Source organism: Mus musculus, chromosome 7 (assembly GCF_000001635.26).
Source record: "Mus musculus strain C57BL/6J chromosome 7, GRCm38.p6 C57BL/6J".
Taxonomy (NCBI): Eukaryota; Metazoa; Chordata; class Mammalia; order Rodentia; family Muridae; genus Mus; species Mus musculus.
This window is the reverse complement of record NC_000073.6, coordinates 58,650,074-58,938,431: the sequence shown is the minus strand read 5'-3', so window position 1 is coordinate 58,938,431 and position 288,358 is coordinate 58,650,074. Positions and strand designations below refer to the sequence as shown.

General features: G+C 41.6%; 1 protein-coding gene, 1 long non-coding RNA gene and 1 pseudogene across 7 annotated transcripts; 2 read left to right on the top strand and 1 right to left on the bottom strand.

Moving 5' to 3' along the window:
* Positions 100,494–101,636, top strand: Gm6226 (predicted gene 6226; annotated as a pseudogene).
* Positions 108,188–282,290, bottom strand: Atp10a (ATPase, class V, type 10A). 6 transcript variants are annotated; one of them, XM_006540581.3, is made up of 22 exons: positions 282,250–282,290; positions 279,517–280,073; positions 198,036–198,240; positions 164,392–164,477; positions 153,594–153,700; positions 153,075–153,206; positions 151,847–151,977; positions 149,986–150,238; positions 147,231–147,448; positions 143,768–143,962; positions 140,532–141,132; positions 134,865–134,968; positions 134,637–134,763; positions 130,873–131,057; positions 124,582–124,906; positions 122,199–122,275; positions 118,697–118,822; positions 113,932–114,132; positions 111,279–111,359; positions 111,082–111,186; positions 110,470–110,657; positions 108,188–110,313 (listed from the first exon to the last, which is right to left on the bottom strand). In XM_006540581.3, exons 2-22 carry the CDS (start codon positions 279,975–279,977, stop codon positions 109,695–109,697), a joined length of 4,527 nt encoding a protein of 1,508 aa, XP_006540644.1. In that variant the 5' UTR covers positions 279,978–280,073; positions 282,250–282,290; the 3' UTR covers positions 108,188–109,694. The 6 variants fall into 6 exon arrangements, 5 of the variants coding, with proteins under 5 accessions (XP_006540644.1, XP_006540643.1, XP_006540646.1 ...); XM_006540580.3 differs by having other exon boundaries at positions 282,099–282,266; XR_882009.2 differs by lacking the exon at positions 282,250–282,290 and having other exon boundaries at positions 111,102–111,186.
* On the top strand, positions 207,407–231,451 carry Gm39019. The gene is made up of 5 exons (XR_003946773.1): positions 207,407–207,500; positions 209,420–209,503; positions 226,966–227,046; positions 228,756–228,912; positions 231,176–231,451. It is a non-coding gene; the product is annotated as a predicted gene, 39019 (long non-coding RNA).
* Positions 282,291–288,358: the final 6,068 nt, after the last annotated feature.

The window sequence follows — 288,358 nt, the reverse complement described above, 5'->3', positions numbered from 1 at the left end:
ATAAGGTTGCAAACCCCTTTAGATCCTTGGGTACTTTCTTTAGCTCTGCCACTCGGGGTCCCTGTGATCCATCCAATAGGTGACTATGAGCATCCACTTCTGTGTTTGCTAGACCCCGGCATAGCCTCTCAAAAGACAGCTATATCAGGGGCCTTTCAGCAACATCTTCCTAGTGTGTGCAATGGTGTCAGCGTTTGGGGGCTGATTATGGGATGGATCACTGGGTATTGCAGTCTCTAGATGGTCCATCCTTTCGTCTCGGCTCCAAACTTTGTCTCTGTGACTCCGTCCATGGGGGTTTTGTTCCCAATTCTAAGAAGGGACAAAGTGTCCACACTTTGGTCTTTGTTCTTCTTGAGTTTCATGTGTTTTGCAAATTGTATCTTGTATCTTGGGTAGTCTAAGTTTCTGGGATAATATCCACTTATCAGTGAGTACATATTGTGATTGGGTTACCTCATTCAGGATGATACCCTCCAGGTCTATCCATTTGCCTAGGAATTTCATAAATTCATTCTTTTTAATAGCTGAGTAGTACTCCATTGTGTAACTGTTCCACATTTTCAATATCCATTCCTCTGTTGAGGGACACCTGGGTTCTTTCCAGCTTATGACTATGACAAATAAGGCTGCTATGAACATAGTGGAGCATGTGTCCTTCTTACCTGTTGGGACACCTTCTGGATATATGCCCATGAGAGGTATTGCAGAATCCTCCGGTAGTACTATGTCCAATTTTCTGAGTGTTTCCAGACTGATTTCAAGAGTGTTTGTACAAGCTTGCTATTCCACCAGCAATGGAGGAGTGTTCCTCTTTCTCCACGTCCTCGCCAGCATCTGCTGTCACCTGAATTTTTGATCTTAGCCATTCTGGCTGGTGTGAGGTGGAATCTCAGGATTGTTTTGATTTGCATTTCCCGGATGATTAAGGATGCTGAACATTTTTTTCAGGTGCTTCTCAGCCATTCAGTATTCCTCAGTTGAGAATTCTTTGTTTAGATCTGAGCCCCGTTTTTTAATGGGGTTCTTTGATTTTCTGGACTCCACCTTCTTGAGTACTTTATATATATTGGATATTACTCCCCTATCTAATTTAGGGTACGTAAAGATCCTTTCCCAATCTGTTGGTGGCCTTTTTGTCTTATTGATGGTGTCTTTCGCCTTACAGAAACTTTGCAAATTTATGAGGTCCCATTTGTTGATTCTAGATCTTACAGCACAAGCCATTGCTGTTCTATTCAGTATTTTTTCCCCTGTGCCCATGTCTTCGAGGCTTTTCCCCACTTTCTCCTCTATAAGTTTCACTGTCTCTGGTTTTACGTGGAGTTTCTTGATCCACTTAGATTTGACCTTTTTACAAGGAGATAGGAATGGATCAATTCCCATTCTTCTACATGATAACTGCCAGTTGTACCAGCAACATTTGTTGAAAATGCTGTCTTTTTTTCCATTGGATGGTTTTAGCTCCCTTGTCAAAGATCAAGTGACCAAAAGTGTGTGGGTTCATTTCTGGGTCTTCCATTCTATTCCATTGGTCTACTTGTCTGTCACTATACCAGTACCATGTAGTTTTTATCACTATTGCTCTGTAGTACAGCTTTAAGTCAGGCATGGTGATTCCACCAGAGGTGCTTTTATCCTTGAGAAGAATTTTTGCTATTCTAAGTTTCTTGTTATTCCACATGAATTTGAAGATTGCCCTTTCTAATTTGTTGAAGAATTGAGTTGGGATTTTGATGGGGATTACATTAAATATCTGTAGATTGCTTTAGGCAAGATAGCCATTTTTACTATATTGATCCTGCCGATCCATGAGCATGGGAGATCTTTCATTCTTCTGAGATCTTCTTTAATTTCTTTCTTCAGAGTCTTGAAGTTTTTATCATACAGATCTTTCACTTCCTTTGTTAGGGTCACTCCAAGGTATTTTATATTATTTGGGACTATTGAGAAGGGTGTTGTTTCCCTAATTTCTTCCTCAGCCTGTTTAACCTTTGTGTAAAGAAAGGCCATTGACTTGTTTGAGAAAATTTTATATCCAGCTACTTCACTGAAGCTGTTTATCAGGTTTAGAAGTTCTCTGGTGGAAATTTTAGGGTATATACTATCATATCATTTGAAAAAGTGATATTTTGACTTCTTCCTTTCCAATTTGTATCCCCTTTGTCTCCTTTTGTTGTCAATTTACTCTGGCTAGGACTTCAAGTACAATGGTGAATAGGTAAGGAGAAAGTTGGCAGCTTTGTCAGGTCATTGATTTTAGTGGGATTGCTTCCAGCTTCTCACCATTTACTTTGATGTTGGCTACTGGTTTGATTTTATTATGTTTAAGTGTGGGCCTTGAATACCTGATCTTTCCAAGACATTTATCATGAATGGGTGTTGGATTCTGTCAAATGCTTTCTCAGCATCTAAAGAGATGATCATGTGGTTTTTGTCTTTGAATTTGTTTATATAATGGATTACGTTGATGGATTTCCATATATTAAACCATCCCTGCATCCCTGGAATAAAACCTACTTAGTAAGGATGGATGATTGTTTTAATGTGTTCTTGGATTCTGATAGCGAGAATTTTATTGAATATTTTTGCATCTATATTCATAAGGAAAATTGGTCTGAAGTTCTGTATCTTTGTTGGATCTTTCTGTGATTTAGGTATCAGAGTAATTGGGGTTTCACAGAATGAGTTGGGTAGAGCTCTGCACTAAATCCATCTGGTCCTGGGCTTTTTTTGGTTGGGAGACTTAATGATGGCTTCGATTTCTTTAGGGGATATGGTACTGTTTAAATCATTAACTTGATCCTGATTTAACTTTGGTAACTGATATCTCTCCAGAAATTTGTCCATTTTGTCCAGTATAGCCTTTTGTAGAAGGATCTGATGGTGTTTTGGATTTCTTCGGTATCTGTGGATATGTCTCCCTTTTCAATTCTGATTTTGTTAATTAGGATGCTGTCCCTTTGCCCTCTAGTGAGTCTAGTTAAGGGTGTATCAATCTTGCTGATTTTCTCAAAGAACCAGCTCCTCGTTTGGTTGATTTTTTGAATAGTTCTTCTTGTTTTCACTTGGTTGATTTCGCCCCTGAGTTTGATTATTTCCTGCCATATACTCCTCTTGGGTGAATTTGCTTCCTTTTTTCTAGAGCTTTTAGGTGTGTTGTCAAGCTGCTAGTGTGTGCTCTCTCTAGTTTCTTTTTGGAGGCACTCAGAGCTATGAGTTTCCCTCTTAGAAATGCTTTCATTGTGTCCCATAAGTTTGGGTATGTTGTGGCTTCATTTTCATTAAACTGTAAAAAGTCTTTAATTTCTTTCTTTATTCCTTCCTTGACCAAGTTATCATTGAGAAAAGTGTTGTTCATTTTACACGTGAATGTTGGCTTTCCATTATTTATGTTGTTATTGAAGATCAGCTTTAGTCCATGGTGATCTGATAGGATGCATGGGACAATTTCAATATTTTTCTATCTTTTGAGGCCTATTTTGTGACCAATTATGTGTTCAGTTTTGAAGAAGGTACCATGAGGTTCTGAGAAGAAGGTATATCTTTTTGTTTTAGGATAAAATGTTCTGTAGATATCTGTTAAGTCCATTTGTTTCATAACTTCCGTTAGTTTCACTGTGTCCCTGTTTAGTTTCTGTTTCCATGATCTGTCCATTGGTGAAAGTGGTGTGTTGAAGTCTCCCACTATTATTGTGTGAGGTGCAATGTGTGCTTTAAGCTTTACTAAATTTTCTTTAATGAATATGGCTGCCCTTGCATTTGGAGCATAGATATTCAGAATTGAGAGTTCCTCTTGGAGGATTTTAACTTTGATGAGTATGAAGTGTCCCTTCTTGTCTTTTTTGATTACTTTGGGTTGGAAGTCGATTTTATTCGATATTAGAATGGCTACTCCAGCTTGTTTCTTCATACCATTTGCTTGGAAAATTGTTTTCCAGCCTTTCACTCTGAGGTAGTGTCTGTTTTTTTCCCTGAGATGGGTTTCCTGTAAGCAGCAGAATGTTGGGTCCTGTTTGTGTAGCCAGTCTGTTAGTCTATATCTTTTTATTAGGGAATTGAGTCCATTGATATTAAGAGATATTAAGTAAAAGTAATTGTTGCTTCCTATTTTTTTTTTTTTTTAGAGTTGGCATTCTGTTCTTCTGGCTGTCTTCTCTTTGGTTTGTTGAGGGATTACTTACTTGCTTTTTCTACGGCATGGTTTCCGTCCTTGTGTTGTTGTTTTTCTGTTATTAATCGTTAAAGGGCTGGATTCGTGGAAAGATAATGTGTGAATTTGGTTTTGTCGTGGAATACTTTGTTTTCTCCATCTATGGTAATTGAGAATTTGGCTGGGTTTAGTAGCCAGGGCTAGCATTTGTGTTCTCTTAGTGTCTATATAACATCTGTCCAGGACCTTCTGGCTTTTTTATTCTCTGGTGAAATGTCTGGTGTAATTCTGATAGGCCTGCCTTTATAGGTTACTTGACATTTTTCCCCTTACTGCTTTTAATATTCTATCTTTATTTAGTGCATTTGTTGTTCTGATTATTATGTGTCAGGAGGAATTTCTTTTCTGGTCCAGTCTATTTGGAGTTCTGTAGGCTTCTTGTATGTTCATGGGCATCTCTTTCTTTAGGTTTGGGAAGTTTTCTTCTATAATTTTGTTGAAGATATTTGATGGCCCTTTAAGTTGAAAATCTTCATTCTCATCTACTCCTATTTTCCGTAGGTTTGGTCTTCTCATTGTGTCCTGGATTTCCTGGATGTTTTGAGTTAGGATCTTTTTGCGTTTTGTATTTTCTTTGATTGTTTTGCCAATGTTCTCTATGGAATCTTCTGCACCTGAGATTCTCTCTTCCATCTCTTGTATTCTGTTGCTGATGCTTGCATCTATGGTTCCAGATTACTTTCCTAGGTTTTCTATCTCCAGTGTTGCCTCACTTTGGGTTTTCTTTTTTGTGTCTACTTCCCTTTTTTAGGTCTCGAATGGTTTTGTTCATTTCCATCACCTGTTTGGGTGTGTTTTCCTGTTTTTCTTTAAGGACTTGTAACTCTTTAGCCGTGTTCTCCTGTATTTCTTTAAGTGAGTTATTTAAGTCCTTCTTGATGTCCTCTACCATCATCATGAGATATGCTTTTAAATCCAGGTCTAGCTTTTCAGGTGTGTTGGGGTGCCCTGGACTGGGCGAAATGGGAGTGCTGGGTTCTGATGATGGTGTGTGGTCTTGGTTTCTGTTAGTAAGATTCTTATGTTTGCCTTTCACCATTTGGTAATCTTTTGAGTTAATTGTTATAGTTGTCTCTGGATAGAGCTTCTTCCTCTCATGATTCTGTTAGCATCTATCAGCTGACCTGGTAAACTAGCTCTCTCCTGAGTTTCAGTTGTTAGAGCACTCTCTGCAGGCAAGCTCTCCTCATGTAGGGAATGTGGACAGATATCTGGTGTTTGGACCTGTCTCTTGGCAGAAGATGAAGGCCTGAAAAGGGCTTGTCCCACAATCTGTGTAGCTTCTGTAGTCCACACTCTCACCTGTGCAGAGTAGTCTCGGTGGGATCCGGGAACCAAGGTGTCTCCCCCAGATGCTGTAGCAAAGCCCTTCTGCGCATGGCAGACACCTCTCCTCTGGCAGGGAAGGAGCCCTGATGTCTGGAGCTTGAAACATGGTCTGCCCCAGAAGCTCTGTGGCTTCTGCCTGTCCCAGAAGCTGTTAGCCTCTTTCGTGTTATTATTTTCATGTGCTACTATTCTTGATAAATCTAGCAAATTTAAGCTTTAGAATAAAAATATAACTAAGCATTTAGCTTATTTTTAGGAAAAAATGCAAAAAAATTATTTAATATGTAGCAAGAAAACATTACATGATATAAGTTATAAAATTCCACCTAAATTTTTTAAAGTTTATTTTGTTAAAACAGAACAAAATGTACAGAAATTATATTAACTAGGAAATTATACCAGCTGCATTAGCTAAACTTGAAAACAGTGTGCATCATCTCATGGTAAGATAGGTGTTGTGGAGCTCTATACCCTGAAAGTGACATGGCTGTTTCCCTCTTTTAGCTCCAATTTCAAGACAGGGCCCATTAAGCATCCTATAATGGAGAGTAAGAAGAGACTATCAAAACCTTGTGAATTCCTTAGGATTTGTATGTACTTAGTAGTTTCAGAGAATGGGGAAATGGAAGAAGTGAGATACTGAAAGAAGAGAATGATGGGATTTTCTTCATTGGTGTAACCCATGCTCCTGTAAAGAACTTCTCACCAATGTCCCTACAAGTTTCCTAATGAAACTCATTGGTTGATGAAGTTATATTTGGATATAATCATTTCTGTGGTGTGCCACTGGCCTTCCTAAGAAAAGTTCATACAATAAGGAAACATTATTATATCAAATCAATAGGATGTTATTTAGAGTTTCTGTAAGCGAGTTTTAAAATTATTTAGGAAAAAAACTAGCTGAACAGTCTAAAAATATGTTTTTAAAAAGTCTGAATATAAAATAGCATTTGTCAACATCAATTTGGAAATGGCTTGATTTCAAGCTACTATAATAACCACAATGACCTAATAAAGCATGCATATTTAGCAGAACAGGGGAGCATGTCCTGAATGTATAAATATGATGAGGTGAGTTAAAGAGAAATACAGATATTTTTAAATGATATGGAGCCTGAATTGACCATCTCCTATAACCAGGCAAGGCTTCCTGTGGAGGGATTGGGACACCAACCCAGCCACAAAACCTTCAACCTATAATTTGTCATGGTAGCAAGACGTGCTGAGATAAAAGTGATTCAGAAGTTGTAGGAGTGGCTAGCCAGTGACTGTTCCAGCTTGAGACCCATGCCATAAAAGAGAACCCACTCATAACACTGCCTAGAAGACCAGGAGCCAGAAGCTGGATAGCCCAGAGACCCAGAATAGAGCTAAATAGAACTTGTTAAATAAAAGTCAATGAAAATGATTCCTAACAATATTTTGCTATACTCATAGAATGGTTCCTAGTCCAGTTGTCATTAGAGAGGCTTCACCTAGCAACTGATGGAAACAGATACAGACACCCACAGCCAAACATTAGGCAGAATTCAGGGAATACTGCAGAAGAGAGGGAGAAAAGATTATAGGAGCCAGAGGGTTCAAGTATACCACAAGAAAACCTACAGAACCAACTAACCTGGGCCCATAGGGGCTCAGAGAGACTAAACTAGGGAAGCCAACTAGGGAGCACACATGGGGCTGACATAGGTCCTCTGCACATGTATCACAGTTAAGTAGCTTAGTCTTTATCCTCTCAGAAGCAGTATTTTCTTTTAGTAAGCTATCCTAGGTAGAAAAACATAGAATATATGTATACAGTAGAATATCAACTGAATAAGGCCAGCAGAAAAGATGCAGGAGAGGCATGTTTCCCCATAAGTACCTGCTGCTAATTTAGTACTGGGTGATTCAAATATAAATTTAGTACTCAATAATTCTAGAACATTCAAGTCTGTTTCTGACTCTTTTACCTGTTTGGGGACCCTTTCCTCCTACTAAGTTGCCCCATCCAGCCTTAATAAAAGGGGAGGTCCCTAGTCTTACTAGAACTTGATATGTCATGTGTGATTGATATCCATGGGAGGCCTGTCCTTTTCTAAAGAAAAATGGAGGAGGATTGGATGGGGGAGGGCAGAGGGGAGATGAAGGTGAGGGTAAAGGACTGAGAAGACAGGAGGGAGGAAAAACTGCAGTTGAGATGTAAAAAAAGAGAGAATTTAACAAATTAAAATAAACAAACAAACAAGTCTTGGCTGCTAGTGAGTCTCAGTGACCCTTCCTTGACAAAGCTGAGTCCTTTTCCACTATTCTTATCCTCAGGAGGACACATAAATACCTTTTAGTCCTTTATGTGCACACTGTCATACTGTTCTATATCTATATAAAAAATTGACTAAGCTTTTCCTCTGAAACTTTCACAGGCCTAAACTCAGGTACTTTGGCTCAACTTCAAAAAAAAAAAAAATTCTTAGCCTGAGGCTGTAATAAAGCCAGGTAGAGTAGATGCAAGTATCCACTCATTTTTTCAGTTGTCTAAATTAATTCTTAAAGTTAGCATACAGAAGTGATGAGTTTCACTGTAGAATCTTGATAAATTATGTCATTATTCTTTATTTTAATCAGCCTCCCTTCCTCCCTTCTCTTCCCTGTGCTCCCCCTACAACCCCAAGAGTGGGAACAGGTTTGCTCCTTCCTCCCAGCAGCTTTCCTTGCACTAAGCTATCCTGGGTAGAAGAACATAGAATCCATATGCACAGTAGAACACTAACTGAATAAGGTAAGTGGAAACAATGCAGGAGAGTCATGCTTCCCCGAGAAGCACCTGCTGCTAACTTATTAATTACTACTTACTTCAAACATAAATGTACTAGTTAACATTTCTAGAAAGTTCAAGTCTGATATTATGGTGCCTGAAGGACTGGCTTCTTCTTAGGCCTTATCTCTCCTTGTATATGGTCATCTCCCTGATTCCTTCCCAGATCTTTCCTCTATATTGATACCTCTGTCCAAAGTTTCTATTTTTATAAAGACAAATTCGTGTTACAGTAAACCTCACTCTAATGATCTCAATAAAGCTAATTCTCCCTGATTAATTTCTTATCTCATATGGTATTCGCATAGTAAAGGGGTAGGGTAAAAACATGTTTGTTCTAAGAAGGAAAAAGCTTATCTTAGAATATTGGTAATAGTTTTGGTGGGAGAACTGGCAGCCAGAATAGTGAGGAAACTTTAGAAATCTTAACATTCCCCATGAGCTACTTACTTAAAAATTAAACATAATGATTTGATTTCACTTTTCAGGTATTCAGTGTTAACAGGGCATCGAGGACACCTAATGCTCATCTTTGATCTGTAATGGATCACATTTCCTGAGCCTCCTCCACCCTGAATGCAGAATCTGCACTTGCCTCTAATAGCTTTTTGAAGAACAATGAAGGACTTCTCTGGACACTTTGTGGAATCTTGATTTGTCATGTTGTTGTCATGAATGGGACCATCTAGAGTAGAAAGGAGGCTGTGATGTGACAACCCATTGTATCATTCTTCCTGCTCCCACACATTAACAAAAATGTATCAGTGATAAATGCCAAGAAATAAAAGTTAAAAAAAAAAGACATTACATTATTTTTGTGGTTTGCTCTAGGGCCAAAGGTGTGTATGGGATTATGGTTCATGTGATGTGAGTGTCTGGTTTGTGATTTTGCAGACTTCATGCCACTGTTTTGTTATATGAGGTATCTATCTGCTTGTGGTGTCAATGAAGTGGTACCTGCAGTGCAGCTGGCAAGATGTGTTTCTTTCACTCAACAGAACTGCCCTTTTTTAATGGACTTCTACCGAGAAAGTCTCTGCATTGCTTCCTTGTTACCCAGGCTTTGCCAGCTCAGAGTACAGCCATGTGGTCTTAAGAGTTCACAAATTGATGTATTTGCAGAAGTCCCTGTGAGCTCTTTCAGTAATGGTCCAAGGAGAAATTTCTAACCTACCTAAGATAAAGCAGAAATGAGGGCAGGGGCAAAGATATAACTCAGAGGGCGAGTGCTTGCTCATGAGGGAATCGATGGGATGTAGTATCACAAGTGAAGGAAAAGGTAAAGAGTAAAAGGTCAAGGAGCAGGAGGAAGAAGAGAAAAAGGAGTGAGAGAGTAAGGGTGAGAGAGATGGCTTATAGAGAGAGAATAAAGAATTGATGTTGGTGAAAAAGGAGGAAAAAGAAGCACCACATACACCTTCAGCATTGGTTATGGGGAGCTTCTAGTGAAGTCTGTCTTCTGTGCCCCTGACTAGTACTTTCTTGCCATGGTCAGTCCTCTCACAACAGGCTTCTTTGAGACTTCCCTTCATGCTCTAAGAGCATGGCATTTTATGAAATTAAGGAATCTAGACCTAAAGAAGAGATGCAGATCTCTGGCAGAGGAAGGCTGAGTGACAAGAGCTATACAAATCAAGTGAGTCTTCTGCAGAGTAGCACAGACTGTTGTCTGCCAACATGATCTGCCATTGTCATATGCAATGATTTATTAAACAGACAGTTGGTTGTGAAGGGGAGACCCAAGCTTCAGGAGTGGCTGTTGTGATCTCTGAATAACAAAGAGTTTGTCAGTGGCTTTGCAAAATATCCCTTCTTGGACAGGTAGCCCAGAGTTCTCAAGTTCTCACAAGAAAAGGAAGTGCTGGTATAGGGTAGTATATAGTCACACACATTGCTATCCTGCTTCCAGGAGGAGTGAGAGAAGAGAAAGCAAGAGTGAGAGTCAGAAAGAGAGAGACAGAGACACAGAGAGACAGAGACAGAGGGAGAGAGAAACAGAAAGAGAGACAGAGAGAGACAGAGGAGAGAAGGGAAGAAGAGAGGGAGAAAGTGACAGAAGGAGAAAATGTATATATGGGTGAAGAGGAAAATTCACATTTTGAAGATTTTTTTATTTAAATGCACTTTATTTTTACACAAATCACATGACTTTTTTTTCTTAAAAAAAAAAAAATGCCTCCACTCCAAATAAATCACAGTCAAAATAAAAGCTCAAGGTGACATCAGTCCCATTTGTCCTAAATCCTGGTATTGTATGGATGGTAAGCAACAGCCAATTATGGTAACAGGTGATAGATCCAATTTGTTAATATTTTTCCATCTCTAAGCCATCCTTACAGAAAATCATGAATGGAGTCATACCATCTTCATTGTAGTCCAGGAGAGCAATCCAGAAGGCAATCTGGATTTATATTTTCACTGATAATAAAACGGGTTATTTTTGAAAATAGCAAGGATGTGTTTAATTTGCTCCATAGCTCTAGTCATAAAGGCTTTACTCTATCTGGTTTCTGTTCAAGTTTACCTTTGAGTGATTTCCTGTAATCTTTGGTGTACCTTTTGTAGGCCTCTTTTGTGAAGTTGGTTTCTTATAAGTGATGGTTCATGACAATGTCAATGTGGGGCATATGGCTATGCACAGACAGGCTGGTCTATAGTCGAGTTGAGGTCTGAACCCTGAAAGGGTGATAATTCACCTACATGACATGGTAGGTGTTCCCTCATGCTCCTGGAACTCTGGCTCCTGCCTAAGTTACCGCCCCCCAAAGCCCCCACAAGAGAAGCATGGTCAGTAGTCATGTAGGCAATGTCCCAAGCTTCTGACCTTCAGGCTAAACTCCTCCCCAGTTACCTAGCAACAGTAAAGACCATAAGAAGGGCTGCTTGGCCTCACGTCTATCTTACTCCTCACTCTCACCCTCTCACTCCTCTCTCTTTGTCTTCTCTCATTCCTTTGTTCTCTTACCTCTCACTTCTCTCACTCCTCTCTCTCCTCTGTCTTCTCCCCTCTCCTCTCACTCTCTCCCTCTTACTCTTTCTTCCTCTGTAGCACCCCCCCTCTCTTCTATCTTCTCTCTTTTCCCCTGCCTCTCTAAAATAAATCTCTAAAACCATAGACAGTCTCTGCCCATCAAAATCCACTGTGCTCACTCTCGCCAGTGTGGGAACCTCTCTTCCCTCATCCTTCTCTCCCATAACCCCAGGGCTTTAGCGAGTAGCCCCAGGGCTCCCAGGTTGGGCTGTCCCTTGTCCAACCCCTGAATAGTGGGTCAGCAGCTTAGATGCTCACCTGGGGCTGAGTGGAAAGAGTCTGGGAGCCCTCCCACGTCCCCCTGACAAGAACATAGGTGGACCTCTGGCGGGGGGTGGGGATGGGTCTTTCCTTCCCCTCTTTCCCTAGGCCCCCTTTTTAGTTTCCACATGTCAACACTGGTGACTCCTGTGTTTTCGGTACCTTAGCCCTCCAGGCCTTCAGTGGAAACATTTCCACCAGTGAGCAAGTCATCGAAGGCACCCTTGTTCTACTGACCATGGAAAGTGGTGATCATTCTCAAGATGGTTAGTTTATTTGTTTATTTGTTTATTTATTTGTTTGGTTGTTTGTTGTTGTTGTTGTTGTTGTTACTGGATATTTTCTTTATTTACATTTCAAATGTTATCCACTTTCCAGTTTCCCTCCCTCCTGGAAACACTCTATCACATCCTCCCTCCCCCTGCTTCTATGAGGGTGTTCCTACACCCACCCACTCCCACCTCCCTGCCCTTGATTCCTCTACAATAGGGCATCTATCGATCCTTCATAGGGCTAAGGACCTCTCCATCCACTGATGAATGACATGGCTATCCTCTGCTACATAAGCAGCTGGATCCATATGTACTCCTTTGTTGATGGCTTAGTCCCTGGGAGTTCTGGGGTTGTTGTTGTTTTAAGACAAAGTTTTTCTATGTAACATCCCTTGTTGCCCTGCAACTCCCTTTGTAGACCAACCTGTCCTTGAATTCACGGAGATCTGAGTGCCTATGCTTCCTCAGTACTGAGATTAAAGGCGTGGGCCATTGTTGTGTGGTTTCCTTTTTATTTTTTACAAAGTTAGAAACCTCTATGGTTAAAACATGTAATTATGGCAGAAATATATGATTGTACCTAGTCAGTTTGTTTTCTCTGTGTCACTATTGTGTTGGTGCTTAACTGACTACAATAGGAATCAAGGCCATTGCAACACAGGAGAAAACAAAACAAAAGTGACTTAAGTGTCAAATACAGTATGGACAGCTGGGGAGTTTTAGTCAGTGGGCAGAGGAGGAGGCTATGAGTGGAAAGTTCCTAAGAGGAGTCTGATCAGTGATTGAGAGTAGGAGGATCCTCATTAAAGCTGGGTTTATGCACCACAGGACAGTCTTAGTTAAGCTAATTCAGTGTAACTGGCTAAACCTTAGTCAAGAAGAGAGTGTTTGTCCTAATTCAGTGCCAAAACCAGACTGGGACACTGGAGAGAAGTTCATGAATGTCCAGAAGGATTTAGGTTATTGCAATTGGAGACGAAGCAAGAGCTGAGGCTAAGGCAGATGGTCATCTTTTGAAGTCCTACGCATCACTGCAGAGGCAATGCAGACTTGCAAGGCTGTGCTGTAACATGGAAAGAGTTTCATTTGATCTGGCTGTGATACATGTGAGCAGCATTTAGAAACATGTAGAACATGAATTCAGCCTTGTCAAACTCTGAAAATGAGAGTTAGAAACAATGTAAGGAGCCCACCCCACCTGCTGAAAGACATTTTAAAATCCAGCAAGAAATTCTGCACATTTGCATGTCTCCATCCTTTGCATGTCTTCTGTGTTCCTTAAATGCACCTATTTCTGGAACAAAGCTTATCCTTAACATTCTGTAAGACTGCAGCAATTTAGAAAAGATATTTTCACAGAACACTTGCACGGTAACAACAGCTCCACCAATGAGCTAACACCAGGTTTTGACTCAGGTCTCCACAACCAATGAACACTGTTTTCAAGCAACATGAATGTCACCAGTTTTGCTAACAAAAATTTTCTCTTGCCTCAGTCTTCTTGGATACATACATACTTTACTATATTTACATATTCCCCTAGCAATGCTATTTTTGTATTCAGGTAATTGATGTTCTGAGGCTCTCTTATTTATTATTTGCTTTGACAGCCATAACAGAGAGATGGTACTTCAGTGGTGAATATAACCTGCCAGTCTATAGAGGATCAGTACAAGCAGATGGTACATGGTGATGATGTGCTTCTGAGAGGTTTTCATCTTCAGGGAGGATGCAGGCCTGGCATGCTTATCCTGCCCTTGTCACCTGGGGTCTTCAGGCTTCTAGGAGGATGAGAACTTCTGAACAGCCTCCTATGTAACTGTGGTGGTTTGAATATACTTGCCCCAGGGAGTGGCACTATTAGGAGGTGTGGTCTTGTTAGAGTAGGTGTGGCCCTGTTTAAGGAAATGTTACTGTGGGGGTAGGCAATAAGACACTCTTCCTAACTACCTGGGAGCCAGTCTTCTCCTAGCAGCCTTCAGATAAAGATGTAGAACTCTCAGGTCCTGCACTATGCCTGTCTGGACACTGCCATGCTCCCTACTTGATGATAATGGACTGGACCTCTGAACCAGCACTAATTAAATGTTATATTCATAAAAGTTGTCTTGAGCCAGGCAGTGGTGGGGCACGCCTTTAATCCCAGCACTTGGGAGGCAGAGGCAGGCGGATTTCTGAGTTCAAGGACAGCCTGGTCTACAGAGTGAGTTCCAGGACAGCCAGGGCTACAGAGAAACTCTTTCTCGAAAAACCAAAAAACAAAAAACAAAAACAAAACAAAACAAAACAAAAAGTTGTCTTGACCATGCTGTCTCTTCACAGGAGTAAAATGCTAACTAATACAGTAACAAAATGTAGGGGGCACCTGTGTTTGTGCGAGAATTAAAGCAGCTGAAAATTATTGAAAATGTAAGAATTGCTTCTGCAGCCCCATTCTTCATCCACAACCTCATGCTCATTTGAGAGCACATCACAGTATCTTCATCATTTTAAGTGACATTTGCAATGTGTATAAACTTTTATTTTAACTATGTGGGAAAGATAAAAGACTTTACAGCTAGAGAAAGTAGACAACAAAAGGAGTTCAAAGAGATAAAAATTGGAAAGAAAGTAGTCACAATGTCACTATTTGCAGATGATATGATAGTATGCATAAGTTACCCTAAAATTTTCATCAGAGAACTCCTAAACCTGATAAATAACTTTAGCAAAATGGCTGGTGTCTTAGTTATGGTTTTACTGCTGTGAACAGACACCATAATCAAGGCAAGTCTTATAAAAAACATTTAATTGGGGCTGGCTTACAGGTTCCGAGGTTCAGTCCATTATCATCAAGGTGGGAGCATGGCAGCATCCAGGCAGGCATGGCACAGGCAGAGCTGAGAGTTCTACGTCTTCATCCAAAGGCTACTGGGGTGGGAGTCTAAAGCCCACACCCACAGTGGACACATTTACTCCAACCAGGTCACACCTATTCCAACAAGGCCACACCTCCAAATGGTGCCACTCCCTGGTCCAAGAATATACAAGCCATCACAGCTGGATATAAAATTAACTCGAATAAATCAGTAGCCTTCATCTACTCAAAGGATTATAGGTTAAGAAAGAAATTAGGGAAATGACACCCTTCACAATAGCCACAAACAATATAAAATATCTTGGTGTTACTCTAACCAAACAAATGAAAGATCTGTGTGATAAGAATTTCAAGTCTCACTGAAAATTATAGAGGAGAAGGTGGACAAAATCCTCGAAGATATGGGCACAGGGGAAAAATTCCTGAACAGAACAGCAATGGTTTGTGCTGTAAGATCGGCAATCAACAAGTGGGACCTCATAAAACTTCAAAGTTTCTGTAACGCAAAAGACATTGTCAATAAGACAAAAAGGCCACAAACAGATTGGGAGAGGATCTTTACCAGTCCTAAATCAGATAGGGGATTAATATCCAATATATATAAAGAACTCAAGAAGATGGACTCTAGAAAATCAAATATCCCTATTAAGAAATGGGGTACAGAAGTAAACAAAGAATTCCAACTGAGGAATACCGAATGGTTGAGAAACACCTGAAAAAATGTTCAACATCCTTAATCATCATAGAAATGAAAATCAAAATAACCCTGAGATTCCACCTCACACCAGTCAGAATTGCTAAGATCAAAAATTTAGGTGACAGCAAATGCTGGCAAGGATGTGAAGAAAGAGGAACACTCCTCCATTGTTGGTGGGATTGCAGGCTTGTACAACCACTCTGGAAATCAGTCTGGCGGTTCCTCAAAAAATTGAACATAGTACTACTGGAAGATCCAGCAATACCTCTCCTGGGCATATACCCAGAAGATGTTCCAACTTGTAATAAGGACACATGCTCCACTATGTTCATAGCAGCCTTATTTATAATAGCCAGAAGCTCGAAAGAACCCAGATGTCCCTCAACAGAGAAATGGATACAGAAAATGTGGTTCATTTACACAACGGAGTACTACTCGGCTATTAAAAACAAGCCTATAGGGTATTTTCTTAATGTTTGATAGGCAAGGGCCCAACTCATTGTGGGTGGTGTCATCCCTGGGCTCATCATCCTGGGTTCTATTTTTTTTAAAGCAATAAGCCATGAGGACCAAGCTAGTGAATAGTATCCCTCCTCTGCATACATACAGTCTCTGCATCAGCTCCTGCTTCCATGTTTTTGCCTTGCTTGAGTTCCTGTTTTGTCTTCCTTTGATGATGTATTGTGATGTGAAAGCATAAGGCAAATAAACCCTTTCCTTGCCAAGCTGTTTTGATCATGGTGTTTCATCACAATAATAGTAACCCTAACTAAGACACTCTCAAAAACAAAACAAAAATAAAAACAAATCTTCCCCTTTCCCTCCACCCCTCCTTCCCCCACCAGATTCTTAGATTGGTTCCCGAGCACTGAAAAACCTAGTGCTCTGTGTGGGCCTAATTTCCAGAATGAAGCAGTCTCCTTCCTTGAGCAGATTGAGCATTTCCAGCTCACACTGGTTTTCCAGACACTACTGGCCTTCGTCTGCAATTTGCATGCCCTATGACTTTGGGCAGATCAGAGAGAAGGACTGGCCAGTTACTCCCTATAGTTCTACCCCTCTGTTCAAGTCAAATATGTATGAGTCACCTCAATTACCACCTACTCCTTTTCATCCATCTCTTCCCCTGTTCACCTCCCCTTATTTTCTCTCTTCCTTGTTCACTACTCCTCTTCTTCCTCTGTCTTGTCCTCCTTTCCTTCCTCTATCTTCTTTTTATGTCCTTTTTCCACATTTCATTGTATGTGTAAAAGGCAATATGATTAAGCTCTCTTCAACTCTGATACAATTTTGAAACTTATATAGATCTAAAAGGATATAAGAAAGAAAATAAAAACAAAAAGAAGCCTGATGTCCTGGGTTTTGACGTGCTGTGCTCCCTTAAGTTTGACTAGAAGATGACAAGATTGACATACAGAAGTGCAATCTTTTTGCCAGGGCAACGAGTTTCTTCCTGAGTTAGTGTATTTAGGCCATGGTATAGCATTTACCACTTTTAATTTCTATTAATAAAACCTCTCTGAAATTTATAACTTGCTGTATTTGGCAGCTTTGAGGAACAATTCTGTCACTTCTGATATTGGTTCTTTTAATTCTTTGTCCATTGGCTTGGGCTATTTTCTGCAGACCTGATCTACTTTGCATTATGTTGACCCTAGTGAGCATTATGTACCGATCCAGTAAGATGAGGTTTCTGGCAACTAAAATTCAAATTTACTTAAAGAAGAGGGAAAGCATTTGTTTAAAGTTATGTATTTATTAAAATTATAATGTTTAGAAATTTTACCATAATTTCTTTAAACACTATGATTCTCCCTAAAACATAAGCAAAGAATTGTGACATGAGTTCATGATTCCACCTCCAAGGGCAGGACCCTAAAGAATTCAAAGCAGAGGATTAAGCTGGACCTGCTTGTGTAATCATGCTTAAAAGAACATATATATATTGTGAGAGTTTGCTGGGTATCCATCAGTAGAGGAATGTGCAAAATGTGTTATATGTGTACAAGGAGATATGATTCAAGGTCAAAATGGAATATAATTTTGTCACATGCTAAGAGAACTTTTGTTATAATGTTAAAAAAGAAACATGTTATAAATTCTCTCTGTGTGTGTGTGCATTCATGGGCATGCATGCCTGAGTGAGTTTGTGTGTGTGTGTGTGTGTGTGTGTGTGTGTGTGTGTGTGTGTGTGTGTAAATTAAAATCTAAGTTTTTGAATGAGTAGAAGCATCTTTCTAAGTTGGGCTTATTTTAACATAAGTATTTCTACTTCTGTCTATTCTCCTGCAAAAACCACGATTTCATTTTTCTTTATGGCTGAGTTAAATTCCAGTGTATATTAATAGCATCTCTTCTTTATCCATTCATTTCTTGATGAACATCTAGGCTGGCCCACTTCTTAGCTATTATGAATAATTCTAAATGAATATGGATGAGCAAGTATCCCTATGATGGGATTTAGAATCCTTTACATATATCATAGAAATGATCATATGGCAGTTCTATTTTTAGATTTTAAAGAAAACTCTGTACTTACAAAGTGGCTGCAAATTCTAAAATGGCTGTGCCAATTTATATTCTGCTCAACAGTGTATATACAAGGGTTCCTCATTGCAGACATTCTTACCAGCATATGTTGTTTGTTTTCTTGATGATAGCTAATTTAATGTGTTAGTTTTAATGTGTAGTTTTACAACACTTTTTGGCCATTCTTCTCTTGAGAACTGCATTTGGTTCATCATTCTATTTGTTGATGGGTTTACTAGGGATATTTTAGTGTCTAATTTTTATATTTGTCTTTATACTCTAGATGTGATTTCTCTATTTATTATTCATTGGCAAAGACTTTCTCCCATTCTGTAATCTCTTTCTTTCCACATTTGCATTGCTGATGTTTTGTAGTTTCAACCAATCCCATTTGTCAGCACTTGGGCTTACTCTCTGCACTGTAAGAACCATTTAGAAAGTCATTCCCTGAGCTTGTGTCCAGAAGGACTTTACTTACGTTCTCCTTTAGCAGTTTCAAAACTTCAGGTCTAATTTAAAGTCTTTGATCCATTTTCATATGATCCTTTTGTAAGGTGAAATATAAAGATCTTAGAGTCATTTAGGATTGCTTTACTTTGTAATGTAACCTATTTTAGAGAGTTTTCCATAGACCATGAGAAGAGTGTGTGTTCCTTATACATTAAATGATATACTCTGTAAATACTCTTTGAATCCAATTGATCTATGATATTCTTTGCTTTGAATTCTTTTATTGGTTCTTAGTTTGGAAAACCTACCCCAAGACAGGAATAGTGTATTGAAGCTTCCTATTGTTTTTATGTCAGTATGAATCTGATCTTTCATAATTTTCAAAATTTGTTTTATGACATTGGGATCACCAACCTTTGGTGAATAGAGTATTTACAAATGTTAGAGCTTCCCTTTTGATGTCACATTACTATTACTATATAGTACATTAATATGATTAATATGTGCAAACATATTAATTATAAAACAAAATTAATGGTTACTACATATTAATATGTAAACGTCATAACATGTTAATATGTAGTGACAGTGACCACTTTAGTTTGGATTTTTAGTTTTCTTGGGGTGGGGCAGGGCCAGTAATTAAACCTATGGCCTTATGCATGCTAAACAAATGCTCTAATACCAAGTACGTCAACATCTTCTGCTTTGTATTTTTGACATCTGACAGTGATAAGGCCTGGAGAGTTTCTGTCTAGATATTCTAAATGGATCTTATATTTAAATGCCGGCGTCTTTCTCTAGATTTAGGAAATTTTCTATAATTTCTATACACTATGCCATTTGGGCTTTAGTAAGCTCTTTTGCTCTGTGTATTCATAAATTGCTTTCAAGTTTGTAGAAGTTGTTTTTTGTTTGTTTGTTTGTTTGTTTGTTTTAGATTTTCCTGGATATGTCTTTCCTTCTGCTTGGCTTTGTCTGGTGATGCTGTGGCTTTTAAAAAACATTGCTGCTTTATTTGTAGGATTTCTGTTTTACATTTTTCTTCCAATTCTTGATTTCGTTAGTTAATTTCTTAATCCATGTTTTGAAGCTCTGTTCTGAACTGCTGTATTCTGTTTACCTTCTTACTTAGGTCCTGAATTGATTGCCTTGCTTCATTTACCTGCTCATTTGAGTCCTCTCTCTGGTCAATGATGCTTTTAAGAAGTTGAGTTTTAATGGGATTGCAGGAACATTTCACCACATCAGGCCCAAATTTATTTTGATTAATGTAATTTGTCTCAAGTTTCTGTCCTTGAGCAATATACTACATCCTCATTGCCAAGTTACAGAATCATTGTGAAGGTATTCCTGTGTATAGCAGTTCTACCATTGTTCTTTTAGGAGGTCTTCTTTTCTGACATCTTACTGATGCCATCTTATTATTTCCACCAGTAATCTACTGTAGTGCCTCTTCAGAATATACAATATTCCCAAATATCTATATATTAAATTCTTTATGATGTCATATATGGTTTCTCATAATGTGGTCTCTGTTGAATATTTGATTGCACTCTTCTGGATTTGTAGATTGTCATGCCTTATCTGAGTATCACTAGAACAGTGATTCCTCTAGTGTCTCAGGTCCTTTCTTTTTTCCCTTATAGAGGCTGTTTATGTAGCACAGTATTCTTATACATTAAAAACTGAAGAAGACATTGTACATCAAATGGGACCAGTCTCCAGGAATGTTGCTTTCTATAGTTGGATAAACAAATACAAAACAAGCTGGGCAGTGGTGGAGTATGCCTTTAATCCCAAAACTTAGGAGGCAGACACAGGTTGATTTCTGACTTCGAGGCCAGACTAGTCTAGAGAGTGAGTTCCAGAACGACCATAACTATACAGAGGAACCCTGTCTTGAAAAACAAAAAACAAACAAACAAAAAAAAACAACCAAAACAAAAACACACAAACAAACAAAAAGCCAACCAAATCAAAAACAAACAAACAAACAAACAAAAAAAAACCAAGAACAAAACAAAATGTCAGTGTTTTGTCTGCAATGAGTTTCTCTTTGTCTTTGTACATTTGTTGGCAGTTAATCTTTCCTGACTAAATCTAGATATGCATTTTAGTAATATTTTTTCTGGCATAATGATAGTTAATATTACATTTAAAGTTTAAATGTACTATGCTCAAGAGATCAGAAAGCAAAAACAGACTGGATACCTAAACAGGACCCAACATTTTGCTGCATATAGGAAACCCACCTCAGTGACAGAGACAGACACTATCTCAGAGTAAAAGGCTGGAAAACAAATTTCCAAGAAATGGTCCCAAGAAACAAGCTGAAGTAGCCATTCTAATATCAAATAAAATCAAATTTCAACCTGAAGTATCAAAAAGGATAAGAAAGAAAATTTCATACTGGTCAAAGGAAAAATCTACCAAGATGAACTCTCAATTCTAAACATCTATGCTCCAAATACAAGAGCATCCACATACACTAAAGAAACATTACTAAAGCTCAAAGCACACATAGCACCCCACACCATAACAGTGGGAGACTTCAACACCACACTCTCAGCAATGGACAAAGCAGAAACTAAACAGAGAAACAGTGAAACTAACAGAAGTTATAAACTAAACGCATCTAACAGATATTTATAGAACATTCCATCTTAAGCAAAAGAATATAACTTCTTCTCAGCACCTCATGGTACCTTCTCCAAAACTGACACAAACAGGCATCAACAGATATAAAATAAGGTTGAAACAATCCCATGCAATTAACAGTACCCACGGGAGGAATCCGGTCAATGTCCACCCAAGCCAAGGTTAAAGGCCCACTCATCTACGGATGAGAAAATCATTTGATCACCTCAGTTAAGCGTTGCCTTATTTAACTTAATTAATAGGGGGGAGAGAGATTGGAGACCGTAAGATTGAAAGGGCAAGCCCTTCACTGCCTCCCACCCAAATAAAAGAGCCAATTGGCCTTGTACTACAGAGCCGGTCGAACCCCTTCTCCCTGTTTCCCACCTATCATCCAAAAATGCGGAGGAATATCAACTTAGTGTTATTCTTATTATAGTGTATTTCAAATTTGTTCAGTCAAACTTAGCCAGAGTTCCAGCGCCCTACTTAAAATTCAACTAGTAAGTTACCCACCAAGTACTAATTAGCATCATAAAGTCAGAGCCTGCAGCTCCAGGCTTTTCAGTTAGTTGTTTACTAAGATAAGAAAGGACAGTCTTAAGCCAGATACAGTTTACCATAAGAAAAGTTAAAGAATCCCAGGGAAGCAGGTTTTTTCTTTAGCCCTAGATTCCAGGCAGAACTATTGAGCATAGATAAAATTTTTCCCCCTCAGACCAGCTTTTTCTTTTTTTAAAATTTTGTTAATAAAAGGGAGGAAATGTAGTCTCCCCTCCCCCAGCCTGAAATCTGCTTGCTCAGGGGTGGAGCTTCCTGCTCATTCGTTCTGCCACGCCCACTGCTGGAACCTGCAGAGCCACACACGTGCACCTTTCTACTGGACCAGAGATTATTCAGCGGGAATCGGGTCCCCTCCCCCTTCCTTCATAACTAGTGTCGCAACAATAAAATTTGAGCTTTGATCAGAATAACTGTCTTGGCTACATTTCTTTCTCTCGTCACCTAGCCCCTCTTCTCTTCCAGGTTTCCAAAATGCCTTTCCAGGCTAGAACCCAGGTTGTTGTCTGCTGGCCGGACACAACACAGAGGTCTATCAGACCTTCAAAGAGGACCTAATTCCAATACTCCTCAAACTATTTCACAAAATAGAAACAGAAGGTACTCTACCCGATTCATTCTATGAAGCCACAATTACTCTGATACCTAAACCACACAAAGACCCAGGAAAGAAAGAGAAATTCAGACCAATTTCCCTTATGAATATCAATGCAAAAATACTCAATAAAATTCTTGCTAACTGAATCTAAGAACACATCAAAATGATCATCAAACATTATTAAGTAGGCTTCATCCAAGGGATGCAGGGATGATTCAATATATGGAAATCCATCAACGTAATTCACTATATAAACAAACTCAAAGACAAAAAACCACATGATTTAGATGCTAAGAAATCATTTGACAAAATCCAACACCCATTTATGAAAAAGTATTGGAAAGATCGGGAATTCAAGGTCCATACTTAAACATAATAAAAGCAATATACCACAAACCAGTAGCCAACATCAAAATAAATGGAGAGAAACGTGAAACATTCACACTAAAGAGATCTGGTAATCTCTGGAATTAGTTGTTATAGTTGTCTCTGGTTAGAGCTTGTTCCTCTCGTGATTTGGTTAGCCTCAATCAGCAGACCTGGGAGCCTAGCTCTCCTGAGTTTCAGTGGTTAGGGCACTCTCTGCAGGCAAGCTCTCGTCTTGCAGGGAAGGTGCACAGATATCTTGTATTCAGACCTGCCTCCTGGCAGAAAATAAAGACCCGAAACAGGGCTTGTCCAGAAGCTGTAAGCTTCTGTAGTCCACACTCTCACCTGTGCAGACTAGTCTCTGGCAGGATCCAGGAGCCAAGATGGCTCCCCCAGGTGCTCCTGTGGATACTTTGCCCCTTCTTAGAATTGGGAACAAAACACCCATGGAAGGAGTTACAGAGACAAAGTGTGGAGCTGAGATGAAAGGATGGACCAATCTAGAGACTGCCATACCTGGGGATCCATCCCATAATCAGCTTCCAAACACTGACGCCATTGCATACACTAGTAAGATTTTGCTGAAAGGCCCCTGATATAGCTGTCTCTTGTGAGGCTATGCCGAGGCCTAGCAAACACAGAAGTGGATGCTCACAGTCAGCAATTGGATGGAACACAGGGCCCCCAATGGAGGAGCTAGAGAAAATACCCAAGGAGCTAAAGGGAACTGCAACCCTATAGGTGGAACAACAATATGAACTAACCAGTACCCCCCAGAGCTTGTGTCTCTAGCTGCATATGTATCAGAAGATGGCCTAGTTGGCCATCAGTGGAAGGAGAAGCCCATTGGTCTTGCAAACTTTATATGCCTCAGTACAGGGGAAAGCCAGGGCCAAGAAGTGGGAGTGGGTGGGTAGGGGAGTGGGTGGGGGAGGGTATCAGGGACTTTTGGCATAGCATTGGAAATGTAAATGAAGAAAATACCTAATTAAAAAAAAGAAGATGGAAAGATCTCTCATGCTCATGGATTGTCAGGATTAATATAGTAAAAAATGGCTCTCTTGCCTAAATAAATCTACAGTCAATGCAATCCCCATCAAAATTCCAACTCAATTCTTCAATGAATTAGAAAGGACTATTTGCAAATTCATCTGGAATAACAAAAAACCAAGGACAGCAAAAAACCATTCTCAACAATAATAAAAGAACCTCTGGTGGAATCATCATCCCCGACCTCAAGTTGCACTACAGAGAAATTGTGATTAAAAACTGCATGGTACTGGTACAGCAACAAACAGGTAGATCAATAGAATAGAACTGAAGACCCAGAAATGAACCTACATACCTATGATCACTTGATCTTTGACAAAGGAGCTAAAACCATCCTGTGGGAAAAAGACAGCATTTTCAACAAATGGTGCTGGCTCAACTGGCAGTTATCATGTAGAAGAATGCGAATTGATCCATTCTAATCTCCTTGTACTAAAGTCAAATCTAAGTGGATCAAGGAACACCACATAAAACCCGAGACACTGAAACTTATAGAGGAGAAAGTAGGGAACAGCCTTGAACATATGGACACATGGGAAAAAATCCTGAACAGAATACCACTGGCCCGTGCTGTAAAAACAGGAATCGCCAAATGGGGACCTTGTAAAATTTCAAAGCTTCTGTAAGGCAAAGGACATTGTCAGTAGAATAAAAAGGCAACCAAGACTGAGAAAAGATCTTTACCAATCCTAAATCTGATACAGGCTAATATTTTATATATATCAAGAAGTTAGTCTCCAGAAAACCAAATAACCCTATTAAAAATGGGGTACAGAGCTAAACAAAGAATTCTCAACTGAGGAATATTGAATGGCTGAGAAACACCTACAAAAAATGTTCAACATCCTTAATCATCAGGGAAATACAAATCAAAATAAACCTGAGATTCCACCTCACAACAGTAAGAATGGCTAAGATCAAAACCTCAGGTGACAGCAGATGTTGATGAGGATGTGGAGAAGAAGGAACACTCCTCCATTGCTGGTGGGATTGTAAGCTGATACAACCACTCTGGAAATCAGTATGGCAGTTCCTTAGAAAATTGGACATAGTTTTCTGGAAGATCCAGCAATACCACTCCTGGGCATATATACCCAGATGATCCAACCTATAATAAGGACACATTTTCCAGTATGTTCATAGCAGCCTTACTTATAATACGAAGAAGCTGGAAAGAACCCAGATGTCTCTCAAAAGAGGAATGGATACAGAAAATGTAGTGCATTTACAAAATGGAGTACTACTCAGCTATTAAAAACAATAAATTTACGAAATTCTTAGGCAAATGGATGTATCTGGAAGATATCATCCTGAGTGAGGTAACCCAATCACAAAACAACATGCATGATATGCACTGACTGATAAGTGGATGTTAGCCTAGAAGCTTAAAATACCCAAAATACAATTTGCAAAACACATGAAATTCAAGAAGAAGGAAGACCAAGGTGTGGACACTTCAATCCTTCTTAGAAAGGGGAACAAAATACCTATGGAAGGAGTTACAAAGACAAAGTCTGGAACAGAGACTGAAGGCATGACCATCCAGAAACTGCCCCACCTGGGATTCAGCCCATCAACAACCACCAAGCCCAGACACTATTGGAGATGCCAACCAGAGCTTGCTGACAGGAGATTGATGTAGCTGTCTCTTGAGAGACTCTGCCAGTGCCTGACTAATACAGAAATGGATGCTCACAGGCATCCATTGAACAGAGCACAGGGTCCCCAATGGAAGACCTAAAGAAAGTACCCAAGGATCTGAAAGGGTTTGCAGCCCCCTAGGAGGAACATCAATATGAACTAACCCGTAACTCCAGAACTCTCTGGGACTAAATCACCAATCAAAGAAAACACTTGGAGAGACTCATGGCTCTAGCTGCATATGTAGTTGAGGATGGCCTAGCCGGTCATCAATGGGAGGAGAGGTCCTTGGTTCTATGAACGTTCTATGCCCCAGTATAGGGGAATGCCTGGACCAGAAAGCAGTAGTTCGTGTGTTGGGGAGCAGGGAGACGGGAGAGAGGACAAGGGATTTTCAGAGGGGAAACTAGGAAAGGGGATAATATTTGAAATGTAAATAAAGAAAATAGCTAATTAAAAAATTAGACAGGCTAAATGTAATCTTATGAGTTTTGACTTTACAAGAATTGGGTTGAGACTCCAGCACCGGGTTTCCTTGTTTGTGGAGTCTCCGACACCCACAAGGACCCACACAGGATCCCCCACGGAATCTTAAGACCTCTGGTGAGTGGAACAGAGCGTTTGCTCCAATCCAATCTCCCGGGACCTGAAACTGCATTAACTAGGGAAGCAGATAAACCGGCCTGATCAGGGGCACAAGTCCCTTCCCATGCACTCCAGCACCAGGGTTCCTTGCGCGCAGGTTCTGGACAACCCAAGGTCCTCACAGGACCCTCCACGGGATCTTAAGACCTCTGGTGAGTGGAACACAACTTCTGCCAAGATGCAGGTTCAAACACCAGATATCTGGGTACCTTCCCTGCAAGAGGAGAGCTTTCCTGCAGAGAGTACTCTGACCACTGAAACTAAGGAGAAATCTAGTCTCCCAGGTCTGCTGATAGAGGCTAACATAATAACTTGAGGAACAAGCTCGAACCAAAAACAACAATAACAACTAGCTCCAGAAATTACTAGATGGCAAAAGGCAAACATAAGAATCTTACTAACAGAAATCAAGACCAATCACCATCATGAGAACGCAGCACTCCCACACCACCTAGTCCTGGGCACCCCAACACACCCGAAAAGCTAGACTCAGATTTAAAAGCATATCTCATGATGATGGTAGAGGACATCAAGAAGGACTTTAATAACTCACTTAAAGAAATACAGGAGAACACAGCTAAACAGGTAGAAGACCTTAAAGAAGAAACACAAAAATCACTTAAAGAATTACAGGAAAACATGACCAAAGAGGTGATAGAATTCAATAAAACCATCCAATACCTAAAAAGGGAAGTAGACACAAAAAAGAAAACCCAAAGTGAGGCAACACTGGAGATAGAAACGCTAGGAAAGAAATCTGGAACCATAGATGCAAGCATCAGCAACAGAATACAAGAGATGGACGAGAGAATCTCAGGTGCAGAAAATTCCATAGAGAACATCGGCACAACAATCAAAGAAAATACAAAATGCAAAAAGATCCTAACTCAAAACATCCAGGAAATCCAGGACACAATGAGAAGACCAAACCTACGGATAATAGGAGTTGATGAGAATGAAGATTTCCAAATAAAAGGGCCAGCAAATATCTTCAACAAAATTATAGAAGAAAACTTCTCAAACCTAAAGAATGACATGCCTATGAACATACAAGAAGCCTACAGAACTCCAAATAGACTGGACGAGAAAAGAAATTGCTCCCAACACATAATAATCAGAACAACAAATGCACTAAATAAAGAGAGAATATTAAAAGAAGTAAGGGAGAAAGGTCAAGTAACAAATAAAGGCAGGCTTATCAGAATAACACAGACTTTTCACCAGAGACTATGAAAGCCAGAAGAGCCTGGACAGATGTTATACAGACACTAAGAGAACACAAATGCCAGACCAGGCTAAGATACCCAGCCAAATCCTCAATTACCATTCATGGAGAAACCAAAAAATTCCACGACAAAACCAAATTCACAGGATTATCTTTCCATGAATCAACCACTTCAAAGGATAATAACAGAAAAAAAAAATACAAGGACGGAAATCACGCCCTAGAAAAAGCAAAAAAGTAATCCCTCAACAAGCCAAAAAGAAGATAGCCACAAGAATAGAATGCTAACTCTAACAACAAAAATTAAAGGAAGCAACAATCACTTTTCCTTAATATCTCTTAGTATCAATAGACTCAATTCCCCAATAAAAAGACATAGACTAACAGACTGGCTACACGAACAGGACCCAACATTCTGGTGCTTATCGGAAACCCATCTCAGGGAAAAAGACAGACACAACCTCAGAGTGAAAGGCTGGAAAACAATTTTCCAAGCAAATGGTATGAAGAAACAAGCTGGAGTAGCCATTCTAATATCAGATAAAATCGACTTCCAACCCAAAGTTATCAAAAAAAGACAAGGAGGGACACTTCATACTCATTAAAGGTAAAATCCTCCAAGAGGAACTCTCAATTCTGAATATCTATGCTCCAAATGCAAGGGCAGCCACAATCATTAAAGAAAGTTTAGTAAAGCTGAAGCACACATCGCACCTCACACAATAATAGTGGGAGACTTCAACACACCACTTTCATCAATGGACAGATTGTAGAAACAGAAACTAAACAGGGACACAGTATAACAAACAGAAATTATGAAACAAATGGACTTAACAGATATCTACAGAACATAATATCCCAAAACAAAAGGATATACCTTCTTCTCAGCACCTCACATGACCTTCTCCAAAAATGACCATATAATTGGTCACAAAACAGGCCTCAACAGATACAAAAATATTGAAATTGTCCCATGCATCCTATCAGACCATCATGGCCTAAAGCTGATCTTCAATAACAACATAAATAATGGAAAGCCAACATTCAGGTGGAAAATGAACAACACTCTTCTCAATGATAACTTGGTCAAGGAAGGAATAAAGAATGAAATTAAAGACTTTCTAGAGTTTAATGAAAACAAAGACACAACATACCCAAACCTATAGGACACAATGAAAGCATTTCTAAGAGAAAAACTCATAGCTCTCAGTGCCACAAAAAGAAACTAGAGAGAGCACACACTAACAGCTAGATAGCACACCTAAAAGCTCTAGAAAAAAAGGAAGCAAATTCACCCAAGAGGAGTAGATGGCAGGAAATAATCAAAGTCAGGGGTGAAATCAACCAAGTGGAAACAAGAAGAACTATTCAAAGAATTAACCAAATGAGGAGTTGGTTCTTTGAGAAAATCAACAAGATAGATAAACCCTTAGCTAGACTCACTAGAGGGCACAGGGACAAAATCCTAATTAACAAAATCAGAAATGAAAAGGGAGACATAGCAACTGATCCTGATGAAATCCAAAACACCATCAGATCCTTCTACAAAAGGCTATACTCAGAAAACTGGAAAACCTGGACGAAATGGACAAATTTCTAGACAAATTCCAGGTACCAAAGTTAAATCAGGATCAAGTTAACGATCAAAACAGTTCCATATCCCCTAAAGAAATAGAAGCAGTCATTAAAAGTCTCCCAGCCAAAAAAAGCCCAGGACCAGATGGGTTTAGTGCAGAGTTCTATCAGACCTTCAAAGAAGATCTAATTCCAGTTCTGCACAAACTATTTCACAAAAAAGAAGTAGAAGGTACTCTACCCAACTCATTCTATGAAGCCACAATTACTCTGATACCTAAACCACAGAAAGATCCTACAAAGATAGAGAACTTCAGACCAATTTCCCTTATGAATATCGATGCAAAAATACTCAATAAGATTCTTGCTAATTGAATCCAAGAACACATTAAAGCAATCATCCATCCTGACCAAGTAGGTTTTATTCCAGGGATGCAGGGATGGTTTAATATATGGAAATCCATCAACGTAATCCATTATATAAACAAACTCAAAGACAAAAACCACATGATCATCTCGTTAGATGCGGAGAAAGCATTTGACAAGATCCAACACCCATTCATGATAAAAATCTTGGAAAGATCAGGAATTCAAGGCCCACAGTTAAACATGATAAAAGCAATCTACAGCAAACCAATAGCCAACATCAAAGTAAATGGTGAGAAGCTGGAAGCAATCCCACTAAAGTCAGGAATAGACAAGGCTGCCCACTTTATCCCTACCTATTCAACATAGTACTTGAAGTCCTAGCCAGAGAAATTCGACAACAAAAAAAGATTAAGGGGATACAAATTGGAAAAGATGAAGTCAAAATATCACTTTTTGCAGATGATATGATAGTACATATAAGTGACCCTAAAAATTCCACCAGAGGACTCCTAAACCTGATAAACAGCTTCGGTGAAGTAGCTGGATATAAAATAAACTCAAACAAGTCAATGGCCTTTCTCTACACAAAGAATAAACAGGCTGAGAAAGAAATTAGGGAAACAACACCCTTCTTCACTTGATCTTAACCAAAAGGCTGAGAAGCCATAGTCACAATATTGTAAAATATCTTGGCGTGAATCTAACTAAGGAAGTGAAAGATCTGTATGATAAGAACTTCAAGTCTCTGAAGAAAGAAATTAAAGAAGATCTCAGAGGTTGGAAAGGTCTCCTATGCTCATGGATTGGCAGGATCAACATTGTAAAAATGGCTATCTTGCCAAAAGCAATCTACAGATTCAATGCAATCACCATCAAAATTCCAAGTCAATTCTTCAACAAATTAGAAAGAGCAATCTGCAAATTCATCTGGAATAACGAAAAATCTAGGATACCAAAAACTCTTCTCAAGGATAAAAGAACCTCTGGTGGAATCACCATGCCTGACCTAAAGCTTTACTACAGAGCAATTGTGATAAAAACTGCATGGTACTTGTATAGTGACAGACAAGTAGACCAATGGAATAGAATTGAAGACCCAGAAATGAACCCACACACCTATGGTCACTTGATCTTCAAATAGATGGCTAAAACCATCCAGTGGATGAAAGACAGCATTTTCAACAAATGGTGCTGGCACAACTGGCAGCTATCATGTAGAAGAATGCTTATAGATCCATTTCTATCTCCTTGTACTAAGGTCAAATCTAAGTGGATCAAGGAACTCCACATAAAACCAGAGACATGGAACTTTATAGAGGAGAAAGTAGGGAAAAGCCTCGAAGATATGGACACACGGGCAAACTTCCTGAATAGAACAGCAATGGCTTCTGCTGTAAGATCAAGAATTCACAAATTGGACCTCATGAAACTGCAAAGCTTCTGCAAGGCAAAAGACACCGTCAATAAGACAAAAAGACCACCAACAGATTGGGAAATTATCTTTACCTATCCTAAATCAGATAGGGGACTAATATCCAATATATATATAACTCAAGAAGGTGGACTCCAGAAAATCAAATAACCCCATAAAAATGGGGCTCAGAGCTAAACAAAGAATTCTCACCTGAGGAATACCGAATGGCTGAGAAACACCTGAAAAAATGTTCAGCATCCTTAATCATCAGAGAAATGCAAATCAAAGCAACCCTGAGATTCCATCTCACACCAGTCAGAATGGCTAAGATCAAAAATTCAGGTGACAGCAGATGCTGGCGAGGATGTGGAGAAAGAGAAACACTCCTCCATTGTTGGTGGGATTGCAAGCTTGTAAAACCACTCTGGAAATCAGTCTGGCGGTTCCTCAGAAAATTGGACATGGTACTACCGGAAGATCCCGCAATACCTCTCCTGGGCATATATCCAGAAGATGTCCCAACCGGTAAAAAGGACACATGCTCCACTATGTTCATAGCAGCCTTATTTATAATAGCCAGAAGCTGGAAAGAACGCAGATGCCCCTCAACAGAGGAATGGATACACAAAATGTGGTTCATTTACACAATGGAGTACTACTCAGCTATTAAAAACAATGAATTTATGAAGTTCCTAGGCAAATGGTTGGACCTGGAGGGCATCATCCTGAGTGAGGTAACACAATCACAAAAGAACTCAAATGATATGTACTCACTGATAAGTTGATATTAGCCCAGAAACTTAGTATACCCGAGATATGATACAATTTGCAAAACACATGAAACTCAAGAATAACGAAGACTAAAGTGTGGACACTTTGCCCCTTCTTAGAATTGGAAACAATCACCCATGGAAGGAGTTACAGAGACAAAGTTTGGAGCTGAGACAAAAGGATGGACCATCTAGAGACTGCCATATCCAGGGATTCATCCCATAATTAGCCTCCAAAGGATGACACCATTGCATACACTAGCTAGTGTTTGCTGAAATGACCCTGATATAGCTGTCTCTTGTGAGACTAGGCCGGTGCCTAGCAAACACATAAGTGGATGCTCACAGTCAGCTATTGGATAGATCACAGGGCTCGCAATGGAGGAGCTAGAGAAAGTATCTAAGGAGCTAAAGAGATCTGCAACCCTGTAGGTGCAACAACATTATGAACTAACCAGTACCCTGGAGCTCTTGACTCTAGCTGCATATGTATCAAAAGATGGCTAGGCCATCACTGGAAAGAGAGGCCCATTGGACACACAAACTTTATATGCCCCAGTACAGGGGAACACCAGGGCCAAAAAATTGGAATGGGTGGGTAGGGAATTGTGGGGGACGGTATGGGGGACTTTTGGGATAGCATTGGAAATGTAATTGAGGAAAATACATAATAAAAATAATATTTAAAAAAATTCCAGAAACACAGTGACTATATAAATAAGTACCGTATTTGGGTACATGTCCTCTGAGAAGAGTGAAAGGGTAATACTGTTATGTTATGCATACTTGGTTACATGGGCTAACTGGAAAAAAAGATAAAACTGCAAAATGGTGCTTATGGTCTTTGCTTTCCCATGTGTTTATGATACAAATAAATACACAAAAGAACAACAACAACAACAAAAAGAATTGGGTTGATATGGCTAGGTATGCATCTTAGGAGTGCTCTCAGGTAAAAAACCCCTTCTTGTTAAAGCACATTTCTGTTCATGATGAATCTCTGAGCCACACCAAACCTATAACACCATATTCATGTCAGCACATTTCCTTGCTTTCCAGAGTCTTTCACCATTTAATCCCTAACTCACTTGTTCCTGATCCTTTCCAACTTTTACCCACCATTCATTTCATGAGCAACAGAACTTTTGATGTTTTCATAAGGGAAAGGTCAATGTCCTATAAAGTCATAGCAGCAGACATAGGGACATGATTTAGAACATTTTCTCCAGAAATATCAATATTCACTATGTTTCATTTAATACTTTATCTCTAAGTCCTCCCATTAAATCTCAGAAATAAATTGTCTTCTAACCTGATATTGTATAGTAATTTCCTCTGAGATTGAAACACTCCACCCTTCAGGAAATTTCCTTAAACCAGAAGGTAAACAACTCAAAATAGCTGGAGGAAGTCCCTGAAACTGACCAGGTTCAATAAGGCCCTCCCTCTCAAGAGCAAAAAATAAACTGTTGAGAACTCTGACAAGCCAAGTTGCAAAGATTGTGAGAGTAGACCAGATGCTTAAAGAAGCAGAGACCAGCCACACTGCTTGGAAGATGTTTAGACCAACTGAGTTACTTTGCAACCTGTTGAGCTGCTAACAAGTTGTGCAGTGTGCTTCAGGTTCCAAGCTTTTGTGAGCTGTCACCTGAGCCAGGGTAAGCTTTGGTGATATAGCTCTTTTGGGGTAATTTCTGTTCCTATAAGTAACTTCTGTCACACATTACTGAAAGTAACCCCACAAAACTCATTGGTTCACCAAGTTAGACTTTGGTAGGATCCATACTTTGGTCATGAGCTCCCTCTCTGGGATGAGTAGGTATGTGTATTGCTTTTCACTAAGAAAAATCTTGTCACACAACACTTGATGAGAATTCCATGAGCTTCTAGGAGTATGAAGCAGACCTAAGAACTAGAGTGCTCGGTTTACTAGGTTGAGCAACTCAAGATATCTGTGTTCTCTAATCTAATGTAAACTTGACACAAGCTACGTCAATTGAGAGAATACTTCCATAAAATCAAGATGTAAGTAACTTTCTTAATTAGTAATTGATGAGGAAGGCCCAGTCCATATGGGTAGTGCTATCCCTGGGCTGGTGGTTCAGGATTCTATAAGAACTCAGGCTGAATAAGCATAGGGAGTAAGCCAATAAGCAACACCCCTCCATGGCCTCTGCATCAGCTCCTGTCCCCAGGTTCTAGCCCTGCTTATGTTCTTGTCCTGATTTCCTTTGATGATCGACAGCAATATGGAAAGTTAAACCAAATAAACTCTTTTATTAACAATGAGCTTTTTGGTCATGGTGTTTTGTCACAGCCATAGAAACCTTAAGACAATGTCCACTAATGATTTGATCAAATCGTGGGAAATCTATCAAGACGAAGAGATTTGTTTTTTGGTGTATTACTTGCTGACACAGTGAGTTTGCCCAATGTATACTAAATCCATTTGACATAGCTGACAGTACTCTTAGCATTACAAACCTGCATTCACAAACTTGATTTGTGGCTTGAAGTTGGCACAGTGGGAACACTCTCACCTGGAAACTGACAAGTACTACAAATCTGACCAGTTCTCCCAGAATGCTAGTGGTTGGACATATGACAGCTTACTACAGTTTACATAGTATATAGGGGGGGTCATAATCCACTTTCTTTAGTTATGATGTGGTTAAAGTGGCCAGGAACTTTGGAGAGGGCGCATCATTAATGATGATGCCAAAACCACAAGCCAAGAGCAAGAGGTAAGATCACTCTCCATGTGAACTCTGCCAACTCTATAATTACTGCTTCAAGGTAAAACTTTCTTTTGGCTACATAGTGTTCCATCATTTGGATAGATGAAGATTGTTCTATCACTAAACTGTTTATAGATTTTCCTAATGTAAATGATACTTCAATAAAATATGTAGCTGTATATATTACCACAGCAGGAAATATAAAGATTATCAAAAGTCTATATAGCTCTTGTCAAATAGATCACTGAGAAGGTTATAGACATTTAATCTCCTACTATAGTCATCTCAAGTCACCAAAACCTCATCAAATACTTGGAATTGGGACAGAGGGAACATTTGCCAACTACCTTCAGCCCCTCTCTGCACAAACTCTGCCTTCCAATTAAGCTGGGAGCATTCTGAGAATCTAGCAATTTCTATGCTCTCTGGCCTGTGTCTACTCTCTTGTTTCTGTCATTCACCTACACAGAGTCTCTCTTCTGTAAATTGCCATCACTCTAATTTTAGGAACTACTTACAAATATGCAAATTAGTAGATGCTAGAAATGCAATTATATCTACTTAAGTTGTTGACTAAGGGGGCCTCATTGAAACCCAAATCAACTCAGGCCATTTTTTCTTTCTTTCTTTCTTTCTTTCTTTCTTTCTTTCTTTCTTTCTTTCTTTCTTTCTTTCTTTCTTTCTTTCTATCTTTCTTTCTTTCTTTCTTTCTTCCTTCCTTTCTTTCTTTCTTTCTTCTTAATTAATTAAGTAACTAACTAACTAAGATCACAGCATTCCATCCCTTCTCTCCTCCCAGCCCCTTTTTTTCAAATGCCCTTCCCTCTGTCATTTACCTCGTTCTTTCTCCTCAAAGAAGGGGAGGTCTCCCATGGATATCAACCTGCCTTGGCCTATCAATTTGCAGTAGTACAAAGTGCATGTTCTCCTACTGATGCTAGAGAAGGCAGCCCAGGTAGGTGAAAGGGATCCAGTGGCAAGCACAAGTGTCAGAGATAGCCCCTGCTCGTACTGGTAGGGGTCCCACATGAAAACCAAGTTGAACATCTGTTACATATGTATAAAGGGCCTAGGTCCATCCCATGCATGGACTCTGATTGGTGGTTCAGTTTCTTGGTGCCACTATGGGCCCAGGTCAGTTGATTCTATAGGTTTGGTTTTCTTCTTGTGTTCTTAGACTCTCTGACTCCTTCAATCCTACCTCTCCCTCTTCCAAAAGATTCCCTGAGCTCCACCTAATGATTGGCTGTATGTCTCTGCATCTGTTTCCATTAGCTACTGAAGCCCATTGGATGATAATTATATAACCCCTGTCTGCAAGTATAGTAGAATATCAATAATAGTGCCAGGGGTGGGTTCTATCGCATGCATGGGTCTTAAGTTGGGCTAATCATTGGTTGCCCATTCTCTCAATTTCTGCTCCAACCTTATCCCTGCACTTCTTATAAATTAATGGTCTAAGGTTTTGCAGTTGGTGTCTGCCTCCCTTCATTGAAAGCTTGCCTGGTTATAGGAGGTGGTTCTTTCAGGTTCCATATACTCCATTTCTAAGAGTCTTAGGTAGGGTCATTCTCATAGATTCCTGGGAGTTTCCATTGTCCTAGGTTTCTAGCTTTGCCCACAGATTCCAGTTCTCTCTCCCAGTTCTCTCTTCCTTGGTCCTTGCCCCCACTTAATCCCTCATGTTCCCTCCCACCCTTCTTCTCTCCAGTTACCTCCCTCCATCTACCCCACTTTCTATTTTATTCCCTCTTCTCAGTGATATTCAGGCATCCTCCCTTTGGCCCTCTTTGTTACTTTGCTTCTTTGGATCTGTGGATTGTAGCATGGTTATCCTGTACTTAATGACTAGTATCCACTTATAAGTAAGTACATAGCACATTTGTCTTTCTGGGTCTAGGTTGCCTCATTCAGTATGATCTTTTCTGGTTCCATCCCTTTGAACGCAGGCTCTTTTCAAGGCTACTGATTGTTCTCCACAAACTGATGGTGAGACTCTAGGGCTGAAGACAACATTTATAGATCTTATTGAACATGAAGAAACTAAGCTGGTGCCCACATAGAGAATTTACGCCTATTGACTAATGTTCATGGTGCTGGAAGGTACTTCATACACTACTAGGAGGAAAAGGTAAGCATGAACCCAGTTGCAACACTCTGGATCTACACTCGTGACCTGTCTACGATATATTCTGTGGCAATAGTGGCAGAAATGTAGGAGAAACCAACTACTACTATCTGATGGAATTTAAGGCTTACTCCATGAGGTGGAATCCATCCCCATAATGCCCCTCTAGAGGCAAAGAACCTGAGTCTAGATTAAGCCAGTGACTTAAAAGAAATCAATTTTTTTTTTTTTTTTGGTTTTTCGAGACAGGGTTTCTCTGTGTAGCCCTGGCTGTCCTGGCACTCACTTTGTAGACCAGGCTGGCCTCTGCCTCCCGAGTGCTGGGATTAAAGGTGTGCACTAAAAGAAATCAAATATTATTGTTCTTCTAAAGGAATATAGCAGTAAGCTCCCAAGGACATTTCTCTATACTCACAGATCCCGTGAAGCTTCTTCTATATTCACATCATCAGAAAAGCTTCCTGTGGAGTACATGGGAATTAACATAGAGACCCCTAACTACACAATGTGCAGAGAGTAAAAGACTTTGGAACATTCAGTCCAAAGTAAGATGTCTTAAACAAACCCCTACTCACTGAGTTCAACAAGCTATGCAGAAAAGATGGAAAACTTTTAAGAACAGAGGGGATCAATGACACTAAGGACACAGTGTCATCCACACACAACTGGACTAATGCACTTATGAACTCACAGAGACTGTGGCTACATGCACAAGACATTCTCAGGTTCAAGCTAGACAGCATCCTAATACTCAGATGGGGCATAGACATGAGCTCTCATCCCTAACCAAGAAGCTATCTCTAATTGGCAACTAATTGCAAAGGAGAAAATCAGGTATCTCCAATGGAGTTTCACTGGCTATATAAACCACACTTAAGGATAAATGTTATGTTTAACAGGAGACGACCAGCAAAAATGAATTCAGTTGTATTTTTTGGTAGAGTTTTGTCATGTGTGTGTGTGTGTGTGTGTGTGTTTGTGTGTGTGTGTATGTGTGTGTGTATGTGTGTGTGTATAGTCTGATATATACTTTACAATAGTATATAGATATGTAAGTTCATACATATATTATATATGGTATATAGTATATTAAATATAATAGTATATATAATATATATGTCATTTTTTGTTTGTATATTATGACTTCTAATTTTGTAGGGTTTCTTGTGTGTGTTTATGTGTGTTTCTTATACTTTTTTCCCACTGTTTTATTTTTATTCTATTTTGTTAGCTTTTTTATTTGCCTGTTTTCTAAAAAGAGAAGTGGAAAGCATGGAGTTAGGTGGTTGTGGAAGTAGAGAAAATTGGGGAGAATTGCAGAGCAGTTGGGGAAGGGGAGGCTGTGATCATATTATATTGTACGAATTTTCAATTCAAAAATGAAATAAAATTTATAAAATATTGTATGAAAATTAATGCATACACAAGTCCCTTTATTTATTATACTAATAACTTGGAAATAATTAGAAATATTTTAAAAAGCAGTGGTTTGTCAAATAAATTACAATATCTTTGTTATTCTTAGTTATTGTCAATTTGGATATATGAAAAGAAGAAAGCTCAATTAAGAATTGCCTTCATCAGCCGGCCACCATCCGGACCAGAGGACAGGTGTCCGCCTGGCTTGGGAGGTGGCCTCAGCCTCAGCAGCAGCGGTCACCATCTTGGTTCCAGGACTCCCTGGAACTTAGGATTTTAGTCTGCACAGGTGAGAGTCTGCACCACAGAAGCTGACAGCTTCTGGGAACTGCCAAAGCAACACAGCTTCTGTGAGAGGCCCTGTTTTGGGCCTTCTTCTTCGACCAGGAGGAGGTCCAAAAACAAGGTATCTGCGCACCTTCCCTGTAAGAGAGCTTGCCAGCAGAGAGTGCTCTGAGCACTGAAACTCAGAGGAGAGAATCTGTCTCCCAGGTCTGCCGAGAGACGGTAACAGAATCAACAGAAGAACAATCTCTAAACAGAGTCAACTATAACTACTAACTCCAGAGATTACCAGATGGCGAAAGGTAAACGTAGGAATCCTACTAACAGGAACCAAGACCACTCACCATCATCAGAACCCAGCACTCCCACTTCGCCCAGTCCAGGGCACCCCAACACACCCGAAAACCTAGACCTAGATTTAAAAGCATATCTCATGATGATGGTAGAGGACATCAAGAAGGACTTTAATAAATCACTTAAAGAAATACAGGAGAACACTGCTAAAGAGTTACAAGTCCTTAAAGAAAAACAGGAAAACACAATCAAACAGGTAGAAGTCCTTACAGAAAAAGAGGAAAAAACATACAAACAGGTGATGGAAATGAACAAAACCATACTAGACCTAAAAAGGGAAGTAGAAACAATAAAGAAAACTCAAAGTGAGGCAACACTGGAGATAGAAACCCTAGGAAAGAAATCTGGAACCATAGATTTGAGCATCAGCAACAGAATACAAGAGATGGAAGAGAGAATCTCAGGTGCAGAAGATTCCATAGAGAACATCGGCACAACAATCAAAGAAAATGGAAAATGCAAAAAGATCCTAACTCAAAATATCCAGGAAATCCAGGACACAATGAGAAGACCAAACCTACGGATAATAGGAGTGGATGAGAATGAAGATTTTCAACTCAAAGGACCAGCAAACATCTTCAACAAAATTATTGAAGAAAACTTCCCAAATATAAAGAAAGAGATACCTATGAACATACAAGAAGCCTACAGAACTCCAAATAGACTGGACCAGAAAAGAAATTCCTCCCGACACATAATAATCAGAACAACAAATGCACTAAATAAAGATAGAATACTAAAAGCAGTAAGGGAAAAAGGTCAAGTAACATACAAAGGCAAGCCTATCAGAATTACACCAGATTTTTCACCAGAGACTATGAAAGCCAGAAGAGCCTGGACAGATGTTATACAGACACTAAGAGAACACAAATGCCAGCCCAGGCTACTATACCCAGCCAAACTCTCAATTACCATAGATGGAGAAACCAAAGTATTCCACGACAAAACCAAATTCACACAGTATCTCTCCACGAATCCAGCCCTTCAAAGGTTAATAACAGAAAAAAACCAATACAAGAACGGGAACAATGCCCTAGAAAAAACAAGAAGGTAATCCCTCAACAAACCTAAAAGAAGACAGCCACAAGAACAGAATGCCAACTTTAACAACAAAAATAACAGGAAGCAACAATTACTTTTCCTTAATATCTCTTAACATCAATGGTCTCAACTCCCCAATAAAAAGACATAGACTAACAAACTGGCTACACAAACAAGACCCAACATTTTGCTGTTTAAAGGAGACACATCTCAGAGAAAAAGATAGACACTACCTCAGAATAAAAGGCTGGAAAACAATTTTCCAAGCAAATGGTATGAAGAAACAAGCTGGAGTAGCCATCCTAATATCTGATAAGATTGACTTCCAACCCAAAGTCATCAAAAAAGACAAGGATGGGCACTTTGTTCTCATCAAAGGTAAAATCCTCCAAGAGGAACTCTCAATTCTGAATATCTATGCTCCAAATACAAGGGCAGCCACATTCATTAAAGAAACTTTAGTAAAGCTCAAAGCACACATTACACCTCACACAATAATAGTGGGAGACTTCAACACACCACTTTCACCAATGGACAGATCATGGAAACAGAAACTAAACAGGGACACACTGAAACTAACAGAAGTGATGAAACAAATGGATCTGACAGATATCTACAGAACATTTTATCCTAAAACAAAAGGATATACCTTCTTCTCAGCACCTCATGGTACCTTCTCCAAAATTGACCACATAATAGGTCACAAAACAGGCCTCAACAGATTCAAAAATATTGAAATTATCCCATGTATCCTATCAGATCACCATGCACTAAGGCTGATCTTCAATAACAAAAAAAATAACAGAAAGCCAACACTCACATGGAAACTGAACAACACTCTTCTCAATGATACCTTGGTCAAGGAAGGAATAAAGAAAGAAATTAAAGACTTTTTAGAGTTTAATGAAAATGAAGCCACAACGTACCCAAACCTTTGGGACACAATGAAAGCATTTGTAAGAGGGAAACTCATAGCTCTGAGTGCCTCCATGAAGAAACGGGAGATAGCACATACTAGCAGCTTGACAACACATCTAAAAGCTCTAGAAAAAAAGGAAGCAAATTCACCCAAGAGGAGTAGACGGCAGGAAATAATCAAACTCAGGGGTGAAATCAACCAAGTGGAAACAAGAAGAACTATTCAAAGAATTAACCAAACGAGGAGTTGGTTCTTTGAGAAAATCAACAAGATAGATAAACCCTTAGCTAGACTCACTAGAGGGCACAGAGACAAAATTCTAATTAACAAAATCAGAACTGAAAAGGGAGACATAACAACAGATCCTGAAGAAATCCAAAACACCATCAGATCCTTCCACAAAAGGCTATACTCAACAAAACTGGAAAACCTGGATGAAATGGACAAATTTCTGGACAGATACCAGGTACCAAAGTTGAATCAGGATCAAGTTGACCTTCTAAACAGTCCCATATCCCCTAAAGAAATAGAAGCAGTTATAAATAGTCTCCCAGCCAAAAAAAGCCCAGGACCAGACGGGTTTAGTGCAGAGTTCTATCAGACCTTCAAAGAAGATCTAATTCCAGTTCTGCACAAACTTTTTCACAAGATAGAAGTAGAAAGTACTCTACCCAACTCATTTTATGAAGCCACTATTACTCTGATACCTAAACCACAGAAAGATCCAACAAAGATAGAGAACTTCAGACCAATTTCTCTTATGAATATCGATGCAAAAATCCTCAATAAAATTCTCGCTAACCGAATCCAAGAACACATTAAAGCAATCATCCATCCTAACCAAGTAGGTTTTATTCCAGGAATGCAGGGATGGTTTAATATACGAAAATCCATCAATGTAATCCACTATATAAACAAACTCAAAGACAAAAACCACATGATCATCTCGTTGGATGCAGAAAAAGCATTTGACAAGATCCAACACCCATTCATGATAAAAGTTCTGGAAAGATCAGGAATTCAAGGCCCATACCTAAACATGATAAAAGCAATCTACAGCAAACCAGTAGCCAACATCAAAGTAAATGGAGAGAAGCTGGAAGCAATCCCACTAAAATCAGGGACAAGACAAGGCTGCCCACTTTCTCCCTACCTTTTCAACATAGTACTTGAAGTATTAGCCAGAGCAATTCGACAACAAAAGGACATCAAGAGGATACAAATTGGAAAGGAGGAAGTCAAAATATCACTTTTTGCAGATGATATGATAGTATATATAAGTGACCCTAAAAATTCCACCAGAGAACTCCTAAACCTGATAAACAGCTTCGGTGAAGTAGCTGGATATAAAATTAACTCAAGCAAGTCAATGGCCTTTCTCTACACAAAGAATAAACAGGCTGAGAAAGAAATTAGGGAAACAACACCCTTCTCAATAGTCACAAATAATAAAAAATATCTCGGTGTGACTCTAACTAAGGAAGTGAAAGATCTGTATGATAAAAACTTCAAGTCTCTGAAGAAAGAAATTAAAGAAGATCTCAGAAGATGGAAAGATCTCCCATGCTCATGGATTGGCAGGATCAATATTGTAAAAATGACTATCTTGCCAAAAGCAATCTACAGATTCAATGCAATCCCCATCAAAATTCCAACTCAATTCTTCAACGAATTAGAAGGAGCAATTTGCAAATTCATCTGGAATAACAAAAAACCTAGGATAGCAAAAACTCTTCTCAAGGATAAAAGAACCTCTGGTGGAATCACCATGCCTGACCTAAAGCTTTACTACAGAGCAATTGTGGTAAAAACTGCATGGTACTGGTATAGAGACAGACAAGTAGACCAATGGAATAGAATTGAAGACCCAGAAATGAACCCACACACCTATGGTCACTTGATCTTCGACAAGGGAGCTAAAACCATCCAGTGGAAGAAAGACAGCATTTTTAACAAATGGTGCTGGCACAACTGGTTGTTATCGTGTAGAAGAATGCGAATCGATCCATACTTATCTCCTTGTACTAAGGTCAAATCTAAATGGATCAAAGAACTTCACATAAAACCAGAGACACTGAAACTTATAGAGGAGAAAGTGGGGAAAAGCCTTGAAGATATGGGCACAGGGGAAAAATTCCTGAACAGAACAGCAATGGCTTGTGCTGTAAGATCGAGAATTGACAAATGGGACCTAATGAAACTCCAAAGTTTCTGCAAGGCAAAAGACACCGTCAATAAGACAAAGAGACCACCAACAGATTGGGAAAGGATCTTTACCTATCCTAAATCAGATAGGGGACTAATATCCAACATATATAAAGAACTCAAGAAGGTGGACTTGAGAAAATCAAATAACCCCATTAAAAAATGGGGCTCAGAACTGAACAAAGAATTCTCACCTGAGGAATACCGAATGGCAGAGAAGCACCTGAAAAAATGTTCAACATCCTTAATCATCAGGGAAATGCAAATCAAAACAACCCTGAGATTCCACCTCACACCAGTCAGAATGGCTAAGATCAAAAATTCAGGTGACAGCAGATGCTGGCGAGGATGTGGAGAAAGAGGAACACTCCTCCATTGTTGGTGGGATTGCAGGCTTGTACAACCACTCTGGAAATCCGTCTGGTGGTTCCTCAGAAAATTGGACATAGTACTACCGGAGGATCCAGCAATACCTCTCCTGGGCATATATCCAGAAGATGCCCCAACTGGTAAGAAGGACACATGCTCCACTATGTTCATAGCAGCCTTATTTATAATAGCCAGAAGCTGGAAAGAACCCAGATGCCCCTCAACAGAGGAATGGATACAGAAAATGTGGTACATCTACACAATGGAGTACTACTCAGCTATTAAAAAGAATGAATTTATGAAATTCCTAGCCAAATGGATGGACCTGGAGGGCATCATCCTGAGTGAGGTAACACATTCACAAAGGAACTCACACAATATGTACTCACTGATAAGTGGATATTAGCCCAAAACCTAGGATACCCAAGATATAAGATACAATTTCCTAAACACATGAAACTCAAGAAAAATGAAGACTGAAGTGTGGACACTATGCCCCTCCTTAGAAGTGGGAACAAAACACCCTTGGAAGGAGTTACAGAGACAAAGTCTGGAGCTGAAATGAAAGGATGGACCATGTAGAGACTGCCTTATCCAGGGATCCACCCCATAATCAGCATCCAAACGCTGACACCATTGCATACACTAGCAAGATTTTATCGAAAGGACCCAGATGTAGCTGTCTCTTGTGAGACTATGCCGGGGCCTAGCAAACACAGAAGTGGATGCCCACAGTCAGCTAATGGATGGATCACAGGGCTCCCAATGGAGGAGCTAGAGAAAGTACCCAAGGAGCTAAAGGGATCTGCAACCCTATAGTTGGATCAACATTATGAACTAACCAGTACCCCGGAGCTCCTGACTCTAGCTGCATATGTATCAAAAGATGGCCTAGTCGGCCATCACTGGAAAGAGAGGCCCATTGGACACACAAACTTTATATGCCCCAGAACAGGGGAACGCCAGGGCCAAAAAGGGGGAGTGGGTGGGTAGGGGAGTGGGGGTGGGTGGGTATGGGGGACTTTTGGTATAGCATTGGAAATGTAAATGAGCTAAATACCTAATAAAAAATGGAAAGAAAAAAAAAAAGAATTGCCTTCATATACAAAGCTCAAGTCTAAGTGAATCAAGGAATGCCACATAAAAACAGAGACACTGAAACTTACAGAGGAGAAAGTGGGGAAAAGCCTCGAGGATATGGGCACAGGGGAAAAATGAGACCTCATAAAATTGCAAAGCTTCTGTAAGGCAAAAGACACTGTCAATAAGACAAAAAGGCCACCAACAGACTAGAAAACGACATTTACCAATCCTAAATCAGATAGAGGACTAATATCCAATATATAAAGAATTCAAGAAGATGGACTCCAGAAAATCAAATAAACCTACTAAAAAACGGGATACAGAGCTAAACAAAGAATTCTCAGCTGAGGAATACTGAATGGCTGAGAAGCACCTGAAAAAATGTTCAACATCCTTAATCATCAGGGAAATGCAAATCAAACCAACCCTGAGATTCCACCTCACACCAGTCAGAATTGCTAAGATGAAAAATTTAGGTGACAGCAGATGCTGGCAAGGATCTGGAGAAAGAGGAACACTCCTCCATTGTTGGTGGGATTGCAAGCTGGTACAACCACTCTGGAAATCAGAGTGGCGGTTCCTCAAAAAATTGGACATAAAAGATCCAGTAATACCTCTCCTGGGCATATACTCAAAAGATGTCCCAACTTGTCATAAGGAAATGTGCTCCAGTATGTTCATCGTAGCCTTATTTATAACAGCCATAAGCTGGAAAGTCCCTCAACAGAGGAATGGATACAGAAAATGTGGTCCATTTACACAATGGAGTACTACTCAACAATTAAAAACAATGAATTGCTGGGTGGTGGTAGCACACACCTTTAATCCCAGCACTTGAGAGGCAGAGGCAGGTGGATTTCTGAGTTTGAGGCCAGCCTGGTCTACAGAGTGAGTTCCGGGACAGCCAGGGCTACACAGAGAAACCCTGTCTCGAAAAACCAAAAAAATTAAAAAATAAAAATAAAAACAATGAATTTATGAAATTCTTAGGCAAATGGATGGATCTGGAGGATATCATCCTGAGTGAGGTAATCAAATCACAAAAGAACACACATGATATACACTCACTGGTAAGCGGATATTAGCCCAGAAACTTAGACTACCTAAGTGATTTGCAAAACACATGAAACCCAAGAAGAGGGAAGACCAACGAGCGGATACTTCGTTCCTTCTTAGAATGGGGAACAAAATACTCATGGAAGGAGTTACAGAGACAAAGTTCGGAGCTGAGATGGAAGAAAGGACCATCCAGAGACTGTCCCACCCAGGGACCCATCCCATATACAACCACCCAACCCAGACAATATTTCATATGCTAGCAAGATTTTGCTGACAGGACCCTGATATAACTATCTCTTGTGAGGCTATGCCAGTGCCTGGCAAATACAGAAATCTATGCTCATAATCATCTATCAGTTGGAACACAGGGCCCCTAATGAAGAAGCTAGAGAAAGTACCCAAGGAGCTAAAGGTGTCTGCAACCCTATAGGAAGATCAATAATATGAACTAACCAGTACTCCCCAGAACTATGTATCTAGTTGCATATGTAGCACAGGATGGCCTAGTTGCTCATTAATGGTAGGAGAGGCCCTAGTCTTGTGAAGTTCATATGCCCCACAGGGGAATGCCAGAACCAGGCAGCAGGAGTGGGTGAGTTTGGGAGCAGGGTAGGGGGGGTATAGGGGACTTTCGAGATAGCATTTGAAGTGAACATGAAGAAAATATCTAATTTTAAAAGGGTGGGGGAAGAATTGCCTATATTTGAATGGCCAGTAGGCAAGTCTATGGGGGCATTTTCTTGATTAATGATCGATATAAGACAGCCTATCTTACTTATGCAGTGCCATATTGTCTTAGCTGAATAAGAAGGCATGCTAAGGAAGCCATCTGGAACAACCCAGTAAATAGCATTCCTTCAGGGCTTCTACTTCAGTTTCTGACTCCAAGTGATTATCCAAAACTCTTGCCCTGACTTCCCTCAATAATAGACTGTGCCTAGGGCTTATAAGTCATATGTAGTCGCCTGATGATCCTTGCCAAGTTTCTTTAGGTTGGAGTATTTTATCAAATAAATAAAAAGCAAAGTAGTGCAATCTTCTTGTGATAAAATAGATACTAGTGAAGATGGTAGTAAACATGACCATGAACATAAAATGCTTCTGACCAGAGAGGATGGATGAAAAACACTAAGGATATTTAACAAGTTGTAAGTAAAGATATCATTTTATGTTTACATATTATATAACATAGATATATAGATATGTGAGTATATACATAGTTTGAATATATCTGAAATAACGTTACACAATTTGGGTCGATAATGCTATCAACCTCAAGAGCCAAAGACTACTGTGATGGTTTAAAGGGGTACATAGATTCATGTTTGATCTTCAGTTGGTGGACTGTTTTGGAAGGATTAGGAAATGTGGCCTTGCTGGAAAAAGTGTGTGAGGTTTAAGGGTTAAAAAGCTCACATCAAGACCAGTTTCAGTTTCTTTCATTCTCTCTCTCTCTCTCTCTCTCTCTCTCTCTCTCTCTCTCTCTCTCTCTCTCTCTCTCTCTCTCTCTCTCTTGTTAGCAGATCAGTTAGATCTTAGTTACTGCTTTCATCATGTTCCTTGCCATGATAGTTATAGACTAACTCTCTGAAGTATAAGCAAGTCCCCAACTAAATGATTTCTGTTATAAGTTGCATTTGTCATGGTATCTTTTCACTGTGATTGAAGAGTAACTAAGACAAACTATGTAACAAAAGGCCAGGAAGCAGGAGTGGGTGGGTTGGGGAGCAGGGCAGGGGGAGGGTATAGGGGGCTTTGAGGATAGCATTTGAAATGTAAATAACGAAAATATCTAATAAAATACCTTAAAAACTATATAGAATATTGATATTTCACTTAGTTGACTCCCAAAACTTCAGAGTAAGACTATATTCCTAAATACATTGCACTTTGTAGGATAAAGTATGAGTCAACTAATCTGGGCCCATTGAGGCTCACAGAGACTGAATCACTGAGAAAAGAGCTTTCAGAGGCTGGACCTGGGCTTCCTACACATTTGTAGTAGATATTCAATTTGGTCTTCATATAGAACCCCTAAAAATTGGAGTAGGGGCTGTCTCTGACTCTGTTGCTTGCCATTGGGACCCTTCCTCTATTTGGACTGCCTGGTTGGGCCTCACTTGGAGAGGATATACTTAGACATGCTGCAACTGGATGTACAATAGTGGTATGTTACCCAAGGTTATGGTACCTTCTTCTCTGAGAAGAGGGGAAGGGGACAATAGGAAGAGGTATTTGTAAGGATAGGACTAGGAGTAGAGGAGGAAGGGAACTGCAATTGGGAAGTAAAGTGAATAAAAAACTAATTATGGAAAAAAATGGACAAAATATAAATTACTCAAAATAAAAAAGACAAATTGAGGTGGAGCTAAATTGGAAACCTCTTTTCATAGACTGTGAATATATTCTTAGCAAGTAGAGTTTTTCAAACAGAACATTCTCAACTGAAAATTTGAACATACTTTCATAATTTGACTTTAAACATACCAATGAACTAGTGTTAGAGAATTGAATCAAGCTGGCTAATCCTATTTTCAATATTTTAAATTTGTCCTTTGAGAATTTCATATATGCATACAATGTATTTTTATTGCATTCATTATGCATTCTTCCTAGTTCCCTTCATATTTTCATGTACAACTTTTTGTCTTCTTTTATTAACACCTGCCCCCAATCACACTCATTCTAATGGCTATACCCTGTATATGCATGAGTGTTGAGCCATCCACTGTAGCACTGTTATTCTTCCAGAAATGAAACTACTAAAGAAATCAGATTCTCCCATGTTCATTTGCTATTAATACCCAATATTCCCCCAATGAGAAGTGAAGCCTTATAGAACCCTGCCCTATTCATGCTTGAACATTTACTCTCATGAACTTGTACAGGTCTTGGGCAGGTAAACACAGATTCTATGGGTATTTGAGTGCAATGATCTTGTCCTGTCCAGAGGCACTATTTCACAGCAATATTATCTGACCTCTGACTTACAAAGGTCCTCCTTCCTGTTCTACAATGTTCTATGAAATATATCATAAAGTAATGTAATATAAATGTTCCATTTGTAGCCAAGTATCCCATAGACACTTTCTGCCCTGTACTTTAACCAGTTGCACAAAGATACTTCTCTGATGAGAATGAAAAGATTCACTAATTTATGGAAATAGAGACACAAATATCTATGTTCATTTAGCAAAATAATAGTAGCAGATTCTACCCTAGAGGTCATGGCCACATGACCTTTCTATCCCTGTGTTCATGGCCACATCTATAGTACTAAGCATGCATTTCCTACTGTGGAGTGGGTCTTAAATACAATTAGAAAATGGCTGCTTACCCACATAATATTGATGTCACTATTGAACTCATTGGCATATCTTTCAAGGCTAGTGATTTTTGTGATTTTTAAGATACACAATTAGGATAAGATTGCAAATGACTTTCTCCCAGTGGCCCACATAGCACAGTTAAGTACTTTGAAATCTAGCCAGCTGAGAGGCAGCTCTAATTTTATACCAACTTTATTTCTCTAAGAACCATGCATGACCAATGTGTGTGGTGTCTTCAGCTATAGTGAAATAGCATCAAGTTCTTTTTTTTTTTTTTTTCAATTTTATTTTATTTTATTTTATTTTTTTTCCATTTTTTATTAGGTATTTAACTCATTTACATTTCCAATGCTATACCAAAAGTCCCCCATATCCACCCACCCCCACTCCCCTGCCCACCCACTCCCCCTTTTTGGCCCTGGTATTCCCCTGTACTGGGGCATATAAAGTTTGCAAGTCCAATGGGCCTCTCTTTCCAGTGATGGCCGACTAGGCCATCTTTTGATATATATGCAGCTAGAGTCAAGAGCTCCGGGGTACTGGTTAGCTCATAATGTTGTTCCACCTATAGGGTTGCAGATCCCTTTAGCTCCTTGGCTACTTTCTCTAGCTCCTCCATTGGGAGCCCTATGATCCATCCATTAGCTGACTGTGAGCATCCACTTCTGTGTTTGCTGGGCCCCGGCATAGTCTCACAAGAGACAGCTACATCTGCGTCCTTTCAATAAAATCTTGCTAGTGTATGCAATGGTGTCAGCGTTTGGATGCTGATTATGGGGTGGATCCCTGGATATGGCAGTCTCTACATGGTCCATCCTTTCATCTCAGCTCCAAACTCCGTCTCTGTAACTCCTTCCATGGGTGTTTTGTTCCCAAATCTAAGGAGGGGCATAGTGTCCACACTTCAGTCTTCATTCTCCATGAGTTTCATGTGTTTAGCAAATTATATCTTATATCTTGGGTATCCTAGGTTTGGGGCTAATATCCACTTATCAGTGAATACATATTGTGTGAGTTTCTTTGTGAATGTGTTACCTCACTCAGGATGATGCCCTCCAGGTCCTTCCATTTGGCTAGGAATTTCATAAATTCATTCTTTTTAATAGCTGAGTAGTACTCCATTGTGTAGATGTACCACATTTTCTGTATCCATTCCTCTGTTGAGGGGCATCTAGGTTCTTTCCAGCTTCTGGCTATTATAAATAAGGCTGCTATGAACATAGTGGAGCATGTGTCCTTCTTTCCTGTTGGGGCATCTTCTGGATATATGCCCAGGAGAGGTATTGCTGGATCCTCCGGTAGTACTATGTCCAGTTTTCTGAGGAACCGCCAGACTGATTTCCAGAGTGGTTGTACAAGCCTGCACTCCCACCAACAATGGAGGAGTGTTCCTCTTTCTCCACATCCTCGCCAGCATCTGCTGTCACCTGAATTTTTGATCTTAGCCATTCTGACTGGTGTGAGGTGGAATCTCAGGGTTGTTTTGATTTGCATTTCCCTGATGATTAAGGATGTTGAACATTTTTTCAAGTGCTTCTCTGCCATTCGGTATTCCTCAGGTGAGAATTCTTTGTTCAGTTCTGAGCCCCATTTTTTAATGGGGTTATTTGATTTTCTGAAGTCCACCTTCTTGAGTTCTTTATATATGTTGGATATTAGTCCCCTATCTGATTTAGGATAGGTAAAGATCCTTTCCCAATCTGTTGGTGGTCTTTTTGTCTTATTGACGGTGTCTTTTGCCTTGCAGAAACTTTGGAGTTTCATTAGGTCCCATTTGTCGATTCTCGATCTTACAGCACAAGCCATTGCTGTTCTGTTCAGGAATTTTTCCCCTGTGCCCATATCTTCAAGGCTTTTCCCCACTTTCTCCTCTATAAGTTTCAGTGTCTCTGGTTTTATGTGAAGTTCCTTGATCCACTTAGATTTGACCTTAGTACAAGGAGATAAGTATGGATCGATTCGCATTCTTCTACACGATAACAACCAGTTGTGCCAGCACCAATTGTTGAAAATGCTGTCTTTCTTCCACTGGATGGTTTTAGCTCCCTTGTCGAAGATCAAGTGACCATAGGTGTGTGGGTTCATTTCTGGATCTTCAATTCTATTCCATTGGTCTACTTGTCTGTCTCTATACCAGTACCATGCAGTTTTTATCACAATTGCTCTGTAGTAAAGCTTTAGGTCTGGCATGGTGATTCCGCCAGAAGTTCTTTTATCCTTGAGAAGACTTTTTGCTATCCTAGGTTTTTTGTTATTCCAAACAAATTTGCAAATTGCTCCTTCCAATTCGTTGAAGAATTGAGTTGGAATTTTGATGGGGATTGCATTGAATCTGTAGATTGCTTTTGGCAAGATAGCCATTTTTACAATGTTGATCCTGCCAATCCATGAGCATGGGAGATCTTTCCATCTTCTGAGATCTTCTTTAATTTCTTTCTTCAGAGATTTGAAGTTTTTATCATACAGATCTTTCACCTCCTTAGTTAGAGTCACGCCAAGATATTTTATATTATTTGTGACTATTGAGAAGGGTGTTGTTTCCCTAATTTCTTTCTCAGCCTGTTTATTCTTTGTATAGAGAAAGGCCATTGACTTGTTTGAGTTTATTTTATATCCAGCTACTTCACCGAAGCTGTTTATCAGGTTTAGGAGTTCTCTGGTAGAATTTTTAGGGTCACTTATATATACTATCATATCATCTGCAAAAAGTGATATTTTGACTTCCTCTTTTCCAATTTGTATCCCCTTGATCTCCTTTTGTTGTCGAATTGCTCTGACTAATACTTCAAGTACTATGTTGAAAAGGTAGGGAGAAAGTGGGCAGCCTTGTCTAGTCCCTGATTTTAGTGGGATTGCTTCCAGCTTCTCTCCATTTACTTTGATGTTGGCTACTGGTTTGCTGTAGATTGCTTTTATCATGTTTAGGTATGGGCCTTGAATTCCTGATCTTTCCAAAACTTTTATCATGAATGGGTGTTGGATCTTGTCAAATGCTTTTTCTGCATCTAACGAGATGATCATGTGGTTTTTGTCTTTGAGTTTGTTTATATAATGGATTACATTGATGGATTTTCGTATATTAAACCATCCCTGCATCCCTGGAATAAAACCTACTTGGTCAGGATGGATGATTGCTTTAATGTGTTCTTGGATTCGGTTAGCGAGAATTTTATTGAGGATTTTTGCATCGATATTCATAAGAGAAATTGGTCTGAAGTTCTCTATCTTTGTTGGATCTTTCTGTGGTTTAGGTATCAGAGTAATAGTGGCTTCATAAAATGAGTTGGGTAGAGTACCTTCTACTTCTATTTTGTGAAATAGTTTGTGCAGAATTGGAATTAGATCTTCTTTGAAGGTCTGATAGAACTCTGCACTAAACCCATCTGGTCCTGGGCTTTTTTTGGTTGGGAGACTATTAATAACTGCTTCTATTTCTTTAGGTGATATGGGACTGTTTAGATGGTCAACTTGATCCTGATTCAACTTTGGTACCTGGTATCTGTCCAGAAATTTGTCCATTTCGTCCAGGTTTTCCAGTTTTGTTGAGTATAGCCTTTTGTAGAAGGATCTGATGGTGTTTTGGATTTCTTCAGGATCTGTTGTTATGTCTCCCTTTTCATTTCTGATTTTGTTAATTAGGATTTTGTCCCTGTGCCCTTTAGTGAGTCTAGCTAAGGGTTTATCTATCTTGTTGATTTTCTCAAAGAACCAACTCCTCGTTTGGTTAATTCTTTGAATAGTTCTTCTTGTTTCCACTTGGTTGATTTCACCCCTGAGTTTGATTATTTCCTGCCGTCTACTCCTCTTGGGTGAATTTGCTTCCTTTTTTTCTAGGGCTTTTAGATGTGTTGTCAAGCTGCTAGTATGTGCTGTCTCCCGTTTCTTCTTGGAGGCACTCAGCGCTATGAGTTTCCCTCTTAGAAATGCTTTCATTGTGTCCCATAGGTTGGGGTACGTTGTGGCTTCATTTTCATTAAACTCTAAAAAGTCTTTAATTTCTTTCTTTATTCCTTCCTTGACCAAGGTATCATTGAGAAGAGTGTTATTCAGTTTCCACGTGAATGTTGGCTTTCCATTATTTATGTTGTTATTGAAGATCAGTCTTAGGCCATGGTGGTCTGATAGGATACATGGGACAATTTCAATATTTTTGTATCTATTGAGGCCTGTTTTGTGACCAATTATATGGTCAATTTTGGAGAAGGTCCCGTGAGGTGCTGAGAAGAAGGTATATCCTTTTGTTTTAGGATAAAATGTTCTGTAGATATCTGTCAGGTCCATTTGTTTCATAACTTCTGTTAGTTTCACTGTGTCCCTGTTTAGTTTCTGTTTCCACGATCTGTCCTTTGAAGAAAGTGGTGTGTTGAAGTCTCCCACTATTATTGTGTGAGGTGCAATGTATGCTTTGAGCTTTACTAAAGTGTCTCTAATGAATGTGGCTGCCCTTGCATTTGGTGCGTAGATATTCAGAATTGAGAGTTCCTCTTGGAGGATTTTACCTTTGATGAGTATGAAGTGTCCCTCCTTGTCTTTTTTGATAACTTTGGGTTGGAAGTCGATTTTATCCGATATTAAAATGGCTACTCCAGCTTGTTTCTTCATACCATTTGCTTGGAAAATTGTTTTCCAGCCTTTCACTCTGAGGTAGTGTCTGTCTTTTTCCCTGAGATGGGTTTCCTGTAAGCAGCAGAATGTTGGGTCCTGTTTGTGTAGCCAGTCTGTTAGTCTATGTCTTTTTATTGGGGAATTGAGTCCATTGATATTAAGAGATATTAAGGAAAAGTAATTGTTGCTCCCTTTTATTTTTGTTGTTAGAGTTGGCATTCTGTTCTTGTGGCTGTCTTCTTTTTGGTTTGTTGAATGATTACTTTCTTGGTTGTTCTAGGGCGTGATTTCCGTCCTTGTATTGCTTCTTTTCTGTTATTATCCTTTGAAGGGCTGGATTCCTGGAAAGATATTGTGTGAATTTGGTTTTGTCGTGGAATACTTTGGTTTCTCCATCTATGGTAATTGAGAGTTTGGCCGGGTATAGTAGCCTGGGCTGGCATTTGTGTTCTCTTAGTGTCTGTATAACATCTGTCCAGGCTCTTCTGGCTTTCATAGTCTCTGGTGAAAAGTCTGGTGTAATTCTGATAGGCCTTCCTTTATATGTTACTTGACCTTTCTCCCTTACTGCTTTTAATATTCTATCTTTATTTAGTGCATTTGTTGTTCTGATTATTATGTGTCGGGAGGAATTTCTTTTCTGGTCCAGTCTATTTGGAGTTCTGTAGGCTTCTTGTATGATCATGGGCATCTCTTTTTTTATGTTTGGGAAGTTTTCTTCTATTATTTTGTTGAAGATATTAGCTGGCCCTTTAAGTTGAAAATCTTCATTCTCATCAATTCCTATTATCCGTAGGTTTGGTCTTCTCATTGTGTCCTGGATTACCTGGATGTTTTGAGTTAGGATCCTTTTGCATTTTGTATTTTCTTTGACTGTTGTGTCGATGTTCTCTATGGAATCTTCTGCACCTGAGATTCTCTCTTCCATTTCTTGTATTCTGTTGCTGATGCTCGCATCTATGGTTCCAGATCTCTTTCCTAGGGTTTCTATCTCCAGCGTTGCCTCGCTTTGGGTTTTCTTTATTGTGTCTACTTCCCCTTTTAGTTCTAGTATGGTTTTGTTCATTTCCATCACCTGTTTGGCTGTGTTTTCCTGTTTTTCTTTAAGAGCCTGTAACTCTTTAGCAGTGCTCTCCTGTAAATCTTTAAGTGATTTATGAAAGTCCTTCTTGATGTCCTCTATCATCATCATGAGAAATGTTTTTAAATCTGGGTCTAGATTTTCGGTTGTGTTGGGGTGCCCAGGACTAGGTGGGGTGGGAGTGCTGCGTTCTGATGATGGTGAGTGGTCTTGATTTCTGTTAGTAGGATTCTTACGTTTGCCTTTCGCCATCTGGTAATCTCTGAAGCTAGCTGTTTTAGTTGTCACTGTTAAGAGCTTGTTCTTCAGGTGACTCTGTTAGCCTCTATGAGCAGACCTGGAGGGTAGCACTCTCCTTAGTTTCAGTGGGCAGAGTATTCTCTGCAGGCAAGCTCTCTTCTTGCAAGGCAGGTACCCAGATATCTGGTGTTCGAACCAGACTCCTGGCAGAAGTTGTGTTCCACTCACTAGAGGTCTTAGGATCACGTGTGGAATCCTGTGTGGGCCCTTGCGGGTGTCAGGCGACTCAGCTGGCAAGGTAGCCGGGGCTCGAGTGGAGTGGAAGGGGTTTGTGCCCCAGATCAGGCCCGGGTAGCCTGCTTCCCTATGTACCGCAGTCTCAAGTTCCGCGCGATTGGATTGTGGCAGGCACTGTGATCCACTCACCAGAGGTCTTAGGGTCCCGTGGGGAGTCCCATGTGGACCCTTGCGGGTGTTGGGCAAGACTCTGCTGGCAAGGTAGCCCGGGGCTCGAGTCTCGAGTGAGCGGAAGGGACTTGTGCCCCAGATCAGGCCCGGGTAGCCTGCTTCCCTATGTACCGCAGTCTCGAGTTCCACGCGATTGGATTGGGGCAGGCACTGTGATCCACTCACCAGAGGTCTTAGGGTCCCGTGGGGAGTCCTGTGTGGACCCTTGCGGGTGTTGGGCAAGACTCTGCTGGCAAGGTAGCCCGGGGCTCGAGTCACGAGTCGAGCGGAAGGGACTTGTGCCCCTGATCAGGCCCGGGTAGCCTGCTTCCCTATGTACCGCAGTCTCAAGTTCCGCGCGATTGGATTGGGGCAGGCACTGTGATCCACTCACCAGAGGTCTTAGGGTCCCGTGGGGAGTCCCGTGTGGACCCTTGCGGGTGTTGGGCAAGACTCTGCTGGCAAGGTAGCCCGGGGCTCGAGTCTCGAGTCGAGCGGAAGGGACTTGTGCCCCAGATCAGGCCCGGGTAGCCTGCTTCCCTATGTACTGCAGTCTCAAGTTCCGCGCGATTGGATTGGGGCAGGCACTGTGGTCCACTCACCAGAGGTCTTAGGGTCCCGTGGGGAGTCCCGTGTGGACCCTTGCGGGTGTTGGGCAAGACTCTGCTGGCAAGGTAGCCCGGGGCTCGAGTCTCGAGTCGAGCGGAAGGGACTTGTGCCCCAGATCAGGCCCGGGTAGCCTGCTTCCCTATGTACCGCAGTCTCAAGTTCCGCGCGATTGGATTGGGGCAGGCACTGTGATCCACTCACCAGAGGTCTTAGGGTCCCGTGGGGAGTCCCGTGTGGACCCTTGCGGGTGTTGGGCAAGACTCTGCTGGCAAGGTAGCCCGGGGCTCGAGTCTCGAGTGAGCGGAAGGGACTTGTGCCCCAGATCAGGCCCGGGTAGCCTGCTTCCCTATGTACCGCAGTCTCGAGTTCCATGCGATTGGATTGGGGCAGGCACTGTGATCCACTCACCAGAGGTCTTAGGGTCCCGTGGGGAGTCCTGTGTGGACCCTTGCGGGTGTTGGGCAAGACTCTGCTGGCAAGGTAGCATCAAGTTCTTATGAGCATCAAAAAGTAATGGGTTTTATTAGTAGTATTCCTTTTACTGGTGTGTCAAAGTTGTAGATGACATGTTGTCATGTATGGAGCAATCCTTTGAGAGTCAATAGTTCACTCCCCTTCCAGACACCTCTGGGTGCATCAGCATTCCCCCAGCTGTCAGCTGTTTACACTACTTCCAGAAGCCCAGTCTATAACAACTGGAGCAATCAGAACTAGGGATAGATATCTCTGTGATAAGACAACACAAGGTCCAGCTGCTTCCAGGATGTGTGATCTTGGTTGGGTCTGTAGTGAAACTAGAATTGATATGAGGACGAGAGTGCATACATACAGTACTTTTTCATTGGTATTTTTGCTTTTCATCCACATGAGTTCCAATCATGCTGGAAAGCTAAACATATACAAGTCCAGGACTCAGTGCTATGCTGTAGGTCCTCAGAAGTATTTGGCAGCCAGAGACACCCCTATACATACATACCAGGGAACTAAGCTGGGGCTACAGAAAGAGGCTAATGTGGGAAAGTACTACCCCCAGTTAAGAACAAATAGCAATAGATCTTGTGGACAGGTACCTAGCAGCCCATTCTGTTCTATTTCTCCTGCTGAACTTTTTACCTAGCCAATATCCTGCTTTTGGGAACAGGTGCATTCTCCCAGAAACTAAGATTCTGCATCACCCCCCTCCCCATACCCTATTTCTGTGGGCATAAAACCTGCCTGCGAATAATAAAAATTTGACAGCTTGATCAATCAGACTTGCTGTCCATCCTTGTGTTTCTCACCTCTCATTCTCTCCACAGGTGGTTCCTCTGACCCTGTTTGACTGTCCCCCAGGCTGGGACAGGGTATATGACCAGGAGTGGTATAGATGGGTCTTGAAGTAGAACTATTCCAAATTTTCTGAGAAACTTCCGGATTGATTTCCAGAGTGGTTGTACAAGTTGCCTTGTATCCTAATATGTGTTCAATTTTGGAGAAAGTTTCATGGTTTGCTAAAAAGAAATGTATATTCTTTAGAATTTGGGTGGAATGTTCTGTAGATATCTGCTAGGTCCACTTGACTACAGGTGCCATTTAACTTTATCATTTCGCTGTTTAGTTTTGATCTAGGTGATCTGTCTACTGGTGAGAATAGGACATTGAAGTTACACACTATCTCTGTATTATGGTTGGTCTATAGTTTTAGGTTTAATAGTATTTCTTTTATGAAATTAGTTGCCACTGTGTTTGGTACACATATGTTTAGAATTATAATATCCCTTTGGTGAAATTACCTTTAACAAGTAAGAAGTGTCTAATAAGTAAGAAGTGTCTCTTTTGACTAGCTTTGGTTTGAAATCTACTTTGTAAGATATTAAAATAGCTATATCTGCTTGTTTCTTGATTTCTTTTGCTTAGAATATCTTTTCCCATCTTTTTATGCTAAGACTGTGTTTTTTGTTAATGATAGTTTTGGTAGTTTGAATATGTTTGGCCCAGGGAGTGGCATTATTAAGAGACATGGCCTAGTCGGAGTGGGCATGGCCTTGTTGGAGGAAGTTTGTCACTATGAGAATGGGCAAGGAGGCCATCTTCCTAACCACATGGGGGCCAGTCTTCTCCTAGCTGCCTTCAGAATAAGGGGTGACTATCAGATTCTCCAGCCCCATATCTGCCTTGACACTGCCATGCTCTCATCTTTATGATAATTCATTGAACCTCTGAACCTGTAAACCAATCCCAATTAAATTGTGTCCTTTATAAGAGTTGCCTTGGTCTTGGTGTCTGTTCTCAGCAATAAACCCTAGCTAAGACTGTAAACTATGTTTTATTGAGGCAACAGAAAGTTGATCTTGTTTTCTAATCCAATATACTATTCCTATATCTCTCCACTTTAGAATTGAACACATTAACATTAGAATTTAATACTGAAAAGTATATATAATTTCTATCATTATATTGTTTTCTTACATTTTTTTAATGAATTGTTCTGGAGTTGTTTATCCCCTCTGCCTAATTGGGTATGTTTGCCCTTCTCTACAAAACTAAATATTCTTACTGGTATTCTCTGTAGAGCTGGCTTACAATTCACAAATTGTACTCACAAATTTCTTAAATCTCTTTTAAAACTATTTTTGTTTTCTTTTTGAAATTAAAATAAAGTTACATCACTTTCCCCTTTTCCCTTTGCCCTCCAATTGTTTCCATGTACTATCCCCCTCTCTGTGTATGTGTATGTTTGCGTGTGTGACTTATTATTTCAGATCTGACAATTTCATAATAGATAATCAGTTTAGGGACTCTTCCATGGAGAAGATTGTTTCTCCCATTCTCAGCAAGTCTTAGTTGTTTAGAATTTGTTATAGTTCTGTGTAGATTGTTGATTTTTTGGTTATCTTGGTGGTTAATCTTGGTTTACTCACCTCAGATAAGGAGCTCATAACAGACCAAAGTACAAATACCACCAAGTCCAATATGGTGAACCAATGCGTTTTACTGGCATCACTTAACAGGGTTATGGGTGAGGGGCTACTTACTGGTTTGAAAGGTAACTCAAAGATAGTTGTATCACCAAGGATATCCCAGTAGGGGTTAATGTTCACAAAAGTTGGGATTCTGGAGCAAAATGCACAAACAGAAGGCAACTTAAAAGGTTGATGAGTATTCTCAGTTGACTTATTTGGTCTAAGACTCTTCCAGGCAGTGCAGTTGGCTTTGAGGTTTTTTTTTTTTTTTTTTTTTTTTTTTTAATCAGGCATCTGACCTAGTCTCATAGTTTTCTTTGCAGATTGGCATGTCTCAGAGTAATTCCCAGATATCTTTTCTGTTTCTTTAGTCTGGGGGAAGAAGAGGCCTAGAGAATCTGGTAAGTTTCAGGAACTTCCTGAAGATATTTTGAGTTGATTACGTTCTATTTTAAGGTGGCTCCCTTGGAGATACAACAGTTGGGCCAAGGGTCTGGTGACCGTGTTTATCCTCTCAAAGAACTAACTCTTAAATTTATTTTTTGTTAATGTCCATTTTATTAATTTAAATCTGATTTTTATTATTTCTTGCCATTAATTGAGTTTAGAATTGATTTGCAATTGTTTTTCCAGATTTTCAGTTCAGTTACTAAGGAATTTATTAGTGACATTCCTGAGTTTTTAAGTTAGACTTGTAAAATTATAGATTTATCTTATAGAAATGCTTTTACTGTGTCCCAGGGATTTTGTTGTGTTGTGTTTTTATTTTAACTTAGTTACAAGAAACTTTTTTTGTTTCTTTCTTGATTTCTTTTTTAACTTATTCACCATTCAGAAATGAGCTGTTTAATTTTATGTGTTTGTATACTTAATAAAAAATGGTTGCTGTACACTAAGTTTAATTGTACTTTAGTCAAATGCAATGAGTTGTTTGAATTTTTCTGAATTTGTTAACATATGTGTCTTTGTATGTGTTTTTTTTTTAAAGAAGCTTTTATGTCCTCCTTAGTAGAATGCATACTCTTTGGTGTTTATAAGGAATATTCTGAAAGTTTTCCATTGCTGTGAAGAGATGCCATGACCAAGGCAACTCTTATAAAGAACATTTAATTGTAGCTATCTCATAGTTTTAGAGGCTCACTCCATTATCATCAGGGCAGGAAATATAGCAGCATAAAGTTGGAGAAGGAACTAAAAGTTCTAAATCTTGTTTTGAAAGGAACCAGGAGAAGACTATCTCCAGGCAGGTGGCAGGAGGATCCCAAAGCCCACCCCTACAGTGACACATTTCCTCCAACAAGGCCACATCTACTCTAATTAGGTCACACCTCCTAAGTGTCTCTTCTGTAGGTCAAGCATATATAAACCACCACAACATGTTAGGTCCTTTTTTTTATATATTGTAATTGAATTATGATATTTTTATGCTTACTTTTTTCATATAAACTGTCCATTGGAGAAAATACAGTATTGAAATAATCTACTGTTATTAGGTTAATGCTAATCTATATCTTTAATTCCATTAGTATGCTTTTTGTGAAATTATTTATCCCAGAGTTTGGTACAAGTATGTTTAGGACAGTAATGTCTTCTTGGTTAAATGTTTCCTTTAGTAACATGACATGGCCTTCATTTTCTCTTTAATTTACATTTAGTTTGAAGACTATTTTATCAGATATTAGAATAATAATGCCAACTTTCTTACAGAGTTCATTTAATTGGAATATTTTTCCTTCATTTTTGTTTTTATTTTTCAAGACGTGATTTCCTTGTGTAGCCTTAACTATCCTGGAAATCCTGGAAATAGTTCTGTAGACCAGGCTGCCCTCAAACTTACCAAGATCCACCTTCCTCTGCCTCTAAGTGCTGGGTTTAAGGTGTGCACCATCACTGCCTGTATCATCTTTTTTACTCAAAGGAAATTCCTATCTTTGACACTAAGATGTGTTTTTCCGAAAAGGCCAATGAACAGATTTTGTTTCTTGATCCATTTAAGTAGTCTGTGCCATGTGCTTATAGAATTGAGGCCATTAATATTTATAGTTATTATTGAAGAGAGTGTTTTTGTTACAGCAATTGTGTTGTCGATTTTTGATGTTTTTGTTTGTGTCATGGTAATTTTATGTTCAATGATTATGGCTTTGCTTGTTTTTCTTCTCCAAATTTTTGGCTATACTCATTCATCTCTTCAGCCCAATATATGGCTTCCTGTATTTTCTTTAGGTTTAGGCATTGGTTATATATATATATATATATATATATATATATATATATATATATATATATATATATTTAAATTAGACTGTTTATATCATGGGGATAATTTATTTCTCCTTAAACTTTGGCAAATATTTTTGCCTTAAATATTAATCTAAGTTTTCAGTCATGGTCTTTTATGACTTGAAATTCATTGTTTCTAGCTCTCTTGACTTTCACAGTTTCCATTGTGAAATCAGCTGTTATTCTGCTGGGTTTCCTTTCTATGTAAGGTGTGTTTTCTCTTGTGTATAAATGTTGTCAATAAACGTTTTTGTTGTTGTTGTTCTCTACTCTTAGTATTTTAACTATGATAAGATATGAGGATTTTCTTTCCTGGTCTTGTCTATTTGGTGCTCTGTGTGCTTCTTTCTCTCTCTCTCTCTCTCTCTCTCTCTCTCTCTCTCTCTCTCTCTGTGTGTGTGTGTGTGTGTGTGTGTGTGTGTGTGTGTGTGCTTTTTATATCAGTATGAGTGTGCCTTTTCACCTATCAGTATGGATGAGGTCTACTAAATTTATTTTTTTTGTTGGAAGATGTCAACTAGAAATAGCTTTTTGACTAGGGGTGGAAGCTTGTGTATATTTCCCAATCTCATCACTGGGACCCCATCTAGCCTGATGTTTTGCAGGCCCCATGATTGCTGCATGTGTACATCAATCCAGTTGTGTCTGAAAGAAACTGTGATTTTGATGTCTTCCATTCCCTCTGGCTCTTACAATCTTTCTTCCTCATCTTCAACATAGCTCCCTGAGCACTGAGGAGACTGACTTGATGAAGATAATCCATTTAACACTGAGCATTCCAAAGTCTCTTACTCTCTGCACATTGTCCAGTTATGGTTCTCAATGTGTGTTCCCATCTACTACAAGAAAATTTTTCTCTGATGATGGTGGATTGAGTCATAGATGTATGAGTATAGCAGAATGTCAGTATGAGTTTATTGCCTTATTGCTTTAGCTTAATAATAATAATTAACTTTCCCTATGTCCATGGCTTATTGGTGTCAGTTTCTTGGCCACTGGATGTGCAGCAAGAATTGGGATAACTTCTATCTCAATGGAACAGACCTTAAATGCAATCGGGATAGTCTGTTGCTCTGAAAACATTTGTAACACTAGAATGTCATGCAGACAGGACTGTTCTACAGCCTTTTTTATATGCCATCTCTAAAAAGCAGCTTACTTCACTGGAATCAGTGACACAAGAAAGAAGTAGAGTCTACCACACATTTTGTGGAATAGTCCTGGGCATTATACAACCCATCACATATGTCAGTTTACAAGTCATGCCAGTCAGCCTTGATCCAGTGTGAAAAGAGACTACATATATGAGTTTAAGTATTTGGATGTTAGAATCTCTTTTGGGTGGGAGCCAGAGAGAATTAGATAGTGCCTATCACAATTTTAATGTCATATCAGCAAAATTTCTAATTTTGATAAGTATGCATGTAAGATTGTATGCAATCACACTTAGAGTAGGTAACATTTTACCAACTTAATTTCCTAATCAAAGATGGACTGTCTTTTTTAAATTATACCACTTATGCCTTTCCTTTTCTTCCTTCTATAAGGGTTAAACTTTTGAGAGTAAAGGCTTCCTGGCAATCAGGAGTCAAGGAATACCAAAGTTACAACTACACAACAAACCTCATACAAGAGATTTATTGGGAAAAGCACAAGAGGATGGCTATCTCTTCTCAGGTGAGAAGCAGCAGAGAACTCAGCAGGAGGCAAGCTTATATAGGGCTTGTTTGGGGTGGAGTTTTCCATGGTGAGATTTGGTGGTAGTTCAAGCCAACTCCAGGAATTGGTAGGATTTCAAACTCATGGATTGGTGAATATGATTTCAAGCTCAGGGATTGGTGGATTTGGGTAGGTTTTCAAACCCACAAGCAGGCTTAGACATTTTACCCTACGTATACATCCTCATCCAAGTCTCTTCCTTCCAGTTCTTTCTATGACCTCCCACTCTCAAATTGGTAGCCTTTTTTCTTCTATAACGATGTTAAACACACACATGAACATGCACACACACACACACACACATATCAATATATATCCAAGTTCATTTGTTTTTGTTTTATGTATGTACATTGTTTCTGAGATGACTACTTTGTATTGGATTAGAGGACTCATCTCTGAGAAAGTAGCTGCCTGTAGCTCTTTGTTAAGCAGTAGAACCACTTTAGATTTTTCTCCTTCCATGGTACCTGTCTACTGATAGTGCCATTGTTTCCATCTTGTTTATGCAGCCATTTCTGTAAGAGACTAGTATAAGAGACTAGCAGACTTCTTGGCAATTCTAGTTCTCATAATCTTTCTGTCTCCCTTTCCACAATGTCTCCTGAACCATAGATGCAGGAGCTATGCTACATGGGTATTTGTTGGAGATGAATGGGTTCCCCACAATCCATTGATATCTGTGTTGTATTTATTTGTTTTTTAAAAAAATATTTATTTATGAATTTTATATATGTAAGTAGACTGTTGCTGTCTTCAGACACACCAGAAGAGGGCATCAGATCCCATTACAGATGTTTATGAGCCACCACATGGTTACTGGGAATTGAACTCAGAACCTCTAGAAGAGCAGCCAGTTAATGCTCTTAACTGCTGAACCATCTCTCCAGCCCTCATTTGTAGTTTTATGTGATGGTCACCGTTTGCTGCAAAGAGAAGCTCTATTAAATAACTGGTAATAGATTTTTATCTGTGGGTATAAAGATACAATTTGGAATGTAGTTAGGAATTTTTCTTTTCTAGCAAAGTGGCAGTAATTCATGACCTTACTAGCTCCAGGAAGTTATCTAGGTGTTTAGTATTAGGCATGATTTCCACACTGTTGAGTAGGACTCGAGTCCAATTCGATAGCTATTGGTTACCACCAGTATATGAGTGCCACTTATTGTACCTTTGTATGTATCTTACAATGCTGGTCATGGTTGTGGTTCATAGGTATCATAAATGGATAGGTCTGGAATCAGTCTTAACTTATTCTGAAATGACAGCAACCCACAAACATTTTCTATAATTCAGACCACCCTCCACCCCTCTCTTTGCACATTTATGTATACTCCTCCCTGCCTTGTCGGCACCTTCATACACTGAATCAGACACATTCTGACACATATATTTACGCACATACCCAAACACACTCAAACTTACTTATTCTTAGATGCACATTCACACATATACACAAAATTATGTAATCACATATATCAATTCACATCCAAACTCATATGTACACACATGTATACATAAACATGACAACATGCAAATATGTGTGTGCATGCACACACACACACACACACACACACACACACACACACACACACACACACACTGCCCTTGCAGCTCTCACCACATTGGGTTGAGTATATACCCAGGATGTCTTGTCTCCTATTCAGTAGTCCGTGCATCTTCCCCTGCAGAATTCCCATGTCCCCGGCCTACACAATATCTATTTTATTGAAACATGCGAACTTCTTTTTTTTTGTTAGATATTTTCTTCATTTATATTTCAAATGCTATCCCCAAAGCCCCCATACCCTTCCCCTGCCGTGCTTGAACTTCTACTCACTTCACTTTGCAGGTCTTTGGCTTTTCTCTGGTTTTGTGCATGCCCATTATTATGCATTCCTCTTAGATTTCATGGCCTTCTGACCTTTTCAAAATAATTTTTTGTCATCATAGTTTGCATTCTTCTTTCATATGAGAAGAATTTTTCTAACATAGGCTCTTGACCAGATCCTGTCTACCCCAGCCTGTGACCCAGATTGTTGGGTATATCAGCTGTTCTTCCATACAAAATGAGAAGATTTAGGCATCGTACTCAAAAGTATAATCTTTAATGGGAATGAGATGGAATTTCAGCTGGCACTCTGTTCCTAACACTTCCCTGAACCTCTTTAGCTTGATTTGAAAATTATCCCCCAAAGCCCAGACAAGACCCACTAACCATGTGGGACAGAAAGAGACATCTTCTCCTGCTCAGTGGGGCTGTGCTTTGCACATTATCCAATCTCATTATTCCACTTGGGATGTTTATTCTTAGCACATGTTTTTGCCTTCACTAACTTGCCTATGAGACCTTGGAAACATTCCTGCTTAGAAGGCAGTTTATATGTGCACATGGGGACTTGGGCAGCCATATAGATGGACACCAGTAATGAAAAGTGGTTCATATGGGAGGCCACATTCATGAAGCAGAGAGGATGAAACATCTCTCTGCTCCATTTGGAGGGCCAGTGTGCTGAATAGGACTTGTAGGATCACTGACGCTGGGTGATGGGTAGTTGTGTCCAATGCATGCTGGGATTGAAAAGCTTTATTAAACAAACCATTCAATTTTTAGCAAAATAAAATACATTAAGATAAAAAAAATAAAAACCCATAACATCAAGGACAAAGCAAGCCAACAAAAGAAAAAATAAGCCCAAAAGAAGGCATAGAATCAGAGACCTACTTGTTCATACACTTGGGAGTCTCACAAGAACACTAAACTAAAAGCTATAGTATACATGCAGAGCACTGGTTGAGACCTATGCAGGCTCTGTGCTTGGAGTCCCAGTCTTTATGAATTCATATGTGCTTTGTTCATGTTCTTATAGTGTTTTACATTTCTTTTAGCTCTCACATTTTTCTACCTCTTTTTTTTTTTGCATTTTAATCAGATATTTTCTTTATTTACATTTCAAATGTTATCCCTTTTTCTAGTTTCCTCTCTGAAAATCCCCTATCTCCTTTCTCCTCCCCCTACTCCCCAACAGTTACCTGAGCTTGGAAGAGACAGATTTGAAAGAGACATCACTGTTCCAACCTCCCCTGCTCTGCAGTGTGTGTGTGTGTGTGTGTGTGTGTGTGTGTGTGTGTGTGTGTGTGTGTGTGTAATGTCTGGGTGTGGGTCTCTGCAATTGTCCATCTACTGCAGGAGGAAACTTTTCTAATAATGGCTGAATAAGGCACTGATCTATGAGTACAGCAGAATATTATTAGGAGTAATATTATTACTACTTATATTCTTGTTGTTGGTTTTCTTTTATATCTCTGGGCTATCTAGTCGTAGGTAACCTAGGCAGTGTCAAATATGGCCTTCATCTCATGGAATAGGCCTTAAATCCCCCACCCCACCCACATACACCCTACAGCCTCTGAGTATGCAAATGAAACATCTTCCAACACCCCTGCCCTAGTCAATGGTACATGGCTGCACAAAGACCCCATCCATCCCGGAGACCCTAGCCACCTCTTCAGAGGCATAAACATCCACCCCCCACACACAATAAACTGAACTAGTTCTCCAAAGCTGTTTCAGGGTTGTATTCTTTACCTGTGCACTCATCACCATCCAAGATACTGTACTGCTTCCCTCACTCCATTCCAGACTAGTGTATAACAAGTTTGGATACCCCAGGGAGAAGTAGACACAGTGCAGCTGTTTATCATTTACTTGATGCCTAATATTGATATATAAGCATATTTATCTTTGTGGATCTGAGTTAACTCAGTGAGGATGACTTTATCTAGTTCCATCCATTTGCCTGCACATTTCCTGATGCCATTTCTTTCCTTCTTTTTTTTTTAATGTTTTATCTTTTTTCCTTTCTTATTTTTTGATCTTCTCTCATATACTACATCTTTACCTACAGTTTCATTTCCCTCCCCTCTCAGCATCTCCTCCCTCTCTTCTTCACCCTTTTCACCCTCTCCCTACCTCCCTTCAACAGTTGTATAATACTCCACTGTTTTAAGTATACCACATTTAAAGAAAATCCATTCTTCAGTTGAGGGATACCTACATTGTTTCCAATTTCTGGGTATTATGAATAAAACAATAATGAACATGTTTGGGTAAATGCCCTTTGAGTATACGTCCAAGAATGATATAGCTGGGTTTTGAGATAGATTAATTCCTGTCTTCCAGAGAAACCATCACACTGATTTCCATAGTGGTTGTGCAAGTCTACACTCACACCAGCAATGGAGGAGTGTTCCCACTATTCCACGTCTTACTAGCATAAGCTGTCACTTACGTTGTTAATGTTAGCCATTCTGACAGGTGGAAGATAGAATCTTCTTAATCATATATCTTCTATCTCCAGTGAATGGACCATGGGCATGAAACGAGTGCAGCTTAGAAGGAAGAAGTTTGAAAACAGAAATGACACTGAGTCTTACCTGGACCATGGTCATGTTTTATAACTGAAGAGTAACTTAAACTCATGACTTTCTTGTTAATATAATTGATAAACATTTAATACAAGCAAATATTTGTGAGTCTTCTATCTCCTCTCCACCTCAGTGTAAAGTTCAGAGTAGGAATTGAGTTGAAGGTATATTTGAGGATTGTTGTTTGCAATGCAGATCTCTAGTGAGTGATCATGAAAGTGGAGAGGCAAATCCTCTCCTGACCCATAGGTGATGCTTCCCTGTACACATGTAGATAATGGGTATCACAGGGTCAGCTAGTGAAAGCAGGGTTTCTAAACTAATGAACTTAGCTTCCTATGGTTGTATTAGAAAAAGATCAGGGAATGTTCACTTTCTAAAATAAATTGGTTTTGCTATGCCCATGCTGTTTGAGGACTAGCTACTGATAAATCCTGATAACATGCACTGCTCAGGGGTTAGAAAGAATCTCCTATCAGTTTCAGAGACCACCGGAGAACCTCTCTTCAGCTGGCTAGGAACTAGTGCTGACCACTTGTTAGAGGAACTAGAAATTTAATGTATTTGATGGAGTAGGGCAGCTACAACAAAGATCTAAAGGTTACCAAGGTTTGTGATGAAATAATAAAGAGAGAGAACATAATCGGGCTTGCAAAATTGGAAAGGAGTGAGCCAGAAGAGGAGTGAAGAGACTGAAGGAAAGTGAAAATTATAGGAATATGAGAAGCAAATAATTACTGGAAATAGTTTTGCACCATGATATGGGCTGATTGATGAACATTTTACATAGACTCCCTCACAAGGGAGATGAGCATGCATTGGGGACATTGGCTAGTACAGTTACAAGGCACAGTGAAGCATGGTCAACCTCTAAGCACAATTTCTGTGAGTTCTTTGAAAGATGGGAAGCCATTATTCACAATGGGCCGGTGCCAGGGACAATGGTATCTCTTCACAAGTAGTGGACTGTGCAATTCCTTTCTTTAACAGCCAGATGGTGCTTGAAACTGCCTCCAGAGACATAGCCTTGAAAAATCCTGATAAGTCATACTTGGTGTGAACTTTGCATTGAGAAACAAAAGCCTTCTTAACAGACAACACTGAGTATAGAAAGAAAAGATAGAAAGGCTTATGGAAGGGGCAGAAATACCATTGTGAGTAGATCTTAGCCCACTGGAGGAGGGCTGAAAGAACATAGCATATGGCCTAGAGGCCCATGTTGTTACTGAGATCACAGCAGTCCAATACACCATTTAGCAATAGCCCTACCAAAAAAAAAAAAAAAAAAAAAAAAAAAGGCCATTGGAAAGATTGTGGTATGTGTAGGATGAGATGCTACAACTAATCTCTACTCAAGTCCAACTTACGGTTGTAACTAATCCCAGGAAGGGATCCTCTCTTCAAGCCCAAGGGGTTATCAATTCTGGAAGTACAATTACAGACAGAACGGTAATTTGAGGGCCACCGAAGTATCAGCAGAGTAGCTGAGGGGAGTGTTGCAAACTCACAGTAAGGGTTGCTTTTCTGTTTAGAAAAATATATATCAAGGTAAAGCCTCATAGAACACTGATGGAAGTGGGATGAGAGGATTTGAAAGGTTCTGGTTTGCAAGGAATTCGCTATGAACTAATTGCCATCTTATTTCTTCCCCCTTTTGTTCCTTAGGCTTCATAGATGAAACATTAAACTGCTGCATCCTCAGACCAAGTGTATTTCTAGAGGAGACATTCTTAAGCATCAAAAGTATCACATTGGCCTTGCTGCTCTGTAAACTCAGGAGCTCATTTCTAGTTCTAGGGGAAAAGGAATGGCCATGGAGAGTTATGGGGTATATCAGAAGCTCCTATGATCTGTCTCTTGATTTTAATGAGGTTCATTTCCATGTGGTCAATCCAAGGGCCTGTTCCAGAGCTTTCAAAAGAGGACACATATCTGGAGTTTCCATTCTATTTCACAATGAATAACATTATCTTCCCAGTTACTTTGAGTGTCAAAAATGTAAAGTTCGTGAGAATGAGTAGCTAGACTTTACCCACCAATTCTGTTGTGAATGGAAATGCCTTCTTTGTCTTAGTTATTAGAACACTAGGATCAGACAAGGCTTGAGAGAGACTCTTACTCAAGCTAGAAGCCATACTTGTATCCAAAATCCTGAGGCTGAACTCAGAAGCCATGGATGCCTCTGAGATTCTAGCACTGAAGTCAGAAACTATGTGTGCCTCCTAGACTCTAATGTCAAAGTCAGAGACCATGTCAAAATTGTCATCACCCAAGTATTGTATAGTATGTACTTTCAGACATGTCACCCTATTGTTTGCCATTTACAGTTGGTTAGCAGGAAGGTTTAAAAAGTTGAGGATCAAGGTGTCAGACAGGCTGGTTTTTTCTAAGCATCTACACTAACTAGGCTAAATATTTCAAGAAGTGTCTGAGCCCAAAAACAAGAGAACAAAAAAACAAAACAAAACAAAACAAAACAAAAACAAAAAACAAAAAAAAAAAAAAGGATGCAAGGGATGATAAGGAGAGGGGCTGACCACCTGGGCAGATGGGGGAGATGAAATTTGAAAATAAACACTTTTGTTCCCCAGTCCAACCCTGATTCCTATAAAGTCTGCTGGCTAAAAATGAGATGTAAAGATGATCTGTTACCTTCTCAGATCACCTGCCCTCTAAACAAAGAACACTTTTAAGATGCAGCCTTTGCTGCCTTGTCTGGCCTCAGTAGGAGAGGATGCACCTAACTCTATAGGGACTTAATATGCCTGGGTTGAGGGATACCCAGGGAGCCCCACCCTCTCACAAGAAAAGGTAGAGTCTTTGTGAGGGGGGACTGGGAAGGAAGGCAGCGATTGAGATGTAAGAAATAAAAAAATTACATACATACATACAGTAAAATAAAATATAATATAATAAAAATATGTAGGCCCTTTCTCTGCTCGTTGACCTTTGTGATAATAATTAGCATGAGTATTCTGCTTACATCCACTGTAGCCTCCTTGACAAAGCTTCAAGAGCCTAGAGACATGGCAATGCCACATCAAACAAACAAACAAACATACACACGTGTTTGCCAACACGTTCACTTTAGCAACTCTCCCTTTACTAATTAATATACATTGTCAAACAACAATTTCCACATAGAAGTCCCATAATCTAATGAATAGTATTTCCCCCAAACCAGCTAACACTCCTACCTACCCTTCTTTTCTTTACATAAACTGCTTTCTACTTTGAATATGCTTTTTCAAAAACCCAACTAACCAATATTAGTATTATAAATGGAAATTCCATTTCAACAGAAGGCATAATATGATAATTAATTTGAGTTTACTTTGGGAATGTCTTCGATGACCCTGTAGTTCACAGTTCAGTGTCCTGGTTTAAAAGAAAGAGTTAAGTCAATATCTTTATTATTGTATATCCCTCAGTATTTTGTCTTTTAACTGGTTTGAGGCTCCCCAGTCTATGAATTGCCCCTAAGAAACTGAATATACCTCACAGATACCAATTTTGTAAATGATGATATAGTTATTGTTGTTATTACATAAGAAAAGATGCAAAAAAGTAGTATAATCCTTTCTGTAAGATATCAGAGGACACCAGCATTCTGTGGAGGTGAAGGAAAGAGAAGGGAGTAGGGGGAAGGAAGGAAAACAATCAGTGATGGAGGTACCATGTTCAAGAGCTCTGAGAAGTAGCATCCTTTTGCAAGTAGCTTCCACCTAACTCAACTGTTAGGTTGATGCTAAGTCTCAACACTTATGACCATCAAGCTGAAACTACCAACAAGAGAAGGAAAGGAGCACTGTGTGGAAAAGCAATATCATGAAAAGAGTTATTGCTTTCTAAGAGACTGGAACATTTTTTGCTCAATCTCACAACCATGGTTAATAATACATTTTGAGGTCAATTGAGACGTAAGATTACTGTCCTACTATGTTCAACCTGTTTTAAGAAAACAATGTACAATCAACCTTACTTGCCTTGGATTTCTCATATAATAAACTTTTACAACCTCAGCTAATGTATAGCTGTAATCTTAAGCTTTGCTCTCTTCCATGCCCCTGAGCTAGATAGTGCATCTCTATCATTTGCAGCAAATAAGTTGAAAAAGAAGTTGAAAGCAGCTTCCTAAAATCTACTATAAAGGCTGAAAGCATCTGTTTGTAGATATTCATTGATAAATGATGATTTGTGTAATCTGGGCCAGTTGATCCAGTGACCAAATCCCTTGTAAAATTGTTAAAGATTTCTGTAAAATATCCTATCCTTCCTCATGTAATACTTTCTATGCTGTTCAATAAGGACAAAGTGAAGCCCTTTCTAATGAACAGCGAAAGACAGACATAATCACACAGACACATGACAGACAGACACACAGTTCACATAATAGACATACACACAGGAAAAGACATGCACAGACACAGGAACAAACTGATTCATAGTGCAGCCTTCAGGCAGGCACAGATTTAAGCTCACACAACAGACAGCGAATGGAAGACATGGGGAGTTTGAAGTAAAGAATTCAAATCTTGTTTCACTCTTGCTTAAGAGACTTCAAGGGGAAATGTTTTTAATGTCTTTCTTAATACTACACCAATAAATTATTGGTAACTTGAACATAATCACTAACACATTATAATCCAAACATCAGTGAAGGCAGGAAGGAGAAGGGAAACAATGAAGATAGAAGAGTCCTGCTCATCAGAGCAGAGACTGCTCATGGATAATAGGAGGACCTCTAACCTTCTTTCCTTGGAACAAAGGACAGCTTGGTGAGAGGGTGTCATTCTCCCCGTCTGTCTTCAGTTCCATTAAATCTTGCACCCCACAGCAAGGCTGCATTCAGCTTGCCCATGCCTTTCTTTTTTCACAAAGTCCCCTCCCACAGAGGCACAGTATCCAGAACTAAGTAACGGCAGGCAAGCATTTCTCATTATTATATAGGCTGAGACCAAAGATGACTTTATAATAATAGAGGGAGAAAGCAAGCACAGGGGCCCTTATAAATAGATTATAAGGCTTGATGGATTTATCTTAGTGTTCACAAAATGACTGAGCTTTTCTGGTCCAGAGTAGTTGGAATGGAACAAGTTCTGAAGCTTTATTGCCAAAACAACACCCTTTCATGCTTCACTTTTTTCTTTTTGATTCAAAATCCCAGAATAAGTTAAGTGTAAACATTCAGAATTTCCATATTAAGAACAGAACTTTTGGAAAGATTCTAAACTGCAAAGAAAGTCCCTGATCAAAACGAGAGCTCACTTGGTGAAGGCAGAGGATGCCAGTTTGCTAGCCTGAGGCTGTTGAAAACATTTCTGAGCTTATGTCTAACAGTAAAAGTGGATACTTTAACAGTGGGTAAGTAGGCAGGGAATGGGCTGCATACAAGCAACCGTTAGACAACAGACACGAATTCTGGCTAAGAGGTTCCTTGTAATATTATATGTAATATTTTATTTTAGGTCAGAGAGCAAAAATCAGGAGTTTAGCAACACCAGTCCCTCTCCAGCCATGTGTCCATTGGATAAAGACAGGTAGAGAGTAAGGTACTAACTTGGGTCAGGATGCCAAAGGGATCTTCTCTGCTCACAAACATTCTGTTGTTGATTGTTGTGACTTTTATTTGAACCTCCCTCATCACCCAAGGGGACAGGCTCTGTAGAGAGGATTTCACAGATTTTTTTTTTTTGCTTGATTTAGTTTGGCTTGGGGTGTTTTTTAATTTTTTATTTATTTATTATTTTCTTTATATACATTTCAAATGCTATCCCGAAAGTTCCCTATACCCTCCCCCGCCCTGCTCCCCTACCCACCCACTCCCACTTCTTGGGCTTGGGTTCTTTGTTTGGTTGGTTGGTTTTTGTTTTGTTTTCTGAAGATAAACCTGACAGATTCTTAACATTTAACACTGGAGAGTAGCAGATGCCCTTGAGAATCTGGTAAGTTATAGGGCTGCTCTTTCGAGACACTCTATACCACTAGATAAGCAGTGGAACTCTGGAGTCAGTTTCTGGATGCTAGGACTTCAAATAAAGTTCCATATTTTTCCCATTCCCTAGCCTATCTGTGTCCTGGTAACAAGCCTAGAGAAAGCTTCTAGGCTTTGCTAGTATTATTAGTTTTATATTAAAACAATATACCTGAAATAATATGTGAGAAATGAAGACCTTAGTGAATGTGTGGTGTTTGAGCTGAGTATAGGCTCAGGAAGAACTCAAATGCCACAGACACAGTAGAATGGCAAAGCCTTCTGTTGGTCTCCATGTGGATATTGACAGTGTGTATGGAAAATACTGACCACAACTTCATCATCTTGGATGTTTCTAGCCTGAGTCTGCTCTCCTCAAAGGTCTTCTTCCAAGATTAGCTAAATCTGCCTTCTTCTCCAGCTGTGTGGGTCTTGGATACTTACCCCAATGCTGGGTTATTGGAGTCTCTCCTTCTTCTCTATCTAACGGCTTTCAAGAGAGCAGATCTTTAACCTCTTTGCTGGGAAAGAAGCTGGGTCAAGGCCTATTCTCTTACCTTCAATCAGAATTATAAAGTAAACATACTTTCCAGACTTCTGTTGGCACACCACCCTTAGAGTGCACAGACCACCTGATCCCATGATACATATACATATACACATACACATGCATATACATATTTGTTTCTTCATTTCACCTGATTCCTAAGCAAAGCAAGTTGAACAATGATCAGCCTATGAAGATAAAAGCATTATTTCAACTCACAGATGCAGAAGCTCAGGCCATAGTCATTGGCCTTGTTACTTTTAGACCTGTAACAAGGTGGTACATAGTGCCAGAGAGTGTGTGAAAGAGAAAAACCACTCACATCATAGTTAGGAAGTGAGAAGGGTAGGAGTCACACTATATCTTTCAATGACCTGAGGATTTCTCAGAAAGCCCCATTTCTTTAAGGTTCTACCACCTCTCAATGAGACCAAGCTGGTCTCATTTTTATATAGACTAGCATTGCTTTGCTCTTTACAGCCACAGAAAAGAAAGCTCACATCCAGTGCACATAGACTTCTAGTGCTGCCCCTATTAATCCCTTCATCCCGTTTACCCACCTCTATGTCCTTGCTTTTTGTGGTCAGTACAGAGCTCTTTTCCTCATCAACTTTGTCTTTCCGGCCAATACAATTGAAAGACTAGGAAAATTCCAGACCCCCTAGTACCAAGAATGTAGGTTAGCTGGTTCAGTGACCCTGTTCCAGAAAATGGCCGACCAGAAAATTAGATTAAAATCTTGAGAACAAACTTGAGAAGCAAGGAGTTTCCCCTTATGGTTTTTAGTACCCCCTTTCCTAGCTTCTTGGGGTTGAACTCCTCTACCCCTGCATGGGATACGAGTCTACCCCAGCGTGCTGGTTCTTGTCAATAAAACTCGTACGATTGCAGCAAGGATGGTCTCTTGTGAGTTCTTAGGGGGTCGCATCATCCCTAGACTTGAGTGAGGGTCTCCCCTCTTCTGGGGTCTTTCACAATGAACAACAAAACATCAGCAAATGGCCATTCTCATTCTCTTCCCTCTGACATACAGATGAAGATGAGGGTTATTTAACCAAATTTTGATGCCTAAATAGTAATCAGTTGGCAGCAAATTTTGAACTCAGCAAGGACAATCATTAAAACACTAATAAAAAATGTTTCCCAATTAATAATGGGAAAGGGCTGAGAGGGTGATTTGGAATTCGGAGTGTTCCTTTATGATAGATGTCCTGGAGAGATTGGAGATACAGGAGAATACAAAAACATAATGAAGATAATTTACAGCAATTCTATATTCAACATGAAACTAAATGAAGATTAAAGTCAAAGCAATTCTATTAAAATCAGGAATGTTGTCTACTGTCTCCATATCTATTCAGCATTGTGCTTAAAGTTTTAAATAGAGAAATAACACAACTGAAGGACATCAAGGGGACACAAACTAGAAAGGAAGAACTCAAAGTATCCTTATTTGCAGGTGACAGGATAGTATATATAAGTGACTCCAAATATTCCACCACGGAACTCCTATAATTGATAAAGAACTAAGAGGCTGGACACAAGAAGCAGTACAAATGATTAATAGACTTTGCTCGATGCTGAACTGAAACCCAAGTGCTTGCTCATGCAACTCACACTAAGTCTAATACTTCTTTGTGACACTTAATTTGAGCATTGAGTTACCACTTGTTTCTGAATACACTCCAAGATTGCTAAAGGCTGCACTTGAATTTCTTAAGCTTGTTTTGCAGATGTAGTACTGCATCAAATGTAGTTGTAAATCCACCAGGTATCGGTTAGGCTTTTACTGCATGGTTAACTCTTCCCTATGCTAGATTGTTGTGACTGGTTTGTTGAGCACATAGAGAAGGAGGTATCTGGTGTAGAAGAGGCTGTGCTTAGGATTTCCAAACCATGGCCATCAGGCTTTGTGTCGTTTAGTTACATCAGAATCTATGGAAAGACAGAAGCTTGAGTGTTTGAAGCTCCTTCGTGATTTCAACACACAGCTTGAATTAGAAACCAGGCTGTAGTTTGGTTATGAAATATGCAAACAGTTACTGGCTCAGTGGTTCAATTTGTGATGCTTTAGCATCATGATGGTGTGGTGTAGACATGCTATTGGGTGCAAATCACATTTTATTTTGAAACTATATCTACCCCTGACTTGGTGATATGTTCATAATATTCTCTTTCCACTGGAAAAATCTTATTTTAAGTAAAGCCTGATTTTAAGTAATCTGCCTTGTAATCAGCTTTAAGTAACCAGCTGAAGCTCCCAGGAAGCTATACAGTCATGACAGTGAATAGCCAAGTCTATACAATGCATTGTATTCAATAAAATTTATCATAAATAAGCTATATATTAGATGATGTTTTCCCAGCTGTAGGATAATGGAAGTGTTATGAAAACATTTAAAGGATGTTAGCTAAGAGATACCTATTAAGTTATGTGTATTAAATGTATTTTCAACTTATAATATTTTAGATTTATCACATGCTTACTAAGAAACATTACTATCAAAAATTGAAGACTACATATCATCTATCTATGTTATCTTTATTCATCATCTATTACATATATCCAGTGTGTATCTATATTTTATCTATGTATTATATATACATAGCTAGCTATTTTCTACTGTCAATATACTATATATCTATTTAGCTACTTATTCTATCTGTCTGTCTGTCTATCTATCTATCTATCTATCTATCTATCTATCTATCTATCTATCTATCTATCTACATCCTCAGACTTGAAATCATAAAATACCCAGTATTAAAAAAAAGCTGATTTTCAAATTCTTCTTAGTACGATTTTTGAATATTTTTATTTGGGTATCTATGCTGTGTGTTGGTTGGTACAAGTGAATTTAGTGTTTACTAAGGCCAGAAGAGTGTGTGAGATACTCCTGAAACAAGTTACAGATAGTGAGAGCTTCCTGACATGGGTGCTGAGAATGAAACTCAAGTCTCCTGGAAAAGCAGGACAGTTCTTTACTGCTAGACCATCTCTCCAGACGCTGGCTAGTGCTCATTTTAATCTCTGCTCAGTAACTTGTGCAGCAGTGAGTCAAAATAGGCTAATAGCTACATTGAGAACATGTATGTTATAAAGCTTCCCTCTCAGAGTTCAGTAAGAGACTAGGGGACTAAGACTCAACACAAGAAAATGTTGAATAATGAGACCACAAATTGAATAGAGCATTTCCCTCTATTGATAGTCAGATGTCTATGAATTGAGTGTAGAACTTGGGGACTGTGACTAAACACAACAGCCCATGACAAAACAAAAGGCAGGTTTAGAACCAGGCAAGGACACACCCTTGCTTCAGTCTGCAATCATTGTTTACAGATAATATGAATTCTCACACCCTTAGTCTTGCAGATCTCCAATAGTATAGCAGCCTCTCCCCTCACCAGATTGTAGTCATAATGCATATTACTTCCAAATATAGGCCTGATGTATGCTTTTCGGGCCACTTGATGTATCCATTTCCAAGATGTAAACTTTTTTTTTCAAATATTTGGAATCAGAAATTTTCTTAATCATGAAAGGTACACCATTACTGGGGAATTTTCAGTCATGAAAAGGACACTTCAGAAGAGAGGACACATTGTTTCTCATAACAGTTACAATCTCCCAAGTGATAAAGGTTAGTCAATCCCTCTCTAATATAAACAAACACACATACAATCCGTGAAGAGCCAACTCTCTTTTCTTTTGTTGAAACTATGAACCTCACTGAATAAAGTAACAGAACCCATTCAAGAACAATCATGTTCAGTGCTGAATGTAGGGCCATTTGCAACAGCAAGTATTGGTGAGTCAAAAACATTATTCTATAACTAGATCCAGTATACACTTCAATATGCTCTCACTCACCATAGTGATTGGCTGTTTGGTTCAGTGCTATATTTAATCAGGTACCATGATGAGTCTTCAACATTATCTATTTAATAACTCTATCACTCAACAAAGACAGTGTTCTGTTCCCAAGAAGTTTTCATGATCTTCATGTAGAAATCAGTTAATTAATGCCAAAGAGAATTCAGTGGAGTTACAAACTGCATAATTATGATAATGTAAGTTACAGAAAAACTTAACTAATTTATTTTTATTTTACTAGCATGTGCATGTATGTACATATTTGTACATATGTTCACAGTGTGTAAGTGGCAATAAATGACACAGAATGAATATAGAGGTTTCCTTTTATACATAAGTTCCAAGGATTGATGCAGGGCATCATGCTTTCATAATTAGTGCCTTGCCCACTGTACCATCTCATCACCCCCAACTATAGGGATTTAATGGTGAAAACTCCAATTCTTGCCTTGGGCTTTTATGGATGGGAAGAGGGTAAGGTGGCAAAATAATGAGGAGCAGCATTAGCATAGTCCTTCAAAATCGACCAGGAGTCAAGTTAGTGTGACAGGGGGTGTTGAGATTAGGACTCAGTAAATATCTGCTATTGAAACCTAGTGGGATGTGGTGAGACTAGATCCAGTCTAGGAGAATATCTTGGTAATTGCAGGACTCAAAACACACACATACTTGTAGCATTGGCCAGAAGCCATGCTGGAAGGTAAACAGCAGGGAACAACTCTGATTGTCATCTTGCACTTGTCTTCAGAAGAATGTACTACAAAACCAGGTAAATAAATGCATAAATAAATGGTGCAACAGAACAATCCCACATGAATTCTATCTACCTATGAGAATATATGAAGCATTCTGAAGCACCGAGTGATCTATCATGAAAGCAACCAATGTGAAGAAGGTCAGAGTGGCCCACACTTTGTGGTTCCATTTATATGAGGTATCTAAGGTAGTATCAATCATGGACAAAGAGTAAAATGTTGGTTAGCAGGGGTTCTCAGAAACATGGGTGGGAACCTATGAACCTATGGGAACCAATGAACTTACGACACAAAATGAAACATGGGTGGGAACCTATGAACTTAAGACACAAAATGAAAAGAAAGCTCAATGTGGAAGCCAGACAAGTAGAAAGTAGAAGTGACTGAACTCAGAGGACCTGAGCATTCTCAGAGTAGACTTAAGTTAACCTTGATATCTGCCAAGGACCAAAGATCTTAAAGGGAATTAAAGAGGCCACTGAGAGACTGTTGACAATACTAAGAGACAACAGTTTATATAAACCCAAAAGAATAGACATTGCCAAAGGTAGAAGACCTATCTTCAAGGAACACTGCAAAAACACTTTGCTTGGTTAGGAAATCTCTTCATTTTCTTGCTGTCAACAACAAGCATCCCAGAGAATTTTTCTCTAAAAATGCCCTCAATTTAGCCCTCTATCCAAGTCATCTTACCTCATTTTATGAACCAGAGGCCAGATAGAAATACAAGGAAAATTATGGGGATGTAGGAAAAAGAAAGAATCCCCTATTCTCAAGTCTGGTTAAAGGATCTCACTGAGAATAAAAATATCCAGGACTATTTTGGACCACCAGACAGTATACAGCAGCTGATATGAGGCCCACAACACACATACAGTAGAGGACTTCCAGGTCTATGTTCATTCAGACATGATAAACCTAACCCTCAAGAGACTGGAGGCCCCAGTGTGTTTAGAGGTCAGATGGGGTGGAGGGTGGGGGCATCCTTGTGGAGACAGGGTGTAGTGGGGAGGAGGTGTGGGATGTGATGCAGTTGGAGAATGGGAGGGGAGGGGCAAGGAATGGAATATGGAGTGTAAAAAAAGAATTATAAATAAAATTATATTCATAAAAACAATATTTGTTTAAGGACTTTCACCTTTCCTATCTGTACACCTAAAATTTTCAACCTCATTAGAATCCCATGTATAGTTCTTATGACTTCTGGTTTTCCCTTATCAGATTCTAATTCAAGTTATATCTAAATCTACCCTAGAGTCTTCCATGTCAAAAGAGGAAAAGATTTTGTGGCAAGGTTTCAATCTAACTTGAAAGTCACCAAAATGATATGCATGGCTAATGCTGACATCTAACTGTGATGTTCCTGTGAGAAGCCCATACTTACCTCCCCATCCCCGATGATCATCATTATACATGTCTAGCTCTATGAACTTGACCCGCAGGTACCTTGTATGTTATGGTTTGAATATGCAATGTTCCCCATAGACTCATAACTTGAATGATTGTTCCCTAGTTGGGATGTTATTTTGAGAGGATCTGAGTCTGAGGAAGTGGGTCCTTGGTGGTATAATATTCTTGACCACTTCTTGTTTCACTCTCTTTTCTGGTGGCCCATGGGAACAGCTGTCTTCCTACTGTCATCAATTCTGCCCAAATGTCATTGGCACCAAGCAGCCATGGACTGAACTTGTAAAACCGTAAACCAAATTACTTTTTCCCTGTAGTGCTTAGATCGTATGTGTAATAACATAAAGTAACTAATACATTCACCTAAGTGGACCTCACTGTGCTGTTCTCTGGACCTTATCACCCCTCCCCCTCAAAAAAGTTGAGTGAGCATTTCTCCTTAAGGCTAAGGCTGTAAACAACATGAAGTGGCTGTAGTTGGATGTGACCTCTCCATCTTTATTTCATTCAGCCTCATATCTGCGTGTGAACTGCGCTGTAGCATGTGTTGGAGTCCTTCCCCTTCCTTCACCACCCCACTTTGTTAATAGATAAGGCCTTCCTCTGTAGTCTAGGGTAGTTTCGGACCCAGTCAAGTTCATCCGCCTCTGGTTACCAGGTTCTAGGATTACAGATGTGAGCTGTTCTGTCTGACTTTAAGATTTCTTTTAACTTGGCTGAGGTTGGGGGTGCATGTTTTTAATCCACTCAGGAAGCAGAGGCAAATAGATCTGTGTGAGATTGAGGCTGATCTGGTTTATGTAGTGAATTCCATGCTAGTCAATGCTACACAGTAAGACCTAGCCACCCTCAACCCCAGATACCAGAATAAATTATAAGTAGATAAATAGATGATAGATAGATAGATAGAGATAGATAGATAGATAGATAGATAGATAGATAGATAGATAGATAGATAGATAGATAGATAGATAGATAAAATGGATCTCCCTTTTAAAGCAAGAATAATATTCCCTTGGAAATAAAGACTACAATTTGTTTTACATTCAACCATCAATAAACACTTGGGGCACTTGTACTTTGTTAGTGATTGGAAATGGTTGTTATGGACATGATATAAAATATATATTTGAGATCCTATTTTCAATTCTTTTGCATATATAACCAGAGGAACAATTGCTTGCTGGGTCATACAACAGTTCTATGTTGTTTTATTGTTGTTTTACATAAAAATGTAGTGTTTTCCATTTTATCTTGTTTTTTATTCATTTTTATTTTATTCTGGAATGAATTTATTACTTTACATTCCCAGCACAAAGAGGGTTTAAATTTCTCCACAGCTCCATCAACAACAATAAAAATTACTTTAAAACTAGGCATCTGTGTGGTATATGAATGATAGCTGGAATTTTGTTGTTGTTGTTGTTTTTTGCATTGTCCCGGATTAAACCCAGAACCTTGCTGGGCAATCATTCTACTTCTGAGCTATAATCCTGTCCCTGTTTGATTTATTTTGAAACAGGATTTTGCTGAGTTGTCCAAACTGGTCTCAAACTGAAGAATTTCCTCCCTTAGCCTTCACTGTGGCTGGGATTACAGATGTTTACCACCATGCCTAATGATACTTAAAATAGTAAATCCTATCCTACTGATAGTTGGCTTCCAGGGAACACGTTCTGGGTGGCAGCATTCTAAATGAATTAACTCTGAGGTACAAAGAAGAGCCTGATTTGGTAAAAGCATGTATATATCAGGTATAAAATATGTGCAGTTTTCAGAAGTTCCCAACAAAGGGTATATTCTTTCTTTCTTTTTCTTTTTTTCCACAGCTCACTACCCACTGCCTTGCTGACCTTTTACTTCCCAGAGCTCCATGAATGAACACCCCTCATTCATAGGATAATGCCCCTTGGTCACTCAAGTGAAGGGATAATGGTTTTGCTTTCCTTGAGTAAAAAAACTTGTTAATGTTGTTTTGCTTTTCCCTAAAAACCATTCCGGCACCTTTAAGGAGATGCCCTCACCCTGCACAACCTGACCTCTTCCACCTAGGCCTTAATACCCCAAACCTAACCCATCTCTGTTAATTTTTAACACATTACTTTCCTCTTGAATAGACTATCCTAACAGTAACAATCATTCTACTGGCCAGACATGTGACCAGATGACTCCAGGTATCCTCAGCAGGAGCTCAGTTGTCAGCAATCAGAGTACACTTGATCTTACAAAGGCTAATAGAGTAGGGGCATTGTAAGCAGGAGAAATGGACTTTTACCTGTGGAAAGTAAAAGTCAGGAGCTGACTACCTTACTCTACTCTGATAGGGCGTGTCCTGAAGCTACAGAGGACAGTGATAGACTAAGTGCTGGTGTTGAAAGGCATCTTATAGTACAGTGAAATTATATAGCTGCTTGATCTGAATGAGACAATATCAGCTACAGAACAAGGTCAAGTTTAGTGTATCCTGCAGGGATAAGAGAGATAGGTCACTCCTTTCATCTCAGCTCCAAACTTTGTCTCTGTATCTCCTTTCATGGGTGTTTTGTTCCCAATTTAAAGAAGGGGCAAATTGTCCACACTTTGGTCTTTGTTCTTCTTGTGTTTCATGTATTTTGCAAACTGTATCTTGTATCTTGGGTATTCTAAGTTTCTGGGCTAATATCCACTTATCAGTGAGTACATATCATGTGAGTTCTTTTGTGATTGGGTTACCTTACTTAGGATGATGCCCTACAGGTCCATTCATTTGCCTAGGAATTTCATAAATTCATTCCTTTTAATAGCTGAGTATTACTCCACTGTGTAAATGTACCACATTTTCTGTATCCATTCCTCTGTTGAGGGACATCTGGGTTCTTTCCAGCTTCTGGCTATTATAAATAAGGCTGCTATGAACATAGTGGAGCATGTGTCCTTCCTACCAGTTGGAACATCTTCTGGATATATGCCCAGGAGAGGTATTGCAGGATCATCTGGTAGTACTATGTTCAATTTTCTAAGGAACCGCCAGAGTGATTTCCAGAGTGGTTGTACAAGCTTGCAATCCCTCCAACAATGGAGGAGTGTTCCTCTTTCTCCACATCCTCCCCACCATCTGCTGTCACCTGAAATTTTGATCTTACCCATTCTGACTGGTGTGAGGTGGAATCTCAGGGTTGTTTTGGTTTGCATTTCCCTGATGATTAAGGATGCTGAACAGCTTTTCAGGTGCTTCTCAGTCATTTGGTATTACTCAGTTTCGAATTCTTTGTTTAGCTCTGAGCCCCATTTTTTAATGGGGCTATTTGATTTTCTAGACCATCTAGAGACTGCCCCATCCAGGGATCCATCCTATAATCAGCCTCCAAAAGCTGACACCATTGCATACACCAACAAGATTTTGCTGAAAGGACCCTGATTCAGCTGTCTCTTGTGAGGCTATGCCAGGGCCTGTCAAAAGAGAAGTGGATGCTCACAGTCAGCTATTGGATGGAACACAGGGCCCCCAATGAAAGAGCTAGAGAAAGTACCCAAGGAGCTAAAGGGGTCTGCAACCCTATAGTGGAACAACAATATGAACTAACCAGTAGCCCCGGAGCTCTTGTCTCTAGCTGAATATGTATCAGAAGATGGCCTAGTTGGCCATCAATGGGAAGAGAGTCTCCTTGGTCTTGCAAACTTTATATGCCTCAGTACAGGGAATACCAGGGCCAAGAAGTGGGAATGGGTGGGTAGGGGAGTTGGGAGAGGAAGATCTGGAGACTTTTGGGATAGCATTTGAAATGTAAATGAAGAAAATACCTAATTAAAAAAATAGAGAGAGATAGGTCACATCAAATTATAAGTTTCCGGTGGGGTTTTCCTGAACTTCCATTGTTTTTTCAGATTTATGGAAAATATTCATCCAACATTTTTGTTTTGTTAGTGAGATACAGAGATCATGCATATGGTAATTAGTTTCAGTTGTGAACTTGATACAATGTACAGTCCCCTAGGAGATAAATCTCCATGAGAAATTGTCTAGATCAAGGTTTAAAACCCCACCCACTATGGGTAGCACCATTTCCTGTATGAGAGTCGAAAAATTGAGTGAAAAAAAAATGCATGACTGAATCATACATCTCTGCTCTCGACAGTCACTATAATGTGACTAGTTACTTCTGTAGCTTTAATTTTCTCATGGTGATGGGTTTTAAGCTGAAGGTAGGAGTCAAGTAAATCCTTTCTCCTTTAAGTTGCTCTTGTCACACTATTTGATCATAGACACAGGAAGGAAAACTAAGGCACTACTGTGTTCTGATATTTTTCAGAGTGCCTTAGCCTGATATATTACCAATTACCATTTGCTCCCAAGATTCCACATATGCCTCTGAGAGAACACACAAGATCAAAAAAATGCAGAACTTGCTCAATATGCCACTCCACCACTCTGGCAGTGACCTGATTCTCAGTAGAGTATGCCCAGATGCTTCAGGCTCTGTAAATGCATTCCTCTGCCACCTGAACACAAGGGCCCTTTCCCTGTAGATCGCCAGATGACACAATGTTCTCCACACTGCCTGTTTGGTAGCTATTCTGCTTGTTTGCAGAGATATTGCTCTGCGTGTGCTGGCATGTCTCATTCCATCAGCAAATCTTTGGCTAGTCTATATCGGTTTCAAGCATTTGAAATGATCCTTGGTCAAACAAGAAACTGATTGGTAGCTCATCTTCAGCAAGCCTGCTGCATTAGAAACTGATTTTTTTAAAAAATGAGGTCCTTTTACTTTCTGTAGTGGGAGGAGTCAAGTCCAGACCCTTGTTCAGCAGGCACCCCATCATGATATGCCTAACCCAAATGAGATCTTAAATAAAATATAGATCATTTACATGACAAAGGATTTCTGGCTTTACCAAACCATTGAACTTCAGCTGGCTTTGAATAGATGCTGAGTCCCACACTTTTAGAACCATTTTCTAAAAAAACCTTTCAATCACTTTACAAAAGCTCATTTCTCTGGCAGTACCCCACCCAAGAGGGATACACAGAAGAACCTAACTGTGGATTTGAGACTCCTTCTATGAAAATGGAGGGCTATGAATCCCTGACTTAAAGGCTAATACTAACACTAGCTTCCTCAATGTACACAGTGACCTTTTCAGAAACCCCGAGACCTTTTTTGTGTTTATATGTTTGTATTAGAGAGAATCAAGAGTGTATATGATCTGAATAGTCATCCTGACCTTGGTGTCATTCTCTTCTTGGCTACTCTTCTAATTTAGTAGCTAAGCTACTTGAAATACACTGAATCACTGTGGGTGAGTCTGGTTTGCCATTTGTTTATTCACACATTCACTTCAAGGTGGTTATTTGTGTCCTGGGTGATTCGGGCAATACTTTTGGCACAGGGGGTGCTGAAATGAACAGTACACGGATTCCTCCCTTTCTATTACATAATAGAAACAAGAACCAATGTGCCTGTTTATGACTTAATTATAGAATTTATCGAAATATGGTCTTGGAGCACCGGGGTACCTAGCCAGCAGAGTCGCCCGACACCCGCAAGGGCCCACACAGGATTCCCCACGGGATCCTAAGACCTCTGGTGAGTGAAACACAGCGTCTGCCCCAATCCAATCACGCAGAACCTGAGACTGCAGTAAATAGGGAAGCAGACTACCCGGGCCTGACTTGGGGCACAAGTCCCTTCCGCCCCACTCTAGCACCGGGGTACCTTGCCAGCGGAGTCGCCTGACACCCGCAAGGGCCCACACAGGATTCCCCACGGGATCCTAAGACTTCTAGTGAGTGGAACACAACTTCTGCCAGGAGGCAGGTTCAAACACAAGATATCTGGGTACCTTCCCTGCAAGAAGAGAGCTTGCTGCAGAGAATACTCTGCCCATTGAAACTAAGGAGAGAGCTAGCCTCCCAGGTCTGCTTATAGAGGCTAACAGAGTCACCTGAAGAACAAGCTCTTACCAGAGACAACTATAACAGCTAGCTTCAGAGATTACCAGATGGTGAAAGGCAAACGTAAGAATCCTACTAAAAGAAATCAAGACCACTCACCATCATCGAACGCAGCACTCCCACCCCACCTAGGCCTGGGCACCCCAACACAACCGAAAATCTAGACCCAGATTTAAAAACATTTCTCATGATGATGATAGAGGACATCAAAAAGGACTTTCATAAGTCACTTAAAGAATTACAGAAGAGCACTGCTAAAGAGTTACAGGCCCTTAAAGAGAAGCAGGAAAAAACAACCAAACAGGTAGAAGTCCTTAAAGAAAAACAGGAAAACACATCCAAACAGGTGATGGAAATGAACAAAACCGTACTAGAACTAAAAAGGGAAGTAGACACAATAAAGAAAACCCAAAGCGAGGCAACGCTGGAGATAGAAACCCTAGGAAAGAGATCTGGAACCATAGATGCGAGCATCAGCAACAGAATACAAGAAATGGAAGAGAGAATCTCAGATGCAGAAGATTCCATAGAGAACATCGACACAACAGTCAAAGAAAATTCAAAATGCAAAAGGATCCTAACTCAAAACATCCAGGAAATCCAGGACACAATGAGAAGACCAAACCTACGGATAATAGGAGTTGATGAGAATGAATATTTTCAACTTAAAGGGCCAGCTAATATCTTCAACAAAATAATAGAAGAAAACTTCCCAAAAATAAAGAGATGCCCATGATCATACAAGAAGCCTACAGAACTCCAAATAGACTGGACCAGAAAAGAAATTCCTCCCGACACATAATAATCAGGACAACAAATGCACTAAATAAAGATAGAATATTAAAAGCAGTAAGGGAGAAAGGTCAAGTAATATATAAAGGAAGGCCTATCAGAATTACACCAGACTTTTCACCAGAGACTATGAAAGCCAGAAGAGCCTGGACAGATGTTATACAGACAGTAAAAGAACACATATGCCAGTCCAGGCTACTATACCCGGCCAAACTCTCAATTACCATAGAAGGAGAAACCAAAGTATTCCACGACAAAACAAAATTCACACATTATCTTTCCACGAATCCAGCCCTTCAAAGGATAATAACAGAAAAGAAGCAATACAAGGACGGAAATCATGCCCTAGAACAAGCAAGAAAGTAATCCCTCAACAAACCAAAAAGAAGACAGCCACAAGAACAGAATGCCAACTCTAACAACAAAAATAAAAGAAAGCAACAATTACTTTTCCTTAATATCTCTTAATATCAATGGACTCAATTCCCCAATAAAAAGACATAGACTAACAGACTGGCTACACAAACAGGATCCAACATTCTGCTGCTTACAGGAAACCCATCTCAGGGAAAAAAACAGACACTACCTCAGAGTGAAAGGCTGGAAAACAATTTTCCAAGCAAATGGTCTGAAGAAACAACCTGGAGTAGCCATTCTAATATCGGATAAAATCGACTTCCAAACAAAAGTTATCAAAAAAGACAAGGAGGGACACTTCATACTCATCAAAGGTAAAATCCTCCAAGAGGAACTCTCAATTCTGAATATCTACGCTCCAAATGCAAGGGCAGCCACATTCATTAAAGACACTTTAGTAAAGTTCAAAGCACACATTGCACCTCACACAATAATAGTGGGAGACTTCAACACACCACTTTCATCAAGGGACAGATCGTGGACACAGAAACTAAACAGGGACACAGTGAAACTAACAGAAGTTATGAAACAAATGGACCTGACAGGTATATACAGAACATTTTATCCTAAAACAAAAGGATATACCTTCTTCTCAGCACCTCACGGGACCTTCTCCAAAAATGACCATATAATTGGTCACAAAACAGGCCTCAACAGATACAAAAATATTGAAATTGTCCCATGTATCCTATCAGACCACCATGGCCTAAGGCTGATCTTCAATAACAACATAAATAATGGAAAGCCAACATTCACGTGGAAACTGAACAACACTCTTCTCAATGATACCTTGGTCAAGGAAGGAGTAAAAAAAAGAAATTAAAGACTTTTTAGAGTTTAATGAAAATGAAGCCACAACGTACCCCAACCTATGGGACACAATGAAAGCATTTCTAAGAGGGAAACTCATAGCTCTGAGTGCCTCCAAGAAGAAACGGGAGAGAGCACATACTAGCAGCTTGACAACACATCTAAAAGCTCTAGAAAAAAAGGAAGCAAATTCACCCAAGAGGAGTAGACGGCTGGAAATAATCAAACTCAGGGGTGAAATCAACCAAGTGGAAACAAGAACTATTCAAAGAATTAACCAAACGAAGAGTTGGTTCTTTGAGAAAATCAACAAGATAGATAAACCCTTAGCTAGACTCACTAGAGGGCACAGGGACAAAATCCTAATTAACAAAATCAGAAATGAAAAAGGAGACATAACAACAGATCCTGAAGAAATCCAAAACACCATCAGATCCTCCTACAAAAGGCTATACTCAACAAAACTGGAAAACCTGGACGAAATGGACAAATTTCTGGACAGATACCAGGTACCAAAGTTGAATCAGGATCAAGTTGACCATCTAAACCGTCCCATATCCCCTAAGGAAATAGAAGCAGTTATTAATAGTCTCCCAGCCAAAAAAAGCCCAGGACCAGACAGATTTAGTGCAGAGTTCTATCAGACCTTCAAAGAAGATCTAATTCCAGTTCTGCACAAATTAGTCCACAAAATAGAAGTAGAAGGTACTCTACCCAACTCATTTTATGAAGCCACTATTACTCTCATACCTAAACCACATAAAGATCCAACAAAGATAGAGAACTTCAGACCAATTTCTCTTATGAATATCGATGCAAAAATCCTCAATATAATTCTTGCTAACCGAATCCAAGAACACATTAAACCAATCATCCATCCTGACCAAGTAGGTTTTATTCCAGGGATGCAGGGATGGTTTAATATACGAAAATCCATCAATGTAATCCATTATATAAACAAACTCAAAGACAAAAACCACATGATCATCTCGTTAGATGCAGAAAAAGCATTTGACAAGATCCAACACCCATTCATGATAAAAGTCTTGGAAAGATCAGGAATTCAAGGCCCATACCTAAACATGATAAAAGCAATCTACAGCAAACCAGTAGCCAACACCAAAATAAATGGAGAGAAGCTGGAAGCAATCCCACTAAAATCAGGGACTAGACAAGGCTGCCCACTTTCTCCATACCTTTTCAACATAGTACTTGAAGTATTAGCCAGAGCAATTCGACAACAAAAGGAGATCAAGGGGATACAAATTGGAAAAGAGGAAGTCAAAATATCACTTTTTGCAGATGATTGATAGTATATATAAGTGACCCTAAAAATTCCACCAGAGGACTCCTAAACCTGATAAACAGCTTCGGTGAAGTAGCTGGATATAAAATAAACTCAAACAAGTCAATGGCCTTTCTCTACACAAAGAATAAACAGGCTGAGAAAGAAATTAGGGAAACAACACCCTTCTCAATAGTCACAAATAATATAAAATATCTCGGCGTGACTCTAACTAAGGAAGTGAAAGATCTGTATGATAAAAACTTCAAGTCTCTGAAGAAAGAAATTAAAGAAGATCTCAGAAGATGGAAAGATCTCCCATGCTCATGGATTGGCAGGATCAACATTGTAAAAATGGCTATCTTGCCAAAAGCAATCTACAGATTCAATGCAATCCCTATCAAAATTCCAACTCAATTCTTCAACGAATTAGAAGGAGCAATTTGCAAATTCATCTGGAATAACAAAAAACCTAGGATAGCAAAAACTCTTCTCAAGGATAAAAGAACCTCTGGTGGAATCACCATGCCTGACCTAAAGCTTTACTACAGAGCAATTGTGATAAAAACTGCTTGGTACTGGTATAGAGACAGACAAGTAGACCAATGGAATAGAATTGAAGACCCAGAAATGAACCCACATACCTATGGTCACTTGATCTTCGACAAGGGAGCTAAAACCATCCAGTGGAAGAAAGACAGCATTTTCAACAATTGGTGCTGACACAACTGGTTGTTATCATGTAGAAGAATGCGAATTGATCCATACTTATCTTTTTGTACTAAGGTCAAATCTAAGTGGATCAAGGAACTTCACATAAAACCAGAGACACTGAAACTTATAGAGGAGAAAGTAGGGAAAAGCCTTGAAGATATGGGCACAGGGGAAAAATTCCTGAACAGAACAGCAATGGCTTGTGCTGTAAGATCGAGAATTGACAAATGGGACCTAATGAAACTCCAAAGTTTCTGCAAGGCAAAAGACACCGTCAATAAGACAAAAAGACCACCAACAGATTGGGAAAGGATCTTTACCTATCCTAAATCAGATAGGGGACTAATATCCAACATATATAAAGAATTCAAGAAGGTGGACTTCAGAAAATCAAATAACCACTTTAAAAAATGGGGCTCAGAACTGAACAAAGAATTCTCACCTGAGGAATACCAAATGGCAGAGAAGCACCTGAAAAAATGTTCAACATCCTTAATCATCAGGGAAATGCAAATCAAAACAACCCTGAGATTCCACCTCACACCAGTCAGAATGGCTAAGATCAAAAATTCAGGTGACAGCAGATGCTGGCGTCGATGTGGAGAAAGAGGAACACTCCTCCATTGTTGGTGGGATTGCAGGCTTGTACAACCACTCTGGAAATCAGTCTGGCGGTTCCTCAGAAAATTGGACATAGTACTACCGGAGGATCCAGCAATACCTCTCCTGGGCATATATCCAGAAGATGCCCCAACTGGTAAGAAGGACACATGCTCCACTATGTTCATAGCAGCCTTGTTTATAATAGCCACAAGCTGGAAGGAACCCAGATGCCCCTCAACAGAGGAATGGATACAGAAAATGTGGTACATCTACACAATGGAGTACTAATCAGCTATTAAAAAGAATGAATTTATGAAATTCCTAGCCAAATGGATGGACCTGGAGGGCATCATCCTGAGTGAGGTAACACATTCACAAAGGAACTCACACAATATGTACTCACTGATAAGTGGATATTAGCCCAAAACCTAGGATACCCAAGATATAAGATACAATTTGCTAAACACATGAAACTCAAGAAAAATGAAGACTGAAGTGTGGACACTATGCCCCTCCTTAGAAGTGGGAACAAAACTCCCATGGAAGGAGTTACAGAGACAAAGTTTGGAGCTGAGACAAAAGGATGGACCATCTAGAGACTGCCATATTCAGGGATCCACCCCATAATCAGCATCCAAACACTGACACCATTGCATACACTAGCAAGATATTATCGAAAGGACCCAGATGTATCTGTCTCTTGTGAGACTATGCCGGGGCCTAGCAAACACAGAAGTGGATGCTCACAGTCAGCTAATGGATAGATCACAGGGCTCGCAATGGAGGAGCTAGAGAAAGTACTCAAGGAGCTAAAGGACCCTATAGGTATATCTGCAACCCTATAGGTGGAACAACATTATGAACTAACCAGTACCCCGGAGCTCTTGACTCTAGCTGCATATGTATCAGAAGATGGCCTAGTCGGCCATCACTGGAAAGAGAGGCCCACTGGACACGCAAATTTTATATGCCCCAGTACAGGGGAACGCCAGGGCCAAAAAGGGGGAGTGGGTGGGTAGGGGAGTGGGGGTGGGTGGGTATGGGGGACTTTTGGTATATACATTTTGGAAATGTAAATGAGCTAAATACCTAATAAAAAATGGGAAAAAAAACAGAAAAAAAAAAAGAAATATGGTCTTGATCAGTATAGTGTAGGTGGAATGATGGATATGTGTATGGGGTACCCATGGAGCACAGAAGGGAGGGACCAAAGACTTGCATCCCTCCTAGTACAAATGGGCCTGCTGTCTATGGAGGGTCAAGGAGAACTGTCATGTACCGGGAGAGCAGTCTTCGGACAGGCAATGAAGGAATTAGCCACTAGGAAAGGCAGAAGAATCTGGCCACATTTTAAAGTTGAGTCAGTAGGAGTTCAACCAGGGTAAGAGCCAAAGCCATCAGGGGAACAGAAGAGTTGAGTGGGATTCAGATGTGGGACCTATTTGCTTAGGATATTTAGATAAAATGAGAATGTGATTTCACATCAGCCATAGACGGTGCATGTGGCCACATCTAAATATCTTACTCACTTTACGTTCAATAGGGAGCTTAGATGCTTACTGATACCTTGCCATGTTGTCATCCAAATTCCTTCTGAAGTAGGCTCAGATGAATATTACATTACCTGAAGATATTCTATTCATCGAGAGCTTAAAGAAATGAAAAGGAAGTCTGGCCAGAAACTGCTGGAAAAGTAAGACATTTCCTAGCTCAGCCTTCTCCATCCTAGAGGCACTGAAACTTAAGGTCTTGTCCTGACTTGTAGACTGCTTGTCTTCCAGATTAAGGGAGGATGTTATATGAAGCATTATGAAAACCTCTTTAGATTTTAGTAGGATTTTAAAAAGATCCATGAGAAAATAAATCTGTGGTGCATATTTTATACATGGAAAAGAGCTTGAAACTGATTTTAGAAAGCAGAGAATAATACTCTAAAGACGTCTAAAGTCATCGTACTGTCTTCCTTGTTCCCACTTGCTCTGCTAAAATACCCAAAATATTCCTTCTAGAATTAACACAAGGAACATAGCCCTGTTTCAAAAGAATCTTGCCATGGCTCTGAGGTTTCCAATTCACAAAATTAATTTCTCACTGCGATTTGCAAATGGCCTGTTTTCTTTCTCTGGGTGTATTTACCCACAAATGAGAAGTATAACCACTGCCAGGCATATAACTAGCGTGTGATTCTTGTTACTTTATCTGTCTATTCACCAACTTCCAAACATTCATGTGCAGGGAAATGTTTAACAGTCATACTATGGTGAGCAGGCTGGACTAATTTCACTCTGTATAGGATTTATAATCTAAGAAGGAGAAATTTAGCTTTATAGAGTGTACTTGGTGGACCAAATGAAATAGATGCAGAGATGGCAGGGAAGAGCTCTTTCTGTGACTGACCACTATGTTGAGAAGACTGGCCTAATCACACTCATTGGGCTCCAATGTGTTTCAGCAGCCTAGACTACAAGCAAGCCCCCAGTGATGCTTAGTTATTAGGCCTATAGGGTTTCAAGCCTACGAAATGTCTTCTACAACTAAAAAGAAAAAATACCCTGTGAGTTGAGAACCTTCATCACCACATATCAGTGTGTAGTGGTTTCTACCAACATGAAGAAGAGGTGTCCATCGACTTGAATAGATACATTCCCCCCCACCCCCCCAAACTGCTAACAAATGTTTAGTGTTTCTTTCAGTTATAGATGTGGATTTTAAGCTACTCCACTTTTAACAATACTGATCGAGGTTACCTAGTTGAATCTGAATTTTATAAAAATGAACAGTATTTTAATATAAGCATGTCCCACATATAATAATTGGAACAATTTGAAATTTAAATGTAGACTGGTAATCCAATATTTTGTCTGGGAAGCCCAAGTTCTGTCTCACTGGTAGTCATCCATGTCCAATTGTATCATGGTTATTGCAATTATCTTGAAACATTGTCTGTCCAAACTTGCAACAGATAAAACCCAAAGATAGATTATTTAGCTTTTTACTGAGGTACATTTATTTCTGTACAGCAAATTTTATTTGTCTTTTAGAAGCTATTTTATTATTACAACGAAATTGGTTTCCATTGTCATATGATGTATTTAATTTCATGAACTTAGAAACACGAGTCTGAGGGACAGTGAGGGAATTCAGTGAGAAAAAGCACTAGTTGTACAAGCCTGGAGACATCAGTTAAATCCCCAGAACCCATATAAAGATAGGGGGAAAGAATGACTGTGTAAAATTGTCTTTAGACGTCTGCATGCATGTTAGGGCATGTGTACCCCACTCCTGATATAGCATACACACACAGAAACTAATGATAATACTAAAAGTAATTTTTAAGAGAAATATGAATCTAGGAAGGATCAACTCCAGCATTGCATCCAACCTTTAAGCACAGGCCTCATTGCTTCTTTCAAGTGACACTGAAGTTGGCTTTGCCATGTATTCTGCCAGAAGCTGCAGGGTCCTGCTCTAGCCCTGAAGAGTAGAATATCAGTCTTCACAGGCCGGACTTCAGCAGTGAGGGAGCAGGCCCTGTTAGCCTCAAGAGAGGGCAAGCAGTCTTGGGATATCTGTGGTAGTTCTGAAGCCTTTTGCTCTCCTGAGGTCTTCTAGGCTGCTCACGCGCAGAGCTGAGAGCTACCTTAGAAGCTGTAGTGGGTGCAGGGTGAAGTGGTATGGAAATGAGGACAAGGATAGAGACTGAGCAGCCTTGAAGAGATGTCAGAAAGGACATTTGGAAAAGACAAACAAAAACAGAAACAAAAAACAAAAAACCCAAACAAAAACTCAATTTGTTCCTTCTAAGTTGATAGGAAAATAGATACAGAGGCAAATTAGAATTATCCTAGAAATTTTTCTAGAAATTATTCTATAAAAATTGGCTACTCACACAAGGGAGTTGGTCTCTACAGGTTCTATCTACCCCGTCTCTGTGCATTTCCGCTAAAGTCATCCTGTTGGGTCCTGGGAGCCTCTTGTTTCCCTCATCTCCCACTGCTACATATTTTTATTCTATTTCCTGACCCTCTGTATCTCTCTCCCATCCCCTCCAGTACTTAATACTGACTCCCCCGCCCTTATTTCCTCCTTATGTAAACCATAATTTGTAGGGGGTTGAGAAAAACTCTCTAAGGTCTACATGTACTTCATTTCTGGGGCTCAGCATTTACATTTTTACACCCTGCAATGCTGAGTGAGCTACGAATGAAAAAAAAATTAAATGGTAATTAAAATAAATGTTAGCTATATGCATATGTATGTATATTCAAGAAAACCTGGGGAGTAAGAAATGGTATTCTTATTCAAAGAGATCTCTCTGGAGCCTCTGACTGGGACCTTCTTCTCTGGTGAGTTCCTAGCCCGCCCGAGGAGAGGGAGAAAAGAGAAAAGGGGAAGCACTGGAGGAGGGAGGAATGAATCAATACAGCTTCTGCCGCATACCAGCAGGAAAGCTGCAGACAGCAGCCCCACGTGACCAGCCCTCTGAGAAAATGAAGCCAAAAATAGCTCAGAGCCTCACACTTCATGGCTGGCAGAGGCACGATTTTTCATCCACCGTTGGGAGTGGTGTTCCAGGGGCTCTGAGCATAGCAACGAAAAAAAATCAAAGCAGCTCAGCAGCTTTGGCTTATTCTAATCTGTGCACTAGACAACAGCAAATGCTTGGGTGTTTTCTTAACTCCAACGCCCATCCACAAAATCTGTACTATGTTTGTGAGGATCACAAGATAGCCCTTGGGGACGTTTATCAGGGGAAGGATTTCTGGGGCAGGCTCCCAAAGATATTCTGCCTTGTGTGCAGAGAGTGCTGGAAAATACAAGATGCCCCTGGAGTAGGAGAAGACAGCTGTACCTTTAGATGTAGCCAAAAATCCAGCCCCCTTTTCAATACAGAAGAATATTATATTATAATCATAGATTTCTTTGAAAGCAACAAAGCAATGTATGTCATCTTAAGCAATAAATTATGATGGCTTGCTTCCAGGGCATGATTCCAGAAAAAAACCCAGAGGAGGGGATTTTGATAATCTTACAGATTCAAAAAAGTTAAAGGTTATATAGCATAAGAAACCTTCTTTTATAAAGCTACTTTAAAAGGCATAATGTAATAATGTATGCTTAGAAAATCCAGTCCACTAATAAGCTGGTAGACGCTGTGCACTTATTTGTTTGTTTGTTTATAAATAAATAGGTCCCATGAAATATGTATGTTTCCTGTTGTGCAATGGCACTATTTAATACACAGATGAAAACAAGTTTTGACAATCATAAAAAAAAAACACCCTTAATTAACCATGAAGAATACAGTTTCCTCTCTCTGGTGTTCTCAGAAGGATCCTTACTCACTCAGGGATAACAGGAAGACAATAAACACCTGAAAAATGAACAAGCAGGTGCCATGAGGAGGTAACTGCTATGGAGGACATAAAGCATGCACTCAAGGGTGCAAGGTCAGGCCTGGGAGCATTTCTAGGGAGGCTAGTTGAAGGGTTAAAGGCAGCTCTTCTAGAGCCTGAAAGCTGGAAGAATGTTGTTTTCTCTGAGAGAAGGCAGGGGCTAAAAATAGCAGGACTTTCCTCTATGAAGTTCAAGTCTGATGTGTTTCCCACTCTTGTGAGCCATAACACAGGACAGAGATTTATGACCACCTGGGCTCTAATGGGTTATTTTGAGCTTCCGAGTCAGGGCAGACACATTTGTTGCGGAGCTAATTTTATAGGGAGATAAATTCTCAGACCATCTGCCAGGGAAACATGCTTTGTGTCAGTTAGCCATGGAATGAGAAGGGGGAAGACCTGCAGGCTGATTTCCCAGCACATGCAGCTTTTCTACAGGCACTGGGGAGTGTTGGGGGAGAGGTAGCTCTGTGCCAGAAACTTCTCTGTGAAAAAGTATAAATAAGAGCCAAGATAGGTAGGGCTTCCTGAGTATCGGCACGGTACAGCTCCCTCTCTTGTGAAACAGCCATTGAGGTATAGTTAATGACAACCAGAAAGACAAAGCACTTCTAGCAGAAGGGTCTTCATTGTGCACCCCACATTCTCCTTACCTCTGAACAGCTCTGGTAACTCCTCACATCTTAGTTTGTGCAATGAGAACTCAGAACAAGGAATTGGGCTCAGCAGCTGGACGATACCTTCAGCCTCCTAAGTAAAGGTGATCATGACTCCACAGTGGACAGAGATGTGAGGCCGCAATCCTGTTTTGAAGTGCTTGCTATGCTTTCTGTGACTATTTCCAGTGAAGAGTTTATATAACATTCCCAGCAGGCTTTGATAAGGCTGCCATAGTCAGCAATCTCACAAGTAGTAAAACACTAAGATGTCCTTTCTTTGTGTTTGAATAATATGTGGATATTAGTGCTTCTCTTTGGTGTGAAGTACATTTTTCACTGGGATTCTTTACTCTTTTTCAGGCACCAGGCTAGGATGCCTTTCTACTTCATGAGATTTAGCAGTCCTAAAGTTATCTATACAGGAAGTTGCTGATGGAGATGGGCCTGACCATTTTCATTATCTTTTGCTTCAAGATTTTGCAGGAAAAAGAAGAAGTTGCCTGTTTCCTGGACAATCATTCCCCTTAGGCTTATGAAAAGAGGGTAGTGATGAGTATTGATAACCATTCTCTGGCCTGAGACACTCTGTCAAAGCTGTCAACGTAGTGTGCCTGGCCATGAGGCATCTAGTATCATGATATGCTAGATGTGCTGGGGAAGAGAAGGCTCACATTATGTTTCCTCTGGGTTTCTGGATAACAAGTCAAACCTGTCCTGTGCTCCAGGGCCTTATATTCTAAGTTGGGGGCAAGAATGACAAATCTTCCATAGTAGTAGCCACTATGGCCACCTACAACCCAGAAGATAGGAATACTAATTATTCATCCAGACCTCAAGCTTGTGTTTACATTTTGACCCAGTAAGAGAAAGAGCACAGATGATTTTGTCAGGAGGCCTCAGGTGTTTTTCATATGATATGTTTATAATAAAGAGCTGAGTTCTTCAAATTAGACAAGTAGCCAACATCCCCTCCTTTATTTTATTTATGGTGTTCCTGGTCAGGTCTTTTAAAAATCTGTAGTCCTATTTTAAAGGAATAGATGTGCTCAGTCCTAGAAATTCCTGTGGTTAAAAAAAAAAAACCAAAACATGGATTTCTGGAGGATGTTTGAGAACGCAGCCTTGCTAAAAGTTGGTAGAGATATTAAGGATGTACTAGTGAGCAGGTCTGCTTCCTTTTCCTAATCCACAAAGAGTAAAGAAAGATAAGGACCAGAAGGCACTTTAATTTGATGAACACTTGGAAGATTGTATGCTGCTTTAACCAAGAACCAAATTAACTGAAAATCCTAGTTACAATGCAAATCTAAGAGTAGCCAAAAATTTGCCGTGGCTGGAAATAGTTACTAAACTCACAGGATCCTCTATGGGTTGCCATGAACACACCACTCAGGTAATATTCTGTTTTCTTTGGCAAAGCTGGAGGTACACTGTGTACTAGTAGGGACTGGGCTCTGAAAGGAGGGTTTTATCCATTCCATCTGGTGTCTGAGCCATGCCACCAACTTTCCAGTGAAGACTTGGAGTTATGCTTCTGTTAATGGAGGCCAGAGAAAAGCTACAGCAGTATAATTGTGCTGAAAACACTTGTCACTTTCATTTTCTCAAACACTGACCTTGAGTCAGGTATAAACCAAGTTTAAATTGCTCAAAAGAGTTTTCATGCCTTAAAGTGCAAGCACAAGAAGGGATTTATTTAGTGGAAAGCATCAGGCTGACATACGAGAACTAGCTAAGCTGACATGGTAAAGGAACTGTGGCAAGCAGAGCCGCTGGAATGATCTAAATGTGTGTAATTATTGTCCATGTACCAGAAAGGTCAATATTGTGCAGGGCAGAGGGACCGCAACAGAGATCTCCATTCTGAAAAAGATCAAATGGGGACTTAGAAGAAGGCTAAAGGCCGAGATTATTTTCGTTACAGTATCCTTGAAGGGTCAAAGGCCAGCAAGAACAAAGTCCTGATCTACAAATGTACAGGCCCTTAATTGTGAGATGCTTGCCCTCAGTGTGGCTTTGCTGCAGTAGCAGGTTGCATGTTGAAGTAAAGTTTATATACCTGTCAGGAAATGGGTCTGGATAAGAGTGCTTATTTAGTAGAGATAAGAAAAGCAGGACAAAGGTGAAACTGGGTAGAGGCAGGTACACCGTATAAAAGGCTACTTACACTGTAGGCCCAATAAACCCGTGGGTTCCTTCATGGAGTCATGGGTGCAGGCCAGGTCACCTCCCAGCCAGTGAGAGCCAGAGTCCCCAGATCTCTGGGATTGCTCTTTTTTTGGAGGTTTTCACCCTGCTCCTCTCTGCACACTTCCCACTCTACCTCCCCTGGCCTGGCCTTGGACCACCTAATTTTGTTTCCAAAGGCTAGCAACTCTCTATTGTAGTAATGTCCACTGTACGCCACACATGCTTACAGTTGGTCCTATATTCCAGTGTTGAGTACAGAAGCAAGTTGTTCGTCCTCCCAATCCTGCATTTACCTTCCCTACTCACCACCTTTTTTTGTGAATTTCTGAAAAGGATCTGGCTTTATTTGTGATTATGTTTCTTTCCTCCATAAATTTAGTTTAATATATTTTGGAGCTCTGTAATTAGGGATATGTCATTCAGGACTATTAGACACCCCTAAGAGACTGAGCCCTTTACAGTGTAAACTAACTTTATGTTCTCAACTCTACTTTGTTCAATACTAGTATCACTTTTCCTACACAGATGATTTTCCAACATTCTACTTACTTGCGTCTTTATTCTTCACTGACCTGTGCATTTGTTTTTCATAAATTCATTTTTGAAATCCTTTTTATTAAACCTTTTCATTCACTTAATTTCAAATTGTTCATGTAATTGCTTTAAGAAAGTGTTTTGTTATTCCTTCCCTTCCCCTTCCTTTCATTCTCTTTTCTCTTCTCCTCTTCTCTTCTCTTCTCTTCTCTTCTCTTTACTTTTCTTCTCTTTTCTTTTTTTCTTTTCTTCTCTTTTTCTTTTCTTTTCTTTCCTTTTCTTTTCTTTTCAAAATACAGTCTCATGAGGCTCAGAATGTCCTTAAAATCATATACCTCCTGTCTCAGATTCCTAAGCTCTGGTATTACAGTCAAACCCCACCATGATTGGCCTGTTACTTCTTTTCTGCCTACCCATCCCTTGTTCCTTGACTGCTACCTTTTTAGTCAGTCTTTTATAGAGACCTATATACGTCAAACAATTGTTAGATTTTCCGTGTACATTTTCTTTTTAAAGAAGCTATACTTCTTTGTACTGTAATTAATTTTAATTTTATTGTACATCTACAATTTTCTCCTTAAGTATCAGTCCAAATATTTTACCACATGGTGACTGCTAGAGCCTTATTTTAACTTAGAAAAATGTAGTTGTGATACTACACAGTTCAATATGAAATTACAGACTACATAGAATACATATATTTATAAAAGGGGATTTGTTAGACTGGCTGACAGGCATAATGTTAAAAACTCACAAAGGATGTCTATAGATGTTAAAAAAAAATATGAGACGCCTGAGAATGAAAGGATCAGTAAGGTGACCTTAGTCTGGAACCCTCTAATGGTATGCTAGGGAGCCTGCAACCTGATGTCTATCTACGCTGGTAATGGCAGAAACTGTCTACAGTGGTAATGGTAGAAAAGTGCACCTGCTTGTGAAAGTGCGCGTCACAGCTAACTGCCCCTTCCACTTCCTTTTTATTCCAATATCAGAGGACCCATTGCTTGGTTGCCTGGTGGGGGTGCTGAATACCTAAGAAGGAAACACATGGTAGAGCTCACTTAATGAACCAAGAAGCAAAAGTAGGACCTGAGCTCCTACAGTCCCCTTCTAGGGCATGTTCCAGTGATTTAAGGACCTCCTACCAGACCCCACATTCCCCAAAGTACCCCTACCTCTGTACCTGCTTAAGAAGCAATCAGAACACAAATCATGGTGTGTTGTCACTTACAACACAGGGAAGATAAGACTACACAATGAGAACTAGAGTATGCCCAAGGCAGGGGGAGAAAGGCATGGCATGGACAGTCCAGCTAATTTGAATTAGCAAGGATTCATTAGGCAATTATTACATATCTTGGAAGAATTACCCTATTCTGAAGAATTCAGGCTTTACTCTGAAAGAGCTAATAGTGGTTTAGTTCAAGGGACACAGCTCAGCAGGATAGCCAGATTTCAGTGCTAGGCACGAGAGAGAAACAGGACCTTAAGCAGAGGCAGACAAGAGAATGGAACTGAGATACTAGCAGTCAGGGGTGGGGGTTTGGGGGACCTCAGACAGGTGTGATCTGTGATGATAGAGTGCTGCAGGCCTTGAAAACAGAGTTAGCCACTCTGGGGATTAATCACTCAAGTACTGTTTGTTCTCAAAAATCATAAAGAGAAGGTGAGTTTGCTTTTAAACATATATTCAGGATATCAGGGACCAATATCAATACAAAACTAAACTGAGAGATCTTAAATACGATGGACAGATGTGGCACATTAAGACTTGATTTTAGACTATGTTTCAAAATCTCCATGCCATGATCCAGGTCAGAAACTTGTGTCTTCCAATCTCAAGATCAGGATCACACAGATCCCACGGGTTCCTCTCCTATAGTGTCATCCCAGCTGACTTAAGAGCTTGGAAGATCACTATAGCTCTGTCACCTTCAAGGTGTCCTCAGACAGCAGAAAACCTTATCTTGTTGAAGAGTGCTACAATTTTTCCAGTCACCTCTTGTAACTGCGTGCCAAAGAAGGACTCCATGAAAGATGACAGAAGAAGTCATTGTCATAGCCAAGTGGGACTACACTGCCCAGCAGGACCAGGAGCTCGACATCAGGAAGAACGAGCGGTTGTGGCTGCTAGATGACTCCAAGACGTGGTGGCGGGTGAGGAATGCGGCCAACAGGACAGGCTATGTGCCTTCCAACTATGTGGAGCATAAGAACAGCCTGAAGAAGGGCTCCCTGGTGAAGAACCTCAAGGACACACTAGGCCTCGGAAAGACGCGCAGGAAGCCAAGTGCTCGGGATGCTTCCCCAACGCCAAGCACTGATGCGGAGTACCCAGCCAATGGCAGTGGTGCTGACCGCATCTATGACCTCAACATCCCAGCCTTTGTCAAGTTTGCCTACTTAGCAGAACGAGAGGATGAGCTGTCCCTGGTGAAGGGCTCCCGTGTCACAGTTATGGAGAAATGCAGTGATGGCTGGTGGTGTGGCAGCTTCAACGGGCAGATCGGCTGGTTCCCCCTCCAACTACATTCTGGAGGAAGCAGATGCGAAGCTGCAGCTGAGGCCCCCAGCTTCCTGAGCCTACGTCGGGGCACTGCACTGAGCAATGGGCAGGGTGCACGGGTGCTGCACGTAGTGCAGACACTGTATCCCTTCAGCTTGGTCACTGAGGAGGAGCTTAGTTTCGAGAAGGGGGAGACCACGGAGGTGACTGAGAAGCCGGAGAATGACCCTGAATGGTGGAAATGCAAAAATGCCCGAGGCCAAGTGGGCCTGGTCCCCCAAAACTACGTGGTTGTTCTCAGTGATGGGCCTGCTCTACACCCCGCTCACAGCCCCCAGATCAGCTACACCGGGCCTTCAGCCAGTGGGCGCTTTGCTGGTCGGGAGTGGTACTATGGCAACGTGACACGGCACCAGGCCGAGTGTGCGCTCAATGAGCGGGGCGTCGAGGGCGACTTCCTCATTAGGGACAGCGAGTCCTCGCCCAGTGACTTCTCCGTGTCTCTTAAAGCATCCGGGAGAAACAAGCACTTCAAGGTGCAGCTGGTGGACAGCGTCTACTGCATTGGGCAGCAGCGGTTCCACAGCATGGACCAGCTTGTGGAGCACTACAAGAAGGCCCCCATTTTCACCAGCGAGCACGGGGAGAAGCTCTACATTGTCTGAGCCCTACAGTGAAAGCAGCCATTGGCTCCCTCATGCCCTGCCCACTGTGGGCCTCGCTGCCACCTCTGCCTCCTAGAGCCCAGCACTTCTGGTCACCTCCACCCATGTGGCCTGGATCACCTCTGTGGCCCAGTCTGTCCTTCTTTTCAGCTTTGTTGGTCAACCACGGCTACCTAGGCCCTCACAACCATGCCCCAGGCCACCACCTTCTGGTGATGAGGGTCAGAGGGAGCAAAGCTACTCACTTCTTTCCTTTCCAGCCGGAAACAACCTGTTTGAATCCTTACACAGACACATACACAGAGAGGGAAAGGGGGGGGGGGGGGATGGAGAGAGAGAGACTGACTAAAAGGGGGGGGGGATGGAGAGAGAGAGAGACTGACTAAAAGACTGGAGCTGCTTCAGAGGGTCGCGAGGCTGTATGTAGTGAATATGTGACCTTGGCACACACTCCGAGAGCTGTGTCCATGGGTGTTTGGTGCCTCTAGTCAGCATGCTGGTCCAGACCGGCAGCCTGTGTCCTGGGCCTGCTTTGCTTTGCTTTCTTTGTTTCTTTCTTTCTTTCTTTTTTTTTTTTTTTTCAATTTTACTTTTTAATTTTATTTTATTTTGGCTCCAGGCACTGCAGGAGTCCAAAACTGTGTGGATAGCAATACTGGAAACCCTGGGGAAATGGTGGTGAGAAAACTGCCCAGTGCCTTTGAGGCTGTACTTGCAATAAAAGAGGGTTTTGGTTAGAGTTGGTCTGCAAAAGAGGGAGGTAGCAACGCAGAAAGAAAGGTACTCTGGTGATGTCCCCCAGGTGTGCCATCCACATCGTGCTTTTGCCCATGGGCTTGTTTGAATTTCACAATTATGTATTTAATTCTCAAAGTAATATGTATCTGTAGCTGGTTGTTGACACTAATAACATGATTAAGGAAAACAGCTGATCTCTTGGGAAGGGGAGCTACCAATACTTTATACATACACTATATATATATATATATATATATATATATATATATATATATATATATATATGTGTGTGTGTGTGTGTGTGTGTGTGTGTGTGTGTATAATATGTGTATATTATTTGCTTTACAGGGAAAATTTTCAGGGTTTACAAAAGAATATGTGATTAGTAGTAACAATGTTTATGAAGGAATTGCATTTTCATTTTTCTTTACATTTGAACTTCTTTATAGTTTGACTATAGAGTCTTGAGATGGCACATTTCTAAAATTGAAGAAGGAAACTTGCATACCCGGTTTTTTGAATATTGTAATAAAAAAAGTATTATGACAAAAAAAGACTTGATTTTATTTTAAATGGTTTGGCATATTTTGCCTCCATATATGCATGGGCATTACTTGCATGTTTGGTACCCATGGAGGTCAGAAGAGAGCATTATATCCCCTGGATATGTGTTACAGACAGTTGTAAGCTATCATGTGGGTGCTGGGAATTAAACCCGGGTCCTCTGCAAGAGCAGCCAGTGCTCTTAACCATCAAGAAATCTTTCTAGCTCTACAATAAGATTTATATTACATTTTCAAGTATGTGTTTTTACTTTAATTCCATCTAGACTTAAAATTGTGGTCCTTCCACCTCAGTCTGCTGGGTACCAAGATTACAGATGTCCACCATTACACCTGGCTTAGTTATATTTCATATAATGATTCATATATATATATATATATATATATATATATATATGTATGTATATATACACACACATATATAAAATGATTAATTATAAGGAGTGATACCCTGCCTTTTTCCTGGGGAATTATTTCTTGATTCAGTACTATGCTAGATCAAGAACTGCAGGAAGTTTATAGAAACAGGTTCAAGTTCAGTAGACTTACTTGGAATAGCCTTGGAACAACATGAAGGGACATGAAAGCAGCAGGATTGGGTGGAGATAGCTTATATTCCTACCAGGGTTCCTATTTCCTATACTGTTCAGAATGGAGACTGAGAGTAAGACCTTGATATACCTATGTGGCCCCAAGTAGGGTAGAACTGTGCTGAGAAAGCAATCTGAGCAGACAGGAAGAGCTCTGGGTGGCACATTATATCATATATAGTGAAAGCTCACATTTTATTTGGAGTTCCATCCCAGTAACCTCTCTATGTCGTATTGGGATGGAACCCAGGCTCTCAGGAATGACAGGAATAATCCTCTACTATTGTACTCTTTCCACCCAGACCTTCAACTTTTCACCATTATCTATGTCTATATAGGATGTTCTGTGCTAGAATAATGAAATAAAGTACATTTTACATTTTTGACAGTACTTATTTCAACTGGAAACTATTCAAAAGAAGAGTTGACAGTTTGTGGTTACCATTTTGGATCGCTGGTTGAGAACAGATTCAGTTTTGTGACACATTATGCTGTTTAAACTGATGAGGCTCTAAAACTTGATGTTTACAGATAAACAAACCTTAAAGATCCAATGAATTTGATGAGCAGGACCACAAATATGTCAAATAAAGTGTATTCTATTCTTGAGTAGTCTCATTTATTTCCTTTATCCCCCCCTCCCTTTTTCCCCCTTTTTCTGAGATGGCCTTAACTGAGAATCCTCCAGTCTCAGTGTCCTACATAGCTGGGACCGTAGACATCCACACTCCATACTGAGATTTTTTAAAAATTAAATTTATTGAATTTATTTTTTGACAGCATGACACCTGTATTAAGTATATTCTAATTCTCATAAGACATGCTAAGTTTCCCTTTTACCCCTAGAACTCCTCTCCCGTCCTGCTAGTTCCTTTCCCATATTCATGTCTTTTTTTGTTTGTTTGTTTATCCTACCCAATCAGTTTCACTAGGATCCTCTGTGTAACCCTGGGTTTGAAATAATACACACACCCAAGCTTTAATTGTCATATCTCCCAGATCTAATGTCCTTATGTCCCAGGTTTTAAGGGCCATATACCCCATATACCCGTTGCCATACAGTCTCACACCAAGGTTTTAAGGGTCACGCCCCACCCCCATCAGCAAGGCTTCAATGTACTGTCATTTGCTTCTTGCTATAGAAAATATGTTTTGCATAGCAAGTGCCAGCTTTGTACTGGGCATTAATAATGCAGTACTTGGTCTCTAACATGCAGAAAGACTACTCATGGCACTTCTCTCAACGGATTTCGTGTTTTGAATCTGTGATACCTCTGGTATTTCCTTAAATGGTTATTTTCTTATTTCACTGACATTCCAAAATGTTTCTAAATTTTTAGCACTCTTACTAGGAATATCTTAAATGAGCATAACTGGATATTTTCTTCAAATTTAGTCCCTAAAGTTGGGTTGGGAGATGGCTCCTCAGGTAATGCACTTGTGGTGCAAGCACAAGGATGAGAGTTCAGATTCCCAGATCTCACTTAAAAGATGTGTGGGAGTATGGGCCCTGACTGGGCACATAACATATAGAGACGGGATTGCCAGAGCAAGATGGCTAGCTAGACTACCCCAGTGCTGCACTTAAATGTGCAATGAGAGATTCTACCTCAATACCTAAGGTAGAGAATAATAGACGATAATCCACATCAACATTGAACCTACACACACACTTTCACAACTGTTTTGCACATGTATATATGCCATACATGTGTGAACATGTATGCACACACATGCACACCACATACATATGAAAAAAATTAGTCCATCAAAGTGGGTTTACTGGGTCAAAGAGGAGAGGGCTTAAGCTTCTTAGATGGTAGGGTGTTCTTGCTAAATTATATGAGTGTTCAATTAATCAACTCTTTGGAAAAATAGTGATTTCATAGTTGTTATTCATGGTAATCATTTGTGTAATATACCTTTTTAAACCATGAGATTAGACCTTTCAGTTTTAACTCTTAATGCACAAATACTAAACTGTTTTTAGTGCCAATGCTTGCCTCTTTGGAGCGTTTACTGTTATTTTTCAGTTAATACCCATCTTTCTTGTTAGATTTACTCAGCAAATAAGCTGCCCAGTAATTGATTTATGATGACATACATCCTAGAACCAGGTCAGGGAAGTGTCCTCGTTACAGTGTCTCTTGCTTTCTAGCTCGTTGGAGCCACAGGTATACTAGAGGCTCCTAATACTAGAGGCTTCTAAAAGTCCTACATAGTAGGACTGAACAGGATTGACTGATCCAGAAGAAGCAGACGAACCATTGAGGTTGAGCAGGTGCAGTGAAAGGCACAGTGCACAGGGCCAAGGGAAGGAATTTATGTTTAGGAGCCACCTAACCCTAAAGATGTCACCTTCGGATTTTCTCTACCTATACTATGGCTTTCAATTAAAAAATTTCAAGTTTATTTTATTGTATGTATGTATGTATGTATGTATGTATGTATGTATGTATGTATGTGTATATATATATACACACATATATAATGAATATTTTCTATATCACCTGATTATATGTGATATATATATTACATTTATTATAAATATGAATTTATAAATAGCTTTCCCTTAATCCTTTTAACCATAAATTCTTATTGTAAAATGGCATATCATGTTTCTTCTCTTCATATATCTTTCTTGAACAAATTGTACATTAAGAATCTGAATGCCATAAAGCATTCCTATCTGAACTGTCCATTATCCCTTAACGATCGTAGTTAGCTTTGTGTTCAACTCTAGGATTAACTAATACTTTACTGAATAAAGCAGACATTTTCTGTTCATGATTTATTGGTGGAACTTTCTTTGGTATTTTTTTTTCCATATATTGTCCTACATAAAATCTTGAACCACTTTGTTAATTTCAGAACTACCCAAACAAAGAAACTGAAAATTGAGAATGGCTGACAGGAAATATGTATGGAATGAGACAGCTTCACATTTTCTAATTTAGAGATGACGCCTTCTTTTCTGCTCACAGAGATTGTTCTTCAATATTTGTTTTTCTTCATATTGTGGCAACTGAGACCTCTTCAGCCTTCATCAGTACACCTGCATGATTCCCACTGTTCTCTATACAAACTGTGGCTAGTTTTTCTTCCAGTGAAATGATTTATTTCTTCCTTTTCATTAATTCTAAGAGCCTTTTAAATTTATTCATTTGGGATTTTCCAGGTATTAAATTGTATCATGTATGAACAATGGTTATCTTTACTTTCTGCCATTTAGGAATTAACTTTAAGAAATTCATATGCTATGGTATCAGCGAGAAAATCTGGAAACTATTAAACAAATAATGAGTTATAACAAGTAATTTTTAATATGATTTTAATAGGAGTATCTTTAATTTTTATTAATAGGTTGATTCTTTTACTTACCAATATTTGTTGAATGCATCTAAGATATTAGATTCTGTGCAATGTCAGACATGCAAGGCAGAATGACACAATCCCTGCTGCCTGAGAAGTTGGTTTTGATTTTGAGGCAAGTAGCCATGCTGTGCAATGTTTATTACCTCATTCAGTTACTTTGATGCCCAAAGCTGGATGAGTGCAACCATCCACCAGCATAGAGAGCTGATAGAATTCCTCCTTAGATTACTGAGAGCTTCTTATTTATTCATTTGAACTTCTAGGCATATTACCCAGTCATGTAGTAATAATGTTGATTTTAGTCTCTCCCCTTCCACTAATTGCTCTTTTGTAAATATTCAAATTTTCAAACCTTTTGTTAGGTTTTGGCAATGTATTTTAGGTGGAATGTTTCAGAAGGGTTCATGACTTTCACCCCATATTATGCTATGTTGAGATGAACGTGGTTGGCTGGAATAGACTACGGTAAATTGCATAAGTATTTCTCACCCTATAAATAGCCAACTGCCATAACTTTTGAAATATTTCTCTAACCGGGCTTTGCTATGAAAGTTTCTGAAGCTAATGCCCAGATCCTTTGCCAAGAAACCCTATCCTCAGAGGGAATATTTCTCCTGCAAAGAAGCAAGGCTGTGAGTGCAGGGCATCTGGACATTGGGTCATTTTAAAGTCAGACATGCACACATTTACGTGTGTGTGCATGTGCATGCACACACACACACACACACACGCACACACACATGCACACACACACAGGTATATGCTTGTTATTGTGGTCTTGTGATAAGAACACAGCTTCACACATAAAAACTTTTCAGATGTGTGGCTCCCAAGAACAGAAAAGGTGGCACTAGGCATGGCAGGGAGTGACACAACAGGGACCCAGTTAGGAGAGCTGTTGCCTTTGATCCTGCAATGCCAGTGCAAAAATTGCCTCCCACTAACTTCTGCCACCCCCATCTCAAAGCACCCAGGTGTCTCTGCCAGCTCTATCAAGAAGTGTAGTGTGGGGAGCAGAGAAAGCCCCCAGTGGATGAAGTCCTGAGTGGGCATGCACTGTTGACATCGGCACAGACATGTCAAGGACCATGGTTTCAGACCTAAAGGGCGACAGCAAAGCTTTCCCTTCTGTTCCATCTATGGATGTTGGCACTGTTTATCAAAAATGTCTACCACAGCTTCCTGCTTGCTGGATGTTCATAGGCTGCAGACCACTCCCCTACAGCGACTTCCTCCTAATTTACCTAAACCTGTCTCCTCGATCCAACTGTACTCCATAAACCCTGCCTCCTTGTTTATTTGGGTGCAATAGACCTGCCTCTCTCTTCAACTCTATGTAATAAACATACTGTGCTTCTGGGTGACAATGCTTCGCCACCCGGGAGCTCACTCCACCAGACTCCACTTCCTTTCTCTGTCCCATTCCCTTCCTGTCCCTCCCGTGTCTGTCTGTCTGTCTGTCTGTCTGTCTGACTGTCTGTCTGTCTGTCATTTCTTCATTTATTTACCAAGTTTGTCAGGGCAAGTGAGCCTGTGTCTAGGAACACAGTACCATAGAAAATATACCCCTCTACACACAGTTTCCTCACAGCTTCCACTCTGAGGAATGAGGGACATTCTGTTTGACAAGAACCATATTTAGTGGGTAGTTCTTTCCCAAATCATTATCCTCTGTCCCTCTGCATTGCAGCCTAAGGAGACAGCTACCCACTGGATGAGCCTGAGACATACTCTGCTCACTTCCTATCCTAAGTGTGGGACAGGATGGTCACTACATTGGGGGTGAGTTAACACTGTCATTGATATATGAGAGTTTGTCATGAGAGTTTTAATCATTTTGGAACAAGGAGAAATGCTAGCTCATCAGACAAAAGCCTGATCGTAGCTACTCAGAACGTTTAAGAGTTTGGTTGGCAGAATCTGGCTGTTGCCTATGGCCTGGTGCAAGGAGATTGGGATAAGAGGTCACTTGGTGGCCCTGACCTATACCCCACAGTATTTTTTTCTTTGGTGTCTGAAAGGACTTGCATGAGGAAGTGTCCTCACAGTATTCAGAACACTCTAGCTTGTGTCACCCACCAGGATCTTCACACAACAGTGGCACCAGACACTCTCATTGCATAGTGGGGGTTGTTTATTGCCTGTGATGATTTAAGCAAGAAATACACACAACACCGGAGCTGTCAGACCCATGAGGTGAACTTTATGAAATGCCTGCCCAGATGTGAGTGGTGGCAGAAACGTCACATGGGTTTTCCTCAAGGTTTCACTTTCTGTTCACTGTTAGTAACATTGGAAGACAATGGAGGTATTTGCCTCAAAGGTCACATGCCCTTCCGTCTGTCTTCTTTCCTCCCTGTCCTGTGTCCACACCCGCCACAGCTACCCCAGGCTTCACCGGACTAACTGTATGTTTATGTCTGCTGGCAGAAAGTGAGGGTCATGTGTGTTGAAGAAACAATGCACATTGCTTTTCCTTACAAAAATGAGATGAAAAAATAAATCTAGACACACTTTTCAAGTGTCACTCTTCTTTAAACTTTATATATAGATAGATAAAGATATGTGTTCTTATTTTTCTTAAGTATACTCTACTTAGAACTTTTAAAAAATAAACTTTCTTTTTGGTACCTCTGGCTTCCTATATATGTCTTGGAAACATTTAAAAAATACATCTTTCTAGAACTCTTCTGTGCAAATAATAAACATAAATAAAATTAACATTTGTTACATAATAATAAAAAGGCCATTTCAAGGATTTCTTTGTCACCACATTTGGCTGTGGCCCTTCGGAGGTGATACTATAAGTAGCCCGTGACTTGTCCCTGGAAGCTGTGCAGGTCCTGCTCTGGCTGTGGTGGGTTGGATAGAAACTCACCATCCTGCTTATCCATCTGTAAACTACTTCCAGACAATTGCAAGACACTTCCCAGCCCACTGGCCAGTGACAGCGAGGAGATCCAATTTAGGGAGCCAAAGCTGGGCAGATGGAAGAGTGACGACAAACGGGCAGTCTGACTAGCACTGGTGGATTGTCTCTTAGAATCCCCAGGACATACTTCTGAAATAGCCCCTCTGGGCATGGAGGACCCTGAGGCCTGAGAGCCAAGTCCTTCCAGCAAGGTGTTCTCTCTTAATGGCATGTTTGTATCCACTGCACTGGGTTCCCCGCTGGCTTCTGGGGAACAGGTCAGCTGCTGTGTGAACTGGGAAGCTTGAGAGGCACAGTCTCTAGGGAGAGTCTCAAAAGGTCCCATGGTCTTCCTTTCTGAAAGCTCGGTTTCTGAGTGTCCAGGTGGCTGTCCCTGAGCAAAAGTCTCTTTGGGATCACTGAATTTGTTGAGGGGTTTCTTGGCCAACTGGCGTCCTAGCTGGAGTTGGGTGGGGAAAAGACTCCCCTGGAGGGCTTTGAAAAACAATCTAGAAAGAAGACACACACACAAAAAACCAATCAGATTCTAAACCGGGCCATGGCTGAGCTTCATGAGACTCACCGAGGTTCAAGCACAGCAAGGCCAGGGGCTGTGTATATTCTACACTTCCTTATCACTTGGCTTTACCAACTCAGCTACTCACCTGGGCAACAATGCAGCAATAGGTGCGATGAGACAAGTCAAGTAGAACAGAGGGTCACCCAGTAATGTCTGCATGGTCCAGTAAGGGTTAGATGGAGGGTAGCATGTGGCACAGGAAGTGTTGTAAATCAGAGCCACGGAGAAAAACAAAAAGGTACTGAAGCCACAGGCTAACCAGTTGAGCCAGGTCTAAAAGGAACCAGAGAGAAAGGGCATTTACTTCACATTAAGAGTAGCAACAGTGTGAGCAACATGAGTTTATCAGGGACGGTTAAGGGTGTGCCTTCCAGGTCTTAGCGAAGATTCTTGCCATTGCTGGCCAGTGGGCCTTAGTGGAGCAGCCTGGGACAGGAGCATGAGGGCAAGAGGAGAGGGCTAGGCAAAAGCAGAGCAGCGAAGGAGACAAGAAGGCAGGTAGATAAACAGCTGCTCAGGACAGTTGGTGGTGGGTCACTCAAAGCTAGGCCAGCAACTTTGAGTGTGTGTTATTTTCCTTTTTATGACATAGGTAGGGCAGCATTGTAGCCTTCTATATGTGCAAAACACCTGCTGGGAAGGACATGTCTCATAATACCAGCCCCTTGTGGTGTGTGGCCTTGCCCCTGGCTCTCACCCAGGTTTTGGTTTCAATACCCAGGTGCAGCAGGAAGGTGAACAGTGCTATTGCTGTGACAGGGGTCCCCCAGGTAAAGACATCCACATCGGAGTCATAGTAGGCCTGAAAGACAGAAAGCAAAATGGTTAAGTTCTGTGCGACTGTAGGTGCCTAGAAGCAGCTGAGGAGAAAACCAATGCTGGGTTCCTACTTACCAGGTAGGGAATGAAAAAGCATACCAGGCTTTGAAAGGCAGCATCCACCATGTTTAACCAGAATGCTCGTGGTCTGTATTCCTGAGACACAGAAACAAGGAGGGATTACAGAGAAGGGCTTGTCTCCTCCAAGGAATTTTGGAGCATGGGATACCCTAAGTATTCCAAGGCCTGGAAGACAATGTTTTGTTTCAGGAGCCAAGGAGAGCAAGGCTCCAACATTGTGGATGAGAAACCAAAAACAGTCAGAGCCAGAGTTGCAGGTATCCGGGTGACTGGGAACCTCTGAACCAAGAACATGAGCCCTTTTAGGTATAGGTCAGCAGAGTTATGAATTTCAGAAGCTGGGGTGAGGGGAGTAGGAGGAATTGGACAGGAGAAGAGGGAAGGGTAGAAATGATGTCAGTATGTTCAGTACTCATGAAATTCCCAGAAAGAAACAAAAACAAAAACAAAAACAAAAACAAAACCAGACATTGCTCACTATGGAACTTCTCATCAGGAAAGGCTATCTAAAATATTGATCCTGCTGCCCAGTCTGCACCACCTCCTGTTATGCCCCCACCCCAGTCAGGGCCCTCCTTCCACTTTGAAAAGGCTTTATGATGAATACTTTGAAAGACTCTTATCAATTAGCCTTAAAATCTTAGTGATTTTTGGAACTGTCTATTTTTCTTTCATGCATAGTGTTTGCACCTGTATATGTATATGTATATGTAGTGATACAGGATGTGTATCACTGCCCAGAACAGTAAGTATTCTTAACCACCAAGCCCACTCTCCAACCTCTCATGATGTTGGTGGAACTGTTTGGGAACGATTGGGAGGTATGCTCCTGGAGGAGGCATGCATGCCTGCCTGCCTGCCGCCTGCCTGCCGCCTGCTCCTGGAGGAGGCATGCATGCCTGCCTGCCTGCCGCCTGCCTGCCTGCCGCCTGCCTGCCGCCTGCCTGCCTGCCTGCCTGCCTGCCTGCCCGCCCGCCCGCCCGCCCGCCCGCCCGCCCGCCTGCCTGCCTGCCTGCCGCCTGCCTGCCTGCCTGCCTGCCGCCTGCCTGCCTGCCTGCCTGCCTGCCTGCCTGCCTGCCTGCCGCCATGCTCCTCACCATGTTGTCTGTAGACTCACCCTCTGAAACCCGAAGTCTCCAATAAAGTCTTTTAAAAAGTTGCTTTGGTCATAGTGTTTTGTCACAGCAATAGAGAAGTAACTAAAATACTGACATAGTGGGGGACGGGATAGGGGGTTTGTGGAGGGGAAACGGTGAAAGAGGATAACATTTGAAATGTAAATAAATAAAATATCCAATAAAAAAAACGAGGCTTGCTTAAAACAAAACAAATACACACACACACAAAAAACAAACAAAACAAAACAAAATAAAAAACCAGACATAGGTATTCCATTTTAACAATGCCAAGCACACTATGAGACAAAATGGTCCTGATACAGACAAATGGAGTGTTCCAGTACCTGGATGATACAAATCTGTATTTAAAGAAACACCCAGGACCCCACCACCCCCTCAACAGCAGCCTCATAAGTCCTCAAGTAACTCCCAGAGGCTTTGATTGCTTGCCTGGTACACACAGGAGATAGGAGGAGCATTTACCACCACTTAAAGAAAAGGCTGGTGACATCCTCATGGTTACCTCACTCCACATGACAAGTTAACAGTGTCTTGTCTCATGGCCAGCCAAGGACAGTAAGCCAGCTGGGATGGGAATCCTGTCAAGACCACTGGTATCTCCTAACAAACTGCTTTCTAAGCTGTGACACCTGTTCCTATGAGAACTCACTATCTGTGAGTGTTCTCATAGGAACAGCAGAGTAGCCATAGGAAGGTAACTTGAAGCAAATACATCCTGACTCTGACATACTGCCGAAGCAATAGGGTGCTTCATTATTTCTGCACACATCAAAACTAAACTGGCCAAAGAGAAGCATACATGCTTTACTTTAAGGGCTAGCTGGGACAACTGGCCATCAGTTTGCCAAATATCTAGTGCTAATGTAAGCATCTGTCTGCTCACTGAGTGGTTACCCTGTGAGTCTGTTGTTTAATTCAAGTCGAAAGTGACACTTTGTTTCTTCTTTAATTTGGCCTGCTTTAGAGAAATTGTTTACCACCTGTGACCAAGGCAGATTTGCTGAAGATTTTTCTGGAGAAAGCAGAGGTGGAAACTGTTTTTACTCCATGTACCTTCATGTATTTGCTTTCATGAATGCAATGGCATTTGGGGGAGGTGATGGAAGCTTCAGGAAGTGACACTTTGTCACTTAGTCACTGTGGCCATGCTGCTAAGTGGATGATGAGGTCCTGTTTGCTTCCTCTTTGCTTCCTGACATGAGCAGTTTGCTCCAGTATGTGTTTCTCACCATTGCCCTGATGATTAGGCACTGTCACCAGAAGCGCAACTGGAATTGCCCTATCCTAGATCGCAACTGCCAGAACCCTCTGTGCAAACAATCGTCTCTTCTAAGTGTTTTGTATTAGCAATGCAAAGCTAACACAATGTATTACAGAGCCTAGCAGACAGCATCCCTTCTACAACTTCAATTTTTTCCCAGGGGTGTCTATTAGTAGAGATTTGGGGGAATTTTACTTTCTGGAAGGTTGAGTGGAGAATGGAGGGCTGGGAGACACAGGGAGCTTACCTCCATGTTTTGGCCACTCTTGTAAAGCTGTGGCTCTCTCAGCAGCATGTCAGCTGGAACATCTTTATCCAGCACCCCAGTCACCAGCTGGGGAAGTGATGAGAAGAGCAGATTAAAGAAAATCAGATACCACTGATCAATCATGGCAGATGCAGAAAAGCCACAGTAAAACTGGAACCAAAACAAGAGACCCACAAACATCTGCAAGAGAGAACAAAGGCATTTAGAACAGTTTTTGTTTGTCTGTTTCTTTATTAGTTTTATTTTGTTTTTGCTGTCACTACTGAGACTCATCTAAAGGACCCAAGATCCTTGTAGAGATTTTCTGTAGGTTAAGTGACTAGGCAGTGATTTCTTCCCAAAAGGCAGCCCTAAATTCCAGCCTTCTTGTAGCCTGCCTCATACCCTCTTCTACCACAACCTCCTATCTTCAAGAGACTTGAAACAGGAATTTAAAATTCCTAAGAACATCTTAGGGAGAGATGAGATTTTTGTGCCAGAGGAGTTGGAGATGATCAACATTAAACAATCAAGGTGTGACTGGGGCTTATAATGGCTCACTTTTCAAGGGGGCCTGTGGCTTGTTCCTTGGGGCTTTCATTTTCCTTTCTTCCCAAACAACTACCCTAGGATAGATCTCTGAGCCCATGTCCTCTTGTTTTCCCATTTTCTTTGTGTTTTCTTTTCTCCTCCTTTATTTGGGGGTCGGGGGAGACAAGGTTTAACTATGTGGCCCAGTCTAGCCTTGAATTCATGATCCTCCCATTTTTACTTTCTATTTGAAAAAGAACAGTGAAAAATTATCAACAGCTCCCATTAGAGGAAGGCACACACAAGTGCAAGGCCAAGATACAGATGTTATGAAGCAGAGAGCCTGAATAGCCTGCTCAGCAGTGCTGTGGGTTAGGTAGGTCTTTCTACTTTCACTGGATCAGGTTGTCAGTGGCTGGGCTGCATTTACATGGGGAGCATGGCAGTCTGATGACAGATATAAAACACTGTGGTCCAGATCTTAAGTGTCTCCCAGAGGCCCCTAAGTTAAAGCTCTTTTCCCAGATCGCAGAGCTATTTGGAGTAGTGGTAGTCAAAACAGGTGGGCCTAGTGAAGGGAAGTCAGTGAGGGCATGTCATTAAACAGAATACTGGAAACCCAATTCCCTCTGCCTCTCCGAGAACCATGGGGTAAGCATCTTTATTCCCATCATGATGTGCTGCCTCACCATAAACCCAAACCTCTAACAGTCAGCCAAAATAAAAACCGTTTCCTTTATAACTTATTTATTTCACTTATTATAGTATAGTGATACAAACCCAACATATAATGTATTTTCAGACTCACTGTGTAATCTGGCATAGATCATATCACCCTCTCTACTTCAGTTTCCCTGTCCATGATATGGCCATACCACTGAGACCTACATGGGGCTGGAGGTGGGGGATGTTGAGAAGTAAAGGATCTGATACCTTAAAACACTCATTAGATCTCTGGAATACTGTAGCTCTTGTCAGAGGCATACTCTTCCTAGCTTAATGTCTTCATTTCCTTCTTTGAGGCTCACACTCAAAGTCCTCTTAACATTTACAGAAATGAGATATGAAAACACTTGATCAGAGTATGAGCAATACATCCAACTTGTTCAAACACATGAATCTTGGCTTAAGGTGCAGGGGACCAGTCTCCAAAAGAGATGTGATAGAGTGGATGAATGTTCCACTGAGCCCAGTGAGGGTTCTGAGCTACAGCTCTTCATGGCTCTTGAAAGAGTTGCTTTATGTCTCCAGCTCTTGGCAGAGCTACTTTACCTGTCTCTGGGCTTTAGTATCTAGCCTAGAAAATTGCTTCTGAGGATCAGAAGAAATGCTAGTCCATGTGGGTGGAAGCGATGACTAAATCCCCCAAGTTACTGTTTTAATCTATGACTTAAGTTTCCTAATATGCAACCTTCCCCCCTTCACACAAACCACTGACAGTCTTGGGCTTTTCATTGATTTTTCCCCCCTGCCTTCCGCCCACAGCTCACTCTTGCTCACCCGCCGTGGGCTCAGCCTTATGAGTCATAGTAAAGCAAATGGAGTCAAAGGGAACAGGAAGAAAAATACTCAGATAATTAAGAGCCCCCTCTCATCGTACCAAAGAGCTTTATTCCCAAAGCTCGGTTACTATGGAAACTGTTCTTCTCTGCTCTTTATTGGAAAGGCCATTTTATTCTTAAAATTAATGACTCTCTCCTGTGAGGACTGATTACCCTTGAACTCCTCATGTGGATAAATGCTCTTAACAAAGCCCTGCATCTTACATGAAGGAAAACAGGCTAATTCTCCTCCCTGTGTTCTCCAACAAAGGCAGGCTTAACAAGGTGAGCAGAAGGAGAGTGTACACATGTCAGGCTGCCACTTTGGCCTCGATTTACCTCCAAAACTTTGGAAAGCTTACAGTATGTTATTCTCACTACCTTCTCAAGTTGGCAAACCTGAATTGGGAATGACAGAGATAAGCTAGCTTAATTCCTAGTTTTGTTTTGGGGAGATTAAAAGAAACTATAACCCAAAGGTGTCAAACAGACATGGTCTACAACTTATGAGGCCTCAATTTAGTTTTTTTTTTTTCAAGTTTTTGATGTAGGGTGAAAGCAATATGCATTCACCCAAATTTTGAATTTTGATTGGTTCTTTGCCTGGGCTTTATTCTCTCATAAAATGATGGATAGTGGTTTTGAGCCAAAGCTCCCAGCTGTCTGCAAGGTAACAATGTTGCAGGGTTCTGTGCCACAAAGCTATGATAGTAGTTGATCTAGGTGGACTGAATGTGTTTTCCATTTGTGATATTTTCAACTTGTAATGGGTTGTTATCAAGACAACAAAACCCTACTATCGGTTTAGAAGCAATGTGCTTAAGTTGCCACTAAAAAGACTGAAGTAAATGAGGCTGCATTCCATTCTGGCCTACTCTACAGAGGCCATTCACTTCTGCAGAGGGAATTGGGAAACTCTAGGCTCTGGGTATCTGAGGATGCACCGTGCTGGCAATTCAATACTGGCTTACAATGAATGGACACATAAACTCACAAGGTCAGAAACAGCACAACTTTTTTTTTTGGGGATGTGGTCCCAGGCAGAGTTTAATCTGATTTAATTTCTAAATCTACTCAATTAGCCATATCTTGATTGGTTCTGAGCATCTTGTATTCATTTGTTAGAAGACATTTTGGTAATCAGGCCAGTGGGTGGGAGAGGTTAGGAAAGAAAATGTGTCAGTTTCCAGAATGAACCATTAAGAATACAAAGGAGCTATACTGACATCAGCTTAGAGTTAGCATGAAGGTTTTCATTAGAAGTCATCCATAAGATGGAACACAGGGTCCCCAATGGAGGCACTAGAGAAAGCACCCAAGGAGCTGAAGGGGTCTGCAACAACATTATGAACTAACCAGTACCCACCAGAGCTCGTGTCTCTACCTGCATATGTAGCAGAAGATGGCCTAGTCGTCCATCACTGGGAAGAGAGACCCCTTGGTATTGCAAACTTTATATGCCCCAGTACAGAGGAATGCCAGGGCCAAGAAGTGGGAATGGGTGGGTAGGGGAGCAGGGCGGGGGTAGGGGGGGAGGGTATATGGAAATTTTGGGATAGCATTTGAAATGTATATAAAGAAAGTATCTAATAAAAATAAAGTAATATTAATAAAAATCTAAAAATAAAATAAAATATATTTAACAAAAAAAGAATTTTTTTTAAACCTTTTAACTTATTTTACTCTTTTTCAGAAGAGGACAAGGTATTTTGATACTGGAGTTCTGGTACCTAGACAGTGAGATTTCTGGAACAAGTTTAGATTCTCATTTATCCCAAGAGTTTAGTTTGTCTCTTTGTTGGTTCACTTAGCCTCAAGCTGCTAGAGGCAGAGCCAAGAGAGCAGTCTAACAGCCTCTCAGGAGAATGTCTAGAAACCTTACAAATGAGTCAGAGTTCTGTGATGGTCCTGTGTTCCATCCTGCAAGCCTATGGAGTATGAAGGAACTAGGATTAAACATGAGGGACCATGTGGGAGAGATCAGGAAGGGCTTTGTATTAAAAGCCCCTAAAAAGACACAAACATTCACAGCACATCTATTCTAGGAGGAGTCTTCCCTTAATGGAGCTACCTATTAAAGCTAGCCAGAAAAGTATCTATCTACTCTTAGCACAAAAAGATGTGCAATCCCCCTTTTTCACTAGGTTCAAGGGCACATGTGGGGGCTTTGTACAAGGCCTGGTGTGAGTGTGTCTCTGATAGACACCATTAATGCCTGAACTACACAAGATTAAGTAATTTTCTGATTGCAGGACCACTGAACACTCTTCTCTTTAACCTTCCTGGTCTACAGCAGAGAAATCATTTTCCTACTGTGGCCATGCCTGTGAAACACTCCTACAAAACACACGCAGAGAAGCTGAATACTCGAGAGCAGAATTAGACATCAGGTAGGGACACAGACTTAGCAACCTATCTATTAAATCACTTGGAAACTGCTGGCTTTGTCATTATGCTACTTTACAAAGTCATATATGAACAGTCCTGTCTGCCTGCTTATTAGAATTTTCCCCCTTAAAAAAATGCAGCTGTTTTCATTTCCCATGAGCTAGTCTTCAAATATTACAGGGTACAAGGCAAGGCTAAGATCACAGACAAACCCAAAACAATGGGGCAGACAGAAGACTCTTGATGATTTATGAAGGCAGCAATCCTACAAATTGTAAAATTCAAGACCCATGTCAAATACGTACTGTGTTTTTATAGAAGAAATACAGCACCATATTGGCCAGTCTGGAGTAGCACCAGTGTCCATGGACGATCAAAAGTCTCTCCAGGTATCGGAATCTTGGCACTGCAAAGTCACTTGCCATCACAGCCTTGAAAAGGAAAGTAATTCTCATCACACTGATGCCCCACTTGGCATGGAACAAAAGCAAGACAAAGAAAATAGGAGAGGAAAAAAAATCCAGCCTAACACATTACTAAGGGTGGCTTTGTCTTATTAAGTCCTCCAATTAAACAGAAAAAAATCATTCAATAATCCCTGTTGCTCATGAATGGCACTTTCTAGAACTATTTAAAGCCACAAATACTAGATATGTGATTAATGAGTTTATACAGGCTTCATTTTTTCCCTCTTCTAATGTTGTTTTCTAACAAGCCACAAAACAGAGATGTATGGAGGTCCCCCCCGCCATCCCACCTTTCTCCAGTGCCAATGGTCCTTTTCCTTATACTATACCCACGTTTCAAAGATGAACTAAAGCTAACCCACCAATGGGTATCAGACAGACAGACATCAAGACATCCTCAGAGTTGTGCTTTGGACACCTTTTCCAAGAGAATAAATGGTCTTTATGGAATGACAAGATAAAAAAGATCTCTAAATGTTTGGCACTCATGCATTTTGTTCACAAAAACCACCCTCTCGGGTGCTGGTGTATGCAGACAGGGAGCGAATGGGTATGAAGGGCAGGTATTGTGGAGGTCTACGCTCAGCCCTTCCCTTCCCCTCCTGCTGTCTTCAACACTGTTCACTCATGAAATTGAGAGTCCATATTTGATTTTCTTTTGTCTCCTCACAATGCCCCACACAACACCATGAATATGGAGAAGCTCAAGAAATATTTGTTGAATGAATGAAAGGAAAAATTCAGGAGGGATTTCTCAGAGTTGCTAGTTTTCTCTATTTCCCCTAAGGAAAGACTAATGAGAATACTTGTCAATCCCATATGCAAAGAAGACCAACAAAGAAATGTTTTATATGAAAGACCTTGATGGTAAATACTTAGTGAGGAGACTTATCTGTTACCTCTGTTCCTAGGCTTGTTGCAAATACATCATTCCCCATCCATAAGACTTGTGACTTGAATCTAATGAGCAGTGTTGGAAACAGTTGGGCCCATAGGTCAGATAGCGTTGAGCAAGCAAATTTCTAGATAGGGTGTGGCTGAATACTTTTGTATGTACTTCAAGTGACATGTAATAAAGGATGTATTATGCAAGATGGGCACACCTCTTCTGCCCTGCTGCTAATATGTTATTCCAGTAAGTGAGAGACCACTGTCCTGAGCTTTTCTTGTTATATATGGGTATGAAAAATCTAGGCTGAGTCTCTATGGACAAGTCAGGCTAGGTCACCAGCCCAGCCACTGTGGGACAGCCACCCTCAGGTCAGGAGCTGGAATGGACGACAGAGCTTCCATGCCTGAGATGCTCAGTCTCTGTGAACTCTTCTGGCCACCATATTGTACAAAAGGCTGAAGTCAAGCTCTGACAGAGGCAGACATGAAGTCAACACAGCTTCTACCACCTCAGCTGTAGCAGAACAGGTGGGAAAGCCAACAGCATTGGTATGGGCTACGGCTACAAAGGAACAGGCACTGTGTCTTGGCTGGATTTGTAGTGGGTAAGAAAGGAGAAGGTTAGAGAGACAAGTGAGCATCTTCAGGAATCCACAGCATGTGAAGATGTTTCCAAAGACAGTCCTAAAGTCTACCCTGTGGCCTATTAATCTATTCGGTTTTCAGCCCTTGAAATCCAACCTGGAGTCACTATGTGTGCTACGTAAGCTCCCCACTCCTGAGCTGTGTCCTCTTGTCTTTCCAATGACAGTCCCCCTTTGTGTGAGTTTCTAAACTTACTCCACTAAGGACAGTAATATGTCTGATGGCATCTGTTTCTAAGTCTGTGTCAGGCAATAGTGAAGGTGCACTGAGTTTTGAAAGAATGAATAATAGGGTAAATGACTGAAGAATCACAGAGCATATGAAGCATTTGGGTCAGAAATGCATGTTCCATTAAGCATGTAAGTTAGCCTTTTGTATTTGTAGAACAGAATCTGCAGACTCAAACAAGTGTGGATGTAAAACATTCAGTGAAAATGTATTGAAAATGTAGAAAGTGTTCTCTCTAAACAACACAGCATAACTACTATTTACATACTGTTTCATTGCACTGAGTACAAGAAATCATCTAGGGATGATTCAAAGTATATAGATGGGTGTGTGCAGGGTTTATGCAAATGTAACAGTTTATGTGGGAGACTAATGCATCTGTGAACTTTGATGTTAAAACAGCTCCTCAGATAGTGAGAGGCAACTATACTGTACTTCCAAGCCTATCATCTGACTGCTGTTTAATACAAAGCCAGAAAATTGTTTTCTGCACAACTTTATATATAGTGAGTTTTCTATAAATCATCTCTGATTGAATAAGTGATCTACCCTGTGAATAAATGGAGATAAAGACTATTATTTTAAAAAACCCACTGAATAAATTGTTCCTCACAATCTTTACCAAGCATGGAGCACAGGGTCCCCAATGAAGGCGCTAGAGAAAGTACCCAAGGAGCTGAAGGGGGTTGCAGCCCCCTAGGAAGGACAACAATATGAACTAAACAGTGCCCCCTGTGCTCCCAGGGACTAAACCACCAAAGAGTACACATGGTGGGACTCATGGCTCTAGCTGCATATGTACCAGAGGATGGCCTCAATGGGAGGTCATCAATGGGAGGAGAGGCCCTTGGTCCTGTGAGGGTTCTATGCCCCAATATAGGGGAATGCCAGGGTCAGGAAGTGGGCATGGGTGGGTTGGTGAGCAGGGGGAAGTGGGAAGGGACAAGGGGTTTTCAGAGGGGATACCAGAAAAGGGATAACATTTCAAATGTAAATAAAGAAAATATATAATAAAAAATATCTAATAAAAATGTTTACATATATATATATATACACATATACAGCTCAAACTTGCTCAGATGTTAGAATTTGATACAGTGCTATCTCCAGAAGCTGTATAATTTAACTGGTGCATTCAAATTTTGGAACATTCAGAACTGAAACAGAGACAAATGAAAAGCACACATGGAACTTCCATGGGAGTTAGGATGACTACCTTCCATTTTCAGAGGGATTTTGGGTTCGAACAGTGTCATGAGGCAACTTTCACAGAGTATAGACACTGTTGAGCAATAGTAAACATAATGCCTTCAGAGATGAGCTGGGGGGGGGGCTATGACTCACCTTGCCTCTTGGAGTCAGAGATTCCCAAAATATACTTGGGTTTCCACACATGGCTCATTAATAGAATTACAATATTTCTTAGCTTCTACTGGCTTAGCAGAAGGTGAGCACTGACCCATACTGAAAGCAAATCCTTTACCTTAATCAGAGGCCAGACAGACTGGGAAAACTTGTGCTCTAATGGGATAAGAGGGTGATTTGGTCCTACAGGACAGTCCAAATGGTCTTTTACCTGCATGCCCTCCTGGCCTGAGATCCCAACACCTACATCTGCCACCTGGATCATGCTGACATCATTGGCCCCATCACCTGAAAATAACACAGTCAGAAAGAATCATTGATTTTGAAATTCACAGAAGCACATGGACAAATTGACCGTCTTGGTCTCCTGCTGGACTGAGTTCTGTGGAAAAGACTGGGGAAAGGGAAGAAGAACATCTTCCTGGGAAAACTGAGGTAACCAATCAGAATTAGGCATAGTATACGGAATTGCCAATCACATCAAGCTGTCCCAGTAATCAGCTAGCATTTAGCCATCATCTTATTCAGTGGGCTCTATTCTGTCAGGATACACATAGAAAAGGTCCTTGATGTGATGCCTGGCACAATAAGAGAAGCCATCATCATCATCATCATCATCATCATCACTGTTGCAGAGACTCAACTCTGGGCATCAGGACCTCTCCAACGCATAGTTGCCTTAGCAATTTTCTTATTACATCAAGCAGGTTGAATTCTGTTCAGCATTTTATGCACACTGTGAATTAACTAACATATGCTTTTGGGTTCTTTGAGGCATAGCAAAGAAAACGCCCATTTGTTCCATCAAGTTGTTGACTGAGGAATATTAAAACAAGAAGTCAGAGACCTGGACATGTTTTGGATGTCAGACATAGACATAGCCATTATAATTTAGACAATTGTGGCCATTCTTAGAATTAGACTCAGAGTGACCCAAGGCAAAGCAGATATGCCAAGCTGTAAAGTTAAAAGTCTACGACACACAAATGTCAAGGCAACTCATGATGTGGCTATAGGTTGACCCTTTAATTTCTGCCTTTCCTTAGTCTTAGAAATCAAACCTAGGGTTTTCACAAGTGTTATGCCACTGGCCTATGTACGAAGTTCTTTCTTCACTTACGTTGAGACAGGGTCTCATGGAGTTTGTCATAATAGTCTTGAACTTACTATGTACTCTTAAGGGTGGTCTAAATGTAATCCTTTTGTCTCAATCATTTTCATAGTTGAATTACCCAGGCATGACATAGGTCAGGATTAGGATGTCTTTTCCTTGTGATTTTATTTTTCTTTATTGGGCTAAGCTCAACATGGATGATTAATTAGTAGTACTTGTTGAATTAAAAGTATGGGAACAATGGCATTCTCTCTAGCTTCCCATAAAGCACCTTTCAAAATAATTACAATGCACAATGGGGCTCTCTAAATCTAAATAGTAGGTTCTTAAGACTGGGGCACATGGTCCAAAAGAGATGTGATGTTCTAATGGGAGAGAAGCTTCTCTTTCCCTGGAGGAGATGTTACCTTCCCTCAGCTTAAGGCAGGGAAGTCATGGTAGACACTCTGGTCATGTATCCTGAGCATGCACCCTTTTGTCCACCTGTGTACTTTCCTTAGTGGATACTACTGATCTCTATAAATCTTAGAGTGTTCAGACTATGGCTACTAAGGTCTTATACTTAATACTGGATTATTCCTAGTAGATAAAGTACACATGTGATACAGGGTAATACTACACACTTTCTGCAAATTATACTATAAATGCATGTGTTTCACTAGTTGGTAAAGATATCTTTATCACTGAGCCTACTAGTTCCAGAAATGGGTCATATTTATAATGGTGTTATGATAGTTACTGCCTTCTTAGTTCTCACCAGGAAGTGGCTAAGCCTGTGCAGGAGACTATAGGCAATTTAGAAATGGGAAGAGATGCTCCCTAAGGGTGTGATAAGTGACCTCTAACCTGTCATTGAAGAGTTTCCCAGACAAGAGTACCTGCAAAGAAAAATAATGTTAGATATAATCCTTAAATGATCTAAAACTGTGCTGTCTTGAAATGGATGTGTGTGCCATTTTGGATGTATTTAATGAGACTCTCATCTCAGAACAGTAGACAAAATTCAGCTGAGAAGAGTCACTGGGGCTTTTGGATGGTGCAGTCTGGGTTCTTAGAACATCATAAAGCCTTGTCACCAAGATGCATGTAATATCTCAAAGCCTTTGAAAAGGGTCTCTGCTAAGTCAAAATATGCTAACATAGGACATCACTGTGGCTGGATTGTGTAGAACAATCATTACCTAAAGTCTTGTCATTGAAGAATTTGTCTACACTCCAGCTGGTCTTCTTAAATCAGCAATTGCTGATCTTATAATACTACACTACATGTGTCTGCTACCACCCACATCTTGTGGCTCTTTGATCTATGCTTTATGTCTGGAATGCTCTACTTTACCATGCTGGGCATAATATTGTAAATGGAACAGGTGAACCGGCTTTTCTTACTTCATAGTTCTAGATGGAAGAGAATCAGAAATTTGGGTCACATTGAAAGGGAGTGGCTAAGTAAGATAGCAGCAGGGTCAGCCTAAGTACTTGCCTATGGCCAAGGTCATGGCCTTGAGCTTGCTTCTGACAAGCTTCACCACCATGCTCTTTTGCAAAGGGGTCGATCGGCAGCAGAGGACTGAGCGACACTGCTTGGCAAGGAAAAGAAATTTGTCCTCCAGGCTTTTCTCGAGGGCATAGGCCAGACTTCTTCCATCAATCACAAGGCTTGGGCTGGGGCTGGCGTCAGTGGATGTGGAGACTGGGTTGAAAGAGAACCCCACACTCAAGTTGCTTTCAGAGTTCTGAAGGGTACTTCTAGGGTTTCTGGATTGCACATAACTGAGGCACTGGTCCAGCAGGGCTGCACATGCTTCCTGAAATGGACACACAACCAGTTTCAGTAGGGTCATGTCACTGATCCTGGTTATCTGCAACACCCCCAACTGAAGTCCTTCTCAGGCACTGGGCTCATGGCTCTTTAAACCTCCAGAAAAGGAATTGCAGCTAGAGAGAATGACTTTCTGCGGAGGAGAGGAACTCAGCTTCCACTGGATTATACTTTATTGACTGCCTGTGAGCTGAAATTGAAATGGAGCATGTTCACGTTTATAGGTGTGGCTGCATTACTGCTATACTGTACGTGATTAGGCTGAAGGTTTAACCTGTATGCTGTTAGGTTCTCTTCGGCTTTTACCTAAACCTTCCTGCCTCATACTGCACCATCAACAGTGGTACACAAAGCCCTTTCAAAGCCCTTGCTGGATCAGCCTGCCTATCTAGTCCCATTACTGTGTTTTTTTCAGTTATCCATGCCCTTCCCAAATTGGAGCTGAGTTCCAAAACAAAGGAAAACTTGGATATTAATATACTTTGGAGACACGAGCCAGAGACCAAAGAGGTTACTCATTTCCAGGAACAAACACACCATGGAGAAGTTTAAAAGGCTCCTGTCCTGATGAAGACAGACAACCCACTGGCCTAAGGCCTAGTTCCTTACAGCACACTGTGGACATCAAGCTGTGGCCAATCGATACTTACTGAAAGCGGTTACATGCAGAAACTATTAAATCTGAAAAAAGATGGCCAGTGCCCTTAGGAAGACTTGGAGAAGATAGGCCTTTGGACATGACCACTGCCTGTCACAATGGGGAACACACAGACTTGTGACTGGAGATAGAATCCTCTGCTAGAGGACATTCTGGTAACCTGGGAAAACTTAAGAAGAATGTGGATGTAGAAAGCCATGAGGTTGTCGAATTTATTACAAAGCACCCACATAGCTAGTTCTCTGTTAGATGAAGCAGGCTCACCCCATCCAGTTTCAACCCTGATGCAGCTGTTGTACCTGGCCAGGTGCACAGAGCAGCAACTCATGAACTCTGAAAGTACCATTTGGATAGGGAAAGGAGATGATCACAATAAGGACACCAAAGGGTTGCAAATGTTTCATTTTACCCTAGAAGCCTCTGACATAGGCCAAGAGACTGAGGAATCAGAAGTGGTTACCTAAAAACAGGAGCTCTGGAAGAAACTCTGGGCTCTGGCTGTAGGAGGAAGAAAAAGCACTCCCAATGCTCAGAGAAGATGCAGGAAATATCTCTCTCTCTCTCTCTCTCTCTCTCTCTCTCTCTCTCTCTCTCTCTCTCTCTCTCTCTCTCTCTCGTTTCCTCCTAATCCTCATACTGGCAGCAAACAGAGCAATCTAGAAATAAAGACTCCAAGGGCTTGGAACCTGCTTCTTCTCTCAGGTGCTATGGTGTCAAGACAGCAGTATAATGACTGTCTTTATGTCCTACCATTATAGGCAGGTGGGGTTGGGGAGGAAAAAGAAGAATCAGAAGGAGGTAAAATACACCCAGGTTTTTTCACCAGAGAACATTAAAGGGAACTCATGGAAAATACTAGAAAATCCTGGAAAGAGAGTAAAGGGAGACACTGTAGCTGGCCCTATAATGCTATTTATGAATTCATGGGTTCCCTATATGCTGTGCACACATAGGTATAATCCTGAGGGGACAGTAACACAAAGAATGACACTCTGGTACAGTCCCTACCCCTGGTCCAAACTGACTTTCTAAGGGAAAAATATGTACATTCAAAGATGGGCACTGGAAGCACACAAAGGCTGAGCAAATGACCCATCCAGAGTCTGCGCAGAGCCTGAAGTACAAATCCAAAAGGACAGATCACCTGTTTCCAAAACTCCATACTCCAGAGGAATCAAAAAGGTCGGGGAAGGGTGAGTCATAACATAATTGACATAAGTCACATGACAAAGGTTCAGTGTCACAAGAACTAGGAAATCCCAGCTCCCGTGAAAAAGCAGTGAACAGAAGGTGACCCTGACACTAGCATAATCTAACAGGAACATAAAAGCAGCCATCATAGAAAAGCTCCAGGCCAGCATTAGCATTTTGAAAATCAGTAGCAAAACAGTTTGTGGGGAAAAATTGTGAGCAATACACAGAAAAAAAAAACATATAGAAATGTGAGTATAATCCTAAATAATTTATGTAGAAACTCTACCTCTGAGGAGGTAGACTGCAGCACCACACTCCTTAAGTGCAAATTCACATGGACTTACTTCCAAAGAGTTCAGTATAGAAAAGAGGTGGGGGTGGGGAGTTGCATTCTTTGCGAAATGGATACAAGTAGCAAATACTAGGGCATCATGAACAAGTAAGCATGATAATACAATGTGATTAAATAACGATACACCATGCCCTTCACTCAGAATTCACAGCTTCATTGTAATCACAATAAAACCATCAGGTAAATCTAACGATCAAATCAGTCTATAAAGAATTTTATCAGCCCTCTTCAAACTGCCAAGGACAGGAAAGACAAAGATAGCCTTAGAAACTGTCACAGCCAGGGACATTCAAGAGAGCTTTGACAAACTGATGTAATATGAAGTCCTAAAATAGAACCGGAGGTGCCAACTAAGACAATCTACTATAGCACTACTATAGCTTTAGTTAGAGCATGTGTTAATATGTGTTTGTGGGTATAACAAATGTGCTATGCTACTGTGAGATGCTAATTGGGGGAAACTGGGTGTAATATGGGAATGCCCCATAGGTTTTTCCAAACATTTTTGTAAATCTAAAATCATTCTATATATGGAATTTATTTTCTAAAATCCTCACTATATAGGCTTAGTAGAAAAGAGGCAATAATAGATAAGAGTCAGCAAGCTCAAAATACAAACACACCATGCTCAAACTGCTTAAAACAAGAGGCAAAGAAGTAAATCGCAATAGTAGCCATTCAGAAACATTGATTATTACATAGCAAGGGTTCAAGGACTGTGCTGATTTCATTTGAAACCATGTCGGGAAGGAAGTGGAATATGTTTAGTGTGCTGAATGGAAATAATTGCCATTTCAGTCTTCAATTCAAAGGGAAGACATGGTTCCAGAAGGAAGGTGTAGTTAAGCTACTTCCTGAGGAAAACAATAATATTTGTTGTCAGTGGGCTTGCCCTCTACCAATTGCTTCAGACACAAAGGAAGTAGTGAGCCAAGGAAACTCAGGAAGTCCTGTCCCCTGACCCTTAAGACACAAGAATTGAACCATTCTATTTGTCAACTGAATGGCTCTGACTTTGGAGAAGAGAGCACCCGAGTCCACACAATGGAAACCAATATATGCTATTCTTTTTTGTTATTGAAAAGCTAATGAAATGAAATATTAATCAGGTTGGACTCAAACTAGGAATCAGTATGAGAAAGATGAAAAGACATCCTAAAAACTTAAAAATGAAACAAAATACTCTGCAAAAATCCACAGACCTAAAAGAAAATGGAAAATATTTATAAGGAACATCATGAGCTGTATGCACCTGAAAACACACTTCAAAATTGTGAGGTGCAGACAAATAGTGCTGAGTCAAACAGTTGGAATGTAGATCTTATACTAGAAAAGAAAAATGTTTGAGCACAGGAAATAAAAACAAAGAAGCACAAGAAGAGAAGGAGGTCAATGAAGAAGAAAAAGAAGAGGAAGAGGATGAAGGAGAAAGCTCGGATTGTTATAAATAAAGCTTCAAATACAACAAACCAACATGAAAAGAAAAAGACACCAAGGTAATGCAAACCTCGTTCTTGAAGAGTCAATATAATTGACAGACTGGCATCAAAAGTAATCAAAGAACAGACACAAAATACCAATGTCATAAATAAGAGAGGGAGTATCACGAAAGACCCACAAACATCAAGATAGCAAGGGGAGACTGTCAACATGTGGCTCTCAGAGACAGGGTCCTAAGGACTGGACAGCTGATGATCTGGCTGTAGAACTTAGATGGAATCCATGAATCTCCATAGAGGCTGTCATGGCCTGGAGCTTCTGTAAAGAAGGCAGAGGAGGAGCTTTGCATGGAAGGAGGCTCAGGCTTCATGAAGAAGCTTGTGGATACCCTGAAGAGATTTCAAGTGGAGCTCATGGGAGAAATCGGATTCTAGATCAGAGAGGGGCTGGGAGTTGATAACCCTTGCATACTTGAGGATTTAAGCAAATAAATGTGACTAGACCAGAGAAGGGTCTAGAGGCCGTTGACGAAACTAGAGAAGCTCGTGCTAAATGGATCGCTGCCTTGGCTCCACATTCTAGACATGTAGGACCTCATTTAAAAAAAAAAATCAACAAAAACTCCAGAAATATGAAAAAGAAGTTCAACCTTCACTGGAAAGTTTGACTAAGAAAGAAAATTTATCTTCAAATTGATGACTGTTTTCCTCACCCTAAACAGAGTTTACATGACTGTTATACATAAACAGACTCTAAGATATTCATTAATCACCAGCTTTGAAGTAAATCCCTACTTGAAGAGAACACAGGTGCTTCTGCGTGTGATTTTTATAAACACCCAAATGCCTTAACCCCTTCCCACACCAGGATTCAGGGACAGCCTCTCAGATCACCTCCTAGACAGATACACCATGAGGGAAGATGTGTGTTATGGCAGCAGAGTTATGGCTTCTGCACAAGGTGATTGTGCATATGTAGGCAATGCCATGCCAGCCTAGCATGTCCTACACTCTGCCCCATCCTCCATTGGCTATCAGATCTTTGTTGACACTTCTGAAGGACTCTAGGAAAGAAGCAATGGCAACAGAGACAGACCAAGAATTCTAGAATAACAAGCCTCCTCTACATCTATTGCATATCCTTGGAGGGCAAGACCTCTATAAACTCGGTGAAGAAACATGAAAAGAGGAAGAAGAAGGAGGAGGAGGAGGAGGAGGAGGAGGAGGAGGAGGAGGAGGAGGAGGAGGAGAAGGAGAAGGAGAAGGAGAAGGAGAAGGAGAAGGAGAAGGAGAAGAAGAAGAAGAAGAGGAGGAGGAGGAGGAGGAGGAGGAGGAGGAGGAGGAGGAGGAGAAGAAGAAGAAGAAGAAGAAGAAGAAGAAGAAGAAGAAGAAGAAGAAGAAGAAGAAGAAGAAGTTGTTGTTGTTCAACCTTGCATTAATAAATTCCATATGTACATTCTTTTGGCATTAAGAAATCCTAAATCCAATTTCTTCACCCAGGAGACATCGTTCTCCAGGGTCTACCTGATAAGTTTATTCCTCATCCTTCCTCAAGAAAGTTTCTCTTTGCAACAGCTAGAGACCATTACAAAAAACTATAGCCCATCAAAATGCAGAGCTGTGAAGCCCGGTCCCAATAGATACATTTATAAGACAATTATTAGGCAAGTAGAACCTAAGGCTCAGGGATCATAGGGCAAAGTGGGCAGAATGATCATAAGAGCCAGAGGAACATGGAGTTTGCTGTGAGATTGTTTCTTCTAGAAATGTCAGAAGCTACACCCATGAAGTCTTATCAACAGGACTGCCTAAACATACAAAGGACAACAAAAGACAAGCTAACATGGATGGAGGAAAGCCCAAGAGATTCTCACTCTACAAAAAGAACTACAGGCAGCTATGGAATGCTGAGAGTGGGAGAAATACCTATGTCACAACAATTTTTTTAAAGGCCATAAGGAGAATAAGGAGGTGGTATGTGAGAGGGTCTGGAGAGAAGAAAGGGAAAATATGATGTGATTATATTATAATCTCTAAGTATGAAACTTAGAAAAATAAAATAAAAAAGAAATCCCATAGAAGTCGACATCTCACAAGACAATGTTAAGAATGTCCCAAGTCTCAGAAACAGTACCTATGATAGGAGGGATGCAGTGGGTAAGCATTCTTCTCATGGTGACTGCCAGAAGTGGAAGCCTTGGTGGCTTTCTAATATAACTCTGTCTTTGGAGCTTGCAGAATATTAAGCATTGCCCACACCCACACCCATGCCCCCAGGACAAGATGCAGCCTCTCTGGAAGTTACCTACCTGAGAGTCAGCATTCAGTGTGATGACCTCTTCACCATGATCCAGCAGTTTGCAGGCATATGCAATGTTAATGGCTGTTTCCTGTTTGTCACCTGTGAGAACCCAAATCTGCAGGCCAGCTTGTCGTAATTTGGCAATGGTTTCAGGTACTCCTTCCTGAAGGCGGTCTTCTATCCCCGTGGCACCTAGTTAAATGTATGACAGTTCCAGTGAGTCCTTAAATCACAATTTGTGATGAGGTACAAATGCCATGTACCAAACATACCAAAGACAGATGACGTACTACCAACTACCTAAGACTTTCTTAGGGCTCACCTGCCAGATGACACTGAATGGCAAAAAGTCCCTCTGGAACCAAGATAAAATGATTCCCCATTTCAGGACTGAACTAGATACTTCCCACAGCTGTTGACATGACTCAGTCAAGAATATGTAGAAGGTACAAAGGCAAGCCAACAAACAATTATGTACACTCATAAAGAGTACCTTGAAATCTTTCTGACTAACAAGCAGCTAACTTTGTATATAATCTGACAACAAGGACCACAGGGAGAAGAAATTACCATATCCATATGCCAAAAGGATTAAAAGAAAAGTCTTAGTAGTAACCCATCCCCTATCTTCCTTTGGAAAGTTTTCATGTATAAAATACAATGTTTGTGTTCAAACATGTCAACCATTTGTTATCCAAATGGATGGTGCAGAAAGATTCAATAGTTTTTCAAACAATACTATAATGAATGCCTTTTCCAAAAACACGAAGAATTTAAGAGGTAAGATTCCCTTACTGACTTCATTGTGCTTAGGAAAGTATATGACAGGTAGAAAAAGATGAAATCTGAAAGGCTCCAGAATCCCAAACTTGTGGATCTGCCATTATCTCATAGAAAAGATTACAATCAAAACAAGAGGGTCTGCAGTGTCTGAAATTACCTTCAGACTATGCATGTGTAAAGTATACAAAATGTAAGGTCATACTCTCTTGTGTATGTAAAAGAAACCACAAACACTCGAAACCAAAACACTTCTTTTCCTGAGAATTTTGGGTGAAGACTATTTATCCAGTGCTGTAATGTGCTCAAGTCTGCCACCATTCCTCTTCTGTGTACATCCTGGTAAGATGGTTTCTGCATTCCTACCGCTAGAAGTGAGCTGAATCCCATTATTTCCTGGGCTCCAGCTTTGACCCAGGATTCTTGCCATTCCTACTTCAAGCTCCCTGTCCTGGAGCACCGCTATGAACTGCATACGTGTGTCCCCAGCTGCCAACAATGCTTTGAGATTCGCAGAGGGAAGCCCTAAGTCCCAGTGTTAGGAGGTATGGCCTTGCACAGGTGATGATGTTTAGATGAGGCAACGAAGGGGAGATGCTGAGTCCCATGATTCACAGAAGCACTAGTTGAGTTCTGAACTCTTCCATACACCCACATTACAATACCTAGATATAAGATGGTTTTTTGATGAAACAGAAAAGGACTAAGGGGTTCCAGATGACATTTAGAGGAACCACCAAAAATTCTGGGGAAAATGAGAAGAATGTTATAGCTACATTTTCTTTCTTTCTCTTCCCGAGAAAGCAGATTAAGAAGCCAGAATGACAGTGACCCTTCCTGCTGAAATGTTATTTGTGGGTTGTTTAACATAATCACCCAAATAAAAAGACTAAGAAAGAAGAATTTAGCTTAGAATATTAAATATATAAACAGCTCATTTCATCTTTCTCAGAAATGACAGTGAGGAGTTGGGGAACTTCCTAAATGCCTTGGCCCTTGGTGAAGCTCTGTTGGTTGACTCTTTTACAAGCTTAGGTTCCATCACTCAAAACATAAATTTTTCAGGTGATAGGAGGTTGAAAGTAGTTAATAACTGGTCTTCAAGAGCAAGAAAGATCTGTTGAATTTTTGTTTATTATTTCTATGAATTCATGCAGAAGATCAAAAGGTGTGCTGATGTCATCATCAGTGTGTGACTGAGGTTGACTAGGGCTGGTCTGACCTAGGGTATATGATCAGACACACATCACAAAGACAGGGAATGGTGGATGTCCAATTACCATAGACAATTTGTAGAAAAAAGGTCAGTCAAGCCATGTCACGTGTGGATGCAAGCACCTGAGACTCATCAGAATGCCATTGGCTGAGGTAGAGCCCAAGCCCCAACACCACTCAGTGCTTCACACCATCTCCTCCTTCCATCCTTGCAGTAGCCTTCCCATACTGGCATCATTACTCTACACAGAGCAGATAACTAAACTTGGATACAAAGACTGAGTAACTTGCCCAAGCTTCCAGGAATAGTAAGTGGCAGAACCTGGACTGGACAACCGAGCCAGGACTTCAAACTGAGAAGAGATAGAAGGTAGGGAAGGAAGTCACAGTCATCCTATTATGACTCAGGAAAGGGAATAGATTCTATCTGCATTGTAAACTTCACTCTATCTGAGAACTTAGCACCATCCAGGAGAAATGCCACTTCATCACTCACCCACCTCAGCCATGGAGGGGTAGTGCCTGGGAGCAAAGAGGTTGAGCAGGTGGTCTAGAAGTATCAGCAGGGCAACCTCCCTCTTCTCACTCTAGCCATCAATAAAGAACATTCCAGAACTTCCCTTTCTGGGTTTTTATGCTGTTTGATTTGATTTTTTTTTTTTCAGACTAGGCTCCTCTATTTATCTCAGGCTGATGCCACATTCACATCCTATAGCCTGTACCTCCTCATCTAGGACTTAACAGGTATGCCCCACCTTAACTGCCTGTTGATTGCTTTCTGAAGACAGTGGTCTCACTATGAGAGCAATCCCAATTCAGTAATCAAGCCAGGGGCGTAAAATAGGCAGACACACTTGTGAGGACCTTCATTTAATGTACTAGAGATAGTATTCACTATGTCTCTGGGTTCCAAACCCTGAAGATTCCTGAATAGGATATGGTCTGTCAGACAAAGTCTGTGATGGTATTTTATCTAGAGCACATCATGCTATTAAATATTAACAGTAACTACTATAGACACATCATGCTATTAAATATTAATAGTAACTATTGTAAAAGGCATGTATATATAGAAATATATATAGATTCTTAACTCCTTTGCTCAGAAAATGAGGACAAGGGAATGCATCCTTTGTTAAACAAGAAAAGGTGAGTTCTCTGGAGCTGTGTGCAAGCCCAGTGGAAATTTAGTAACATCTAAGTTTAGTTGCGGTGTGAGCACACATCACATACACAACTGTGGGACACTCAGCCGAACTTATTCACTATTTTAATATAAAATGTTAAACCACTGAAAAATTAAATATTAAAATAGGTACTAAAGAAATAAATACCTTAACGTCTTCCTAATAACTAATTAGATTTTATTAGAATTAAATAGGGACAAAGGAGAAAATAAGAGTCATCTTCTTTTCATTCCAAATGAATCTGAAATATTTATGAGATGCAAAACTCAGTATTTCCATGAATGTTCACATAGATTAGCAGGGGGTTGAAATCTTTTCAACTATATATGGTTAAAAAAGGCTCGCTCCTCGTAGCCATTTTGATTGGATAGTGAGGCTTAAAGGAGGTAAGGAGTTCATATGTGTGGCCCATGGAAAAAGCCTACAGAATGTGTTCCTTCCAATGTGGAATAAGCTAGCTTCAGGCCAAGTGGTTCCTCAGACAAGGCCAGGACAGTCCAGAGCAAGAGGAGCAGCCATGTCACTAGTCACTCGAGAACCCCTGCAACCAGCACTACTCAATACAACAGGCACCTGGAAAGCTAATTACCCAGCAGGTGCAAGTTCGTCTCCAGGCGAACGGCAGACTGGAAGAGGAGCTCCTCACGGCTCTCCACAGACGCCTCGGCTTCTATGTGGCTCTGCAACCAGCAGGCATACTCTTCTTTGCTCAGAACCTATGGAGACACACTGTTGAATGCTGCGCTGGGTGCTGTGCATGGGAGGCTGGGGAGGGCAGTTGCTAGTATGTGCCCTCATGAAGGAGGCCCTCACTTACCCTCTTGGCAATGCACAGGGTGCGCAGGCCTTCTACTGCATAAAGATTGAGGTAATTCTGTGTTTTACTCCGGATCTTTTTCTGGTGCCTTCCTCTGGCGTCATCTAGGTCAGAGTACAAGAAGAATCAGTAAGAGCAGCCCAGCTGAGTGCCCCCATGAGGTTTTCCTGGTGCCCGTCATATTGATTACAAACAGCGTGCAAATGTCATAGAGCTCAAAATCAGCCAGCTGTTACTTTAATAAGGGAATCTCATCAAAACACAAGTTTAGGGTTGTTTATAAAATCATTTGAGAAGCACAAGAGAACAAAATTTTATCAAAAGTGACTTGACATGGTTTTTGTAAAGTCTACTAAATAGAGGAGTATACTAACTTATTTATGAAAAGAACTTCAAAGTCTCATTTCTCTCCCCAAAACATTCCCCACTGGTGAGAAAAGATGTCCAAGTATTGCATATGTCATATTTTTACTAAACACACACACACACACACACTGAATTTGAAATTTAAGTGGAACTGTATTTTCTCCCTCGGCAATTCTGAACCATAAGGCCGCTGAACCCAAGAAGTCTTGTCTACTATTCAAGTTCACCTCGAGACAAGCTGGATGTGGCCAGCAATGCAAGAGTGTGACAAAGGATGCAAGAGGCGTCTGACAACTGGGGCAAAGTAAATAAATATAAATAAATAAATAAATAAATAAATAAACAAATAAATAAATAGAATTCTCAGTCTCGTGTATGAAGCAGAACATACATAAATTGTACCCTATGGCATGAAAATGTCTTGGCAGGCCAATTCCTTAAAGGTGGCCTCTTATAGTTAGTAGTGAACATGAAGTGTTGTCCTGGATCATTTAACTTTAATATTTAAATGAATGATAAGCTAATGTTTAATATTTAAATTAAAGACAAGTTCAAAGATATGCTCAGTTTGACTGCCTTATAGTGTTTTCTCATCACTGTTGCATGCTTCCTGAGTCTCTGGTCACTGATTCACTTTGAAATTAAAATGCAAATCACCCAAGCTCTTCCTTGGTCTCTGGAGAGGAGAGTGTGGATGGTTCAGAAGAGGATAATAATAAAAGGGCAGTGACTCTGATCAACCACAGTTATTGAAAAAACAAAACAACTACTTGAATGAAAGTAGGCTAAGTCATTCAAGACTTGAAATGGATGGAGATAAGGATGGCCCTAGGCATCCATTTCTGGGCTGGGCGGAAACCAAGATATAGATAGTGTCTGATATAAACGGGCAGCTACACTGCTTCACAAAACCTGCTCTCTGGCCTGCACTTAGCCCAGGCACAAGGACATAAGACTCTACCACATTTGGAGAAACCTTTTCTACACTATCAGGCAGCTCCCTATAAGAGACAGGCAGGGCCGTCAGAGGGAAAATAGTGCTGGGGCTTGAAGGACCTGTTTCTATGCTTGGATTGATCTATATATAATCTGGTAGAGGATGAAGGAGGTTGCAAAATACCCAAGCTCCACTGGAGCACACCGAAGATCTTGTAAGTCTAAGGAAATTCATTCTGGAGCAAGGGTATACATCACCCATTAGTCTTCTCATGTCTTGGACTGAAGCCAGGGTCTGCTGACTCAGGCTAAAGTTATAATATTCCCAATGCCTGTAATGTCATACTCATGCCAAAGCCTCCTTATCCCCCCCCCCATATTCTACAGCAATCTCTGGGGTTAGTTACCTACCTATTAATAGGGGGAAATTCTGTGTCTGGTGTTCAGCACCATAGATAATGGAACACCAGTATATTCAGAAGTGGGATGAAGGCTGCCAGTACCTACACTGCTTGTAGAGGGATCCACGCAGAAGGATGCTGAGACTGAGCCAGGGTGGGGCAGACAAGTGCCAGAGTGACAGCTCCTACCACCGTCTAGAATGATGGCCTACATGTTCACCAACTTTCAAATACAGAGGGATTGAGAGAGCAGGAACTGGCCAGATACTGGGAGACTGCTGTTGCTGCTCACAACCTGTGAGGCTCCCAATGGGGAATACAGTTTCTCTTCTTGATATCAATGTGTATTTTTTATAGAGTGTTAAGTGTTATTTCCTTTACACTTTTGGAATTATATTTTTCCAATAAAAATTATATTTTATTGAGAAACGGGGGAAATGTGATTCTCTGGTTGTTTATGAGAGAGAGAGAGAGAGAAAAGAGAATAAAAAGCTTAACTGCTGTAGTAGGTAGCAGCATGTGAGACCCTGCTGGGCAGAGGGCTACAGTGAATATGCTTTCTGTCCTTGCTCCCAGAGAAAGAAGGCCAGAGCAGACTGAATTCACTGTCTTAAAGTCTTTCTAAAGTGGTGACTCCACGAAACCACAGGCAAGGGCATCTTGAGGAGCGGTGACAGAGGAATAGAAGTCGGTGGCATACCGGGAATTGAGCCAGTGTGTACAGGGCTTCCTTTGAGGCAGGCATTGACACACAGAAAGTGAATGACTCACACAGGGTGGAAGAGCCAGGAAGTCCAGATGTGATGTTTGATTGAACAGAGGAATGTGAAGACTTGGGTGGCATGTTGCTACGCATCTCACACCCACTTGTTGTCACTTCCCACCGTGGCCAGCAAGACGAAAGGACTTGGCTATGTGCTGATATAATAGCCTCTCTTGCCCTGTCACATTCACTTCTGGTAAAGTGCCGTGAGCTCTTTGAAGAAAGCGTGTGTCTTTCATCCAGCAAAGAGACCTGGGTACCCTCCTACTGTCCTCATGTGTACACAGGTCAGGTGGCCTGTTGCTTCTTGGTTACTCCTAGCCATCTGTAACAAGTCTGTTCTTCTCCACACCTATCTTATCTTCTCAAACTAAAAGCTAAACAATTATGTAGATGGTCATGTGTCCAGGTGGGTGAGTTCACTGGAATTCCAGTGCTTTGCTACAGCTGCTCCTCCTGTTAGCTACAGTCTCAATCTTGACATGTGCAGTATACTTATACATCCTTCCTATCCAAAACAACTGCAATACTTCCCAGAGGAAGGTGGAGATCCACACAAACAGGTGATTTCTATTTGTTCTACTTGCCAGGTGGCACTTGGAGAATATAAGATACAACTGTCATCACCTAGGCCTTCCAGGCCTTCCAGTATGTAAGGAATTTGAGCTCTGTCCTTATCTGCTGGTATCTGCAGGTGGCAGGCTTCTTCCTGAGGCCTACCCTAGGGGGTGGACAGGACAAGGCGCATGGGTGCACAGCAACCCTGCATTGTGGCAGCATGACTTAGTGGAAGGGGTTGCAAAGCTCCCCAACCTTGACCTTAAAGCTGGTTCTGTTTATGCTTTGTAAATGGTAAATATTTTCTTCCTTTGCAGATGCTGCACAGGAGCAAAGCCGTGGGCACACTTAGTAGCCACCATCTCTGGGTACTCTGTTAATGTTCCCTCCTGTCCTTAGTGAGTGTCCTGACACTGCCCCAGATAATGCTCCTTCCCCTGTGACATATTAGGAGAAAATGAGGCATAAAATGGCAAGCAGTCCATCCTATTACATTTATTTTATTTAATGACATCTGTTTCTGAGATAGCCTTGGCTTTGGTTGATTTTAAAATGTCTTTTACACTACAAGAAGACCTATGGAGTCAACTAATCTGGACCCTTGGGGGCTCACAGAGACCAATACACCAACCAAAGAGCATGCAGGGGCTGGACCTAGGTCCCCGTACACATTTGTAGCATTTGTGCATGTTTGTCTACAATTGGAATGGGGTTGTCTCTGACTCTGTTGCCTGCCACTGGATCACCTTTCTAGAGCTGGGCTGCCTTGTCTATCCTCAGTGGGAGAGGAAGTGCCTCCAGCTATAACTTGAAATCCCAGGGCTGGTGGTACCCCAGAGGGGCTTCCCGTTCTCTGAGGAGAAGAGGAAGGGGTAGTTGGGGAAGGGGCTGTGATGGTGGGATAGGAGAAGAGGAGGACTGCAACTGGCATGTAAAGTGAATAAACAAACTAATGAATGAATGAATGAAAAAGAATAAAACGTGAAACAGTGGTGATGAAGTGTGGGTCCTTCAAAGCCCATGTATTAAAGGTTTGGTCCCACTGTTTTGGAGCAGGGTGAATGATGCCCACAACCTGAAGCTTGGTGGAAGTTCATTAGATCACCAGGAGTATGCTTTCAAAGGGGGTAAATAGTACCTGGACTGCACCCCCTTCCACTTTTGCTTCCTAGCCATGAGATAAGGAGTTTGTTCTAGTAGGTGAGCCTACAACAACAGCCTGCCTCATCACAATACTGGGATTAGTAGGGTCAAGCAACTGTGTATTAACATCTCTTAACTGTGATCCTCTCTATAGGCTGATATTTTCAGGTATTTTGTGGCAGTGATAAAAAAAGTTGACTATCAGGTGGCATTACAAGACTGAGTAGTAAGAGTTTCTTTATGGTTTATCTATACAGTTGTGATGTTCTTAAACCTCTTAAATTAGATGGCTTCCTTCAGGGAGTCTGGTTCCTCACCCAGCTACGTAGGGCTTACTGCCCCCTACAGCTAGCATAGGATGTGATGGGCTTCTTCAGCTGTCCTCTTCCCCACTGTACATGCCAGTGACTTCATTCTTTGAGAAGTTCATGCATGCATACAGTGCATCCTGATTACTGTCCCCCTGCCTCTCTAATCTCCCTCCTACTCGCACCACATGCCTTCCACATACAGTCCTTTTTCTACAGTACCTTTCCTTTTTCTTGTGAGAGAGGCTGAAGCCTCTACCGTCTATCATTCTGCCTTGAAGTACTGCCAGTAGAAGGAAATCTGCTCAGACAGCTACCTTCTCTGTGCTTTCTTTCATGTAGGTGTAAACAAGCATCAAGAATAAAAATGAAGGTTATCTTGGAATGGAAAAAAAAATCAACCCATTAATAGGGCTCTGTTATGAGCATCAAGAACTCCATATACAGTCTCACAACAGGTGATACCCAATGTGATTCCAGATATGGAAGCCAGAAAGATTGTAGGGGTCAAGCATCAAAGCCCTGGGCTGGATCCTTTTGGGCTACTATCAGCATTCTGCATCCACCTTCATCCTCACTCCTTTGTTCTCACTACAGTGTTGACAGAGAAAAAGCCAAGTTCACTTTACAATGTGGCCTTTGCTTTCCTTCTGCAGGTCAGGAGGGGATTTCTAGCTGCACAGAGTTACAACCTTTTTGATGGTTAATCACACTGTGGTTTTACAAACCACAATTTACCCCAAAAGTAATGGAAAGAGGGGTCCTTAGCCCATTGAAAGCAGAATAAAGATGTTGGGAGGCCCACTTCCTATGACACCAATCTACTCTTACATAGCCCACAAACAAGCTAAAGATTGTGGCCTAGAACTCAAAGCTGCCCTAAGTCTACAGCAGAAAGGAAATTTCCAGAACATTCGATCTAAAGGCTCTCCAGTTTTCATTGCTTATAATTTAAGTGGGATGCTTTCCAAGAAATCTCTAACTCCACTATGCTTAAAGGGCAGAAGAAAGTGAGGTCAAGATGCCAAAGCCCCCTAAATTCATGCCACTGGGCACTAAGAATGCTGGGATTCTCTCAAAGGGTCTGTGCTACAGGCAGGATTAATGAAAATCCCTTGACTCAGCTGGGTAGAGTTTCTCAAAATGCCCTGCCTGGCTCTAGGGTGCAATGTAAGAAGAGGAGGCTAATTACCTGAGGAACAGGGCAGCAGAAGATCCATGACCACCGAATCGGCCCCCTTGGTGTATACATTGATCTCGTCAGTCAGCGGGTGGCGGATCACCACTGACATCCTCTTGCGGATGGAGTCGAAGCCAAGTGTGTGCAGCAGCTCGAAGGTGAGCCTGCCTAGGTGTGGCAACTCCACAGACACCTGGTCGTGAAGCCGGTCCACCAGGGCACAGTTATAGGCTCTGGCTGCATACACCAGTGCAGCCTCATCTGGGCTCTCAGCCTCATATCGCAGCTCCCCCTCCTGCTGCTCCCTCTGCTCCCCTGGACACTTCTGGTCTGTAGTACACTCTGAGGCCCAGCTTTCCTCCTGGCCTGCCTGGCTGGCATAGCCATTGCTGGCAATGGACGGTGCTGTTTGACCCAGCTTCTCCTCCAGCCCAAGAAGCATGCTGTCCTGAGACAGGCTGGGCAGAAAAGCTGATCCAGATTTGTGGCTGGATTTACTGGTGCTCAGGTTCCCGATACTGCTGCAGCCAGAAGCCAGGCGGCTGGGCGTGAACCTCCGAAGGAAATCTTCTATGGTCTTTACTGGGGACTTCAGCTCAAACCTCACCCTCACCTGTAATGGAAGCAGTCCAAAGGCAGATGAGAAAAATCCCAACTATCCCTCACTCTTCATAAGTACCTCAGGGGAGCAAGTGGTTCGCTGACGTTCAGGACAAACTGAGCCTGTCTCTTCCACCTACTCCACAATGGAAAAGCCACTTAAGGACTAGAATAGTGGATCAAACCTGCAATCTCAGTACTCAGGAGGCTGAGACAGGAGGAGCACAGATTCTAATCCAATTGTGTCTACTTATGAGACTAGTTTACATATTCTTTTGACTTATATCACTAAAATGCTTATATACCAGTCAACATGTCTAAACCCCCAAAAACCTTTCTCAGCAAATTAATAAACAGACTGATCCGTAATCCAAATTACTAAAATCTTTTTAACAAGCATCTGAAAAGAAAAAGGAGGCACACACAGAATATTGTTAGAGGTTTAAAAGGTTAACAGGAGAGCAATGAAGCCACTCTTTACTTAATGAGAATATACTGAAACAAGAGAAACCTGAAATGTAAGGATGCGCTCCAGTCAGCCCCAATCCCAGCATGGAGGGGACAGGGCATGACATCTCACCCCTAGCTAAAGAGCTGTTGGCAATTGATAGCTTCCCAGAGATTGGAGGGAAAGCTAGTTTTAAAGGTGTGGCCCATGCTAAGTCGACCAAGCTCCAGCGATGGCCATACCTCCATGAGTATATGGACAGCACAAATTATTTGAGCAGTTTAAAAAAAAATGGAGTGGGGGAAAGACAGACAAAATTTGAGTGGGTAGGGTAGCTCCTAAGAGGAGCTGGGGAACAGGATGAAATGACAAATAATACACTGTAAGGAATGGTAATAGTAGTAGTAGTAGTAGTAGTGATAGAGACAAAAAAGATGGGAGAAAAAGCAAATGTTAAAACAACCCAAATCTGAAATGTACAGATTTTTAAAACTTTATACCTGATCTTTTGGGACCAAAGTTGTAGATTACCATAGTAGTTTCCGGCTAATCCAGGCATTAGGACAAGTGAGACACAGGCCTAAATTATGACAAAAGCATTTTTCCTTTGGACCTATAGTGCCTCTCTTTTTATTTGCTTCTTTTGGTTCTGAGAACTGAGTGCTGGACCTCGTGCATGCTAAGCCTACCTTCTGCCATGGAACCGTATGTCCTTGCACACTGGAATGACTATGCTATCTGTCTGAGTGGGTAAAGGTATCACTCTGCAGCACCTGATGCCTCCAACACTCCTGACGGTGATATTTACCTCGATGCAGGAACAAAAATGTATTCAGAAACATATTCATTTGCAGTGCAAGGGTGGGTGAGTAACTATTCTTTCTGTTCCCTCTGTAGGATGGCACATGTGACCTTCCGAACACACCTTATGTTAGTTAAAGGGTAAGCTAGCACGCCCTCAGCCCTCCAGAAGTATACATGCCAGAGGGCTTTGATGCTTTGTGATAAAAGTTCCCACAGCCAGGTAAGGGATGCTAAGGCAGCTTGTACCACCGTAGGAATCAGCTTCTCCTTAGAGCTGGCTATACAAGCTTTGCATGGGAGTGTAAGCTTGAGGTCTTCTGTCCAGTTTTAGGATCTTTCAGGTCTCTTAGGGCCTTGCCAAGTTGAAGTATTGAGAATTAAGAGCATAGCAAAGTGAACAATGTTTTCTGCCATTGTAGAGAGTGGTAGTCTACCTTGCTCACTCCACATAATCTCCCAGGGGTTCTATTAGTGGAGGAAGGTTGCTGGAAGAGGTGAGCCAGGAGGCTGGTAGGGGGCAGGTCTAGGGCACACATTCAGCCCTGAACACCATTTCCATCCATGACTTACTTGATACGAACAACCAGGCTCACAGGCATCTATTATGCAGCCTGATTCATGAGCACAATTCTACGAGGAACACTTGGGCTACACAGGAGCCCTTTTCACATGAATCTTTCTTCTCTCCAAAAAGAATCGTAATGGTACACCAAAGGAAATTCAGCTTTGGTTCTGCTGTTTACAAAATGCTAAATGACCTCTGACTGAATCTCTCTCATTCACTTCACCTTGAGAAATCATGATAAATGTATTATGATCACCTCGTATCTTCTATATCCAAAATTTGACTCTGAGACCTTCCTTTAAATGCTCACCACAGCTCTATGGCCCAGATGACACGGCGATTAGAATAGCATGTCTAAAAGGCTTCCAGTCAAGAGTGAGGTTTGCACATTTTTCTCCCAGAATCTGTTCCCAGCCTATCTTTATCATCTCTCTTATATGATGCTGGAAGCCCAAGGCTCTGGATAAAATCACTTTGGCTAGCCATCATTCGACCTCTGCCCAAAGCCGTAAGGCCCAGGACGGCCCAGGGTAAGTGTGATTTCCTTGAAGTCATGTGTTACCCTTGAGGCCAAGTTTTCACTGTCCTCTATATGGATCCTTTCCATCATGGGCTCAAAAGGTATCTAAACAACCTGTCCTCTCACCTACTGCAGCTTGGTACCCTCTTTCCTTCATATAAAGCATCCTGTTGCATCGCCTTATGCCTGAGGGACTACTCACAAGCAGCTTCCTGCAGGAAAGTGAAGCACGCTCACTACCTTCAGTCAGCTATCACGATGAAGAGAGTGTCAAGGGCACTTTGGGGTCTCATAGCTTTTGCAGAACTTGCCTTTTGTCGTGGTTGGTCTGGAGAGGTGACAACTACTGTATTGCAGATGGTGAGTGCGATGAAGAAATCAAAAACATCAGACAGCTCGGGTGAGAGATGGGCCAGAGGGTGTTCCTGGTGCCTTGCAATGGCGAGGAATCGGTCACACTCACTCACCTTCTCCAACAGCTTGGGGTCAGGTGTAATGTCTTTCTCCTGGGAAGAAAATAGAGCTGCATGGTGTGTTTGACCCATTAACTTGCCAAGTGGTTTGGTTATTAACTATGCAAGTAGACTTAAATTTATTATAAGGTGTGAATAGAATTCAATCCCACTATAGACATAACATTTTACAATTCTACATTATATGCAACCTCAATTGTTTAAAATACTTATATATTTAAATAAATGCATATATTTCCATTATGTGTGAATATACTTCTTAAGGAGATAAAACAGATGATATACAATCAGTATAGAAAATCTCAACAGGTCTACATCTCATGAACCCACAAAATGTCTACTTTTTGAAAGCAATGTTATACATTTCCTTGAGATCTCACATCTTTACATTTAGATAATTAAATTAGTTTACATAATCAATATATTTGATATGAAAATCAACAGTTGTCTCTCAAAGCATATCATAGGAACTTTTACATGGCTTAAAACTATATGAGAACACATTTTAAAAAACATTCTCCAAGTAGACAGAGACATTATGATTATCTGGCTAACATTTCTCACTAGATATTTAACTTTTTTTCTGTTGTAATTTTATTTTATTTATTTTTTAATTAATTATTTTATTTATTTATATTTCAAATGTTAACCCCCTTCCCAATCTCCCCTCTGTACCCCCCCACTCCATACCTCTCCCCTTTGTCTCTAAGAGAGTGCTCACCCATCCACATATCCACTCCCACCTACCCCTCTAGCATTCCCCTTTGCTGGGACAACATGCCTCCACAGGACCAAGTGCCTCCCATTGATGCCAAATAAGGCAGTCCTCTGCTACATAGGTAGCAAGAGCCATGGATCAACTCATGTATACTCTTTGGTTGGTACTTTAGTTCCTGGGAGCTCTAAGCGGTCCAGTTAGTAGATATTGTTATTCTTCCTACAGGGTTGCAATCCCTTTCAGCTCTTTCAGACCTTTCCTTAACTCTTCTATTGGGGTCCCCAAGCTCACTCCAATGGTTAGCTGTGAGTATCTGCATCTGTCTTAGTCATATGCTGGCAAAGCCTCTCAGAGGACAGCTGCACCAGGCTCCTGTCTACAAGCACTTCTTGGCATCACCAATAATGTTGAGGTTTGATATCTGCAGAATGGATGGGTCCCAAGATGGGGGGTGTCTTTGGATGGCCTTTCCTTCACTCTCTGCTCATTTTTTTTGTTCCTGCATTTCCTTTAGGCAGGAGCAATTCTAGGTTAAAGATTTTGAGATGGGTGGATGGCCCCACCCTTCAACTGGGGGCCATGTCTATCGACTGGAGGTAGTCTCTTGAGGTTCTATCTCCCCACTGTTGGGTATTTCAGATCTGGGAGCCTCCCACATCTCTGGAGTCTGGAACTTACTATCGGTTCCCAGCCCCCACCCTGTCCCCTACTCCATAATGCTATTTCTATTCATTCTCCTGACTCTCTGCACTTCTCTCCTGTCTCTTCCCGTACCTGATCCTGTCCCCTCTTTCCCCTCCTCCTCCCCTCTCCCCCCCAGTTCCTCCCTCCCTCTGCCTCATATGATTATTTTGTTCCCCCATCTAAGTGGGACTGAAGCATCCACACTTTGGCCTTCCTTCTTGTTAAGCTTCATATGGTCTGTGAGTTATATTGTGGGTATTCTGAGCTTTTGGGCTAATATCCACTTATCAGTGAGTGCATAACATGTATGTCCTTTTGTGTCTGAGATACCTCACTCAGGATGATATTTTCTATTTCCATCTGTTTGCCTTCAAAATCTGTGAATTCATTATTTTTAGTAGCTGAGTATTCCACTGTGTAAATACGCCACATTTTCTGTATCCATTCTTCTGTTGAGGGATATTTGGGTTGTGTCTAGCTTCTGGCTATTATGAATAAGGCTGCTATGAACATAGTGGAGCATGTGTCTTTGCTATATGTTGGGTCATCTTTTGGGTATATGCCCAGTAGTGGTATAGCTGAGTTTTCAGGTAGAACTATTTCCAATTTTCTGAGGAACCACCACATTGATTTTCAAAGTGGATGTACCAGCTTGCAATCCCACTAGCAATGGAGGAGTGTTCCTCTTTCTTCACATCCTAGCCAGCATCTTCTGTCACTTGAGTTTTTGAGCTTAGCCATTCTGATTGGTGTGAGGTGGAATCTCAGGGTTGTCTTGGTTTGCTTTTCCCTGACGACTAAGGATGCTGACTCTTTCCTTTAGGTGCTGCTCAGCCATTAGAGATCCCTCAATTGATAATTCTTTGTTTAGCTCTGTATCCCAGTTTTAATTGGGTTATTTGTTCTTCTGGAGTCTAACTTCTTGAGTTCTTTGTATATTTTGGATATTAGCCCTCTGTTGGATGTAGGGTTGGTAAAGATCTTTAGGTTGCCGTTTTGTCCTATTGACAGTCTTCTTTGCCTTACAGAAAATTTTCAGTTTCATGACATCCCACTTATCAATTGTTGATCTTTTTCACTAGATATTTAACCTTCATCATTCTGCCAGTATAAATAACATATTGGTAAACTTCTGCTACAGTAATTGTTGATTGAGTGACTGAATTTCTGGACTATAACTTTTGAGTACTTCACGTAGTCTGGATCTACATTGTAGAATGCTGGAAGAGAAATGGGTTCTTCTTGCATCCCAGAGCCTTCCTTCCCACATGACAGATGTAAACCCAAAGATTAGCATCTACAATTCTAGATGCCTGTACTTAAATGGTAGCTTCTACATGGGTCTAGAAAGTCTCAAAAGAATGAGGCCATTCAAAGTTAGCACAATTCACTTCTCCTCTGTTCTTAAAACACAGTGAAAGAACCCTTTCAGAACTTGTTACTCACTTTGAGAAATTCCCCTGCCTAATGATAGGAATCCATGAACACACTGGCCATGGAGAAGACAAGAGAGAAGCAGTTTTCTATGCTGTGTGCTCATCTAATTAATGGGGCAGGTAATTGGCTCTTCCTTTTCACACATGTCACTTTGTTCTGATGTTTTGTTCATTTCATTTGGCTAGGCTTCCTCCTCTTTGTCACCCTCTTCAGATGGCTCACTTAGCAACCACGCAGCATCAGATACTATGGCAAAGAGGCTGGATAAATGTTTCAGGAAAGATAAAATGATGTAGAGGGGTGTTTCTAGAAATCTTCTGTGCCTGGAGCACAGCCAAGCCTGAGCTTATTTGTGTGATGGAAAAGAGGTAATTTTGATTATCAGAGACAGTGGACAGTGGAAAGAAAGCAGAGTGATAGGCTCCCATCCCTTCAGAAGGGTTACCCACTGCCTGCACTCACCATGGGGCTGCTGAAGGCAGTGTGCTTAGACAGCATGCTGGCTCTCTTTGCCTCAGCTCGACTGCCTGTGCGCCGGTGGGACTTGATACTTTGGGTCTTATGAGTCATCCAGATGCTCTGATGGCTCCCAGTGCTGCCACGGTGGGATATTGTGCCCACCTTGGACACCACTTCCTCCTCTTCTGAGTCTGCCTCTTGATACCTGGCCAGTCGCTGAGCTGTGGAGATAGGGACAAAATGTTAGACATCAATGGGGGCAGACGGAATTAATTCAGGATGTTGTAGGTTCCATGAGCCTGTGTCTCAGAGGGCACCCAATCCCCACTCTCCAATGGTAAGGTTATAGTTAGTATTTCAAGGGGATTTAAAATGTTCTCTAGCATTCTTACTAACTTGCATTCTCCATGAACTGAGTGGAACTAATAGAGAGGGAGCTGTCTACATGCACCAGTAGACCGTGAAGTGCTATAGAACAACAAGGTTCACTCTCTTGAGGTTGCACAGTCTAATCGCATGTAGCCAGGCCTGAGCCCAGCCAGTGAGGCTCTATCCAAGAGGATCTGGACTACATTCCTGAGATTGAGCCTTGGGGATTCACTGGCCAGTGAGGTCCCCATATTCACATGAGTGTCTGAAAAATGGCATGAAGAAGAGCTCATGCCACTGGTTTTTTTTTTTTTTTTGCCAGTGGCTCTGATCAAATCTTTCCAGGATTTCCAGGTTAGGATGGCTCTTCGAGACATGGGTGAGCAATAAGCAATGTATTCAGAATTACTCTTTCAAACTAAGTATTTAATCAGAAGGTCAAGTGCAGGCACAGCACTTGGTAGAAATATTAGGGCGGCCTAATATCAGGAGATTCTGATCTCCAGAGAAGTGGGTGCCCATGCCCAATGTCATCAGGCTAAGTACTTCTCCATACCAGGATGCCAAACATACCCTCTGTTCTCTGGTGACATATGGCCTAGTGTGCCTGCTGGATTGCAAGGAGGAGAAAAGCCCGGGCACATAGCTGTTGTGCCCACTTTCTGGCATTGTGAATTGAATTAACTCCAGCCTGGAGAGGAGCAACTTATACCTTCAGGCCTCCTCCTCCTCCTCTCTGAAGCTGTGGAGCCTGAAAGGAGCTACTTCTGTTGTACTGTTTGTAACTGTAGAGGCGTTGGAGAAGCCTACACATAGGCATGCAGCCAGCTACCTGTAGGTTATTAGGTCAAGAGGTGAGAGAAGAATATGCCCATAGTCTCTGTGGCTAGCTTTGGTATGTGAGCTCTGGCAAACCATGGGCTGAACTGATTGGAGATGATCTATTTCAGTCCTGGCACTTCTGCACAGCACAAAGATGCATAAAGGCTTTTATGCCTCAAATACTTAACTGTTTCCTCTGGAAGTGACAGAACCTGTTAACCTTAGCTTTGCATTTGACTTCTGTCAAATCTATGATTCTGTCCCATAAAGTCTCAGATGACAACTTTATTTTTTAATTGTGCTATTAATATTATCTTTTATTGACAAATCATAACTGAACACATTTAGAGGGTGCAGATGTTTTGTTTTGACATAGAATAAAATGTGCTATACATACACACGAAACTATTTAATATATCCATTACCTCACCCTCAGTGGATATATCAGCATTGATTGAAGGCACTGGTGTGCTAGAGATCTCAAACCTGTTCTTGCCTGTCTGAAACTGAGTCCCAGCTCTACAAGGCTTCTAAAAACACAATGCCTGGGAGTACACTTCAGTGCACAAAGCTGAGTAAGTGGGCAGGGAAAGGGGAAGCAAGAGGGTTAGAGTGTGGTAGGGACCGCGGAATGAGGTTAGGAAGGTAGACAGGGTAGATAGGCAAAGGCATGGAAAACACCACTAGCAGTTTACTTGGGGTGCACATGAAAGTGTTAAACAGTAGGTAGACTCGTCTGCTTTCTGTTATATTGTATACAAAGGAAGATAGTGCCCATCAAGATAATTCTTAGGTGCTGGGGAGATAGCTTAGTAGCTACTGATCCAGCCACTCACTGGATCCCATTCCCCACTCTATTCTCTTGGCAGTCTGTGCTTTTTTGCTTTTCTTATTGGAAAGAAGGGAACTGTGGGGCAGGGGTATGTGTGTGTGCGCGGCAGTGGGGGGGGGGTGACTCACTCAAAATTGCTATTACTCTAGAGCTATGACTGAAGTGCAGGCATCTTCATCACTGTATTTTCTCTTGGCAAGGGGCTTAAGAAGCTTGGTGATTTTGCCAGAGCCTTTCTTCAGCAAGGAGGGAGGCAGCAAAGGATAAGGAAAGGAAAGATGGGAGGCAGGGCTAGAGACTCATTTCTCTCAGCCTTGAATAGACATTGTGTTCCAAGGCTAAGAATGCATTGTAAAGTACACAGTGCCCGTCTGAGAATTTTCAGCTGATAGCTGAAAGATAAATGAGTGACAACAGAAAATCTCTCTGCCCCTCTGTGGTGCAAAGTGAAGCCACCGCAGAAACTAGCACTTCAAGGGTGTGCTGTCTGGCTGCTGTGCTTGCCTGGCAGAAAATGAGCCAAAACAGATGCATATCATTCCAGACACAGCAGCGAGCACGACAATGTCAGCTCATTCTATAAATAGTTCTGGGCTCCCAAGTGATCAAGAAAGATTTATCTTCCCTTCAGCCAGCAAACCCTGAACCTTGTGGACTGTCTCCTGCCCATGCACAATTTGGAGAGAGCAGTTCTCTAATCCAGCCCAGACTGGAGGCCTCTGTCCTCACACTCACCATTGGCATCGTGAGAATATTCTATGCCGGACACAGTGCATCTTCGAAAGACCATCTTGTTCTCAGTTAATGTGCCGGTTTTGTCCGAGAAGATGTATTTTATCTGCCCTAAGTCTTCTGTTATGTTCAGAGCTCGGCACTGCAGCTGTGAATCTGTCTCTTCATCATAGAGCTCTATATCTTGGTTAATGAAGTATACTTGGCACACTTTAACAATTTCAATGGAAACATATAAGGAAATTGGAATCAAAACCTAGAATACAAAGGCACACGGGATGAATGACTATGAGCACCAGGGAGCAGTTCTCAGTTAATACAATCAAATCAAATGACAAATGACCAAGGAAGCAGGAACTGTACTGTACCTTTAAGAGCTTAAATGGGTTGGCTTAAAGTCACTATTGGAAAAGGATTAAAAGTACTGACAAAGAGTTTAAACTAGAATAGCCTAGGCTGGTGCAATTGCAGAGCGGAAATCCACTCCTATGTCTGGAAGGATAACGATGGCCTGGAGACTAAGTTGTGCTTGAGAGGGGCTAGGAAAGGAAAGAGAGAAGAGAAGAAAACAGGCACAGTCAGAGTCCTCATGAGCAAAGTCACCTCTAACTATAGCAGCACTCTCCCTCATGTTTCCCCAGAGCCCCAGTGACAGGAGCTGTCTATTACCCAAGGATGCGCTCCACAGTCCGGGGGGGGGGGGGGGGGGGCAGCCATGGGATGAAAAGAGTTGTTTCAGAGGCTGGTTTTATGTTGCAGTACAATTTCCTGATCTTGTGCAATAGAGAGCAAATGCAAGATGGCTTGAGAAAAAAAAAAATGCAGTGTGGTTTGATCATTCAAGACCAAATTTCTGGAAATGAATGTTTATTTATAGAGCCACAACACTGACCTAATATTTATGAGCCCAGAATATCATCTTCTGACTAACTGGGTTCTCTTGGTAAATTAATTATGTTAATAAGACACCAACTATTATCCTAACTCAAGGCTAGAACAAAATTTACATTTACAAAAAAAAAAAAAACAACATAAAACAAAAAACAAAACCTAATTTGCAATGTCAAATGATACTGTTTTCCAACTGTAGGAAGGAACCACTTGTGATAAGGCGAGGCTGGACACAGCCTCTGGTTGCTCTGTCCTCACACAGGCTAGGTGTGACCATCACTGCCCCTTAGAGCTCTGGGGATGTTTTTACTCCTTAACAGACCTTTCTGGTGCTGCCATTCAGTTACAGATAGGCAGGCATGTGAATGCCTATGACTGCTACTGAATACTAATGCTAATATATGCAGCAGCACCAGAATGAATTCTGGGAGAGGGGCTCATCTGCAGAGATGCTGTGAATGAAATAGCTTGGGGTTTTGCTTGTAGCAAAGTATTCAGGTTGGCTGCCTCGATTTCGTGGAGAACTACATCAGTAGGAACACACTCATGTCAGGGAACTGGGTGAGAGGCGAATGTGGATGTCCTCCATTAGTGTACGAAAATTTCTGTAGATCTAAATATTATTCCCAGATTAAATTTATTTTTTAAAAGAGGACTCAGGATGTACCTCAGTGGTTAGAGCACTTGCCTCGCATGCGTGAGGCTAATAATAATAAATTAGTAATAATTCATAAATAGTAATAGAAAAACAGAGAAACAATGGGAAAACTCAATCCCCAAAGCGTTGATCAGTTAAAGAAAAGCAAAAGAAGAGCATGAACTGGAAAGTCACCAAAGAGCCTTCAAATAGAACAAAAAGCAACGTGGATTTGTGATTCTTCAAGATGCAGAATTGATAGAAAATTCTTTGCAAGATTTTTATGTTCTCGAGAGGAAAGTAAAGTAATTACCATATAATATTTATTACTGTTACCTGCAGAACTATTATCATTGTAAAAAATGAGTAAACTGCAGCTGTGGCTGGGGATAAAGAGCTGCCATCAGACTCGGGAACATCAAATAGTGCTTTTTTCTCTTGATAGCGCCGAACCCACAATCCATGCCCTGTGCATGTTTAAAGAGAGGCATCATTCATCTGACAGGAAAGAAAGAACGCTGCTTGGGAAAATTAAGACATTTTTTTAAAAATTGCTACTGACATTGTTATTGACATATTCGTTCTATCAGCTTTCTTTGTCATAAAAGAAAGCACCCTTCGGCAGGCAGCTGGGAAGAGTGCACACTGAGTTTTGCTCCCATCCAGAGTTTCTTAAACTGTGTATGATACTACACTTGTGATCGTGTCACTTGGGAGGCTAAGGTAGAAGGATCAAACATTCTCCCCCATCCTAGACAACATAGCAAGAACCCCCACAACTGCACTCAAGGGTTTCCTATTGATGGTGCTGAATGGCGCCACTGATCCTGATATAAAACACGGCCTGTGTGCTGGGAGAATGACTTCATCATCCAGGTGCCTAAAAAACAGAGTCACAACGGCCTGGGTAAGCACGCATTAGGACCTAAATACGGCCCATGTGGCCCCTTCTTGGGGATTCAACTTTCACATGTTACAGTTTCTAAGAAGTCAAGGGTTATGCGTGTTTCTCGCTAAACTAATTTGCACACCTCTCTGGTTACAGAAACCTTTTGGTGTTCTATGTGGCTCTGCTTTAATCATCTGACACCATGCTACACCTGTCTGGTCCATGTTGACAAGGTAGGGACAAGGTATAAATCAAGTGCTGGAGCCTCAAAACATGCTACTGAAAAGGTTCTACAATCTTTTGGTCCCCTTCCAAGACCCATATTGTTGTTTTCTCTTTTGTCATACCGCCTCATTGCTATATGTGTTCCTCTCCTGTCGCTAGCTTTCATCACTATTGCTGAATCCTCTTTCACTGGACACATTACTACGGCTATGACGGACCCATCGCCCCCATCCAAGTAGCCTTCAACTCCAAAAGGAACATTACTCTGCAAGCTCATTCACCTCAGTGTGGCCACACTGATGCTGATGCAGGCACTCCTGGAATCCAAGTAGTGAAAATGGTGTTTTGACCTTTAAGGTGCTGGGTCTAGTGGAGTCAGGATAGCCCCCAAGCTTGCCTGTAGGCTGTGCAGCAGTCTACTTCACTGAGGACTCATCTTGGGAGACTTACCAACCGCTGAAAATAGAGATATACAAACGAGGAGAAGGACACACCAGAGGACATCGCAGTTCATCTGCCTTTCAAGCTGGCTGCGCTTGTAGCGGGGCCCACTATTGTTCAGCAGGGCTTTGGTTTCATGTCCTGCAGAGGAGGATGGAGGGGTATGAAACACCAATCTCCTAAAGACAAGGAACCAGGGACTGGAGCCTACAGAGCAATTATGCTGGATTTCAGCTCTCTAAGAACCTCGGTCAAAATAGGATTCAGAATGCATTATATAACAACTGTAAAATGAACAGAAAGAAATATTCTAAAGAAAACGGAAGAACACTTCAATTGAGTTGTTATTAGAACTTTGGTTTTTGTTTTTGTTTTTCTGATACTTTTCTGTTTTCATAAATTTTAAGTTTCCAATTTCCTACAATGGGTATGTACAACTTTTAATATGAGATAGAAATTAGAAAGAAACATTGGAGAGTACGTGGCACAGTGTGGCAGTAGATGGTCTTAGGTGTAGCCTGTGCCTACCTGCGTAGATGACAATTCCAGCCACAGCCTCTGTGTTTCTGATGGTGCACCCACGAAGCAGCAAGTTTTCCTTATGCAGCCCAGCCTTCTCCCCATTGCTGTGCATGCTGTGGAAGAACACGGAGCAGGGCATGTCACATGGCTACACAAGCACTTTGTTGAAGTACCCAGAAGGCCCTGCCATGGCTGTCTGGTTGTAACTCCATAGCAGCTCTGAGGAAGCTGCTGCAAATTAGCACAGAAGTCCCAAAGCTGCTGTTTATCTACTTTGAATGGGATTAACTGGGAACTGACTACAGAAAGTGCCAATTCTGTAGTTGCAGGGCAGACCTGGGAAGCTGACAAGGACAGTCTCGCTGGGTGATAGCTGGTACATCTATCTACTCCGCCAGAAATGAGAGTGCCAGTCAGTGCCTTGGGATGTCACAAAACACACACAGCCATTGAGAAGGGATGGTATGAATTTTGACAGCAGTTTGTGTGTGTGTGTGTGTGTGTGTGTGTGTGTGTGTGTGTGTGTGTGTGAGTTTCCCTATCTTAGGTGTAAGTGTATATGCCAACAAGTGTGTATAGGTACCAACATGGAGTAGACATCTATTACCCTCCTCTATCCTTTTTTGCCTTGTTTCCTTGAGACAGGGTCTGTCGTTGAACCCAGGGCTTATCATTTTTCAGCCAAGTTGTATGGCTGGCAAATGCAGCTGTCCTTTTGTTTCTGTTCCCAGCTTCTGCTTCCTGTGCTAGTGCCACAGGTATGGATGGCCACACCTTATCTTTACATGGGTGCTGGGGATTTGAACTCAGATCCTCATGTGTACACGTTCTCTTAGTCAATGAGCCCGTTCCTCAAGCCCAATTTTGGCATCACTTTACATCTATCTTTCATAAAGTTATAAAGATATTAATATATTTAATCTGAGATATATGTAAACTATGAGCATTACAAATTGTGTCAGTGCTGTATAGAATCAAAAGTACTGTTCAAGTTTAAGCCATTGACTTTAAAACTTGTCCTCTTGGTCCAATGACCAGTGTTGTCCAACAGGGTCTACACTAGCACTATACGAGAGCAGACCCAGGAGCACAATATACAGGCTACCTTCCCATACCCACCATAGACACCCTTCTCCCCACCCTTATCAAAATGTCTCCTCTTGGCAACTCAGGTGAACCTAAAAGTCTTTCATTCCTTACAGCTCCTAGAGTGGTGCACATTAGCTGCAGAAATAAATATATTTTCAATGATGAAGAGAAACTATATAAAATCAAGACTACAATGCTTGTTGTGCTTAAGTGCATTGTAGTTCATTTAACATAATTCACCACAGTGCCAGTTCTTCTGCAGAGTATGTAGAAAGGGACACTCAAGGGACTATTAAAAAAGTCCTATGACGAAGGCTCACAGCAGGAAAACCAAGATAAAGGTTCAAAGCTGAAGCTAAGCATCAAGAGATTAGGCAGATACACACAAAGGCAGATACATATAAAGCCCTACCCCATTACTGTCCCATTACCAGATAGAAAACTGCAATGTTGTATTTCTCATGTGGATATTTCTTTAGTGACAACTAGACATGAAAAAAATTCCTTTGGGCAGCAGTGGAGAAAGAAAAGCCCACTTTTCTAGAAACAAGACGGACTCAGCAAAAATAAGAATAGTATTTCATATTCAACCTTCTCTGATATCATGTGTAACTACTGGCAGTCCTCTATATCTCTGAGCATTGCACCTGCAGATTCAACCAGCTATAGGTAGATGACACTGGGGGTGAGGAATTCTCTATAGTTAATAGGTTGATTTTATTTTTCTTGTTATTTCTTAATTTTTTCTTTTTCCAATTTTTTATTAGGTATTTTCTTCATTTACATTTCAAATGCTATCCCAAAAGTCCCCTATACCCTCCCCCCACCCTGGTCCCTTGCCCACTCACTCCCACTTCTTGGCCCTGGTGGTCCCCTGTACTGGGGCATATAAAGTTTGCAAGGCCAAGGGGCCTCTCTTCCCAATGATGGCCGACTAGGCCATCTTCTGCTACGTATGCAGCTAGAGACACAAGCTCTGGGGTACTGGTTAGTTCATATTGTTTTTCCACCTATAGGGTTGCAGACCCCTTCAGCTCCTTGAGAACTTTCTTTAGCTCTCCATTGGGGGCCCTGTGAGCATCCAGTTCTGTGTTTGCCAGGCCTCACAAGAGAAAGCTATATCAAGACTACAAGAGAAACTATATAAAAATCAAGACTACAATGCTTGTTGTGCTTTCAGCAAAATCTTGCTGGTGTATACAATAGTGTCTGCAATTGGTGGCTGATTTAGGATCAATCCCCAGGTGGGGCAGTCTCTGGATGGTCCATCCTTTCGTCTCAGCTCCAAACTTTGTCTCTGTAACTCCTTCCATGGGTGTTTTGTTCCCAATTTTAGGAAGAGGTGAAGTGTCCACACTTTGGTCTTTGTTATTCTTGAGTGTCATATGTTTTGCAAATTGTATCTTGGGTATTCTAAGTTTCTGGGCTAATATCCACTTATCAGTTAGTACTTGTTATTTCTTGAAAATACAGTATATAACTATTTACACTATATAGTTTTTATATCATATTATTTAGAATTTACAGGAAGATATGTGTAGTTTATATGCAAACATTATGCTATTTTATACAAGTGACTTGAATGTTTGAGTTTTGGTATTCATAGTGAAGAGTTCTGTGAATAACCTCCAAGGTATTGAGGATCTAAGAATTGTCTTTCACTCTCTGTCTCTACCTGTCTTTTTCTCTCTCCCTCTCTTCCTCTCTCGCTCCCCCCCACCCCCTCGGTGTGTGTGTGTGTGTGTGTGTGTGTGTGTGTGTGTGTGTGTGTGTGTATGTGTGTGTGTGTGTATCGTACTAGAGATTAAACACAGGTCTTCCAAAATGCTAGGCAAGTGCACCTTGAAACTGAGCAACACTCCTGAATCCAATATTGTGCCTTCAAATCAAATCAACTGAGGAGTAAACTCATGATCCAGTTAAACCAGCCTAGATAAAGACCATAGCTACAGGAACAGGCAGCAGATGCAGGTACCACAGACATACTCCCATGAGAAAAGTGCCCATATCAGAAGTGGAAGGAAGACTAGAGAAGAGAATAAGTGGTTCTAGCGCTCAGTAACTGGTCTACTTCCTTGAACTTCTGAGGTAGAGTGTTCCCATCAGCAGTAGAAGAGACACAGGCACGTATCTCAGTTGCAAAGATGCTCAAGAGGAAAGCCCACTAAGCTGCCATTAGCACCTGTTTCTTGATTATAGGCCCAACTACATTGTCCCTAGAAATCATGTGTTGAAATCTTAATAACCAGAGCCCCAAGATATTTCAGTGTTTATAAGTAACTAGCTTAAATGTGAGCATGGGGCATCTCTAACCCAATCTGAGTGACCTTCTAAAAAGAGATTAGGACACAGACACACAGAGAGATGGCAATGGGAAAAGACATGGGCACAAGTTGGCCAGCCACAAGTCAAGCAGAGAAAGATTGAGAGAAATCAACACACTGATATGTTGGCCTTGGCCTTCCAGGCTCCAGGAAGAAGAAATAAACCTCTGTCTTCAATTCTGCCTGAGTGTGGTACTCTGTCCATGGCAACCAAGCACAACCTTTACCATTTAGTCTAGCCTCCTTGGAAGTACTCGTCTTGTTCAAGTCCTTAGGCTTCTTGACTCACCTAACCATGCTCTTCTTAATGAAAACTTTGGAAGCAAAACCATAAAGAACTGCTAAGATCTAGTGATCCTGGGAAACAGCAGCACTCAAGCAGACAAGTGTCTGCTTTTCTCTCTCAAGAAGCATTGCATCTCTCTAACTCATATGCTGCTGAGAACAGGTCTCATTCATCTGAGTAGTGTGTGAGGAAAGGTGAGGACTGGCTACCACATACATGACAAAAGGACAGGCATGGGGGTGAAAAATCATGCAGTTGCACTGACATAGGAGGAGAAGGCCCTGATGCTTAGGTAATGCCTACCAAGCCCCCAGTGCAAAGAAGTAGCAACTTGCAAAGGCTTGAAGTCAGCTCTTTCTCCAGGGTAGCTAATCTGTACCACTTAGACACCAGGCATCTTCAATCTGTTCTGCTCTGAGGTAGTTCTATACCAACCTGGCCTTGAGGTCCACTAATGTATGATGAACTCCTATCTGCTTTTATATCACAACAGTGATAAGACCTCAACATTATACTCCCTGAACTTTGTAATCCAAGGCCTTTATTTTTGCTCCATGTCTGAAGCGCTGCTCCAATTCAGGTTTTACAAACTCCTCTGCAGGAACCTACAGCCCAGTCTTGCTGCCCTTGTCCTTCTGCATCTCAAGACATGCATGCAACCTTCTATCCATGCACATGAGCACGGCACTCCTCTGGGAGGAGACTTTGTAGGCTGTGTACTTCCGTAGCTTCCCATACAGGCTGTCAACTCTGCAGTGCCTTAGCTCTCTGTAGGCTTCTGTGCTGGGCAGCCACCCACAGAAATGTCCTTCCCTCCTTATGCTGGCTTTGGTGTCAGAGGAGGTCCCTCTTATAGTGTGGGCTCAGTTTTACAGCCTGCATGTACACCATCTCTGCTAAACTTCTAGGTCCCCAGGCAGGGTCCTCCTGTCTTATTACATTCTCTACCCTGTTGTCCCCCTAAGTAATTGGCAAATGCTGACTACTGCTCTGGTCTCGGCTTTACGTTGGATCTATTGAATGGGAATGTTGGGAGGGATGGTGAAGGATAGATGGGAGCAACAGGGGTTAGGGAGTAAATCTCCTGCACCTTCTTGGTCAGGGAGCACTGACTGACTATGTCTTTTCACCTCGTGTCCACTCCTGCCCTTGAGTCCACAGACCTTGAGGTGGTAACAACACAACTGTTCTTGATTCAGTATTTCTACTGCCACTTATACGTTCCAAGGTTTCCTCCATCCCTGTGTAGGTAACTGAACTCTAACTTCCATGACTGTAAGGACACCTTCTGCCCCTCTCAGCACTGATTGACACAGGCATGAAGGACAAGATGATAACAGTTTGGAACTGCCAATCCATAGGCAGACTTTCTTTTGGTATAATACATTGTTCAGGTTTCTGTTCATCTAATTCAAATACACGTGGAAATGACCAAACTGCTTTGTGCTGACGTTTTCTCGAGGGATGATTATGTGAATGAAAGCACTCAAACATTGACGAGTCTGGCTGATATGATTACAGTTCACCTTAAAGCCTGCTCATTGCCACTGTTGCTTGGATACATTTCACACAAATCTCACTCTCAACACAGGCTGGGAGAAGCTAAGGAACTGAAACAGTTCAATTGTCAGTAATGATCCTGCTGCTATACCTCTTGGGATATGGTGCTTTGAATAAGAATAGCTCCCCTAGGCCCATATATTTGAATACTTAGTCCCCCACTTGCTGGACTGTTTAGGAGAGCTTAGGAGATGTGACCTGGTTGGAGAAGGTATGTCACTAGGTTTAGCCCAGTTTCACTTTCTTTCTGCCTCCTGCTTGAGGCTCAGGATGTGAGCTCCTGCTCTGGTGTCTGCCTGCATCCCTGCTGCCATACTCCTCACCATGATGGAAAAGTACTCACCTTCTGAGACTGTAAGCAAAGTCCATTATTAAATGCTTTCTCTTATAAGTGCCTTAGTCATGATGCTTCCTCCAGCAATAGTGCATTAACCAAAACACAAGGTGACAAGAGTCCCTGCATTGGTCACCAGAGTGAGGAGGCTACCCAAGTGAGCAGGCTCCATTCCAGGGGCATCCAGCAGTCACCCTGGTGTTGTGATACTGTACCCAGGTCTATGATATGCAGGCAGGAAATCTCTGTGAATGCTTACTTTGGGGCAAAAATGGTATGGTAACTGAGAGAGCATAGTAGCTGGATACGCTTCCATGGGAAAATAGGCTTGAGATCAAAAACTTCCCAAGAGATAAAAACAAAACCCTCTCTCTTTTTTTAAATCAACACAACAGAACGCTATAACAATTATAAATGGACCCAACATCAAAGCACTCATATATAGAAGCAAATACAGGGAGATCTGAAGAGAAGAGCAGGCAACTGGCTTTATGATGTGAAATAAATTTTATATCAGACAAACAACCAGACAACCTATGGCTTTATGTTTTAGACCTCTGGATCATGCTCTCAAAGATCATCATGTAAGAGGCTGAGCAAGTGGCTCAAGTGGTTAAGCTTGCTTACCACTCTTTTAGAGGACCTGAGTTTGTTTCCCAATACACATGTCCTCCTGCTCAAAGCTGCCTGTAATTCTAACTTCATGGGCTCTGATGCTTTCTGGGCTCTGTGGCTACCCACCCACACATACTCATGAATAATAAAAAAATCACCACATGCTGTGAAGTTGACTGAACATAGAAAAACAGAGGCTACCTGAGAAAGCTTTCTCTTCGTCATAGGAAAGGCGAGGCTTAGGCCTATGCTAGTGAAAGAATTTTGGAAATAGCCAAAAGTGATGGAGCTTCTGGGGATCTCATTAGGGGTTAATTATAAGGACTAACCTAAAGAACACAGAATACTAAAGTACACTTGAATCATGAAGCACCTGACATTTATCTCTTCCTAATAACCTACAATGTATTTCTTGTACCACACTATAAAGTCATTTAAAGTACAAAGCTCATGCTTATACACTCAGAGCTGTGAAATCACCAGAAAATAATTCAAGAATGTTTTCCCAACCCACAATGAAACCCTATACCACAGCCAGTCTTTCCTCTTCTTAGTCCTTTCCCCCAAACCCTGCTTAACTTCTAATTCAAAGCCTCAATCTTTAGACAGTCCTACAATTTCCTATCAATGGAACCACACACTGAGGCAAACACTACCCTCTCTATACAATGGCTTCTATATTGCAAGATAGTTTACATGGTTGTTTCGCTTGCTTCTCTGGTTAACCTGGGGCTGAAGGAGCAGTCATATTACCTACAAAATTACCCCAGAGTACAGAAATGCAAGGTAATTCCTCTAACTGCCAGCTCTTGCAAGGAGATGATGAGGACCTAAAATTCTGAGTTACACTTTGTAAGTAACAATGACCAAGTTTGGATTAAGTGGACCATAAAACAGCACAATCTGCAGGCATGCCTAGCAGTGAGTTTGGATGCATACCATGGCTCTCTAGCAAGTAGCTTCTCTCTCATAGAGACTGGGGGGAGGCCACTCTGAGAAGATAACAGGAGCAAGAGCCCTTGAGCCCCTGACCAAGGACAGATTCTGTAGCTGATGTATTTTGTGAGCTAGCCCCCAATACGCGTATCAGGATGAGGTAGGCTGAGGATTCCATCTCAGGGAAGGATAAGGAACTCAGCACAATCAGGCCTGCTCCTGGGAAAGGTACACCCCTCAACCCAGATCCCATCCTGATATCCACTCACCTACATCCATAGTCCTCTGTACTGTTCCCATGAAGACAGCATTAGTCTGGCTAGCTGAAGCAGAGCTTCTCACTCTGTAGTGTCTTGGAGTCACAGGAAATTCTAAGTATGCTGCTGCCTACAGCCCACCTCCAGAGAACCATCCAAAGTGAGCAATGGAGCAGGGGTTCATTTGCCCCAGAGTCCATCCCATGGCCTACTTAAATTACTGTGCCCAAAAGAGATGCAAGAATCAGAGAGATGGCGGTAAGGATACAGTGGTCTAGGCAGGTGGCACTTTTTTGGCCACCTGTGTCTTTATGTCATGCCTCAGCCAAAGCTTTATGGAGAAAAAGTAGAAAAACTAACAAGTGACTAATTGGAAAGCCAGGTATGAACTACGTCATACTGTACTGGGTGTTTCTCTCTATAAACGTGCCTGCCAGGAGGACATTTATGTTGTCATTATAAGAAAAGCTTGAGTTAGTGGAATAAAATCCACAGATGAGGTGTCTTCCCCAGTGTCCAGAAGAAAAGGCAGAATTAGGATGCTGAGCCAATTGAGAGGTAGGTGCTGTGGGTGAGCCAAAGGCTACAAGCCACTCTGTACTCAAGACTTCATATATTCACGCCTTCATATGCCCCTTGCACATAACTAAACACATTACTAGTATTAGTCTTCTCAAACTTCTTCTTCTGACAACTCTCTATAGTTCCCAGGCCTTCATCTCTAGCCTTTTCAGGACGTACTTCTAGAGTGCTGAGCAACTGACACATGCTGCTCCATCCTCTGGACACTGGCCATTCCATTTCATTTTCCATGATGGCTATCGCCTTTCCTCGACTCTGCGAAACCCAGAATATCCCTTCCAATGTCTCCTCCATTGAGTACTGCCCATGTCGGCATTTCTTTCACATCAAAGATGATGTTCCTAATTTGTAATTTTCCTCATGGCCTGGCCTCTTCACTGACTAAATACAACATCTAGGCAAAGGGTCCTCAAATCTTTATCTCTAGGTCCCACCCTCACCTCAATCCCTGATGTGATTTAAATGTGACATGGTTGTCTTCCAAGGACACAGAAATTAGAAACTTGATTGTGTGTGTCAGTGTTAAGAGGTACTGGCAACCTCACAGGGAAGGAGGTTGCTATTAGCCCTTCCCTAAGATCTGCCTTTCTGAATAGAGTTCCTACTCATTTATAATCCCACTACAATGCCATTGACTGGGAAAACACATAGCTCGGGTTCCTTGCCACAGCGTGAACCAATTTGTACTTTCAGATGTTGAAACCGGTACATAAACATCTTTACATTTACCCAGATTTTACTATCAAATCAGTCATTCTGTTTATGAATTCACCATCATCTCAAGCTAAGCAAACCTCAAACCCACCTTCCTATCTCATATAGCTTTCTTTTTTTTATTAGATATTTTCTTCATTTACATTTCAAATGCTATTCTGATATCCATAAAAGGCAGACAATTCTTCCAGCCACCTTGTGAACTACTCTCCTTCCTAATGACCATCTCTTATCTTCTGGCCCTTCTCACCGGGTACTCGGTATTCCCTGTAGCAGCGAAACTAACAGCAGCTTCTAGGATGACAGTGGTCAGTATTTAGAAGGCACTTCCTATCTTCTACACATTAAATGAGCTTTCAACAGTGACCCGGAGGGTACCCTAAAATTATGCCCACTACTAATTATCTAGAAAGTATGGTCTCCAGAACCTGCCAACCTCAGTTTGAGTGCTAGTTAGAGTCCTCAAACTACCTTCTAAAGATTCAGAAAGTACTTAATTGCTTGAAGGTCCTCAGGGGAGGGATGGGAAGTGGCTGATGAAAGATTCATTCTCCTTTACTGTGAACGAAACCCTATGAGAGGTGATGAATATATGAACAGTTATCTGCACATGTTAATGCGGTGTCACTTAGAAACTTCCTTCAGGACTCACAGGAGGCAAAGGGAACAGAGCCCAAGGTCTAGGCCAAAAGCCATTGGGAAATGATCTACCCTTTATTTTTGATTGAGTTGGCAACATGAAATTGCTTGTTCCTCCTTTATTAGTTATTTAATGTCAAGACTCCTTAAACACCTGGCATCTCCTCTCTGCAGCTAATTTGGTCTCAGGATTCACAGAGGTCCTGGAACTGGTGCTCTGTTTGTGAACTCCTAGAGGCTAGTTAAGCAGGCCAGAAGAAGATAGGCCAGAAGACAACAAGGACAAGAAAATGCACAGCACACTGGCTGGGTGGTAGCACATTAACACTTTCCTTTAGGAGTTTAGCCTCTTTTGGTTTCTTAAAGGGATCATCTAACAACTTCCAAGTTCTGAACTACAGAGCAAGTCCAGTGAATGGCTGGGTCATCTCTGGGGCACAGAAGTCCACTTTACCTTCTTCTGTGAAGCTTCTGTTTAGTAACAAATCCCATTGTTCCCGTGCCTGGACTGGACACAGGCAGCAGTGCAGGGTACTATCAGCAAATCAGGGATTCACACAGAGAGAGTTCTTCAATATGAAGCCCATTTCCAGGAGTCCGCTTAAGAGAGGAGGCTGCTCTGCATTGGACAGTGGTATCACAGGGATGCTGAGGGAGCTAAATCTTTGAGTTCTGCTCTTACAGAAAGGGTCCAGAGGCATGCCATGGCAGCCTGAACCTGATATCCTTAGACTTTTATCACCTGCTTCATTCTCCATGAAATAGTTCACACAGCTCCACTTTGCAGTTCAGGAATTCCAGATACATGCTACTCTCAGTTCACTGTTTCTCCTACACTAACATTATCACTATTAGGAATTTTTCCAAACAACCACTAAGAACAGACTGACTGATATAGTGAGTGACCTCCTGAGCTCTACATACCCCTGACCAAGATTCACCAAGTGTCACTTTACTCGGCCACTCCCGGACCATTTATCCACCTTTGGTCTTTCTGCTTAGGAACAAAGAAGGAGGCTGACCTATTGCACATAGAAATCTCTTTTATACTAATTAGAAGGAATAAATATTAAGGCAGTAACTGCTACTGCTGTATTGTCAGTGTACTGGCTAGGACCGATATACAGCAAATACTCTAATGCATTGTTCAAGAAGGAATGTATTTCCCCGGTGCTTTCTGCCTGGCCTCTGACTTCCATTTGTGAAATCATATATAATGGCCATAAACTTCTTGTCCCTTGTCATGTTCCTCAATCTCTCAGAGGGAAAATCAGTCACTCCTCAATAACACAGTGCCTTTGACAAGCTCCCACTGCTGACAGGATCTTACAAATTACTTTCAAGGTCAACCAAAAATGATGTATGTGGCAAAGACTATCCAAGAACATGTTATGAATCTGTGTATCTGTGTGTGCATATGGTTTAAAAAAGAAAAGTAAGAAAGCTTGCAAAGATGCATGATACTCACATGTAGCCACGAAACCTACTCAGGTCATTGTTTGGCTTCTCACACTCGATTACACTGGTGAACGTCAGAGGGTTGAATTCAGAAACCTGAAATAATAGTACATACACATTAGAGAAACCTAGGCTCTGGTCTAAAAGGCTCTTGTTCATCTGCTTCACACCCATAGTAGGGAAACCATCATGGACTCTGGCTAGAGTTTCTACAGAATGCCACACAGCCAGTGCTTAATGCATGTTTTCTCATTTTAATACCAAACAATAACTAATTGTTTTAACTATGAACAGACTTGTGGATAGTGAGATGAAATGATTAGTTCTAATGCAAAATCAGAGGCTGAGATAACAGAAAAGGAGGCACCAGCAAGGAAAAGGGATGGGTGTGGTTTCCCGAGACACATAAGAGCCTTTCTAATTCTTCATAGCAATTTAGAGGAGTAATTCCTACTTGGAAATATGAATTTGTGCTAAAATCCCATTTGCTCGATGTGCTCTAAAGATTCTTCCTTGACCTTTGCCAGAAAGAATTTAAATAGCCACGTATGAGCAAAGAGCTCAGCGCCTTCACCATGACTGTGCTGTAAAAGAAATGGCAACTCACTGTAAAGAGAATGTTTAGATCTTTCCATTGGTGGAAAAGATGGCGCCTCCTCCAAAGAGGTAAGAAGGAGAAGAAGGGGAAAGATAATAAAGGAGAAATATGGAGTCAACAACTCTAATGAGCCCAGTGAAACCGAGGGATTTGTTTCTTTCTCTCTTTTTTTTTCCAATCAGCCTCTGGTCAGGTTCATTGGATTTTCTGTCAAGTGTCACAAAACAAAACAAAACAAAAAAAAAAAAAAAAAAAAAAAAAAACCCATTGAGCTGTCTTTGCTCATATGCATCACTGGAAAACCAGGCTGAAACATCACAAAAAGGATACATTTAGTGCTGACATCAATCCAGGTAAATTGTATTCCATCACAACAATGTATCACAATGTATCTCCCTGAACACAATATAGCCATAGAGGAAATTACTCAAAAGTCACATTTTAATGTTTCCTATTGTGCCCCGTGTACCTTAAGGAGGAATTATCTGGCAATACTAGCCCCAGTACAATAGCTAATTTTGAAATATTTAAGTTTTCATTTATTGTGAAGTACTAGGATTTGAACCTCTGGTATTACAAAGGTGGTCTACCACTGAGCTCCGCCTTTGGGTCATGGAATGCCATTTACAAAGGCTTTTCTTTTCTTTCTTTCTTCTTCTTCTTTTTTTTTTTTTGTTTGTTTTGTTGTTGTTGTTGTTTGAGACAGGGTTTTTCTGTGTAGCCCTGGCTGTCCTAGAACTCACTCTGTAGATCAGGCTGGCCTCGAACTCAGAAATCCGCCTGCCTCTGCCTCCCAAGTGCTGGGATTAAAGGCGTGCGCCACCACCACCCAGCTTACAAGGGCTTTTCTTAAAGTCTCTTAGTCATCACAAGTCTCTCTCCTTTACTGAAATAGCCTTGCATTCCATTTGCAGAGTCAGGCTCTACTTCAGCTTCTAGTGTTTATTTAAAGCTTTATGAATTATGGTGACACTAGAGGACTGCTTTTTTCCCATAGCAGACACTGGCAGATACAGCATACAAGAGGGCCATGAAGGGAGTAGCCTCTGAAGAATGCCAGGATGAATTTTGGCATACAAAGAAGGTATGACTTAAAATATTCCATTTCTGTTTATTATTCATTCTCACTAAGGAAAAAAAAAGCAATATGCACAGCTTGAAAACAGTAGGACATTCTGTCCCCAGGGCTTCATTACTGCATTTGTAATGCTCTGTCCCAACCATGTGTCTTGGGAAGCACACATGCCCAGGGCCCAGAATCTTGTTTCATCTGGAACTGGGGAGGACTTTAAAACTGGAGGAATCTTCAGTCTATTAGGAGCTGAACTGCACTCCTCTCGTGCACAGAATGCACGGGTTGAGGTGATAACCTTCAGGAATACAGAATGTGCTTGTGTTTGGAGACAGGCCCTATAGACAATTAATTAAACTAAATGAGGTCATGAGGCTAGGCCCAATCCAATAGCACTGGTGCCCTTATAATCAAAAGCAGATATGACACAGGCACATGGAGTGAGGGTAGGTAGGGCAAAGATGAGTCTATAGGGGAAAGATACCCATGGGAGAAGTCTCAGGAGACATCAATTAAACTGTTGATCCTTTCGACTCAGACTTTCCGTTTTTAGAACCATGAACGTGTCTGTTGGTTCACCCTGAAGTCTGTGGCAGCCCCAACAAACCATACTAAGGCCACTTCAGTTTCTCATTTAAAATGTCTCTCACCCTGGAGATGGAACTCAGTGGAAGAGCACCTGTCCAGTCTCTGTAAAATCCCAGCATAGCTGTCCAGCCTATATGAGACCCTAGGCATCTGTCTAGCATATGTGAGACCCTGTGTACAGCCTGTATGAGACCCTGGCACATCTGTGCAGCCTATGTGAGATCCTAGCACATTTGTCCAAAATATGAGATCCTAGGTGCCTGTCTAGCCTATATGAGACCCTAGCACATCTCTACAGCCTCAATGAGACCCTAGCATATCTCCCCAGCTTCCGTGAGACCTTACCACATCTGTCCAGACTATGAGAAACCCCAGGTACCTGTCGAGCCTATAAGAAATCCTAGATCTCTCTCCAGCATTTGTGAGACCCTAGGTACCTGTTCAGCCTCTGTAGGATCCTAGGTCCCTATTTAGCATGTGTGACACAATAGACAACTGAGTATGTGGGCAATTTTGTCTGTATCTACCTCTTCTGTTTTTATTTTTTAATTAGTTTTGTTAACTTTCAACTTTTTTCTAGGGACTGGGCCCAATGTCTTGATTACACAAGGAACATGCATTATCATGAGCCACACCCACAGCCAATACAAATGAATTTTGAAAGTCTCATTGCTTACATCAGGGTCAGCATGGTCAACCTAGTAACAAATATTTGATAACACAAAAATATCAGGGGTTGAGCTTGGGCAGTGCTCCTTCAGAGCTCTGCTGGGAGAGTTTTTTTGTTTTTTGTTTTTTTTTAAGAATGTATTATTTTTAGTTATGTCTCTGTGTGGATATGTACTCATGAGTGCAAGTGCTCTCTCATGACAGAAAAGGGTTTCAGATCCCCCTAAAGCTAGAGTCAGAGCCTGAATGTGGATGATGGGTGCTGGATACTGAACAGGGGTCTTCCACAAGAGCAGGACATGATCTAAATTCCTGAGCCATCTCTCCACCCACCTCAGTTTCTACACCACTGAGAAGTTAGCATTCTTAAGGGTTTGACCAAGGTCAAAGAGGCCCTGCAATAACTAGAGCTGCCTTGTCATCGGAGACACCCAGTTTCACCAGAGATAGACACTTGATGTTGCCTTAAAATGAGACCATACTATATCTAATACACCAGTAACTGTGCAGTAGATTCTAAAATTTCTCTAAAAGAAGGAGGATGATCGTGATGGCTGCTCAGTGTTACAGAAGCAGTAATTCCTACAAGGGTGATGCTCACATGCACAGACCAGCCTTGAGCTGAAGCTGCAGCCTTCAGCAATTTGGCCACAAGAGGGCAATAGTCTGGGATTCACTGCAACTGACTATAGGGAAGGTTCCGCCACTGGATAGCAGTTGCTACATAGCTCCCTGGCTGTGTAATGCTCCAAGTGGCTGTTCTTCTGATGGCTCTGAATGTTCAGTACATGAAATAACATAGGTGGACCTTACTAGCTGGAAAGAAAGAAGTGGCATGGCGATGCAGCTGAGAGTCCTCTTCCCCTTTCCTTGAACTTGCAATTCTGCTAGAAACTGCATCATTCTATGAAGCAAAGTCATCAAAGTAAGTGCTACTCCTTTCTTTCAGAGACACCCGAAGCCTCCAAAGCAGGGTATCTTCCTAATGCTCCATCCACTTCTTTAAAGCTGATGATTTAAAGTATTCAGGAGGATCAAAACACGTACTATGGACATGTGTGCTATTCCTGACAAAGGACATGAGCACCTGCAGATTTTTATATCCTCAGGATGGAGGTGGGGAACCTTGGAACCAATTCCCAACAGTAAACTGGCATTTCACACTTGCATTAATTAAATTACTCATAATTATTCAGTGAATGCAAAGCAGATTTTCTGCATCTTACTACAGCAGTAGTGGCAACCAAAAGGACATTTCCAGTTCACAGAAGTGAAATAGGCTAATCTTTAGGCTTAGCTGATGAAGTGTAAGGACTGCACAGGTGCACATTCTGTGCCTCCGGTACAGCACTGCCTACAAGAATCTTGACGAGCTACGAGGTAGAATTAAGAGGGAGACCTCCTGTCAAGGTCGTTTCATGACACTGGCCCTGGTGAGAAGGGATGCTGTGTGCAGCAGCACCTCCTAGCTGGCCAGAACCACTGCCTACTTCTGCAATAAGCACGTTTGGAAAACACTTCATTCTGTTCTATCAGGACCCTATCCCGAAAACATCCTCACTATCACTTGTCAGAACAATCCTAGGCCAAAAGAAACTCCAGGTCCTTCCTTTACCTTCAGTCTGTATGCCACCTCTGGACATCAGCCCCTAAATGTTCGCTGCCTGGAACAATGTCTCTGACTGGTTTCCTGTATTATTAGGTCTTAACACTTGCCATAGGCTTGGGCCAGGCTAGCCTGAGCACAGAAGTATTTTTCTGCTATTTCCTAGAAACAAAAACATATTTCAAGACAGTGGTGAGAATCTGTCAGGGTAACTATCCTGACCACCTTCCCTGTCCTCATTCCTGCCCCAGTGATTGGGATAGCTCTCCTCGCATTCTCTCTCTACGAAAATGGATAGCTGCTCTGGTACCTAAGCTGCTGTCTTCCCAGGAACTTCTGATAGCATCCTAAAGACAGCAGGCAAGTGCCACTGTTTGGAACTTGCACAATGCCCTCCATCTACCCCAGGTATACACACACAAACACGAACACACACAAAGACAGAGACAGAGAAAAGGAGGAGAGAGAGAGGGGGGGGAGGGAGAGGGAAAGGGAGAGAGAGGGGGGAGGGAGGAGGGAGAGAGGGAGAAAGAGAGCACATGCATATTAGCCTCCTGCTTCTCTGGGAAAGGCTGAGAAGACCTATGGCTCCTTCACTGGACCACAGGTCCCTTGAGAACAAGAACTCTGTACCCCATGAGCCACCACAGAACTTGATGTTTAGGGATGGTCAAGAGGTAATGCCTGCTTATGTTCCATACTCTTCTGCATTACCACAAACCTCTGCAGTGGACTCATTGGGGATAAAGAGGTAGAACGCGTATTGACTGCTGTTTGTCAACAGTAGACAGGCTTTGCCTGGCACTGGGGAAGGTACGACTGTTAAGAGGCTACGAGAGATTCCCCATAGTTCCAAACACCAAAGCCTTTTCTTTTACAAGGCCAAGCATGTTTCATCTCAAAAAAAATGTAAGATGATTTCTCCACAGCCTGTAATCTCGTTCTATATCTCTTGACAGTGTGTGAAAAATACTGATCTAATTTAGGCAAGCATTTTAACCCAAATTGATGAAGTAATTACCCCATTCTACTTCTGCACTTGGAAAGCAATCTGTGCTGCACACAAGCCTGGCAGTGTTGCGAGATTTCCCAGGAGGCCACTGGGCCAATACTATACTAAATGAGTGGGTGAACCAATGAGTGGGTGAACTTTGCCAGCATTGGTTGGACTAATCAAAATCTTCAACTTGTTAAGGAAGTTATGGGTCCAGTCCATTATGGCTCCTCTGACATGTAGGAGGGAATTCAAGCCTGTTTGTTAAATAGGTATGTGTTCAGATGACATTCCTCCCATTTAAATTAAATTTAATATACCACAATTGCTGTGATGGTGCTATTTAAGGTACTTCTATTATGCTCATGCATACAAGTGACATAGTATATGTTCTGGTGGGTCTCACAGTTCTATGTGGGTCTCACCATTTCCTGGCATCATCATTTCCAGGGTATCAAAGCAGATGCCCCAAGAAGAGCATCAGGTCCTTCTTCAGGGACAACTTCACACATGTCCATACCATTGGGGGCCTCCAGGAAGCCCAACATATCTGATAGGTATTGAGGACGAGAGTCTGGGTCTTTACACATTTCTCTTCTAACTGCAAATTTTCTTGTCATAAACCCAAGTATTAGAGATTAAAGGGACATTTCTTTGAGAGTAGAAAGCCAGCTTTTCCCTGATTCCGTTCTGCTTGTAGGAGCCGTTCCCTCCTCTCCCTTCCCACCTTTTAGTCCTTTGTTCTCTTGCCTCCTGGCTGGTTCACAGCCCAGAACCCTAGAAGCTCCATTTAGATGGTAGCAAAAATCAAAAGGCTCAGAGTACCGTGCTTGAGCCTGAATTCTCAAAATCAAAGCCTTTCTTTCCCTCTTGGCCACAAATACTTCATGCTGCTTTAGTGGGCCAGTTGTCAGCAGAACCCCACATTACCTTTTATCAAATGTGTTTAAGTGCATCAAAGACTGATTGTGCATTTAGATAGCAAGTAATGAATGCTGTTTCACCCAGTCCTGAAATGAGGGCTGTTCTTTAAGATAGCTGGCTTGAAAGAGTCTGTACTTATTCCAGCACGGTGCCGCCGCAGGAAGCACTCTGCAGTGGCGCTGCTGAGCTAAACTGCACAGCCAGGGCACAAGTCCAGGCTCTACTCTGTTCTGTCTCACAGCCAATAACTACTTTGTGCCTCTTCCATCACTAACAGTGGCAGGGATGACATTAGCAAAGACGGGCTGAGGTCTGTGACCTACGTGTCTTAGAGACCAGTGAGCCCATCGCCTGGTGCGAGAAAAGGCTATCCTGCTGAGACAGACCTAGGAAACACCCGTGAGGTTGTTTTGTTTGTTTGTTTGTTTGTTTTCTTTTTCTTTTTGTTTCTTTTTTTTTTTTAAATGAGGCCATAAAGAACTGCATCCCAGAGAATAGCTGAATTGAAAGGAAGATTTCTAGGACCCAGAGACAGAGGGACAGGTACCTAGAGGTAGAAAGCAATGGAGGCCTCAGGTTTACTTATTAGAAAGCAATAGTACATTTCTCTCACAGGTATTTTTGAGGAAAATTAAGATGAGGGATAGAAAAAGACAGGCAGCTAATGCATTCTGAATCCAACTTGGAGAATGGCCACACAGATGGCAGCTGGGATATGACATTCTAGACCACATCCAGATTAGCTCCTCCATCAGCTTCAAAAGGCAAATCAGCCCAGCAATCTAGACCAGAGCTCCAGCTTCACACAAGGACATGCTGGGACTGAATGCTAAAGTCACTTATCCCAAACACCAACTTTAGCAAAAGATGAAGAGGCATCAAGCCAGGACCCACATAAGGCAGAAACTCAAGAAAGCTGAGGTCAGGTCTTGCCGGGGCCCCTTTAACTCACAGGCTTACTCGCTCTGAAAGAGGAGAAGGAACACCTGAGTGTGCCTAATGGAACAAATTCTATACCCTAGGGGGTTTGTATTCACTTTACTGTCACTGCATCAAATAACCACAGATAGGACTCAGAAAGCAACACAAGTCTGGTACCTAGCTGCTCTCTGGGCTGAAGTCAAGGTACAGGCTCTGAGCCAAAGAAAACTCCAGCAGAGAATCCACCATCACCCTGGGCTTTGGGATTCTATTCATTTTCACAATCAACACTGGGAAGAGTGATCCTTTCTCTTGTGGAGTCACTTTGATAATTGACCTTTCGCTTCTGTGGTTACACTAAATTCCCAGGGATAATCTGGGACCATCTTCGCATCATGGAAGAAGCTGACTATTCATTTAATCTCATTTTCAACCTCAGTTTCCCCATCATTAGCTCAATATATTAAAAGGCCGAGAGGCTTGAGATATAGACTACGCCTATAAAGAGGTTTTTTTAAAAATGAGTTCATGGAGAACTGCACCCCCAAGAGAATGAGGGAACCGAAAGAAAGATCCTCAGCATGGAGACTGCATAGGGGGTACCGTGTAACCTTGAGTTAAAATAGCTACCCAGCTGAGAGTCAATAGGGAGGTTAGAAAATCTCAGTCCTAAAATACAGATTATAGTGATTCCACACAGAGCACACACAGAGAGAAGGGTCCCCTCTCTGTGTAGAAAACTAAACATGTACACATATGTACATGTACAAATACGCATATATGATGCAAGTTCTCCATGTATTTGTAGGGATCAAGCTTCCGAGTGCAATTCAGATCCATCACCAAAGATCTCTCTCTGAGAGAGAGAGAGAGAGAGAGAGAGAGAGAGAGAGAGAGAGAGAGAGAGAGAACGCGAGAGAGAATGAGATAGAAACAGTAGTATAACACTTTCATTCACCTTTTTTGCTATGGTCATGAAGCCAATGAGAAAAGTGAAATTTTAGAAGTTCCAGAAGCTAAAATGCATCCAAGTAGTTTGTGAGCCCTCAAATTCCAATTTAAAACTTAGGAAGCCTTTATTAGATTTGGGAAGTATTTAAAAAAAAAGACCTATAATAAATATCGGAAAGAGTCATTTGGCACAGAGCATGGTGTGAGCTACAGGCTGGGAATTGTGGACAGAGTGTGAAGAAGCTGGAGGGAGAGGGGGAAAATCACACAGGCAGAAGTGAATGAGCCAGGACTGGAGGGAAAGAAAGCTGATGATGTAGCATGTTGACTGTAAGGCACAGAAGATTAAGCCTTAAATAAAAACAAATTGAGGCAGACTATTCTTAGGTATATGACATGAAAGTGCACAAAGCTGGTCAGATTTGCAGCTCATATTTGAGGATCCAGCATCCAGGGTTAAGGTGGGAGGGAGGAATCTTGTCGTCTAGGAGCAGTACTTTGAGTGAGACTCTTTCTCAAAACAGTAATATAACAACAACAAAATGCTGAAAAGCAAAGAAGATAAACCAAATAAACAGAAAAAGTGTGTGTATGTGGGGGTCGGGGGTGAGGGGGTGGGCTGGAGAGATGCCTTCATGAGCAAAGGCCCTTGTAGCACAAACCTGGAGACTTAAGTTCCATCTCTGTAACCAACATACATAAAGGAGGTTTACGACTCTGCAAAGTTGTCCTCGGATTTCTACACATGTGCGGTGACATATGCCTCCTTATTTCATTCACACATGGGAATAGTAGTCGTAATAATAATAAATAAAAATACAACAGGATAGAGAAAATTGCTGTCATGGGTTAAGACTAAAGAAAGTACTAAATAAAGCTGTTTAAAGCAAAATAATTTTTAAAAAGTCAATCCTTTTAAGACGGCTAATACATGGAAAGAATGAATCCAATAAAAATGGTTGAGGTGTCATTGCTGAACTATTGGTGGCAATGTCTCAGGGGCTTGCAGACAGGTATGGTTGCAACTCATGAATGCCTGCACTCCAAGAGAACAGAATGCTAAAAGGAATTAGAGCATTCTTGCACTGTCTGGGAGAGTACAAAAATAAATCTGCACTGTAATGTGTAGTCTAAACACGAAAATAGCACCAACAGACCATCTGAAGAGAGAATGATAAAACAGTCAATAGAAGAGAAAGGGGAAAATAGATCAGGCAGGACAAACAAAAGCTACATGTGCTAGAAGGGAAAAAAACCTATCAGTCCTAAGGGACTGGAGAAGTGGCTCAGCAGTTAGGAGCACTTGCTGCTCTAGCAGGACACCCTTGTTCAGCTCCCAGCACTTAATGACTTGGCAAATCCTAACCATCTGTAGTTCTAGGGGATCTGACACTTTCTTCTGGTCTCTGTGGGCATCCCACAAATAGAAGTACTGTTTTAATATTTAAAAATATCTCTATTCTAAGGAGGAATGAAGTATCCACACTTTGGTCTTCATTCTTCTTGATTTTCTTGTGTATTGCAAATTTTATCTTGGGTATTCTAAGTTTCTGGGCTAATATCCACTTATCAGTGAGTGCATATCAAGTGACTTCTTTTGTGATTGGGTTACCTCACTAAGGATGATATCCTCCAGATACATCCATTTGCCCCAGAATTTCATAAATGCATTGTTTTTAATAGCTGAGTAGTACTCCGTTGTGTAACTGTACCACATTTTCTATATCCACTCAAACACTACTGCATATGCCAGCAAGATTTTGCTGAAAGGACCCTGATATAGCTGTCTCTTGTGAGGCTATGCCAGTGCCTGGCAAACACAGAAGTGGATGCTCACAGTCAGTTATTGGATGGATCACAGGGCCCCCAGTGGAGGAGCTAGAGAAAGTACTCAAGGAGCTGAAGGGGTCTGCAACCCTATAGGTGGAACAACAATATGAATTAACCAGTACCCCCAGTAGCTTGCATATGTAGCAGAAGATGGCCTAGTTGGCCATCATTGGGAAGAGAGGCCCCTTGGTATTGAAAACTTTATATGCCCCAGTACAGGGGAACGCCAGGGCCAAGAATTGGGAGTGCGTGGGTAGGGGAGCAGGGCGTGGGGAGGGTATAGGGAACTTTTGGGATAGCATTTGAAATGTAAATATCTAATAAAAAAGAAAAATAAATCTCAGTAATGTTTTAAGATAGGCCAATTAAAATCTTTTAATGGAATCACAAAGACTGTTAGACTGAATCTTTTTTAAAACACCCAAAAATATTATTAGTATAAAAAGTAACATAAAAAATTATAGATACAAGAAAAGAAGGTGAAAGGCTAAAAAAAAAAGGCGCAAAATAAAATAACTAGTGCAGGGTAACAGAGAGAAACCTCGTATAACTGTAATAATATCAAATACAATTCAGACTCAAAAGACATTCCCATGTAAACACAGATTACGAATATGAAATGGCAACAGTTCAATTTGTTAAGACAATAAATTTCTAACCTTGCATGAAGCAAGGAAAACCATACATCCTTGATAACTGCTTCACATGAAGGAGACCAAAGGGAAGTCTAAACCTGTCCTGTAAAAAACAGTCAGAAGCAGGTGGTTTCACCAGCGAAGCAAGCGAAGAGTGTGGAGGAACCACACTCCATCCAATGAGAACAAATACTTCCTAAAGCTGACACCTGCTTGCAACCCAATATAAACAGAAAATCACATGCCGCTTCAATTATTGGAAAAAAAACCCTTAATAAAATGTGAACACACTGAGCCCGCTCAGATATAAAGATATAAATAACACTATACTAGGAAAGAGAGACGTTCTAGGAGCTCAATGTCAGCAGAGCATTAAATAAATCAGTGTAATAGCCTCATTGACACAGGAGAGAAATCCTGATCGTCTCAGGTGAAGCAGAAAATGTATAATTTTCAGGATACAATTCAACACTGATTCATGATATGTTATCAGAATAAGAATAAAAGGATTGTTATCTTGTAAAATTATTCACTAGTATCCCAGCTTAACCTCAATATCATGGTACAATGTTCCGTTTCCCTTTAAAAGTCCAATTTCAGATGTTCAACTTTAAAATGGGAAAACATGCCCACACAACTGCCATGTTTTTCAGTTTCAAAATAATCTTCATTGTTGATACATTCAACAATTTATTTCAATGTAAGGCTCAGTGATTCTGAGCACGTTTGGAACAGGTCAGGGTAAGCCATGGTTTCGGTTAAGAGTACTACACTCTGGACTGAGGACATGTTCAACCTAACAATGTGCTTATTAGACCATAAGCCCATCAGAAGCTTAGAAGCATCTATATTTTGTCCACCGTTTGTCATGTCAGACTCTAGGGTCAGCCTGCTTCCTATCACCAACCCTACTAGCCAAAGTATGTGCCATAAGTTTCAAGATTTCCCTCCCAGCAGAAGACACTTTTCCTGTGAATATTACACTTATCTTTAAAGGCACTTGGCTATACTGCTTACAATTTTTATGCAACAAAAATGAACAGTCTGGATGGAAAGGTATCCCACTTAGAATCACGTTTAAAAGAGTGAAATAATGGAAAATAACTTGAATCAATGGTTGAATATTGAGGACCATAAGCCTCAGTGGAAAAATGGATAGAAGTCACATGTAAATGAAAATGCAGCTAGTACTTATAGGCAGAGTGACTTTAAAATGTTATGATGCCATAGGACCTATAAACATCAAGATTTATCCTGAATCCTCGAGGCAAACTAGTAAGAGATTATCTAGATTAAATCATGGAGGTGAGAAGATCCTACATGTAGGCAGCAGCATTCTAAAGGCTGGATTCCAGCTTGATAAAAAAGAAAGTACGCTGGGCATTGACATCCACCATTCTCTGCTTTGTGACTATAGATGCACTGTGACCTGCTACCTCAAGCTCCTGCTGCCAGGACCTTCCTTGTCATGATGGGCTGTACTTTGGATTGTGAGCCAAAATAAATCCCCACTCTCAAGTTGTCAGAGTATTGTATCACAACAAGAAAAGTCACTCAGGCATTACTAAACTAGATCTCCAAACGCAGTGCTGCAGCCTGTCATGATGGCAGCGAGCTTTTTTATTTATTTTGTTTTTCCAGAAATGGAAAAGCCAGTTCTCATATTTATGTAGAATTACAGGGATCAGAAACAGCCAAAATGATTCTCAGAAAGAAGACAGAAGTCGATTTCAAAATTTAATCCAAAGAACTACAGTAATTAAAGCAGCGTGTTATTGCCTAAGGCCAGAACAGCCAAAACAATTATCAGTACCTCCTTACATACATAGTCAAATGATATTTGAGATTGGTATAATGTCTGTGAATGGGAAAAATAAGTATTCAACAAATATTGCCAGATCAACTGAGTTTCTACTTATACAGGAATATTTGCCCAGCACTCAGGAGGCAGAGGCACAGATCACTATAAATTCAAGGCCATCCTGGTATGTATTGGGTTCTGGGTCAGCCAGTGCTATACAGTGAGACCCTGTCTCAAACAAAAGAAAGCAAAGAACTAAGGAGATGGCTCAGTTGGTTACTGCCTGCCACAAAATCATGAAGATTGGACTTCAGATTCCTGGCACCCATGGAAAGATCTGATGTCTGTCAGACAAGGGCTGGGAGTAACACTAATAAGTGGACTCCCAGAATTCATTGCCAATTCGACAGCCAGTCTAGCCACATTAGCGAGACCTAGATTCAATGAGAGATGTTTCAAATAATAAGATAGTGATTTAGGAAGACACTCATGTCTACCTCTAGTGCACACAGACACACACACCAGCATGAACATACACATACACTACACATGAAAACAAACAAAAATGAATGTATTTGGAGGCCTATATGACACTACACATAAAAGATAATACAGTGTCAGTCAGTGATATAAATATGAGTTAAAACCATTAAATTATTAGCTGAATATGTGGCAAATATTCCTGAAGTATAAAATGATGGTCTTTAAAATATATGAGCAAATGTACAAGCGACAAATGGGTAAAAAGAACTTTATAAATAGTAGGAACATGGGGACATGAAGGGATGTTGTCATTAGAATGAAAAGAATTGTTTACAATAATATCTTCTGGTAGCCCACAGAACATTGTAATCATATGTCCAACAAGAATTTAATAGAAGAGTAGAAAAGTAACAATCGAAAACAAAAAGGACATGAGCCAACTGTGTGGCTTATACCTCTGAGCACTCATGAGGCAGGGGAATTGTTGTGAGCTCAAGATCAGTCTGGTAACAGTAAGTTTCAGGCTACTGCAAACTGCATAATAAAACCTAGTGCAAAAACAAAACAAGGGTAAAGAACTAGAATGAGCAAAAAGGCAAAAGGCAACTGGTTGCACCTAGCATTGTGAAAACAAAAATCACTGGTAAAATTTCTGATCTATGAAAACATCTCCCAAAAGAGTAAAGGCAGTGTTGGCAAGGAAGCGGAGCTATTGGAGCTTCTGGGCATCACAAGTGAGAATAAACAGGAAGTTGTTAAAGGCTGAACACAGAATCACACAGGGCAAATGTGTAGACAGAAGCAGGTAGATGACCAGGGGCTAGAAGATGGAGAAAATGACAGCTCCTGCCTGGTATTTTTATGAGTTTCTGTTTGAAATATGATAGATTTTTAGGGGCAAAATGTGCTAACACTATACAATACCTGAAAGAAGTGTTTATCATTAAAGTGTACATTTAAAGTGACAGTGTGGCAAATCATACATTATTTATGACACCACAATTCAAGCATGCGCACTGGGTGACCGTTCCTCAATGCCAAGTGCCTCTGAGAGTGAGGAGAAAATGGAAAACTTGTGCCCTGCTGGTAGGTTGCAAAATGGCTTAGCCCTTTTAGAAAATTTCCCAACTGATCAAGTTAGTCCACATCTTCTTTTCTTTTTTGTTAACCCCATACTGTTATTACCTCAAATGTCTATCAACTGCTGAATAAGTCAATACAGTATATATAGCTATATTATATTGAATACTATTAGCTATAAAAAAAAAGGAAGAAACTATTCATCCACACAATGTAGCCCAACTTCTAAACATACATACTGAGTGAAAAAAAGCCAGGTCCAAAATTTACAATGTGCATTTATACAACTTTCTCGAAAACCCCAGTCTTAAGTGACTTAAAGATCAATAGTTTGGGAACACAGGAAGAAGTGCAGAAAGCGCCTCCCAGCTTTAGTATGACAGTTGCCTGACTGTTGTGGGGTTTCTCACTTTTGCCAGGGCTCTTTCCTGCACCTGCACACTTTCACTATGCACAGTAGGCAATGTGTCAACCTCACCTCAATAGAACAAGTATAAAGACAAGTAGTTGAAATTGGCAACGTGTGTGTGTGTGTGTGTGTGTGTGTGTGTGTGTTCGCATATGTGTGTTTTTCCTTGGTGGTACACTAGTTTTCCCTTTATTTTTTGAGAAAAATTTTAAGAGGAAGCTAAAAAAGCTAGCTAACAGGAGCAGCACTGTCGTCTGATCAATGAAAGCTAGCTTCCTCTTATGGAGACTGTGATTTTAAGAACACAATTGCTTTCCACCTCCACACACTCACAAAGTTTGCAACATTACCTGCTTAGAGTCCTGATTTAATTTTCCAAAATCTAAAATACATGTGTATATAATATTTTTGTTGTTGTTTTGTCTTTTTTCAAAAGAGGGTTTCGCTGTGTAGCATTGGCTGTAGTCTTGGAATTTACTCTGTAGACTAAGCTGGGCTCAAACTCAGGGATTCACCTTCCTCTGCCTCTCAAGTGCTTGGATTAAAAGCATTCACAGCCTGGCTGTGTAAATTTAATGAAATGACTGTCAGTGCAACTGGGCTTCCTTTTTTTTTTTATTCCAGCTAATAAATATAGCATCTGTTTATTAGGTTCAGGGTATTAGCAACTGGCAAAGCTGATTAACTCCAGATGACAGCAAGGTTCCAGTTGGCGGCAACTCCCTTCACTTCAGCTCAGGACTCACTTTTAGGACACTCAAACTTTCCTTATTCCTCCCCACACTGGGTGTGGTGGTTTGAATAGGTTTGGCCCCAACAGACACATGTGTTTGAATGCTTGGCCCATAGGGAGTGGCACTTCTAGGCGATGTGGCCTTGTTAGGGTTTGTGTAGCATTGTTGGAATAAATGAGTCATCTGTGAGGGGGCGCTGTGAGGTCTGCTGTGCTCAAGATCTATCCAATGTGGAACACAGTCTCCCAATCTCTTCCTGGCTGCCTTCATATCAAGATGTAGAACTCTCTGATCATCTAGCTCATGTCTGCCTGCAGGCTACCATCCATCCTGCTATGATGACAATGGACTAAACTCCTGACACTGTAAGCCAGTCCCAATTAAATGTTCTTCTTTATAAGAGTTGCTCCAATCTGCCTTTCATTGACTCAAACCCTCCCCCACTCAAGTCATATAAACTCCTCATCTTCCTCTGCTTGTTTCCCACTAGGACCTTAGAACAAACTACTCACAACTAACTACTCACAACTGTACTAATTTTACACTGAACAAAAGCTATGTCCCTTTCAATTACTATAGCAAAACATGGGACATGGTAGGAAACTGGAAAGTCCAACATCATAGAACCCACATCTAGTAAGAACCTCCTTGTTCCTTCATAGTATACTAGGAGGCATAATGTTCCAAGACAATCTTCTTATTCTTATAATGCCACAAACATCATATGGAAGCTCTATTTTATGACCGGATTTAATTCTGATTACATCCCTGAGACCTCACCTCCAAACACCACCAGCATATTAAGTTGAGCAGGTTTTCAGTAGAACTTTCAGGAAAGATATTCAGCTATGACAAACTGTACCTTAATCTGTCTCTGATTCTGAGGACAGCACAGGCAATATTGTTTAACTGATGTAGACATACAAGGCAACTGGGCCACATAGACCACGTAACTGGCCCCACTTAGGGACAAACAAGACTTTAATTCCCTCTCTGTCACCATTCCTTTCTCTTACTTATCTCTCTCATTCCCTTCAGTGTCCCATTGGGAAGTGGAAGAACCCTGCTGTCTGGTGCTGATGTACCCTTCAGCCACTCTCATCTTTCACTCACACCTACAGAAAACACACTGCTAAGATCAGCACTTGAGCCAAACAGGCTTCAGTAACTTTTCCTGCACAAGATGATTAAAACAGTGCTCAATTGGCCAGCCACAGGCATTCTTGCGAAATTCCTAACCCTTGTGAGGATTAAAATGAACAAATGGAAGGAACCCTCTTTGTGCTACAAGGGGACCAGAATCAGATAGCAAGTCTACTCAGCCTACACTCTCAATGCTTCCCAGACATCCATTCACTGTCTATGGGACGAGAGTGGTCCTGCCTTGATCCTCACAAGACAGACAAGGGGTGCTTGAGTACTGCTGAACATAGAGCTAATGGGGAGCCCTCCTGTCAAACCTACAGCCATCAATCACATGAACTCCACCAAGACATGTAGACCAAAGCAAGAAAAAAAAAAAACATAAGAAACTAAAGCACAGGAAAGGGAGTTAGAGTTTAAGTTCGAAGAGTCCTACTGTACTCAAATGTAAGGTCTATTTTGTCCAGAGTCTTAGCACTGGAATTCTGATTGTCCAGCCTCCTTGGTCATACACATGTAAGAGTAGGCTCTAGTAATGTGTGACTAGTGGAAACTATTACCTGCACATCCATCCAAGGACCTGCAAAGGGTATATATATACAGCTAGTGGCAGCTCAATTATCAGGGAGAAGCAACAAGGGGTAGGCCTCTGTTGACACTTATTTTAAACCTTATCCTTAAATCTTTCTCCCTTTTCACCTTCATGATGGACATAAAATATGGCAAATTATAAGTGTTTAGGGCCAGAGATTTTTTTCAGTTGTGATTTCTTTTTTATTTTGGGATACTTACATATACATTATGATATATCTTGAGGGCATGCCCAAATCTAAAAACAAAATTCATTACATTTTATATATAAGTTATAGTCTGAAGCACTTTTATAATTTTTTAAAAAAAATAATTTTGTTCATGAAACAAAATTTTATAAAACATGATATCATTATGTCAGTGATATCATCAAAAACACTTAGGTTCTGGAGAATTTTAGATTTTTGACTAGGAATTCTCAAGCTGAATACTAGTATTCTGACCTACTAATGGAGGTTGAGCGTGCATGGACAGTTTGTCTCTCACGTATAAAGACCAGGATTAGATCCCAAGAATAACAGAAAATTGCAAAACATTTCAACCTAACATGCATAATCTAATTTATAAGGAAATAAACACTCAAGCCTTTTTCAGGTTGAGATACATGACAGGAAAGACTGGAAACCACTGATTAACTGTGAGGACAAAGGACAAAACAGCCAGACAAATCCAACTGAAAGCCCAGGTCTCTCATGCACTGGTCCCCTGACAGTTAAACCACCTTCCTTGGCTGTGAGGTGGAACACACACTGAAATCCTTCTGTGGGGTGAGCACTGACAACAGGATGACAGGGAGAGCCCCCAAGTAAGGGTTACAGGGAAGACAAGGCTCATGAGGAAGGTCCAGTCCATGTGGAACAGAGAGAGCAGAACATGCATGGTGGAGCTAACTAGGACACAGAGAAAATTCTGCAGACAGAGGTACTTGGGTCTTCCTTCACTGACAGAGGATCTGATAAGATGTTCGAACTGGCAAAAATCCAACCCTTACTTTGAGTGCCACCAAAGCCCTTACTGTGTGACAGCAGTTGATACCATCCAGGCCCTTTCTCCTGGAAAAAGTTTTCACTCTTTTCTCTCACAGTCATTTACAACATTGCAGTAGCACCAAGAGCTCCAACCAGTCCCAAGGTAGATAGCTGTGTTAGTTAGGGTAAACTGTCCACTAGAGAAACATGGGACTCTGACCATGTCTAAGGGGAATTATCTTAATTAATTGAGGTGGAAAGACATGCCCACTGTGAGTGGCACCATTCCACAGGCAGTTCTATAATCCTGGGTGATTATAGAATATAGAAAACAACCTGAGCACTAATATGTATATATGCACTGATTTCTTCTTCTGACTACAGACCTAATGTGACCTCCCTGCCATGACGGGTTCTTAACTTGGAACTATGAGCTAAATATGGTTCTCCCTTAAGTTTCTTTTGCCAGAGTATTTTGGTGCAGTAGTCGTAAAACAAGAAATCCTGATCAGCCCCATAGCCTTCCTACAGAAGGATGGAATAAAATCATTATATTGCAATAACAAACCAGGGTTCAACTGAAATCTTCACCCTTTAGTGCTGAGTCTCTTCTTTCCTGAGGAAGCTGGACCTATGAATGTAGTGTGCAGAAAGAGCATGCCTTTGGCTGCATCTCTCTCACAAGTGAACCTTATATTCTTGTGTGTTGATTGCCTTTGTAAAACAGAGCCACTCACAACCTCACACCTGCCAGCTGCTAAGGGCAAATTTAGAGTCAGATGGTAAGCACACAGTGATCACAGAGGTTGGAAGGCTGTGATAACTGGGGCACAGGTGCACACTCATTCTCTTTGTTCCTAATTGATAGCATCCATTGCAAGGTCTTTGCAATTTTTTCAAAAAAAATGTACTACATAGTGGAAGAGGGCAGAGGGGGACTCAAGAGATCTTGTGGTCCTACCATGTCCATGAATCTGGGTGAGAACTGATTTGACCAAAACCTCAAAGCTATGTTATAACCATGTTATAGCCAGGCTTCACTCAGCCCCACCTACTGCCCAGCTCCATTGCCCCTAAGCAGTGTATCATTCTACCCTTTTCCACTCCCACTACATTTAGGGTTAGGGTGGGAGGTCTACCAAGATGATAGTGGGCCTCTAAAGGCATCTCTGGCAGAATGGTCCTCCCACCAGAGCCCTCAACTGGAGTTTCAAAACACCTTTTCCCCTTTAACTTCTCATACTGTAGCCAAGAAAAACACCACTGGACACCAATGGCACGCATGTGAGGGTTGACTGCATGAGTAAGTTTGAGTGAGTGGCCAAGTTAAACACAGTTGCTATGTGTGTCTGTCCTCCCCAAGGAAACTGGACAGAATTCTGGCTGCAGGTTTGTGACTAGGATACAGCAACACAACTAGAGCTAGTCCTGCAGCATCCGTTCTAAGATCGTTCACCCCAGCAAACAGGCTCCTTGTGCTTCAAAGAATACAGTTGCATAGCACGAGGTTCTTCCTACATGGATCAATTAATAAACAGCATGAACAAAGCATCCCTAAAGACACTTGTATAGAAAGCTTTTAAAGCGTAGGTTGAAAGAAAGCTTTTCAAAAGCACTTTGTTTTGTAAAGTATAGTCTGAGAGTGTGTGTTTTAAACAAAAGTGTCTTAGTGAATTATGGAAGGAATTGGAAGGCAAGAACAGAGGGGTGGCTATTTCAGTAGTGTCTAGAAAATGAGGCAATAAACATGGAAACCACATCTGTCAACATGACCCTCACTGCAAAGATGCTGTCCTGAGCTATGCACAGGAGCCAAGATACTAGTGGATTACTAAGCAAGGGAGCATCCAGTGTGATTCAACCATCTCCTGCTCAAAAGTCCTACTGAGCAAGGATCCACAGGCCTGGCCAGGTCTCATCTAATACCTAGACTTGTAGGAGTCTGCTTTTTCTTCTTGGGCTGAGGAGTCCCTTTGTCACAGGAGCAAAACCTGCCTGCACAGATGGTGATGTTCACTGATAGGGTAGATCTTTTTTTTTCCCTCTGTTACTTCACCTGCAAGTTCAAGTTTTCTCTCATGGTGACAGCCAGTGGGCAGTTCCTTTGTAAAATGATGTTTCCATGACAGGAGTGCTTAATGCCCACTAATATTGTGTTGAGGGTGAGTGACACAAACATGAGAGCCCCATTTTGCATGTATTAAAACAGAAGCCCAGAGAGATTAAATCACTTCTCTGGATCAAAACCTAACTGGTGCAGGAGACAGATCTCACAGCTTACAATGGCTGCTATACCAGCTCACCTAAGGTCAAATGTCATCCAGCCAGGCTCCTCCTTAGGTTCTATCAATGCCTTCTTTCCATGCTTTTCCAGTGAGCCAACAGGAAGAGGCAGAAAGACAGGCAGCCCCAAGCCACAGAAGGCGTGGCCTTAAATGCACAATACAAGGGACAGGGCTCCAACAGCGGGTATCTAGTCCACTGGCCCAGTTCCTCTACTCTTAGAACCACAGGTTTTCTTCTGACAGCCAAGAAGGAGAGTGTTGGGTGTCCAGTGCTAAGCACTTAAGATCCAAACATTCTACAAAACATCTCTGTGGTGTAAGTGTAGGCCAGGAGCTCAAGGCCTCTAGTTTTTTGATGTTTTGGTCTCAGCATTATAAGAAGGCTTTGGTCTGATTCCATTCTGCCTAACAACTCAGGTTTCTTACCTCAAGCAAAAAGAGTTTGGCCTTTGATTTTTGTTTTTTCAGTGTCTACTACAGGACTACCTTCTAAAGTGCTCAAGAATCTGAGAGAGGGAAGAAACCTTTTAGAGCTATATGTAGACATGGGCCACTTTAGCCTACTTCTAGATGCTCCTATCCTCCTCCCACTCTCCCCCCACACCAGCCCTGCTCTGTCAACTTCTCAGGCTAGCAAGAGAGACGAAAGGGGGGAATAAAATGCACAGCAGGGGCCATCGCTTTCTCCAAACCACAGCCACATCACCATAAAGTCTGAAGAGCCCCAATGCATACCATTGTTCAGTGTGGGCTCTCGTACACTATAGGTCTTTCTATAGCAGAGCAGCTACTTCTCATCCTACTCTGTCCAAATGACAGCTACATTTACCTTTCCTGAATATGTATTGTGCTGTGCACAGGTCATATGGAGCACCTCAACCATCCAATCCCCTTCAACCTCAAAAGGTCTCCTTATGGACCCCGTCCCATGTGTGTTAGGAAGGAAGCCCAGCTTCCACATCTGTCACGGAAGCAGACTCCTGGAGCTCAGGCTCCATTCATTATCCTGCAATCCTGGAGCTCACTCTGTGTGCTTAACTGCAAAGGGTCACAATGCCTCTGCCAAACCACTAGGAGAACAGCTAGGTTGGGGATCAGAGCTGTCACTTAGTGAGGCATCAAGTCACAATGCATCAACCAAAGAAAAGTATTTCAGAAATAATCTAGCAAGGGTTTTGTCAATATTCCAATTTAGTGCAGACTCCCTTTCAAACCAACGGCCCCTAAGTGAGCCCCATAGTGTAGTATTGTGTGTAAAGATATGTATATGCATAGACATTTTGCTCTTCCTGGATTCTCGGCACGCATAGGTTCTCCTTAGGCTGTTTTCTTTGTGCACGGTAATCAAATAACCTGCCATTTGCTCTGGTCTAGGGATCCATTCCTCTATTTCACCAGAGAGCTCAAAGTGTGTCTTTCTAGTGAAATTCTTGAGCCAGAGTTCCAAGGTCAGAGCTATTATTTAGGAATGACATCCTGGCAGCTGCTGCTGCAAAGCATGGACTGCAGAGACTGAGACTACACAGCGTAATGTAGCAGCTTGGGAAGGCAACGGAAGGAGCCAAGCTTTTGTGTTCAAACTGCAGGACAGGCCAGACACAGCGTGTGTGTGTGTGTATGAAATAACGCAGGTAGGAAGCAGAAGGCACATGAGGTAGACAGTCTCTGGAGCCTCAATGCTGGGCTTGCTGTGTGACTAAAAAGTGAGACCTCTCTAAACCTAGATCCTCGCTCGGAAGACAAAGAAGCAACCACACAGTGCTTCAAGCATGGACCCTTTAGAACCCAGGGAAATCTTAGGACATGACCTACCTCACAATAGTGGGTCAAAAGGTCTATTCTACTATTACTCTGTATTAGTCAGGTTTCTCTAGAGTCACAGAATTTATGGATAGTCTCTAAATAGTAAAGGAATTTATTGATGACTTACAGTTGGCAGCCCAATTCCCAACAATGGTTCAGTCGCAGCTGTGAATGGAAGTCTAGCAGATACTCAGTCTCACGCAGCAAGCAGGCGAAGGAGCAAGAGCAGGCTCATTGAGTCCTGCTACATGGACTCAATAAGCCTGCTGGGTCCTGGTGAGGATCACGTTCTGATTGCACTAGCAGTAGCTCGTGTGTACAGGTAAACAGTGGCCACCATTTCAGGGAACGTGTACCTGAACACACAGGGTCAGAGAGACTTCAGAGGCAGGACTGAGCTTGATCGGGAAGTGACTAGACCACTAATAAAACGCTGTCAGTCAAGACCCAGCCCAGGAGAGTGGAGAGAGGTCAGAACTAAACCTTTCCCAGTGCTCGTGCCACAGTTAACTGAGGACATTGGGTGGACAGTGCAATCAGAGGAAAATTGTTCCCTTTGCTTAAAACAGTGCTCATGCTTTCTGATGCAGTTATTTCACAGATGCAGTCTTAGAAATACAGGCTTATAATGCGGCAGAAAAGCAGGGGCCCAAGCCATAGATGTGCCCCACTCCTCCAGTCCAGCAGCACCCTGCCCACCTCCAACACAAGGTCAGGCTTCTAAACGGACTCTCAGCAGATCTGTGCTTGCTATTTTTTCATTAACTGTGGGAACAAAGCAAACCAAGGCCCGGCTCTTTTTGTAATGTAAAACAAACACCAACTTGGGAAACACAAGATATCTCTTCCAGTGGAAATTAGTCTTCCCTCAAGGAAATCCTATAATAAAAAGTATATTCTAGCCAGGGGTTGAAAGGTGTTCTTTCACTATTTCTACAGAAAAAAAAAAAAAAGAAAAAAAAAAAACAAAAAACTTGAGGAAAAAGATTCTTCTGTCTTGGCAACTAATAGCTTGACATTTAACACATCTCTAAAAACAAACAAACAAATAAATCCATGTAGCACAAGTTCTGAATATTGTTCCATCACAGATTCTGGCTCCTTATGATGCCCTGTCATTCCCAGATTTTAGTAATTAGCACATTAATACACAGACAGTCAGCTTTCTGGAAGAATGGAGCCATATATTACTGAGCCAAGGTTCTCTTCTACTATTGCTGATTTTTCCGGCCGGAAATTCATCAAGAAAAGGCACTTTCCACCTCTGGGAGCAGAGTGAGCTTGAATGAGCTCATGGAGATGACCAATGTGACTGACACTGCACATGGAGTAAAGTTCCCTCTGAAAATACACTGATGGTTGAATTGTGCCTCTTTCAAAGTCCTATGCAGAACTACCAAATATGACTGTATACATGGAACAAGCCTTTGAAGATGTGAGTTAAAATGGAGTGTTAGAGTAGGCCCTGACCCATTGTGACTGTCTCCTTATAAAGACAGGAGATGAGGTCACAGAGGAAAGAACCAGTGAAGACTAAAGAAATGGCTACCCACAAACTGAAGAGAGCAGCTCAGATGGAGCCAACCCTACCAAGCCCTAGCCAACCCTACCTTGACCCCTAACGTCCAGTCTCCAGGACTGAGAAAATAAATTCAGGTTTAAGTTCCAGAATGTGTAATTCTTGATTTTAGTAGTCTAAAATATGTGTGTAGGAGACCTCAGCTATGCTGCCCATAACTAGAGCTGTAAAAACCCTTAGATCTGGCAGCTGAAACACGTCAGCAGGTGTCTCTACTCCTAGCTCCTCCAGACCGAAAGTGAAAATGAGCAGAGATGACTGAGCAGTGCTGGGCCCTGCGGTCTAGAAGCTGGGATATGAGCCAAGAGTATCATTCATACCTTCATATGAGGCATCACTTTCTCTTGGCAAGACACAAGCTGCCTTTCTCCTCCATTCCGCTGGACATTTTCTGTTAAGACTTAACGGGTGAGTTTCTATGTTGCTTAGTCTATGTTGAAAGAGTTGGCAGCACTTAGGTTCCAGAGGACCAAAATGTACAATAGTCTTGAAGTCATTAGCACAAGAAAAGACTTCCTGAACAGAATTCCATTCGCATATGTACTCAGATCAACAGTTAATGTGTTAGTGAAACTAAAAAGCTACGTACACCAAAGGACACCACCATTCAAAGGTACAGGCTACACATTTTTTACCAACTCCACCTTCTACAGAGGATCAATATCCAAAATATATAAAGAACTCAAAAAAAAAAAAACCTGAACATCAAGAAAACAACCAAATTTAAAAATAGTGTATAGATCTAAACAGAAATCTCAAAAGGAGAAATTCAAATGACTGAGAAACCCTTAAAGAAATGGTTAACATCGTTGGTCATCAGGGAAGTGTAAATCAAAACACTTTTGAGATTTCATCTCACATCAGACAGAATGGCCAAGATCAATATAAGAAATAGCAAGTCATGCAGGCAGCAATGTAGAGTAAGGAGAGTATTCATCCAAACTTGTACAGCAACTAGGGAACTCAGGCTGGAGGTTCCTCTGGAAGCTGGGAAAGGGTTTACCTCAAGATCCAGCCATACTACTCTTGAGTATATACTCAAAGGAACTTTCATTCTGTTGCAAAAAACACTTGCTCAACCATGGTTTCCTTTTGGTTTTTGTTTTTTTTTTTTTTTTAACTTTTTGTTTTGTTTTGTTTTTTTGTGGCTCTCCTCATAATAGCTAGAAACTAGAAGAAAACTAGATGTCCATCAATAGATGAAAGGATAAAGAAAATGAGATACATTTACACAAGGGACTATTACACTCACTGTTTAAAAATGAAATCATGAAATTCATGGGTAAATACATGTTACTAGAAAAATCATCCTGAGTGAGCTAACCTAGACCCAGAAAGACAAATATAGTATGCATCCTCCTATATGTGGATGCTAGTTGTTAAGTCATTGATAAATTACAAACCATATAATCACTGAGGCTAGGTACAGAGTAAGGAGGTAGAGAGGAAGGCTGTATCTTCCTAGGAATAAGAATAGATAGTTAAGGATGGACTTGTAGATGGGGGAGTGAAATGGGAAGATCAAATGGGGGAAGGAGGAAAGAGAGAGCAAGAGAGGAAATACAGAGAGGGATGCTAAAACTAAGGGCCATGTGAGGGCTCATAGAGAATCCTAATATAGTAGAAGCTTCCTACTGTATATAAATATATAATGGAGATTTAAATGATATCACCAAATAATAGGCGGGAGAGAGTCCAACTGAACATGTCTCATTACCAAAGAAAGTTCCCAGTCTGGACTTGGCTACATCTAATTGAGTTGCTGGTTAATAGAGTCCCATGGGAATCTATGAGTAAGATCAGTGCCTTGCTCAGCCATCAGAGACGCTTTCTCCTTTAGCAAATGGGAATGAATACAGAAACCCAGAGCCAGAAAATATGCAGAGAATAAGAGACCTTGAAATCCTCCACAATAAATGGGATGCCTCCAACAAATCCCTCAACAACAAATCTCAAGGCTCATGGAACTTGGTGGAAGAGGAGGTGGAAAGTGTGTGAGCCAAAGTGAATGGAGAACAAGGAAATATGGCCTTCCAAGCACAGCACAAGAGATGCGCATAAAAACTCAGAGACTGCGGCAGCGTGCACAGGGCCTGCATGGGTCCGCACCAGGTGGGCTCCCAGAGCTGAAAAGAGAAATGTACACATTACTGACCCAAAATCTATCTCCAACTATTTGAAAAAAATTAGTTTTTCTCAAAGGGAGTCTCACTGAAGAAACAAAACACTCTTAAGGGCAGGCCCCATGCTCAGAAGTAGACAGCCAACAAAAATGAGTTCAGTGGCATTTGGGGAGGGTCTTTGTCTCATAATGTTGAGTCAGAGCATCTTTTTAAAAAATAAAATAAAATAACCAACAACAACAACAACAAAAAAACCTTTATAGGTCCTTTGCATATATAGTTTTGGCTTCCCACTTTATGTCTCCATGGGATTGCGTGTATGCAAACCTGTGCCTCTGCATCCTCTTGTGCTTTTTCTTTGGGTCTTTTTTCCCCCGTTTTGTGCTATCCCTACTGGTTTGCTTTGTTTTAGCTTATTGTATTTTGTTATTGTTCTTTATATGCTTGTTTGTTTTCTACCAAGGATCTGCGAGGGTCTGAGTCTGGGTGGGAGGAAAGATAGGGAGGAACTGGGAGACGTAGGCGGAAGTAAAGCCATAATCTGGATATATTGTATGAAATGTATTGTATTTTCAGTATAAGTAAAAAATTAAAATGTCAGTGCACACCTGGGAAAGGGTGCAGCACCCAGTGGGTGAAGGGAGTATAGCTGGCACTGCTAAAGGGTGAAGGTATCTTGCCACTTTATCAGAAAATGTCACAGTGTAGACTGTACGTATCCCCTAGATGTTACAGTGATGCCATTGGAACCTGATAGAATCTATAAGACATTGGGCCAGTTGGGAGAAGTCACTGGGGAACAATGGGACCACTGACCCCTTCCTCTCCCTCTTCTCTTTCTGGCCATGTGTGAGTGAGTTTGTTCAGTCTGTGCTCCTACTGCATCTACTCAACCAATAGCTCATGAACTGACTCCTCCTAAATGATAAATCAAATAAGCCTATTTGGTTATCTTAATCATGTGTTTCAGTGAAAGACAAGGAGCCCAGGCTAGCCTCAAATTCACTATGGGGCTGAGGATGAGCGAGAACTCCAGATTCTCTTTCCCACCCCCTCCACCAAAAGGGGGGGGGGGGCTTTGATTTCTGATGCTTTAACAGTCTTAGACTCTGACCCTGAAAAATCCCGTTCCAGCCTTTCTAAGGGAAATGACAACAGTCCACAGTACATAGGATCTCCTGAGCCAAGGAAAAAACACAGGCTTCAGAGTCTACTCTGGAGAATTTCCTGCTTGGTGGTCAAGGCTCCTCGTACTTGATAAAGGCCGGATGAGCAAACCAACCAACCATTTGATGTTTTGTCCAAAACAAACGTAGATGTGTAAGCCTTTGAAGTTGACCTAAGTTAGCCTTTCTCTCCACACAATGAAAAGCTTACTTTCAGCCCATGACAGGTGCCACTGATGAAAGTCAGTCACGCCAGGTAAACAAGAACTATTTGTTCTTTTAACTCGAAGACAAAGTTTAAATTCGACATTTTCACTTAGTTGAATCTTTGGAGTGGAAGTGGGAAGCATATTGAATTACTGGTTGTTGATCTCAGGGCTTCATACACCCTAAGTGTCCACTAGTGAAGGAGAGAGACAGAGACAGAGACGGAGACGGAGATGGAGAGACAGACAGAGATAGAGAGACAGAGACAGAGACAAAGACAAAGACACAGAGAGAATATCTTTAAAGGGCTCTGGGCCAATTCCAGACCTATGAACCTTTCCTCTGATATTTCCATGTAACTGACTTTGGAGCTTAGGGGAGGCCACTTCTCATCAGTCAGTGACACCCACATTTCTTGGCCTTTAGTAGGTGAGGAACAGTGGGGAGTAAGGCATTCTGACACATACACTTTAGTATGAGTGACTAAAAATTGCTTTACTGAATCTGACGGGCTAGAGAAGTTTAGATTTGTCCCAGTCTCAGATTAGTTAAGATTCTCAAGGGGCCCTTAAGTCACTCTGCAGCACATGAGTCATTCATTAGCATAAATAAAGTGGAAGGCTCTGAATTCATCTCACTATTGAATCCCAGATTGATCCTGTCAGATAGCACAATTCCATCCACACCTGCGTAGGTGACAGCTTTTCTTGAAGTCAATTTCATGCCTTGTAAGGTCTGCTTTGCATCCCCATCTCACAGCTTCCACCTCCTCTATCTACCTGTGGATGGGTGACACTCCAAGACACGCTCTCACCACAGTGAGAACTGAAACATAGCTTTTCTCTTGGAGGCCACATGCAAACTAAACAAACCATGTGGAGAAATGCAGAGGTACACCTGTAGACCTCAGAAACAATGGCTATAAGTAAAATGCAGTGAGCTGGTCCCAGCTATGTTCTATGGGCATGGAGAAGTTTCTGCCCATAGGACACTTTGCTCACAAAACAACTGAGAGACAGATGACAGCAGAAAGGGCCCCTTCAACAAAGAGCAGAGTGTTCTTAAGTCCACTCTGCAGTGGATGGAGAATCTGAGCACACTGACCTACAGCCTGCATCCGCAGGCGTGTCAACGACAAGACTGCAGGCCCTGTTCCTCAGATCATTATCTGAGAGACCCACTGTTTCTAGAACACGTTATCGGTGCAGAAAAGATTATTTACCATTCTGTAAATTTAAAAGTAATACAAGTCAGGTGTGCTAACACATGCCTGTAATTTCAGCATTTAATGAAGCTAACGCAGGAAGGTCACAAGCCTGAAGTTAACCTGAGCTACATAACCAGATCTCTTCTCTAATACTACAATACAAAAGTACTGCAAATATTTGTGCATACTTCTGTACACACATTCTTGTGTACAGACACACGTAAAAACATATACAATCACACCCACTTATAAACAGAAACTTATTATCAAGTGGGACAGCAGATCCACTTAAGAAAAACCATCAGAACACATAGCTTTAGTAAATCAACTGACAAAGAAACCACTCATAGAGGGCTCTTCTCCAACAGAGGCAGCCTCTGGACTGGCCTGCCCTCCTCTTCCCACCATCATCTGAAATTCCAACCCACCCCCACCCCCACCCCCAAGTTTCATGACTCTACTTCTGTTTTATTTCCACCTTCCACCCCATTCACTTCCTTACATAGATAATACGAATGCCAGAAGAAAATGCTTCTAGTTTTGATTAATGCACCTTTGATGCTTAACAGATGCTCTATAAATATTTGTTGAATTGTGTTAACATCTGCAAAGTTGTATATGACTTGTAATGCTTAGAGAATACCTTATTCTGCAGAGCTGTGCATACAACTATTACTGGTGAGCTAGAACTTCTTCCCTGGGCTTCAGTGGAATTGACACAGCTTCAGGCTAGGCCTGCAGGTCTGTGTGAATGGTTGGAAAACCCAGAGAAATCCTGAATGCTTCTGACCCCTCCCTGATGGTTCAGACAGTACCTGCTTGTTCCAGCTCCACCTGGACCAGCAGTTTTAAATATGGTAGGTAGAGTATCTGCATTTGCCTTATTTATTTCACACTGGTAACACAATGAGATGATCATTATTTCATAGAATTCATTGTTTTAGAGCATGAAAAATTTTAAAAATAGTGTTTACTGGATCTCAACGGCAAAGGCATTATAAGAGACCATAACAAATGTGATGCGCAAATAGGAATGTAATTTTTCACACTGGAATTCCTTTCTGAATTCTTGGATGCTATCATTAAATTCCAAGTTTTAAATGAAACATTTCTCTTTAAGTCAAAAACTCTTAAGTTTCCTTTGACAGAGCTTGATGATGGAGCCATCTGCCCAGTCTGGACCCTCACCCATATATTAGGTCTGAGTGGGGCATGACCATCACCTCCTACCCATTCTATAGCCCCTCGACCATGTTCAGTTTTATTCAGTCATCGTCACTGAACAAACACATTTCCACTTCAGGGTGTGTGTAGGTCTGTGTGACTGCCACAGAGAGCTAGTGTCTTAATATTCCTTCTAACATTCAGATTATGTTCAAGGTCCTCTTTCTAGAAACATCCTTGACTGCTGAAGATGGCTACTTTCTCCAGTATTAGGCCCTAACAGAAGCATCAGCGGGTAGACCTCTTTGTTAGTCTCTCAACAGATGAACACTTCATCTTACATGAATGACAGTGTAAGAGAGATGCTAAATTCTACATTGTCAGTAGAGGGCACTGGTGGGAGGTGGAGGAGTAAATGACTAAATCCAAGTTTCAGGAGTAGGGGAAGTGGAGAAAGACATTGTTTGGGCCACTTCAAGTCACTAGTCACTTTCTCCATGATTTATTTCAGGATAATAAAACTGAAAAACTTCTCTGAGCTAGGCTCAAAGGCTAGGGCTCCGTGGCACAAATGTCTAGAAAGCATCTGCCTGTCTTGATTATGGCTCACTGCAGCTGCCAGGGCTGTCCACCTCAAGAACACATAGTGTAGCCTCCCCAGTGGCCAGTGATCAGAGGGTCCCGTGGTATCCAAGCTTGGCAGCTCTCTATGATCCTCTGTGGTACATTTCCAGTGAGTTCCAAAATTACAGTTCCTCATTAGCCCTCCCCACCACCATAGGCTATGGAAGTGCCCTGAGTAGAGAAGGCTGTGTTTTGTCTTAGACCTGATGCTTGCAACAGCCACTCCTCTACCCATCAGCCTTATCCCAGATTACATTTGCTTCCTGTGTGGCACTGCAGTTTTCGCTTCAACAGCAGAATACCTGGCCAGTGAGACAGGCATCCTGTGCTCCATTACTACCACCACAAGAACACATAAAAGTCCTTGATAGACTTTCTCTGGTGCAATCATGTGTGACTTGTCTCCTGACTGGACTCTGATGACACACTCCTCCCCTGTGGAAATGGCAAGGTCATTGGTTATTAAAGAAATACAGACATAAAAATCCCTTCTAATTTAAGTTTTCCTGCAGTCTACTCCTTCCAATTTACTATCTATCAAATGGGTAAAATATTTCTGTGACTCTTATATAAATCAAGATTGGGTTCATTCTTCATCTTTCTATGGCTTAAAAACAAAAGAAACAAGCAAGCAAAAACAAACACTTAAATACAGAGAACTTGCATTGTAATGCTGCTATGAGACACTTGTCTTGTCAGTTGTTGGACATTTAGAACCAAAGACTTATGGCTTTTTACTTTCAATAAAGGAAATAAATACATAAATTTCAGAATTATAGTATGTCAATATTAATCATGAAAATGAAAAAAATACATCAATATGAAAACCAAAATGTGTATACATCTTGAAGAATTTTGCTGCTGTCCAAGAAACCATTAATAAGAAGTCAGAGTTCCCTAAATTGTTAGTGTGACCTAATTTGACTAGATTATGACTCAGTTCTATTTGCTTCCTCAAGTCTCCCTAGAGGGTGATAGAGAACAACCTTCTGTATTAGTTACTTTTCCTGCTGTGACAGGCACATGACAGACAGCAGCTTGAGGGTTTATCTCTGCCCTTCTACAGATACAGTCTACCATGGCAGTCATGGCCATCATGGCAGCAGATACATGAAGCAGCTTAGTCACACACACACGACATCCAGAGTCAGGAAGTGGAGCATGAGGGATGCTTGTGCTGGGCTTGCTGTCTCCTTTCTAGTCAGTCCAGAATCCCAGGCCAGGGATGGTATTACCCACAGCTAAGCTGGGTCTCTCACTTCAGTGAACCACATAATCCCTCACAGACATCTCAAAGATTTGTTTCCATGGAGATTCCCTAGCCCATCAAATTAAAAAGATTACCCATCATACCAACTTTGAATCTTAAGCATCCCACTTACATCTGACTTGTTTATAGGAAACATGATGAAGCTACAAAGTGTCACAGTTGCTGCTTGAGAAATAAGAGGGGTTTAGAAGAGTTCAGAAGTTGAAGAATAAAAGACATGAAATGATTAAGTTCTTTGGAGTTAGCTAAGGAGTCAGTCCGTGTCCATCCCTACCACCATGCTAAACATGGCCACTATACTCTTGGCTCTACATATCATCATCTTTCCCTCAATTTCAGATACTCACACGTGCTCACTTAGGTCTGCCTCATCCTCTACACACTGCACTACTTCTGTGCTGCTCGTTGTACCGGGCCCCACCTCTTCCTTCCTCCTGGTGAGACACTGAAAACTGGAAGGGGACTTGTGTCCTTTGCAACTGTCATTGCTGCACAGTGTTATCTCCCCACACATCATCTACTTGTCTCCTGAAGAGAAGGCAGGAGTTTCATGTTCTAGGACAGAGAAGCCAGGTAGGCCCAGGCTAATAGGCATAAGCCTGGCTTACTGCTAAGACTTAACACACTGCCCTGCACGTGGTCTCACACAACTACCATCAGAAAGCATAATTATCAGGCAAGGTCAGAAATTGCATGGAAGAGCCCCTAACAAACAGGTTTGGTAGACTTCCTGTCCCTGGATAAAAGTGTTCCACTTAAACAAATGAATGTGTACTTTTGTCTGGTATGTATATGTGTATGTATATGTAGGGGGTGTACATATATGTATATATGTAGTACTCTATATATGTTTATACATATACATTAAGTTTCTCATGGTTATTTTGTTTTCAATGATGTCTTCTTACATAGCCCATCTGCGCTTTGAGCTGTCCCTCTCCTGCCTCAGTTTCCATCAGCCCTGATTATAAACATGCACCATTACAATACAGTAATTTTGAAATTTTATGTCTATGGTTTCACAAAATATATTTGGTAGACAATCAAAGAGGTTTTTTGTTGTTTTTGTTTCTTAGTCTTAAGCGGGAAAATTGTGATGGAAACAGGAAAGAGCAGGACACCAAGGCAAAGACTTGTAATAAAGTGACATCCATGGAGGCAGCTGGCTCAAACACTCCTGCCACAGGTCTCAGCATTAATCTCTCTTTGAGGCCTTCTTCTCAGAGTGTGAAGTGGCATCTCTGCCAGCGATGGTGAATGAAATAAACTGCAAGATATTGCAAGAGTGGGAGGCAGGGCTCCTAGACCCTCAGCAATCCTGATCAAGGAATCACTTCATCCACAATGACTGCTCCACCTTCCTTCAGATCCATAAACTATCAAACAAGGCCAGTTGCTAAAACCAGGCCCCATGGACTATGCTTCTAAACCACATCTCCTAGGCAAGTGGGTAGGATGACGCCATGTGGCAGAAGGAATCTCCAATGACATCTTCTTTGAATGCAGTACTCACTTCCTTCGACTACTTTTCAAAGCGTCCTCAGTACATGCAATGGCCAGACCTGAAGGACTGACTCAGACAGGCAATGTGAGACAGAGTAGGTATGGTCAGGAGGAGGTTTCCTCACTTCCTTTTAGACAGTTCCGGTGTCTGGGGACTTGTGTCTCATGATTTCATTCAGTGTTAGCACTGGATGTCCCTGCATAGGCTTAGAAGGGGCAACCCTTATTAAGAACATGCATGGCAAAACCCCTTTGGGATTTTTTAGCTTGTTTGTGGGTAAAACCTCCCATTCCTATTCCCCACTCAACCCCATTCTTAGCTGTTGTTTAACACATCAGAGGCAGAGCTCAACTTTGGAAGCCCCGAGGCTGAACTGAACAGGTCCTTTGAAGAGATAATGTTCCCAACCTACGTAAGAACAGGTCGTGATTCTGCTATGCTGCCATTTGGTGACCTAGAACAAGGACTCAGTAAACGCTGACTGTTTCAGAATGTCCCCTCAGAATTCTTCAAAGACTAAATATCATTCTGAGAAACTCATTAAGTGTACACTGGAAATCACAGTCGGAAAAAGCCCAATCCACACAGGAACAGGTTAAGCATGGGCTTAGGCATGAAGAAGGGCTATCAGACTCTGAGTTACTAGGAAAATTGGTCCAGCCCAATAACAGAGGCTTTCAGACGAGACAGATGCCTGTGGTGCTCTGAGAATGCAGACCACTTACAAGCTCCGAGAAGCCACGGACCACTTGGCGCCGCTTCAGGTTGGTCTCTCCATCCAGGTTAGCAGTCTCGATGTGGCACAACCCGTCAGGGTCACTGGATGACAGCAGCAAAATGTCCGCAGGTATGATTTCATTGCAGCAAAGACGGACAAAGTCGCCCACTCGGATTTCTTTCCAGTATCGATTCACATACTTCTTTTCTTCCCTAGTGAGAGACTTCGATTAACATGGTTGACAAAATCCAACTATGCTGAATTTGGCCAATGAGTACTTGAGAGTCATTTAAATTTTTTCTACTTTTTTCACTATAAAAAGTTATTTAAAGAAAAAAAAAAAAAAACAAGATGAAAGCTATAACTGTGCATCACTGTTGGAATTGGCCAGAATAGACAGAACTATAGGGACTGATTGTGGAAAGCTACTGTGCTGGAAGGAGGGAGATGAAGAGTGACTGCTTAATGATCGAGGAGGGTGCTTTTGGGTTGACAAAATGTTCAGGAGCTAGAGACAATGATGTGGGAGTTCAACACTGTGGGTACCATATATGCCATGTGCTTCTTCACTTGAAAGTAGTCAAAATGACTATGCCCAGTCCTGTACCCCAAAGAAGAGAAAGCAAAGATTCCTACAGATCACCTGTGTTCATTGTGGTATGACAACAGCCAACATGTAGAATCAACCCATCCTCCCACTGATGAACAGGCAGACAAATACAGTGCACATACAGAGGAATATTACCCAAAGAAAGCTAGAATGCAGGTGAACCTTGAAGATGTTGTGCTAGTGAAGTAATGATTCTCAAAAGGACTATCTCATCCCTCCACTCATAAGGGACTTCAAGCAGGCATATGTACAGAGGACAAAAGAGTTACCAAAGACTGGGGGACCAAGGAGCTGAAGGGGTCTGCAACCCTATAAGTGGAACAACAATATGAACTAATCAGTATCCCCCAGAGCTCATGTCTCTAGCTGCATATGTGGCAGAAGATGGACTAGTCAGCCATCATTGGGAAGAGAGGCCCCTTGGTCTTGCAAACTTTATATGCCCCAGTACAGGGGGATGCCAGGGCCAAGAAGTGGGAGTGGGTGGGTAGGGGAGCAGGGTGGGGGGAGGGTATAGGGGACTTTTGGGATAGCATTTGAAATGTAAATGAAGAAAATATTTAATAAAGAAAAGACTGGGGGAGGACAAAAATATTTCTTCATTGATATAGTTGCTACCTGGTGATGGCAAAGTTATGAAAATAGTGATGATGGTTGCCCTGCACAGCTTCATTAATGCTACCAATGTATACATTTAAAATGGTCACAATGGCAGATTTTTGTCATATGCCATTTTTCTTTATTTCAAAATGTAACTTAACTGTACTGGCAATCTTTATGTTATGTTTATTTACAAGAACTAAAAAGAACATCATTTAAAAAACTTTAAACTAGAATTATATTGCACCTGTTTAACAAGACATTGGGTTGTCTTAGAGCTCTTGCGGGGGGGGGGGGGGGGGAGTGATCTCTGAGCAAAGCCACAATTCAGGATCTGGTCTGCAAAAATGGACATGAGGCCAGGTCCATTCTCCCCACTGAATCAAGAAGAAACCCATGACACCAACTACAGTTACCAACCTCTGTAGCCTTCAGAATGTGCTCACTATGTCATCCATATGACCACTGGGAAAAGCAAACTTCTAATCCAACACAAATGTCACTTTTAACTGTTTCTTGGATGTTTTGTATACAGTGTAAGGAGCTGGCTGTGAATATATCCAACTGTCTTAAATTCCACACTGGATTTGAGGAAATCCCCACGAACTTCAAGGGCTACAGGTGCCGCCTTCGGATTCTTGTGTTTCCCTTCCCTGTCTCTCTCCTCTCATCTGTCTCAGTCTGGGTCACGGTCTCTTGATACAGAGGCTTTGTTGCCCAAGCTGGCCTCAAACTTCTGGACTCAAATGACCCTACCGCAGAAACTAAAGTAGCTGGAACTGCAGGTACACACCACCACTCCTGGCTCTTCCTCCATTTTACACCTCTATTTTCTTATGTTTTACTACTTCAAGATCCACCAAACCAATGATGCACAAAGTGCAGCAATGGCCATTATAAAGTAAGATTTAAATGTAGCTTCTATCCTCGAATATAAACACAAAGAGAGACACAATCACTAGAGAGCATCCTGTGGGCTGTACCAATCAAGCCCATGTAGTTGATCATACACCCCATACAACAATACATGCTTCCATTTATGTCCAGTGTAATGATATATAGACTTACTATGTTTAGCCTAGGGAACTGTATGGCCCACTAATCACACTAAGATTCCCTGTGCCCGTCCCCACCCTACCCAGAAATGGGTAGCTATGAGACAGCACATAGAAGTGACACTCCATCACCCATCACTCCATCCTTTTTTGGTAAGAGAATTAATTGATCAGTGTCCCACCTTTTAGTCCCTTACAATGGGCATTAAATTTCCTTGTAATTTTTTGTGGGGTCTGTCTAATTACAGCCCAGACCTACCCAATGGGAAGAGGTGGACAAGAAAACTTTCTAAATGCAGAAGCCTTGTGTCTTAGTCAGGGTTTCTATTCCTGCACAAACATCATGACCAAGAAGCAAGTTGGGGAGGAAAGGGTTTATTCGGCTTACACTTCCATGCTACTGTTCATCACCAAAGGAAGTCAGGACTGGAACTCAAACAGGTCAGGGAGCAGGAGCTGATACAGAAGCCACGGAGGGATGTTCTTTACTGGCTTGCCTCTCCTGGCTTGCTCAGCCTGCTTTCTTATAGAACCAAGACTACCAGCCCAGAGATGGTCCCACCCACAAGGGGCCTTTCCCCCTTGATCACTAATTGAGAAAATGCCTTACAGTTGGATCTCATGGAGGCATTTCCTCAACTGAAGCTCCTTTCTCTGCGATAACTCCAGCTGTGTCAAGTTGACACAAAACTAGCCAGTACACCTTGGAACCTCCTATATGAGGACAGCTGGCAAGACTCGGAGCAGACAATACAGCTAATCCCTGCTGGCCATAGAAAGTGTGATGAGATCATGTTTGTATGGTGTTTAGCGGCTTATATGTGTGACTTTTATTACACAGCCATAAAACCAACACATGTCATCTCTAACTCCTACACCAAGGCTAGGGCCCTCCAGCCCTTCCTCTCTGCTCCCTTTTCCTCTTATTCCATTTTCTCCTTTCTTCTTTTCCCCTCTTCTCTCTCCCAGGCAGCTCCATAGTCTATATATACCAAGCAGTAAACAAGAAATATGCCCATCACATAGGTTTACAATGTCCACTCCTGAGAAAGAATTATGTCATGAAAGGAAGTGTGGTTCACCAGAGGGTGAAATGACACATAAACAAAGGGACTTGACAGTGTACAGCTGTGAAGCATGAGCTGGGATGTGGTCACACATCATAAATCATAGTCACTCCAGAGGAATGACAACCAGCTCTTCTGTTAGCCAGGCACACCAAGATTCAACTAACTGAAAACTGTCAACCCAAGGAAAGTTCAGAGAGCAATTACAAGAGAGAATATGTGTGTGTGTTTCTTGACATTCATCAACTACTGATGGCTGGAGATATCCTAGACCCTAGAGCAGTGCTTTTCAACCATCTTAATGCTGGATCTCTTTAATATAGTTTCTCATGTTATACTGACCCCCCCCCAAGCAAAATTGTTTTTGTTGCTACTTCATAACTATTATTTTGCTAATGTTATGAAGAATAATGGAAACATGTTTTCTGATAGTCTTAAATGATGACTTCTGTTAAAGGGTCCTTATACTTCTCCCTCAATGGGGTTGAGACCCACAGGTTGAGAACCACTGCCCTAGAGGCTAACTTTCTGCCTCTTTTCTAAACCAATTAACTTTCTAACTGTTCTAAATACTTACTGTTAAACCTACAGATAAGGGTAGCTTTAATTCCTCACCAAAGAAGCTTCTTTTTACAACAAATGGTGACCATTACAGAGAACAAATGGAGACCATTACAGAATGCATAACTCATCAGACTGCACAGAATAAGTGACTGTGGTATGTTCAGCCAGCCGCACCTGATATATTTACAATGTACTCTTTACATATAAGGCTCAAGACATATTGGAAAGGAGGTGGAAATATTGTAAACCAGAAGACTAAGATACGGGCAGCAAAACAGTGTTACCTAGACATGACAAGGAAGTTGGCACCCATAACATCTTAAAAACATGGATGCTTAAATAAGACATGCATCATGACAACACCAGTGGGTGTACTGATGAAGATGGGAGAAATCCCACAAGAGCTGCAAGCAATCAGTGACAGCTGAAAGAGAATTTCAACTTTCTCCAATGGTGAGCTCCCTGATAGGTTATCATCCAATCCGAAGTAATCATCCCTTAACACATGTACACAGGAACAACACTAAATAGACTCAGTGGTTTGTTGCTTTTGTTGTGTGTGTGTGTGTGTGTGTGTGTGTGTGTGCGCGCATGCACGCACATACATGTAACAATAATGAAGAAGAGGTCATGAATTTGAGGAGGTCACAGGAGGAGTGGGTGGAAGAGAAGCAGGAGTGGAAAATAAATAAAAGTAGTACTCATGTATAAAATTCTTAAAAAAATAGATAAGTATAGTAATAAAAATAAGGAACAGAAGAAAATTGGAATAGAATGTTGTATGCTTAAAAAAGCCAGGCCTAAGGTTAAAAGCATAAGCAAGTCCTTTCAAGCAAGGTGAATATCCTGTTACCCTCAGAATGGGGTAGAAATGTTGCCTGGTCAGTCTGCCATCAATCATCTGTATCCCTGTGACATCACCTTTCAGTCTCTGTTTGCACAGCTAGAAAGTGAAGGTGTAAACAGAAATGAGGGAATGTGTGGTTTCTGTAGTTTGCTTCCAGAGAAAAGTTGTTAACCCTTTATAATCCAGCACATGTTGCCTTCTGTTGTCATCTGAACTTTATTTGTCTATCATAGATACTCCAGGGCTGAAGGAATCTGCTCTAAGAATTAGAATGACCAATTTCACTTAAAGGAAAAAATAAAACACGCTCTCCCAATTCATTATTCTGATCATTGGTTTAAGCTTGGCTAAAACTACTTTATTTATAGAAATCATGTTTCTAAGACTATTAAAAGTAATGTAAAATTTAAAGTAATTGCTCTATCCAGCTAAAAGCACTTTTACTTAGGCCAGGAAATTGATATTACTCCTTTGTGGTACATATATACACACACACACACACACACACACACACACACAATGATTTCCACTTAGTACATAATTCTCCTGGCTCTCCAGTGTCTCCATAGTGAGAGGGGTCTCTACTGTGCATTTACTTATCTCTCTAAAGTAGAGATGATCTATTTCTAGTATGAAGCATGGAGGAAACCCTAAGAAAAACAGAGATAGTTCATCTCCATTGTCAATAGAAATGAATTTTGAATCACCCAGGAGACACACCTCTGGGAGTGTCAATCGAGGCATTTCTAGAGATGTTTAACTGATGTAGGAAGACCCTCCTTGGGTGTCGCTGGCACCATTTGTGGACTGTAGTGACAGACAAAATAAATGGAAAAATTCAGAAAGCAGGACCAGTAACCTGGTCTCTGTACTTCCTGACTGTGGATGCAATATGACCAGCTGCCTCATGCCTCTGCTACCATAACAGACTATACTCTCAAATGGTTAGTCAAAATCCACTCTTTCTTCCTTCCATTGCTCTTAACAGGTGTGTATTAGAGAAAGGAGAGAAGTAACTAGTACAGAAAATAAAAGTCTACTCTTCTACTTCAATGAATTGCTCTCATGAGGATTTACATTAGGCTATTTGCCCTCAGAAGTAAGGGAATAAAAGGTTTGTTTTGTTTTGTTTGTTAGGTGAAATCAGAATCTGATGTTTCTTACAACTAGTGGCCTATTGCTGTTCCATGTACATGAAAAGTCATTGTAATTGTTCGAACTGTCATTATCCCTGTGTCCAGCATGGTCTCTGAATTTATAAATGTAATAGTTTCATCTCTCTGAGTTTTTCTATGCTACACAGGAAGAGGTAAGAATAAAAAGCACACTCACTTCGGACTTGGTAGTCAGTCCCTCTGTCCCTCTTCATAACATTGGTACTGTTTGTTATCAGCACAAAGTGCCATGAGCTTTTGCATGCTTCTCCATGCTTCTGAGAATGCCCATAAACATTGCTTGGGACTACAAACACCCATGCATGTCTCTTCTGAGATCCTTAGAAGGATGCGGGGGGGGGGGGGGGAGGTAGGGGGGGAGGGAGAGACAGGCAGAGGTGAGCCTTGATCACAGGATTAGGGAGCGTTGAGAGAACAGACAGCAGCAGACTAGAACTATGAAAGACCAAAAGCAGATTCACAGTGAGGCCTAGATTGTAGGTATCTGGGAAGCACTATAGCATCAAAATGAAGCCAAATGGGTGAGGGATATGCCCACATTTGGAAGGCGAGCATAGGATTCCATGGTGCCTACCCATGTCCTGGGGGCACTGAAAGCAAAAGACTAGAATGCTGTGCGTTCTGCATACAAACCCTGCCTTATCCTTCCATGCTGAGAGAATGCAGCTGCAAACAGTCCTGGAATGCATGTGTGGAGTTGCCACATTCTCCAACTTTTGGAAACTGTAGCTCCCAGCGACTCACCCGTGAACACAGAGGGTCATCTTTGCAAACATCTGGCATGCATTTATCTCCTCAGAGACTTACTCAGCACTCAAATATATCAGACTGTTTAGTCTCTTGAAAGACTCAACTGTTCTTCAGAAACAGCCTTCTCAGCAAGGGCCATGGACTCTGCAGAGCGACCAGTGCTTTTATTTGAGGTCTACAGCGAACACCAGCTGGTCTAGGCGCTTTACATCATAGTTTCTCTCAGCACTGAGACTCCATCATCTTAGTCCTGGCAGTAATTGCAACCAAAAAAGTGAACACAGCTCCCTCCACACCACACCAGATGAGGTCACCACACAGTGCACTCTCCAACCTGAATCTTAGGAAACACTCTTTTGGTCCTAACAATGATTCTAAAGAGACTGAGCAGTCTGTTGTCACAAACACATGTTACTCTGGGATTCATGATGGCGAAGGAGGTTTAACCTTAAAAGCACATCTGATCTGGAGGCCTAAAGAAGGGACATGCCACAAAGACTGGAAAATGCTAAACAAGAAAATCCACCTCCCCTGCCTATTTGACATTGCACAGCCAAAGACTGGTGGAGTCTGAGAAAGCGTATTGTTATGCATGCTAAAAACAAAAGCAAAAACAAAAAACAAAAAAACAAAAAAAAAAAACAAAAACAAAAACAAAGCAAAAACAAAGGCAGCTGAAAGGAACATCCCAGGGCTTGAGAGGCACAGAACAGCAACTCTAGTTCTTTTAGTCAAAAACTCCTACACATTTTTTAAACAATTGGAGGGACCTCATCCAAGGTCAAAAGACATCAAGTTATAGTTTGTGCTACAAATTGGCACATGTGCCCTAAACAGGCCTGAGCAGACTGAGAGATAAGCCATTATTCCCGGGACCACAGGTGTCCAGACCCATCTGAACTGTCGCTATAGAAGGACAGTCCTCCACTGCGTCCTCCCACTCTGGGCACTTCCCTCTGAAGTTCTCTCTGAGGTGGAAAGCTGTTTTTTCTCCTGAGTGACAGCTCTGAGCTCTGCTTTCTCCTTAGACAAATCCAACCTGACTGCAGAAGAAGCCACAGACCTGAGGTTTGAGTACCATGTGGTATGTATTCTCCCAGGATTCGTCTACAAAGCCTCTGACTTCGGAGTGATTGCTCCCATCTGGCCATCCTTTCACTTACAGCCACACAGCCAGGTGCGTACACATTCTCCTCTGAGATGTGACTCATCCCTAGAACCAGGCTCTGAGTTCTGAATGCCTCGCCTCCTGATTTATAACAGAGGAGGCTAAGCTACTTCAGTTTCCCAGCAAGCCTGCCCCTTCACACGACTTCCCACAACCCTTAACCCCTGCCCTATACACTTTACCGTCTCCTGGCACCTGACAGCTGGACTTCACCTTGCAGGCTGCTTTGTGGGTGACTTTTCCCCAATGATGCCTTTGAAGCAAGTTTTTTCATTTTAACTAATAAGGTTAGAAGCCCCCAAATGATCCAGGAGTTGCCTCGTATAGTTGATTTGTGGTATGGAATTAAAACGAAAGCTGGCACACTTTTAAAATGTGTCTTGTTTACGAGAAAGACACTGCCTGCAACTGTTCACATGGTTTCAATGAAATACAACAGAGAGGTACATCTCCAACATAATCATTAAAATATGACTACATGGTTAGGGTCTTCTCTTTATCCTATTAATTGCAATCCATGTAACAACAGGGATCTTGTATCTTCTGGTCTCTGTCACCTTGTATTTCCTGCTAAGACATCCTGCTAAGACATAGTGGGCACATTACCACTAAAGTGATTGCATTTATTAAACCAAAAGAAACTCCATTGGCCAAGCATGCCTGGATGTGTCCATGCGTCCTGTTTTATAAGCAGCCAGATGTGTTTATAAACCCCAAAGTACATCGTGGCCTGGTAAATTTAAAGGTAAAACATATAGTAAGGTCCACAGAAGAGGCATCCAAGAAAATGGAAAGCACAAGGACCAGAGCCCATCACTCAGATCTGCTCATCTGATGCCTCCCAAGCACCCTGAAATGGACTGAATTTTTTTTAAAAAAAAATTTAAAAATTTTTTAAAACGTCAAGGACTGCAGAATGTGGGGAGAGTGAATAAATGCTTTTTTAAAAAGGCACAGATAGGCTATAGAGATTTACTGAGAGGAGACAGACCACTAACAGACATTTCAGAACCTGACAATCCATTACAGGATGTGAAAAGTGCTACAGAGCTCAGTTCATCTCGGATGCCGAGTTTTCAGAGATCCACAAAATATACAAGCACAACCACTACATCAGCATCAGGCTTCACCTGCTGACCCTGACGAAGCGCATACCCACTATCTCCAAATTTGCAACCTTAATCTGCTCTCAAATAAAACTGTCTTTGCTCTATTTCAACCTTGTCTGTGATCTCTTGGTTTACAGAGACTCGCGAAATAAGTAGTGAGATGGTTTCCTTCTATTGACGTAGGAAATCCTCTCATGTGATTTGTTTTTCAGATGATGGACAGACAGACAAGTGTAGGTATATATGACTGTGTGCCTGTGTTTACAAGAGGAAAAATGGAGAAACAAAAAAACAGAGATAAAGAGATGGAGTCCAAAAGAAACAGAAATTTACACTTTTCAAGTTATCTAAACGCTCTATACCCTCATTACTCAACAAACAGGGAGACAGGAAGCCTAGAATAAGAGATAAGAGCTTTAGAGGGTTTCACAGTTGCAACACCACTGACATGCTGAGCTGGGCAGCTCTGTTTCACTTCCCACTCCCAGGACTGGATATTGAGCTCAGGATTCACTCATACTAAACAGGTATTATACTACTGAGAAATAGCCTCTCTTTCTACTTTTCTTTATTTTTTTTTTCTTACTTTTGTGACAGGGTCTCAATAAATTGCCCAGGCTATCTTTGAACCAGCCATATTACTGCCTGTGCCTACCCAGTAGCTGGGAGCCAGGTAGTAGTTGCCTGGAGAAAGGTGTCTTCATATCATGGGACACTGAATAGTAAGTACTCCTGCATTCAAAAGATGCCAGCACCCTTCCTCCTAACTGGAGAAGTCAGCTGTAGAAATTGCCAAAAGCCTCTCAGGCATCAGAACTGGCCCTGATTGAGAGGTGTTACATTGAAGCATCCAAGAAAAATATTCTGGAAAATGAATTATTAAGTAAACATTTACAGGAGCAACATATTTTAAAAATCATGTAGGTGCGAACTCATCACTGAAACAGAATGGGCAAAATTCGAAGCAGAAACCTGAGCCAAACGTGTTATATAACACCCGGGAAGGCTCTTCCTTCTACCACAGCTCAAACATCTGCTCTTTCAGCACCATGTGCTAACTGACTCAGGAGCTGACATGAAATCAGAGGCAGTGAAAGATGACGCCGGCGGGTGGCTCTTCTGAACCAAGCCTTCTAAAACTACTAAAAATACCATCGCCTGAACTATCAGCATGAAATGTACTTTCTGATCTCACATTGTTAAAAACTGATCTCACAGAAGTAGGGAAGAGGGGGGGGGGGGGGAAAGGCAACACCAGATGAGGAAGGGATGGGAGCTCAGAGAGGCAGAAAAGAAAGCAGTGGACATAAGTCAGTGGGGAGGTTGGAGGAAGAATAGTTTGGTAGACATGTGCTAAGTTTTGGTTAGACAAGAGAAATGAATGCAGTCTTGTACTACATAGCTGTAGGACTCTGGATAACAATGACATATACTTCAAGAAAGCTAGGAGAATGGAATGAATTTTTTACCACCAAGGAGATACAGGTAAATGGCAAGACCCATGCGCACCCTCTGACAGGACGTTACCCAATGTTCATTGTCAAAACATCAGTTGCACCCCATAAATAGGTGCAACTTTGGCACGCCAATTGAAACTGAGTGAGTAAAACAAAGAAAAATCCATTTGCTAAATTATTTTCTAATTGCATGTATGCTAAACACAACACATCAAGATGAATGGCAAAGCTGAGTGTGGAAGCACACAGCTACAGATAGGCAAAGGGGAACTGAGTCTGAGCCCAGCTTAAGCTACTGGACAAAACCAAGCTCAAAAAAAGAAAACAAAACAAAACAAAAAAAACAAACAAACAAACAAAAATAAGATAATTAAAATAGTGGGAAACACTGTCTACTCCACGGTGAAGTCAGAAAGCTCTGTGCAGTGTCCCAGAAGAGCTCAAGCAGACATGAAGCCCCTTGGCTTCTTTGGGAGCAGGCCAGCAGGCCAAATTTCCCAGACAAGAAGAGAACAGACCAAACTATTTAAAGAGCACAATTATGCATGCCAAAGTGGCACTGTTCAGTAACACCCATGATAAATGACTTTTTCCTAGGAAGTACACCGGCCCAGGAAAGCAAAAGGATACCTGAACCAAGATTGCAATACAAACTCTGTCAGTCTTAAAACACCTTTGGATGATCATTTCTAAGGTGGTCATTCTTTTGATAGTAAGGAATTTTCAAAAACCACACCGGTCCTTGGTCTCCACAGGCACTTAGCCAGGACATCACTTGGATACCCAAATCTGTAAGATTTAAGTTCACCTGCACACCTCCTCCTAACTTCCGTTTTGCTTTGTTTTGTTTTTGACCCCTGACCTGTGGAAGCATTTACAGGTAAACTAGAAACCTTTCTCTGTTTCCCACTTCTCTCCCTCCCTGGCCCCAACACCTCTCTTGCATTTTGGTGTGAGTTGTGGTGTGACTCATGGCTTTATATTTGTAGACCATTACATGCATCTGATGTCTCCGGGAGGAACTCTAGAAACATCTGGGCATGGTGGTGTTTCCTAGTTTCCTTTATTGTGGGGTGAGTACAAGACTATTTTCCTTAACTACATTTAAACATTCAAACCATTTGATACTCATTTTTATGCTAAAACTTGAGTGAGGGTCTATATTCCTTTTCTTGCTGTGACCAAATATCTGAGAAGAACAGCTAAAGGAAGGAGGGTTGTGTTTTGTTTTGTTTTTAAATCCGTGATTTCAAAAGGATATGGCTACCATGGTGGAGAAAGGATCTGAAGTGTGAGATGTGTGAAGTGGCAAGCCACATCATGTCCACAGTCTGGGTGCCAAGGGATGGAAAACAGAATGTGGGGCTGAAGTATCACCATTCAGGGTCTGTCTGTCCCACTAGTAGCCCACTTTCTCCAGTGAGGAGAAAACCTTGTAAAGGTTCCAAAAGAGCACCATTAGCTGACAACCAGGTCTTTAAACATACAAACCTACTGAGTGCATTTCATATTCAAACCACAACAGTGTCCAGCACACTGTTCCTGGCCAGCCAGTTCTTTTAACTCTAGTTATAAAACCATCTTTTCACCCAGTGAATGGAAATGCCCCTCTGTTCTGTATAGAATTGTTGGCTTTGTCTACTGTATTCTAATAGTCTATCTCTCCTCTCTCCTCCCTCTCCTCTCTCTTCCTCTCTCCTCCTCCTCCTCCTCCTCTCTCTTCTCTTTCTTTCTGTTCTCTTTCTCTCTCTCTTCCTCTCTCTCTCTCTCTTCCTCTCTCTCTCTCTCTCTCCCTCTATTGCTATGTTTTTTCATGTCAACATCATACTTGTCTGACCAAAAGATATCTAATCAATTCTACCATTCCCTGGGAATAGGGAAGAATTTTCAGGCAAACTGACTGAGGGATCCCCTTCCTCTGGGTAAAAGAATTCTCAAGACAGTGCCCTTGAGACTCAGAGCATGTGATGGGTGAGCTTCTACATTGCTTGCTTTGGAATATTTGGGAGTCACCCTGATTTCAATATCTGGTGCAAAAATTGTTCCTTGTCTTTTAAACATCTTGGTAATACAACCTTCCAGGTGGGACCAAACAGTGTACATATAGGCTTGTTGCTGTTCCTCCCTAAATGCATTCCTTCCAGTCTATCTAACCCAACCCACACCACTCTGGGTGTTACCTTCTCCCCACAATCAGGAATCAGACATTATAAAAGCAAACTCTTTCCCACAACAACAAAAAGCTTTCTAAAAATGTCACCAGAGCAACTTTTCCCAGTAACATACTTATTGCAAATGTCCTAAGTCATGACAAGCTGTACACTTATCATCACTCAAGGTCTATAAAGAAACACTGCTACGTCGTGATGGATGCAGACACTTGAGTAGAAGGGTTGTTACATATGAATTGAATGTGCTACTGATATGCAATTCTTTCTGATCCCACTTGTGAAGTAACAAGACATCTCTGTAAATACCTATGTAGGGCCAAGGAAGATGATATATGGTCTTACTCTTGTTCACTTCTTAAAATATACTTTGTAGTTGACTGGGGAAGGGGCTGAATATAGTTGGGATGGGGGATGTAATTTCCTCAGGGTACACAGCATCCTAAGTTTGATCCCCAATACTGTAAGAAACAAATGCAATTTGGAGGGCTTGGGGAGGGGGGTATTGTTGTTGCTTAGGTTTTGTTTGATTGATTGATTGTTTGTTTGTTTGTTTGTTTGTTTGTTTGTTTGTTTTTAAATATAAGTCTTCTGAGTCCTTGTGCAGCTTCCAGTGACTTGGAACTGACCAGGGCAGTGAGGGAGTAGAGACCCCCAGACAGACAGAAAAGCTGGTATTGTCTTGACTGTGTTCCCTGCTGGACAAACAACAGCACCCTACACACTTGGTGTGTTTGTTATATAGAGTTGAACAAGGGAGTCAGGGCTATTGTGCACAGCAGAACAAGAAGGTAGAGTTATTACATAAAGGAGAAACAAAGAAGCCAGATTAGTAAATACAGGAGGATGGAGGAGGCTGGGTTATTACATGAAGGTAGATCACAAAAAGAGGGTTATTATCCGCAGAAAAACAAGGAGGCAGAGTTGTTATACACAGCTGGATAAAGAAGGTAGGTTTAGCTAGTCTCAGGAGGAGCAGTCTCTGTGGAGGAACAGCTTGCATTCTATAAACATCCCAGAGGGAAAAGCTATGGTGGACATATTCTGCACGCAATACCCACACATGGACAAGAAGGGACAGCATTGTCATTGTCCTCTGCGTCTCACTGCCAGAAAAATAGGTATTGCCATGTCCTCCATGAGTGTGAGGCTGAGATCCTGGACATGGCTATACCCATGTCAACAACACACACTGCCTTCCTCCTCTCCTTACATAGTAGAGTCCAACACTGGAACTGTTCCACTTATCTCTCAGTAATGTCTTTAGTCCTTTCTGTCAAAAGCGCCTTCACCACTTCCCCTTCTAGGTGCTCACTGCCCTCCACATTTTTGTGAATATTCTTATGAGGCTTGTCTTCACTAGGTTCTATTGTCTGACTCCATACTCTCCTGAAGCAGCCAGGTGCCCTATGCCATGTTACCCTTCTTGCTTATCAGGCTCAGGCACTGTCTGCTTTCTGACATGATGCCAGCTTCTTTCCCAAGGCAAGCTGAAGTGGTGTCCCAAGAATAGACAACTACAGCTTCCTGTAGGTCCTTCTGGCAGACTCTGCCATGAAAGCAAGGAGAATCAGGCCAGGGTGGGTTAGGTAGCACCCTTGCTTGTACCTTTCAAAGAATTGGTCCCCCTAATCTCTGCAGGCTCTGCTCCTCAGGTCTGAAAGTAGGGTTCCCCTGTGCATGCTTATCCTACAATCAAGAAATGTGACTAATGCTGCCCACAAACCTGTATGAAGTCAAGGTCTTTCCCAGAAGCCTGGACACATGGCACCCCTGTATGCAGTAGAAGAACAGTTAGTCCAAACCACCATTTCCCCAATGGCCCTGTTTCCTCCACATCAGAACTATATGTTAAAGGACTTGATAACAAGAGCCTTTCCTCCCTTCTGCCTTATGAGAAGACTGACAGCCAGAAAGGCAAATGAGCTTTCTTACACACAAAGAGGAGCAGCCTGCATTCATGATGGAGGTGCTTCCTGAGGCTTGCTGGAGTCCCTCACTGAGAGCACCCCTCCAACCCACCCCAACCAACGCCATTCTAGGTGCTACCTTCTCTCCACAATGCAGAATTAAACATCCTAAAAAGCAACCTCTTTTAGACAGAAAAAAAAAAAAAAGCTTTCATTTCTAAAAATGCCACCAGAGCAATATCTCCTGGTAATATATTTACAGCAAATGTCCTAAATCATGGCAGCCTACACAATTATGATCACTATGGGATCGTAAATAAACACAGCATGTCTTGGTGAATGAAGACACTGGAGTAGAAGCGTTGTTACATATGAAATTTAAAAGTGCTACTAGGATGCAATTCCTTGTGATGCCACTTGTGGAGTGACAAGACACCTCTGTGATTTAAGCTTGGAGTTCACCTCCCAGCTTTATTCAGTAAAGTAAGAGAGGTGGCAGCACAGAGAGAAAATGCTCTCATCAATTATACGCAGAGAATAAGCAATGGCACTAGAGTTCACAGCAAACTTTGTTTCCCTCGCTGCTGGTGGCCACACTCTAAAACTGGAGGCCATGAGCAGAGACCCCCCCCCCCCCAAGATAACTACATTGTCCTTATTGTGTTCCTGTGAGCAAGTGATAGCCTCCCTCCAAGGATGAAGATACTGAGAGGCAAAGGAGGGTAATACAACACCCAGCTGCAAGTCATTGACAGCCCCCAAATAAGTTAACTCCCATCTTCTAATTTTAGGTTGTCTGACTGGAAAGAATGCTGAGAAATGCATGATGCTAAGCTGCTGTTCTTGCCTATAACTTTGAAAAACTACATTTCCCTTTCCTTAGAGAAAGTAAGTGCTTTGGAAGTGGCTGGGGCATGCAAAGACAAGCCAGATGTGGCGGTACCCACCTGTAATTGTAACTCTCAAGAACCTGAGGATGAAGGATGAGTTCAAAGCCATCCATCACAAATGGTATCTCATAGATCTAGCTGTGACCCTGTGTGCATCCCCAGCTATGACTGGAACCTGGAGAGCTCCACAGTGGGACTATGGTACTTTTAGACTTACACAGATGCCTTGAAGATGAGTCTCTAGGGAGGACTATCATCCTCCATGGGCACTGTGGGACATAGCCTGTACTAATGGATCAATCTACAGGTGACCCTCACAGTTAGAAAGGCATTAGCAGGTGGCAATGCCACACACATCCTGGACAGGTGTGTTCTAACTGAACACTGTCTGTTTCCTCTGGGACTGACTGGCCAGGTATAGGGACAATTTGTGGCTGGAGAAGGTGGTAGCAGCATGAGTTCCTACTGGTCAGATTTTCTTCTTCTTGCATTTTGAGAAATAATTCTTCCATTTTTTATGTTTTAGATTTTGAAATGATTAATAACTGTCAAAATACATGTATGGGTACAATGTGACATTTTGATATATATGCACAGTGCAGTGATCAAGACAAGCTATTGAACATATCAATCATCACATACCTTTGTGTGTTTATAGAGGGGGACAGTTAAAATCAACTCAGCAATCTTGAAATAGATATTAAGTATAGTTACCAGCCATGCTGTGCAACAGATAACCAAACATTCATGCAATGTCTTAAACCTTGGATACTTTAAACAATAGCTATATATTCTCTAATTTTTAATCACATTTATTTTGTGTGTGTGAGTGTGTGTGTGTGTGTGTGTGTGAGAGAGAGAGAGAGAGAAGGAGAGAGAGAGAGAGAGAGAGAGAGAGAGAGAGAGAGAGAGAGAGAGAGAGAGCTTGCAATGGAGCTGAACTACAGTCTGCAGTCTTGCAGACAAGCACCTATAGCCTCCTGTACTGGCTAGTGTTGTGTCAACTTGACACAGCTGGAGTTATCACAGAGAAAGGAGCTTCAGTTGAGGAAATGCCTCCATGAGATACAACTGTAAGGCATTTTCTCAATTAGTGATGAAGGGGGAAAGGCCCCTTGTGGGTGGTGCCATCTCTGGGATGGTAGTCTTGGGTTCTATACGAGAGCAGGCTGAGCAAGCCAGGGGAAGCAAGCCAGTAAAGAGCATCCCTCCATGGCCTCTGCATCAGCTCCTGCTTCCTGACCTGCTTGAGTTCCAGTCCTGACTTCTTTCAGTGATGAACAGCAATGTAGAAATGTAAGCTAAATAAACCCTTTCCTCCCCAACTGCTTCTTGGTCATGATGTTTGTGCAGGAATAGAAACCCTGACTAAGATACCTCTGGACCATCTTGATAGTACCAAGGCTAGGTATTCTCCCTCCTACCTCCAGCCCCTGGCCACCCTACTCTGTCTGTCCCTGTGTAGGTTTTTTGTTGTTGTTGTTGTTGTTGTTGTTCCACATCCATACTAAGCACCTTAACCAGAACATGGGAAAGCTTTTGTGTGTCTCCACAATTCTACAAGAGGAAGATTTTTTAATCAGGATTCATGTGACATGTTGTAGTCAAAGCAAAAGTATGTTGAGAACATTGCACAAAATTACCTTTATGCACTTGGGGCATACAAAATAAATAAATGACAATGACATTCCTGCTTAGACTTGTGCCCTAGCCCAAGACAATTCATTGTGTGTACATAAACATCCAAGTCTGGAAAACAAATATGAAAAATGTTGGTCGAGAAGGGATCCTCACCAGTCGAGATAAGCAGTGTTTGTCCATAGCTAGATTATTTCACATATGTCCTCTAGATTCTTCTGTATTACAGCACACTGTCATGTTTTGGGGTTTTGTTGTTGTTGTTGTTGTTGTTGTTGTTGCTGTTGTTTCAGAAAAAGATTCACAAAATACAAGGCTCTGGACTCCTTGTGCCACTGGTCAGGATTGGAGAAGCCCTTATTAGCCCTGTGTGTGTGAGGGCAGGGGGGAGTTGTTACAGGCTCTAGACCCCCACACACCTTTCAATGATTATGTTCACCTCACCTCACGTCCCTCCTTCCCTTCTCTCCCACTTTGCAAGTTTATACTGTTATTTTTTTTAATTTAGATTACTATTTTAAAGACTCTCTCACAGACTTGAGATATCTTCAGTATAGTCTAGCACCTGACCCTTCAGCACTGGACAAGTGGAAGTGGGACCTTAGGCTCTACAGTGCCTAGGGCAGATAACCCCAAGAAAGTTCCTCTGCGTAAGTACTTGGCACCCATAACAATCAGCGACTGTCTTCTCATGCGAAATGGGAACCTAAAGATACCTTGTCTGAACTGCACAGCACCGTCAACCATCACTTTCACCCTGAGCATGGGTTCTATGTCTAGGTCACACTCTATGACATCTGTCAAACCAGAAAGATCACCCTCTGCTACATCAGGTTTCTATGACGAATGAGATGACACATTGCTGTGGTATACTTGACCTTTGTAAAAATGCAACCCCTATAAAGTCTGTTGGACCACAAACTTGGGAAGCTAGACTCTTAACAGGGCAAGGGAAGGCCCCTCAAATGGCTGCCTTCCTCTTCTTGTCACTGATAACAAATAACCTGTTGGCACAGCTTGTCTATGCCACCCACAGTGGGTACACTTGGCCACAACAATCCTGCCTACTGGAAAAAAAATGAACCCCAAAGCCAACAAAATATTCTGATCTCCCTGGGGCAGAATGTACATTGGAAGTACCTGGAACAATGTGTCCCTCCTGCTTCAGGGCCCGAATCCCAGGAAAGGCCACACCCAGATCAATCCCATGTCCTCCTGTGTAGAGAGGGGCAGCACATACTGTCAGCACTCTTCTACCTTTGGCCAGAAGTCTGGAGGGTCTCCCAGGACCCTTAAAGATAGCTGTATAGATCATCTGTTATAGAAAAAAGGCCCATATGAATGACATATCATGGAAAGACACAAATATCAAAAGGTATGGGAGCGTCAAGGTATCAGATGTCCTTCCACAGCCAGTCTGGACAGTTTACAGAATGACCAGGGCACACCAGAACAAAGGGGAGCTTCAAGTCACCAGCAGAAAAAGGGGCCCCTTTTACTGCCTGTGAAGTGCTAGATTGCAATCTGGCACGACAGCTTCCAGGTTCCTATGGCCAGAGAACACAGCAATCTGGGGACACACAGCCCAGCCTCCAGGACATCCTGACAGTTTGCCAAATCCCCTCTCTCAGATCTGACACGTCCCCTCAGATCTACAAGCCAGAAAGAATAATCCCACCTAAAGATCCCATTTGTACCTGCAGGTTTCCTCTGCTTCACCTGAAGTGGTTCCCTCCGTTACTGATGGAGGGCTGAGCATGTCTTAGGTAGCCAGCAACTTGAGATGAACCACAAAAGTTAAAAAAAGAAAAAAACAACTTTTGTTTAAAGCAAGAACCAAACAAAACACTCAACTAAGTGGCATCAACACACTCTGGAAAGAAATAAAAGAAAAATCCCTGAGAATACATGGCCCAGGAAGAGCAGTGTGAGTGGGTGTGACCCAGATCAACTGGAAGGGTGGATTCACAAACAAACTCTAAGGTCTAGACCATAGCGCCACACCTTCTGGCCATCTCCCAACAGGTAAGCCAACCACAGAGAGTTCAGCAGCAGACCACGTTCAGGGCCTGATGCTCAGCCATGCTGCTCAGAATCCAGACAGTTTTGCCTGTTTACCCGACAAGGCATCCTATCCACTTATAGAAGTTTAATGCAGTGCTTCCGTAAATATTTGCATTGAGAAATCTTTAAGCCAAAACACTTAATCAATACATCCATCGCCTCCAATCCTTTTTAGAGTTTTTGTTTGTTTTTGTCTAGGTTTTTTTTATTGCTGTTGTTGTTGTTGTTTTGTTTTGTTTTGTTTTTTTTTAAACTTGTTAGTAAGACACTGAGCTCCCTGGGGCCTGGGTAGAGCAGATGAAAACACTGTCACAGTGAAAAAAAAAAAAAGCAAAGGGCAATATAAGGTGCAACAATTATATTACTGTGTAAAATTTTTTAATAGAAAAATGTTTAAATGTATGCAAAATAACACTGACAAAGAAAACACTGAAAGAACCTCAGTGTAGTTTCAGTGGGTCCTGGGCTCCGATAAACTTCTCAGGCCTTTGAAGCCCTGGACACATGAGATCTTTCTCTGTTTACTCAAACTTCTAACAACTTCACGCCCAGACAACTCTTCGTCCCCTCAGGGCCTCAGTCTCTCTGTCTCTCTTTCTCTCTGTCTCTCTGTCTCTCTGTCTCTCTCTCTCTCTCTCTCTCTCTCTCTGTCTCTCTCTCTCTCTTCATTCTCTTCCCCCTCCTTCTTCCTTCTCTCTCCACTTCTCCAACTTACTATATTAATAGTGGAGTGTGCTATGATGTGATATATGTGTGCCATGTAGAATGGAAGGATCGAGCTAATTAGCATATCTATCACCTTAACAGCAATAATGGATTCTTTCTCTCTAACAATTTTATCCATCAGCTCTAACTCTGTCAGCCCTCAGCTTCTGTTAACCTTCCTACAACTCCCTGCTGCTATAAGCTCCACTGTTTTAGATTCCACATGCACATGAGATTATACAAGCAGGAAGTTGTATTTCTGCATCTGCATTATTTTGCTTAGCGCACACTCCTCTGGGTTCATCCTTGCCTGTTGCTGCAAAAAAACAGGATCTTATTAAGTGAAATAACATTACATCATGGCTATCTAGCACATATTCTTCACCTACTCATGTGCTGAGGGCTGACTCCACACCTCGGTTCTTGTCAGTGGTGCCCTAATAACAAGGCGCTACAGATATCTCTTCCATACGCTGACTTCCATGGTTTGAATTCACAGCCCAAAGTGGGATGACTGGGTCATATAATTCTATTTTATCTTAATTGTTTTTTTTAACTGACAGGAGACATATTTGTGCATTCTTAATAGGCATGTCTTCCTCTTACTTAGGCCATTTTGCTCTTTCCAGAATTATCCCAGTACTAGAGCATGCTATAAATAACCAGAGAGAGATCACTGGAAGCCTTTAAGGAATGGCCATGGTGTTCTTTAGAACTAATTTGTGTTACCACCAAGAGTGTGTGCAAATTCTACACGCACAGTTGGACCTAAGGTCACAGAAGTTGTGCTTACAAATGAGAGCATTCCTGAAATCACTTGAATAAGTAATGGCTAAGTGAGTTATTGGTGCTCCCCAACTGTGCATACACAGTGACCTTGGACTTGAGTAGTCTGCTCTGGGTGAAAGGAAATGAAAGGAAACTTGTTCCAATTGAAATAACTAACCTTAAAAGAGAGAACCGTTAGGTGCCTCCAGGGAGACAGGCGTTCATGCAGAGTCTTCATAAAAGTATGCATTCATTTACACTGTGCCCTGTACATTATGGAATTTAATGCACACCTCTAATGAGCAGGCCATTCAGAAAACAGCAACCCATGCCCCGGGTGAGCCAACTGCAAAGCAGGAACCAGAGTACACAGGGGTTATTTCTCTACTTAAACCCTGGCATGAGAAGTCATGAGCTGCACAGCCCACTGGGTCTTGGACTAAGCATCCTCAAGTGCAAAACAGGTAAGGAGGATAGTACAGTGTGTGCATCACAGGTAGTATGGCTGGTATATATATTGTGTGACATATAGAAGTTTGTGAGTCTCCAAGACACACAAAAGCACTCTGCACAGGCCCACTCTTGCTCAACTCCCAGGAAGTAATACCAACAGCTGAGCTCCTATTTATCAAACCTAAATTTACTCGTGGTGTTCCTTGTACAGTCTGGTGGAGAAGAACTGCTTCTTCAGAAAGCACACATTTCTGTTCTTCGCAGATCCTAGAGGTCACTGCATCTACTCTGGCCTGTTCTCCCTGCACCCCACGTAATAGGGAAACAGTGGTATCATAGCTCACCAGAGAAAAGCCCCAATACTTATTTCTGAGCCCAACTTTGTTGGCTAATGAAAAGCACAAAAATCAATCCAGGTTATTAAGTAGCTGGTTGCCAGCACTGGGCAGGAGGCTGGACACTTCCTGGTACTCCAAAGCCAAAGGTCTCATCAGCATTCTTATGAACAAAGAAGACATGTGTTCCACATGACTGGGTTCAACAAGGTTCAACAGAAAACACAAAACTGTTGTTGTTCATTGGGTAAGCTTGCTAAAACTACTTTCCTGTATTAAGTTAGTAAGATGCTGCTTAAGCCAGAATTACTTGGGACCTCTCCATCTGGATACGTTCCTTCTTGGAGAACAGAACAGAAACTGCAAAAATGCACTGTGGAAATAGCATAGCCTATCATCCAGGGCTCTCGGGGCTACATCATGCTACAGGGAGAATGCCACTGAGTTGTGCACCCTGAGCTGAAGCTTGAATCCCTGGAGGAGCTCTTCTGTATCTCCCACTGGCCTTTCTTGATGCTATACCAGATTTTGACAACCCTAGTAGGTAATTCTTTCAAATGTACTGTCTACAGTTCTCTAGGAAAGAATCCCAACAGATGAGCAAATTTAAGATCCCAGAAAGGAATTGGAGGCCCACGCAAGGGTTTCTTTCTCTGTGTGTCTCTCTCTGTCTCTCTGTGTGTGTCTCTCTGGGTCTGTCTCTGTGTCTCTATGTCTGTGTCTGTCTCTGTCTCTCTCCCTCTCATTTTCTACAGAACACCTCTGTTCTAATGTGCACCCCATCTTCGAAACCAGCAGCAGTGCCAGGTCCCTCCTTGAGCTGGCATCTCACTGTCTTTCTCTTCAGTGTTTTAAGAATGATTGCGATCACACTGTCCTATCCACATTATCCAAAACAACCTCCCTACAGATGGTTATCACATTAACGCCTTCCTTCGCTCTGCCATGCAAACCAATAGACTCGCATCTTCTAAAGATCTGGTCGTGCACATCTTGAAGGTCACTGTGCCTAAAATGAACCATTAGCAGAACTTACCTATATCTATACTGTACACTTTGAGGAGACGTGGCTGATGCCTGCTGGAGGGCACTGTGTTAATGCAGTTTCCCAGGACCCAACTTTAACCTGATATTACACCATATTGCATTAGCTATTGCTATAAGTCTTCCAGGAATAATTTAATATACACATATGAAACTTCAGCATGTAGATTTGGGTACCTAAAGTTGAAATCAGGGGCCCTGAAACAAACCCTACAGATACTGAGAAACATCGGCCTTAAAAGAAAAACACTGACTCCAAGCTTAAAAATTGAAGGCCAAATAAGATCAAATTCATTAATATGTGAAGATTATTGGACATTTCACAGTATGCTCCATTCGAACAAGGACCTACATTCACTTTAAAAAGAGAGAGAAGGGACACACTCATAGTGTGACCGCTCATATCTACAATCCCAGCACTCAGGAGCTGAGGAAGGTAGGTCTTGCACTTAAGATTAGTCTGAGCTACATTGCAAGTTCTAGACCCACCTGGACTACATAATGGAACAAAGTCCAGAAAAAACTAGGAAAGCAAAAGGTAGGAGGAGCCAGGCAGTGGTGGCGCATGCCTTTAATCCCAGCACTTTGGAGGCAGAAGCAGGAGGATTTCTGAGTTCAAGGCCAGCTTGGTCTACAAAGTGAGATCCAGGTCAGCCAGGGCTACACAAAGAAACCCTGTCTCAAAAAACAAAAAAAAAAAAAAAAGCTAGAAGAGCATCCCTGTAATCTCTACAATCTCCCTAGATTTTGGGGAGATGAGAACTTGGAACTAGAAGCAATGAACATTTTCCAAAACAGTTTCCCCAATCAACTTATCATAATCGTAAGAAGAAGCCCCTGATACAAACAGCATACAGAAGACACTGCCCCATGGTGGAACATTATTAAATTTTTTAAAGGAAAAGAACATGTAGAGTAAGTATAACATCTTACTCTCACATATGACAAACACATCAGTGGTCTGAGAAGATGTTCCTTCTAATCGAGCTTTGTCCCCATGAACAATAATCACAGCTCTTAATTCTGCAAATGACAGTAACAGGAAGCCTTCCTGCATATTAAAAGTGTTCTCCAGTCCTAAGGCCCATTCTCATGTGGCCTTTGCTTACATCACTGTGGCAGACAGCTTAAGCGATTGCTTCAGCACAACCCACAGCTGTCCTCCAGTTGAGCTCAGTTCCCAGGTGGGAAGACAGTCCACATACGTGACCACTACATGCTATTACATCACCGCTCTCACCCACTAGGTTACCAGCCAGAATCTCTACTCCAGTTACATGACAAATACTGTGCCACTTTGAGGGAAATTTGCAGAACTTCCTGAATGTAGAAGGCTGAGCTTCACCTCAGTACTCAAGTCACAACAGACTTTCCCAGGCTTAGAAAGGATCCCCAACATAACTGTGAGGACATGAAACTCTCCAGTTGGACAGTAAAACACAGTAGGAATAAGAGACCATAAGGCTCTAGGTAGGCAGCCTTGGGAAGGGGGCTCTGGATGGCTACAGTTTCCTCTATACTCTGCAGTCGCTTCCAGGCTGCTTGGTGGATGGTGTGGACAGAGAAGAATAAGAAAAAGTCAATGTAAGGAGGGAAAGGGTCCAGAAGATACCAGGTGGAAAAGAGCCAGAGAGATGGGCCTGGGAGAGAGCTCGTGCCTAGGAGGTGATGCTTCAGAGAGATTTGGTGGGGGTCGGGGAATGGAAAGCATGCTTTTTGTTCTTATTTTCCTCAGGAATGCATTTCCTTTTAAAAACCAAAGAAAAAACTCACACGACGTGTCAAAGATTAACTGACGAAACCCATGCACTTCATCAGAAAGTTGCTGTGAGCTTTTAAGAATGAACATGTAGGACATTTATACAAGAATGACTTTTCCTTTTTTGTGTGTCTGTGCAATAAAGCCCATTTAAAGTAATACATAAATTATATTTGTGCTTTAACTGCTTCATTTTTATTTCATTTTCATTTTCTACTGGGGAAAACTCCAGAGTCCTTCTCATTCCATATGTGCAGTTTGTGCCTGAGAGTAGGTTTCCCAGCAAGGAAAGCTGGCCAGGAGGGGCCTCCATACCACACTCCTTCTGTAATCCTAGGAATGACACCATGTAACTAAAGAAGGCTTCCTGCCAAAGACCCCAAATATAGGACCAATGAGATACAGAAAGAAAAGAGAAGAAAGAAGAAAGAAAAAATGAAAAACCAGATGGCCCCCTTTCCTGTGGGATTTCCTCTCAGTTTCACCTCTGCACTACAGCCACCCAGGTGATAATAACAGGGCTGATCATCCAAAGGGGAAGTTGAGCTTCTCCACCAAGGCAAGCTGTCTTGTGATTGCCCACGCTGGGGAATACAAACACTTCAGTCAAGACAAGCCTGACAAACTGTCTGAGCAGAAGAAATTAATCCCAAGGTTGTTTCTTCCTTTTTTATAACACCCAAAAGAGTGGCATTTATTTTGGGGACTTGCCTTAAAAGTCAGCATTATCCAAAGGGACTGTAACAAAGTCACAATTTGGCAGAGTGCTTAGCATCTGCCTGGCCCTCAGTTCAAGTCCCAAGGCACACAAATAGAAAAATCCGATCATAAGATGAGAGAACACTGCTGAGCGTTCCCTTATCATCCTCTACAGTGCACAGCAATGTGAGGGAAGAAATGGTAACAGAAGGAAAGGAATCCTCAAAGATCTTCCACACCCCAAACCTTTCTGTGTGATCTGCTGCCAGATAATCCAAAAACCTGGATCCTAGTCACTTCATAGTGCAGCTGTTTGCTATAATAGGCAATGGAGTTGCTGCGGATAGGTACCACAGCAGAAGTCCCCAAGCTCAGAGAAGCTTCCTACCACCACCGCCACCACCCACAAAGGAACTGGAGGTGGCTGCAATGCTCAGCCTATACACTGCATCCAGTCTGAGGCCAGGCATGGTCCGATGCTTTTACCTGTCTCTTACGTCATTTTTTACATCTGAGATATTCTAGGAAATGATTTTTGTGTACTTGCTTTCAAAACATAGTGATGCCTGTAGGGGTCTGGATACACTGACTGTTCTGAAAACGCTAAAAGTTCTCCTTGATGGATGGCTGGCAAAAGCAAGCCGTAGCCAAACAAACCTCAAATCGTGGGTCCAATAGGGTTTTCCTCGTCACTGCCTTTAATAGCCACAAAATCTTTGGGATGTGTTCGTACCAAATGGTACACACAGAGTAAGCAGTTCCAACCACAGGAACAGACAAGGGATGACGTCATTCTGAATCTATGAAAGTCCAGTGGTAAGCATCGAAGTGAGGGAGAGGAGAGTGTGGGAAAACACAGTAAATTCCATGAGTGCTAAATGGCAGTCACTCTGCATCCTCCCTGCTACCTACAGCATCACTATTCATGGCAGGCAGTGCAGGAGTGGTACCCAGACCTCTGACACTAACAAGCCCAGTAAGCTGTGCTTTCAAACCTGGTTTTAATACGTTTTATTTATTTATATGGGGAGAGGGGCATGGATGTGCCACAATGTGCATGTAAAGGTCAATACAAACTGCAGGAGTAAACTCTCCCCTTCCACGGTATCCCAAGGGTCACATTCTGGTCATCAGGTGTACTGACAAGAACCTTGACACACTGAGCCCCAACCTGGACCTGTTAAAAGGGTCTGGAATTGTATCATCAGGCAGAACTCACAGTCTTCCATCCTGCCTAGAGGAAGTCATGGCAAGAATTTCTGTCATGGTATTTATTAAAGCACATAAATACTTGTAAGTTATCTTTACAACAATAGGCTCATGCCAACCATAACTCACTGAGAAGCAGACAAGCTCAAGGATGTACCCTGTCCAAATCCAGAAGACTCTCCTAGGTGGAATGGGGACATTATAGGGTATCATAGCCTGTAAAACATACAGGAACCTCTGAGACAGAAGCAATCTTTTCTTACAGACTGGAACTTGCCACCAAGAATAAAGAATTCCTCACAGCAAAACACACAGCTGGAAACAAGGAGATGATGGAACTAAGAAAGAACTCTGAGGTAAAGACCAAGGAAAGATATAAGGGAGCATCATGAGGCATGCTGAGAGAGCTCTAGGACCCGCCAGTATGGAGACTCCACACTTCAGTGACTCCTCAGGTTTTTCACAGTAGCTCCCTCTGACCCAGCAGAAAATAAGCATCCCTTGGAGATGGTGCATATGCTACTGTTTTTACTTATTTCCTTATTTAGAGCCAATCTCACTACCTAGCCCTGGCTGGCCTAGGACTTCTGCTATTTTTAGTGTTTGTGGCAGGATGATAGGTAGAAAGTAATGTGAAAACTTACAAGAAAGGAGATTTTAAAAGCTTTTGTGAGATGACTGGAAGACACCATCAGTGCCTGCTATGCTTGAACCAGCATCCCAACAATGCCCACAACAGCCCAGCCTAACCCACCTGGCCTCCTAAGGCTTCCATGGCCCCACCCGTCAAGCCAGGCTGGACCTCATTAATGTAAGTACTAAGACAGAACAGAATGCCCTAGTGCCAGAGGAAAACAGACATGCTACCAGAAGTTGTAGGCAGGGTGAGTGCTATAGCCCTGTTAGATACACAGACTCAAATGAGATGCTACAGACTCAGTCAACGCTTGCTCTCATAGCCTAATTCAACACCTATTCCCTCTGAAACGGATCTAATCATAATTAGGAAGAAAATCCATTCACAGTCATACCTAGTTGTGAACTCTGTGAACTCTAATAATGACCAGCATGGCAAGCTATATCTATGGGTATAAGAGTGGCAGCCGGGCATGGTGGCGCACACGTTTAATCCCAGCACTTGGGAGGCAGAGGCAGGCGGATTTCAGAGTTCGAGGCCAGTCTGGTCTACAGAGTGAGTTCCAGGACAGCCAAGACTACACAGAGAAACCCTGTCTCGAAAAACCAAATAAATAAATAAATAAATAAATAAATAAATAAATAAATAAATAGAAGAGTGGAATGTACATTTTGGGGGTTAAATCTTCTTCCTTATTAAATTTAAAGCCCACACCACAAGAAGGAAACACATACCTAAGTACTGAAAATCTGACCAATACCACATGCTTTTAGAGCTCATAGGTCCAGGGATGATCCTATTACTATTATTTAGGTAAATGGACCTAGTATTAAACTGTTCCCTGAATCATATCCCTCCAGCTACAGATTCGTGCACTCTCAGACTTCATCAGCAAAGTTTGTTGATGCTGTCAATAGTGGTTAACCCAGAAACTTAGGACTGTTCTAAGTGAAGAGTGCCAGGGGAGAGCTTGGCCAAGTTGGTGAATCTCAATCACACTTTCATCTCTAAGACTTAAAGACCATCATGCAAGAGGAAGCAGAAAGAGTGTTAAGAGCCGGGGTCTGGGGAGGACCAGAACGAAAGTGTCTTCTGGATATGATAAGACCACTATACTCATTAATTCACAGCATCAGTGGTTGCCTGCATAAGACCTGCAAAAGATCAAGCCAGTCAACATTTTAGCATGAAATAAAAACAGGTTCTGTGAGTTCCCACCCCTGGCTGGGGAGCTATGGTTATCTAATGGTTTTATTCCATTCCATAGATAGTTTTATTTATTTATCAATCTCAATGGATAGTCTTACACACACACACACACACACACACACACAGATTTAAATAAATGCAATATGGACTTATTTAAAGAGGACCGCAAGTTGAGGGGATAGCATAGAGAGATTGGATGGATTAGGAAGAAGAAATGGGGAAGAGTTGGAATGAATCTGATCAAAATACATCATATGAAATAATAAAATATTCAATAAAATACTTTATATGTACACACACACACACACACACACACACGGCAGAGTGAATGTTTCCTAAGATTAAAACTGGAAACTGTGGGCTGGGCTTGGCTCCTAGCTGAAAGGTAGGAGTTAAAACCACAATCATTTTTCAGGTTAATGTCTTTTTTTTTTTTCACTGCTCTCTTAGTTTCTGAGTATTGGCTGGCAAAGACCACGGTATCCATCACACTCAAAACAACAAAGCAGGAAACAGGAACCGGCCCGAAGCTTCTTGCCTGCCACAGAGAGCCTCTGTAGTTTCATATCGTGCTCTGTACACGGGACAAAGCTGTTTGTTTCTGCTTTGTAATATGCAGTGCTGTGTTCTACTGCTGAACAATCACTCTAAGGAAATATTACTATAAAAATAAATACATTTCTCTTTTCATTCAAAGCGGAGGAAGATAGGCAGGGCGCCGTGAGCACACCCACAAGCCTTCCCCTAGAACACTTTACATTTGTTCCTAAGTCTCTAAGAATGTTTTGCTGATAGTATCTAAGTCTTAATTTATCTACAATCAACCTGATTCAAGTACAGAGGAAAAAAATACTCATTTTGCTCCGTTTTTGGTTTGGATTTTGTGGGGGGAGGAGGGGAGCAGGTTGCCTTTATTTTTCTTTCAACTCATGGGAACACACTATTTATAGTATTATTTTCTCTTGGCAGTCAAATACATTATTAACCTCTGAACTGGATATTTTTTAAGAAAAAAAAAACAAAGTATAATTCTCTTATTTTTGACAGGATCTACTCCAACTCCTTCCTAGCAGAAGATGACCTTGGCAGACACACACCCACTTCCACTTCAGAGTGCTGGTATTACTGGTATGTGCTACCAATGTCCTTGGTTTTATGCGATGCTGGGGACTGAAGCTAGGGGTTCATGCATGTTGCAAGTACTCTAAAAAGTGGTCAAGAGCCCCAACTCCATATAAATTATTTTGCAGCAATGACCACACCTCACTTCTGACAAAGACGCCATTACAGCCCATGATCTACCCACCTACAACAAACAAGTGACACATTTTTAACTTGTGTTTTACACGTTAAATGATAGAAACATAGATAATGATTCTACTGTAAGGCCAAAAGCATGTCATTTTCATGTCAGCCCATTTCCTTTCCTGTAGTCTTCTGGAATAAGACAAGGAGCATGGCAGTACCCTGGTCTCAAACTCAGCAACCATAGAGCTTAGGGTATAGAGGGAGCAAGGGAGCAAGAAGTTGCAGAGTGAAGCCCTAGAAAGTACCCTCTTGGGGTCTTCAGAGGGTTCCACCGGAGCTTTGGCCAAGTCTTAATGAGGAAAGAGAGGAGCAGGAGTCAGAGATGCTGAGTTGAGCATCTCCACAACAGTTCTAGTTCTCACCAGCCAGGAGAGATAAATCAGACATTTCAGAGGCCAACAGGTGAACTGGTAGATACTATCTCAGTCGTTGGGAAAAGTAAGCCCAGGAGAAAGGGCTGCTTGGATCCCACCTAGGCAAAGTGCAAAGGAGGCCTCCAGAGAAACAAACAGAGTATGCTAGCTGATTCTAAAACCCCTTGGGAGTCTACAGCCATACCACCCTGAATGTACCCAGGCTCATCTAAAAACCACTCAGGAATCTGTCTATACTGGAGCATAAATGACCACAATTCAGTAAGGCACAGTGCACCATGGGAGCCTCTAACCAAAAGGTGTTAGGCAGGCATGCAAAAAAAAAAAAAAAAAAAAAAAAAAAAGAGGCAGGAAATTGTACACACTACAGAGGGTAAGAATCTATGAGAGAAAGATACAGAAATGTCACAGATGGTAGAAATGACCTGACAGGGGTGTTGGGCAGCTGATGTGTCCACATGTCTGAAATGTCAGAAGAAAAATTCAAGCACGTTCAGACATGCATAGAATGCATTTTTAAAAATACTTTTAAGGATGTGAACTAACTGTGTAGATTTAAAAATCTATAAAGATAAATCAGATTAACCGATTATAAGAACAGAGGGGGGAGAGAGAGAGAGAGAGAGAGAGATCCTGAAACTGAGGAAGCAACGTGAGTGACATGAAAATCAAAAAGAGCAAGAACAGTAAGCTGATGCAGTTGTAAACAGAAACCAGGCTGGGGCTAAAGAAATAATTTTCAAAAATTTCCAAATATGATGAAAAACTACAGCCACAAATTAAAAATGTTCCATGAATTCCAAAGTGGGGAAGGGGTAGGGGAGGGGAGGGGTGCTAGACCCAGGCTCACAAAACTGCTGAAAATTCCACAACTAGATTGTAAACATACAAATAAGTAATGATGTTCAAGGAGGGAGAGAGAAAGACAATTACCAAACCTCCTAACAAACAATGAAGCAAAAGGAGACTGAAAAAAAAAAAAAAAACTTAATGAAAAAAAAAAAAGAAAGATGAATCCTATAACTTTCTACATTAAAAATGTATGTTCAAAATGAGAGAAAGATAAAGACATTTCTAAACTTATTTAAAAAATGGACATAACTTATTAAGGGCAAACTGGCAAGATGGACAATTAAAGTTAGTCCTTTTCAGCAGGATTAAACCAGTCTGCAAGAATCTGCAAGGGTGCCAGGGAACAGAGGGTACCAGACTGGAGATGGTGCCATCTACCTAGTTTCTCTGAAAATGGCTGCTGATCAACACCATGAGTCATGGATCCAAACCCAGTTGTCTTTCATCATCACTGTCTGAGGTAAGTGGGACTCTGTGAAGTATCTATTTCCTTGTGATCCCTAGAGATGCTGAGTTGTAAAACTGGCTTGACGGGAGTCAGTTTCTTCAAACAAGCTATTGCACACTGCTTTTGGCACTATATTCTTTCTAGTTTGGGAAGTCATTTTGTGTCTACGACAAGGTGAAAAGAACTAGTTTTAATTTCCCAGACGAGGGCAAGGACACAATAAAGATGGAGCCTGCTGTATCACATGGTACTATGAAGTCTGTCAGAGTCTGGGATTGTTTTTGAAAATAGATGACAACATGTGCAAATATTTGTATTTCTTTTGTATGTACACAATGTGCCTTAGAAACTGGAAATATCCATCTGGTTTGTGAACAATAAGGTTGTAAGAAAGTTCTCTTCAGGGACCAGAATGTCCTTTTAAAGAAAATGATGCTACAACTGAGTTCCAGATAGTTTAGTTCTGCATACCTGAACAGAATACCCTCCACTCCCTATACCCAAGTCACAAAGCAGAGGTTTAATTCCATGAAACCCAATTATCCAGTACAAACATCAAGGCCAGAGATAGATGTCCACCACACAGTAATGGTCAGCTTTAGGATTCTGACTAGAGGAGATTAGCAGCACCCTAAATGATTACCATGACTTCCAACCAAAGATCAAGGAACTGTGTGCAAGGGCTTTATACCACAGACAGGGCATTCACATGTTCCAGAGTCCACATGGATTCTCTTTGTATATGTACACAGCCTTCTCATGCCACACAAGAGAGAATGTAGCACAAGTTTCTGAGTCTACCACTCCTGAGACCCCATACAAGGTCTATCATATGGGGCACTGGGGCACTATGATAAGCAGTCAACAAGCCCAAAGTCCTCTAAAAATGGCTATCAAAAACATACTTATGAAAATCTCCATGTCTAATTTGTTGGGAAACTCAGCCAATACTGCAACTACAATAGGCCCATCTCCCAGAGTGAACTGTCTTTTTCGGACACACAGAGCCAAGGCCCCTGTTCCACAAGCTAAACTCTCAAAGTTTCATACACACACACACACACACACACACACACACACACACACACCTGTCCTGGGCCCTCACAACACTTAGAACCTCCCATCAATTCAAAACTTTCCTGTGACATGAGTGACCAGTCAGTAAGAGGGAACACTTTGGATTGAGGGTGTGGCTCAGTAGTAAAAGTGCTTGTGTGGCATGCCCCAGGAACAGGGATTTAAATATATCAGCGTCATCAAAGGCAAAGTAAATGCCCAAAACATTGGATTACTTCTACTGGTTATAATAGGAACACATGCTAAGGACTTTGAATGTATTTTTGAAAAAGAAAAGAAAACAAGAGTTTAAAATGACTGCATATATGAAAAATGGCTTTCCTAGTGAAAATAAAAATGTCAGACATGTTAAACAGCAGACTTCTTTCACTTGCTAGCCATTTAGGGAAAATAGCTACTGGCAGCCTCCCTCCCGCTGATACATTTTGTTTTAAATGGAGTAATACTGTTTTGCTTTAATTAACTCATATTAGTTCTGACTTTTGTGAGCACATGGAAATGTTACCTTTCCGATTCGAGTTGGAGGATCCAAGACTTAATTTAGAAGCATGTATTATACAAAAGTTTTAAGAAAGGAGAAAAATTACATCATAAAAATATGTTCGTAGCAGAGAAACTAAACTAGCTTTAAATTTTAATTTATAGGGCAGCCAGAAAAATTAACTCAAGGAATGCCTACTTGATTCTTTACTAGCAAGAGTATTTAAATTTTAGGGTTTGAAATATTTGTAGTTGCTGAGAATTTGGCGAGCAAAAAAATCATGAATGAAATAAGACTCATTCTGCTTTCTGACATTGCTTAAAAAAAAAAAAAGACGAAAAATACTGAAACCTACATAAAGTCAATGCCTTTGACTTTCCCTTCCAATATAGCCTAAAGATCAAACTGGGCTACATATAAAGCAAAAATTCACATTTCTGTTAATGATTAATTCTAGGGCAAAAAAAAAAAAAAAGAAAGTTTAAAACTTGTGTAATTTTTGTTTTTTATTTGCCATTTTCAAAATCCTGCAAATCCATTAGTAGTACCTTTGAAAAAATAAAGGCTAACCTCTGTCTCAGTTGCTCTTCCTGTCCCAACAGTCAGGGTGCAGATTTGAAACAGTACAGATTGTCTTACAAGAAATTAATGAGAGGAAAAAAGTAATGATTGTCTTACTTTTAAAACAACATTAAGTGTTTTAATTATTTTTTGCAGGGTTAGGAACCGAACCCAAAACCTCCTATGTATTTGTTAGGTCCTCTGTAATTGAGCTACAACACAGAACCCTCGCTGATCTCTGAGCTGTGCCCTATACACAAAGTCAACTGATCGTGAAGCCTTCTCCTCACTAGGGGAAAATGAACCCCAAACGCTCAATTTGAGAATGAAGGTTGAATTCCTGCTGCTGTTCATGTTGCAGACCACTGAAAATAAGTGCCTCTGGCTTAGAATTTGTTAATAGAATTTGATAAAAAGACAAAAAGTAAAAGACAAAAAGTTTTCTGATTGAAATTTGTAACTCATTTCATCTATGCAATCCTATGTACCTATAATCAAATGTTCCTCTATTCTTTTCTAAGCATGCAAATCTGTACACAATTGGAAAGTAAGTCAACATTACTCAATATAGACATGTAATGAAGGCTTACATGATACCACATGTGTAGGTACACCAATCAAATTTAAATTCACCGGGCGGTGGTGGTGCACACCTTTAATCCCAGCACTTGGGAGGCAGAGGCAGGCAGATTTCTGAGTTCGAGGCCAGCCTGGTCTACAGAGTGAGTTCCAGGACAGCCAGGACTGCACAGAGAAAGCCTGTCTCGAAAAACAAACAAACAAACAAAAATTAAATAAATAAATAAATAAATAAATAGATAGATAAATAAATAACTTCAACGCCAGGCATAGTAGCATATACCTATAATACCAATACTGGGGAAGTGAAGGCACAAGGGTCAAGAGTTCAAGGTCATTGCTAGTTATATACTAAGTTGGACAACCTGTGTTATACGAGTCCTGTCTCATAAATTAACAAATAGCTAATTAAAATAAACTTGAAAAATCAAATTTCGGTAATAGAAAGATTGTTCAAAGAATATGCTAGCCTTTTCAACAAAGCACACACACACACACACACACACACACACTACTACTACTACCCATGTTTGGAAATAAAATTTCACTTAGCCTACTTCATGTTACAAAAGTATCTAAAAACTAATTACAGTAATTAACATGTGAGAATACACAACAGCTGTCCAAATGTACATAAGCTACTTCCACTTCCTTTCCATGAACTGCCTGCCCACCCATTTCAGGGCTACAGGATACCAACCACTATTAGATTTAGGAAGACAGTGACAATCACATTCAGCTCAACCCTTAACAGATGTATAACCTTAGACAGACAGTTTTTTACCTTTCCTGTGGTCAGACTTCTTGTATCTAAAATTGAATCGTAAGGATTACTGGTACTATGGTGATGATTATGAATGGACTTCTACAATACATTTCTACAGATAACACACATACACTCATTTTTCTTTTCTACTAGAATTTTTTTAACTTTTCTTTTCTTTTGTTTTGTACCCCCTTCCCTTCTCCCTCTTGCTCGGGCCCCACTCGCTCCAGGCTCCACCCGCTCCAGCCCATAGGGTTTTTATTTGTTTCTCATTACAGATGGTTGTAAGTCACCATTTGGTTGCTGGGATTTGAACTCATGACCTCCGGAAGAGCAGCCAATGCTCTCAACCGCTGAGCCATCTCACCAGCCCCTTCACTAGAAATTTTAATGTTTTACTTAACTGAATTCTATTGAAATACCTGGGAGATGGATGTTCCTGAGCACATGCATGCACACTCACACTCACTCACACACACACACACAATGTACTGTATATATTGTATTATTTACTGCTGTGTTATTGTGATCAAAAATTAAATATATTAAAGAAAGAATGGCTTATTTTTGTCCGTAGTTTCAGGGAGACTTCAGTGTATCGTGGTGGGAAGTTATATATGGCAGGAGCATATAACATAAATTCCTCATATCACTGAGCAGCCAGGAAGCCAGAGGTGGGACTATTACCTTCAAAGTTCTGCCCCTAGTGGCTTATTTCTATGAATCAGGCTCCACCTCCTAGAGTCTCCACAGCTTCTCAAAACACTGGGGAACAAGCTTTCAAAACAAGAGCCACTAGACCCCAAAGCTCACAGCTACCTTAAAGAACAAATAACTCATATATTATACCACCAACTCAATCTTAAATCCCATAAAAATCACCTTTGAGCGAACAATATTACTATTGAATGTTTCTTTGAGGCAAAGTCACATACATCCTAGGATGAAAGTGAAATCTGCATGGGCCACGATATCTCTGAATTACTGATTCTTCTGTCTCTACTTCCCAAGGGCTGATATCACAAGCACGTGCTATCTATCATTCCTTTTTATGGGGATCTGGCCACTAATCCATGACATTGTTCAAACTAGGCAAGTATTTTACCAACCTGGCTACAATCCCAGTGCCTATAGGGATAGTCCTAAATGGCCAGTTTTAACCTTACAATATAAATTGAAAATGTACAAAAAATAGACCATTTTAAATTTGAAAAACATATTATTTGTCCTCCCTATAAGAAAATCCAAGAAAAAGCAGTAAATTGATGTTAAACATTTTAAAATAGAAGAGGGTTAAGAAATAAACCAAATTATAGAGGCAAAATTTTTTAAAGTATAGTTGGTAGAACTATGATCATAGTTAAAATTTTAAATAGAACAGTCTGATTCTCAGGACTAGCTTCTTAAGTACCAGCAACAACTAGCTCAAAACTCCAGAAGAGGGATCAGTAGGGGTGCAGGGACAGTGATCCATTCACAGCAGCCTAAAATGACAAAGAGCAAAGAAAGAAAACTTATGTGCAGTATTCACACTGAGAAAATGACAGTGGTCTATGCTGTATAACAAGACCCTGTTGCAAATAAAGAAATGTGTTCACCCAGCATGCTTTTTGAACTGGAAAGTGTGAAAAAAATAACATGGAATAATCAATCATCAGATGCAAGAAGAAAGTGCTTTCTGAATGGCTTAAAGGGGCTGGAGAATGAAAAAAAAAAAAAAAGGAACACACACTTCTCTATACCAGGTTGATGGCAGTGCTCCTTGTGTGAGAGAACTAAATCAGACCTGATGGGACACTTGACAGTAGATATTTTATGTGGAAAAAAAAATCAATAGATAAAAATAGATAAAGACCCAATCTCAGTGATGGAAATTTTCAACATCATGCACTACAAAATTTATAAATGTATGTTCAGGTTGTATGTGATAGTATCAGCGGCTAGAATTAGAAAAAGAATGTCTACAAATTTATGTGCAATCTCCATACTGATAAAGACAATAGAGGTAACAATTTTTAACTGATGCAGAAGAGAGAATTCAATAAATGCTTATGCAGAAGAGAGAATTCAATAAATGCTTCCTGGGACAATTCATTACATGAAAGGGGAACTATAGGTATGAGACATGAAACCCAGGCCACGGCTCCTGTCTGCAGTCCCAGTACTCAAGAGGCCAAACCATCAGGATCAGAGAGATCCAGGCTAACCTAGGTCTACTCAGTGAAGTCAAAGTTAGTCTGGACTACAGACCCTATTTCAGGATGGAATTGAAAGGGATGATGGCATTCACTTCATTGGTAGAGCCCTTGCTTAGAATGTGCACGGTCCTATGTTCAATCACAAGCACTGTCGGCGAAAGGTGACAAATTGAGATATGAAAAGAATAAGACAAGAAAACTGGGTAGAGCTAGAAATGCATGAGTAGACATGAGGCTCTGCATCCAAAAAATCTCTAGTAAGAGCCAGTGGGACCGCATAGCATCACAAGTTAGTGTCTGTCCGCTTGACACAGCCCAAAGTTACCTTAGAGTGTGTTAGTGTGGAGAATGACTGGATAATACTGGACTATGGGCACTTCTGTGAAGTACTTTCCTGACTTGTTTTTGTTTTGTTTTTTTGGTTTTTGAGACAGGGTTTCTCTGTGTAGCCCTAGCTGTCCTGGAACTCACTCTGTAGACCAGGCTGGCTTCGAACTCAGAAATTTGCCTGCCTCTGCCTCCCAAGTGCTGGGTTTAAAGGCGTGCGCCAACACCACCCGGCTACTTTCCTGACTTCTAATTGATACAGGAGGAGGACCCCACACTGCAGGAAGTACTGCCCCAAGGCAGTAGTGGGCCAGTAAAACCCTTTCTCCCCTAACTTGTCTTTGATCAGAGTGTTTTTATCACAACAACAAGAAACTATAAGAAGACCCTTCAGGGTTTCAAAGAATATTTTCAGGTTCTGGTTTTCTTAAAATATAGAAAACAAAATGTATAAGCTTAAGCAAAATCAAGTTTTCATATTTACATGGCAAAATATACTTACTGGTGTTAATGATGATGTGCAAAACTCATATGCATTGTGTCTACACATTTACACCACTTAGACATAAAAAAAAAAAAAAGATCATCAGGTTTTAAAAACCCAGAAGTGTAGGTGTGCTTGCCCAGCACGCACAAGGCTCTGGATTTGATTACTAACACCTTTCAAAATTCAGAATTTTTAAGGAAATGAAAAAAATCAGTTTTTTTTTTTAAAAAGAAAAAACAAAATGTAACTAATGACCTTAAAGAAACAGTGTTCACTTGCCCTGGAGACACAGACAGATAAACATAAGCCAATAACTAGTATGTCTTGGAGGCAGACTTGATTTGAGCGCTAGGGAAAGGTTCTGAGGTGGAGAAGATATTTCAAGAGGAGACACGGAATATCAGAGAGGAAGCTTTGCTTGGGCTAAACAAGCAAGTACCAAGATTTCAGGGTTAGGGAGATGGCTCAGCACTAGGCTTGACAATCAATGATGGGTCCAGGGAACCCACACAAAAGGGCAGAGTGCTGCAATCCCAGAACTCCTATGGTGAGAGACAAAGATAGATGATCGAATTTAGAAGCTTGCAAGATCCAAGGCAGCAGCAGAAACAAGCTCTATCTTAGCAAGGTAAAAGAGGACTAACTTCTTAAAGTTGTCCTCTAACATGTACCACATGCCTCCACATGTGCCATAACACATAACATAACACACACACCCTTGCACACACACACATGCACACACAAACATACCCATATGGATACACACATACAAGTACAAACAGGTACATGTACACATAGGCACATACATGCACACACAATAACACAATACACACATATGCATGTACACACACTCACCCAACCATTACTACAATTTGCAACCATTACTACACTTCGTCAATAGTGAAGTAATGATAACATTCTTGTAAACAGAAACTTTGTAGTCTTTAAAAATGACGATTTTAGTTGGGTATTGTAGTACACCCCTTTAATCTTAGCACTGGGAAGCAGAGGCAGGCAGATTTCTGAGTTTGAGGTCAGCCTGGACTACAGAGAAACTTCCAGGACAGCCAGAGTTATACAAAGAAACGTCTCATTGAAAAAAAAATGCACTCGTGCAGAATATTTTATGACACATAACTATAATCATAGTGAACTGACAGGGATACAAAGCTCCAAGGATGCACACCAACACAGGGTGGAGTCAGTGGCCGGGAACTAGCCCATCAAGTAATCATGCAGTGTGATTCAGACTGTGGAATCTTCAACTGGGAACTGTGGCCAAAACATGTTCCCATCAATAACAACTTGTATTTATTTCAGCAATACATTAAAATTTTAATCTGGATGTATAACTGTGGGAGACTCTGTGGATTTTATGTGAGCCATGTCCTGTCCTGTTCCTGGTAACCAAAGGATCGGAGTACCAAGATCATACGATCGTGCTCTACCACACAATAAGGCTATGAGAAATCAGGGTATACGTTTCATACACAGACAACAATGAAAGTCATCACCTTAGTAGCAAGGGAAACAAACCCCAGGTCACCCTCCCTCCCACCACATGTAGACCACAGAGCTGTCACACTCTTCTTCCCACAAATTGTTTCTCTTGCTCCTGCCTTCTCTCACACAATCTTTAACCTTTATACAGTGTATTATCAGTCCACAGCTGAACACATTTCCTTCTCTCTCTCTCTCTCTCTCTCTCTCTCTCTCACACACACACACACACACACACACACACACACACACACACACACACACACACCCAACCCCGCCTCTAGGCTGGCCTACAACTCCAGCTGCTAGGATTTATAAACTGAGTGAATGTTTGACTGCGGTAAATCAAAGCTAATCAAACTAAATTGCAACTTCCCCCTAAAATAAAAGCAAATTAAGTTCTTTCTTTTTCTTTTTTTAAATTAGATATTTTCTTTATTTACATTTCAAATGCTATCCCGAAAGTTCCCTATACACACACCCCCACCCTGCTCCCCTACCCACCCACTCCCACTTCTTGGCCCTGGTGTTCCCCTGTACTGGGGCATATAAAGTTTGCAAGACCTAGGGGCCTCTCTTCCCAATGATGGCCAACTAGGCCATCTTCTGCTACATATGCAGCTAGAGACACAAGCTCTTGGGGTACTGGTTAGTTCATGTTGTTGTTCCACCTATAGGATTGCAGACCCCTTCAGCTCCTTGGGTACTTTCTCTAGCTCCTCCATTGGGGGCCCTGTGTTCTATCCAATAGCTGACTGTGAGCATCCACTTCTGTGTTTGCCAGGCACTGGCATAGCCTCACAAGAGACAGCTCTATCAGAGTCCTTTCAGCAAAATCTTGCTGGCATATGCAATAGTGTCTGCATTTAGTGACTGATTATGGAATGGATCCCCAGGTGAGGTAGTCTCTGGATGGCCCATCCTTTTGTCTTTAGCTTCAAACTTTGTCTCTGTAACTCCTTTCATGGGTATTTTGTTCCCTATTCTAAAGAGGAATGAAGTATCCACATGTTGGTCTTCCTTCTTGATTTTCTTGTGTTTTGCAAATTGTATCTTGGGTATTCTAAGTTTCTGGACTAATATCCACTTATCAGTGAGTACATAACATGAGAGTTCTTCTGTGATTGGGTTACCTCACTAAGGATGATATCCTCCAGATCCATCCATTTGCCCAAGAGTTTCATAAATTCATTGTTTTTAATAGCTGAGTAGTACTTATGAGCCCATTGTCCTTCACTTAACTTTTCATCTATGGACACAAACTGCACATCTATGAAGTTTTGAACCATTGAGCCTACACAAAAATTCCCAATGCTTCTGCAATGTGCAAACTTAAAGATGTTGGCCAACTATTGGTAGAAATAATATTTGTAACATACAGCATAATTTTTAAATTCTAAAATTTCAAATTTTGGACCTCAGTTTAGAAATCCTGTACTCATTTTGAGTTAAGAGTATTCATTAATATATATTTAATGAAAGTTTGGCTTCAAAAACCTAAATGCAAAACCTAAAATTCTAAAATCAAACAAACAAACAAACAAACAAAAAAAAAACAAAAAAACACTCAGGTGGAACAAGTTAACATCTCAATGCAGGTTCCCATTTTCAAGGTAGGATCCCAGAGCACATTAAGAACAGTGAAAAGCTGGCAAATGAGATTCCACCAGGGGGCTGTATCATGGCTCAGTGGTTATGAGTCCTGACTGTTCTTCCAGAGGTTCTGAGTTCAATTCCCAGCAACCACATGGTGGTTCACAACCATCTGTAGTGGGATCCGATTCCCCTTCTGGTTTGTCTGAAGACATTGGCAGTGTACTCAAATATATAAAATAAATACATCTTTAAAGGAAGGAAGAAAGAAATCAATCAATTAAAACCAGGAGATCCCATCAGACTGAAATGTTCCTCCAAAGCTAAGGGGAGGAGCAACTGAAAAGACATGCAAAGAATGGGTAGGTATGACCAACTCCCACTTGACAAAGGGTTAATATTCAGAACGCTTAAGAAGCTAGAAGAACTTAACAAAATAAGAAAACACATTTGATGTCATTAGCAATCTAGCAAATGCATCAAACCATAAAGTGATGCCAGCTCATTCCAGTCAAAATGGCAATTATCAAAATAAATACACAAAATGTTATGTTAATTCATAATAATTATCACAAATTATTATAAATATGATTTTATTATTATAAAGATCTATAATAAATGTTACTTATATTAAACTAACAATATAAAATACGAAGAGATGGCTCAGCAGTTAAGAGCACTGGCTGCTCTTTCAGAAGTCCTGAGTTCAGTTCCCAGCTACCACAAGGTGGCTCAGTACCGTCTATAATTGGATCTGATGCTCTCTTCTGGCACGCAGGTGTATATGCAGATAGAGCACTCATATACATAAAATAAGAAATAAAATAAAATAAATGCTGCGAAGGAGGTGAGAAAGATCTCTTATATACTACTGTTAAGAATGTAATTAATCTAGTCACATAGAGAATACTATGGATGGTACCCTCCTACCATCCCCTCCACCAAGAAAATAACACTCAAAATGGATCTGCCAGATGGTCCCATAATCCACTTTTGGGCATAGATCCAAAACAAATAAAATCTGTTATCAAATGGACCCCTATGTCCCCATGTTCACTCCAGCACTATTCACAAATGCCAAGATGCAGAATTAACACCTGCCTGTGAGAAGATGAAAGGGTAGGGAAAGTGTAGCGAATGGACAGACAGTGCAATCTCACGAAGGTGTAAAGAATGAAAGCCGGTTCCCTGCAGTACAGCACACAGAACTGGGCAACATTAGGCTCAATGATATAAGCCAGACACAAAGCAACAGGCAGCACCCATTCTCTTTCCTGTGAGGAGACTGAAGGAAAGAGTGGATTGCTCGAGATTAGAATGGGTGGCCAGGATACGTGCGTGCGTGCATAAACCCCTTTACTACCACTATTAATACATGTTGGTAAATGAATATTTGAAAGGCAAAATACTATAGGCACTGGCAACAGATGGAAATCCCTTTGCATCTTCTTTATATACATAACGATATTGTTAGTAATAATAGTAATGAGCAGTTTTTAAGCTCTTACAGTGTATGGGGGGTAATCACACTTATGACCTCATTTGATTCACTTATTCTAAAATATTAAGATTCATTCTTATTTATGAGTATGTATATGTCTGTGGGTACTTGCCTGTATGTACAGTTACCCTGACAGACCAGAAGAGGACATCTCATTCCCTGGGCTGGAGGTACAGCCACCAGAGGACCACTTGACGTGAGTACATAAGTTCTAGGAACCAAATGCCCATCCTCTGAGAGATGCTTTCAAAAGCAAGTGCTTTTAATGACTGAGCCATCTTCCCTGGGCCCCGCTTTCTGGTTTTTCATGAGAGTTGTATAATGCCAATCTAATAAAAAGAGAAAAGGAAAATCAGAAGATAGCCTCCCAGCCCAAGTTCACACACCTGATGACAGAAAGTTTGAGCCTTTACACTCCCCCCCCCAATCTTGCACCTTTCTGTGGAAATAAGGCCCCTACTAGGCATTCCTCCTGTTTTGAGACTCAAATCTACCATATTGTAGTTCAAATGTTAAAATTCATGCTGCTAAACCAACTTGTTTCCACACACAAGCTTTCAAAAAATATAATCTATGCAGAGTGTGGAAAAACATTACTCAAATTAATTCAGCTTCTGTTGATCTTTATTTCCATAAGGAAAACAAAACATTTCCATATCAAAAATGTTCTGATGAATTCATTCTTGAATGTAGCAATATGCAAACTAAGTTAACATATTTCCCATTCAGGACTATACAGAACAAATAGTGGGAGGAATGGTACACATCTGTAATCCCCACTCTCAGAGGATGAGGCAGGGAGGAGGCGGGAAGGAGGCAGGGCAAATTCAAGGAATATATAGAGGTTTTGAAGCCAGCCTGAGCTACACAATAAGGCCCTGTAATATTTTTCGGGGGGGGGGAGGGAACAGCACTTGGGGGGGGGGGGGTAAAGAGTCCACATGAACCACAGAAGTAATGCAAACCACTAACTTACTTCGTTCTAGTTGAAGGATTAACAGGCTTTGTTCAGTAAGAACCTTGAGCCTTTCTATTGCACCTGCTCACCTCTGGTTCTGCAAGAAGGAACAGGCAAAGATGTATTCCAAGGAGAGTTTCTTGACACCTACCAATAACCAAAGCCTTGCAGCAAAGTGGTTTGCATATGAGCACAGGCTCCAAAGCCAGCACTTCCTGCTTTCAAAGGGAAAGGCTTGCTAAACCAAGCGGCAGAAAAACTCCTCATTTGCCCTCCTTTCTTACAGCTTCAGACTTTTCTTCTGTGTTTTTAGGTCAGGGTCTTTCTGATTACTGTGCTAACCAAGCAGAGAGCCTTCAGTTCTTGTGTAGAAAGAGAAGACCTCAACTTCCAGAATTTGTACTTTGTTTTACTTAAATGTGGTTTGTTGTTTTCTTGTTTTGTCTTGTTTTGTTGAGAGAGAAAGAGAGAGAGAGAGAGAGAGACAGACAGACAGACAGACAGACAGACAGACAGACTTACTCTGTAGCACTGGCTGACCTGGAATTTACTATATAAACCAGTTGGCTTCAAACTCATAGAGATCTATCTCCTTCTGCTTTTGAGTATGCTGGCATTAAAAGTATACACCACTCCAACTGGCTCAAATGTCATTTTCAACAAAGAAAAGTCGTGAAGTCCAGAATTGTGGACTACTGTTGTAACCCACAATTCCAGAGGGTTCGCTATTAGGCTGGGCCATATAATGAGACCCTGTCTCCCTGTGAAAAGGAAGGAAAAGATTAATAAGACATGAAAATACACAAGAAGATATAACTCATGTAGGAAACACAGCCCAGGGGCCAGCACAGCACTGAATTTACTAGGCCAAACAATTATATTTAAGGAACTAAAAGTCTAAAGAGCTAACAAGAAGTATGATAATCACATCTTCGGAAATGGAGTGTATCAGTGAAGAAAAACATAATAGAGAAAGAAAACGAACGGAAGTTCTGGAGTTGAAAAGCACTGAAAGGAGAGACTGGGGGAATTGCAGCAGATTCCCAGTGAGGAAAAAGAGCCATCAGCTGAGGCTGCAGGAAGAGAAGAGAGTCTTCCACAGAACCCTGGAAAGACATGCAATACCATCATGCATACAGATGGGTGAACAGTTAGTGTTCTAGGAGGAACACAGATCTCAGTGACTGAAAATATGATGGCACTGTCACAGAAGCTCAGTGGACAACTCAAGACAAAGTAAAAAACTAAACATCTAAATCGATGTACCTCACAGACCAATGGGACAAAACCTCAGCCTCGGTGCTCCGTTCTTTCAGTAACAGAATTTTCAAGAAGCACGAGCTTCCTGTCTTGCTGTGCAAGGGGCACCAATAAACTTAACAACAGATTTCTGGTCAGAAATAATGGAAGACAATCGGGAACTGAGTGGCACTTTCAAAGTACTAAGAGAAAAACTATCAGACACTAAGTCCACATCCAAATACAACTATTGATAGGAAAAATGTGAATTTGCGACTCATAGATCTTTGTTTCAAGCACTAGGGAAGGGAGTCCTCTGAATAAAATGAAAGCCAACAGGACAGTAACTTGAGTATCAAGAGCTACTAACCACCAGGAACTGATTGCTACATAAACAGAAGACTAGAACTGTAACTCCTAACAACAGCATGAAGCAATACTTAGCAGGCTATGCTAACAGACTTAGAGGTGTTAAGATGTGGTGTGTATCACAACACAGGCCAATGGAGAGCTGACACTGGGAGCTTCCAGGAAAAAAGCCTTCAACTGTGCTGCAGCCCAAGCAGAGTTAATCTGACCTGAAATTAAGATGTTAGTTATTCTCAACATCATCACTAACTTCTTAAGTTATGCCTCAAAAGATAGAAAAACAAAACAAAACAAAACAAAACCAAGTGGTTAGAATGGTATTCTAGGAAACATATGTTTAGCAAAATAAAGCAAGAAAGGAGAAACAAAGGAACAGAAATGTATGACATAATGAATGCACTTAAATTCCACATTCTTGGTACAGACAGTTAGTGTAAACGGGTCAAACTCTGATAAAGAGCAAGAACGGCTTGTTTTAAAACATCAAACATGTTCAGTATAAAAGACAGATGACGTTCAAAAACAAATAAAAAAATGTATATGGCATCGAGAAAGTTATCTAGACCGGCTATTTGAAAGCGAACACAGAGAGTAGAGACAAAAGAAACTCTGTAATGATAAAGGGGCACTCTATAGAGAGGTCACCGTAATTACACACCAGATGCATCAAATAAACTCCAAAACACCAGAAACAAATGGCAAAATCAACAGCATAGGGATTCAACAATAACTGAAGTTTTCATGCCTCCACTAACAACAAAAATTAGTCACCACCACTACCATCATCATCATCATGTGGCAAGAACTTAAACAGAATGAACAAAATCATAAGCCAGTCGGCCTGATACGGCTATAGACTACTCTGCCCAACAGCAGTAAACTCACATTTTTCTCATGTGCAAATGCAACACAATGCAGCTCCCAAGGCATGGTGAACAGTAAAGCAGCCTCAATAAGTATAAGAGGCAAATTCCACACCATGTGGAATTTATTGGAATACATTTATAAACGATGGTAACAGCAATAGCAACTTTGAGGGAAGCATAAATATATGGGCATTGTTAAATAACCAATGAATCAAAGAGAAGCCACCAAAATAAATTTGGATACTTTGAAATGAATGCAAAATGCAGCACAGCAAATCTGACAGGATGCAGCCAAAAGCAATGCCTAGAGAACTTAATATCTTGTACTTAATATCCTTTGTATTATTGTATCCAATTTTAAGCAGCTCCTTGTAATTAAAAAGTTGTTGAATATAATTTAATAATGAGACAACATCCCCCCAAAATGAACGCACCATAGCATCTGGTTTTGCTGCTTTAAAATGGGTTATTTTGGTACATAAATATTTAACTGCATTGTGGGATAGGGTAGCATGTATGTGATCCCAGTACTTAAAAGGTTGAGGCAGGAGGATTGTGAACTCAGGACCAACTTCAGCAACATATCTAGACTCTGCCTCAAAACACAAACACAACAGTAGATCGCTCTATGGCTGTTTATAGCAAGCAACCTTGGCAGCAGAGCTAAGACCACACACACAGTTCTGATGATACCTAAAAGGGGATGGGGCAGTGGGTACTAAAACTCCAATCTGCCTGCAGAAGCAGGAACGGAAAAGGCAGAGCTGGGTGTCCTTGCCTTTCCAGTTTTGGTTTTTGTACCACAGGAGAACATGGTAAAATGTGCCTTTTCACAGAAGAAAAGAAAACTATGATGATTATTCAAATCTGTTGATGGAAAGGAGAGTTGTTGGTTCATAGGTTCTCATGGCAATAGAGTAATGCTACTAATGAGGATGACACCTCTTGCCTGTGTCCATAGACCAATCAGTGTCTTGTAGGACTTTGCATTAAGTACCCCTGAACTTACATTAGGTACATAGCATCAGCTAGAACTTTAAATCAACCAAAATGGGAAAGCCAGCAAAATATAAATTTGGGGAACTGCAAGATGGTCCAGGGGGTATAGGCACCTGAAGCTCAGACTAATAACCTGGACCCAAATGGTTAAACTCAAGAACTACTTCCTTAAAGTTGTCCTCTGCTTTCCACCCAGGAGCTGTGGCACACAAACACACACACACACACACACACACACACACACACACACACACATCCTAATCTTCTTTTAAAATCTTAACTTTAGGAAGAAATAAATACTGATACTATTATTAGTTATTCAAATACAAACACACATACACACACACACACACACACACACACACACACACACACACACACAGCATCTTTTATGTGGCAGGTGTTTTCTACTATAGCAACCAGGCACGCAGCCACAAATAAAACAAAGTTCTTGCTCCTGTGAGTTTACATTCTTACACTGAGAGAGGTTTGGGAACTAGCCAAGTGCACAAATCTGTAAAAGGGCAGGGAAGTGGTATGTGCTATAAAGATAAATAAAACCCAGTAAGGCCGAGTTTGTATGAGAAAGAAGGTCCCTCTGGAAACAAGATATTGGGATGTATGAAAGTGAAGTCAGAGTCAGGCAAAAGCTGGGGGAAGGTTCCAGTACAAATAGCCACACCGCACTCTGAAGTAGAGCTGGCCTTGGAATAGCATGAACAATAAAGAGGACATGGTGTGGCATAATTAGAAGTAAGGAGTGAGGCACCAGGCAGATGGATGCAGAGTCCTGTAGACCAAACAAAGCTTGGGTCTTATTCCAGGGGCCCCTGGCAGTTTCCCATGAGTACTCTGGGATGTTTTCTGTTTTCAGGCCTTACTCTGGCCGAATGATGAAGAGTGTTGAACTCCAGGGTGGAGATAAGAATACAGGTTGGAGGACAATGAGGGGCCTTATCATATTTAGGAACAAGACAATGGTAGTGGAGTCCAAGAAAGCAGAATAGTAAAGGCTCTTTGGGTAACACTAGAAGAAGCCAGAGCACAGCTGGGTGATGAGACAGAGAGACAGGGAACCCCAGCAAAAGTGTGTATAGCCCAAGGCCTTCCTGTCTTCCTCTCCTGCATCTCACAGAGAGTACACCTGGCTGTCTGCCAGGGTGCTAATGGAAGTTCTTGCTGTCCCTTTAGAGTGCCCTAAGAATTGGGCAAACCCTCGAAAATTACACAGTTTGCTGGAGAATGTACATCTTAAGAATGCGTACAGCTACACCATTTCCAGTGTCAGAACCTGGCTTGGATAATAAGTATTTATAATTCCAAAGAAAACCATGTTGAGTTGAATGCTTTAGAGATTCTAGAACTGGCCCTCAGGGTTCCTCCAAGAAGTGCCCTGTAGGACCCCTCCAGTCTATATAAAATCAACTCTCAGCTCAAGGGAAGAGATAGTTTATTCTGGAGCCAAATATGAGTGAAAATGGTCAGGTAACACACATTTAAATCTATCAAAATTCCACGTTTCAACATGAAAGCAGTTTAATGATATTTTCATAGTAAAATAACAAAGGCAGCAATAAATCAAGATACACTTTAAATACTTCAGTGGGAAAATTAGACAGTTGGGTTATACCATATACAGAAAACCCATAGATGGTTTCTGACAGCATTTTTTTTTTGCCTTTGATTATTAGAAACTAGGGGTCTTTCTATGCATTGCAAAGAATTTATATCTCTTAGTCACAGGTTAGGTCCAACATGAAGGTAAGTAAAGAATAGCTTTGAGGGAGGGGGCTACAAATTGTCCACATTAAGCTGTCATTTGTTGTTGAACCAACAACATGCCAATCTCTTTACATCACTGCAAGCCTCATCAATCAGCTGCTGTAGACCCAGCTTCTTTCCAGGAACTCTTGTTTACTCTTTTGTTTCTTTTACTGTGGCATCATCTCTAAGAAGCAGCCTACAGAATCCTTCTGTTTCTTCTCTCACGCCATCTCTGAGAAACACCCTTCAGTACCCCTTCCCTTCTCTCATTTGATCCTGGGACCTTTCATCTAAGCTCTACCCTTACAACGATTTTCCTACATCTGCACTGCCCATGGAGGAATGGCACCTTGGCATGGTTAACTCCCTTTTCATTTCTGCTACCACACCTTTTCAAAACACACAAGCAGCTTTAAATAACTCTGGTACCTAATGAGACCTGTAGAACATAACTGTCATGGGAACCAATGTCTCAAACATAAAAATTCACTCCCCAGAACTGTCAGTGAAGCCAGAGAAACAGTTAGCTGAGCTAAGAATGCTCCGAGGAAGCTCTCAGTGCTTTCTAGAATGCATCCTAGAGTTGAACCAGACTGAACTTCATTAACATTATTCAAAAGCAAAATTACATTTGGGGTGAGAAAGGAACATGCAATGAAATGCAGACAAATGCCTACCACCCACCCACCTTCCCTGTCACACATTCAGCGGACAGGCCGTACACTGGGTCTGGCCCAGCAGCCCTTTTACTATATCTGAGCATCTGGATCATCTGCACACGCCCTCTCTCATTCCAAAGCTGTGTGTGGTTTGGGGCATCCAGGGCTTTTGGGGACTCCTCCCTTACAAGGTCCTCCACACTGCAGTTGTACATTGTTTGACAATTACTACAACTGTAATGGGCTCTGTGTGTTTATGCTTGCCCAGAAAAATGCTGACTTTATCCTTGCACAGTTAATCTACTTGATAAAAACGTTCAGAGAAGGGAATTTCTAATGGGGTGGGGACACATCAGCACAATCCAAAACATGCTGTGGAAAGATATGAAAGCTTTTCATCAAGTTTAAACGACTCATGCATGCTGTAGGATATGCTCCAAGTATCACAGTCTATTGAATGAATGTACCACTTCTGAGTTTCTAGAACTCACAGGATGTGCCAGGGGTAGAGTTGAGCTATCCTGAACTCACAAGTCCCTGTATATGTCTAGAAAATAGCAATACCACGTATTTCCAAAGAACCATCCAATCATCTGCAGTTAATAATTCATTATTTGGTACAAAAGGGGAACACTGAATGAAATGAAGAAAGAAAAAGAGAAAGACAGACAGGCAGACAGAGAGACAGACAGACCAGGTGAAAGAAAAAGAAAAGACCCAATGTAGAGATTTCTAATTGTCAATTACAGTCTATGGTGATTGTGCTGTGCTGATTAGCATCCCTCAATAACTGATGTCCATCTGGCACATCCGAATGTGTCCTTATTAGGAAACAAGGCCTCTGCCGATGTGATGTGAGCTGTTAAGATGAGGTCATAATGGATTAAGGTCGGCTTTAATCTAACGAGAAGATAACACAGACCCAGGGATTCACACCGAAAAAAAACAGAGAGAGACTGAAACTGTAGTGAGATATCCATAAGCCAAGGAACACCATGAGACAGGGAAAGCTTCTAGGAGCCTTCTGGGAGCACATTGCTGCCAATCATGGCTTGCAGACCTGCAGCTTCCAGAACTGAAGCACAATTCCTGTTGCTGTAAGGCATCCCTTGGAAGTGACAGGAGATGGGAGGTCTGTTTGCTACTCTCCCCTACCCAGACCACAGGCCTCACTGCAGCAGGAGCTCTGCAGCACACCTTGCTCAGATACAGCACTACAAAGATTGAAGCTGCAGGACCTAAGCAACATTACCATGTGCCTAAGGGAGGAAAGGAAAGGAACAAAAGATTATAACATGTAGGACTTGTTCTCTGAAGGACCTTACTGAGATGCTGCAGTGCTGTTACTAAGCAACCAGCCAGGGAAGCACAGTACTAGAAGCTGACTGGACAGAAGCAGTCTTTTGACAGTAGGTCACATCTGCCAAATATTCTTCTTCCCTTGAAGTTAAAAAAATATACACATGTTGTTGGCTGGCTAAACCAAGGCTTTTGGGGGTGGAACAAACACTTAAACTCTATTGTTAGCAATTTTAACGTATATGTCCCAATTAACTAGTCCACCATGAACACTTACTTCAAAATGCCAAGCTACACGCCATCTTCATTCACCGAAAATTAATAAAAATCTTTTAAAATTATACATTTCCTGCCAGGCGTGGTGGCATGATCTGCCAGCAGGCAGAATCTGGGCAGCCTGTGCTACACACTTCTCAAGACTAGAAAGCCAAAATTAAAAAGAAGTTCATGTAGTATGAAAGTGTTTCTTCTTCTTCTTTTTTTGAGACACACCCGCAGTCTTAGCATCCTGAGCTGACTTTGAAATGCTATGTAGCCAAGGAGGACCTCGAACTTTTTGGTTTTCCTCACTCCACTTCCCAAGTACTGGCATTACACAAGCCTGTGCCACTGTGCCATGTTTATCCAGGTCTGCGGATTGAACCCAGGCTAACTGCATGGTAGGACAGCACTCGACCAACTGAGCTACACCCCTAGTCCAGGAAAGTATTTTCAAGTCATACCTAAACTGGAATGTGCATCTAAAAGCAAAATTACTTATATATAAAATAAAATGACAACTAGGAAATTCGTTAAAAGGGACAATGAATAGATAGTCCTCTAAAATACACATGTATCATTGTTCACTCAACACATAGGAGCCTCAACATCATCAGCAATGAAGAAGTATGAAAAATCAAGCCATAATAATCAATTCATATCTCATAGGAGCGCTACAGTCAAGAAGTCAGGCAAGGACACACAGAAATTAAAACCTTATCTGCTGCTGTTTCTTAACTGAAGGCTTTACTTTGGAAATTTCTATTACCCATCAACTATAGCCCAAAAATATCACTGAAAATTCGTAGAAATGGTTCCCAAATTTCAATTTGCATGCCATTCTGAGTAAAATGACCATATCTAACAACTGTCCCACTCCACGTATCGAATCTATTGAGGTGACCAGCCTTTTAGGTTCACTTATCAGTTTATACGCTTGTGACATCACAGTGCTTGTGCCCCCATGAAAATCTTACCCTGATAATAGTCGTGAAGCATGAGACCATGATGGCAATTTGGACATGCAAAGAGACGCTGTAACATGTTCCATTTTGTGAAGTGGTGAAAGCTTCTATGTGTATACGAGAAGCACAGTACACACAGGGTTGTGTAATATCTGTGCTGTAAACAACAGCTATGAGCCTCAAAACATGTGCCTGCAATAGGAGGGGGCTACTGTACTCCACTGTAACATCCCCGCCCCCATCCTGTATATCCCTGTTCTATCTTTCCCAGGTAGACATCCTTGAGGGTCTTTTTATGTATCCTTTCTTTTTGTTTATTCTCTTCCCTTTGGAATTTCCTTTCACTAGGTTGTTTGGACTACTTTCTTGTAATGGGTATGAGTTGGCAAAGTCAAAGCTTCTGACCATAGAAGTAACAATACCAGCATCAAAACAAGATCTATACTTAAAGCACACAGGGGCAGGAATACAGAACTTGGGCTATCACATGTGGATGTTCTATAACCATGACCCACCTACCTATTCAGGCCCTGAGATTGCTCTGAAACCCACCATGAATCCAACCTTCTCCAAGACATCTTCCTCAGCCAAGTAGCCAAAATGACTAGCCACCAGTTCTCACAGTGTTCTCATCTCCTGAGCAGATTTGGGGATAGTCCATCTCAGTGACAGGTCTATCCTAGCATTTTCCAAGCACTGTCTCATGAGTGGTATCCTCCTCCACAATACTAGGACAGCAGTGATGTTTCAACCTTAAAGCCATAGCAGACCAGGGGCCACCTAGCCGGTAAAGCCATAAGTGCATGCATCCATCACACTTTCAGTCGCTAAGATTCTCAAAGACAAAGGCCAGGGATTTTGCCTTTGTGCCCATGTAGCAAGTGACATGGAGCTTTCTTTTATTTTCTTAAAATTATATACCAGGTACAGTGGTAGGGTTCTGAAATCCCAGGTACTGAGCAGACTGAAGCAGAAAGATTGTAAATTCAAAGCCACCCTGGGTGACTCGGTGAAACTATCTGAAAATAAAGTGAAAAAAAAAAGAGAGAGAATGGATGGAGGTGTGTCTCTGTGACAGAGCACTTGCCTAGCATGTGTGAGGTCCAGGGTTCAGCCACCAACTCTTCAAAGATATATCTAAACAATACACTAGAGTGCTTTGATATGCATATACACAGCAAGATGACATCACTAGAAACAGGCAGATTAACATATCCATCATTTCTAGTTCGTTGTTGCTTAGCTTTCACCTCCCAAATATGCTCTTTTAACAAACTTTCCGTTTACAACACAATATTACTACATTATTGAGTATAATCCCCCATGTTGTCTATTAAGTGCTTAGGCTTATACATTCGTCTCTCCCCATTTCACTGCAACACTATTCACAATAGCCAAGATAATAAATCAACCTAAGTGTTCAATGATGAATAAATAGTGTGGCTTGTAGGCACCGTGAACTACTACTCAGAATCTAAAGAGAAAGAAAATTTGTCAAAACATCACATGGTATTTTAGAGATTATGTATCTATTACCAACAAAAAAAATAAAAGGAAATCCTAATATTTATAACAACATAGATGAACCTATGAATTAGGCCAGACACACAGAGACAGATACTACATAATTTTACTCAGAAATAGCAGCTAAAAATCAAACCAAACTCATATATATAGAAACGGTAGAAAGGTGGCTCTGGAAAGTGATACAAGTACTAAGAAGCTGTAATAATTACAGAACAAGAAGGCCAGGGGGGATGTCAAGGCCATAGAGATGGGCAACACTATGACTTGCACAGGGAAGAGTACAGACCTACCCTTATCCTCATCTAGAGTTGCCGGGAGTCCACCTCACTTGTTAGAAGGAGCTAGCCACTTGAAAAAGCACTTTATACATGTACTCAACCAGACATGCAGGTTTTCCTGAGGTAACATGGGTACTCATTGGCTCCAATTCAAACATAACAGAAACAGGTATAGTAGAGGATCCCTTATACGAGATGCTTGGAACCAAAAGTGGTTCACACTTAAATGTTTCCCATTTGGGAATGCTCATGTATGTGTAGTCACTATACTGTAGCACTGTGTCTTAGGCATGCCATCTGTCCTAGTTTGCTTTCTGCTGCTGTGATAAACACTGAGAAAATGCAACTTGGGGAGGAAAGGGTTCATTTGGCTTACACTCCCATGTCACAGACTGTCACTGAGAGGAGTCAGGACAGGAGCTGAAACAGAAACCATGAAGGAAGTTCCCTCCCCGCTTGCTTACTGGCTCGTTCTCAGTTAGGTTTTCTTACACAACCCAGGCCCACTTGCCCAAGTGACGAGTGACGGTGGGTCAGGCCCTCCCACATCAGGCTCTCACAGACACGGCAGCAGACCAATCAGGTTGAAGCATACCTCCAGTTGAGGTTCTCTCTTTTGGGTAATTCTGAGTTGTGTCAAATTGACAATAAAAACTAGCCAGCATAGCTCCCAAGTCCAAATGTATTTATAATTCCCCTAAAACAAACAGCATGAAGTGACTTTTATTCATTACTTGAGTGCACCTTCCCTTTGACCATAGTCTATCATTGTAACACTTTCTACTTCTGGCATCGAAAAATTTCTAACAACTGAATCCACAGTCCATGCTTGCAATCGAAGCACTCGTGTGGCTGAGAGGAAAAGCACTCAAGCTCAGGAGTGAGACCTAGCTAGGCTCCAGGGTCAGCAGCAGCTCAAGAGCAAAGGGGGCTTTGTGTTGTGCTCTGAGATGTTTGGACTAAGGATATTCACCCATGCAAGAGTGGTTTTTAAAGTGGACTTTTCAATGCACAACTAACACATCCCAAAAGTAAAGAGTGCATTACTCTGAAAAAGAATTCAAGAAGCTTAAGGATATATGGCTCGTTGCCCTGAGTTACCTGTCTACAAACACAGGAAGAAGACACTAGAACATTAGTCATCTGCCTAGCCATCCATTTCCTTTAACAAATGGAGTACAGGTGCCAGAATGTCAGATGGAAAAGGGCCCACTGTATATCCAGCTAAGTGATGGTGACACAGCCCTACCCCCATAAAGCCACTTTTGTGTGACCTTGTGGCCACATATTAGTGTGCAAGTCCAAGAGGCCTTTCCGCAAAAGGCTGTACAGTGTTAGAATTATAACCTCAGGGTTTGGCTCAGTTCTCCCAGCTATCCCTTTCATCTCCAGCCTGGAATAGACTTTTTCTTTAAAAAAAATTTGATTGAACAACTAAGTGTTATCACTCAACTTCAGATCAAGTTTTAAATTCCTCTCATTCAAGTACTAATCAGGCCCAACCCTGATTAGCTTTCAAGATCTGGCAAGTTCACAGTGTTGTGGCTGTAAATTTCATGCCCTGCATCTTGAAAGTCATTATGCAGTAAAGGCCCTTAGGGATTCTGGGGAGAAGCACCCCTCTAAGAACTGTGGCTCCTGATAATAGTACTGTCTGTGATATGTCCTTAAACTGTTTCCCTGAGCAAGCAAGAGAAAGATGGGAAACACTGCAGAGCACTAGTGTCCTAACTAAAGCAGCCTTCCTCACCATTAGTGATCAGCACGGTTTCAGAAACCTCCCCAACTGAGAACTTTCTCACCCTGCTCTGTGTTCAGTATATATCCATCTCAAACAGTAGGTGCCTCTCTACCCATAAGCTTTGCATTTCAGGAACATCTCATAACACAATAGAATAGTATTTCTCTATGAATGCTATGTCTTGTAGTAAGTGTGTTAACATGTTTACCTGGTGCCAACAGTGGTTCATATTGCCCTCCCCTCATTAACAGTTACAATGCCAACATCAAGAGTAAAGGGCTGTGGCATTCCTAAATCAGCACAGGGATAATGAGCAGTGTTTGTGCATTAGCACATCTCTTTATACCATAGCTATTTGACTTGTACAGAAAGGTAACATACTGGAACCTATGGGATGGCTCACAGGATAATGGAGCTGCCCGGAAGCCTCACCATATGAGTTTGACTCCTGGAACCCACAAGAACCAATAAGTTGTCCTTTGACCTCTTTAGAGTATACAGGAGCACACATACTCATGGATACACACACACACACACACACACACACAATGTAATTTAAAAATTTTAAAACGGTGAGATACAAGATGATGACAAGTACTCAAAATTCAACATTAACAAAACAAAGAACACAATTTGAAAACAAGCAAGACATGAGATAATTCTCTGATGAAGACAAGGGTGGAACAATAAGGGGTCATCCTGCTGACTGGTACCCTAGCTGTGAACCTGACATGAGGTACCCTGGATCTCCATGGGGCCTCCACAGTATCTTTTTTTAAGCTGTGCTGTGAATGCTTTTGTCTACACAGACAAGTGGTTCAGATTCTGATCTCCTGTGCCTAGGCTGGATGCACCTGGAGTTAGAACAGAAGCCCCGGACAGTTGTCCTCAGATCCTACAGGTCCCCTGCTATTATTATCCCTTGGCTTTTGATTGTAGCCTATTGAACTACTTCCAAGGTCAAGTTGTACAGGGAGGAGCAGGTTAAAGTGAATTGATACCATCTTGTTCTAGCACCAAAAGTCTCTGTTTTCACATTTTTCTATGGTGAACTGACAACAATAATAGGCCCAGCCCTCAGACATCTACCTCAGTCTGGGCTGGGTCAGCTACATTCCAAGTTTTACCACGCCAGCCCACACTGGGGTGTGCTGAAGCTTCCAAGGACTGCAGCTCCAAAAATGTTAAGACTCAGAGACCGGAGGAAATTCTTCAGTTCGAGGTGTGCAGCTTAACCCAGGTGGAGGAGTGGGCTGGAGAGATGGCTCAATGCTTGCTACAAGAGCCTGAGAACCTGAGTTCAGTTGCTCAGCCCCAGCTAACAGTGACTAACAGTAGGTATCTATCACCTCAGCATGGGTGGCACAGAATATTGCTTGCCTTAGTCACTTCTCTGCTGATGTGATCAATCACGATGACCAAGGCAACTTATAGTAGAAAGAGTTTATTTGTGGCTTATATAAATTTAGAGGGTTAGAGCCCATGACCATCAGAGTGAGGAAGAGCACTCCAGCAGGCAGTAGCTGAGAGAGTGCATCTGGAGACACAAGCACAAGGCAGAGAGAGCTAATTGGGAATGCAATGGCTTTAACGTTTGAAATCTCAAACTCTTCCTCCAGCAACAAATCTCCTCTAAGAAGGCCACAGCTCCTAGTCATTCCCAAACAGCTTCATCAACTAAGGACCAAATATTAAACATTTGATCCTGTATGGGATGATTTTCATTCAAACCACCAAGCTGGTAGATCCTTAGGGGGATTGCTGGCCAGCAACTCGGGCCTAATTAGTAGACTCCAGATTTAATGACCAATTCTATCTCAAAAAGTAAGATGGAAAGTGAGAAAAGACAACAAAGTCCTCCTTGGGTCTAAGGGTGGCTCACAATCACCTATAATTCTAGCTCTGGGGGGTATCATAAACTTCTACCCTTTGTGGGCACCAGCACTCATATGCACATATCCACACAGAGACACAGAAACATAATTAAAAATAAAAGAAATCTTTTTAAAAATGAGAAAGGGTACACAGTAACCAGTAAGAGCCTGGCTGAACATCAGCTCCATAGAAACAGATGGAAGCTCTTGGGACATCAGGTGGGTAAGCCTCTCTGTGCTCTGATCTACCATGTGTAGTCTGTGTCATAGCAAAAGCACACTTGTAAACCCTGTGGTTGCAAAGCTTCTAGATTGTAGACTTGTAGTTATACAGCTGCTTTTCAACATTTCTCCAAATGCTCTCATCCCATAGATCCCCATCTCCTCTACTTATCCAAAGCATGGAGAATAGAATAAAGTTTGGGAGATATTCAGGAGAATCTTGTCCCCACAAAAAAAGTAGAATAAAATAACCTCACAGCCATAAATATGAAGCCCCTAACATTTGAGCACTCTGCTTTTCTGCCAGGCTCACAGGTGCCAAAGCTATTTCTAGAGGAGCTCTTTCCAGTTAAAGCAAGAAACTCTAAGTTCCAAAACAAGCACATCATATAAAGGGCAGGGCTGTTCTTTGTACCTGTTTCTTCCATTTCCCGGTCTTGAGACACAATTGTGGAGGATTTTCATAAAATGACAATATTTAACTTCTTGAGGTAACTCAGTAATGGAGCCGTTGTCTGCTATGACCCAGGCTCTGGGTTTGATTCTCAACACTACCAAAGTATATATTTGTAGTGAAGATACAAGAACACTTAATTCATTTTCAATATGAGACACGTGCCTTCATTTACTGTCACACACACACACACACACACACACACACACACCTATAACATGAGGAAGCCAGATACCACAATGGCACAAGAACACAAAGCAGCTAAGAAGCACTAAACATCACCAAGGTGGCTTTGATTATATACTTATTCCTTGCTACTGGTTATGGGATACCATTGCAATCTGGTGAAGACTCAGTAAAAAGAATCTGGAGATAGGAAGGCCACATCTGTAATCCCAGCACCTGGGAAGTAGAGGCAGTTGATAGTGAGTTCAAGGATCATGTGGTGGGATATTAAGTTAGAGTGAAAACTATCATACAAAAGAAATCAGTGAAAGAGACTGAAAACCCAATTATCAAGGCTGCATGTAACACAGCATGGTGTTGGGGAACGCTGTGCTATGCAAGTGGGAACAGGGGACCTGGAACCTGTGACCTTTCTCCAGCTCAGGCCCACTTCCACCCTCAGAAGTACCTAACTTTGAACAGGTCAAACTCACACAAAAGAGAGGGTTCATAAGCTGTGACACTGAGCCTTGTTGTTCCATTTGAGTATGATCATTCCTCCTATTGGCATCTTGGAGCAGAGTACCTTGGCCTGGTAGTATGGGATACTAAGGTAGTCTTGTCAAGAATAAGCAGCAAATCCCAAATCAGGGATAAAGTGGAGCTTGCATGCAATGTGGTAAACATTGATCCAGAGAGATTGTTAATCTATCCATGGCCACCAAGCCCCAGAATCTATGAAGAAATGATAGGAAGAAACAACTTCTCACTGCCAGACCAAAGCCAGCTTGAACAAAGCAACAGGCTCTGAGAAGAATAAATGAAAGATGGACGAGAAATACTTGACAGAGCTTCTGAAAGCAGGGAAGCCTTCAAAATGAAGGCATCAGCAAGGACCTTTTGTGTGCAAGCGCACATGCATGTGTACAAAGGAAAAGAGGATTTCTTAACAACCCTTTGAGATACAACCTGAGAGTCACTAAAAGAGTGAACATGTCTAATGGTAAGACAAATAACGACTTATTCTTCTTGAAGAAGCCTGTGCTTACACTTAGCTAGATCTCACCCCATTCTCCTTTAAGAAGCACATACTCCAAGCTAGAGTGTGCCTCATTTCCTTCCACCTGTTTCTCTTCCGCTTAGCCCTTGTGCTTTCGCTTCTACTAATATACAATTCCCAATTCTTTCTCATCATAATTGGTTAGTCCTGAAATTATTTTCAGCATGAAAGCCACGTACCCTAGTGTGGCCTGAAACAAGGTCCCTACAAAGTTTCAAAGACACTTCAGATCAGTGAGGGTGGCAGTGTAGAGCTATGTCTCTGTCCTTTGGTATTGACAACCACCTTGCTCATCCTGTTCTAGATACAACTTCCAAAAAGAGCATTGAAACTAAATCCAAAAACAAGAAAGAAAAAAGGTCTACATGCATGGGAAGCACCAATTCTCAAGCAGATGCTAGTGTATCTATGTGCACAGCTGCACTGACAAGAATAGCCAAAATTTTGCTCAGCTCATAGCTAAGTAGACAAGCAGAATGTGGTATATCCATAAAATAAAAGATTATTTGGCCTTAAGGAGGCAAATGCTTACACATGTACCACATAGACCTTATGCTAAATGAAACAAGCCAGTACCAAAAACATAAATACTATATTACTTCACCTACACAAAACATTTCAATATCCACTAAAGTAGAAACAAAACTTCTAGTTCTTTGGAAAGTTATTTATGCCAAATGTTGTTTTTCTGGTACACACAAGTGAAAGGATGTCTTGCTAAAGCAAACACATGAAGGACTGTTTTCCTGAAGCAAACACGGGTGAAAGGATGTTTGGATATAGTGAAAGGACACTTGATGAAGGAGTATAAATATGACCCCACAGACAGTGGGGGATGACCACTGAGCATTGGTTTGGTTTGCTCTATCTTGCTATTCTTTGCTAAAGACAGGCATGTATTGGTTAGCCTTAAATAGCATTGTTGAGCTCAACTTGTGATAATGCCGCCATTGAGAGAAACTCGGTTTCTTTAGGATTCAACTACAGTTGCCTGGTGTCTGCTTGCTGAAAGAACTAGACTGTAGGTGCTAGTTCATGCCTAGGGTCTGCCTGGCTGGAGGATTGGTCTACAGCTGCTGAATTGTATTTGGTGTTTGCTACAAGACTAAACTGTTGCCAAAAGAAGAGCAAGCTCACCCCCCCCCAACCCCCAAGAACTATTGCTGAACAGGTCCACATTCCCCATATCCTAATAATTTTTCTTTCCCACTTCCTCTGCTGGGTAGTAGGCTAGAGGAGGGATTGAAACCTTATTAAAAGTAGGTTGCAAAAAATGTATGCCTACAATCCACAGAGACAAACAGTAGAAAGTGGTTAAGAGGGACCAGGGGAGGTAGAAAGGAGCTGCCAGTGTTTCATGGGTACAAGACTTCACTTGGAAAATATTTTGGAGATGGAAAGTGGGGATGGTCACACAGCAATGTGAATATACATCCTTCCACTAAAGTTAACAGAATGATAAATGGTATGTTTATGCATTTCCTATAATGAATTGACTTAAAGGAAAGCACAAAAATGCTCCAGGGGGCTCAGACTCTCAGCAACAATGACGAATCCTGTGTGTGCAAATTATAAGATGAGAAGATTTGATGCTTAATCTTGGCTATCTATTTGACTGGATCTGGGACCAATACTGGACAGGCCTCTGGAAAAAAGGGTCTGAGAGGGGATCTCGTGGAAGGATTTATTGAGGAGGAAGACCCTCCACCAATGTTAGCACCTTTTCTTCAGACTTCTTTATAGCTGGGCTGCCTACTCCAAGGAAAGCTCTTTCTCCACTGATCTCCACACATGCACCACAGCACAGTGGATGCCCGAGTACATACACACACACACACACACACACACCCTACAAGTAAAACTTTTTTAAAAAATTGTGTGTGTGTGTGTGTGTGTGTGTGTGTGTGTGTGTGTGTATGATGAAGCAAAATATTTTGGGTGTTGGGTTTTTTCTGTATTTGCATTTATGTGTGGTATGCACATATGTATGTTTAAGCGGGTAGAGGATCGAGGTTAGAGCATTGAAGATAAATTCCTCACTTAATTCAGTCCTCACTATTTAAGCAACTAGCTAGCTTGCTTCTGAGACTCCCTGTGCTTGCCCGCCCCGCCCCATCTGCACCCTAGGATTATAGGCATATGTCTTTTACTTGAGTTCTGAGGACCTGTCCTTCATGTCCTCATGCTTGCTGGGCAAATACTTCATTTATTGGGCCCTCTCAACAACCCAGAATAAATTTTAATACATATATTCTTTTGTTTTTCAAGTGTGGTAAATCCAAAAAATAGGAGACAACTGCCACTGAGATCAAAAACAGGGCTCTCAGTGTAATTCAGGGGAAAACACTTGCCTGACCTGAGACTAAGAGAGCCTCTGGATTTGATTTCTAGTGCTACTGAATGAATGAATGAATGAATGAATGAATGAATGAATGAATCATGTGATTAGACAGTTTTTAACTAGGAGCGACTCTCAAGAGGAGGATGCCCACTGCCCCACGCCATAGAGGTCCAAGAGGGACCTTTGTCAATTCCCTATAGCCAGAGAAGATTAGTAGAGCAAATCAGTTTAGTGGTCTGTGTGTCCGCAGGCCCCAGACATATGGCCCACAGCTATTTTTGTAGTGCCTGACCTGAGGTAATGAAGGGAGCCTAATGAAGGTGGCCAGGGATGAACTCAAATCCTGTCTGCATTCCAAAAGCATGCTTTCAAAAGAGCTATTTGCTCTCTAAGAACTATTGAGCCCTGGAAAAGGCAGTTCCTATTAAGCCCAGCAATGTCCCAGATGTCCCAGAATCAGTAGCAAACTGAAAAGACACGGCTAATGCAGGACTGGTACACTAAGATGACACTGCATTAAGATGAACATTAAGATGTCACTGCAGGCAGGAGGTGGGAATGGAGCTGGGTATTACATACATGTACTTGCACTCAGATCTGCCATCTTCAAGCCTTGCTGCATTAGGAAGTTATTTGCTACTCTGCACTGCCAGATAATTCACTGATAAATCAGTGAAAAAGGAAACTGAAAGGGGAAAATAGGAAACATGGAGGTTGATGGTGGGAGTGGTGAATGCAAACACAGGGTAAGGAAACCCACCTGCACACACTATCAACTACACTCTGTACAAGAACGACTTGCTGGTCCTAAGCACATACCTGCAATGCAGACTGTAGAGGGCATCCATGCTGGCCTTGATACATGCTGGCCTTGAGAACTTGAGAACATACCACTAACTACAGACAAACTGTACAGGAGGAACCTGCTGGCCCCATAGCACATGTACACACACACATACACACATACACATACACCCTAATTACAAAGTAAAATCATCAGATCTCAACTATGAATCAGAATTTTCTATACCAAAGAAATGATTGGGAAGGGAGGGGGGGGGGAAAGCAAGTAAGAGAGAAAGAAAAAGAGAAGATAAGAGAGAGGGAGGGAGGGAGGGAGGGAGGGAGGGAGGGAGGGAGGGAGGGAGGGATAGGGATAGATGATAGGAATAGGCAGTGTTTACCTAACACATTTTGAGATCCTGAGTTCAATCCTCAGCATATGACCCCACACACAACAAATTATAAATAAAAAATTGTTCAGTGAGAGTAATAATGAGAAACAGAAGCCAAGAAAAATCTCACATATCTGTCACAGAAAAAAAGGTGTAAAAAAAATAATGACAGCAATAACCATTATAATATAAAATGTTATTACTTACTTTTCTACAAAAGAGATCCGAGGGGCAAGACGTATGCAATAAAATCGCAGTGTTTAATAAAAGCACTATTGTTTACTAAATAAACCCCACATATATAATCTTAAAGACTGTTCAGGAGAGACCAGTTATGCAGTGGTTTCCCCTCATTCTGTGTAGGATCTTTTCACTCTGTTGACTGTTTATTTTGCTGTGTGGAAGCTTTTGCATTTAATACAGCCCGATTTGTTCATTTTTTACTTCTGTTGCCTTGTTTTGGGAGCTATTACCAAAAGATCCTTGCCCAAACCCACATCCTGAACTGTTTCCTCTGAGTATTATCTACATAAGACATTCAGAGAAAAGTTGCCTTCTGTGTAAAATAACAAGTTTGTTCAGGGTACATCCCGTGGCAGCCCCTGGGAGCAACTGCCTCCTCTAGGTGGCCCACTCTCTTCCTGCACTATCTTACTCAAATTGCTCTGAGTTCCCCTAGTTAGCACATTTTCTGAGCCACTGAGTGCTGGAGGGGACTCAAGTATAAGAAGTCTGGTATTCTGTCACAGAAGTGACATTGGGCTTCTTGGTTTTGGGGGATTTGGGGTTTTTTTTTTCAACCAACAGGAAAAGACCGTAGCAGAGTGTGTTGCAATCTCCACAAAGTATGACTGAAACTTCGAGAGAACAGCTCAGAGAAGGATTCGGCCACACCCTCTGGCTTGGCAATAGTCAGAAGTCTCCAAACGGTCCTTCCATGTGCTTAGGAGTCTGGAGAATTGGATGGACTACAGAACAAGTGCTGGTGTCTGGTTGAAGCAGACCAGAGAGCTCATGTCCTCCTCCCTCCTGAGTCACAGTGGCTCACTAGGCCAGCTGGCCAGCTTGCCTAATGTGAGCAGTCATGGGAGAGGCATGTGGAAATAGAGACAGGATACAATTGTCAAGCTCACCTCTTGGCTTCACCTGAGGTAAATCAATGTCGCTGAGTGACCGGATACCAGACTTAATAACTTAGTCGTCTCCAGCACACAGTGACTCAGAAAATCTGCTAACACACGGAACTCAGTACAAGGTTCCCTAAGAGTCATAATGTGACAAACGGTCCTACCAGGAACCAAAACATAACTTCTGAATGCGTGTTCTTAACAATTATTAGAAGTACAAACACAAAATGCTTAACAATAGTGAAATCAGGCGGGCATGTAGCGCAGCTGTTATGTATGTACCAAGGTTTGGTCCTCTGCACAGCAAGGAATAAAAAAAACAGTAATAGCTGGACCTAGTCACATACATCTGTAATGGCAGCTCTCAGAAGTAGAGAAAAAGAATCAAGAGGCCAGCTAGTACAACACAGAAAGACCTGGTGTCAAACAAGCAAACAAACAAACAAGCGCCCTGAGAACTACAGAATACCCAGAGCGAGACCTTGTCTCAAAAAAAAAAAAAAAAAAAGGCAAAGCAAAAGAATCAAACGAAGCAAAGCTTTTTGAATGACTCCATTCAAATATGACACATTAGGATTCCTGCCATTTCATTAACTCCTCTGGTGTGGAATTCCTTTAGAGGCTGTGATTTCTCCCAGAGGAATACTGTCTGGTTAGGGAAGAAAAGCAGACTGGGGAGTTTCATTGTGGGGCTTGGTCACTCAGCCCACCCCTGCAAAGCTGTTCTTACCCCGAGGACTTTCTAGGAAAGCCCTACAGTTCCCACAAGCCTGATGCTGAAGTACAAATAAGGCCTGCCCTCTGAGTGCTGGCATCTGCTTATTATGGAAAAGGCCTCAGGTCCCCAGAGGACCCGTGTATTCCATGAGGCTTCCCACAGCATCTTGGTGACGAAGCTCCCTCCCTGCAAGGCTGGTCCTGATTTATATCCCTTTAAGAAACTAGAGACTTATGTTTTTGAGTTTTCATTTTTATAATTATTTGTAGGCAGAAAATGATTATTTTTCAGAATCAGAAGAGATAGGAGAAAACCAACAGGTAAGCTTCCTCTGACCTACACACACCCACACACACACACACACACACACACACACACGCACGCACGCACACACGCACACACACACACATTTAGAAAGACCATTTCAAAGGCACCATTAAATGAGTCAGTGAATTAAAATCACTTTATGTTTGAAAAAAAAAAAGCAATTAGGCTGAGGCAGACAGATTACAGCCTTGACTACATAGTGAGTTCAAAGTCCTCCAGGGCTAAATAAGTGAGACTCTTAAGACAAACAAACAAAAACCAAGGTATATTTACAAACCAAGTCATCATATACGTAACACTGTTAAACTGTTAATTCAAACAGTGCCTTGCTTTTACGTTTTCAAAAAGATTTTATGTGCAGTCCCCACTGTTATACCTGGGATTGTGTGCAGTCTTCAAAGTCACCCTAGGATTACATGCAGTCCCCACAGTCATCCTGACATTATGTGCTGTCCATACTCTACTGTGTTGCTCAATAAAGCTACACAAGCTAATGGTAGCTTTGTCTTGGCTGGAAGAACATCTAGACCACATTGAAGACCGGTCATACTGTGATGTAAAGGTTTTGGTAAAACAAAAATTGCAGTATGGAACTAACCAATACACCCCCGGAGCTCGTGTCTCTAGCTGCATATGAATCAGAAGATGGCCTAGTTGGCCATCAATGGAAAGAGAGGCCCATTGGTCGTGCAAACTTTATATGCCTCAGTACAGGGGAACGCCAGGGCCAGGAAGTGGGAGTGGGTGCGTAGGGGAGTGGGTGGGGGAGTGTGTGGGGGACTTTTGGGATAGCATTGGAAATGTAAATGAAATAAATACCCAATAAAAAAAAGTCAAAAATTAAACTACAATAAATGCTTTGCTATATTTATCCCCCTCCCCCCAAAAAAATGCAGTATGTCTACAAAGAGGTGCATTGGGCATAAGGGCACCTGCCTGTCAGATGATCTGTACCCTTTCAGTGTTCAGGGCCTTATTCCTCACAAGACATGGAGGGGCTTCCATCTGCTTAGACAGTAGTACTCCTCAGGTTAAAATGAGGAGAGTGATTGTAAAACGCTGCATCTGTCCAGCACCTACCCGCTGGCAGGAGTTCTGCTTTATAGAGATTTTAATTATCCCTGGCTAATTTAAAGTATATAAAAGAATTCCTTATAAGCATGTAAAAACAACTTGGTCTGAGAAGTATTTCAAAACATAATTATCTCCAGTGGAAGAACAGCCAGAGAATTTGTATGGGGCAATGTATATGAACTTTACTTCTGCAAATGCAATCCAAGTAAACTTAGAAGGCTAAGGATGTTCTAAAAATGTAGAAATCAAAATAGCATCTGCGATTTTTCCTGTAAGTTATTTCACTCTGCTATATATAGCAAGGAGGTCTTGAACAAACAAGCCTTCTGGGTTCCCCTGTTCCAGGAACCCAGCAGGAAGAAGCTGGCCACCACGAACTCTGAAGGGCAAAGAGCCTGCAGGTCCCACCATCTCAGTCTCCCACAGCCAAGGAATCCAGATGTGTGGCTAAGCCTTGCCTTCAGAATGTTCTTTCAAAAATGCTTTTTAATACCTGCCCAAATGATGTTCAGAAGTGGGACTATGTCAAACAGAACAAGAATATCATATTGCGGGGGTGGGTGGGTATGGGGGACTTTTGGTATAGCATTGGAAATGTAAATGAGCTAAATACCTAATAAAAAATGGAAAAAAAATATCATATTGCGCAGTTGTGGCTCATGAGCATCAAGTCACAGGAACTATGGAAGTCACTGTGATAGCTAAATATATGGCTGCACACCTAATAGTGTTGACCCTCTAAGATGAGACCACCTGAACACTCTCGTCAGGAAAGACACAATCCGCAGAGGTTGATAGTCACTATAATGAATTATGGGCTCAAGCCAGTCCATGGGAGCTTCATCTATAAAAGAAATACATTAGAAATAACAAGGCCATCTATGAATCCAGTCACCAAGTAGAAAATATATAAGACAAGCCTGAAATAAAGACCAAAGGAGATGATCGGGGTTATATCAGAAGGCTTTTGAAGTCAAGTCAAATGTTTTCTACTGACTAAAGAGTATCAGTTACGAAAATATCTTCAGGGCAGGGAAGGCAAATAGCTAGGCATCAAGTTGTTTGCCTACCATATACAAAGCCCTGAGTTTAACTTGAAACATACAATGATAGATAAATAGGTAGGTAGATTGATAGATAGATAGACAGAGATAGATGATCGATTGATCTTTACTTAAACCAACTACCTACTTTAAGTCTCTAAATTTATAATAATAAATGTTTAAATGAAATAGTGCCTAGAAAAGTGGCTGACTGCAAACTGAAGCAAGCATTGTTGGTGGGAGTGCAAACCACTCCAGTAATTAAGGAAATCAGTCTGGAGTTTTTTGAAAACTAGAAGTAAGTCTACCACATGATTCAGCCATATACCTAAAAGATGCTATATTCTCTTTATCCATGTTCATTCTTCTCTATTCACGATAGCCAGGGAATGGAAACAGACTAGATGCTCCTCAGCTGATAAACAGATAGTTAAAGTGTGGTACATATCACAATGTTATACTATTTAGCTGTTAAGAAAAAAGATGTTATGTAATTCTAGAGATGAATGGGTGGAGCTGGAATCAGTGAATCAGAGTGAAGTAACCCTGACCCAGAAAGACTAACATCGTATATTCTCTATCATAGGTGGATGCTAGCTTTCAACCTTTGGATATGTGAATACCTAAATTATGAGTACACACAGAACTCAGGAGACAAGTAAGAGACAGTAGGTAGGTAGTTTTTAAGAGAGAGTTGAGGGCTGGAGAGATGGCTCAGTGGTTAAGAGTGCTCTTCCAAAAGTTCTGAGTTCAAATCCCAGCAACCACATGGTGGCTCACAACCACCCGTAATGAGATCTGACTCCTTCTTCTATATCTAAAGACAGCTACAGTGTGTTGTATACATAAGATAAATAAATAACTAGGAGAGAGAGAGAGAGAGAGAGAGAGAGAGAGAGAGAGAGAGAGAGAGAGAGAGAGGATTGATAGAAGGCAGCTGGCATGAAGGGGGAATGGGAACTAATAAAGGGTTAAGTAGGTTGGAGGATGGGAGGAAAGGGGAAAGAGACGATAGGGCCAGAAAACTAACACTGAAGACGTTTGAAAAACTCAAATGGAAGCATTCTACACACACACACACACACACACACACACACACACACACACACGCACACACACACACGCACACGGGGTTTAAGTGAAGTTACTCTATAATTTGGGGGGGGGACTTTAATTCTCCCAGATACCATGGGCTAGCAAATAAAAAGCCAAATGTCAGGAATTACTTCTTTTCATTTTGTTTGTCAGTGACATTCAATGGATCCCAAACTATAGGCTGTTGCCATTGCTCTGAATTATCCTGCAGAACTTGATGGTAAGCCCCTACTCTGAAAAATACCACACATTCAAGCCAGAGAGTATGGTGAAATCAGGCTCGTACTGAACTGCAAGCTTCATGCCTACTGGCTAGCTTTCACAGTCCTAGAAGGCATTATGCTCACTTACCTATCTTTAAGCTGTAATAAGAACCAGCCTGGCAAAACATGTCATCTGGTGCAATAGTGGCATGAATATTACGGGAACAACCAACAATTTTATGATTGGATTTACAGCCCACTCCACAAGGTCAACTTATTCCAGCTACTACTAATAGTGCCAAGAATCTGAGGCCAGGCATCTCATAGACTTCAAGGAAGAGCCTACTGTTCTTATTCTGCTAAATCAACATAGTATTAAACAGACTCCCAATGACTTGTGTAGCAATAGATTAGTGTGTCTCTCAACCCTCATCAGGGAAGCTTCTTTTTACCGTAGATGGTGATTCACACAGAGGCCCAGAACTCATCAACATGCAAAGAGTAAGAGATTGTAGAGTGTTCCGCAGAACGTGAGACACATGAATCACATACTCCTCCTCTCATTGAGGTGGGTAGAATGATTGTGACTGCTGTGCATGACTACTACACAGAAACAGTGCTTTCCAGTTACAACAGAGCAGTTGCACATATTAATTGTGACAATGGTTGTGATAGCACACATGATATCAAAGCCAGATAAAATCCCTGCATAGAAAGAGGCAGCGGCAAGGTGTTGCACCCTTAGATGAGGAGCCGTTGGCAAGAGACGGCAGTTTGGAAAGGTAGTTTTCTTCAGGAAAATATCTCCTGAAGATGCCATGGATGCTCTAGCAAATGTCCCTACAGTCATGCACATACTGGTGATAGCAGTAAGTGGATCCTGTGGGAGGAGTGGTAGACAAGGGGTAAAGAGTTGGAGGAGAGGGAATGGGAGTTGGATGCTTGTATGGAATTCTCATTCAATAAAATAAAGCCAAAACATATTGTAAAGAGTGCCTCTATCTTGCATGTGGAGGAGATATGGCCTTGCTGGGAGGAAATATGCCACAGGAGGTAACGTCTGAATTTAGCGTCTTACCCCAAGAGAGTTTGTTCTCCTCTCTTTGCTTCATTCTTACAGCTAAAGATGTGATCTCCCAGCTTTCTGTCCCTGCCACCATGGCCGCTGCTTGCTGCCATGCCTCTACCCTGCCATGATGGTCTCTTACTGCTCTGGAACCTTAAGCCAAAATAAACATTCTCTTAAGTTGTTTTGGGGCATTGTGTTTTCCCACAGCAACAGGAAAGAAATGACATATTATGGATCTAAAAGAATTCCCAAAACTAAGTACTTACTCCCTCCTCCCACACATCATCCTGTCAGGAAAGGCATAGTGAAATGAATAGTGTATCACAAAGAAAAAAATATATAAATGATCAATAAACAGTTGAGAAGCACACAGTATGTTTACAAATCAGGGAGACACCAACTATAGTTGCTGTGAGAGTCCAACCTCTCCGTGGTCAGGATGGCTGTCATCACCAAAAAGAATGGCATCAAATGCTGCTTAGCATTTGAAATAAAAGAAACTTTATATACTGCTGGGGCGGGGGAGGGGGATAGAAGTGATAACTAGTGCAGCCACTGTACACAGCAACATGCAGGTCCCACAAAAGCCTGAAAAATGAGCTCCTGTGCTATCTCCAGCTACCCACTCTTAGGTGTATATTTAAAGGATCCTAAGACAACAAACAGATACCTGCACATCCATGTTTACTCACAAAACCAAAACACAGGAGCCTAGATGTTCCTCAATAAATGAATGGATAACAAAAATGTGGTGTGCAATACTTAGCTGTAAAGGAGAGTGAAATTGGAACACTGGAAAGGATGGATCTACAGGGGAAGATGGTGAAAGAACAAGAGGCCTATGGAATACATACAGCATGAAAGCTAGGACTATTTAGGGAGAGGAGAGAGACCAGCAAAAGGAAGGGAGAGAGGATGTGAGACTGGAAACAAAAATAGAACAAAGACTAGCCAGGCAGGGGTGGCTCATACCTTTAATCTCAGTACTCAGGAGACAGAGGCAAGCAGATCTCTGCATTCCAAACCAGCCTGACCTACAAAGTGCCAGGAGAGCCAGGGTTAAACACATGAAGGGAGCAGGGGTGGGAGTGGGGTGAGGGTGGGGGTGAGAGTGGGGGTAGACATAGTTTAATTAATGTTTTGAAGCTGGAAATAGAGCTCTCTGATGGAGTGCCCAGCACCAGGGGAAAAAATCAAATTCATAGCTTTACTCAGACACCAGCTTCCATTTTGAGCCTTTGTAGTAAAACTGGAGGAATGGGAAAATGGTGACATGAGCTCAAAGTGAGGAAGAGGCTCAGCAACAGAGTAAGCCCTGGTATCAATACTCGGCATTACACAGGGAGACTTGGAGGGGAGTAAATGAACTGTACACAAGAATTCTGCACTGTTTTTATAACTTGCCTATGTGTCAAAAATTATCTCAAAACAAAGTTAGCAAACACAGCAAGCTAACTGTTTCTCATAGGAAGACAAAAGAGAGACCACCAGCAAGCACTTCTGGCTTTCTGCTGTGTTTTGTTGTGTTTCTATTTGAGCTGTACAAAGTAAGAACCATTCCCACCTTCCAGCATTTCAGGAGGTGCAGGGAAGGCCCCCAAGCATTGCCTTGTCACAAAACAAGGAAACAGCATGTGTCTCTAAATAAAGTGGAGATACCACCTGTTAGTACCAGGACTCTCCAAGCCCTGGCCTCACTATGTGACCCTTGACCTGCATTGCCAGGCCAACACCCTCAATCCCACAACCCACTTGGCTCAGTTCCTACCATCACTGGTGTAATGTCATTTTCTGTATAAATTAGGGGATCGCCCCCTCTTCTCTCTTTCTTTCTTCTCTTTCTTCTCTCCCCCTCTTTCTTTTTCCTCTTCTCTGCCCTTCTACCCGCTTCGCCGCCCCTCTACGTCTGTACAATAAACCTCTACCACGTGGAACAACCTTGGCCTGGTCTGCTGTTTGGTTTTTCCGCCATATATATATATATAGCTTGATATTAATTAATTCATAAAACCACCTATGAACATAGTTTTGGCCAAAGCAAATTTAAACCTAAGCCTGATGAAGTTCTAAGGAAATGTCTAGACACATGGTAAGAAAGCTACAGGTGTCACCAGCAAGCCACAGGCCCTATAGCACAAATAGCCCAATTGCTGAAAGTAAATTCTAAAGCCAAACCAAGAGAAATGGGCAGGAAAAGGATTATAATGGCAATTTACATATTGAAAGAGGTCTAAAAATTTACCAGCTAATTGCAACAAATAGACTTTATGTGGATCAGATTCAAACATACAGATTGAAAAACGAATCCACTTAAGACCTGTGGATATTCAAAAACTGGGCTATTTAATAATTTAAAGAACTTAAGAGTTTTAGGATTGATGATGGTACTTTTAGGTTCATTTACTACAACTGGTCAGGTTCTTATTTTTAAAGCATCTACAGATGAAATTTTGCAATGACTGATAGTTGCTTCAAAATAAGTTGAGGGTGATATGGAGAACTATGCTTATGAGACCACCTTGTACTACACAGAGAGACCCTGTCTCAGAAAACTGAGAAGGTGAGAACATAGACAAAACAACTCTGGCCATAACACAGAGGCTTCACAAGCCATTGAGACTTTGGGCCCACATCCTTCTTTTCCCGCTAACACTATTTCCCTGAGTAACACTAGAGTTGTAAACAGCTTTGCCACTCCTTAGGAGTCCAATTACCATATGAAAGGTGAAAGAACCTGGGCTTTCCCCAGGCCCATTAAAACAAAGCTGCCTCCTCCCAGTCAAAAGAATACAATGCCAGTGCTACCTCAGGGCCCCAAAACTACACACTAAGGTCTCTTTTTTTTTTTTAAAGTAAAATCAGGCAGGTATGCTGGTGGGAGAGACCTCAACTCAGGAACTCAAAGCTCTGTAGAAGAAGAGAGGAGCTCACCAGGAAAGAGACAGGAAGGTAGGGACACAGAGGGAGAAGAGCAGTAGGAAGTCAGGATACAGAGCAAGGCACTGTGGAAGGAGAGAAGAACAAATGCTTAGGAGAGAGTCACATTCTCAGCTCTACTGAAACAACCACCCAGGAAGATCAGTGAGCACAAGTTAGAAGCTGCCCTGGCTCCCTGAAGCAACTGAGAATAAAAGTAATGAAGCAGGGCAATTTCCATAGATAGATAGACAGACAGACAGACAGACAGACAGACAGACAGACAGACAGACATGACTGAGGTCACACAGCAGACTGAAGACAAAGTCAAGCACAGAAGTGTATCTCAGTTGTAGAACACTTAGAATGTGTAAAACTAGGTTTAATCCCCTGTAGCAGGAAAAAAAAAGATAACTCAGATAAGATGTAGGGAAGTAAGTGATGACTTAGGTAGGGTTTGTATAAGAAGGGATGTCGAACCTAGCACCAGGGCTCCATGCACAGTGGGGCTCATTTATGATATACTCCTCAGTCACTGTTGCCTAGGGAGGTTTGTCTATGGAGATCTGTTGCCTACAGCTGAAGGGATGAGAATGCTGGTTCTAGTGTGTTAGATTGATTTTAAAAGACAGCTGTTTAAAGACAGGAGTAGGAAAGAAAGAGGCTTAGCCTGACCTTACTCATACTGAAGGGGCATCTTATCGCCCACAAGTGCAGGTGACCACAACACACACAAGAGAAGGTCCCTTATATGGGGCAGAAAAGCCTTCTGTAGTCCACAAAGGATGCTAAGAAGTGTAGTCCTTCAGCAGGAAACTATCATTCCTTAATCTGAGAGGGTAGACAAGCGTGGAGAGGCTAACTTTTATTGCTATTATATAGTTTTCTGTTATCTCCCATCATAGAGTATCCTGTGTATGTTGTCAAAGTTAAGTCTAAATGAGTGTTAACATTCTGTCTAAGCTCCACCCACAGTTACCTGGCGACAGGCAAGCTCCACCTCACAGTTACCTGGCAACAGCCAGGTATGCTCCGCCCCACAGTTACCTGGCAACAGCCAGGTAGGCCTGACCCACTATAAAAAGGGCTGCTTGCCCCTTCCTCGCTCTCTTGCTTTCTCTTGTTCTTGCTTTTCCTTGCCCCTGTCTCCCAATCCCTTTACCCCTCTCCATGGGCTCATGGCTGGCCTCTACTCCTCTACTCCCCTACTCTCTCTGTCTTTCTCTGCCTCTACAACACTTTTGATTCCCCTCTCCATGCTCTGAATAAACTCTATTCTATACTATATTGTCCTGTGACTGGTCCCTTGGGGGGGGAAGGAATGCCTCAGCATGGGCCCACTAAGGCAACTCCTTCCTCCACACCTCACCACACCTCCATAGAACATATCCCCCAGGAAAGTCCTGGGCTCAGGCAGTTCTTGGACCTATCCTTCCAGAGTACATTGCATGATAGCTTCATTACAGGACAAAGAGGCACGGGAATAAGATCTGCCAGAAGTTGGCTGCTTCTGCCTCTGATGCATAGGTCGTGTAGGCCAAAGCAGGGGAGAAAAAGACCAAAAATAAAACCTCCTTATCTAAAGACGAATTACATGCCATGTCTCACATGACAGAGGGGTGGATTCTCTGGCCCAGTGGAGGATCTCAGATTCTGCACCCACACTGTAAATGCCTCAAACAACAGAGAGGCAAATAGCAATGACTCTGCTCTCAGTATTTCCCAAATTGACATAAAGGGATGCTGTGACCAGGGCAGCCTTGTACCTAAGCCTACCACCTAACTAACATGAGACCACATGATAGTTCAATTTGTCATGCTCTTTACCCTGGCATTCAGTTCTTCCTCTTAAGAAAAGCTAATTTCAGGGACAATAACCTAACCATCCAAGGCCCCTCATTAAAGGAGAATCCCAAATACTTGGTCATCAAACTCACAGTTTTGGAAAATCCTTCAGAATACCAAAATAGTATCTTTGACAGTTTTATTTGTAGAATAACATATGATCCAAGTAGTACAAAGAGTTTGGCAATGATGCTATGGATGTTTTCTAAAACATTCCAAAAGCCAATACTAATTTAATTTTGTTATTTTGCTTTACAAATTATGCCTCTAAACAGGCAGTCTAATTTTAAGCAGGAAGGTATTAAGAAATACGCTTACTGTTGTCAGGACATGAAGACCTAAAGATTTGCCTGTAGACAAAAGGAGTAAAGAGTTGGCTTTAGCCTTCTTTGTTAATTCAATCTGTAAGGTAAATTCTTTATTACAGACGTTATATGACTGATTGTTTTCATCTGTTGGCCGAGTGTATGGAATGGGAAGGTAGATTTTTAAAAAAGGTTCTCTTAGTGGGCTTAGTTTTGAAAATTTTTGTAAAGTAAATAATTTACTCTTCACATGGTAGCCACTGACTTGGGTAGTGACTTGGGATGCTCTAGGATGTTCACTGGTTCTAAAGCTGTGAGTTTCAATCCCTTGGGGATCGAATGACCTTTCACAGGGGTCATATATCAGATATTCTCCATGTTAAATATTTACATTACAATTCCTAGAAAGTAGCGAACTTACAATTATGAAGTAGCAATGAAATAATTTTCTGGTTGGGAGTCACCATAATATAAGGTGTATTAAGGGTTATGGCATTAAGGGAGTTGAGAACCACTGTTCTAGAGTGTTCTCGAAAAGTAACTGTTGAGGAAAAAGCAAGGCAGTCACTATCTCTGGGAGTATACTTTTAAAATGGAAATTGAAAATAATTTCTTTTGGGAGAATACAACTTAAAATTACATTAACTCTTTTCACAGCTTGACATATAAAATGTATTTACTATATAACCTTGGGTTTAACAATTTGATGATAGCAAAATATGTATTGCCATGTTTTCAAATACTATGGTATGGTATGATCATTTAAGGTGACAGTTCCAAATTTTAAAATATTTAGCTTATCAAATTGTGTCTGGTTTTGTTCATTAAATAATAGCTGGTATTGTTAATATTTAATAATATTTAAAACAAATATACAAAGTTCATCATATGGGAAAGCAAAAAATACCACTTAACCATTGTTGTGGTATGAATAGATATGGCCCCCAGACTCATATGTTTAAGTCTTGGCCCATAGGAAGTGTTGTTATTAGGAGGTAGTACCTTGTTGAGTAGGTGTGTCCTTATTAGAGAAAGTGTGTCACTGTGGGGACAGGCTTTGAGGTCTCCTATGTTCAAGCTAGGCCCAGTCTGGCATACAATTTCTTTCTGCTGCCTATGAATCAAGATGTAGAACTCTCAGCTTCTCCAGCACCATGTCAGACTGGAATGCTTCCCACCATAACTGAACCTCTGAAACTGCAAGCCAGCCCCAATTAAATGTTTTCCTTTGTAAGAAATGCTCTGGTCATGTTGTCTCTTCACGGCACTAAAATCCTAACTAAGACAGACACTTTCTATTCAGATTCATTCCTTGGATGCTGACTTTATTTACAAAGCTTCCAAAGAGCTTGTTTCTTGTTCCTTACTTACAGGAGTCTGATGTTAACAAACAGCTAATTATAGAACTTGTATAGAACTTGGGTATAAGGTCAATTGTACAACCGATTTTAACTCATGTTAATCTTGATGTAAACATTTTTCTCATATAACCTTGTCTCTTAATATTCCCCACAAAGTTGTACAGTTATTATCTCCTGATTTATGTTCTATATCTCTGTCAACTATTAAGTTTTATCATAACCCCTTGCATGGACCCTCCTCTGAGACACTCTTAATTGCTGCTTCCCTTATCACCCTACTGTCACCCTTGAAACAGTTACCAAGAGATAAAACAGTTCGGTGACCACTAAAAAGGGCCTAATGAGGCATGGTCAGGCCAACTCATTGCTCTTCTTGCCACTCTAGACATTGATTTGGGGACTCAGAATGACAACAGCTAGACTGGAGCCTTTTTTGCATAGATTAACCTCTCTGTCTCACTAGCTCAGATCAGCTTAACATCCTTCAGGACCACCTTGACTCCTTGTCTGATACAGTACTCCGAAAGTAAAAGGCACTATATCCAACTACTGCTAAGGATGGGAATCTATGTCCTCCTCAAACATTGCTGCTTCCGGGCCAGCAAACCCTGGTTTGAAATGGAATCTAAAGACACAGGAACCAGGCAAGAATTACTCTGGCACCCTCCCACTCTGTCTTTCTCCTTATTATCCTCATACCTATGATTTTACCCTGTCTTTTAAATGTTTCCCTTCGGAACTTCACTCTCTACCCAAAGAAAATGTACCATATAAGCTCTCCCAATACCTATCTCCCTACAAAAGATCCATATATTCCTAAAATATCTGAAAAAAAAAGACCTTTTAGATGCGGTGGCAACACTCTGGCTAAAAGGAACCTTCATCCTTTTACCCTGTCAATTTTTTACACTAGCCCTCTATTTTCTCCTCTGATGCTTTGTAGCTCCCTGCTACTTCTGCTAGCTCATTTTGGTGGAACAATCCTGCCAATGGGATCAGTCACTGTCACCCTGAATCAACTCTATGAACACTCTCTCTCTCCTCTATTCTTCCCTATCCCTCCAACTTCCCAGGAAATCTCTGATTCTGTAAGCAAACCATCTGCTTGGGGGCCTCTCATAACTATTTCCAGGGTCTCTTTAGGAATGGAGGATGAAAATCACCTGATCCAGCATAGCCAATCAAGTTAAGACACACCCCCAGCTACATGACCAGAGGACTCTGAGGTACCCACTCTAACAAAGACTCTCTTCATCAGAAAGCAGTTATAACACCCCTGTCCTGCATTTCTTTATATCCTCTCATAGTTAGAAATGTTGGTTTACTGCTGAAGGTCTATACTTCAGCTTCTCTTGCAGACTACGGAAGTCACTTTCACCCCATAAGAGGCCACCTCCCACCTTCCCTTGGAGACATTTTGGCCATCTCATACATGAGTGACAAGATGCCCATCTTTGTGAATAAACATCGTCCTACCTAGGGTCAGGCAAAACCTCTTTTTTCTTTTCTTTCTTTCTTTTCTTTCTTTCTTTCTTTCTTTCTTTCTTTCTTTCTTTCTTCCTTCCTTCCTTCCTTCCTTCCTTCCTTCCTTTCTTTCTTTCTTTCTTTCTTTCTTTCTTTCTTTCTCTTTTTCTTTCTTTCTGACTTGTCTATCCACAGCTGTGTCCTTTTGATAAGCTACACTGATCACCGTCCAGACAATAGTTAAAGGGTGGGTTCTTCTGTTCCTTTACCGCACAGCCAACCCTCCATACCTGCAGGTTACACATCTAAGGGCCCAACCAACCTAGAATTAAGCCTAAACAATGCAAAAGAACAACTCCTTACATAGTATTTCCAATGTATTAAGTCATCTAGAGTTGATTTAAAGTAACCAGGGTATGTGTGTGTATGTGAGAGAGAGAGAGTTTGATGCAAAGATCTACACTCTTCACATAAGGTATTGAAGCATACTTGGTAATTGGTACCCACATAATCCCTGTTGGACACTTCATCTGTAGATTGCTATCAGCTATACATTGCTGGGACTCTTGCCCTGGACTCCTACCAGAACATACGCTAATGTGGGCTATCCCGCTCTCTCAACCCCTGTCCCAGAGACAGATATTTCTCAAGCCCATTAAGTGTGGCTCAGGGGATCTCCCTAAATAGAGTCTGCAATCCAGTAGAGGATAAAACGTGTTCAGAACATAGACAGTGACTGCTTAAAAGGCATAGCCTAGGAAGCTGCACTCCTGGCAAGCACTATAGAGGATCCTCGGCGCAAGGAGCTCAAGAGCCCTGTGACTGGGCAGCAGAAATACAAAATGCCATATGAAGAGTGACATGTCATTAATTCACCTTCAAGGACAAGGACCTGGGTAAGGGCTTTTATGCTTTGAGCTCAAAGTATTGGCTCTCACCCATCGTCCCAGCTACTCAATGACTGAGGCAGATGGGTTACTTGAGCCCAGAAGTCAGAGCAAGCCTGGGCACCAGACTAAGATTACACATCTCAAACACAGAGAGAGAGTGAGACACATACACAGAGAGAGAGAGAGAGAGAGAGAGAGAGAGAGAGAGAGAGAGAGAGAGAGAGAGAAAGAGAGAGTGAGAGAGAGGGAGAGAGAAAGAGAGAGAGAGAGAGGGATGGAGAGAGAGAGAGAAAGAAAGAGAGAGAGAACAGATCTGATTGAATAAATACCTCATTTGCACTGTAACTGAAACATGGCACCTGGAATAGGCACAAGAGAAGACAGACTTCCACATTTTACAGTAGCCTGTGGCTTCCTGTGCTTACCAAGGTACTAGTCAGAGTGACCTAACCGAGGTCTCTTCCTGAGCCCACTGAATTCGGTGACCCATGAGTCAAGGTTCATATCCGTCTTCACTCCATATGCCTTATAATTCATTCTTGGTCTCCCTATGCCCTGGCCCATGTGCTACTCCATTTCCACCATCACTGATCTGCAGCACCCACAGCCTCTGCACATCTCTGGTCACATCCCTCTCTGGTCCTTACATGGCAACTCCAGATCCTTACCTATCTTCTTCTCTAAGAGGTGTTTCCTAGTAATCACTCTGCTTCTCAGGATTAAGAGCCCAGCCTAGGGCCTCGCTCAGGGCCCTAACAGCAGCCCTGGATGGAACTCAGCTTCCTCCTCCTTTCACACAAAGGGCCCGATAATATCAATCCCAAACTTCACAGAATGGAAGAATTTGACCTGTCTTCCCATAACAAGGAAGAGAAGTGGGGCATAAGCCTACAGCTCTTCCCACAGTACGGAAGTGATAAAGGAGGGGGGGAGGGGACTTCTGCATTGGAATGATGAAAGGTCAAAGATGGAGGTAAGATACCTGAGGTAAGGCTCCACATACACATACCATCTCTCTCAAGCCCACAAACTACCCAGTTCCTTCCCTGGAGGAGAAGGAAAACTTCCAAGGGAAACTAAGAAATTAACTTAGAGGCAGGGAGTATGGGGAATATCATAGGCCTCTTTGAAGGCTGTACTAAATGCTCAGGAACCAACTGGAAACCTGAACTTCAGTAGATGTGGGTTTACAATGTCAGTTCTCTGCCTCTGTTTTCTCATCCACAGAATGGGGCGGCAAATGACAAATGGGCCACACTCTGCCAACAGAAAATAAACTATTTCCTAAAGCTAAAGTATTTTTGAAAAGGAGGCTACTGGAATGGCAGGCTGGATAGAAGTGGGAAATACACATTCCCAGATGCAGAGACTTGTTAGAGCCCCACCTTGACGTGTGCAGAGGACAGACACACGGTTGCCTAGAGTTGGAGACACTGAGGGCTTTGTATGAAGATTCCACACTGGCTTGCTGAGGCTTCTGGTGCACAGGATTCAGGAAATTCCATAGCCCTTCCCATCCACGTCATCATGTCTGGTGACTAGCCAATGAGCGCCTCTCCAGAGCAAGCACCGGGCCTTACGCAAATGTGGGCCATCACATAAGCATCACATCTTTGCTATTTCATACTCATTCCTGGGCCTATTCCCAAATCTGCTAAGCCTAACACATTGAAGATGTGATACTTTAGAAAAAAAAAAAAAGTGCCAGTGGTTCTTACAAAAAGTCTAAAAACCGCAAGCATAGGAATGTGAGAAACCTGTTTGAGGCTCAGACCACTCTGCAGTAGCTACAAGTTACTTAACCTCTCAGAACCTTAACACTGCTCAGGCAGTCAAAACATTCAAGTTGACCTAGGCAACACAACATGGACCCATATCAAAAACAAAACAGAAAACTCTCGTATAGAGAAAAGGATGTCCAGTCCTCTAAGTTATCCCAAGGGATAAGTTCAACATCATCACTCATATGTTCAAGGCTCAACTTGCCACTGAAAAGCAGGGCTTCTTAGGGTGTTTTCAGGCATGGTGAAAACTGAACATGAGCTGGGGCAGTGGTGGCGCACACCTTTAATCCCAGCACTCGGGAGGCAGAGGCAGGCGGATTTCTGAGTTCGAGGCCAGCCTGGTCTACAAAGTAAGTTCCAGGACAGCCAGGACTATACAGAGAAACCCAGTCTCGAAAAAAGAAAAAAAAAAAAAAAACTGAACATGAAGAATATCATCCAACTAGGAAGCCATGTCCAACAAGGTAAGCCAGAGACAAACAATGAACTGAACTACAAATGATGGCCAAGACATCATTTTCTTCAGGGGTGCTCCAGCTGATGAACAGAGAGCTCCAAAGGTGATCTACCTCCATGTGGATATCCAGGTGGGGAATAAAGGGAGAAAGTTCACCAGGAAACCCTGGCTCACATCAGAGCCTTGGGGTTCTGAGAGATGACTTCCATCAGAAGGAAGTAACTCTCAGGTCACCAACCTGGGAAGCAGCCCCTCAAGGTCTCTTTTCCACTGGAAACAAGTTTTGGCCAGAGGGGGATAGTGGTGGCCCACACCCTTAACCCCAGCACTCAGGAGGCAGAGGAAGGTAGATCTCTGAATTAGAAGCCAGCCTGGCCTACTGAGTGAGTTGTGGGTCAGACAGGGTTACATAAAGAAATTGTCTCAGAAAACAAAACAAAAAACAAAAAACAAAAAAAAAAAGAAGAAGAAGGAAGGAGAAGCTGCTGGTCCCTGTGGTTGAATTAGGGAAAACCTGGAAGAAGCTGAGGAAGAGGGCTACCCTGTAGGAGGACTAGAAGTCCCAATTTCCCAATTAACTTGGACCCCCGAGATCTTTCAGACACTGGACCACCAACCAGGCAGCCTACACCAGCTGATATGAGGCCCCCAACACATATACAGCAGAGGACTGCTGGGTCTGGGTTCAATCAGAAAAGATGCACTTAACCCTCAAGAGACTGGAAGGCCCCATGAAATTTAGAGGTCTGGTGGGGTGAGGGGTGGGGACATCCTTGTGGAGAAAGGGTGGGAGAAGGTATGGGATGTGGAAAAGTCGAAGGGTAACCAGGAGGGGAATAAAATCTGGAGTGAAAAATAAATTAATTAACTAATTAATTTTAAAAAGAACTAATGAAAGAGAAAAAGAGAGAGAAGGAAAGAAAGAGAAAGGAAAAAGAGGGGGGGTGGAAGGAAGGAAGGAAGGAAGGAAGGAAGGAAGGAAAGAAGGAAGGAAGGAAAAGATGGCTCGTGGCATGTCCCAGCACTGGGGAAACTAAGGAAGGAAGCTCATCACTAGGTCATCACCCTGAGCTACATTGAGATCCTATCTCAAAAACACTGCAGCAAGGTGGAGAAAGAAGAAGCCTAAGAAAAGGAGAGGCAAAGGAGGACAGAGGGAGAGAGAGGGGCACCGGCAGGGTCAGGGAGAAGGAGCAAGGAGACTAAAAAATGGTACCCAGACTGTGGCGGGATCATAGCTAACTTAAATGGATGGACTGTTGTTTTTGCCTGACCTTCAATCTAATCTGTGCCCGATGAATCAGAACTTTTTGTCCCAAAACATCTATTATCTAAGACCAAGCTATAAATTCCTGTGTGTTAAATGCCATGGTGACTTGGCCAAGGATTGAGGCCAGGACTTCAGGTGATCATATTCTAGGCATAGGGTAAGGGCAGATGTGGATGAAACTAAACACGTGCAACCAGATGCCAACCATTGGTTCGTTCTAGTTTAGAAATTAAGTTTAGTGCTAATCTGGAACAGGGGACCTGTGTGCACCCCTGCATCTTTGAGGATGAATGATTTTCACCTGGCCCAGGCTACTCCGCGGGCCATCCTGGACTCGTGCAAGTCACACTCAACACCCTTTTTTCGGATGCTCAGTTTGGCTCACCTGCTGAAGACAAGGCAGCCCAGGTGGTTGATTTCATGGTCCGAGCGGTGTCGGCTGTAGTCCTCCCACAGGTCTTTGATGGCTGTGACCGCCAGAATGAAGAGCACAGGCGCCAGTGCCAGGCCCGGCTGGAAGGCGTTCACAGCCGGCACAAAGTTGAGCAGCGCGATGAAGACGAAGTACACATTGGCTAGGCGGTGGAACTGCTCGAAGAGATTCTTGGGCAAGAAGGACAGCAGCGTGTACTTGGTGGTCTTGAGGCGGTTGTCGGCCAGGTGCTGGATGCAGCCGCGCATCAGCAGCCGCTCGCCCTTGGGGGCTCCGATCGTGGAGTCCTCGGTGCCCAGAGGCGGTAGCAGGTTGGAGCGCACCGTGCGCGTCCTGCCCTCCCAGCGCCTTCTTCGCGGCCGCCGCCATCCCGAGGATGCGGACTCTTCGGCCGCCGGGAGCTCCCGCTCCATGGCCGCGTGTCGCCGCGCCCGGCTCCTCTGCCGCTCGCGCCAGCCTCCTAGGTGATCATCGCCCGCCGCCCGGGCGCGGCAGCGCGGACTCCCCTCCTGCGGGACGCACAGACACCACAGTCAGCGTGCCGAGCCCCGCCCAGCCCGCGCAGCCTGTCCAGACTTCCAGGTCTACTAGTCCCCGCGGGCAGGAGGTCGCGGGCCGGCTCGGCGCTCTTCCCCTCGCAGTCCCCTCCCGCCACCCAGGCGGCCTGGGCGGTTTCCGCCGAGGTGGCTCCTCTGCCCCGCCCTCACTCAGCGCCCAGATTCAGATTGGGCGGATAGCGGGAAACAAAAAGAGCCCGCGCTGGAAACTTTAGAGAGCTTTACTTTCGTTTCTCTGAGGCATCCAGTTTAGTCCCAGAGAGTTTGCAAACTCACTGTGCCACTAAGAGAGGAAGACTGAGTATCAGTTCGCCCCATCCCCTCCTAGCCCGCGCGCTCTAACTAGAGCAGACAGACTTGATCCAGGACCAGGAAATGTTGTCTGGAGAGCTGGTTTAGGACCTCCTCAAGGCTGGGTCATTTGAAGTTAAACCCAGAATCCTTAGTATACCGATTTTCCAGTTTCCAAATTATGTTTTGAAAAGCGCATTGCCACCTAAGTACTCTCCATAAAGTCACTATTTCTGTCCCCCCCCCCAAAAAAAAACAAAACAAAAAAAAAAACAAAAAAACACCCTACCCTCCAGCTTGCACTTACTTTCAGATATAATTTTTTGGTGAACTGGAAATTTTCTTTTTCTAGAATTACCTTCAACATTCTTTGTTCCCCAAATAGGACTTTTTTTTAAATTTCTTCATAGAAGAGAAGATTATAATATAGATCCAAAGAAACATTTGGGTCACTGTTTCCCTGCCTGGTAAACAAGGACTGAGATTCCCTAGGGCAGTTTTGTTCTAGAGATCTAGAAAAAGACTGGGCAGAGAGGGAGCCTGATGGGCAGCTGAGGGAATGTGAGCAAAGGGTTCCTTTCCTGTTGATGGGAGAGAGGAGTTTACATACATTGAATATTGGGAAATTGAAGGTGACTTTGGAAGGAGCTGGGAAGCATACTACAGGTGAAGTAGGGGCCCACAACTTCCACTCCGTGTGCCTCTTTACAGATACAGAGATGAGAAATGGGGATATTTGTGGTCTAGGAGAGCATGGCTGGCAAATAAATGAGAAATAACTTTGGGGTACTTTGTGTTCAGATTTGAGGACCTTAGCCTCTTCCTTTAACAGGCTAGTCCTTCCTTTCTCTCCCTACCTCAGCACCATTTGCTAGCTTTGGGTACTTCCTCTGAGGGTCCTGATCTGGCTTTACTGAAAAATCACTTGTCTTTTCCTATCCCTCTTTTTGGGTGTCCAACCTTGTGCTCCTTGGTTCACATGCTACCCAGCTATTGGAGGTTATCATCCTTGACCAAGCCCATAGTAGTCAATAGAATCCAGCATTAGAAGAGTAAAGTAACAGCTACGGAAGGAAGGAAGGAAGGAAGGAAGGAAGGAAGGAAGGAAGGAAGGAAGGAAGGAAGGAAAGGAGGGAGGGAGGGAGGGAGGGAAGAGAGAAGGAATGAAAGGGAAGAGGAGAGGAGAGGAGAGGAGAGGAGAGGAGAGGAGAGGGGAAGGGAAGGGAAGGGAAGAGAGAGAAGAGAAGAGAAGAGAAGAGAAGAGAAGAGAAGAGAAGAGAAGAGAAGAGAAGAGAAGAGAAGAGAAGAGAAAATTTCCCTCCCTATCAAATATCCACTCCCAGTAAGAGGTTCAAATTTGAAGGGTGAAACCAAGATAAGAAAAACATTGGGCTAAAGTGTCTGCATTTCCCCCAAAAGAACTCTCATCTCAGGGTTGACAATCCTAAGCCAAAGATTAGGAGAAAATCCAGTCTTTAACACCTGACTCTGCTTTCAACTCCATCATCTAACCTAGTGGAGTTCCAGGTCGGCCAGTTCCTTCATTCCTTGGCGGTCGCTTGTCTTTACAGATATTCCAGGATTGCCCCACAGCCTTCAAGTCAGTTGACCCCCTTTTAAGATCTGTGCTTCATTCAGTCCCCACTGTCAATGTAGTCACATGAGCACTTTATTTCATTTCCTTACCCTCAAGCTCCTAGGAATCCCCCGTTGCTTTCAAAGTCAAATGCTGACTCCTCAGGCAAAGGTCCCTTGAGGACCTCGGGGAACTGGCACCAGATGCTTTAACTCTGCACCTTCTAGTCCCTGCCAACCCCAGGGTGAGAGGCCTCCTTACCCTTCTCAGAACAGACCGTGTCCCCCCGTCTACATTCCATGCTAAGATTCCAAGATTCTGTGAGTCACACTACCCCACCAGTCTGGAATCTTCTCTCACATACTCTTAACCAATCCAAATTCAGTATTTCTAGTTGGTCTTAGCTCATCTTACACACACATACACGCATGCATGCATGCACATACACATGTACACAATCCCAGGTTTTGTGGGACTTTTGAGCTTAGATGTTGCCCACCAGACGAATGCATAGACTTTAGGCTTACTTGACAAGAAACAAGGCTGTGACGTAGCCTGGCCAATGCTTGCCCCTCAAATCTCTGTACTTTTTTAATGGCACCTGGGTTCTGGGTCCTGGGTCCTGGGAAGATCACTGAACCCATCTTGTCCAGTAAGCCTCTTTTCATCACTGGTATTTACCCTGGCATTGTTGTGGGCAGCAGGAATGAGAAGGAAAACTGTCCAAGTCAAGAAACATACTTACAGCACTGAGATCCCAGCAGGAAGAGAATGCAACCCACAGTAAATCTTGAGAACCACTCAAGAGTCATAAGTGGGACCCTGTAGGGGTATAGGAGAGGTAAGTGAGAGGGAGTCTACAGGGCATAAAATCTGGATGAGGCAAAATCTGTGGTAGAACCAGGGACAGGAGATTATTCTGCACAAAGGCCTCAGAGAAGGACAGATCTAGAATTGAAATCGACGCAGGTAGGATTCTGTCTGCCATTCATTCAGAAACCCACAGTCCTTCCTCCTCCCCAAGTCTGTGCTGGAGTATGAGAATACCCCATGAACATCACCATATCCCAGTGTAGTCATCCCTAGAAGGAAGACATGAACATGCTGGAGCACAGAGCACAGGACACATAAGCATGCAGCTGCTGCCTCCGTGGAAAGAAGCCAGGAAGGAGACTTTCCAACAGCCCTAAATACAAGCCTGACCAAGGCTAGGAGTGATGCAGATGTCAAGTATAGGTAGTCATAGGAGTCTAGGTCCAGCAGGGAGATGTATGTCTGGAGCTAAGTAGGGGAGCAGAAACGTGACATCACATAGGTATATAAATCCTGGTGAGAATTTTGACTTTAATATTAAGTGCAAAGGGAGGCCTTTCAGCAAAAAAAGCATGTCATTGGACTCAGGTTTGTGACTCAAGGACCAGAGTAGAAGCAAAGGGGGCAGTATAGTAAGAAGTCACAGCCGGGCAGTGGTGGAGCATGCCTTTAATCCCTCCCAGCACTTGGGAGGCAGAGACAGTCGGATTTCTGAATTCAAGGCCAGCCTGGTCTACAGAGTGTGTTCTAGGACAGCTAGGGCTACACAGAGAAACCCTGTCTTGAAAAACAAACAAACAAACAAAAAGTCACTGCAGGGCAGATAGGGGACAGTGGCTCAGGCAGGTGGTTATGTGGAGGTGAAAGGGGGCTGCTTAGGGCAAGAGGATTTAATATTAGTTAGTATATCAAGGAAAGAACTGCATATGGCCAAGCGGCTGAAAGTGGAGCTGTCATCTGATGTGTCAGGTTGGGGCTGTTGTAGCTTTCAAATCTACTGGGAAAGACCAAAGACTTAGTCTCAACTCACATTTAAATTGACTGAATCTATCCTTACTTCGAGCAGGCTAGCAGCCTTAGAGTCAATCAGCATGCTGTGCTGAAGGGGGCTAAAGGAAGGGTTCTCAAAGGTGGGTATCAACGATGTACATTACAGTTATCTATGAAATCTACACCTGGACATGAAAATTGTTTTACTCCCCTCAGCTGTTTCTCTTTCCCACAATATAGTAATAAAAAGTTCACTCGTCCCAGTCCCACAGCAATAAGTGAGTGTACAAAAGCAAAAAGCAAGCTGTTAAATACCTCATAGCACAAACACCATTATCCCATTCTCATCTCACCTGCAGGCCCCTAGGGTCTCACAAGCATTCCAGGGCAACAGTCAATAGCTCTTAAGGGATGACTAGTGCCTTATTAAGTTGCTTTAGCCATCACAGGGGACTTGCATGTAAATTATTACACAGGTCTGAGCACTCTAGGGGAAGTATCTCTAATAAGTGGGATAGAACAGTTTATTTGGGAGAAGGCAATAACACAGTATCATCAGGTTAGAGCTGACTGTCACATTCCCACAGGGTGATGCCACAGGAACCGAGGTAGACAGGAAGGTCAAGTCTAAGAGGAGAGTTAACCAGTCAATATGCAAGAAAGAGTGGGAGAGAGCAGAGTTGTCAGCACGCAGGGTTTCGCTACCCTTTGTGAGGGACAGGGTTTGAATCTATATTTGCTGCAGTTGCATAGAAGCATGGGTCCCCCATGACAAAAGCAAAGGACAAGAGGAATGGTTTGTCCTTTTTTTAATAGATAGAGGATGGGTGCTAAGCACAGCAGGGTCAGGTAAGGCAATAAATTAGGAGGCAGTTTGGAAGTATATCAGCCTGCCCCTGTCAAAAGATTTTGTATTCCAAGATTCAACCTACCATAGCTAGAAAATATTTTGGGGAAAGTAGATTTGCATTGAACACATACAGATATATTTCTTTGTTATTATTCTCTGAACAATATAGTCAAACTCTTTCCATAGCATATCAGCAATATTGGGTATTAGAAAAAAAGTCTGTGAGTGATTTAAAATATCGGGGCATGCAATATTTTGTAATAACTACTAGACATTTTGAATATAACAGTTTTAAGAATCTAGGGCTTTGGTATCTGCATAAAGGTAGAAGACTGGGGAGCAGGGTTTGTGTGTGTGTGTGATTTTTTTTAAATATTTTTTATTACATATTTTCCTCAATTACATTTCCAATGCTATCCCAAAAGTCCCCCATACCCTCCCCCCCACTTCCCTACTCACCCATTCCCATTTTTTTGGCCCTGGCGTTCCCCTGTACTGGGGCATATACAGTTTGCGTGTCCAATGGGCCTCTCTTTCCAGTGATTGCCGACTAGGCCATCTTTTGATACATATGCAGCTAGAGTCAAGAGCTCCAGGTTACTGGTTAGTTCATAATGTTGTTCCACCTATAGGGTTGCAGATCCCTTTAGCTCCTTGGGTACTTTCTCTAGCTCCTCTATTGGGAGCCCTGTGATCCATCCAATAGCTGACTGTGAGCATCCACTTTGCTAGGCCCCGGCATAGTCTCACAAGAGACAGCTACATCGGGGTCCTTTCAAGAAAATCTTGCTAGTGTATGCAATGGTGTCAGCGTTTGGAAGCTGATTATGGGGTGGATCCCTGGATATGGCAGTCTCTAGATGGTCCATCCTTTCGTCTCAGCTCCAAACTTTGTCTCTGTAACTCCTTCCATGGGTGTTTTGTTCCCAATTCTAAGGAGGGGCATAGTGTCCACACTTCAGTCTTCATTCTTCTTGAGTTTCATGTGTTTAGGAAATTGTATCTTATATCTTGGGTATCCTAGGTTTTGGGCTAATATCCACTTATCAGTGAGTACATATTGTGTGAGTTCCTTTGTGAATGTGTTACCTCACTCAGGATGGTGCCCTCCAGGTCCATCCATTTGCCTAGGAATTTCATAAATTCATTCTTTTTAATAGCTGAGCAGTACTCCATTGTGTAGATGTACCACATTTTTTGTATCCATTCCTCTGTTGAGGGACATTTGGGTTCTTTCCAGCTTCTGGCTATTATAAATAAGGCTGCTATGAACATAGTGGAGCATATGTCCTTCTTACCGGTTGGGACATCTTTTGGATATATGCCCAGGAGAGGTATTGCTGGATCCTCCGGTAGTACTATGTCCAGTTTTCTGAGGAACCACCAGACTGATTTCCAGAGTGGTTGTACAAGCCTGCAATCCCACCAACAATGGAGGAGTGTTCCTCTTTCTCCACATCCTTGACAGCATCTGCTGTCACCTGAATTTTTGATCTTAGCCATTCTGACTAATGTGAGGTAGAATCTCAGGGTTGTTTTGATTTGCATTTCCCTGATGATTAAGGATGTTGAACATTCTTTCAGGTGCTTCTCTGCCATTCGGTATTCCTCAGGTGAGAATTCTTTGTTCAGTTCTGAGCCCCATTTTTTAATGGGGTTATTTGATTTTCTGAAGTCCACCTTCTTGAGTTCTTTATATATGTTGGATATTAGTCCCCTATCTGATTTAGGATAGGTAAAGATCCTTTCCCAATCTGTTGGTGGTCTTTTTGTCTTATTGACGGTGTCTTTTGCCTTGCAGAAGTTTTGGAGTTTCATGAGGTCCCATTTGTCAATTCTCGATCTTACAGCACAAGCCATTGCTGTTCTATTCAGGAATTTTTTCCCTGTGCCCATATCTTCAAGGCTTTTCCCAACTTTCTTCTCTATAAGTTTCAGTGTCTCTGGTTTTATGTGAAGTTCCTTGATCCACTTAGATTTGACCTTAGTACAAGGAGATAGGTATGGATCGATTTGCATTCTTCTACATGATAACAACCAGTTGTGCCAGCACCATTTGTTGAAAATGCTGTCTTTCTTCCACTGGATGGTTTTAGCTCCCTTGTCAAAGATCAAGTGACCATAGGTGTGTGGGTTCATTTCTGGGTCTTCAATTCCATTCCATTGGTCTACTTGTCTGTCACTATACCAGTACCATGCAGTTTTTAATCACAATTGCTCTGTAGTACAGCTTTAGGTCTGGCATGGTGATTCCACCAGAGGTTCTTTTATCCTTGAGAAGAGTTTTTGCTATCCTAGGTTTTTTGTTATTCCAGATTAATTTGCAGATTGGGAACAGGTTTTAAAACTAGTATCCTACATATATGGAAAGATGACTATGTATTATAAAATTATGTTAGCAATGACCTTTTCATAAAAACTGGTAATCCCCACCCCCACCCCAAAAGTTCCCCTGAGAAAGCTTAAAATCTGAGAAAGTAGGCCTGTGCTATTTTGGAGCAGTTGGGAAAATAATGAGGTAGCATCTTGAACAGGTATGGCCTGTATCCAAGCTGGAGATTTACAGGTAGCTCCTCTCCAAACTAGCTTCTTATTAGTGTCATCAAATCATCTTCTACGGTTGTCATACTACATTCAAAGCTGCTAGAGCTGTTAATCACAGTGACCTACAGGTTCTAGCACCATGTTTCCCAAAGACTTCTTGGCTGATTGTCATGAGAAGCCAGGTTTAGTCACATCTGTTCTACATCTGCAATGAGCTTGAGCCTACATTCCAGTCAAGTCACTGGGTTTTCAAGAACACCTGACAGCATAAAAGAAACTCGTGCAAGTGGGATTTGCTCTTTATTAGTAAAGGCGCCAAGAAAAGGAGCACATACCTGCAACCGCTTCACTGTAAATATAGATAGGTCAGGAGTTCAAGGCTAGCCTGGGCTTTGAAGCAAATTCAAGACATCAGCTGTGTTAGACCTCATCTTTAAAAGTCCAAAACAAACAAAACAAACAAAATAATGTGGTTGAAGATAGAATGTTCTCCATAGAGAGACTGGGTTTCAAACAAATCATATGAAAAACAACAACAACAACAACAACAAAAAAAAAAAAACTTCCAAAACCCTAGAGAAGCAAAACCAGCAGAATCCATCTGTGTATGAGAAGGGACAGAATAGAACCAGCATGTGACTCTGCAGGCTAAGGTGGTAATGCTTCATCCTCAAACTAGGGAAACAGGGAAGCAAAGCTCTGCAGGCAAAGAACAAATAAAGATAAATGAGCAAAATTTATCTAGAACTAGGAATGTAACCGTATTGTGCGTTGACAAAAGCTAAGAACCCAATTGATACTGAAAGATTGAAAGAATGTGGATTAGAAAAACCATTAAGCACTGTTGGTTGGGCACTGTTGGTTGAATTGTGAACCCATGGTGCTAATGTTTGATATAGCTTGTTCAAAAATTAAATCCTCAAAACTCAATATTCTCATTCCTAAGAAAATGTACAAAGGAATTTTACACATAAATAACACACTCATAGTGTATTTTCATCATAAAATGATGTGGTTGTTGTATTCAGACAATGGAAAAAAACATATAAAATGAATGTTAACGAGAGACACAGGCAACAAAATTTGATGAAACCCAACACTGGACAAAAGCACAACTTTTAAGAACCTACATGCAGGGCATTGCTATTTTTTGAGATCACAGATATTACTAGC

Excerpts from the sequence above, each read along its gene's own strand:
- Atp10a (XM_006540581.3), bottom strand. The coding sequence starts at position 279,977 with ATGGAGCGGGAGCTCCCGGCGGCCGAAGAGTCCGCATCCTCGGGATGG. Across the intron at positions 147,449-149,985 it reads ATATTCTCACGATGCCAATG|CTCAGCGACTGGCCAGGTAT; the intron begins GTGAGTGTGAGG and ends CTATCTCCACAG. Across the intron at positions 110,314-110,469 it reads ATTGCTGCATTGTTGCCCAG|ATTGTTTTTCAAAGCCCTCC; the intron begins GTGAGTAGCTGA and ends TCTTCTTTCTAG.